The 256,403-nt window shown below is 39.2% G+C and overlaps 2 protein-coding genes and 1 long non-coding RNA gene across 9 annotated transcripts; 1 reads left to right on the top strand and 2 right to left on the bottom strand.

Annotated features, from left to right (window-relative positions):
- Positions 1–13,379: 13,379 nt before the first annotated feature.
- KCNJ8 (potassium inwardly rectifying channel subfamily J member 8) lies at positions 13,380–21,088 on the bottom strand. The gene is made up of 4 exons (XM_043880920.1): positions 20,941–21,088; positions 20,645–20,782; positions 19,403–19,843; positions 13,380–14,458 (listed from the first exon to the last, which is right to left on the bottom strand). The coding sequence occupies exons 3-4, from the start codon at positions 19,774–19,776 to the stop codon at positions 13,558–13,560; spliced, it is 1,275 nt and encodes a 424-aa protein (XP_043736855.1). The 5' UTR covers positions 19,777–19,843; positions 20,645–20,782; positions 20,941–21,088; the 3' UTR covers positions 13,380–13,557.
- LOC122680064 lies at positions 19,841–134,364 on the top strand. The gene is made up of 3 exons (XR_006336600.1): positions 19,841–19,955; positions 72,344–72,460; positions 134,237–134,364. It is a non-coding gene; the product is annotated as an uncharacterized LOC122680064 (long non-coding RNA).
- ABCC9 (ATP binding cassette subfamily C member 9) lies at positions 37,246–185,874 on the bottom strand. Of its 7 annotated transcripts, none has more exons than XM_043880913.1 (40): positions 185,206–185,872; positions 184,741–184,856; positions 180,129–180,290; positions 177,018–177,159; positions 171,061–171,182; positions 165,663–165,829; positions 164,378–164,620; positions 160,950–161,144; positions 158,636–158,788; positions 157,983–158,138; positions 157,256–157,390; positions 154,380–154,542; positions 148,784–148,824; positions 147,744–147,886; positions 135,457–135,565; positions 129,650–129,757; positions 119,063–119,135; positions 117,800–117,905; positions 111,061–111,099; positions 109,457–109,558; positions 106,406–106,490; positions 104,806–104,886; positions 100,490–100,627; positions 100,239–100,364; positions 93,032–93,128; positions 88,965–89,194; positions 87,879–88,027; positions 87,600–87,669; positions 85,382–85,539; positions 79,263–79,355; positions 72,789–72,891; positions 62,432–62,533; positions 61,400–61,520; positions 59,572–59,702; positions 58,747–58,825; positions 55,355–55,463; positions 50,956–51,059; positions 48,172–48,305; positions 45,520–45,582; positions 37,246–40,451 (listed from the first exon to the last, which is right to left on the bottom strand). In XM_043880913.1, exons 3-40 carry the CDS (start codon positions 180,268–180,270, stop codon positions 40,314–40,316), a joined length of 4,650 nt encoding a protein of 1,549 aa, XP_043736848.1. In that variant the 5' UTR covers positions 180,271–180,290; positions 184,741–184,856; positions 185,206–185,872; the 3' UTR covers positions 37,246–40,313. The 7 variants fall into 7 exon arrangements, with proteins under 7 accessions (XP_043736848.1, XP_043736851.1, XP_043736850.1 ...); XM_043880916.1 differs by lacking the exon at positions 185,206–185,872 and adding an exon at positions 184,962–185,124; XM_043880915.1 differs by lacking the exon at positions 185,206–185,872 and adding an exon at positions 184,953–185,124.
- Positions 185,875–256,403: the final 70,529 nt, after the last annotated feature.

Here is a 256,403-nt window from a genome sequence, read left to right on the forward strand (position 1 = left end):
GAACTGAAGATGGAATACAGTAAGGTACAAATGGGACCAGTACTTGGATCAGCTACAGGAGTCCTGGATCATGACATGGCAAGCAATTATAACTCAATTAAAAGTGAATATTTAAAAAATGAAAAAGAGTCCTGGATTATCAACCTAGGTTGATGGTGAGAAGGCTTTAGAAAAATGCCCACCTAATACTCTTCTTAGGTTTCCCAGGTTGTGCCAGTTGTAAAGAACCCTCTTGCCAATGCAGGAGAAAGAAGAGATGCAGGTTTGATCCCTGGATCTGGAGGATCACCTGGAGGAGGGCATGGCAACCCAGTCCAGTATTCTTGTCTGGAGAACCCCATGGACAGAGATGCCTGGCAGGCTACAATCCATAGGGGTCACAAAGAGTTGGACAAGACTGAACCGATGTAGCACATAGATACTGAACAACAAAAACATAGGACAGGATAATTAATCTGTTTCATGTACATCCTGTATATCTTCACCAAGGTTAGATTCTTTGTTAAATGAGTAATGCATGACCAAAGCCAAGGAGTCTGAGGCTCGGGAACTAGAGGATGCTTTGGGACAGGACTTTTAGGGTCTGAACTGTAACAAAATGCTTCAATAACTGAGAAGCACCAAGAACTATCCTTGTCCACTGATGTGCAACCAACTGATATAACGTGGAATTCCCACACGTTTGACAACAGTTTGTCAACACCTCTATGTAACCTCTGATGAAGCATGACTAGGGTATTTCTTGACTCATATACAGCTGAATCAAGTCAGGATATTAAATCATCTTAAAAAGAAGGGGACAACAGAGGATGAGATGGTTGGATGGCATCACCGACTCAATGGACATAGGTTTGGGTAGACTCCGACAGTTGGTGATGGACAGGGAGGCCTGGTGTGCGGCGGTTCATGGGGTCACAAAGAGTCGAACGCGACTGAGCGACTGAGCTAAACTGAAAATAGGGTTTGAAAAGCAGCCATAGTGATGCAAGAGATTTGTTTTCTTTCTCTGTCACTTTAATACTATTGATCTTACTTATCCTTTGGAGAGTTCTCTTATTTTGGAGTTTCTGTGATAAATTTTCCAGGTTTTCCCCTTCCCTTTCTTGTATATTTTTTTTTCCCACAGAATCTTCCCTCTTCTTGTCTCTCTGAAATTTAGCATATTTTCTTTCTCTCTTGACTTAGGCATTCTTTCTTCTCTCTTCTGGCATCCATTTCTGAGGTGTCATCTGAGTTGTCTATGCAGATGCCACACACACACATACACACACACATATGTCCCTTATTATCCATTTTTTGGTTGATGAAAAACCCAACGTAAAGCATAATTACTCTTCTTTGATCCCCTACTCATCAATAGGGGGTTGTTTTCTCATCAGTAAATTTCCAAATTTTAGAGATTTCCTCTCCTACAGTGTTCTGTGCACACATGTCTGTTTTTTACACTCTTCTTACTCTCGTCCTAGACAAAGCCCTCATTACCTATGTTGTTTTCACTTTTCACTTCAGACAATTACCTCCAATTTGATCTTCATGCCTCTCTGTTCTCTGGACTGTCCAACATACTGTTAATAAAATCATTTTCATAAAGTGAAACCACAATCACATCCTTTGTTTAAACTTTTTCTTTCCTTCTAAATTAAATCCATACTTCCCACCCAAACACTAAAAGTCTTCATGTTGTTATTGTTCAGTTATATGTCCGACTCTTCATGACCCCATGGACAGCAGCACGCCAGGCCTTCCTGTCCCTCACCATCTCCCAGAGTTTGCCCACGTTCATGTCCATTGCATCAGTGATGCCATTCAGCCATCTCATTCTCTGCTGCCCTCTTCTCCTTCTGCCCTCAATCTTTCCCAGCATCAGGGACTAGCTCTTCGCATCAGGTGACCAAAATACTGGAGTTTCTGCTTCAGCATCAGTCCTTCCAATGAGTATTTAGGGTTGATTTTCTTTAAGACTGGTTTGATCTCCTCAATGTCCAAGGGACTCTCAGGAGTCTTCTCCAGCACCGCAGTTCAAAGGCATCAATTCTTTGGTGCTCTGCCTTCTTTACAGTCCAGCTCTGTATGTGATCACTGGGAAGATCATAGCCTTGAGTATACAAACCTTTGTTGGCAGAGTGATGTCTCTGCTTTTCAGCACACTGTCATGACTTTCCTGCCAAAAAAGCAATTGTCTTCTGATTTCATGGCTGCAGTCACCATCTGCGGTGATTTTAGAGCACAAGAAAAAGAAATCTGTTCGCTTCCACCTTTTCCCCTTCTATTTGCATTGAAGTAATGGGGCCAGATGCAATCATCTTAGTTTTTGGTTTTTTTTTAATATTTAGCTTAAAGCTGGCTTTTTCACTCTTCCTTCACCCTCATCAAGATGTTCCTAAGTTCCTTTTTGCTTTCTGCCATTAAAGTGGTATCATTTGTATATCTGCCTTGTCATAGCGAAGGGGCTTGCATTACTCAGTGAGGCTATGAGCCATGCTGTGTAGGGCCACCCAAGGCAGACAGGTCATAGTGCAGAGTTCAAACAAAATGTGATCCACCAGAGGAGGGAATGGCAAACCACCCCAGTACACTTGCCGTGAGAACCTAATGAAGTGTATAAAATGTTTTCATAATATGACCCTAACCTCTGAATTCAATTTCTGTTCTTTTTCTCATTTATTTCCTCCATCAAGACTTCATCTTACTCCTTCTTGCTGTTCTCAAGGAGGTCCCTTTCTTTTCTATTTTACTTGCAGCTACCATAATAAACTCTAAATATATATATATATATAAATTACATGATGTTCCCTGCCAAGATCCTTTCAATATCTCCCCATTGCTTCTAGAGTAAAAGTGGAGGCCTTTAGTATTCTGACTCTTCAAATGCTCACCCCTCAGGCATATGGCCTTTGTCTTACTCCTCTGAACAAGCCCTGTCTCAGGCTTGCATCCTTCTCATTGCCTTTCCTCCAGCAACTTCTTATCTTGCAGGTCTCAGCTGAAATTGGAGTTTAGCATTAACAAACACATGCTAATATTAAATAAATATGCTGCTGCTAAGTCGCTTCAGTCATGTCTGACTCTGCCACCCCATAGACGGCAGCCCACCAGGCTCCCCCGTCCCTGGGATTCTCCAGGCAAGAACACTGGAGTGGGTTGCCATTTCCTTCTCCAAAGCACACTGGGAAGACCCAAAGGGATGGGATGGGGAGAGTGGTGGGAGGGGGGATCAGGATGGGGAACTCATGTAAATCCATGGCTGATTCGTCAATGTATGGCAAAAACCACCACAATATTGTAAAGTAATTAGCCTCCAATTAATAAAAATAAATGAAAAAAAAAAAAGTGAAGTCGCTCAGTCGTGTCTGACTCGTAGCGACCCCATGAACTGCAGCTACCAGGCTCCTACGTCCATGGGATTTTCCAGGCAAAAGTACTGGAGTGGGTTGCCATTGCTTTATCCAATATTAAATAAATATATGTGTGTATATATATATACATATAGATAGATATATAATAGATAACCAACAAAGGACTACTGTATAACATAGGCTGGAACAACAGACTGGTTCAAAATTGGGAAAGGAATGTGTCAGGACTATATATTGTCACACTGTTTATTTAACTTATGTGCAGACTTCCAGTTCCAGTTCAGTCACTCAATTGTGTCCGACTCTTTGCGACCCCATGAACCGCACATCCCAGGCCTCCCTGTCCATCACCAACTCCCAGGGTCTACCCAAACCCATGTCCATTGAGTCCATGATGCCAGTATGCAAAGTACATCATGCAAAATGCCGGGCTGGATAAAGCTCAAGCTGAAATCAAGATTGCCGGGAGAAATATCAATAACCTCAGATATGCAGATGACACCACCCTTATGACAGAAAGTGAAGAGGTACTGAAGAGGTACTAAATAGTCTCTTGATGAAGGTGAAAGAGGAGAGTGAAAAAGCTGGCTTAAAACTCAACATTCAAAAACTAAGATCATGGCATCTGGTCCCATCACTTCACGGCAAGTAGATGGGGAAACAATGGAAACAGTTTTTATTTTTTTGGGCTCCAAAATCACTGGAGATGGCGACTGCAGCCATGAAATTAAAACACTCGCTCCTTGGAAGAAAAGCTATGACAAACCTAGACAGTGTATTAAAAAGCAGAGACATTACTTTGCTGGCAAAGGTCCATCTAGTCAAAGCTACGGTTTTTCCAGTGGTCATGTATGGATGTGAGAGTTGGACCATAAAGAAAGCTGAGCGCCAAAGAATTGATACTTTTGAGCTGTGGTGCTAGAGAAGACTTGAGAGTCCCTTGGACAGCACAGAGATCAAACCAGTCAATCCTATTGGAAATCAGTCCTGATTACTCATTGGAAGGACTGATGCTGAAGCTGAAGTTCCAATACTTTGGCCACTTGATGCAAAGAACCAACTCATTGGAAAAGACCCTGATGCTGGGAAAGATTGAAGGCAGGAGGTGAAGGGGATGACGGAGGATGAGATGGTTGGATGGCATCACCGACTCAATGGACATGAGTTTTAGCAAGCTCCAGGAGATGGTGAAGGACAGGGAAGCCTGGCGTGCTGCCGTTCATGGGGTTGCAAAGAGTCACATATGACTGAGTATACACACACACACACACCCTCTATATGGAGCATATGTTATGTAAAATAAACCATTGTTATATTATAATTATATATAATTGTGTATATATAATACATGATATAAAATATTAATATATAACATATAATAATATGTATAGACTAAACACTATATATAACATATATAAATGAATATGTTATACATTATATTGTTACAATATATGCACTAAATATATATTATTTATAATTATATACATTTTCTATTATGTATATATGTGTGTTATATATGTAATATAGCTATCACAATATATGTTGCATGTACAATAATGTAATTCAGCCTAATTTGTTAGTCTCTAGGCATCTTGTGATGACTTGGTTTATAATTTGTATTCCCAGAATTTAACACAGTGCCTGGCACAGAATGGTTGCTAAAAAATAATCATTAAATGAATGATCACAGTTATGCTCCTACATGAGATATAAATCTAAAAATTGTCAGATCATTGCATTTTAAATGGAATTAATTTTATGGGGTCACTTAATAATCAATATGAGAAAATTTAGTACATTTACCACAGTTAGAAAAGTAGTTTAATTAGTTGATTAGTTTTAGTGATTCATTTTTTTACCACGCCTTTTCCTCTCTTTAACATATATTATTTGCTTAAGTTCTTTTAAATTTTCTTAAAAAAGCTGTGCGTATAAAATAATTCATAAGATATAATATACAGTTCAGTGGGTTTTTCCAAGGTGACCACACCCGAGTAATTAGCACAGAGTTCAAGAAACAGAACCCTCAAAGCCTCCTCATGCTGTCTTCCAGGTATTACCCTTGGCCCTCCAAGGAAAAATGATGTCCTGACTAGTAAACACCACACAGTTATGCTGCCTGTTTTTAACTATTGATTTCTCAATAGTGTGTTTGAAGTATATACCAACGTAAGTAGTTGTGAATGCTTCATTCTCATTGTTCTACAGTATTCCTTTGTATAACTATAATGTAATTCACATATCCACCTTATTAGAGATGAATATCTGGGTTGTTTCCAGTTTGGAGCTATTGCAACAATAATACTATGAACATTCTTATACAAGCCTTTTAAGTATATACCCAAAGTAGAATTGCTGCATCATAGAATCTGCCATATTTAGTTTTAAAGACCCTGTCAAACAGTTTTTCCAGATGATTGAGGCAATATACCCTTTCACTAGAAGTAAGTACATTTGAGATTCTCACCCTCCCCAAAACTTGCTTTTATCCTTTTTGGATTAACCATTCTGGTGTTATTAAATGGTATTGCATCATGGTTTTAATTTACATTTGCATTAGTGACATTGAGCACCTTTTGATATGTGTATTGGCATTTTGGACTCTTATGATGTGATTTTTAATGCTATTTGTCAATTATTTCTATTTGATTATCTGTATTTTTCTTATGGATTTGCAAGAGTTCCTTTTGAATTATAAATATGCATCTTTTGTAGAATACAAGAAAGACAAATGTCTTCTGCCGTTCTGTACATTGCCTTCCCATTTGATCTAATGCTAAGCTGTAGTCTAGCAACAAGAAGTACAGACAGCTTAAAAAACTGGCATGACACTAACGTAAAATATGTACTTCTTTCTTATGAAACTGCCTAAAAACTAGACAGTCCAGGCTGATATATCTCTATCCCACTATATATCAAGGCCATTTAGTGTCCTAGGTTATTTCCATATTTTCTTCTTCATTTTAAAATTGAAGTATAGTTGATTTGGGGCTTCCCTGGTGGCTCAGTGGTAAAGAATCTTCTGCAATGCAGGAGCCACAGGAGATGTGGTTTCGATCTCTGGGCCAGGAAGATCCCCTGGAGGAGGAAATGACAACACACTCTAGTATTCTTGCCTGAAGAATGCCATGGGCAGAGGAGCCTGGCAGGCTACAGTCCATAGGGTTGCAAAGAGTCGAACGTGACTGAAGTGGCTTAGCATGCATTCATAGCTGATTTACAGCGCTGTATTATTTTCATGTGTATGGCATAATGATTCAGTATTTTTATAGATTATACCCGTTAAAAGTTATCACAAAATAATGGCTATAATTCCCTGTGCTATACAATATATCTTTGTTGCTTATCTATGTTATCTATGTTGTTGTTGTTTTTTAGTCTCTCAGTTATGTGCAACATTTTGAGACCCCATGGACTGTAGCCCGCCAGGTTCCTCTGTCCATGGGATTTCCCAGGCAAGAATACTGGAGTAGGTTGCCATTTCCTTCTTCAGGGGACCTTCCCAACCCAGGGATTAAACCCATACCTCCTCCATTGGCAAGCAGGTTCTTTACCATTGAGCCACCAAGGAAGCCCTAAGTTACACACAATAGTTTGTATTTCTTTTTTCTCTTTGGCCTTACTACACAGCTTGTGGGATCTTAGTTCCCCAACCAGAGAAGCAAACCCAGGCCCTCGCAATGAAAACATTTAGTCCTATCCACTGGACTGTCAAGCAATTCCTGTGTAATTTGTATTTCTTAATCCCCTATCCCTAATTTGCACCCTCCTCCCTCCCCTCACCAGTAACCCCTAATGTATTTTCTGTCATTTCTGAGCATAATTCTGTTTTGCATATACATTCATTTGCATTTCTTTCAAACCCACATGTAAGTAATATCATACGGTATTTGTCTTTCTCTAATTTATTTCACTAAGGATAATACTCTCTAGGTCCATCCACTCTGCTTATTTTTTCATTATGGCAGAGTAATATTCCTACACACACACACACACACACACACACACAGACTTGCATATACCACATTTTCTTACATCATCAGTATGGTCCCATCTGGTCTCCACCACATATGTGTCTGGTCCATGAGAGGAGAAAGAAGGTACAGAAACAGGTTTTTTAAAATCAGAGTTTTTAAAATCAAGAATGGAAAGTGGTCCATTTGACTTCCATTCATGGGCCATTGGCCCCAAATCAGGCCCTTGGCCACAGCTAACAGCACTAGAAGCAGGAAAATGTAGCTCTAACCAAACAACTCTGTTGCTGTGAAAGAAAGGAAGAGAGGATTTAGAGGCGATAACAATCAGGCTGCTCACCATCTATTTTAGGCAAGCACTGTGGTAAATAGTCTGGGGGAAAGACAATCTGAGGAGAGATGCATATGATATCAAAGAGTTATATATGATATAGAGCCAGTTATTATGAAATAATCAACCAACAAATGTACAAATTATAGAGATGAAGTAATTTAGATGGAGGATTTGAGAGGGCTTTGTAAAAGCAATAATTTTGGTAGATAAAAGAAAGCAGAGCTTCAACCTCGGAGACTTTCAGACTTGTATGGGAGACAGAATATGAGTGAAACAGTGAACTTGAAGCACTATGTTATACCTTGTAGTATTTTACATATCTCACTATTTGAAGTGTTTAGGAAGCAAGATTGTAAAGTGTGTTGGAATCAAACTGCAAAGACCCTGGACTATCGTGCTTAAAGAACATAGACTTTTTTCAATAGTCAATGGCAAGTAATTGAAAACTTCTAAAAAATCTGCTAATATGTAGAGTTTCAGTAAAAAGTACATTTTAAGCTTTACAGGTAACTATTTTATCCTCCACTTTTTCAATATTTATTCAAAACAAACTGAAGTATTCCAATAGTATGTGGAAATCCAGCCTTAACATTTTTGTTTTCTCAAGTGATTAAAATAAACAGTGAAAAATAAGAGTTTTGGTTAAATAACCTGAGAGTATTAGAGTTAGGGGAGGGGTATCATACAGTACAACCAACAGAATCTCCATGAGAACTGGGAACACAGTTGAAAACGAATACTAATGAAGATGCAAACACTCTAAAATGAAATCAGGCTCTGAGGTGGTATCTTGATCTGAAGTTGAAGGCTGATTAATATTTTTCGTGAACTTGAATCTGTGCAGGAAATTATCAAGGGGGTGTAATTAGAGTCACTTCCTTCCTAGGTCCACGGGGAATTCCCATCACCATTGATGAGAACTGTGCATAAAGATCATGGGAAGAGCGTGGCCCTTGGGTTTCCTCTTAAACAGCCTGTAGGATTTGTTATGGTTATTTTAATGCATTGGTCCTTGGAGACACGAATTTCAGTTCTGCCTCTACTTGTGACATGATGAAGATGACAAAAATTGAGGATGGGAATCCCTAGAGATATCTTTTCATTCTTTCTTCTTTGTTTGTAATTATTTTATTATCAGTGAGGAAATTTCTCGTTCCATAAATGCCAAGTCTTTGAGCAACAATAAAGAAAATGATTCCAACCAATGGAGAGGGAAAAGCTGTGCCCCATGTTGACTAAGGGGGTAACATCTGGGCTTCCCAGGTGGCGCTAGTGGTAAAGAACCCACTTGCCAATGCAGGAGGAGACATAAGAGAGGTGGGCTCAATCCCTGGGTTGGGAAGATTCCCTGGAGGAGGGCATGGCCACCCACTCCAGTATTCAAATCTGGAGAATCCCATAGACAGAGGAGCCTGGCAGGCTACAGCTCACAGGGTCGCAAAGAGTCGGACACGCCTGAAGCAACTTAGCACACATGCACAACAACTTCTCTGGGGGTTAGACTTTGGGAACTGAGGTCATTTCTTTAAGTCACTTCTGGTTCTGAGACACTTGGGTGTCAGAACACTTGGCCAGAGAGTTAGACATTTTTTACTCAGAGAAAAGTCTTGAGTCAAGTGGAAAGTGATGAGGAATTGAATACGATTGTGGGATTGGGGTAAGTTAGAACAGGAAAATATGATAGTCCTAAGATTGAGCAGTGTTCTCTTTTCTTACCCAGCTCCCTGCAAAGCTATCTGTGGAAAGCTCTGTATCTTCCATTGTCTTTCCACGCCTGCTCAGTAACCAAGGGTAGGCCTCAGATTTGGTTTTTCCAATTCTGACACCTAAGCCAGTTTTTCTCTCCTGATGCTTTCCATCTCAGAGTACTTGAGTGCAGAATCAGCATCTACCCTGCTTATAAATCTCTACTCCTTCATAAAGAAAAAAAAGACAATTAGTCATTTTTGCCAGATGGTGAATGTCAGACATGGTAGAAGTTCAGTATATATTAGTGAATGAACAAATGAATGATAGATACAAGAAACCAGAAATATCTTCTGTATGTAAAATGTTTGTCTTTACACGTTGTAGTATTCTACACATAATACTATCTGATGACAGGTAGTTGGTAGGTGAGTAACTGAATTGAGCAGGTATAAAGTCTCTGCTGCAGAATTTTTAAGAGATCAGATTCATGTTGCAAAGATTTTTTCCTCTGTCCTGAGAAAATATAATGCCTTGAATTAGTAATTTACTAAGAGTCCAGATAATCTCAAGGCAGTCCTTCATTTCAAGCTTTTGTCTTTTGTGACTGAATTAAACTATTTTAAGTCCTTTATACACATTAGCTCCCTTAGTTCTTACAACAACTTATGCAGTAGGTATTATGATCATTCTGATTTTACATATTGGGAAAATGAGGTGCAAAAAATTAATTTTGTCAAGACCTCATAGATGATAAGTGTTGAAATTTAAACCAAGAGAGTTCTGGCTGCAAAGTCTATTTTTCTTAACCACTATACTGCACTGTCTCATTATATGGTACTAGAGCAGAGATCCTAAAATATCACAGAGAGAGATCCAGAATGCTTTCTAGAGAAATGTTCCAGAGAAGCAAACTCATGATATGAAAGTATGTATGGCTCTGTTTCACAGAACAGCAAGACCACTGCAGTGGAGTGGAAATGCTCCAGGGGAAGAGGCAGCAATAAGATGTAGTGGCTTATGGGCGCTGGGAAGGGTTTCTATTTTCATTTTTAGAAAAATGGAAAGCCATAGGCGGGTGTTAAGCAGAGGCATGATGTAATATGATCTAAAAGAATATTGTGGCTGCTGTAGAGTGACTAGGATGCAAGTAACAAATCGAAATATTTAATATCAAATAAAGTCTAAATTCAATACATAAGTCAAAATTATACACACACATACACATAAAGGGGGCTTCCCTGGTAGCTCAGCTGATAAAGAATCCACCTGCAATGCAAGAGACCCCAGTTCAATTCCTGGGTCAGGAAGATCCACTGGAGAGGGGATAGGCTACCCACTCCAGTATTCTTGGGCTTCCCTTGTGGCTCAGCCGGTAAAGAATCCATCTGCTATGTGGGAGACCTGGGTTCGATCCCTGAGTTGGGAAGATCCCCTGGAGAAGGGAAAGGCTACCCACTCCAGTTTTCTGGCCTGGAGAATTCCATGAACTATACAGTCCATGGGGTCACAAAGAGCTGGACACGACTGAGTGACTTTTACACACATAAAAAATCTTATTTTCTAAAACAAGGTAGTTTTGAAACTGCCTAGCCAGTTAAATATATTTCAACAAAAATAGCTTCTGCAATCATTACAATGTTTTAAAACATTTGCGGATTTTTAGAAATCGATGTGGCCGTTTGTTTGATGTGGCTATCACTAGCTAGATGGTGTCCCCATCTGAGCCATGACTTGCTACATGGGCCCCACCAAACTATTCCGTTGACTTCCCCAAGAAATCGGTGGCCGTGATGTCCTTGGCAGCGGTCTTTGGTTGCAGCTGGAAGGTGGCTGGGGAAACCATTCCTACTCCATTGCTTGATTTGCCCCTGGGTGCCAGGGCTCACCTGGCCTCAGGAATCCTGCATCTCGGCCTCACTGACCTATGTCAGGACATCACCTGCTCCGCTGCCCGTGTCACCTTTGCAAAGGTGGAGCTGCCACCACATGGAGCCACAGGCGAGTACTTGGCATGTTCTTGCTGGTGCAGCGGTTGCCTTCTGGGTCTGTTCAAACGCCCTGGGGTGGGAATGGGGGACCCGTATCTCACTCAGAACTGCCAGGAGGTCTGATATTCAACTCCATAATCATTGGTGGGCTAAGCCTTATTTAAGGTAGATTTTTCTTTAGCCAACTATATAGAAATGTTTCAATATACTAGCAACTGGTACACTGCATCCCTATATACTCAGTGATGAGTACCCAGACTGGACTGAAGGAGGCAGTAGAGATATAGAAAACTTGTCATACTCTGGATGAAATTTTGCTAATGGAGAATATGTGAGATTTAAAATAGAGGTATAAAGTAGGACTCCCAGTCTTGGCCTGAGTGACTGGAAGAAAGGCTGTGGGAAGAGGGCAGGTTTTGCTAGTAGGAATGAAAACTTTAGTTTTAGAAATGGTAACTTTTAAATGTGTATTAGGTATCAAGTGGAGCTTCAAGTACCTATTTGATATACAAGTCTGGAATTCAAAGGAGTAGTTAAAATTTTTTAGAGATGATTAATTTGGTAACCTGAGAAACAATTTCCATTCATTTGGTTAGATGCATGAGTCTTTTAAGATTTGTTGTTGTTTAGGTGCTAAGTTGTGTCTGACTCTTTTGCAACCCCATGGACAGAAGCCTGCCAAGCTCTTCTGTCCATGGGATTTTTCAAGCAAGAATAAAGTGGGTCGCCATTTCCTTCTCCAGGGTATCTTCACAATCCAGAGATCGAATCCAGGTTTCCTACATTGCAGGCAGATTCTTTGTCATCTAAGCCACCAGGGAAGCCCACAGAACATTCTAAAACTTGGAATGAAATGAAATCAACATGAAAATTTAAAAACATAGTTCCTTTGGAATAACAGATCTCAAAGAGAGGGGCCCTCAGAAGTGAGTATCAACATGTGTGATGTCTCTTTCGTATGACTCTAAAAATGAATGTTTTTTTCCTTGAGCGTTCATTAGGGATAATTTTTTGAAAAAGAAACTGCAAAACTACAGTGAATACAAAGAAAATATTTTAGTAAAATATTCACTATAATGGAGGCTCTTAAGAAGTGAGAAGCCAAAAGAAGTAGATGTCCTTTGGGGGAATTCAGTCCTAAGTGAGAAAGGAATGTTCTTAGCTATTCTCCAAAGTTCTTTGCCTGGTTCTGCCAACAGGTGGCCATGAAAGGGACAAAGAAACCTCTGGAGGTCACTGTGAAGAACAAAGTGAGTGAACAGAATCCACTTAGAAGTGATTAGAACTAAGCAGTTTTTCTGTGGGAAATCCAAAAATAAATTATGTTCATGTTTTCAAGACCCTGAATGAGTTTCTGTTTCTGTTCATGTTTTCAAGACCCTGAATGAGAAGTTAACAGGAACTTTCATTCATCAATCATTTTGTGGGGTGATTTCTAGCTTTGAAACATTGAGCCTTACACTGCAATAAGCTGATTTAACAGAATAGGAATTTTGGTTTCTAGTTAAACTTCATTATGTTCATGTAGGAACATGATTAGAATTGAACTTAGTTGTTGTTTTCCAATTTCACAGATGTTCCTGACTAACATTTTAGTGCAATTTTCCTAATACTATTTCTCCTCATAATATACAATTTGAGAAAAAAATAAAATTCAATATTTAAAAATTAATCAGCAAAATAAACAAAAAAATAAAAAAGGAACCAAGCAGCTTTTGCCTCAAGCTTTTTACCTGGTGCAGTTTAAAAAAGAGAGGGAAAGGGAGATAGGAAAAACATAGTTTTGGGTCTCCTTGCCCATTCTATCTCTTTTCCAAGGTGAACCATAGGAACAGATATCTGTGGTGTCACCCAGTAAGCATTTCAAGCAGTATCATTTCTTGACCCACTTTTGTATTTAAGGTCTATTACTATTTGTGTAATTCTTGTGTTTCAAATGGACAGAAATGAGAGCATTTCCTCTGCATAACCTAAGCCTATCACTGAGGGTGATAGGGTGATATTGCAAGGGTGAAACAAGTGTGAGACAGGAACCCTACACCGTGTGAGTTACCATTTATTGACACAGAAAGTGCTGCTGTTGGAATATGCATATTATTTAGTGTAATAAGATAAACAAGGACAAATTGTTGTGTTTCAGCTCCAGTGCAATCTGTCCATGCCCTGCAGAAACTCTTCAACAGCGGATCAAAGACTTTCTGGGGGTCGTCTTGCTGTCAGGATTCAGAAGTGTTCTGATTTCCCTCTGGAGTCATAAATTGCACCTTGGGCACCATGAGGGAAGAATTGTTCCGGCGGATGGAATTGTTCCTTCTCATGGAATTGTTTCTTCTCATGGAATTGCGCTTCCTCAGAGAATTCTGGTGGGACAATTCACTCTTCTGGAGGGTCTGGATAAGGATGGAAGGCTTCTCGTCCAGCTCTCGGGCACTGCACCTTGGAGCAGCTACTTTCACGGTGTTGCCGAATTTGGAGTAATCCACAGAATACACGCCTTCCTCTTCGGTCACAATGGACACGAAGCGATGGCCCCACTGGATCTCCTCAGCAATGTAGGAGGTTCTAGCTTGTGTAGTAATGCCAGTAGTTTCGACCACTCCTTCTAGAATCACGATGACCTCCAGGTCTTGGTTGGCCAGGTCAGTGGCCGAGATATCATACAAGGGGCTGCGCTTGTCAATCACATGGCAGATGATCAGAGGGGCCACCAGGAAAATGTTATTACTCTCAAGGGGGTTGTCAACAGGAATGTCCAGTTGGTGAATAGGTACCACCTCGCCTTCCGGGGTCGTGGTTTTCTTGACCACTTGGATACGCACAGAGGCGCTGATGATCATGCTTTTCCTTAGGTCCCCCACGCGGAACATGAAACACAGTTTGCCATTTCGGACGGCGATTACCGCGTGGCGGCTGAAAATCAAGGTTTCTGCCCTTCGATGAGCTTGGGCTGTTTTCATGAAAATGCAGCCCAACATGACCGCATTGATGATCAAACCCACAATGTTCTGTAGAATCAGGACTGTGATAGCCAGAGGGCATTCCTCAGTCATCATTCTCCCTCCAAATCCAATTGTCACTTGAACTTCAATGGAGAAGAGGAAGGCAGAGGTGAAAGACCTGTAAGGAATGAGGTCAGAAAAGAGTGCCATCAGTTCAGATTTTTGAATCATGAAATAACACGTGAAGTTGAATTTTTCATGCTCTTCTTTCAAAGGCTATTTAAATTTTTTTTTCATTACTGTTGATTAACAATTTTGTGTTATTTCTGGTATACAGCAAAGTGATTCAGTTATATATGTTCTTTTTTAGATTCTTTTCTATTATAGGTGGTTATATAATATCGAGTATAGCTCCCCATGTAATACAGTAGCTCCTTGTTGGTTATCCGTTTTATATATAGTAGTATATATATTTTGATCCCAAACTCCTAATTTATTCCTCTCCCCTCCTTTCCCCTTTGGTAACCATAAGCTGATTTTCTACATCTGTGAAACTAGTTCTGTTTTGTAAAGAAGTTTATTTGTATCATATTTTTAGATTCTACATATAAGTTATATCATGATATTTGTCTTTCTCTGTCTAGCTTACTTAATATGAGAATCTCCAGGTCCATCCACATTGCTGCAAATGGAATTATTTCATTCTTTTTTATGACTGAGTAATATTCCATTATATATGTGTGTGTGTGTGTGTACTACATCTTCTTTATCTGTTTACCTGTTCACGTCCAAAGGCTATTAAATACTTTTGGAAACACTAGCTAACTTAACATATCAAATGCCCTATTCTAAACACAAGCACTTGTTCATTTTCTCTCTTATCTGCATGTATCATTGTGAAATACTTCACTTTCACAAGTGAAAAGTGAAAGTGCAAATCGCTCAATCGTATCTGACTCTTTGCCACCACATGGACTATACAGAACATGGAATTCTCCAGGCCACAATACTAGAAAGGGTAGCCTTTCCCTTCTCCAGGGGATCTTCTCAACCCAGGAATTGAACCCAGGTTTCCCACATTGCAGGCGGATTCTTTACCAACTGAGCTATCAGGGAAGCCCTTCACATTCACAAAGGCATGGTTTATTTTGTTAAACTCATCCAAGTCGGTGCCTATTATTTATTGCCAAGCTGTATTTAAGTGACTCGAGTTATATGGAACAAACTGAGTCATGAGTGAACTTTTTATTGTTTACAACCTTCAAAATCATATTCATTAGTGAACACTATGTACCTTATATAGAGAAAGCACAGTGCTAAAGAGTGGTGTAAAACATGCCATTCAAAATACTAGTATTTTTAAATAAAAAAAGAATGTTGTGCTATTTGGAACCAAACATGTTTTCTCATTGATTGTTTCCTTTTGTTCTCTAAGTGAGCTAGAGAATACTGAAGCTTTTACAGGAAGGATTTGAGGTAAAGATTATTAAGTGACTGTGTCAAGATCATAATTAATAAGGGCACAAATCCTCTCACTTCTGGCCTTGTTTCTGAAAGAGACACAAGGAAGGGGCCAACATGTGTCAGGATTTTCCTGCGAAGATTTTTCACACTGTGCTTTTCTTCCTGATCTCAGTGTAAACACTGATTTGGTAATTTAGTGTGGACCTGCACAAGACTTTCGAAAAGCTTGCAGATAACTCAGATTTATCTCCCTAATTGAGAGGCACCACATTTGGTCATTTTTCTCTTTAATTTATTCACTTAAGTACATAACCCTTACTGCTGTGGCTTCTTAATAGAAACAGTCTTAGTCATGTCTGCCCTCCACTCCAATTTCAAACTTCTCTAATTTTATAGATGATAGGTCAACTGTCAAAGCATTAGCTGTTTCTTAATGCCACACAGTGAGTGAGCAAAATGTTTAAATATTTGGATATTGAGTATACATACTATATTTTGGTGGGACCCCATGAATGGTAAGCAAACACACATAAGGTGATTTTTTTTTCCAACTGGGCTCATAATCAGGGATTTTTGTTTTTTATTTAATTGAAGCATAGTTGATGTCGCAGATGATTCCTTTAACTTTTAAATGAAAAAGTGCCTTTCCTATCCGTTCTGTTGTTAAAAAGATTCATGGAAAACCACAATGATTGCTTTTTGCACTAGCTACACACAAGATACACTGTATAAACCAAAACCATGGCAAAGAATAAGAAGAGACCCCAGAGAAGGGGCATGGACACAACAGTGATTTCTGATAATGTATACATAGTTCAGGCTTTCCCAGTGGCTCAGTGCTAAAGAATCTGTCTGCCAATGTAGGAGATGCAGGTTCGATCCCTGGGTCAGGAAGTAGGAAATAACAACCTGAAGTAGGAAACAGCAACCCGCTCCAGTATTCTTGCCTGGGAAATCCCATGAAGAGGGGAGCCTGACAAGCTGTAGTCCATGCAGGTCACAAAAGAGTCAGACACGACTTAGCAACTAAACAACATACATGCTTCAGCGAGCAGTGTAATGATGAATATGCCCAGATGTTTCATTTTAATGACTTAAGAGACTATTCATATGCGATTTGTGTATGTTATTTATTTATGAAAGAACTTGTTTCCAAACTATATGGTGCAAGACTCAGTGTTTTAATGAACACCTGTTGTGCTAAACAACCTCAAGAGATCAAAGTGTTTAGCTTCTGGTTTGTTCTGAGACAGAGGGAGTTAGGCTGAATAAGAAGAGGAAATGCGTTGGTTACTTTCTGACTCATGTTAGAAAGTCATCGACCTGAAAGGGAAGGTCAACCAGCCTAGAAGAAGAACGTCAAATATTATTTGGACACAATAGAGAATGTTCATTATAATAAGTTATTTTCAGTGTTGATGACAAGGTGGGACATTGAACTTAAGAAAGGAAAGGAAATGCAAAAAAATTAGACATATTATTAGTCATGTTTTAAATCTCCTTTGGGAAAAAAATAGAAAGTTTTCTGTATCTACTTTTTCTTTGGTGAAAAAGTATTATGTACAGTTGGTTATGATTAAAATTTATATTGCACTGAAGTATACATAGTACCAAAATGTTAAAATAAGTAAATTTTTTACATTGAAAGATGTCCAATAATATTTTTTAGGTAAGAAGCAAAATTTAAAATGCTAAAGTTAAATCAACTATATTTCAATAAAAAGTTTAAAAATGTTTAGATAATCATATAATGAAAAATAAATAAATAAAATGCTAAAATTGTCACATTGCTAAAATCAAGTTTGTTTCATTGTATCTGCAACACTATTTCTAATAGTGAATTGAATGTTCACAGCAGCAGGAATCCATCAGAGGAATGAACATATCTCAAAACACATCTTGTTGAACAATAAAAGCTAGCAGTAAAACAGCTTTTAATAACCAGGTACTCTGTCAAGTTCTTTTACAAAATCACTGAAAATATCTCCCTTGTAATGACATATCTTTAATCAATTGCCTAATGACTTTTTCCACAAGGAAAGCCAATATATTCATCTTGGCTTTATAAATATAAAATGACAGAATAAAATCTGTCATTTATTTTTCAAGGTTTATTATTTCTGTTTCTTTTATTTCATTTTATGTGTGTCTACTTCATGTTTATTAAAAGTGTACCTCGATAGGAAAATGATTCACTAATAGCAGTGCCAATAAACTTCTTAAAGAGAAATATTATAATGATATCTGACCTATACATATCTGTTAAACATAGTATTTTGTTTCCTTTATATTTGGTGTACTGATGATCACGTACATTTTTTTACCTGTATTTTCTTTGAGACAATAGTTTGTGACAAGTTTAAGACAAGAAAATAATATCTAACTCGATGGTAAAGGCAATGGATCAATTCAATTTGGCTTTCTCTCCTCAAAATCTGAGCTGAAATCTGTGGTATGTGATCTCTGTGACAAATACTGCATGCCCATTTTGATAAGCTGGCATCTCAACTACTCAGGGAAGGGAAGAATGGGCAAATTTACAGTCTGTGTTTCTGCTTCTTGCAGTGGTATGCTAATTTGACATTTCAGGATCAGTAAAGGTTTTATTCTTTCCAGTTTCCTGACAGAACGGTGCCTGTTCAAGTTGCTTTGTTTTATGAATTCTGTGATTTTGGGATATTATTTGGAAAATGTCCTGGAAAAATTATTTGTATTATTACAAATATTTCTCTACAGGGTGAATATTTTTGCAATTGATGTTATCTTTTTCCATCTTTAAACAACAAAATTAAGAGACAAATCACCCCCAAGTAAATGTTCTTAGGCCATGTGAAAATATGAGCAGAGAATCACTGAAACCAAATTCACTTATCTTTGAAATATTTATGATATAAGAAAAAAAATTAGGGCAATTTAGGAACTGCCTCCCTATCCTACTAAACCTTTTAGAGAAAACCACAATGTTAAATCACTTCTACATAATCTCTTCCATCAAAAATTTGGACCAATTTCTATCAAAGATTAGTTTTTTTCTAGTTCTGAATGTTAACATAACTTTTAATTTTGGAATTAAAGCAAGCAATCAGCTATTCAAGATCATCTTGATAAAGAAAAGCTTAATATATATTTCATTTCTGGTGGATTTTTTGTTTTTTAATTTAGATCCCCTCTCCACCAGGGTTTTCTTATTTTTTCTTTTTTTCCATTATTTCTGAAAATGTCACGGGGAAGAGAAGTCATGGAACATGACTAGCATTTGCACAACATTTTTTGTTGATCAGAGATATTTCCTTGTGGATACTGGAACTATGGACAGCAGCTTTTTCAGACGGAAAACTAAATGTGTGCTTTTTTTTCTTTTTTTTTTGAGCAAGGAACTAAGTGAAATGCTTTTTAAATAACCAGTAAAATATTTTCAAGGCTAGCCCAAGGGATTGAAACTCTACATTTTCAAAGACTCCTCATCCAAGGCTGCACCCCAAAAAATTTTTAATACATCAGATTCGTTTTTTGTTTTTGCTATTTTATGTTTTTGCTTCTGAACGTACTAAAATAAAGTCTTTAGTTCACTGTCAACAAAACAACAAAGACAGAAAGGGCAGTTTCATCTATTTTTCTATTCTGTCTTCCACCCCACCTCAGCCCGACGCCTTCTTACCTGACGTTAGTCACACACACGGTGGCCTCCAAGCCACTTTTCTCCATCCCGCTTTTCTCCATGTAAGCATAGATGTCCCCGTGGGCAAAGGCCACCAGCCACCACATGATGGCGAAGAGCAGCCAGCTGCAGAGGAACGACATGGTAAAGATGACCAGGGTGTGGCGCCATTTCAGGTCCACCAAGGTGGTGAAGATGTCCTGGAGAAACCGTCCTTGCTCCCGGATGTTCTTGTGCGCCAGGTTGCAAGCCCCGCTCTTGGCGATGAAGCGGGCCTTGGGGAGGCGGTCCCGGATGCGCGGTTTGCGCAGGTTCTCCGCCGCGATGCGCGCCAGCACATACTCCTCGGGGATGATGCTCTTCCTGGCCAACATCGTCCCGTCACCATAGCCAGCCTAGGCACCTGTCTGCGACCTGCCTCTCCTTCCCTCGAGACCCGTCCTGCGGGAGGGAAACCAAGATTCAGAATTACCCACCTCCCCCTTCTTCGACTCTTCCGTCCTTGCATTGGAGGGGTGTGTCTATACCTTACAGGTGGCGTGCAAAGCTAAAGGTATGATCTTATAGTGCATGAGTTCTTAGATCTCGGGAAAATTACTTGGTCTAAACCAGAACTGTTTTAATAGCCCTTATCGTTTTGAACACTTAAGGGCACAGCCTTAGTTAAAACCCGGAGCCTTCCTGTAAACAGCAGCTTTAATGATATTTCTGAGATTACCCGCGTCTGGAGATTACTGCCAAAACCCAAGCGCACCGCGATCGCGAGGAAAACTGAGGCCAGCTTGGTATCACGATCTATTTAGTAAACTCCTCACATGATGTAGCAATATCAAAAGTAGAGAGGGGGATTCTTTTTCTGTTCTTTTTTAGAAGTAGGCAAAGAAAAGGCCGTGGACACTCCTGCACAGTATAAATAACAACTCGACAAAATAATAAGCACTGTTATGTAATTTTACGAAGAGGTATTTTACATTTCAAAGAAGTATGAGTTGCATTAAAAAAAATTCCCATTTGAACTCATAATGTAATAACTTGAACTTCTTTATGACAAAGGGATCAACCATACAAGCTGCAGGAAAACCCGGATAACAGCCTGCCGGCTGCGTAAAGAGTTCAGTAAAACAACGTGCCCCGAAAATCCCTCCGACGCTGTCAACCTCGCTGGTGTTTTGCATTTTAAATCTTTTGCGGGTACGCGCTCAGCCTCCCCCTCCCCTCCCCCGGAGGAGTGTGGAAACTTACAGACTCCCGGCCGCGGGCTGGGCGGCCGCAAGTCCCCGCACTCGCTGGCCCGCCGCGGACAGGTCCCTTGCTGTCCCATCTCCGCCCTCGGGAGCGGTAACTGCGACTGCCGGAGGGACCGATCGGGGGCCGCGTGTCCTAGGGAGAAGAGTTAAAGTAATAAAAGGTGCAATTGAATCTGCACCCGCTGGGGCGGGCTGGAGGAAGGGGGATGGTTGTAGCTTTCCCCCCTCCCCCTGCTCGGCTGTAGCCCTGGGCTGCGGCCGGGGGCGGAAGAGGGGTTGCGGGGAGAGGACCTGTGGGTGATGCGCCACAAATCAGACTCCCAGTTTGGGCTTTGACGCGCGCCAGCCCTCTGAGGCAGCCGAAATTCCGAGATGGGGGCGGGAGGGGGTGCCGGGGGGAGGCGAGTCCGGGGGAGTTAGGGAACCAGCCTGGGGGAGGGGCGGCGGGGGAGGGCGGGGCCTGCAGAACCGGCTCTTTCCCCAGTAGCCGAGACCCCCTGACGCCAGCAGGAATTTGAAAGGCTCCCAGCTTAGGGGAGAGAACTTGGAGTTCGAATGCATTGACGTAAAGAGATTTTTTTTTTCTTCTTAAACCTGAGTAGGTAACTGTGCTACTTCAGATCCAGTAAAACCAGAGATAGAGCTCAGCAAATATTCCTCAGAGGCATCCAGGCTATGTGCTCACGTGATTATTTACATTAAATTTCCGTCTGGTAGGGATGATACAAGTAGAAGATGTTCTGAAACCCACTTCATTTATTTCTTCACCAGCCAAAGCTGGTTCTCAGGGAATTAAATACACGCACACACATACAACTGCGACGAAAAAAAAAAAAAGTAGAAGAAAAAAAACCATTCAAAGTCTCTTCCAATAAAAAAAAACTTATCCCAAACAGGGACTGCTGTCAACACTTTAGAACTCAAACCGTCGTCTTCAGTAATTGGTGGCTTTCTGAAATGTTGCAGCTTCTCCCTCTTGTGTAGATGTCCTGGATGATAGAACAGAGCAGTTGTGCGCAAGAAAGGTTATATAGTAAATATCTTTCTATAGCTTTTTGAAAAAGAGCCAGCAAAGACAAATGTGCTTTCTCCCACAGGTCAGGCCTCCTGATTTGGCACTTGTGTTAATGGAAACTTTAATTCTTGGAAATTTCATGTATTTTCCAAGACTCAGAGCAGAAAGCAGTATGGAGCATAAACAATGTGTTCATTTAATTACCAAGAGACCTAAAATTAGTCTTTAATGAAGGCAAATGAAGAATCGTTTTTTCCTCCTCCTGGATAGACCTGCTTAACCCCTTCAAGCCTGGGGATCCTAGTCTATTGGTGGTAGCTCTGTTCTCCACTGTTGTGAATTTTTACAGTAATTTTGCGCAGTAGTTTTACTACAAATGTGTGGGGATCCAATTGTACAGTTAATCCCCTCATTATTCCATTTTGCAGTTGTTTGGTGTACAATTTATTCCCTGTTATTTTAGCTGGGATAACATTCATCAAATACCTATTTGGGCAAGGAATGTGTATATATATATATATAATCACAGTGCTGTTCTTAAGAGAGAGTTGTAGTAAAAGACATGGATTTGATAATAAACTCTAATACTAGCAAGGATGTGATTAGAATGCGAGTGGAAATAGAACTAATCTAGATATATTAAGACTAGAAGACTAAGGAAAGAAATCGGCATGGATTATTTGGCATCTGGTCTAGTCTGAGGGGCTTCCTCAGTGACTCAGCAGTAAAGAGTCTGCCGGCAGTGCAGGAGACACTGGTTCGATCCCTGGGTCAGGAAGATTCCCTGGAGGAGGGCATGGCAACCCACTCCAGTATTATTGCCTGGAGAATCCCCGTGGACAGGGAGCCTGGCGAGCTACAGTCCATGGGGTCAAAAAGAGTAGGACATGATCACTAGTCTTTGAAAGCCCAGATATATTTGGGTTTGGAGCAAAACTGAGAAAAGACATTCCACTTTTCTCAGGAAGGAAGAGTGTGAGGGAGGATTGACAAGAGTGAGCCATGTTTTAGTAACAAACTGATCAGCACTGATGCGGCAACACAGGCAAAAGAGCGGGGCTGGATGTGTGGGCCCAGTGCTCCCCGAACAACCTCTGCCACCACCACTCTGAACACAAGGAGTTATTCCTGTCCTTGTCCCATGCCCTCGCCACTCTTCCCCGCAGTCCATGAAACTGGGGGCTGCTAGAGAGCAGGGCTGTGACTCAATGTCACAGCCTATATGTCAGAGGGGCTCAAAGAATACTTTTGAGTCAATGAATGGGAAAGGTAAGGTTGAAAACCATGCTGATACCTCAAAAAAAAAAAAAAAAAAAACACCCACCACAAAAAACAAAACACCAGACAGCCTTAAATGCTCAAAAAAAGAAGTCTGGACAGTCTTTAGGAGGTAGTGGTAAGCCATGGAAGGAATCTGATTAGAGAACACCAGAAGTGCCTGCTTTAGGAGGGTTGATCAGGAACAAGAGGCCAAGATGGCTTTGAAGCTTGCATTGCTAAGGGTCCTTTCAGGCTCCAACATGCTGTGATCAGCAGAAGGGGACACTGGAAACTGTTGTGTTAATTAGAGAAGGAGTGAGGTCTGGGGCTAATAAACAATGTCAGTAGACAATATACAAATGTATACAAAAGGAAAGCTACAGAGTCAATATTTGGAGGGTAAAGTCACAGAGGACTGTGACATTGTGATGAGAGAGAAATATTAGGGAAATTGGATGGGAAATGGTGAACTGTTGAGGAGAATTATGAGAGGATGGGCCACAAATCCATATCAGAATATTATGGAAATTCTGGCCTTTTGTGATAATAATCATATTTAGAATTCAGTTTTTTTTTCCTCGTGAGATGTAATTCTTCCAAATATGCAGTTTCAAGTTTTGACTTGTTTTGGAATGATAAACTCTGTACCCTACTTTTTAGTAGTCAGTGCTTCAAATTAATTCAAAATAAGAGCACTAAGAATACACACAATAAAGGTTAATTTTAAGAAATTGATAAGCAAAGTTTTGGCAATAATATGCCTAAAAACAAATAGCAGCCATTCAGATGGAGAATGTGTACTATAAAAACATCACAGGCTTTTTCTTTTTTCTTCCTGACATTTTTTAAACCAAATCTTTATGTCTTTTTCCTTTAACTAATTTTTCTATGCTAAATGGAAGCTGCATGAGGACACATAGTTTGTTGTTAATACCACAGACCCAGTGTCTGGAATTATTCCTAGCTCCTGGAAATGGGTACTCAACAAATACTCGTCAAATGAAGAAAAGAAGGAATAGTGCTCGCAACACTGTGTTTCTGTCTGTCTTGCACTTACTCTAACTCTCATCTTTCTTTGTGTATTTACAACCATTTCTCATAGCTCACATAGGTAATCTGAAGCTTGGGGGTCTCCTTGAAGTCTTTATTGTTGTCACTGTTCAGTCACTAAGTTGAGTTTGACTCTTTCGACACCCCATGGACTGTAGCCCGCCAGGCTCCTCTGTCCATGGGATTCTCCAGGCGAGGATATTGGAGTGGGTTGCCACATCCTTCTGTAAGGAATTTATCTGACCCAGGAATTGAACCTGTGTCTCCTGCATTGACAGGCTTATTCTTTACAATTGAGCCACCTGGGAAGCCCTCCTTGAAGTTTGGGGCCATATCTGTCTGCAAAGATTTCATTACTTATCATCTCTCCCTTCTTTCTTTATTTTTCCCTTCTCTTCCCTTCAAACTCCTTCCTTCCTCAGCAACTGTCCTCACTGCTCCAGGTCCCCAGTACTTACATTTGTTTACATATGAAACTTGTTTAAACTTGGCGTTTGCCGGCTATGTTTCTCTTGACAACTTTTGAACCTAATGGAGATATATCTGTATCCCCAGAGATCTTTGTGGACACAAGTAGCTGCTAGATAAATATCTAGTATTAATTGATTCTAGTTCTTCCCCTATGATCCCCCTTTTCTCATATTATAGGCCAAATAATGAACATTTAAATTTACTTCTGAGAAATTTGTGAAGGAAATCAATTTTTCAAGAACATATTTACTACTTCAGGCTTATTTTATTGGTCTGCTTATTTAATCACTCTTGCTGTCACCCACTTAAAATTTTCTTAACTGTTCTATAATGTCCTAATTGCTCAAGAGTGAAGACTGATTTGTGCGTTACTCCCAGAGGAGACCTCTAATGAACAGAGCTAACTTTAAATTTTATGGTTTTCTTGACTTTAGGAATCCAGTAAGAATCTACTCATGTTACATCCCAGAGAAATTTATACAGTAATCGGGAAACAATTTAAGGATAGCTATTCACTTATAAGTAAACATCGGTTAGATTCCTTTTAGACTTTATGTGCATTTTATTTGCAGATAAAAAAATTTCTGCAGTTCTCATTCTCCGAAGAAACAGAGTTGGTCGGGTGACTTCAAACAAGAAAGGCTGATGCTTTCCCCATTTGTCTGCTGCTTTGATTATCAAATACAAATCAGTGAAGTCCTTGAAAGGACCCTTTTTTAAAAAATTTATTTATTTTTTAATTGAAGGATAATTGCCTTACAGAATTTTGTTTTCTGTCAAACCTCAGCATGAATCAGCCATAGATATACGTATGTCCCCTCCCTCTTGAACTTCCCTCTTATCTCAGGTAAAAGGTAAAGGCCTTGCATTTGATGACTTTGCCTTTGATTTGACTTGTGAATTTAGAACTCTTTGTTTGTCTGAACCTTATTAGATTTTAGAATTTGGAGAGTCTTCAAAATGACAATGGAAACGATTAATGTTAGCAGCCCAAATAACAGTTCGTCTATTTGCTTGGTCTGCTGCTTTATTAGTGTCCTCATATAAACCACTTTGGAACATATTGCTTTGGAATCAACTTAATAAAACTGTTACATAAACTAGTAATCAAAACAACATGTTATACACTCACTTTTTTGGAGTTATCATGAAGTGGGAATGACAATATAACCCTTGGTACTTATCTGTTCCAATGATTTCAGAGAACATTTCTTTTTGAGATATATATCTATTATGTGCAAAAGAACCTCACTCTCCAAATTAGGCTACCCGTTTCTTCAACGATATCCATTAGAGCCATCAGTGAAAAAAAATTTTCCATGCGGCGTGCATGTGCAACACCTCAAACTTCTGCCAGCTCACAGGTGTGAATCTGTGGGCCAGGAAGGGGGCATTCATGACAATGACTATCTTTTAATGTACAACCAGGTGAACAAAACAAAGCCCCTGCTCCAACTCATTCTTAGAGAGGAAGGTGTTAGCCAACAAATAGACAAGTAATACATTCTATAATTATCAGTGGTGTTGAAATTTATAAAGAGGGTAAAGCAGGAAAAAGAACGAGAGTAACTGGGGCCAGAGATGGGCAATTTTACATAGAGTTCAGAAAAGACCTCTTTGTGTGTGTGCCTACTAAGTCACGTCAGTCGTGTCCAACTCTTTGCCATCCTTTGTACTGTAGCCCTCTTGTCTCCTCTGTCTATGGGATTTCTCAGGCAAGAATGCTGGAGCGGGTAGCCATTCCCTTCTCCAGGCGATCTTCCTGACCCAGGAATTGAACCCATGTCTCTTATGTCACCTGCATTGGCAGGCGGGTTCTTTACCACTAGCGCCACCTAGGAAACCCCAAAACCCTCGTTAAGAAGCCTAAATTTGAAAAAAGAAATCAGTCAGAGACTCAGGCAGCCTAAGAACAAGTATAAAGACTTTGAATTGGGAAGAAGCTTGGTGTGTTTGAAGAATAGTAACAAGATCAATGTATCAGATGGAAATGAGGAAAAACAGGAGATGAGATGGGGAAAATGGGAAGTGCATTCACTGATCCATGCATCTTTCCATTTACCCAGTGAATAAAGATTCAGAATCTGCATATTCTAGGTGATGAATACATTGAGTTAATTATTTGGGCAGCTTTTTGAGAATTAGGTTATTTTCCTGATCTTACCCAAGAGTCTATTTGAGTCAAATACCTACCAGGTGGAAAGCTACAACATACTCAAAACATCTGATGTAAATGTGTTACTCACTCAGTTGTGTCCAACTCTTTGCAACCCCATGGACTGTAGCCCACCAGGCTCCTCTGTCCATGGGATTCTCCAGGCAAGAATACTGGAGTGGGTTGTCATTTCCTTCTCCAGGGATCTTCCTGACCCAGGGATCGAACCTGGGTCTCCCACACTGCAGGCAGATTCTTTACCATCTGAGCCACCACGGAAGCCCTAAAACATCTGATCCGTAATCCTCAACCCTTTTTATGAACAATATCTCAAAGTGAGGATTGTTAATCTGTGATCCAGCTACATGAGAGACACATGGTTACCTTATTTTATGCTCTTCCAAGCTTTTATGAAGGAAAGATAGAATAAGATAATATCTTTGGCCCCCAGACTGAAATATCTTTCGTGAGATGGTATAAACACTTCTAATGAGGTACATTTAAGAATGCCCCTGGAGAATCTATTGCCCACTTAGGTTTAAGAAACTCATAGAATTATTATGAGAACAAGATGACACAATCCATACAAAGCACTTAGTGACCGGTCTGTTGTAAGTACTTAGTAAAGGTCAGTTTGAGTATTATTTTTGAGACCCCCACCAACCTTCAGAATCCCAACTGCCCAGCATTTATACTGGCATCTCCTCAACTCTTGAATTTAATCAAGACACGTGACTGAAAGTGAGTCAGCCAAAATACGGGTAATAAAATAGAGACCCAAGAAATCAGCATGTCTGGTTTACTGTAATAGTGTCTCCAAGAGAAAAGTGCTTTTATCAGTCAAGTAGACCTTCCCTGTGATAATTATTTTTTACTGATAGGGTGAAAAATGCTAGTACTAAATGAAGCTGGTACTAGCATCTTCTAATAGAAGATGGAGAATAGAAATTTTGCAGGCTGTGAAAGTTTGCAGGCTGTGAAATTTTGCCATGATATTCTCATGCCAGAGAGAGGCAAGTTTGCAGAAGCCTCAGGTCTGTCTTGCTATAGGCTTTTCTGAAGCTCTTAGGGAGATAGCAATTCCCAACAATGTCTTGATCCATTGCTAAGCTTTCACGTCACTATGTTTTAAAAAATCAGTGACTCATGCAGTTCTTGGAAAGGGGAACCTGATATTTTCCAGAACTCTCTCAGGAGGGTACTCCTTACTGCCACCTTTCAAAAATGCCTGCTGCAGAAGGGCTGTTTAGAAGTTGAACATTTTAAAGTGACATGTAGATTCATTGGTCCCAGTGATCATTTACCAGGATTTTTTCTGCTGTTAAATATCCTGAATTTTCCTTTAGGTAAAAATGACCTATGCCAGAAAAGCTTTCACGAGGTTGTTTTTCTAAACAGGTTCAAGTTAGAATGAAATATTCGGTATTTGCTGCTAATTTAAAATGTCAAATCCCCTCTTTTATTGTTAGAATAAATGGGATAATAAAATACTCTCCTCTCTGTAAATCTACAGAAATTTATTATGCAGTTGATTCACACATGAAATATACCCTTTGTTTAAGTTCATATACTTTTAGAGTCAGAGAGATGTGGGATCAGTGACCAATTCTGCCATTTCCTTGGTTAATGGCTTTGAGGAACACAATCACTCTGAGCATCATTTTCTCTTCTGTACAATGAAGACGCTAATATCTGCCTCTCAAGAGTTTTATATTAAATGAGGTAAGTGTGTAAAAGGATTTAGCACAGGCTAATTACACTTAACACATAATATTTTCTAAAATAATTATAACTTTCATGCTACTTCTTTAATTAGTATTTAATTTTTAATTTGTGTATTTTTTCTTAGCCTGCATTTGTTGGTATTTTCAGATCAATAGTAAATAATGATGCTAACAGACATGCTTTTCTTTTTAGTGATTTTGAGAAAATGCTTCCAGAATATATAGTTCACATGGTTATCATTTTGAGGTAGTGTGCTTTTTCTACCTTTCTGGGTTTCTTTTAAAGCTTTTTTTTTTTTTGCCACACTGGGTTTTCATTACTGTGGGCTGGCTTTCTCGAGTTGTGGTGAGTGAGGGTTACTCTTCATTGCAGTGCATGGCCTTCTCATTGCAGTGGTTTCTCTAATCATAGAGCACAGGCTCTAGGCTTGTGGACTAGTAGTTGTAGTGAACAGGCTCAGTTGCTCTGTGGCATGTGTAGTCTTCCTGGACCAGGGATCGAACCTATGTCCCCTGCATTGGCAGGAGGATTCTTATCCACTGTAGCATCAGAGAAGTCTAACTTTTCTATATTTTTAAAATCAATAAGGAATGAAGAATTACATAAGAGACCTTTTTAGCATATACCAAAGTGACCTTTTTTTTTCTTCTGTGGCTAGTTAATAGGGTTAATTAAGTTACTAGGTTAAAAAAGTCATATTATTTTTACATGCCTGTGATAAACTTCACTTGGTCATGGTAAGTTATTATTTTAATGTAATACTGGGTTGTTTTTCCTATTATATACTTAGGGTATTTGCATTGGTAGCTTTAAGTGAGTTAGTATTATTGTTTCTGTGTTATCTCTGCCTGATTTTGGATAATTGTTATGAGTGTTTGTAGAAAGAATTGATACATATCCCTTCTCTATGGATGGTAATAGTTTAAATAGAATAGGGATTAGGTACTTCCTGAAATCATCCGAGTCCAAATTTTTTAGGAATAGTTCTTGGCTCTCTGAGTCCTCTTCATGCTCAGTTTTCCCCTCTGGGATCTTTCTTTCAGACGATCTAAATCTATCCTCCATATCTTTTCAGTGTCCTTTTTTTTTTTAATTGAAGTATATTTGCTGTACATTATCATATGTTACAGGTGTACAATATAGTGGGCTTTCCAGGTAGTGCTAGGGGTAAAGAACCCACCTGCAAAAGCAGGAGACATAAGAGACATGGGTTCCATCCCTGGGTGGGGATGATCCCCTGGAGGAGGGCATGGCCACCCACTCCACTATTGTTGCCTGGAGAATCCCATGGACCGAGGAGCCTGGTGGGCTACAGCCCATGGGGTTGCAGAGTTGAACACGATTGGAGTGACTTAGCATGCATGCACATATAATATACTGATTTACAATTTTTGAAGGTTATACCCTATTTATAGTTATTGTATTTGCTATGTTCTCTGTATTGTACAATATATCATTGCAGCTTATTTTATACGTAATAGTTATATCTCTTCCTCCCCTACCCCCTTCCCTCTTCCCACTGGTAAATAGTTTTCTACATTTCAGTGTTTTTATTTTCTATCAGTTTTTTCTGTGCTACATTCTAGATCTGTTTCCAGTGCAAAGAAGTCTCTCATAATTTAAGCTTAATTGCTGTTGAACCTCTCCATTGAATTGCTAATTTTAATGGCTTTTTTTCTTTTCTAGAAGGTCTCTATTTGATTATTTTAAATTAATTTGCTCTTTTTCTTACCTTTAGAAAACCTTTGTGGGGTTTCCTTGGTGGCTTGGTGGTAAGGAATCTGTCTGTCCATGCAGGAGGCCTGGGTTCAATCCCTGATCAGGGAAGATCCCACAGGCCACAGAGCAACAGAGTCCCTGCACCACAACTTCTGAGCCTGAGCTCAAGAGCCCAGGAGCTGCAATTACTGAGTCTATGTGCTGCAGCTACTGAGGCCCACACACCTAGAGCCTGTGCTCTGCAACAAGTCACTACAATGAGAAACCCATGCCGCAACTAGAGAGTAGACCCCACTTGCCACAGCTAGGGAAAAACCCTGAGCGCCACAAAGACCCAGCAGAGCCAAAAATAAATAAATAACATTATTTAAAAAATGAGAAAAGAGACTGAAAAAAATTAGCATGGCCTCAGGAATCTATAGAATATAACAAGAAATGTAATATTAAAAACAAAAAAACCTTTGTATACAACTATGTAACTGCCATACAGATCACAGATCGACCATGAAACATATTTATCGCTTTAGAAAATTTCCTTCTGCCCCTTTCCAGACTGTAATTGATCCCCACCAGAGCTCATTTTGTTATGACTAATTTTATTATTGGTTTGTTTTGCTTGTTGCTTACCTTGGTATACATGGAATCATGTATAAAGATACTCTTATGGAACCACATATAAAGATACTCTTCCGTATCTGTGTTTTTTCACTCAACATAATATTTGTGAGCTTTGGCCATGTTGTTCCATATACCAGGAATAGTTATTTCCTGGTGTGGATTAGCCACCATTTATTCATCCATCTTCCCGTTGTCAGGGATTTGGGCTGTTTTTGTTTTCTTTTCACTCTTAGGAATAAAGCTGCTCTTAACATTTCTGTACAAGTCTTTTTGTGGACATAAGCACTCATTTCTCTTGGATATGTGCCCAGGAGTGGAAATGTTGAGTCCTGGCAGAGGCGCATATTTTTAGCCTTGGTAGAAGCAGCCAGTTTTCCATATTGGTTGTGCCATTTCTGCTCTCAACAACAGCGTGGGACAGTTCACCATCACCAACACTTGGTATTGTTAGTCTTCGTGGTTTTAGTCATTTTAGTGGGTAGGTAGCTGTTCATTTATCTGCATTCCTGATGAAAAATGATATTGAGCACATTTTCACATCTTTTTTTGAAAAACATACATATTTTTAATATCTTATAGATCGTCTAATTTTTTCTAGTGTTTTGTGCTAATATTATAATTTGTTGTGTCTCTTGATTTCTATCCTGGTGATTTTAATTTTGAATGTGAGTTAATCTGATTTTATTCATCCTTCCCAGGAGATTGAGGTTGTACCTCAGCAGACTGATTTTGCATTTGCCCTTTCCAGAATTCCAAGGATTTCAATGTTCTGGAGCCATTTTTACATGATATTTCAGCTTGAATATATGATCTCAACATTGTAAAGTTGGAATCATATCAAAATTTTTAAAATCATATCAAATTTTAAACTTTCAGAAAAAGTTGATTTTCTGACTTAAATAATGCCTTATAATAATATTGTGCTTAATTGTTCAGTCATGTCCAACTCTTTGCAACCTCATGGACTGCAGCCCCGCCAGGCTCCTCTGTCCATGGGGATTCTCCAGGCAAGAATACTTGAGTGGGATGCTATGCCCTCCTCCAGAAGATTTTCCTAACCCAGGGATCAAACCCAGGTCTCCCATATTGCAGGTGGATTCTTTACTGTTTGAGCCACCAGAGAATCTCTATGATACTATTCAGATGTGATATATGTAGTGAGTTCTCAATGTTAATATTTCATATCAGAACGTGCTTTTCAAATTATATACTTTTTTCAAAATCATTTAATTTGAGCTTCACAAAAACTCAGTGACGCGAGCAGGCAGTTGTTATCATGCTTTCTTGTTTTTTTTCCCTTTTTGCAAATGAGGAAATGGAAACTCAGGCTTTCAATGATAAGTCCAAGGCCATACATTCAATATGTGATCAGACTAAGACTAGAACTCAACTCTTTTAATTCTTAGCCCAGTTCCTTTTTTCCAATATATTCTATGTAGACTGACATAACTCCTTGTTGTTATAGATCACATATCATAGAAATCATTTAATCCCAAGAGAAGTTAACTCATTCACTAATTACATTAGTAGCCTAGTATAGCACATGGCTACGAGCATGAGCATGAGCTTGGAAATCAGATTGCCTGAGTTTGCATCTCAATTCAACTAAACCTTTGGCACATTAGCCAATCTGGATCTCAGTTGTAAAATGGAGGTAATAATGCTTGCCTCATAGAATTTTTGTCAAGATTAAATGAGAGTACACTTATAAAGCTCATATCTTCTTAGTATGTGTTAGCTATTATTATCCTTTCATCAGATTTTTAATGAGACGGTTTATGCCATATGCACCCTACTGATATCTGCATTGATTTTGCATTGCTTCTCTCTTCTTTGCCCCCGGGAATTTTCTTCTCTCATGTTGTCTGATACAAGACAGTACTAGACACTACAGTGATTATATGATATTTAAATCATAAATCATTCTGTCATCTCTATGCCTTATTGGCACATGGAACTAAGCTTTATTAAAATATTATATAAGCCAAGAATTTTCCATGAAATATTAGGCTTGCTATTTTTTTCCCTACATTTTTGGCCAAAAGCCTAGATGCCTTGTGTTTCCAATATAATGTTATACTTTTGTGTTTCCAATATATAATGTTATACTGCATTTAATATAGGCTGGAAGTTGTCAAGTAGGAACAAAGAAAAGAAGCTCCTATTTTCAGGTGAAATTTTGTTACTCCTAAATCGGCTTCTGCCACTTTCTCTCTCCTGTTTGTCAAGGACACAGCAAACTCTGTGTCTGAGCCAAGTCCTTGGCACTTGGAAGTGATAGGTCACCGGGAGAAACAGGTGCCTCTATCTAAAGCGTGCTTGTGATTGTCATATGTGTTGGGGATCCTGAAATGAGCAGGATGGTGCAATTCTAGGTGAGTGTTACTGCTCATTTTGAATGGGCAGTGGGAGAAAATGTCTCACAAGCTGTGTGTTATGCAGTCATTCCACAGGGAAATAAAACTTGGGATTAAAAAGTCAATATTTGGAAGTGATTACTTATGGCAGGAGATTTTGTCTTGCTTTCTTGTTTTTTAAAGAAAATTATATCTTTCTTTGGACTTCCCTTCTCTCTGGAGCAAAGGTAGGGGATTTGAACATAGAAGGAATGCCCAAGAGTTTAGTCAGCTACCTCACTCAAGTAATTGAAGAATGACTCCCTCTCTTTTTCCAATTTTTCTTTTTTTCCCCCAAAGAATCAGTAGCCAGCCCAGTCCCATCACTCTTTTTTTTTCTGGAACTACTGGTTGTGGTTTGAATTTGTATTCTGATTTTCATGTCACTCTCCAGACTGTGAAACTCCCCTCAGCAGAAGATATTACTTTCAATTGGCTCAGACCTTCTGGCCACAGCTTTTTAGGCCAAAGGTTGATCCTTGACCCAAAGTGAAGTCGTGTAAATTTGTCCAGTCATATGTAAGATCAAAGGATGAGCTGGACATAAGAGATTCCTTGCTTGATACTTGGAAATAGACAATCTGAGAAGTGAAGAAAGTGACTGTGGGTGAAGGTGCTCCAAGATTTCATCTGAGATAAGGATGGTCAGAAAGTCTACATGCAAGATGAGGAAGGAGTGGACAGAGGGGTGGAGATGACAGCTCTGAAGGGAAGAATGAAGCCGAGAAACTTGACAGAAATAGTATTAGAGAGTGGAGAGTCTCTAGACCTGACCCCATCCTCACTCTTGCTGAGGCCCAATAATTCTGCATTTCCTAGATTCTAATGCATGAGTCTCTCTTCAGTGCACCCCAATCTTACTACTCCCTTCTCTGGTGTTTGCAAGTACCATCTCTGGAGCTCAATTTTTTTAAGCTCAATTTTAATTTTTTATGTAATTTGCCACTTTAGATATAAAATTTAGAGTATAATTATGCTTTATTATATAGGATATAATACACTATTTCTTAGTAAAAACTATTTTCTTAATAAAAATACGTACTTCCAAAAACAGAAGTGCCATCTCTGGAGTCAGACAGAGATCAATGATTAAATCAACTATTTGGGAGTAATTCATTTACCTTCTAGCCTCAGCTGTCTCATCTGTAACTTAAGTACAATGAAAAAAAAAATAGTTTTTTCAGAAAAATATTTTTCAGAAAAAAAACTTTGGAAAATAGTTATTTCATAAGATTTTATACTAGTTTTAATATACTAGAAAGCTTTGACCTACTCTGACAAATAATCTCTCTGAATCACACTTTATCACTCAAAAGTGACACTTAGCAGATACTAAACAAATGCCATCAATCAAGATGAAATAACTGAAGTTTATTTTCATGCAACCTCCTTTAGTAGGGGGACAACCATCTTTCAAAAATGCCCAGTTCACTAGCTTTCATAAAAATTATTTTATTTATTTATTTAGAAAAAGTTTTTGACCACATGATATGGCATGTGGAATCCTGGTTCCCCAACCAGAGATTGAACCCATGTCCTTCTGCAGTGGAAGCCTGGAGACTTAACCACTGGACTGCCAGAGAAGTCCCCATAACAATTATGATCATCCCTTTGTTGAACTAAAAAGAACCTGCCCAGTATAACTCAGCAATGTATTGCCACTGTTATCTTAAAAACTGGTAGAAAAGGTGGGTTGAACTTCTTATCACTGAAAATACATTTCATTATCACTTCTCAGCCTTTTGGCTAAGACCAAGTGTGGAAATACATCTCACAGTTTATCTAAAACTTATTCCTAAAGGTGACTCTTTTGTCTAGAAGAAACACTTAAAGACTATTATAAGCATCTTTCTGCCATCTATTCTAAACACTTGTATTTGACTTATATATGCATCGTGTTAATATGTGTTGTAAAAATTTATAGTAACTATACACTTCTTTAAGGCAGTTAAGATAGATGTGAATGTACATACTCAGATGTTTGTGTGTGGAAGGGAGCACCCAACCATATTGAGAGATCAGGAGATAGATTGTAACCTGTGAAAAAGGGTTAACAGTAAACTTCCTTGATGGATTCTATTTATGCCTGCTTTCAAAGGATTGATGAATATTTTGGGTATCTGAAAGAAAGAGATTAGGAATTTTTTTTTAAATTATGAAAGTCACTCAGTCATGTCCAACTTTTTGTGACCCCCATGGACTGTAGTCTGGGGAATTCTCCAGGCAAGAATACTAGAGTGGGTTGCCATTCCCTTCTCCAGGGGATCTTCCCAACCCAGGGATCGACCCAGGTCTCCCGCATTGCAGGCAGATTCTTTACCATCTGAGCCACCAGGGAAGCCCAAGAATACTGCAGTGGGTAGGCTATCCCTTCTCCAGGGGATCTTCCTGACCCAGGAATCAAACTGAGGTCTCCTGCATTGCAGGTGGATTTTTTTTTAACCAGCTGAACTATCAAGGAAGCATCTCTTTGTTTAAATAGCATTGGAACAAAGCTCCAACTACTATTAGGGCTTCACTGGGGGCTCAGAGGTTAAAGTGTTTGCCTGCAATGTGGGATCCCTGGGTCAGGAAGATCCCCTGGAGAAAGAAATGGCAACCCACTCCAGTATTCTTGCCTGGGAAATCCCATGGACAGAGGAGCCTGGTGGGCTACAGTCCATGGGGTTGCTAGGACAAAACTGAGCAACTGTTTTTTTACCAGCTGAGCTATCAAGGAAGCATGCTCTTTGCTTAAGTAGCATTGGAACGAAGCTCCAACTACTATTAGTCAAAGTACAAATACTTAGATATGAAACTGTTGGCCTAAATCCACATGGCCCTGATAATACTAAAGGTCAATAGTCTTTCACTTAATTAAAACTGATAACGTGTATAAATAGCACATACTGTAGCCCTGTCTAAGGGAAAAATGCAAACAAAGCAGCATTAGCCAGTGTTGTACTGTTGTTTTATGGACAAGCTACTTATTTTATGCCAAGGGCAGATTAAGCGATAGAAATCACCATCTGAAAGCAATGCTTTTTGCCATTAATGTGTAGCGTATATTTGAGATGGTCTGTGATGGTTGATAGCACTGAGATCACAGAAGGCTTTCTTCTTGGAGCCAATTAACTTAGTTAGCCAGGTATGGCTCCCTTGATCTTTGTCAATTTAGAAAGGGCATTGGTGACCACAATGTAAATGACTAAGGGAAATGAGCTCCAGCTCATAGAAAAAGAAAAAAAATTTAAATCCCCTGTAGTGAATATGTAGAATTAATATATCAACTTTCATATGTCAGTGATGATGATACCAACAGGAAAAATGTGAAGGTGGCAAGGGGAATAATCATCACAGGTAATTTGCCATCCTTCCACATTGTGAAACATCAATAGTGAAACCTACGCAAAACTACTCACATTTACACACTAGAAACATTTGAAAATATGAATTCAAACTCAATAGGGTAACATGCAAATAACTCAACAGGGGATTCAGATGTGGGTAAAAAAAAGCTTGCCTCTTTTCCAAAAAATTCCCCTTTAGATCACACATTGTTGATTAAACTACAACACAAAGTAAAACAGTGTTCAGAATCCCTGTTTATATCTTCTCAGCTGAGATTCGGTTCATTTCACTGTTTCCTTTATGACAAACTAAGGCAGTTGATTCAATGACACCAAGAGGTTTGTTCTGGCAGCCTAGGATAGGTCAATGTCAGCAAAGCTAGGAAGCAAGTGAGTATCACCTCCAGCATCTTATGGCTCCACATTATGCACAATAAAAAGAAATAAGAGTGGTGACCAAGGCAGACTGACGATTCCCAAACCTGGCTAATTATGAATCTCATCTGGAAGCATCTGCTAGAAATACAGGTATAAACCCTTTCACTGGGGAGTTTGAGCTAGAGGAATCTTACTAATGCCTGAGCAAATCTTGAAAATGATGTGTAGTTACTGAAGAAAAAAATTAAACTCAAGTTACAGAATATAGCCTCTTGGCTACAGTTTCTTATTATCAAAGGCTAAGATTAGAAGACTGCATTTAACTTTGGATAAGGAATTAATTAGGGAATTATTAAAATGTTATAAATCATAGACCTCCAAAGAATGGAGTACAAAATAGTCATTTAACATATATTGGAAGACAACCATAAAGACTAATCAATAAACCTTGGAGAAAAGTCCAGACATCCAACTATTTAATTAGAGATGTAACAAAATTTATAGATATAGTTGTGCCACTTGATGAAAACTTCCCAAAAGCCTATATATAAAACTGAGTCTATGACTGTGACAGGTGTGAAACAAAACTGTCAAAGCATAATCAAGTACTGTCTTGTCAACTTGTGTTAATTTACATCTATTGATCAGTCCTGGTTGATGCCCAATGGTATTGTAAGTAAAAGAATAATCATCCTTCTTAATTAAGCAAACGAAAAAAGTAATTTATTATATAATACCAAAGCAGCATATGTTCATAGTAGAAGAAATACAACACAGACAGTGAAAAGCTATAGGCACATGGCTAGTGGTAAAATTAATCAATGGACCAATCAACTATCCTTATTAGGGCCTGCTGTGGTTCAGGTACTTTTATTATATGCCAAGGGCACAGAGACAAACAAGACATGGTCCCAGACCTCAAGAACCAGTTACTTGGAAGGATCTTCTCTTATCTATCTAATCTGGAGCGAAGTTGACTTTTAAATTGATCACAAGGAGCGCTTAGAAGTAGAGGGTGCACAGTCCTTTAAGAGAAGAATTTTTTTCTCTTTTAACATTATCAGTATCCTATTTTCATATAAAGCTTTAGGTATTTACTGCTCTTCACAAATATTAAGGAATTAAAATTGGTAAAAATGATTTGGTTAATTAAATGTAAAATTTGTGATGTGAAATTTGATTAAGTAAAGGCTGGTCTTCTTTTATAGATATATACCTATTTAATAAAAAATTATCTCAAGATGAATCATTTCCATATTCAATAGATCATACATATAACACAATACATGATTAAACAACTTAAGAGATCATCCTTGACTTTATTCAGTCAATTTAGTTTTGTAAACAATTAAACACTCAAGTGACTACAAGTTATGAGGAAATCAGTGACCACTGACTTGTAAAAATGGTAAATGTGATTTTCTGTTTAGTGTAATTAGAGATGCTTCTGCTGACACTGCCTGGATAGCAGTAGAGCATTTACAGATATCATGAGGGATTATTTCAGTGGGTAAATCCTCATTTCTCTTCTTGTGTGTGGGTGCTAAGAAGCTTTAGTCATGTCCGACTCTTTGTGACCTGATAGATCATGGCCCACCAGGCTCCTCTGTCCATGGGATTCTCCAGGTAAGAACACTGGAGTGGGTTGCCATGCCCTCCTCCAGGGGATCTTCCCAACCCAGGGATTGAACCCGCATCTTTTAAGTCTCCTGCCTAGGCAGGTAGGTTCTTTACCACTATTACCACCTGGGAAGCCCTTTCTCTGTGATACCGGAATATATAATTTGGTAAAAAACATCGTATAAATTCAACCTTACAAAGCATTTGCATGCTAGAAACACTTTGAGTAGATTGGTGGAACATTTAGAAAATATTTTGACGATCAAATCAACAGTTATTGATTCTGTTCTGTTTAACTTTCAGGGAAGAATTAAGAGGATTTTTCTCCTAATGAAGTTTTATATATCCAACGAGTTGACAGTTTGTACTAAGTAACATAGAACACTTTTGTCCATCCTTGTGAAACTTATTTTAGGTAAACATCAAGACTCTAAATTCAGGTGAAGGCCCAGGCATAAGTTCTGCATGAGTAAGTATACAAATTTTCCAAGCATGAATACACAATACAATAAACTGAACACAGGAGCTATAGAAAGGGAGCTTACATTCTCTTTTTCCATCAGTTATAATTCTTCAAAACCTTACAATGCACATGGACCCTCACGTGAAAATCAATATTGATACAAATGTATCAAATGTACAAAACTGCAGTATAAATCTTTGGCTGCTAGCATGACAATGAATGTAACTTTTAGTGTTTTTTTCAATTTATTAATTTACATTTAAGAAAGCATGACATTAATATCCCATAAATCTTGATGCACCTTGAATATGCACATTAAAATCAGAATAAAATTTTGATACACTCTTTACATGTACATTAAAATTAGAGCAGGAGCAAATATATACCTGTGTTACACCACTGGGTATAACTGTTTAAAAGAACTAGGCATACTTCCACCTAGAAATAGACACATGTTTTACATATATGTGTATGTCTACCTATGTTTATATATGTATGTATGTTTGTATAGATATATCCTGTGAAAATAAGGCCACTTGCTTATGCTCTCCAGTCTTGAATAATGTGGAATTTTAGGGCTTGAGGATCATAAACACATCTAATGATTAATTAAACCATGGAAAGCTGTAGTGACCTGTCACTGAAGGGTTGAGCCTTATTACTTTTTGAACTTCAGTCTGGAAAAGCACATTATGCTCGATATCTTAAGAACTCTCCTCTTACTAGATAAGGAAAAATGGAACCTTGGGTATAATTTGTCAAAATTTCAAACTCTTAAGATCATTCTAATGAAGGTTTTAGATTTACAGAGTTATTATAAATGTGATAATAACTTCTAGTCTTGGTGACCAGAAACAATTTAGATGAAAAAAAAGAGACTTCTATAAGAAATGTCAGTATTATTAATGTTGATGAATACAGAACATGTTCTCAGACAGTAAATAATGAATTTGAGTGTTTCATTTTCTAACTGATTAGAAAACCTGTCCTCCTTTTAATTTCTTCCAATAATATCTGGAAACACCAACAAAAAGGAAATATATTCTTACAAATAAGAGTAAAATAATACTGAATGCTAATTGTAACTTCTATGCTTGAGAGATATTTTCCAGACTTAAGCAGAATAGTTGATTTACCACTTAGAGTAGCTTACTTGTTTGAATACAATCTGTTATTCTGTAGCTTAATCTTTAGAAAAACATCAGTAATGAACATAATAAGCAGTCACAGATTAGAAAACAAAGCAAAACAAAGAAAACAGGAAGAAGAAACATCAACATAGAAAATGCAATATTCACTGGTACAGTGATATTGTTACTAATTACAAATTCCACAACATAACAATTAAACTTCACAAAAGTGTGTAAAAGTTTAAGATGCCACTTTCCAAAGGCCAACCTGATGATCCATTAAGTAGGTTATGAGAGCATTGTTTTAAATACAAGCATGGTTTTAAGACATTCCGTCACATGTCTGCACGAACAAAAGAAGCGAATACTCCATCTTCCCGGGCTAAGAGGCTTTCTGGAGTGTCATATTCTAAAATATTTCCTCGCTTCATCACAATAACTAGGTCTGCCGTCAGAATAGTGTGAACCCGATGCTGTGAGTGAGAAAAGAATAAATGTATTCGTTATAAATTTCAGGGCACCAGCCAAAGCAATGGAAAATGCATATTTCACTGTTTATACAAGGGCATTTCTTTATCTTGGGCACAGCTCTTCTTTTTCTTTCTTATGTAAAGTATGATTTATTTACATACTTTTAAACACCAGCTAGTATGACTGGGTCTTATATAGGCTGTATTAGATTGAGTGTACCTAATATAGTAGTTTCATCATTTTCACAGAATTGTGAATAGGATAACAAATGTTTGTCAAATAATTAAATGATAAGAGTCACTGTGAACCAGTTTGGTTATAGTTTAGTCTAGACTAAAATTAGCTTTTTAGTAAAGTCAACTAATTCCCTGGGATAACACACAATTTGAAGAACCCCAGAAGGTGGTCTAATTCTGAGAAAACCATATGGGGAAGTCCATTCTGGCATGCAGTGTTAAAAGGTATTATCCAAGACTTTAGGTCGGCATGCTGTCTTTTTGTCTTTAGAGATCACTGCCATCCACTCAGTCATTTTCTCTTCCCACATGGTACCTTTTGGAAAGAAGCTCTAGTGTTAGTAATTAATCATAATAAAAATTACCACTTCCTGAACGTATATTATACATTAGCTACTCCGCACGCATACTTGTTAATCATCAGAACATTCCACAAATGTGGGTGTTAATCTCTCTCCACTTTATGGGGGAGATCACTGGGGTTCATAATAAATAAAGCAAAATCAGATCACACAGATAGTAAGTAGCAGAATCAACATCCAATCCAGGCTCATTAACTTTGGAGCTACTTCCACTCTGCCATAGGATGTTCTGTTGGGAGGATCTGGTCCTTCAGAGGGTTGTTCACCTGTCATTATTAGCGTCATGGTTAAGAAGGCAAGCTCCGAAGTCAGAATGGATTCATGTTTTGGTTTCCCCATCTGTTAGATGTGCAATCTTGAGGAACAAACTTAACTTTTGTATGCCTTAACTTTCACACCAGTAAAATGATGGCTGGGGAATGGTGGTGAGGATCAAATGAGATAATGCATGAAAAAATAATTCAGCGCTTTGTCTTTGCAGTGAGCCTTTTCGCTACTCTTGGTAAGTGCTGTCCAATAGAAATATAATGTGAGCCACAAATAGGCGGCACATGTAATTTCAAATCTCTTAGGAGCCATATTTTACAAGCACAAATAAACAGGTGGAATTTGTTTTAGTAATGTACGTTAGTAACAACCCAAAGTTCAACCTAGGGCGGTCCCCAAAGCAAAAGCTTATCCCTTGCCCTGGACCTGAAGACGGGGTAGACTCAGTGTTCATGCTTTCAGAAAAGCAAGCAGTCTTGGTTGGAACTCACAACTAAGGGGCAAAGCAGCACATATATGGAGTGTGATAAAGATGCCAGCTTAGAACATGCACCACTAGTTTCAACATCCAAAGACAAACCTGTATCATTCACTAAATACTGGTAATTAATGGGCTTCCCTGGTGGCTCAGATGGTAAAGAAACTTCCTACAATGCAGGAGACCTGGGTTTGATTCTTGGGTGGGGAAGATCCCCTAGAGAAGGCTACCCACTCCAGTATTCTCGCCTGGAGAACTCCATGGACAGAGGAACCTGGCGGGTTACAGACTACAATCCATTGGGTTGCAAAGGGTAGGACACGACTGAGTGACAAACAATGGTATGTATTTAAGATATCACACTTTAAAGGACAATTTTTATCTTTAAGAAAGGGCCAGAGCCCCTTGCATCTCCAGGCATTTAGAAAAAAATAAACTTAATGAGCTGTTTAATGTCTGCTGTTCATTTCCTTCAAAAAATTAGTTCTTCAATAACCATATTACAGATATTTTTAAAAACTTAGCTTTCAAACCCATAAATAGGATATTATAAATATTGCCTTGATATTCTAAAATGATGCTTATTTTTAAAAATGTTGAAAAACTTGGCCTATAGAAGTAAATATATCTGGTGTTTATTCCATTACTCCAAATTAATTTCTGCTTGACAAAGTGTCAACTGCCATAGCATTGATGAAATTTTCAAAACGCTCCAGAGAAATAAACCTCAACAAGACTGAAGTATAGATTACTTCCATTAAAAAACGATAGGGCTGGTGCACTGGGAAGACCCAGAGGGATCGGGTGGAGAGGGAGGTGGGAGGGGGGATTGGGATGGGGAATACATGTAAATCCATGGCTGATTCATGTCAATGTATGACAAAAACCACTACGATATTGTAAAGTAATTAGCCTCCAACTAATAAAAATAAATGAAAAAAAAAAAAAAACATAAGCCAAGATTCAATTAGCAAAAAAAAAAAAAAAAATGACACTATTTGGGGGCATGAGGACTTATTTTTAGAAACTTGAGAAAGTTATCTTCTATAGTTATTCCACAATTTTCAGTGGCAGTTAACAAAAGTAACAGAACAACTTTTATCAGGGAAGGAAAAATAGTTACTCTTAATAAATTCATTTATTTATTTATTGGCTGCACCACACAGTGTGTGGGATCACAGCTTCCTGACCAGGGATCGAACCTGTGCCCTCTTTGTTAGAAGTCAGTGTTTTAACTGATGGGCCACCAGCAAAGCCCCAATTACTCTTAACAGTTGTTGTTGTTTAGCTGCTAAGTCATGACTGACTCTTGCAACCCCATTGACCGTGCCCACCAGGCTCCTCTGTCCATAGGATTTCTCAGGTAAGAATACTGGAGTGGGTTCCCATTTCCTTCTCTAGGGGATCTTCCCAACCCAGGGATTGAACCCACATCTCTTGCATTGGCAGGTGGATTCTTTCCCACTGAGCCACCTGGAAAGCCCAACAGAGCTGATGAAGCTTTTAACAGAGTTGAGGAGTATTATACAAGGGATGTACCACAAGTTGGCTCTCCCTCTTATGAGCCTGGTAAAAGGAGCTGGGCCCACAGCATTTGGTCCTTTCCCACAATTTTCTGTGTCTGGGGAAAGAGCTCTTGGTATCCTGGTGGCCACCTCCACACTGGGTGGTCTTGAAATGAAGAATGGGTGAAAGACATACAAGTAAACAGAAAAGTATTCAATGAATGTAGAAAAGCAGAAATCAGGTGAGATAACATAATTTTTGGGTGAAAATATACAAATTATGCTCAAGAAATCTTCCAGCTGTCAACTAAATGGGACCACCCATCAGTACCATGCTTCATGCAGAGCAGAGAAAAATAGTCTTCGGAGTAGGCAAGGGTCTGCTTTTCCCCCTTTTAACCTGCCTTTTTAAGGGGAGCAGGAAGCTCTTTCTCCTCATCTCTCCAGTGAGAAAATTCTTGAAAATGTTATAAAATTGTTTTTCAAGTTAGCCAATTTTCTCAAGTCTCCCTGTAGGCAACTCCAGGGCAGAAGGAATCACAGAGTTCACTGGGAAAGTGAAAGAAAGTGCTATCTCTTTACTTAGGCCCAGTTTACAGAAGGAGAGCCCTGATGGGGAATCGTTTCCAGCTACCTTGAGAAAGCTGCACTTCAAGGGTGCTCTTTCTTCTTTAATATTTTTATTTATTTGTTTGGCTGCACTGGGTCTATGATGCAGCAGGCAAGATCTTTGACCTTCACTGCAGAACACTAAATCTTTAGTTGTGGCATGCAAACTCTTAGTTGCAGAATATGGGATCTAGTTCCCAGACTGGGGATTGAACCTGGGTCCCCTGCATTTGGGGCATGGAGTCTTAGCCACTGGACCACCAGGGAAGTCCTAAGGGTATACTTTCTCCCATGCATCATTCACAAAACCAGAAGCACAAGCGAGCACTTCACACATAACTCCTATGACTCAACTGTTAAAAACTTAATTATTGAGCAAGGCATTCTTTAGGGCAGGTAAGGAATGTGTTTGGTACTTTAAGGACAGTTACAGAACATCTCCAAGGAATAGTGAAATTGGTCCTTAGGACAGAGGTAAATCTGGGTACAGGTTTTCTCTCATACTTACAGCTATTGTAACAATGATGTGGTCTGTAAAAGCTGTCAAGGTCACTTTCTGCCAGACCACTCTCTCTGGTGCATTGATACATTTGAAAATATATGCAAATGCCTCATTGGTATTGAGCACAAAAGAAGCACCCAGTTGAGCTGATTTGTATAATAACACCTTGTAGTTAGTTCCCTCCCCCATCCCTCCCCTTTAATCTGCATTCCTCTTGCCTTACTGTGGGGGAGGTGGCTAAGATAACTACCAGAGAATGGGACTTTTGGCAGGGTGGCTCGTGATGTTTACTTGTTGGTCATCACCAAAGTGGAAAAGAGGCCATTCTTGATAGCAAGCAAGTTTGGAACAGTATCACACTCTACTAATATACCCTCAGATAAGACTAACACAAGGCCTGCATCCAAAATAGAAGAGACACGGTGCTGGAGAGAAAAGAAAAATGGAAAGGAGAGAAGAGAATCAGCAAGAGGGAAATGTCCAAGCAATTCATTTTAAAAAGACTTTTGTTAAAGTTTAAGCCTGTCAGTAAGAACCCATCCATCTGCAAAGAGGCAGAGGCAAAACCATGGCCTCTCTGCAGTAACTTGTAATGGGCATTGCAAACACTTAAGCAAGTCTTCAATTTGATTGGGGCTATCTAAAAATCAGAGAAAGTATCTGCTGGTAACTCACGGACTTCTTTTTGCAAACAGCTGAGTAAACAGGAACACAGAAATTAAGTGTAAATAGTATCAACAATCAAACTGATGAATTTTGCTTCTGAAACTGATCATCAGACAATTCGATTATTCAAACAAGAATCATCCCATATGAACTACCGTCTGTATCTGGTGAAATAGTACAGGCCATGACCTGCTGGAATTCTGAAATTTAGAATGCTCTTTCATTGTAAACTAGGAGAAGAAGGTAGAGCCGACAGCTTGGGAAAAAAACAGTGTAACGGCTTTCAAAGCATAGCAATTTTTTTTTTTTTGCACAGATACAGAAATATTAGCAGAGAAATACATGATTTAACATAAGTATACTTTTAATTGCCCCCAAATAAAGAATACTGAATCTTCAAAAATCAACCAAAGAGGAGTAAAGCAACGTTGTCTCCTATACTTACAGCTATTGTAACAACGGTGCGATCTGCAAAAGCTGTCATGACCACTTTCTGCAAAATGTTTTCCTGCCAAAAAATAAAAATAGAGTCTGAATTTTCTCTGGACTCCTTTCCGTTGCCAAAGTATTTTGTCCCCAAGAACAATGCTTCAACATGCCCAATCTCTTCTGAGAATTCTCACTCCTATCTTTTGCAGAAGGTCTAACAGGGAGCAGTGCCCAGCAGGGAGCTCAGGCTGGGTTCTGTAGTATCTTAAAAATGTAAAGAAAACTCGACTGATCAACTAGGAATGACTGATAGATTTAGTGCCAGGAAAATGAATGAGGAAAATGAAACCAAATGGGTGGGGAAATGCTCACTTAAGGTTATGCCACAAAAAGGATGTATTCAAAACTAATAAAACCCTAAAACAGTGTTAAGTTTGGGGTCAGAAAAGGAGAAAATAAAATACATGCCAAAAATTTGGATTTTGACCCATAAAAGTACATTCCTGGCAGGAGCTATTTTTATTCCCACCACAAACCATTGTTGTTGTTCAGTCGCCAAGTCACGTCTGACTATGCGACCCCATGAACTGCAGCATGCCAGGCTTCCTGTCCTTCACTATCTCCCTGAGTTTGCTCAAACTCATGTCTATTGAGTCAGTGATGCCATTCAACTATCTCATATTCTGTCGTCCCCTTCTCCTCTTGCCCTCCATCTTTCCCAGCATTGGGGTCTTTTCCAATGACTTGGCTCTTCACATCAGGTGGCCAAAATATTGGAGCTTCAGCGTCAGTCCTTCCAATGAATACTCAGCGATGATTTCCTTTAGGATTGACTGGTTTGATGTCCTTGCAGTCCAAGGGACTCTCAAGAGTTTCCTCTAGCACCACAGTTTGAAAACATTAATTCTTCAGTACTCAGCCTTCTTTATGGTCCAAATTGTTATTATATTTTAAAAGATATCAGGGGTAAAGATTCTTCCTCTCTCCTCAATAAAAAGGCTCAGTTACCAAAGTCTTTATGTGAAGTTGTTATTTCTTCCAATCACATGACTTATTGCCAATTAATTCATTCTTATTCTCCCCTTTTCTCTCTCTCTCGTTTCTGTTGAGGCAGTACTATCCTTATAATAACCCACAATGTTATAAGAACTTAGTAATTAAAACTAATTTTAATGTAGTTAGATTTAGCAAAATGGCTTCATTAGAAACAGCTTCATTGCTTTAAATTATCTTAACTTGGAGAAGATATATAACTTCGTATAGATACTTTAACTGATTGCGCTCTATGCTCGGTTGCTCGGTCTGATTCTTTGCGACGCTATGGGCTGTAGCCCACCAGCCTCCTTCTGTCCATGCGATTTTCCAGGCAAGAATACTGGAGTGGGTTGCCCTTTCCTCCTCCAGGGGATCTTCTCTACCCAGGGATCAAACCCATGTGTCTTTTGTCTCTTCATTGCAGGCGGATTCTTTACCACTGAGCCACCAGGGAAGCCCAGTTTAACTAATTAGTCTTACTTAATACAAAGAAAGGAAGCCTGGCGTGCTGCAGTTCATGGGATCACAAAGAGTTGGACACAACTTAGTGACTGAACCACGACAACAACAATACAAAGAAATGATGTCAAATTAACATCTCCATATATAATTGGCTCTTAATAATCTTGAAGCTGTTTCATTTTTCTGGATAGTTTTATTCACTCTAAAGTATACAGCAGGAAAAGAAATAAGGTTTTTTGTCCTTTCTGATGCCAAACTTTTAATATCAAGTTCACTTTTATAAGAACAACATTAATAGATAGCTCGTAACATTTGCAGTTCAATGTGACATTTTCCCCACTCAGTCACAACCTTCAAACAGATCCTTCTTGGACATATTCGATGTTTTTTTAAGATTTTAATTTTCATTTTATATTGGAGTACAGTTGATTTGTAACGTTGTGTTAGTTTCAAGTATACAGCTAAGTGATTCAGTTATATATATATACATATATCCATTCTTTTTCAGATTTTTTCCCTTTTTAGGTTGTTACAGAATACTGAATACAGTTCCCTGTGCTATACAGTAGGTCCTTTTTGATTATCTATTTTATATATAGTAGTGTGTATGTGTTAATCCTAAACTCCTAATTTACCCCTCCCCTCATTTGACACTTTTAAATGATCTCTTTCAAAAGGCAAAGTTTCTGCCTTATTACCATCAGTACATTGAGAGGGCCATTATTAATTCTAGCCAGTATTAATTTAGTGAATCCCTCTTCAAATTCCATTAGAAAATGATTGGTTTTGATTATCAATAGATTCTATTAAACAGTGATTTGCATACTTCATTTTAGAACTTCCATGGCAACACACCTGAATACTTGAATACAGGACAGCAGTCTCATCAACTGAGCCCTGGAATTCTACTCTCTTGAGGATTAATCAAAAAGTGATGGCAAGTTTATTTGATGCTTATTGGACAACAGGAGCTTCTTTAAAACAAGAGTCAAGCCTCCTTTATTGAAATTCTCAACGTGCTATACCACTAGTTGATCAAGGAGGTAGTTGAGAAGACACTGAAAACAATAGTCCTGAGGATATTCAGAACCCAGTCAGGAAAAATAAATTGTAATTTTTGCACGCATTTCTTCGACTCATCAGTTGAAAGCAGCTTAGATGATGCACTCACCGTGGCCATGTCGATGGAAGCCGTTGCTTCATCCATGATGAGAATACTGCTTTTGCGGACAAAGGCCCTGGCAAGGCAGAACAGCTGTCTCTGTCCAACGCTAAAATTCTCCCCACCTTCAGTGACAACTGCATCTAAATGAAAAAAAAAAAAAAAGCAAGGACTTCACTAAAGAAATGATATTAACACTTTCTTTGGGCAACATAGTGGAAAACACATGATGTCCTATAAAAACCTATTGATATCACTTTGTACTGGTGCAAGGATTTCATTTTGGAAAAAGCAAAGAGGAACTTTACTTGGGGAAAATGAAGATGATCCTGGGCCATCTTATGTTTGACAGTAGGTGGTAAATTGTCTCCTTACAGTAGGACATAAAATGCTGTTAAACATTTTAAAGACTGGAAGACCTTCAAGATGATTCAATTATCTGATGTAATTATCCAAGGCCCAGAGAAATGAAGTGACTTGCTCAAGATCATACAGATAACTGGTAGCAGAGCTTAGTGAGAAACAGAATATTCTCAACTCCAATACCTATTCTCTTTCCATTATATCGTCCCCTTGGACTCTAAGCTCCAAGTCAGTAAGGACTTATTAATGAATCCCCAGTACTTATCAATGAACATCTGACATAGCACCTGAATAGAAAACCTTGTTGCGTGGATAAGTGAATTATGTCCTCATTATAGTTTCCTTTTTTTGGTTTTCAACCACATTTTATAAACTACTGCTGTGAGTTTAGCTTAAATTCTATTTCCAAGATGACCTATTTAATTAGGATTCACAGACATTGTAGTAGGGCTCCAAGGGGCAATTTCTATTGATTATTGTCTCACTGCTTCAAATTCTTATAATTCCTCATGCTTGGAGACTATGCATCTATTCTCCAAATTTTAATGTATATAATAAATAAAAAGGAAGCAGGGAATGATGAATGTTCTTCACTAGAACTGGTCTGAACCAGATCATTATCAAACCATTGAAGCAATCTTTATTAAGACAATGAGCATAAACAGCATTCAATTACAGAGCATAAATATAATTCCTTGTTGCTTACACTGTCCCATAATTCCCAAATACTATGCCCACAATTCAAAACAGGTACATTCAGGTCTCATATTAGTGAGGAGAACTATATAGATATAATTATCTTTCCAAGTACTAATGGGGGAAGGGCAGAGTCTGAAAATCACTAGTGGAAAAAGATCTACAAGCATTATCTCAAGTAGACTTTTCAATTTTTTAAGTGCTTGCTGGACTTTCCAGAGGAGACATCAAAAATTATTATGGGAAAGTTCATCCAGACCTCTGGAATTATTCCCATTGTCTGACACTGGCAAGGTCAGTAAAACTATCCTTAAAGACATGCTGTCTCCACTTTGTTGTGGATGTCTTTTTCTTTGGACTGAATTATAATCATAAAAGGTATTGTTTTTGAGTAGGCCCCACTTCCCAAATAAGCTAACAAATAAATATAATTTTATTCTGTAGGTTGATTAAAAAAAATTAGATGGCAACAATACAATTTGGCAACTACACATTAAGCATTAAAATTAGAATATCAACCATTATCTTTCAGATGCTTTCTTAAATGAGTTTAGATATTAAGGAAACAGAAGTCCAAAACTACAAATGTTCACTTTCATGAATGAAAGACTATATAATGAATTCTCCCTTGTTTCATTAATCATGTTTTTCTTTCGTTATTCATGTTGTTCTTTTGTTTTTGTCATCAATTATTTGCCAGAAATTATACTACATGGCAAATAGATGGGGAAAAAATGGAAACAGTGGCTGACTTTATTTTTGAGGGCTCCAAAATCACTGCAGATGGTGACTGTAGCCATGAAATTAAAAGACGCTTACTCCTTGGAAGGAAAGTTATGACCAACCTAGACAGCATATTAAAAAGCAGAGACATTACTTTGCCAACAAAGGTCCGTCTAGTCAAGGCTGTGGTTTTTCCAGTGGTCATGTATGGATGTGAGAGTTGGGCTATAAAGAAAGCTGAGAGCTGAAGAATTGATGCTTTTCAACTGTGGTGTTGGAGAAGACTCTTGAGAGTCTCTTGGGCTTTAAGGAGATCCAACCAGTCCATCCTAAAGGAGATCAGTCCTGGGTGTTCACTGGAAGGACTGATGTTGAAGCTGAAACTCCAATACTTTGGCCACCTGATGGGAAGAGCTGACTCATTTGAAAGGACCCTGATGCTGGGAAAGATTGAGGGCAGGAGGAGAAGGGGACGACAGAGGATGAGATGGTTGGATGGCATCACCGACTCAATGGACATGGGTTTGGGTGGACTCCGGGAGTTGGTGATGGACAGGGAGGCCTGGCATGCTGCGGTTCATGGGGTCATAAAGAATAAGACATGACTGAGTGACTGAACTGAACTGATGCTACCTCTGGGGCTGAATTCATATCAGGGATCTAGAAAGATTCCATATGCCATGGAGCAACTAAGCCCATGTGCCACAACTACTGAGTCTGTGCTCTAGAGCCTAGGAGCTGTGGCTACCGAAGTCCTCGTACCCTAAAGTCCATACTCCACAAGAAAAGCCACTGCAGTGAGAAGCTGGAGCACCACAACCGGAGAATAGCTCCCACTTGCCACAACTAGAGAAAAGACTATGCAGAAACAAAGACTCAGCACAGCCAAAAATAAACAAAAATAAATATAAGGAGCTTTAGTGCTAGAATTATGTGATTCTAGGATAAAATGTAGATATGTAGAATTCATTGCATATATAAAAAAATAAATGCATCATTTAGAAAATATACCTAGACCTCCTGGTAGGGATTTGACCATGTTCTTCAACTGAGCAATTTCAAGAGCTTCCCAGAGTCTGTCATCTGTGCATTTGCATTCTGGATCTAAATTAAATCTGTAGGAAAAAAAATCAGTTAGTGAATAAATTTTAAAAATGACTGTTTAATGTATGCTTGCTTATTGCTGTTCTTCCCGAAAGATGGAAATCCTATTTGTTTTGGCTCTTACTGTATGCCCAGAATCTACAACAGTGCTTAGGACAGAACAAGCATTCACTTCATGCTTTGTAGGTGAATGATCTGAATTTTATGAGTAATGGTTTTCTGATGACATAATTAGTAAGTTTAAATTAATGATATGATTTAATAAAATTCATTAAATTAGATTCATCCACTTTCATATTACATTTTTTGGAAAATCTCTAAGAAATATTTTAAAATTTATTTTATTTAAAAAAATGTTTTATTGCAGTATAGTTGCTTTACAGTGTTGTTAGATTCTGCAAAGTGAATCAATGATATGTATATGTATATATCCCTTCTTTTTCAGATTAACTTCCCATTTAGGTCACCACATAGAATTGAGTAGAGAAAATCATAATTCCAAAAGATACATGCACCCCAATGTTCACTGTAGGACTATTTACAATATCCAGAACATGGAAGCAATCTAAATGTCCATCAACAAAGAAATAGATAAAGAACATGTGGCACATATACACAATGGAATATTACTCAGCCATAAAAAGGAATGAAATTGTGTCATTTCCAGAGACAGTGATGGACCTAGAGACTTACACAGAGTAAGTCATATTTTGTTCAGTGTAACTTGAATAGTATCTAGCTAATCATTCCTACAGAACTAATGTTAAATACATAAATCTATATGGAAATATACAATGCTATTTCAGATGAGTTATGCTGTACAAACCACAGTAATAGTATTCATAATAAATATATTCAGAGATAGAGATTTCTATCAGATTGCTAAATAGTCTGGTACACCTAGAAGTTTTAACTGAAGTAATTTTACAACGTGGCTCAGATCATGAACTCCTTATTGCAAAATTCAGGCTTAAATTGAAGAAAGTCTTCTTGATAGCTCAGTTGGTTAAGAATCCGCCTGCAATGCAGGAGACTCCGGTTCGATTCCTGGGTCGGGAAGATCCACTAGAGAAGGGATAGGCTACCCACTTCAGTATGCTTGGGCTTCGGTTGTGGTTCAGCTGGTAAAGAATCCACCTGCAGTGCAAGAGACCTGGGTTCGATCCCTGGGTTGGGAAGATCCCCTGGAGGAGGCAAAGGCTACCCACTCCAGTATTCTGGCCTGGAGAATTCCATGGACTGTGTAGTCCATGGGGTCACAAAGAGTTGGACACAACTGAGCGACTTTCACTCACTTCACTCACTTCTTCAGGGAAAAATACTAGACCATTTAGGTATGACCTAAATCAAATCCCTTATGATTTTATAGTGCAGGTGACAAAGAGAATCAAGAGATTAGATCTGGTGGACAGAGTGCCTGAAGAACTATGGACAGAAGTTTGTAACACTGTGACCACATCACCCCCAAGAAACAAATGCAAGGCAAAATGGTTGTCTGAGGAGGCCTTACAGATAGCTGAGAAATGAAAATAAGTGAAAGGAAAAGAATAAAGGGGAAGATATACTTAACTGAATGCTGAGTTCCAAAGAACAGCAAGCAGAGATAAGGAAGCATTTTTAAGTGAATAATGCAAATAGAGGAAAACAATAGAATGGGAAAGACTGGAGATCTCTTCAAGAAAATTAGAGATACCAAGGGAACATTTCATGCAAAGATGGGCACAATAAAGGACAGAAACGGTATAGACCCAACAGAAGCAGAAGAGATTGAGAAAAGGTGGCAAGAATACACATAAGAACTTTATAAAAAAATTCTTAATGACTCAGATAACCACTAAGGTATGGTCACTCACCTAGAGCCAGACATCTTGGAGTGTGAAATTAAGTGGGCCTTAGGAAGTATTACTATGAACAAAGCTAGTGGAAGTGATGGAATTCCAGCTGAGCTATTTCAAGCCCTAAAAGATGATGCTATGCAAGTGCTGCACTTAATATGCCAGCAAATTTGGAAAACTCAGCAATGACCACAGGACTGGAAAAGGTCAGTTTTCATTTCAGTCCCAAAGAAAGGCAATGCCAAAGAATGTTCACACTTCTGTACAATTATGCTCATTTCACACGCCAGTAAGGTAACGCTCAAAATCCTTCAAGCTAGGCTTTGACAGTACATGAACTGAGAACTTCCAGACGTTCAAGCTGGATTTATAAAAGGTAGAGGAACCATAGATCAAATTGACAACATCCACTGGATTATAGAGAAAGCAAGGGAATTTGCGAAAAAAAATCTTTTTCTGCTTCATTGACTATGCTAAAACCTTTGACTGTGTGGATCACAACAAACTGTGGAAAAATTCTTAAAAAGATAGGAATACCAGACTACTTTACCTGCCTCCTGAGAAACCTGTATGCAGGTCAAGAAACAACAGGTAGAACCAGACATGGAACAATGGACTTGTTCAAAACTGAGAAAGGTGTACGTCAAGGCTGTATATTGTCATTCTACTTATTTAACTGACATGCAGAGTACATCATGCAAAATGCTGGGCTGGATGAATCACAAGCTGGAATCAAGACTATTGGGAAAAATGTCAACAATGTCAGATGTGCAGATGATACCACCCTTATGGCAGAAAGTGAAAAGGAACTAAAGAGCATCTTAATCACGGTAAAAGAGGAAAATGAAAAAGCTTGCTTAAATCTCAACATTCAAAAAACTAAGATTAAAGCATCTGATCCCATCACTTTATGTCAAATAGATGGGGAGACAGTGGCAGATTTTATTTTCTTGGGCTCCAAAAATCACTGCAGATGGTGACTGCAGCCATGAAATTAAAAGACATCTGCTTTTTGGAAGGAAAGCTATGACAAACCTAGACAGCATATTAAAAAGCAGAGATATCACTTTGCAAACAAAGTCAAAGCTATAGTTTTTTCCAGTAGTCATGTATAGATGTGAAAGTTGGGCCATAAAGAAAGCTGAGTGCTGAAGAACTGATGCTTTTGAATTGTGGTGCTAGAGAAGACACTTGAGAGTCCTTTGGACTGCAAGGAACTCAAACCAGGCAATCTTAAAAGAAATCAACCCTGAATATTCATTGGAAGGACTGATGCTGAAGCGCCAATACTTTGGTCACCTGATGTGAAGAGCTGACTCAGTGGAAAAGACCCTGATGCTGGAAAGATTGCAGGCAAAAGGAGAAGAGGGTGGCAGAGGATGAAATAGTTGGATGGCGTCACTGACTCAATGCACTAGAATTTGAGAAAACTCTGGGAGACAGTGGAGGACAAAGGAGCTTGGAGTGTTACAGTCCATGGGGTCACAAAGAGTCGGACAGAATTTAGCAACTAAATAACAACAACTTTACAATTAAATATTGAACAATCTTACATACATTTTCTCTTTGAGACAAGGCATATTCAGTAAAAGGTGACAAACATTTTGCAATGAAATAGATGAAGCAGGGGAACAAGAGAGAAAAGAGACTGGATGGAATAACAGACATGATCTAATGGACAGTAACAGTGAACTCTAGAGTCAGACAAAGTTTATTCGGAATGGCAGTTCTACCACCAAGTAAGTGTGTGAACTTGGCTGAGCCACAGCTTCTCTGAGATTGAAAATCCTCATCTGTAAAATGGGGACAATAATATAAACCCTTGAGCAGCACTGTGAGGACTCAGCCAAGAGCAGATGCCTCCATTCTCTTTCTCTCTTTTCTTTCTTGAGAAACAGCAAGCCAGGCATGGGGAAGAATGTGACAGCTTCTTCAGAGCAATTTTGGTGGAAAGAAAAATTGTGAGGGGTGGAAGAGAAGCAAGGTATTTACCAAACTTAGTATCTGTTGAGCCCAAGCCAGACACACAAGAGACAGGCACCACATCTGTAGGGTGGACACCTCAGCAATGTCTGCCAAGAATCACCGTCCCCAGGTACAGAGGGAAGGGTGGTGTTTGTGGAGTTGAACAGAAGAGATGAACTTTGGGGGGGACACAAAAGATGGGCATGAGTTTGCGCAAACTCCAGGAGATGGTGATCGACAGGGAAGCCTAGCATGCAGCAGTCCATGGGGTCACAAAGAGTCAGACATGACTGAACGACTGAGCAACATCAACAAAGGGTGGGGTTCTTTAGATTAATTCAGCCATTCTAAGTGCCTCAATCCAAACGGTGGGACAGAACATCTGACCTCATCATCCTGGTGACGACCTTTCACACCTACCTGAAAAGCAACTCTGAGTAAAACCCTCCTATGAGCCAAAGGGTAAATACTGAGGCACATGAGTTTCTGTTGAATACATGACCTACCGAATAGAACCGCTGAAGAGTATGGGATCCTGCAGAATGATTGAAAGCCTAGAACGTAGTGTGTGCAGTGGCAGTTTGGAAATGTCTATCCCATCAATGACAATCTTTCCTGTTAAAGAAAAACAAAAATGGCAGGCCTGTAATAAAACCACAAGTAAAATAATATTTGTTTACCAATTGGAAGTGCTTTCCTAGTTCAGGATTGAAATTCAGAAGATGATGCTTTCCATGTAAGTCTTAAAAACATCATGATATGTCTCTAAGAAAAACAGGCATTTTGGTGATGTTTTCTTTTTTTTCTCTCTTTTACTTTCTTTCTTTATTCTCTTTCTTTCTTTTATTTTCTCCTAAAGGGATTTCTACTTTTTACTGTTTACATGGTTCATACGAACCAAAGGTACTCTTTTCCCTAAGTGGTCTTCTTTACAGTATTCCTTTATACTGTTCCCAGCTTTATTTTGTTTCATAGGACGTTCTATTATACACATTTATTGATCTTTTTGGGGCTTCCCTGGTAGCTCAGTTGGTAAAGAATCTGCCTGCAATGCAGGAGACCCAAGTTCAATCCCTGGATCAGGAAGATCCCCTGGAGAAGGAAATGGCAACCCACTCCAGCATTCTTGTCTGGAAAATCCCCTGGACAGAGGAGCCTGGCAGGCTACAGTCCATGGGGTTGCAAAGAGTTGGACATGACTTAGCAACTAAACCACCACCACAGATCTTTTTAATCGTGTGGCTCAGACAGTAAAGAATCCACCTGTAATGCAGGAGACCTGGGTTCGATCCCTGGGTTAGGAAGATCCACTGGAGGAGGGCATGGCAACCCACTCCAGTATTCTTGCCTGGAAAATCCCCATGGACAGAGGAGCCTGGCAGGCTACAGTCCATGAGGTCACAAAGAGTCGGACACAACTGAGTGACTAAGCATAGCACTCTCCCCAAACTAGAATATCAGGTTATTGAAGATGGGTATTTTTGTCTGTCTTATTCACTCATTTATTTACTTATATATTTCAAAAATATTTTTACTTTGTAGTGGGGGATAGCTAATTAACAGTATTGTGTTATATTTATTTATTTTTAATATTTGTTTTCATTTATTTTTTGGCCACACCAAGTGACATTCAGGATCTCAGTTTCCTGACTAGGGACGGAATCTGTGCCCTCTGTAATGGAAGCTCAGATGCTTAACCACTGGACTGTCCATGTTAGTCACTCAGTCATGTCCAACTCTTTGCAACTCTTTGCAGGAGGCCTGCCAGCCTCCTCTGTCCATGGAATTCTCCAGGCAAGAATACAAGAGTGGGTTGCTATTCCCTTCTCCAGGGGATCTTCCTGATCCAGGGATTGAACCTGGGTCTCCTGCATTGCAGGCAGATTCTTTACCATCTGAGCCACCAGGGAAGCCCCAAGAAGAAAGGCTTCCCTGACCAGGAAACAAACCTGAGCCACAACGGTGAGGACGTTTATTTCTAACCACTAGACCACCATCAGAGAAGTCTCTTTGCTCATTTATTGATTGAGGAGTAGTACAGTATAGTACAAGTAAGAAAGTAAATTCTATCGTAAATTCTATAGGCATCAACTCTTAGTAAATTTCACTGTACATGAACTTGTGCAATCTTGATGACTTTTCCTTACCTTGATTGATTGATTTTATGATCTTGTTTTGTGCAAAGATAATATTGCTCTATGAGATAAGCATGCTAAGAGAAGGATGGCAATTAGAGTTCCTTTTCTGCTGGATTTAGATTCAAGAGCAGGTAAGGTGATTAGCTTAAACTTTCTTCTGGGTATAATATATTATCTATTAAAATCTCAATTGCCTAATGGTATTAAAAAGATAATCAGTCATCATAGTCCTCTTGGGGGCTGAAATGATGTTTCTGAACTCATGAGACTATGGCTAATCTAATATGTTCCATCATAATGACAGTTTTTTAATGAAAAGTTTCAATCAATTGTCTTGGATCCTGTAATTGGCTTATAATGCAAATCCCACAGAAAATCCTTAAAGGATCTGTGTATCATTACCAGCCATGGAAAGAGCGAGCTGCTCATCTAGAGGTGGATAGCTATCTCTTTGCTAAATCTAAGTCCCAAACCCTGCAATGACCACAGTTCAACTTCATTGTTCATAAACTGACCTCTTTATTTCACTGAGTTGTTGTGTAGATTAAATAATGTAACCTGTCAAGTACAATAAAAGTGTGAAGTACTATCACTATTATCACAATGATTAGAGATAATAATATTTAAGCAATTATTGACTTGATGGCTCCCCTTTCAGTCAAGATGGCATATATGCTGGCCTATTTATAGGTCACTTAATAGACTAAATAATGTGACATATTTTTTCTAAAACAAATATTAGATTACTTCCATGTATGATACTATTAATAATTTTGCAGATGAATAAATATTTTTGTATATTGTCAACATGTCCTTGGCACTTTATTAGCAATGGTCACCTCCTCCCAAAACATCCAACATCATTAAACCATGTTATTAAGAAGATGATAATAAGAGTCATGCACTAAAATTAAAATTCAGATTATTTATCTCCTTTTTTTCCTTTAATGGAAAGAAATGTGCTTTTAGTTTGCAGGAAACTAGACAGCCTTTTTCTCTCTTCCTTCTTGAAATGCCACTTCCATCTGCTGTTCTTCATAATGAGTGGCCTTGTTTTCATTTTACTAATTTAACAAAATTCTTTAACAATAATTTCTAGAGCTGAGTTTAGGGCTAATTATTTTATTTCTCCAGTTCCTTTTTTTTTTTCTTTACTCCTAAACTGTTTATCTGGGATGTGTGCATGCTCACTTGTGTCCAACTCTTTGTAATCCTGCAGACTACAGCCTGCCAAGCTCCTCTGTCCATGGGATTCTCCAGGCAAAAATACTGGAGTGGGTTGCCATTTCCTCCTCCAGGGGATCAGGGATCAAACCCATGTCTCCTGCATCTCCTTGCATTGGCAGGAAGATTCTTGGCCACTGAGCCACCCAGGAAGCCTATTTATCTGGAATACCTGCCTCAAATCATGGACTGTAGGACACAATAGTAGTTATAGCAGTAGTAATGTGTGCTCAGTCATGACAGACTCTTTGTAACCCCACAGACTGTAGCCCACCAGGTTCCTCTGTCCATGGGTTTCTCCAGGCAAGAATACTGAAGTCATTCTAAATATATTTTTATAATATATATAATTATATATAATAATAAATATGTAAATATATTTAGAAATATATAACTTTATATATAAATAATATAATAAATAAATAAAATAATAAATATATTATTGCAGGACTAGGTAAGTAGATGCAGGAGATGTGCCTTTTTTTTTAAAGGGAGAGTATCACATGGCTAATGAAAAAGTTTAGTTAGTAACTCACCATCAAATATATCCACCATTCTGAAGAAAGCCAGAGATAATGATGACTTCCCACTGCCAGTGCGACCACATATGCCCACCTAAGAAAGCAACTGTCACTTAGACAGAAGAGGACTCAGACAAAATAAAAAAGTAGGCAAAGCATTCTTAACTTAGATAAGACACCATGATAAAACTGCAACTCTATTTAAACAGTTACATTAAAATTGTCATTCTCTTCTCAGGTCTCCCTTCCGAGTTATCATTATTAAGATAACACAGGGTCTTCAAATCTTCAATGATTCCACTAGGACTCTTTTTTAATTCTATATGGTTGTATTTTTTTACCTCTGTGGCTTCATTTTTCCATTTAGTATATCATTGACCTAATAAACAAGTACTCCACTTTGTCTCAGAAGTGATGATTTTATTATGTAACAAAAAGTAAAATGAGCCCATTTTTCTGCACACTTGCTCTTTTTACAATAACTAAAATAAATCATTGTGGGGCCAGAGCTAGTAAAAACACAAAGGTTCTCAAGGGGACATCTGGAATGGGCATGAGCCAAAAGCTAGAAATTTTGAAAAACATGCCTATTGTTCACTTTTCTAATCTTCATGGGAGATGAATGAATGGCAATACAGTTTAGAGAATGTATACTTTATCTGGATCCACTCTCTCCCTTTTCTCTTTTATGCACATAATTTGACCTATAAAGTGTAAGGAATATAATGGGAGCCCAGTGAGAAGATCCTTGGCTGGCACGTCTAAGGAGCTCAAGTGGTAATGGGATGGTTCCATCTGAGGTTCTGTATGAATTAAATCAAATGACAGTAAACTCCATACCTTCTGCCCAGGTTTGATGTAAGCCTTTACATGCTTAAGAACAGGCTTTAGGTTATTTTCATATCTGACACACAGATCATGAATCTTGATCTCCCCCTCCTGAGGCCAATGTTCTGGAACTTGAGAAGGATCTGAAGGATGGAGATGGAGTAGAAGAAGAGACAGAGACAGAGAGACACAGAAAGAGGTAGAAAGAAAAGCACACATACTTATATACATTTATACATACACACGTAATAATTGTTTTCTAAATTTAAGGTCATGCTAAGCCTACTTCTGGGTTTAAAATTTCTTTAATTAAAAGATTCTATTTATTTATTTGGATTTTGGCTGCATTGCCTGGCTTGCAAGATCTTAGTTCCCCAAACAGGGATTGAACCCTGGCCCTTGGCAGTGAGAGCATTGAGCCCTAACCACTGGCCCACTAGGGAATTCCCATACGGGTTTTTTTTTTTTTTTTTCTTTTAATTAACATTACATTCAGAGTAAAGGTCTCTTGATTAAGAACTTTAAAAATAGTTTTTGTGTGTTTGTTTTGGAGCATTAACGGGCATCACGCCTCTCAGCACGCTATTGCTCAATTCTATTCCCACTGGTTCATCTGTCAATGAATCCATTTGTTCAGTCAGCTAGCCCTCAAACATTTGAGTGATTCAGATGTGAGAGGGGTTATGCAGGGAGCTGAGAGGGAAGACATGCCTCAAGGTGATCAGTGTGTTCCAGGCGACCGCATGCAAGTGAGTTAGCGCCTATAGGACTGCATGCAGAATCCCATGACGGAGGCTGAGCCAAGATGCTCTGGGAGCAGAGATGGTGGCAGCCCAGGAGTTCCAGCAGGGTTTCAAGAGGAGATGGTGCCTGAGATGAATCTTAAAGGATAAGAGGTGGGGAAATTTGTTTCATATATGTATATATGTATGTATATCTATGTATACATACATATATATATATGTAGAGAGAGAGAGAGAGAGAGAGAGAGAGGAACAAAGATAAAAAGAAAGCATAGCATGTTGATATGGCCAGAGTGAAAGGTATGTAGGTGGATGATGAAAGATGGGACTAGATAGGTGAGGAAGGATTGACTAATGAATGGTTGCATGTCCTTGAAGAGCTGAAGAGGTATTGAAGGGTTTAGGCAACAGAATGCATATTAAGCATGAGATTTGCAGTTAAGGAAGATTATTCTGCCCTCAGGATTGAATTTCCTGCCGGTTTTATTCTAGTAAGGCTAAGAGTCTTGGTTATTTTAAGACCTAAACTCCTTGGCTTCTAAATTAATAAGCTCTTGAGAAAAAGAATACAACAGTTCATAGTTGAGGTTGGTAATTAATATAATAAAGTTCAAATATCTTTATGCCATTGCATGTGTGCTTAGTCGTGACTGACTCTTTGTGACCCCATGGACTGCAGCTCGTTAGGCTCCTCTGTCCATGGGATTTTCCAGGCAAGAATACTGGAGTGGGTTGCCAGTTCCTTCTGAAGGGAATCTTCCCGACCCAAGGATTGAACCCAAGCCTCCAAGAGGCTTCTGCATTGGCAGGCGGATTCTTTACCACTATGCCACCTGGGAAGCAAGTGTCTTTATAATTTCTCTCTAAATATTACTAAGTAAATCTATTTGGACTCTGGTTGTATCTAAGATTTTTTCAGGCCTAAATAATTACATCTTTTCAGATGCAGTTGGATCTTATCAGGCAAAGTCAAGATGAGAGAGGATTCTCTGGCTATTGAAATGGAAAACAAAAGCAAAAATGACAATGTGCCTGACACACAACTAATATTCTTAAGTAACTATTTAGGTGAAACACCATAATATTCAGAACAATACCCATGGTGCCTTCATAGTTCTCAGACTCCATAGTCAGGAAGCTGTTCACTTTCTTCACTGCGCCCATCTGGACCTCCACATCGGCCAAGTTCCTCACAACCCAATTCAAATAATTGGTTATCTGTGTCAGGTGACAAAAACAATGAGCATATAGCAAATAAAGTAACAGTTTTTGTGAACACTGGATATCAGGGCATAGGATGACTGGGACTGTTCACGTGGGTACAGTTCATAAACGCTACAGGGTATCAGAGATCAGAGAGGATGTCATGGGCCAACGTTGGCAAAGTAGGTATCTGCTCTTCTTCAATGGTCCTCTAACGTCATTGATTTGTGCACTGTCCTGACTTCCTTGCCCAGTGGATAGTTGTATGCTTCCACTTACCTCATGTATATTCACATGGGAGTTGAAGTGAAAGTGAAGTGAAAGTCAGTCGTATCCAGCTCTTTGTGACCCCATGGACTGTACAATCCATAGAGTTCTCTAGGCCAGAATACTGGAGTGGGTAGCCTTTCCCTTCTCCAGGGGCTCTTCCCAACCCAGGGATTGAACCCAGGTCTCCTGCATTGCAGGCGGATTCTTTACCAGCTGAGCCACAAGGGAAGCCCAAGAATGCTGGAGTGGGTAGCCTATCCCTTCTTCAGCGGATCTCCCTGACCCAGGAATCGAACCGGAGTCTCCTGCATTGCAGGCTGATTCTCTACCAGCTGAGCTATAAGGGAGGCCCACGCGGGAGTTAGTGTTCCTACATGGGTGGTGAGCAACTCAGGACAAGAATCCCAAACAACCTTGGGAGAACTCTGACCGCAGTGTTTCAGGAGTTTCTAAAAATTGGTTCAAAATGTCGGAAATGAATCCATGCCATCCTAAAATGCCGGGTTTAGGCCCAAATCTACTATTATTTGCAGGCCATCATCTTGTTATGAATTTCTAACTAGTCCTCTAACATCCATGAATAAGAGTTGATGATGACTACAGAAAGTACCTCAAGTGCGGTACAAAGAGAGAGAGAGGTTTTCATCCATACTTACCGTAAGTGCATACAGAAGACCTAAGCCCACCAATCCAGAATTGGAAGACCCACTAATGGATGCAATAGATGCAGTGAGGACAATGCAAGCTCCCAGATAATCCTAAAAAAGAGTGAGAAAAAATGTTAAAAGATTTTCCCTAAGTTCTTAAAATCAAGGATCTCATTCAACCCAGATGATCACTAACAGAATAGACGTTATTCACTGTGTGTCCTGTGAGGTTTCAGAACAAGGTTACAGAAGGTAGGGAAGAATAATAACTCACAGTCTTAGGACCGGAAAGGAAGTGATGCAAGGCTCTGATTATATCTGAAAGCATTTCAGAGATGGTAAATACCTGGTCAGAAATTAAGCTGCAATTTTTGGCACGACCAGGATCAGATGCAAGATTCTTTTTTCTTTCTTTCTTTTTTTCTTATCTACTGCATTTTACCAGACAAGCAATTATTTTTAACTTAACTTTCTACCTTGAATTTCATGTGCGCTTATACCAGGGTTGGGATTAGCTCTCTTGTATGCTAATTCAAAATCACTCCAAAATCACTGCAGATGGTGATTGCAGACATGAAATTAAAAGACGCTTACTCCTTGCAAGGAAAGTTTGACCAACCTAAATATCATATTAAAAAGCAGAGACATTACTTTGCCAACAAAGGTCTGCCTACTGAAGGCTATGGTTTTTCCAGTCGTCATGTATGGATGTGAGAGTTGGACTGTGAAGAAAGCTGAGCGCTGAAGAACTGATGCTTTTGAACTGTGGTGTTGGAGAAGACTCTTGAGAGTCCCTTGGACTTCAAGGAGATCCAACCAGTCCATCCTAAAGACCACTCCTGGGTGTTCATTGGAAGAACTGATGCTGAAGTTGAAACTCCAATACTTTGGCCACCTCATGCAAAGAGTTGACTCATTGGAAAAGACCCTGATGCTGGGAGGGACTGGAGGCAGGAGGAGAAGGGGACAACAGAGGATGAGATGGTTGGATGGCATCACTGACCCGATGGGCATGGGTTTGGGTGGACTCTGGGAGTTGGTGATGGACAGGGAGGCCTGGCGTGCTGCGGTTCATGGGGTCGCAAAGAGTCAGACACGACTGAGTGACTGAACTGAACTGAACTGAATGCTAATTCAAGGCCTGTGCAGAAATTTGTATCTAGTTAGCTTGTTGGGATTTGAATCAATATCTGAACTTTTTGTCGATAATATGGACTCAGAGTCTGGGACATTAAATCTACAGATTGCATAGAAATAGGAATAAGTGTAATTTTTCTCCCTACATTAGAAATATGAACATGTCTTAGAATATCTGAATTGATTATGACTCAATGATAAACTCTTTTCAGATAATTTAAAAATTAATTAAGGTCAACCTTAAACTCAAAGGAGAGATGGGGGGCACCTGTCTATTTTCTACACCCTCTTCTGCCTCCATTTCCCAACATTCTTAGGCATTGTTATGTCTTATCCTTTGAAAAAGAAATTTCATTTTTTTTAAGATTTGTATATCAGGAGATTTATTTCAGTGCTGTTATTATTGGAAAAAATTGAAAAAAAAAAGGAAATTTTTCTACTATGTGAAAGTTGCTCAGTTGTGTCCAACTCTTTTTGATCCCATGTACAATACAGCCCGTGGAATTCCTTAGGCCAGAATACTGGAGTGGGTAGACTTTCCCTTCTCCAGGGGATCTTCCCAACCCAGGGATCAAACCCAGGTCTCCTGCATTGCAGGCAGATTCTTTACCAGCTGAGCTCCCAGGGAAGCCCTAGAATACCTATACCAGGGAAGCACAGAATCAATAAATAAATCATCATACAGATATGTGATGGTATTGTATATTTTGCTGTGATTAAAAATAATGTTTTAAACATTTTAATAATGAGAAATGGTCATCATTTTACATTGAATAAAAAATGCCAGGCATAAAATATGCAGCAGGATTTTTAAATTATAAAACATTATATAAATTTTATGTGTTTACTTCTTATTTATTTCTTAAAGATAATATAAATGCTAACAAAATGTTAATGGAATTGCCCATAGTCAATAGAATCATTAAAATTTGTCAAGCTGAGGTGTCACACATGCCAGAAGCGGGTCAAATTTCAGGCATGAACACTTTCTAGAATTATCTCAAGTCTCATCTTACTGGTGATGATCTTCTCTAGCAAGATACACCTCTGATACCTTAAAAAAATTAGTAATTAGGTGAGAAGACTTTAATGACAGTAAGAGAGTGTTTAACATGCTGAAATCAAGAATGGTTTCTCAAATCAGCTCACACATGTGCATCCCAGCATCTATTTTCTTTTAATTATTTATTTCTATTTTCTTTAAAGATTTCTTTTTTTTATGTGGACCATTTTAAAACTCTTTATCAAACTTTTTACAATACCGCTTGCCTTTTATGTTTTGGTTTTTTAACTACGAGTCACATGGGATCTTAGTTCCCTGAACAGGGATCGAACCCACACCTCCTGCACTGGAAGGTGATGTCTTAACCACTGGAGAGCCAGGGAAGTCCCTCTGCAACTTTTAAATTAGCACCAAAGATCAACTTGTTGGGGAGCAATCAATGATCCCAGCCTTGGAACCACAGGTCTGGGTTCAAATGATGCCTTTGTCAATTACCAGCTAATACACTTAAATGAGTCAGTTTCTTCTTTGAAACTCAGTTTCTTCTTTGGGAAATAGAAATAGTACCTAATTTACAGTGATTTTGAAAGGAAAAAAAAAATCAGTTAGATTTTCCCACCTCCATGTAACAGGATGTCCTTTTCCCCCCTGGATGATTTTCAAATGTTTGAAGCAAGCTTAAAAGCTTATGTGCATCATAAAACACCAAAGGTTAAAACAGGCACTAAAATTTAATTCTGTCATGATTCCCATGGTCTTTACAAAGAATAAAGAAAGAAATCATGAGATTTAATCCCTCGAGGCAGCAAATTCCATAGAGTTAGTAAATACTCCTTTGATAGCTCCTTCCGGTGTATCCAGTGTATTCATTTATTAACAGCTTGTCACTTCCCAATCAGACCCTCCTTTATTTGAAGCAACAACTATATGAATGTAGAATCTAACCAGCCTGGGCTGCTTTTTTATATTTTATAAACACCAATGTGTTCCCCAAATACTTCTAAAACATTTATGACAATATGAATTTTTCCTTCCCACGCTCTCATTAAAGTTAATACTTTTAACGCTATGTTATAAATTTGTTATTCCCAATATTAGCTTTTCTAAAGAGACTCATAAAGAGTTTATGTGATAAATCTCAGAAAGTAAGTTAGCACTAGGAGATACTTCCAGCAAGATAATCCCAGCATGATACAAAGAAATATTCCAGTCAGTGTCTAAGAAATTTCTGTGGGCAACATACAATTTAAGGCAGGGGCCCCCAATCTCCAGTATTTTAGGCCTGATAATCTGAGGTGGAGCTGATGTAATAATAATAGAAATAGAGTGCACAGTAAATGTAATGCACTTGAATTACCCCTAAACCACTCCCCATTCCCTGGTTCATGGAAAAATTGCTTTCCATGAAACTGGCCCCTGGTGTCAGAAAGGTTGGGGACCCCTGCTTTAAGGGTTTGAAACAATGTATGTTTTATTAGTTTCTATTCTCCACTTCCTCCTAGATGACCTCAGAAGGGCCTCATTCATTCATCCCATCTTTCCATTCATTCAGTGGTCTTTTAAAGGTATATATAACTTCCCTGTTTATAATTACCAATGTCTTCCTATTGAACTTATAATGAATTCAGACTCTGATGAATTACAAAGCCGCAGATGATGCGAAGTCTGGGTTCTAGACCTTGCCTCCTCTGACCTTATCTGAGATTCCTTTCCTACTCCTTCACTGTGCTCCAATTATGCTGGTCTGCCTGTCTTCGGTCAGATAAACTGGGACCTGGGACCCTTTACTGCAGTGCCTGAACCTGAACAAACGAATCCTCCAGCAAGAGAGTACAAAGAAACTCAAAGGGACTAAAAATAATGGCACGCATGCGCCGTTGGGGTCATTACCTAAAATAAGATACAAAAAGGCTGTAAATCAACTGCCATTTCTAAGGTGCCAGGAACAGAAGCATGGTATTGCACACGATCCCTGCACACAGTACCATCAAAGGGGTGGGCAGACCACTTAAGCTACTCTTCCTCCTCAACCCACCAATTCACCCCTACATTCAACCCATTTAAGGAATCAGCACTCCCTGAAATGTTAGGGTGAAGTGTTAAACCATTGGACCGCCAGGGAAGTGCCCAAGGCATAGCTTTTTGAAGTCAGAGCAGATTTTTCAGGGGATGAATCCATTGCCAAATTCCATAATCTAGTAAATTCAAATAGATGCAAGAGTTTAAAAACCAGTATGTCTGCGGTTTGTGGCACTAGTGGTAAAGAACCTGCCTGCCAATGCAGGAGACATTAGAGACTCAGGTTCAATTCGTAGGTCAGGAAGATGCCCTGGGACGAGGCACGGCAACCCACTCCAGTATTCTTGCCTGGAGAATCCCTTGAACAAAGGTGGGCTACGGCCCACAGGGTCATGAAGACTCAGACACTACTGAAGCAACTTAGAGCACAGGCATAGGTCTGCAGTTTAGTATCTAAAACAAGGTTATTTTATTTTTTATAAAAAATACTTTTTATCATTTTCTTTCTTTTTTTTAAAAAGTGCTACTTGTGTTGTCTTTTAGTTATATCGGTGAGATACTTTCCAGCTCATTCCTGGATTACCACCCCTGCTCAATAATTTTTTTTTCTGAGAAATTGGAGATTTTTTGGAGGCATTTGATCAGAATTTTACCTGATCTGAATAAGAGAGGAAGCCCCTTTGTGCATGTTTATCAAGAAATCTCATAGCAAAATAACTCAATTCCAATCACTTCCCTTCCAATAGTACTGTAAGAGAAACAGGCATGTGAAATTGACAGATAATATAAGAGTTTATGTTAGTTCCCCATTTCCACTTCCTTTACCATTAAACTTAACTAGTTTAATGAATTATACAGTGATTCTACCTTTCCACACCTCCTTTCCTTTCCACTGCAAAAATACATGTGAACAACAAAATGGCTTAAAAGCAGTAAGAAGGGACAAGCAGATAATCTGAATTAGCTCATGTGCAAGCAGCACATGTCCTCCCATTAAGGCTTTCTATGATCCTACCCAATCAATTCATTGAATAAAACACTTTCAGTCAAAATGATACAATGGAAACAGAGATTCTGCTTAGGAAACAGAAACTACGACACATGTGAATTTCCATTCTTAAAGAGGACCCAACCACAGGACATTTGTATATTAGTGATAAATTATAACTTCCATTGAGTTTGGGAACTCAACACTTCCCTCCAGAAGGGAAGCCTTTGATCCCCAGGTCAAAAGAGAGGCCTCTGGTCAGATTTCTAGTGATTCAATGACCTCTATCTCTATGTGCGATTATAGTGAAAATAATAATTTTCCATAAAACAACCTCATAAGTAGTTATAGGATTACCATCTCTCTCTTTTTTCATAGTCTTCAGAAATCCATGTCTAAAAACAAAAAGTCAATGTTTATGGTTCCACCGAGTGTCTGGGTCTTCACACGAAAAGATCAACGCACACCTGTCTATAATGGAGTTGTAAACACTCAGAACAGCTCTGTACTGTTTCACAAAATAGACTCTCATACAAGTTCACCCTGAAGATTATTTTCACTTTAGCCTGTTGATTCTAAAGACTGTTTTTTTTTTTGGCTTCTCGATGTGATTTTTCTTTTATCCTTTCACCACACAGCAAGACAAAGCCTTGGAAAGACACCCTTTAGATAGAGTTACACAATTTTTGCAAATGGAAACACCAATGCCAAAGAACTGGAACTGTTTAGTGCAGAGGGATGAACAGCAAATGCTGTGCTGAATGAAAGAACGTAAGCAGCCTTCAAAGGTTAGGCTGCGGTGACACATGCACGACTGTGGTCCACTTCACTCGGTGCCCAGAGGAGAAACACTCCCCTCCCCTGCCAAAGGAACCTGGGTGGTCACAGTCTGGCTACTTTTCTACCAGCCAAATTATTCTTTGAGGTTCTTGTCCTTTTCTGAGTGCTATGTGCTGTGACCTTTATTTCTCCCCCCGGTTCAGAATAAGCATGAAATGAACATGGTGGGCAGGCTACATCTTGTATGGCTAACACTCTTCAGCCAGAAAAAGGGAATACTTTGTCTTATGTGTGTTAGTCACTCCGTCGTGTCTGATTCCTAGAGACCCTATGGGCTGTAGCCCACCAGGCTCCTCTGTCTATGGGGATTCTCAAGAATACTGGAGTGGGTTGCCATGCCCTCCTTCAGGGGATCTTCCTGACCTAGGGATCGAACCTAGGTCTCCTGCATTGCAGGCAGATTCTTTACCCACTGAGCCACCAGGGAAGCCTCTGTAATTGCCTTAACACTTATCTAGCATGACCAGAAAAAGAAATGAAAGCCATATATTTGAAAAAAAAAAAAAAGATAATAAAAATTGGATGGGGCTCGGGGATCTTCCCGAATTCAAAAAAGGTATTTTTATGCTTTTACCCCTTACTTCTCTTGGAGATCGTCTGTTCACAGAATCCAGTGGCATTGCTCCAGAAAACTAAAATTGAGAATGAAGAAAAAAGGAAAAACAGTCACGGGAAACTATGATAAGCTTTCTCCTCTTTCTCTCCATGGAGGTCATTTTGTTGTTCAGTCATCAGTTTCACTCTTTGCGATCCCGTGGACTGTAGCACAGCAGGCTTCCCTGTTCCTCACTATCTCTAAGAGGTTGCTCAAACTCATGGCCATTGAGTCAGTAATGCCATCCAACCATCTCAGCTTCTGTGGCTCCCTTCTCCTCCTGTCCTCAATCTTTCCCAGCATCAGGGTCTTTTCCAAAGAGCTAACTCTTTGCATCAGGTGGCCAAAGTATTGGAGCTTCAGCTTCCGCATCAGTTCTTCCAGTGAATATTCAGGAGTTATTTCCTTTAGGATTGACTGACTTGATCTCCTTGCTGTCCAAGGGACTCTCAAGAATCTCAAGAATCAGCAGCACAGTTCAAAAGCACCACAATTCTTTAGCGCTCAGCCTTCCTTATGGTCAGGAACTCCCACATCCATACATGACTACTGGAAAAACCATAGCTTTGACTAGATGGTCTTTTGTCAGCAAACTGATGTCTCTGCTTTTGAATATGCTGAGTTGGTGAGCTCCTCAGATCCGCATCAGGAGACCTGCTGGCCTTTTCTGAGCTCTTCCCAAGGTTGCTCCCGTCCTGGTACCAACTGGCTGTGCTTCTGTTATGGGAGCTCCCAGATTATTTGTGATAAGGAGATATTTTTGTTAATTTGCTGGTTAACATATCAAAGAATAGGGAATGGAGGCAGCTGTGTTGATACTGTAGATAAGATCAATGCAGCATCAGTGGGCCAGATAGAGGTTTTCATTATTTATCTTGTAAATGACTTACAACGCAGAAAGTATTCAGCTGTGGGGTTCAAAGAGCAGTTCACACCCCGGTCTCCAAGGTCCTATATCTGAACGTTTATATTTCTCATATTTCTGAAATAAGATCCATTTATTTCAAACTGAAATAGTGTCTCCAGTAAAGCACAGTAGTAATGAGGTCATTTACATGTGTACAATTGGGAGAAAGGTTATTTCCTAATTAGACTTATCTGTTCTATTTATTCAACACTCCTATTGTGGAACATATGTTCTTGGATTATAGCATTTATATTCAAATAAACTTTCTAATATTCTAAATATTCTGGTTCTAATGAAAACTCTGTACTTTCAGTGTACAGAATAGGAGAATAAATCTGACTGGTTTCAAGTTGGATTTCTGCAATTGTCCAGAAGGGTATCTGTGTATGTGAGTGTTTGTGTATGTGTATGGGTGTGTGTGTTTGTGTATATGTGTATATGCTAAGTTGCCTCAGTCATGTCCAACTCTTTGCAACCCATGGACAGTATCCCACCAGGCTCCTCTGTCCATGGGATTCTCCAGGCAAGAACACTGGAGTGGGATGCCATGCCCTCCTCCAGGGGATCTTCCCAACCCACGGATCATACCAGGGTCTCTTATGTCTCCTGCATTGGCAGGCAGGTTCTTTATACCCACATAAACTTATTGATAAACAAATATGAGAGATGAAAGAGACAAAATCATCCACAAAAGACTCTCGACCTTGAGTTCTATCAGCAGATATGCCCGAATGTTGCAATAAATCAACAAGTTTCTTACCAATTTTTATATTTATTCATCAGAAATAGAGCAAAGGACTCTATAACTTTTTTGTGTTGGTTTTTAAGGGACAGACCTGGTAATGAGACCAAATAGCAAGTTGTGGAAAGATTATAATGAACAGAAAAGAAAAAAAGACATAAAAACAGATGTGTTATATGGTAATAGAATGAATGGCAGATTCTGCCCTTCCTTTTTCAAATATCATATTTCTTTTTTTTTTTCTTAGATTTCTACAAGTGGAACTAGAATTCATTTATATTCAAGTAGGTCCAGCTGCCTTTAATGGGGGAGTTAAGTAGCGGGGTATGAGTCAAGCTAAACTAACCCACCCTGAATCTGGCTGCTACTTCTCTCTAATTTTTCCTGAACTTCCCTTTCTTGGCAGTCTGAACGCTCTAATATTTTGTCTTCTGGCTACAAGAGCAGAACATATGGTTTGCTTGAAGATTCTTGTTAAACGTTTGTCCATTAACCTGACAGTAGGAAGTGCTAAAGAGGAGAAGCAGGAGTCAAGTCAGACACTCACCTCAAGTCCAAAGCAAACACACTCGCCCCTAAAAAACACACTTGATCTTCAACATCAGGAAAATCAAACCAAAGGAAACTACTGACATTTCACCCCCTGTGATTTTAGGACATTCTCTGATTAAGCTGTTTCATCACTAGTTTTGTTATTCAGATATGATTTCTTTTCCTCAGAGAAAACAGATTTGAGCAAACACACAGAAGCTTAAAGCAAGGATTTAGGGTCTGGGTAAGATCTAGGAATAGTATTTTGTTTCTGTTATAAATCCCAAAGACTTCGCCTGCCTTTCTGTTACTTATAGGTAATTGGAAAATCTCTGCCCTGCCCCCTTCCAACCCCCACAGTGATCTGGAAGAAATTTCTTATCTATTTAAAATTTGTGAAATATAATTGTGTTATGTTGCTGGATAATTTCTACACAACAACACAACACAACACAATATAGTGGTAGAGAATCTGTTATTAGTGACAAATTATGACAACTACAGCTTACAGGGGGACCCGAGATTCTCTATCAATATGTTATCCATCCATCAACAACTCAGATTTTAATTTGGGCTCCTTCCTTTCCACTTTATCAAATTCCCATTCCCAGATGCCCTCTCTGATCCACTGAGTTTTGAAAAAGAGCCTTCATATGGCAGGGATGCTTAATCAGTGGAAGTGAGGTTCTTAACAATAATGCAGATAAACCTCCTTTTCCTTTTCACATACTGATAGATAATTATTTTTAAAGAAAAGATGACAGTCAACTCATCATTTCTACCAAAATTGCTTATCCATACTGCAGATTACACAGCCCAGTCTGCAAACAACATCTCCTTCCCTCTGGAACTTGGGTCTAACCTATCTCCTCTTTCATTTATTAGGAGTGGTTGACTTATTAACCACTTACCAAGGCAGGTACCATTTCCATTCATTTATTCACTCATCCATGCATCCATCCATTCAAAAGACATTTGTTGAGTGTACCTGCCAATAAGTGAGCTACAGGACTTATATTACTATTTTTAAACTTAACACACCCATGAGGTCATACTTCTAGTTTACAAATGGCAAACTGGGACCCAAATAAATTTGTTAACTTGCTAGACCAAGTCTGTACAATGCCGAAGCTTATACCCATTCTCCTCCTTTATACAGGACAGAAGAAGGCAACAGATGAATAACTGCAAGTTTTTACATTTGGGTTAACATGACCCTCCACTGGCTTAAAATAGAAAGCTGCCATCTCTTCCAGGCTGGTCCAGTTCAGTAGAAGTGAGTACATCTGTTCACTTGTCAAATTTTGGGGGGAAAAAAAAAAACACCTGAAGTTATACAAATATTTGCTATTCCATTAACTTATGTCATCTGGCCACTAATGAACACGAAATGAATTTTTGCTTTTGGGGCTATCTGTCTTGCCATTAGCTAAAAACATCATGACAAATTTCATCCGTACCATAAACAAACCTGAGCTAAAGTCCAGAAAATGTGGAGTGAGTGCTGAATCTCAGTGGAAGCCTAGTTTTAACAACTGTCTCCCTCTTTGCATCAGGCCTCTTCTCTGTGTGGTTTCCATTTCGAAATCACGAAATGAACGTACCGTTCTGACCTCCAGCCATCTGTTGGCAGCTGAGAGGAATAAGTAGGCAATGTTGTTAGTGTCTGTCAGTTCCAGCATTCGTTGCTTAAATCTGGTCTCATGCCTGCAGAAAACAAAAATATTATGATGCTAGCCACACAACAGGAGAAATAATAAAAAACAGTCACACTTCCTACTACATTATTTACTCCACACGGTGACGAACTGGTGGGATGGAATGACTGGTAAACGGAAGACTTACAAATAAAGGCCAGCTGCTACTGCCCTCCTGCACCCTTCCTGAGAGATGGCACGGAGCAGTAGTTCCTTCCTTTCTCAACCTCTGCTACAGAAAGGAATGTTTCCGACGACAAAGTCCTACTAAAGATCATTTCATAAATTTCTACATAAGGATAGTAGCCATGAAAACAAGGCATGGCCGATGTCTCAAGGGCCCTACATAACCCAGAAGAAGTTGTACAGAAATGCAATACACTTGACCTAGATTTTACTGCATGTATCTTACTTTTCCACAAGGCATGGTCGGAGTTGGGTAGAAGGAACTAGAAGAGACTCACGAAAGACAGGAAATATGGGTTTGTAACAGGCAAATATATACCTTAAAAATGTTCTTTTCACTCAGTTTCTGGAAATCAAAGAAGGACAATGAGGTGGCAAGAGGTAGAGGATGAGGGTCCTTGGGAACGGCAGATGTCCTTGTTAAGCAAGGTATCTTACACCTCAAAGTTACGAATTATTTGTAAGAATGGTCATTGCATGAAAGAAGCTCTTGGTGTGTAGTATTTATGGGGATCTGAGTCGGACACGACTGAGTGACTTCACTTTCACTTGTCACTTTCATGCATTGGAGAAGGAAATGGCAACCCACTCCAGTGTTCTTGCCTGGAGAATCCCAAGGACGGGGGAGCCTGGTGGGCTGCCGTCTATGGGGTCGCACAGAGTCGGACACGACTGAAGTGACTTAGCAGCAGCAGCAGCAGGACACATACACATGTTCCCTGGAGACTCAATGGTAAAGAATCTGCCTGTAATGCAGAAGACTCCTAGTTCGATCCCTGGAACTACGAGAAGATCCCCTAGAAAAGGAAATGGCAACCCACTCCAGTATTCATGCCTGGGAAATCCCATGGACAAAGGAGCCTGGTGGGCTACAGTCCATGGGGTTGCAAAGAGTCGGACATGACTTAGCAATTAAACAACAACATGACACATATAGTTTAGATACTGATGCTAGGTCAAATTAAGTTCATTCTTGGTGATCAACATAATCAGACCAAATTCTGTGTAACCTTTGTTACAAAGGAAACTTCTAATAAAAATCTCATCCAGGAATTTCCTTGGTGGTCCGGTGATTAAGAATCTGCCCGGGAGTGCAGGGGATGCTGGTTCAATCCCTAGGCAGTGAACTAAGATTCTGCATGCCACAGAGTAACTAAGCCCAAATGTTGCAACTAAAACCTGATGCAGAAAAATAAATAAATATTTTTTAAAAAGAAACTTCATCCATTTGAACATGGGAGCTACTTCTCACAGAAACTCATGTTCCATGTTGATAAATCTTTTCTACATCACAAAAATAGTCTCTTTTTATTTTTCAATTATTTTCCCTGGGTAACAGAAACAATGGAAAGCTGGATCATATAAACAAAATAACTGATTGGAAGGTTGGAGGAAGTGCCAAATTCAACTTTCTGTGGCTTCGGCTTATCTTACAGAGACCTCCTGTCTATGTGTTATGTTTGCAGAGAATAACCAAATTTCATCTGACAGCCTGATGGTGATTCCTCGTTGATAAAAGACTGCTCCAAGTACCCCGCCCCCCACCATCGCCCCAAATCTTCCAATCAATTTGCAAAAGTTTACAATAAACTATCACTATGTCAAAAATGAAGAAGTCTGGGGTAGGGTGTTCACTTGGCCCGTGAAGCCATCCATACAGGCCAATATAAAGCAGATAGTTGGGATTTATCCAGTCAATCTGATCACTCCAACATGCCAAACCAGAAAAATCAGATAATTGAGTCAGACAGCAACATCTGATCTACGATAATCAAAGGATTTGACAACCAGAGCCAAATAATTACCTCACTTTGAGTTATGTAGCCTTGACCCAAATGCCATGCACAGGAGGACCTGTGCTGAATAGCAATACACTGGGCGGGACCAAGCAGACAGTGAAACAAGACTAGCCTCATCATGACCCTCATACAGATGTGAGCTTAGTCACCCAGTCACGTCCGACTCTGCGACCCCATGGACTGTAGCCCACCAGGCTCCTCTGTCTATGGGGATTCTCCAGGCAAGAGTACTGAAGTGGTTGCCATGCCCTTCTCCAGGGACCTTCTCAACCCAGGGATCGAACCCAGGTCTCCCGCACTGCAGGCCAATTCTTTCCTAGCTGAGCCACCAGGGACAGAGTAAATAATTAACACAGGATGACTCACAGAGCGATAGGGTTTACTGAGATAGTGGATCTCAACTGTGAACAGATATATCCAATTCTGCATTTGCATTATTGGGTGGATTTTCACCCACTCATTCAGGAACATTTAGCAAGCATGAACTCAAAGCGAGACATTACAACATATATGTATGAACAGGACACAACCTCTGCCCTAGAGAAGCAAGCACATTGTCCAGCAAAAGAGGTAAGCATGGTATTGTTGTAGTATGAGCAAGTAAAGATGGCTCAACACAGAAGCCAATCATAATGGTCCTATGTGAAAAATGCTACGTGAATATAAAGGAAGGTGAAGGTTTGCACTGGCTAAAAGACCAGAGTGGCAGGGATTAGGGTGGAGGGTGGGGAGAGATGGATAAACCATCTCTGGGATGGGCTGGGAAGACGGACTGAATGAGGTTTTAAGAAATGGGCTGAATTTTTTAGGGCTTCCCTGGTGGCTCAGATGGTAAAGCGTCTGCCTGTAATGCGGGAGACCTGGGTTCGATCCCTGGGTTGGGAAGATACCCTGAAGAAGGAAACGGCAACCCACTCCAGCACTCTTGCCTGAAAAACTCCATGGATGGATGAGCCTGGTAGGCTACAGTCCATGGGATCACAAAGAGTCCGGCACGACTGAGCAACTTCACTGGTTCACAGAATATTTCAGGTGGACAAGGAGGGACAAAAGCATTGGAAGTATCGGCAACAACATGAACTAAGGAACAGAAATGAGAAAACAAGGTCAGGAACTGGAGTCAGGGTCCCCCTTCCCAGAGGGCTGTGATGATGGAGAGATGTGGGGAGGGGGAAACTTGGACCAAAGCCTGTGGACTCCAGTTGAGACGAACATTCAACACTTCATTGTGACAAAGTGTTTTGTCTGGGACTCTTCTTCCTCTCCCTCTAGTTTGGGGATATTGTTGCAGATACACTCTTAAAGAGTTTGTAAATGGAGCTGGCAACAGTCTGAAGCAGCAGTGAAAGGGGAGGGGTGGAAATGCAGCGAACATTCTTTCTGTGTGTTTCTATTTGGCAAGAACCCTTCTGTTTTCCTAATGGAAACTTTGACACACTCAGTCTGTATCTTTTCATCCACATCCAGCTCATCTTCTGAACATTCTTAGACCTTTATTCTGTCAGACCAAAAAAAAAGTAGGAAAGGTCACTGAAATCTCAGTCTAATTTAACTGTGATCCTCTAGTGGTAAACTACTTGAGGTTAGTTCATGCTGCCTCTGAGTACACCGTGAACCCTGAACGCAGGGGAGGAAAGCAGCCTAATCAGTAAATACAAACTTTCCAGAGAGCTGACGACTCTGGGGACTCTTACTAGCCTGAAAGAGAGGAAGAAGCAGATGGAAAAGAATGTGTTTGATTCTAAACTGTTGTTCACTCGCTAAGTCGTGTCTGCCCCTTTGCGACCCACGGACTGTAGTCCACTGGCCTCCTCTATCCATGCGATTTTCTAGGCAAGAATACTGGAGTGGGTTGCCATTTCCTTCTCCAGGGGATCTTCCTGATCCAGGGATCAAACCTGCATTTCCTGCATTGGCAGGTGGATTCCTTACCACTGAGCCATCTGGGAAGCCTCATTCAAGTCTTAGGTGATATGTAATAGTTTGTCCTTCTTAGAGCTCCCTAGAATTTTCCTGATGTAAAATTAGGAACAGTCAAGCCAAATTCTGCTCATGTGTCTAGTGAAGAATAGATGATTAAATGAAAAATCTAAACCTTGACTTTCGGTCAAGCTTCTCTTTCATTTGAGACCGTGCTCATTTTCTTCAAGATGTTTTACATGGTCCAGTCCTCATCATTCTCAGTGAATGACCTCACTTGTTATTCAGGGAGAAGACAGAGGCTGTTTTCTGTTTCACCTGCCAGCTTGCCTGAATCAGGCCACTGCTTGTTCCCTACCTGCCATGTTATCCCAACCATTTCCCCTGTGGTATTTATCTGGGGTAGAAATAAAAGGCCATATCTTTGGAGTCTTTCTATATTCATTGCAAGACTAGCACTTGGCATGTGTTCAAAACTCAGATAAATTAACTCAAAAGAACTTTGCTGAGAAAACGAAATTCTTAACATGGTGTACTTATGAGTACCACTGGGCGTTGCTGGCTACTATTAGAACACAAATTATGTCTTAATCAGTTCAGTTCAGTCACTCAGTCATGTGTGACTCTTTGCGACCCCATGAACCGCAGTACGCCAGGCCTCCCTGTCCATCACCAACTCCCGGAGTCCACCCAAACCCATGTCCATTGAGTTGGTGATGCCATCCAACCATCTCATCGTCTGTCGTCCCCTTCTCCTCCTGCCCCCAATCTTTCCCAGCGTTAGGGTCTTTTATGTCTTAATACTTACATTCAAAGTCAAATGATTCTTCCATCTCCAATAAAAGGTATTGCAAACTTTGATGGGAAAACACATCTCTGTGAAAAGTATAAATGCTCCACTATGAAATCTAGGTAGATTTATGCAGAAATTCTGTGGTACATGTAGTAGATAGTGGCTGTATCTTTATATTCTACTTTTGACTCCATTATATACACACTTTTATGTGATTTAAATATTTCTCAGGTTAGAAAACTCTCTTATTGAAATTGCTACAGGTTTGCATTTAGCACTGCAGAAAGATATAACATTTTAACAAGTTGATTTTCTGGATTAAATATAACATTCAAGGATGCCACCTCCTTTTCTGATTTTACCTGAATAGGGAAAATAGAGCCAGGTAATTTTTTGAGTATTAGGTAAACTCTCTTAATGAAAATCTTGGGATATTACTTCAATGTTTACCAACATTGAAGAAAAACTATTTAAAGTCTGAAGTAACTTTGGTGTAATAATATTTCTTTTATTATTATTATTAATGCATGTATTTTAGCTTCTATATTACTTCTTTGCTAATCACTGTGGTTAATGCTTTAGGTGTGTGTGCTCAGTTGCATCCAACTCTGTGACCTCACAGACTGTAGCCTGCCAGGCTCCTCTGTCCATTGGATTGTCCAAAAAGGACACTGGAGTGGGTAGCCATTGCCTCCTCCAGGGAATCTTCCCAATCCAGGGATCGAACCACCGTCTCCTGCACTGCAGGCAGATTTTTTACCACTGAGCCACTGGGGAAGCCAATGCTTTAAATGAAAAGTGAAAGTCACTCAGTCCTGTCCGACCTGTTTGCAACCCAATGGACTATATATAGCCCACTAGGCTCCTCTGTCCATGGGATTCTCCAGGCAAGAATACTGGAGTGAGCTGCCATTTCCCTCTCCAGAGGATCTTCCCAATCCAGGGAAGGCAGGCCTCCTGCATTGCAGATGGATTCTTTACCATCTGAGCCACGAAGCCCAAGAATACCGGAGTGGGTAGCCTATCCCCCCTCCAGGGGATCTTCTGGACCCACGAATTGAACCACGTTCCCCTGCAATGCAGGTGGATTCTTTCCAGCTGAGCTACCAGGAAATCCCTAATGCTTTACATGCATTATATCAATTAGTCCAACAACCCTAAAAAGCAAAATGGTTTTCCCTATTTCACAGATGAGGTTAGGGAATTCAAAAGCCTAGTCTAAATCACACAGGTAGTATCTATCCAACATGATGCTGAATTCTTTCTCTATTCTCATTAAAATTTCAAATAACTATGATCATTTGTTGTTGTTGTTGTTTAGTCACTAAATCATGTCCAACTCTTCTTGCAACTCCATAGACTGTAGTCCACCAGATTCTTCTGTCCGTGGGACTTTCCAGGCAACAATACTGAAGCAGGTTGTCATTTCCTTCTCCAGGGGATCTTCCTGACTCAGGGATTGAACCCGAATCTCCTGCACTGGCAGGAGGATTCTTTACCAGTGAGCCACGTGGGAAGCCCTCTGTGATCATTTATTGTCATGTTTTTCTTACCACTAGTTTAGGACACAGGCACACACACAGTGGGGCATCGGAAAATGGGAGCAATGATCAGATATTTGTAGGCAAATATTTGTTGATGATGTAACTGCCTAATCAACAAAATGAAAATATGTTTACTTACCTAAATGCCCGAATGGTAGTGAGTCCTTCAGCAGTTTCTGAGAAGTGGCAAAGCAGAGGGAGCTGGGTACTGTCATCAAGTTCCTGGAGGTCCCTAGGACAGAGAAAAGTACAGAAATAAACTTTGCACTCATTCAGACTCAAAGAATACTGTGTGTGTGTTAGTCACTCAGTCGTTTCCAACTCTGAGACACCAAGGACTATACGTTGCCACATTCCTCTGTCCATGGAATTCTCCAAGCAAGAATATGGGAGTGGGTTGCTATTCCCTTCTCCAGAGGATCTTTCCAACCCAGGGATCGAACCCAGATATCGTACACTGCAGGCAGATTCTTTACTGTCTGATCTGGGGGCTTTGTTCATTCTAAATTAAGGTTATTAGTTGTCAGAGTAACTACTGGGTTGGCCAGAAGGTTCATTTGGATTTTCCCATCTTTTGGAAAAATTTGAACAAACTTTTTGGCCAACCCACATATTTTCCTCCAACATTCAATAACAAAAATCCAACACCTTATAATCTAAAGAGGAAGAGAAAAATAAATACTACATAATAAACATGGGTCTAGGCTGAATGTTATGTGTTGTACAAAAGTATCAGTTTTGTACCACAGTTAAAGTAAACGTCTATGGGAACACATAGGAAGGAGCAATTAATGTAGGAGATGGGAAATGTTTTCTTTGAGCAGGTGTTACTTAGGCCAAACCTTAAGCATGAGCAGTGTGCTTCAACCAAACAGACAAGAAGTGCATTCCAGCTAAGGGAACAAACCAAAGCAAGTACAGAAGACTAAAGAACTGGCGAATTCAATCTGGCTGGTGACCAGAGTCCTTTGGGGATGTTGTCATGGGAAAAGGCTGGACAAGCAATGGGGGGAGGGGCTAGACTGTAGAAGATCCTGAATGCTCTGGGAAAAAAATCACTGGGGACGAGAAATAAAATGACCAGAGCTTACTTAAAGCAACGTAATTTGGAGACCGTGTAAAGGATGGAAGAGAATGAGTAAGAATAGTTTATCAGAACTTGTTAAAAATTCTGAATTAGGTGTGATGCTGGTACAGTTTAATATAGGGGGAGACTGTGAGATAGCTTATTAGAAGTAGCCTTCCAAACTGCTACAATCAACTCATTGTAGCAGAGTGAATAAGAGAGAAGAGTCACACAGACACAGAAAACAAGCTTATGGCTACCAAAGGTGATTGGGAAGAGAGAGGTTAGGAATGTGCGATTAGCATATATACATTACTAAATAGATTGGTAAACAACAAGGACCTACTTACTATACAGCACAGGGAACTATACTCCATGTGTCACAATAATCCACAGTGGAAAAGAATCTGAAAAAGTATATGTATATACATATACATGCATGGGCTTCCCAGGTGGTGCTAGCAGTCAAGAATCTGCCTGCCGATGCAGGGTACGTAAGAGACATGGGTTCTACCCCTGGGTGAGGCAGATCCCTTGGAGGAGGGCATGGCAACCCACCCCAGAGTTCTTGCCTGGAGCATCCCATGGACAGAGGAGCCTGGTAGGCTTCAGTCCATAGGGTCACAAAGAGTCTGACACGACTTTGCTCTACACTTGAAGCTAACACAATATTGTAAATTATACCTCAATTAAAAATAAAATAAATTTAAAAAGAGAGGGGAGTCAAATATGGCTTGTTTGTTACTTAGCAGACTTGGAAGATGACAGTGCTATATACCAGGATGGGAGACAGAGAAGAAAGATATCGGGAGAGACAGATAATGAGTTTGGCTTCAGCCACAATGAGATTGAGTTCCTCCCTAAATAGAACTGGCATTCACTGGTCCTCCAAGTGTCAATATATATTTTTAGGTAAATAAAGTACTCAGTGAATGGCTGGTGGACAAATGCCTGAATCACACCCTTTCTATAAAGATGCACACACTAGACAACTTTGTAAATCACACAAGCTAGCCTTTCTAGAAGGCTAGCAGTTCTATCACATGTTTCAAAATATGCTTTTATTTTTCTTTTCAGCCTTTTTCTGTCTTTCTTAGGTTTTGGGGGTGGAGGGAATCAAGAGTAGCAGTGCTGATATTCACCTGTCAGTCAATGGAACTGATTACATTGTTACATAATCTTCAACTGTTAAATAATCTTAGATCTTTTGGGACTGCCTGGGTTCTCCCATGACCAAAGGCAAAGTCCTTCTGTGAGTTTCTAAAATGAATTTCTCACTTCAGAAACTCAATGAGGGGAAGGAAGGAGAGGGGTGAAGAGGAGGATGAATATGAAGGAATGTAAAGAGTCTGCGATTGTTAAACAGAAAACTCAGTGGCTATTTGTAAATCTGACACAAGCAACAAGTGGTCACTACATTGAGGTCTGACATGAAGGGGTAAAGATGAGGAAGGAAGAACCTCTTTTTACAGGACTGTGTTTTATGAAACCCGGAAGGTGAGGTTACAGCTTGACCTTATTCTCTTGTAAATAGGAAAGCTTACTTACAGAGCTAGCCACACAGGGGTCTTTGATGTTAGATGTTCGAAATTCAATGGCATTTCCTGTCTGATGCTAGGAACGATTGAGGGCAGGAGGAGAGTGGGGTGGCAGAGTATGAGATGGTTAGATGGCATCATCTACTCAACGGACATGAGTTTGAGCAAACTCCGGGAGACAGTGAAGGACAGGGAAGACTGGCGTGCTGCAGTCGATGGGGTCGCAAGAGTCGGACACGACTGAGCAACTGAACAACAGTAAGTCCCCCACTTTAATTCCCTTCGGTGTTTACAAAATAGTGTGTTAAATTGCTCAAGATTTTCAATATGAGTGTTTTATTTAGAACCTCAGCATGGAGAGGTGTCTTTTTATGGATGAGATTTAATATCATGTGGTCCTATTTGCAAAGGGCCAGAGAATTTCAAATAAAAATGGTTTATAATCCATTATCAAAGTTCATTCGTTAAAAATGACCATCCCTTCCATATTTTAATAATCTACTATGATGAAAAGACTTAGCAATTCAAATCTGTAAAGAACTAGGATTATTTGCTTGGCCTCTGTGCTCAACTTCTATTGCCCAGGGATGAAAACAGGTCCACATAAGCATGAGTCTGAAGTAAAACATAACTGTTGAATATCAGTGGTAAGAAGGCAAGAGGAGATTTGGAAATAGCCAGCAGAAAGGAAGTGACCGAACTTTTCTGCCCCTCCAACATGCAACATCAACAGTGATACCAGAAGAAACGAAAGAGCAAATGTAATGGCTAGCCTCTTCCTTCTGGTCTGAATTTTCTATGAGCAAAGAGAAGAGGCTAGAGATCAAAAAGCACTCTAGGTTTGACATATGTCCATAACATTTGAAGGATCCTAATTTACAGCCCCAAGGGAGAAACAACTTTTTTTTTTTCCAGAAATGTTGCAAATGAACAACTATTTTGGAAGACATTTTTTCAGTTTTTCATAAAACTGAACAGTTTTACCATACTATCAAGTAATCATGCTCCTATGTATTTACCCAACCAATTTTATTTTATTTACTTATTTTTTTTACCCAACCAATTTTAAAACCTATGTCCACACAAAAAATCTCCATACAAATATTTACAGTAGTTTTATTTGTAATAGTAATGGCTTCCCTGGTGGCTCAGTGGTAAAGAATCCACCTGTCAATGCAGGAGACTCTGGAGATGTGGGTTTGGTCCCTGAGTGGGGAAGATAACCTCAAGGTGGAAATGGCAACCCACTCCAGCATTCCTGCCTGGAAAATTCCATGGGCAGAAAAGCCTGGAGGGCTACAATCCAAGGGGTCGCAAAGAGTCAGACACAACTGAGCATGTATGCACACACACATTCATAATATTTATAACCCCAAGCTAGAAGCAACTAAGATGTCCTTCAATAGGTAAATGGATAAACAAAATATGGCAATTCACAAAATAAATATTATTCAATGATAAATTAGTTTTATAATATTCTAATTTATGAATGTGCTTTGAAGCCATGAAAAGACACAGATGAATCTTAAGTGCTTATTTCTAAGAGAAAGTAGCTAATCTGACAAGACCACATACTATATGATTCCAATCATGTCACATTCTGGAAAAGACAAGACTACAGAGATTAAAGGTAAATCAGCCTGCCTCTAAATTGAATGAATAATGAAATGTAGCAAGAAAAAAAAATTTGCAGATATAGTCCAGAGATTCCCAATCTTAATCCTGCTTTTTCCTGTTACCTGATGAATCTATATACATACATATATATACGTATGTGTACATATACACATACACATACATAACACACACATAATTTATGTATGTATACATATATACATACACATACATAACACACACATAATTTATGTATGTATACATATATACATACACATACATAACACACACATAATTTATGTATGTATACATATATACATACACATACATAACACACACATAATTTATATATGTATACATATATACATACACATACATAACACACACATAATTTATGTATGTATACATATATACATACACATACATAACACACACATAATTTATGTATGTATACATATATACATACACATACATAACACACACATAATTTATGTATGTATACATATATACATACACATACATAACACACATATAATTTTTTCACTATCCCTGCAATCAAGTCTATTGAATCTTTTCATTTTACTGAGTAAACTCTATATCTGGCTTCCTATTCCAGCACTTAATCCACATATAAAGGTTACCTTATTTATGTTTTATCTTCCCAAGAAACTAGATTTCTTGAGAACTGCTTCTTGCCATGTTGATCTCTTCCTCTGTCACATGGCTTGTGCAGTTATTTACAACACACTAAATGCCTAATAAGTGTTTGTTGAAATAAAGAGATTACCGCAATGATATAAAATTTACAGTACTATTAAGGCAGAACTTCAAAGTTAAACTGGAAATTTCAAAACAACTAGTACTATATTTCACTTAATTATTCAACATCTCAGCAAATGATAAATCTTATATTAGCAGAAGAATTTAAAATTCACGGCTATCTTTTATTTGGCTGGATATTCAAGGGCATGTTAAATAACCCAATCTGGAAATTTCCAATCTCTTAAAGTTACAGTACTCTTACCAGACATTCAAGATTCTCTACTTTTATAGTTATCACTCTGATTTATCCCTTTAACTTTTTTTACTTCTACTAATCTTTTACAGAGTGCATTTTACTCATTTGAAAATATTTTTATTTCCCCACTTGCAGAACATAATATTAAACTACTTATTCTTTGGGGCTATATTTGGTTTCATAAATTTTCTGTCAATGCCATGTTCAGAGAAAGGACCATGGAATGAAAAATTGGGCATATTCTGTAGACTTAAAACTCAACCAGATCAATCAACTTGTTCACATAAGTCTAAGACTATGTAAAGGCTCAGACAACCAATTACAGAAGCAAAGTGAAAGTGACAGTCACTCAGTCATGTCCGACTCTTTGTGACCCCATGGACTATATAGTCCATGGAATTCTCCAGGCCAGAATACTGGAGTGGGTAGCCTTTTCCCTTCTCCAGGGGATCTTCCCAACCTAGGGATTGAACCCAGGTTTCCCACATTGCAGGTGGATTCTTTACCAGCTGAGCCACAAGGGAAGCCCAAGAATACTGGAGTGGGTAGCATATCCTTTCTCCAGGGGATCTTCCTGACCCAGGAAGTAAACTGGAATCTTCTGCATTGCAGGCAGATTCTTTACCAACTGAGCTATCAGGGAAGCCATGGAAGCAAAATATCTCTCTAAATGAAACTTAATATCAGGATAGGTTTCATCAAGTTAAATTAAGTTTCTTTTCCAAATTCCACATCTTAATTGGAGAAAAGTAAAAGTCACTCAGCCATGCCCGACTCTTTGAGACCCCATGGACTGTAGCCTGCCAGGCTCCTCTGCCCATGGGAGTCTCCAGGCAAGAATACTGGAGTGGCTAGCCTTGCCCTTCTCCAGGGGATCTTCCTGACCTAGGGATCAAACCCAGGTCTCCTGCATTGCAGCAGATTCTTTACCACCTGAGCCACCAAAATATTATAGCAAATCTGAATCACAGTCAATCAAATATACAGGCTTTTGAAGATGAACAGAGAAGTGTTTTACTTACTTAGAGGCCACTCGGAAGTATTTCTGGATAAAATAAAAGGCAACCCCAAGAGGCACTAGTGCAACCAGGAACACAGGGGTGGCATAAGAAATCATGCCAATTGCAGACACGCAGAGCAGTGTTGACCGAGTTAGAGATTCCAAAGTTGGCGGGATATGCTATTAAGAAAACAGTTTGAAAGGAAAATGTTTTAGCTCAAATAAAACACGGGTAATAAGGCAACAACACATTAATTTCATATTAAGTTACATAATCAGTTCCAAAATTAATATATAAACATTTTCGTTGTAAGCAATTCATCACTCCTTCGATTTCACTCACTTCCCATTGTTTAGTATATTGATCCATCTTTCTACCTATCTGCTTAACCAGTGGTCAGTTATTTACCTATCTACCTATTTATTAATATCTTATGGGATTTTTAAACAAATAGCATAAACTATTTTATATAAATAGCATAAACATAAACTCTAAACCTCATTTGTCCATTTGCTTGCTTTGTTTGACTGAATAAGATGGATTGTAAATCTTCCCATGCCACTATATACCAATCTATTTCTTTTTAAGGGCTACATAGTATTAAAGAACTCTTTAGCTTTCCCTCTAATAATTTTAATTGCTACTTCATATTCTTTGCATGCTTTTCAACTGGATTGTTTATCTTCCTTATTGATTTTTAGATGATTTTTATATATCATGGATGTTTATCCTCTTTCTTTACATGAGTTGCCCGTTTTTCTCCCAAAGGATGTATTATATTTTAAATATGATGCTTTTACCTCAATAGAAATTTAAAATTTTAGAGCCATTTCTGTTGGCTTTTTTTTCTTATTGTTTTTGAGTTTTGTGTCTTATAAAGACACTTCCCATGATTTCTAAAAGTATTCTTCTACATTTTATTTTATGGTTTTATGTTATTAGATGGCCTCCTTTATTACATGTGAATTTGCTGTGTATTTATAAATAATTAATTGTCCCAACACCCTCTACTGAAAAAACATTCCCGTTATTACTGATTCAAGATAGACTGGTGTTTCTGAGTTCTCAGTTTTGTTCTTTTGATCAACTTGTTTTCTGTAATCATCAGAGTGTTTTAATTTCACAGTATTTTTTAGGTATCTGATAAGGAAAGTAAACACACACACACACAGACACAGGAGTTTTATGATTTCCAGGATAGTTGAATCACTTTCCTTCATACTAGGCTTATTTCTATTTTTCTAGTTTTTGCTGTTATTATAGGTTAAATGTATTTTTCACATAATTTTTTAATTGGTGGAGAGAAAGTTACTGGCTTTTGTATCACATATCTAATGTAAATACTCTGCTGAATTTCCTAGTTGATTCTTCCATACCAACTCTCTAGGGAGCAATAGTGTCATCTTCCAAATAAAGAGTGTTCTGTCTCTTCTCTTCCAATACGTACTCCTTAGGAAGTGTTTTAGGTGCAGCATAATCTGACACCAATATTGTGAAAACACCAAAATTTTTAAACATACATTTTAGTCAGTTGCATGCATCATTCTTTACCTTAATTGATGGTAATTTAGGTGTTCTTAAGGCCACTTTGGAAAATCAGAAAAGGAAAGAACTGAATTTGCTAAGTCTTCACTCAATCACCCTAAAGAGTCTGTTCATAGATCCAATTTCAGACTCTGAGGTCTTTAATTTCAGGATAAACTTCTGGAGGCCTAAAGACCTAAGACTAAACCAGGCATCCTTGAAATTATTCCCTAAAATATCCCATCATGTAATATCACATCAACCTAACAAAAGTAAAGGACATCTAAGACGACTTGGTATTCCATGCTTTCCTTCTGGGAGACACTCTGCATTAATTCTAAACTTTAAGAACGTTACTGTGAATGGAGATACAACACTGATTAAAATCCCTTCTTTTACAATAAAAACATTTAATGTTCATTCTTTTCCATTTCTATTTCATGCTGATTCTCTAAGTATCCTCTTCCATGTGGATAAATTACTTTAAATTGATCTATTTCCTTTAAGATTTCATTCTAGAAATCTATGCATATTTCATAGACTTCATAGTCTAGAAATTTATGCATATATGTAATATTGATATGAATGCAAATAGGCTTTTATTTAGGTTCTAGAAATCCTCTACTGTTAACAGGAATCATGATTTACCTTAAAATGTTGTTTGGCTTACAATGATAAATTTATTTTTGAACTTGGAAGTAATTCAGGCACTCACCTGATCAATGATATTTGTATCAGCTGAAAAGCGATTGAGAATCAGTCCCAGTGGTGTGGTATCAAAGAATCTAGGCAATAAACAGATTGAATGTAAATGATAGAACAGATAAATGATCTGGAGCCTAAACACTGCTAATAGACATCTTGGTGTCATAAAAATGAGACTATCCCTATTCATCTGCTGAAAGACTGAATAAATTCTTTAAAATTTCACACTTCACTTTAATGTAAAATGCATATTTTTATGATTTTGTAAAATAAATAACTACTTTTTTACCTTATTGGTCCAAGAATTATTTTATTAAGGAGATTGTGGTGAAGATTTTTAGCAGCTGTGAGACCCATCCATTCCACAGTGAGAGATGTAACAAGGCAGAGGAAAATACCTGCTCCACAAAGTATGCTAAATCCAGCCACATAGTAGGTCTAAAAAGCAACCAATACAAAAAAGCACAGATGACATTATCAACTGAGTATTTTCTTGCTAGGACACCAAATGTCAAAGTCTGGCAATATTGTCAATTTCTATTATCTCACATTAATTTACACAGTGGAAGGAGGGTAGTTCTCCTGGGGATACTCCTGGGGATACTCAGGGCAGTATCCCCACCATAATCCCATGACCGAGTCCCCGCTTGCTCCCTTCACTCTCTTTCAGGGTTTGCCAAAGGGTAGATGAAGCATTAGAGTTAGTTTTCTGGTTTGAAATATTCTTGACTTTTTAATATCATAAAGTTCATTCTTTCTATCCGTAATCTCAGAATGACCAGCTGATTCATTGGTATAGCAGTTAAAATCAGATACTATCAGAACAAGAACAAAAGTCCTGTGTGCATATTACACACACACACACACACACACATAATGTATATAACTCTCTTGAATCCAAACCCAAGCATTATCATTAAATATTTCTTATTATATTTCAGGTCTTGCCCTAATTAACCTATTGAATCATTACAAAAGTACCGTGACAGTCACAGAGGGCAGACCTGTGGTTGCCAAGGGGGAGCCAGGTAGGGTAGGGATGGATTGGGAGTTCGGGATTAGCAGCTGTAAAGTATTAGACATAGAATGGATAAACACCAAGGTCTACTCTACAGCACAGGAAACTATATTCAGTACCCTATAATAAGCCACAATGGAAAAGAATATGAAGAAGAATGTATAATATGTATACCTGAATCACTTTGCTGTATTGCAGAAATTAACACAATATTGTAAATCAACTCTACTCCAATAAAATAAAAACAAACAAAAAAACCTCACAGAATTCCTGTGACATCTGAGCTATTTGTATCTAACTAGATAAGAGTATCATCTCAACATTTCGTAGATAATGTAAAAGCAAAACCTACAGTACCTGATCAGTTTTTCCAGTACTGGTTATACTATACTCTGAGGTCCACGTGGCCAGCCAGTAGTCTATCGCTACAATGACGGAATGTTTCAGAAGCTTAGAGAAAATCATCAGGAAGAGCAAGAAGAATCCTCCAGAAGTGAGATACCGCCAACAGGTCTTCCATGGCATTTTAGTCCTCAGCCTCATTACCGTGGACATGTTATCATCCTCATCTTCCTCCTCTTCTTCCTCTGCGTAAGAAGCACTTGTTTAATCTTCTGACAGGCAACAGGTAGATATAGAATTTGTATTATTCCCACCTACCAACAAACCTTCATCAAATTTTAGAAATACAAGTCTTAGAAATTTAAATGTTTTTAGCAGAGAAAAGCATCATTTAAAAAAAAAAAACAGGTGAGGGACCTCCCTGGTGGTCCAGTGGTTAAGAATCCGCCTTTCAATGCAGGGGATGCAGGTTCAGTCTCTGGTCAGGGAACTAAGATCACACATGCCATGGGGCAATGAAGCCCATGCACCAGCCCTACTCAGCCCACATGCTCCAGAGCACATGTGCCATGACTATAGAGGAGCCCGTGTGTGCCATATCTAAATACCCCTCATGCTTCAGTGAAGATCCCATGTGACACAACTAAGATGACACAGTCAAATAAATACATAAACATTTAAAAAAAAATAGGTGCGTGCCCATTAACAGATGAATGGATAAAGAGGCTGTGGTATATATATACAATGAAATAATTCCCAGTCATTAAAAAGACCAAAATCTTGCCATATGCGACAACAGGGATGGATCTTGATAAGGGCATTATGCTAAGTGAAACAAGTCAGACAAACACAAAATACTGTCCTGTTTCACTCATATGTGTATTTTAAAAAACAACCAAAAAAAAAAAGAAAAAGAAACAAAGCAAGTGAACAGTCCAAACCACATAAAAACACACGTGGATATACAGAGAACAGGGTAGTGGTTACCAAAAGGAAAGAGGTGGAGGGGAGGATGAAATGGATTAAGGTGATCTACTGTATAGTGGCAGACCAGAAATACATTTTTGGTGTTGAGCATACTGTTGGTTCTACAGAAGTAGAAATGCAATGTTGTACACATGAAACTTACACAATGTTATAAACCAATGTCACCTCAATACAAAAGAAATTTAAAAACATGTGAAAATGAATAAATGAAAAAATAAAGTATATGTTTTGGATGCGAAAACTTGTTAATTTATTACAATAAACTAGCTAGAATTACAGACTAGAAGTTTATTACATTATTGAAGGAACTGTGTGCCAATAAAACCACATGCCAGACTTGCAAACATTTATAATTTTTTGAACTTTATATTTCTGAATCTGTAAAACTGCACTAGGAGGAAGTAGGTTTTGAAATTTGTGCATAGCTCAAGAGGGCATAATCCATAATCTCTGTGGTTCTTTTTAAATGTGGTCATGGAGGTGCATGAGCAAAATGGAACCTTCCTGAAGGCAAAGCCAGGGAACAGAGGACAAAAGGAAGGGAGCTCCTCTCAGCTGTTTAAACCACCGGGAAATTTCTAGACAGCTATTTTAAGAACATATTCCATTACAAAGACAGGTAACTATGGTATTTCCTGAGCAGTAAAATTTGGTCATTTGTATGGTTTAGTGAGGGCGTCCCTGGTGGCTCAGTGGTAAAGAATCTGCCTGCAATGCAGGACACATGGGTTCAATCCCTGGATCAGAAGATCCCCTGGAGAAGGAAACGGCAACCCACTCCAGTATTCTTCCTGGAGAATCCCATGGACAGAGGAGTCTGGTGGGCTACAGTCCATGGGGTTGCAAAGAACTGGACACAACTTAGCAACTAAACAACAAATGGTTTAGTGACTGTGGTGTATTTCCCATCCTTTCTTTTCCCAAAGACAGTTTTCACTGTAGTCATCTTGTATGTACTCCACCACTGTAGAATGAGCAGGCTGTGAGTAGGAAAGATAGATAATTTGGTTTGTAAATTATCAGACAACAGAGATCTAAGTATGGATATGATGGGAAGACTGATCTATCATCAAGGATCTTCATATTTGAGCTAGATACAAAAGAGAAACAGATCTCAGCATTAGAACTGAGAAATGCTGTGCTTAGATGCTCAGTCATGTCCGACTCTTTGGGATCCCACGGACGGTAGCCTGCCAGGCTCCTCTGTCCGTGGGGAGTCTCCAGGCAAGAATACTGGAGCGGGTTGCCATGCCCTTCTCCAGGAGATCTTCCCAATTCAGGGATCAAACCCAGGTCTTCCACATTGCTGGCAGATTCTTTACCATCTGAGCTACCAGGGAAGACCAGAACTGAAAAGGAGAAATGAAAAATATACACAGCTGCACATCCTTTTGCAATTTCATGGCATAAAGGACAAAGAGAAGATTGTAAACACTTTCAGAGAGAAAAGGCATGTCATCAACAAAGAGTCATGAGATCACTATTATCAGACAGGAGGTATCAATCAATGCTGGAAGGCAGTAGAGCCTTCAAATATCTGGGGGAAAACAGTTTTTACCTAGAATTTTGTGCCAAATAAAGACATTTTCAGATATTCAAGGACAAAAGAAAAAAAAAGAACAGGTGTCAGATAATCTACCCTTTGGTGAGGGTGGGTCTGTGAGTGAAACAGAGTTAGAAATTTGCATGATCAAAGAGGTAGACACTTGCAGACTGCTACCTGTCTGCTCAATATCCATTTTCTGTTTCTATATTAATTGAAATTTTACCTTGCCTATGGCTACCCAACTAAAGCCAGCATTTCTTCACTTCCTCAGAACTTAATCTGTCCACACGATGATCTAGCCAATGGTTAGTAGTAGAAACAACATGGGCAACTACTTTTCTTTCCCTTCCTGGCGGATTCAACAGACATAGGATAATAGCATCAGCAACCTAGCAGGTAATATGTACTTACTGGGATCTTTCTTATATATTTCCTCTTTTACTCTGACACCAAAGTATCATTATCTTATTTTACACATGAATAACTGAATTAACACAGCAAGCCCAGGACAGAGTCAGCCCCTCACATGCTGCATTTCCCACTGACATACTGGAGAGAGTAACTGCAGTTCTAAAGGCTATTCAGTACCAAACAGTCTCTTTTTTTCGGCTGCCCCATGGGGCTTTACAGGATCTTAGTTCCCTGACCAGAGATTGAACCTGGGGCCACAGCAGTGAAAACACTAACTACTGGACCACCAGGGAAGTCCCCAAATATTCTTTTAAAACATTTTAAAATCTAAGAAATGGGAGTGAAAAATTCATTCATTTACTCAATGAGTATTTACTGAAACACAGAATAATTATCATCTGAAATGTAAAGATGGCCCATTTTGGTGTCCTTCTGCTGGAAATGATAATCTTTTCTTAACTGGCCCGTGGAAATGTAGTCCTAGGCAAAATCCATGTAGGAAGACTGAAGTACAGTACACTTACTCTATGGACTCTTATGGTTTATCTTACAAACGTCTTGGCAACAAATGTCAAAGCAATGTAACTATTTCATTTTATTCCTCAAATTTCCAGTAAACTTTTTTCACCCACTATATTTTATTAGATCCAGAAAATTGAAACACAACAAACAGCTTTCTAATTCTCTTATTCTTCATTGCTATATTACCAGGAGAACCCCGTAAAAACTTACAGACTCAAGTATAGATCTTTCAAAGCAGTATTTTCACTGTATTCCCCATGTATTGTTTATTTCCCAAGGACTGACATTTTATTATACTAGACCTTACCCGCTTATCCGAACAAGAGTCTAGACCCATTGTCCTGTCAGTTCTCACACACACAACACAAGAGCACTCAAACACGTTGGGGAACCCCTCAAGATGCCTCGTTTGACAGCATACACCTGTTTACATACATCTATATACACCTATTGATTTCACTCCCCTTCCGTCCATTTTCAGTTTCATGTGTTTGACCTTGCCTTCACTGCTCTGCAAGGTGGCTAGTCATTCTGCACTGAGATAGACACACATCAATTGCCAAAGAGGACTTCCATATCCTATTACCCATTGGAATGTTTTTTTTAAAAGATCTACCTTCATCTTCATCCTCCAGTTGGGCTTTGGCCTCTCTTGAATACATGGCTCTTCGGAGTGTTTTCCTCTCTAAAGTTGTTTGGTCAGCTTCCATATCCTACAGGAAACATGGAGCTGTCATGCAAGGAGCTCACAGCCACAGGCAAATTCTACTTACAGTCAATGACCCACATGTACCAAATACCAACCGTTAGTTACCTTTCTGGGTCTGGAGCTCTCTGCTCAAGATGGATGGACAACTGCAGACATATGGAAAACTCCTATCATAGGAGAAGGTGTGAAGTAACACTTGAGGCCTTTGGGGAACGTATCAGAGCTCAGAGGCACAGGGCAGTAAGAAGCCAGGAAAAGCAGTAACAATGTGATGGAGCTGACTCCAGGGGCAGGGGGACACCTCTTCTAGCATTAAACCCGGTCCCACCATTGCTCCTTGTTTTGTTTTTATATCATCTTCATATACTCTTATAATTTTTCTGTGGACAAAACATGGTCCACTGGAGAAGGGAATGGCAAACCGCTTCAGTATTCTTGCCTTGAGAACCCCATGAATAGTATGAAAAGGCAAAAAGATAGGACACTGAAAGATGAACTCCCCAGATCTGTAGGTGCCCAATATGCTACTGGAGATCAGTGGAAAAATAACTCCAGAAAGAATGAAGAGACGGAGCCAAAGCAAAAGCAATACCCAGTTGTGGATGTGACTGGTGATAGAAGCAAGGTCCGATGCTGTAAAGAGCAATATTGCATAGGAATCTGGAAATGTTAGTTCCATGAATCAAGGCAAATTGGAAGTGGTCGAAGAGTTGGAAGTGGCAAGAGTGAACGTCAACATTTTAGGAATCAGTGAACTAAAATGGATTAGAATGGGTGAATTTAACTCAGATGACCATTATATCTATTACTGTGGGCAAGAATCCCTTAGAAGAAACAGAATAGCCATCATAGTCAACAAAAGAGTCCAAAATGCAGTACTTGGATGCAATCTCAAAAACAACAGAATGATCTCTGTTTGTTTCCAAGGCAAACCATTCAATATCACAGTAATCCAAGTCTATGCCCTGACCCGTAATGCTGAAGAAGCTGAAGTTAAATGCTTCTATGAAGACCTACAAGACCTTCTAGAACTGACACCCAAAAAAGATGTCTTTTTCATTATAGAGGACTGGAATGTAAAAGTAGGAAGTCAAGAAACACAGGCAAATGTGGCCTTGGAGTACAGAATGAAGCAGGGCAAAGGCTAATAACAGTTTTGCCAAGAGAATGCACTGGTCATAGCAAACACCCTCTTCCAACACACAAGAGCAGACTCTACATATGGTTATCACTAGATGGTCAGCAATGAAATAAGTTTGATTATATTATTTGCAGCCAAAGATGGAGAAGCTCTATATAGTCAGCAAAAACAAGACTGGGAGCTGACTGTGGCTCAGATCATGAACTCCTTATTTTCAAATTCAGACTTAAATTGAAGAATGTAGGGAAAACCACTAGACCATTCAGGTATGACCTAAATCAAATCCCTTACAATTATACAGTGGAAGTGAGAAACAGATTCAAGGGATTAGATCTGATAGACAGAGTGCCTGATGAATTATGGGTGGAGGTTCGTGACGTTGCATAGGAGGCAGGGATCAAGACCATCCCCAAGAAAAAGAAATGCAAAAAGGCAAAATGGGTGTCTGAGGAGGCCTTATAAATAGCTTAGAAAAGAAGAGAAGCGAAAGGCAAAGGAGAAAAGGAAAAATATATCCATATAAATGCAAAGTTCTAAAGAATAGCAGGGCTTCCCTGGTGGCTCAGAGGTTAAAGTGTCTGCCCGCAATGCAGGAGACCCGGGTTCAATCCCTGGGTCAGGAAGATCCCCTGGAGAAGCAAATGGCAACCCACTCCAGTATTCTTGCCTGGAGAATCCCATGGACAGAGGAGCCTGGGGGGCTACCATCCACGGGGTTGCAAAGAGTTGGACATGACTGAGCTACTTAACTAACTAAAGAATAGCAAGGAGAGATAAGAAAGCTTTTCTCAGTGAACAATGCAAAGAAATAGAGGAAAACAATAGAATGGGAAAGACTAGAGATCTCTTCAAGAAAAATAGAGGTACCAAGAAAACATTTCATGCTAAGATGGGCACAATAAAGGACAGAAATGGTATGGACCTAACAGAAGCAGAAGATATTAAGAAAAGCTGGCAAGAATATACAGAAGAACTATACAAAAAAGATCTTCATGACCCAGATAATGACAGTTGTGTAATCACTCACCTAGAGGCAGACATCTGGAATGTGAAGTCAAGTGGGCCTTAGGAAGCATCACTATAAACAAAGCTAGTGAAGGTGATGGAATTCCAGTTGAGCTATTTCAAAGCCTAAAAGCTGACGTTGTGAAAGTGCTGCACTCAATATGTCAGCAAATTTGGAAAACTCAGCAGTGGCCACAGGACTGGAAAAGGTCAGTTTTCATTCCAATCTCAAAGAAAAGCAACGCCAAAGAATGCTCAAAGTACCGCACAATTGCACTCATCTCACACGCTAGCAAAGTAATGCTCAAAATTCTCCAAGTCAGACTTCAACAGTACGTGAACCATGAACTTCCAGACGTTCAAGCTGGATTTAGAAAAGGCAGAGGAACCAGAGATCAAATTGCCAACATCCGTTGGATCATCGAAAAAGCAAGAAAGTTCCTGAAAAACATCTACTTTAGCTTTATTGACTAAGCCAAAGACTTTGACTGTGTAGATCACAACAAACTGTGAAATTCTGAAAGAGATGGGAATACCAGACCACCTGACCTGCCTCCTGAGAAATCTGTATGCAGGTCAGGAAGCAACAGTTAGAACTGGACATGGAACAACAGACTGGTTCCAAATAGGGAAAGCAGTACATCAAGGCTGTATATTGTCTCCCTGCTTATTTAACTTATATGCAGAGTACATCATGAGAAATGCTGGGCTGGATGAAGCACCAGCTGGAATCAAGATTGCTGGGAGAAATATCAATAACCTCAGAAATGCAGATGACACCATCCATATGGCAGAAATTGAAAAGTAGCTAAAGAGCCTCTTGATGAAAGTGAAAGAGGAGAGTGAAAAAGTTGGCTTAAAACTCAACATTCAGAAAACTAAGATCATGGCATCTGGTCCCAGCACTTCATGGCAAATAGATGGGGAAACAATGGAAACAGTGACAGACTTTAATTTTTTGGGCTCCAAAATCACTGCTGATGGTGACTGCAGCCATGAAATTAAAAGACACTTGCTCCTTGGAAGAAAAGTTATGACCAACTAGGTAGCATGTTAAAAAGCAGAGACATTACTTTGCCAACAAAGGTCCATTTAGTCAAAGCTATGGTTTTTCCAGTAGTCATGTATGGATGTGAGGGTTGGACTGTAAAGAAAGCTGAGCGCCGAAGAATTGATGCTTTTGAACTGTGGTGTTGGAGATGACTCTTGAGAGCCCCTTGGACTGCAAGGAGATCCAGTCAGTCCATCCTAAAGGAAATCAGTCTTGAACATTCATTGGAGGAACTGATGCTGAAGCTGAAACTCCAATTCTTTGGCCACCTGATGTGAAGAACCAACTCATTTGAAAAGACCCTGATGCTGGGAAAGATTGAAGGCAGGAGGAGAAGGGGACGACAGAGGATGAGATGATTGGATGGCATCACCGACTCAATGGACATGAGTTTGGGTAAACTCCGGGAGTTGGTGATGGACAGGGAGGCCTGGCGTGCCGCAGTCCATGGGGTCTTAAAGAGTCGGACACAACTGAGTGACTGAACTGAACTGAACTGAACTGATTGAATTTTTCTAATGATTCATCAATGTTAACAAACATCTTCTTTTAAAACTGCATGTAGTTCTGGATTGGTTAAAGCACTATCAGTCATACACTATTATGAATTATCAAATCAAGATGAGGTTCTGACTGAGGATCTAACTCAGGGGATGAACGAAAGAGACTTCAATAGAAACAAGAGGAAGGCGGGTTTTTGAAGTAAATGGGAAAGGAGAGAAGGGAAAACATCAAAAACAAACTGCAAAATTTTAAGGGTTGCTCCAGACTCATCCTGTGCTAAGAAAGAGAAAAGCATTTTGTTTTCTCCAGTTCTCTGCTTCCAATACTCCTCATTCTTGGCTTTGGAACTGGACTAGTAGTATCAGTTCAGTTACACTGTGGGTTAAATCAGCTTCCGCAGGACAGTCTGGGAAACTACCCGTATCTCTGTTTCTGTGGGGAAATGCATTCTGAGTTCCAAATAACTGACCCACTGACTTCTGGAATTGACAGTAATTTAAGGGCTTCCTGTACATGCTAACATATAAAAAAAAATCTGTTTGTTACAGGGATAAACCAATAATTCTTTGATAATCAGTCTCTAGATAGTGGTCCTGTTTTGTTTTTGTTTGTTTGGCCTCATACAATGTGTGATTTAGGAGACTTGCTATTCTAGAAAGCTCTGTTGCTTCCAAGTTCTTGTTTTTTAAAAAAAAAAGTAGAAGCAAAAGTGTCTTTTGAATAGTATTTTTCAGAGATAATTTCACATTAGCTTTTAATTGTGCCTAATGATATGAAAAGCCATATTTGTACACTGTAAACTATTTTTTGAGAGTAAACAAAATTAAAAAAAGAACTGATATTTTTGGATAGTGTAATGAAATGAAATAAACAGAAGTTGCCAATCTATGTGAGCAAAAGAGTTATCATCTCGGGGACTTTAATCTTTAGTCATTTTCCTTATGAGTAAAATGCTCACACTAAGCTCATCTGAGATTAAATATTTTAAATTGTTTTGACATATGGATTAAGTAAATACAAATTTAGTTTCACTTATCTAATACATAAGGATTCCCAGGTGGCTGAGTGGTAAGCAAGCTGCCTGCCAAGCAGGAAACGTGGGTTTCATCCCTGGGTGGAGAAGATCCTCTGGAGAAGGAAATGGCAACTCACTCTAGTACTCTTGCCTGGAGAATCCCATGGACAGAGGAGCCTGGCAAGCTACAGTCCATGGGGTCGCAAAAGAATCAGACACAACTTAGCGACTAAATAACAACAACAACTAAATGCATATTTATTGAATGCCTGGGAAAAGTTGAATCAAAGTGAGGGTTGAAGGCTGAGGGAAGAAACATCCAAAGATGCTACTTTATTTTGCTTAATAATATTATGAAGATAATGGGTGATGCCATCCAAGGCAGAATTTTTAACAACATTTAAATCAGCTAAAAGTGTTATCAACTTCTTCTCAAAGCTGTCATTACTATCCTCTTTAGCATACTTTCCCATTGTTCCTGAACCTTTAAACTGACTGATCTGTCTAAAGACCAAAGATGGGATGTTTTGTGAGTCCTTTAGTTTCACTTCCTTCTCCACTTGCTTGATCTGCTCTGGTGCCAAGCCAGCTTTTCTCAACCTTGGCACCATTGACATTTTGGGTCAGAAAATCCTTTGTTGTGGGGGCTGTTCTGTACCTTGTAGTATGTTTAACAGCATCCCTGTCCTCTACCTGCTAGATGCCAGTAGCCCTTGCTTCCCTGTTGTGGGTAGCCATTCCCTTCTCCAAGGGATCTTCCAGACCCAGGGATCAAACCCTGGTCTCCCACATTGCAGGCAGATCCTTCACTGTCTGAGCCACCACGGAAGCCCTCTAACCCTGTGATGTGTCTTTAATTATAGCGCTATGGTTTCTTGAGTGATCACTTCATTTCTAAACACAATGTAACAGACTTTCTTCCTGGCATGCTCAGTAGTCAGTATTACTTCAAAATCAAGCCAAAAGCAGCCCCCTTTCTCTCTTGCGATTTTTCCAGATTTTCTTTTCAAAGTAAACCATAAATGGTCCACTCCTTAAGCTTACATCATATTCTTTTGTCCCTGGCACCTAGACCACTGAAAAAAATGTCTTTTGGAGTCATCCCAGTAAGTTTATTATCAAGCATATCACTGCATAATTTCTACGTGAGCTCTTGCCAATTGTACACTGCAATGTTTTGATGAATATCCTCCTTTCAAAGGTTCTATGATTTGTCCTACTCTACTAAGACACTGACATACGGCTTTTCTTCCTTCTTTTGAGATGTTTGTAATTGGCCTTTGATATCTTTGGCAAGCTCACAGAATACAGAGCAATCCGATGGTTTGTCTGACTTTTTATCTTTCTTCTGCTATTGAAACAAGATTTTTTTTTCCTTTAAGAAATAATACATTCTAACTTCTTGACATTTTCAGAAATTTGCTGATATAAACATTTTCATTTTATAATGCTCATTCCTGACCAGGACTATTGAATTCTGGACCTTTTCTAGCCCCACAACTCAAGAGAAAACATTTTGAAAATTTACTAATTAAATTTACAATTTACCTCTCAACCATGAGTGGTTTTTCTTTCATCATACTCAATTGGTTTTCAACTCTGTTATCATTTCATTCAATATTATATTTACATTATATAAATACATTACATTGGTATGAACCTGGGTTTAAATCCAATTGGTACAAAATATTATATATACTGTACAAGTTTAGGCAAGTTACTTAGCCTCTCTGAGCCTCAATTTTCCCATCTGTAAAAGTGAGATCATATTTTCTTTGCTTATTTCTCCTATTTTTTGCTTATTTTGTGAGAATTAAAAGAGATCATGTAAAAAAGGTTTTATGGACTTTAAAAACTATCTAAATACAAAATTTCATTGTAATTTCTTTCTGATTACCTTCCTTCACCTCCCCCAACTGTATCTCAGGCATACTTTGCACTATACCCACAGCTAGCAGATCTTCTTTCTTTCAAAATCATCTCAGATTTTGTTTTGCCCACAACCCTCCATTTGTAAGTGATGAATGAAAAACTCATATTGAAGGTGAGTAAAATAGGACATACATAAGGGAAAATAAGATAAAATGAGGAAAGAGCATGCTTGAGCAAGTTTTAAATGCATATATGATTGCTTTAAACACACATATAATATGCCTCCAATTCAAATAAAAGTCCTCTAAAGGCCTGATAGTAAAAGATATCATTAGAATTTTCTAGGTTTCAAAGTAGTTTATCAATTAATGGTATATAAATATACAATTATTTCATTTTCAGATGAGATTATTATATAGTCAAAAATTAAATGTAATACTTCTTTAAAAGTATTTTTAGTAATTTTGCACTGTATTTCTGACTCTTCTTAACTGAACTTTGAACTCTTCTAAATCTGAGCAATTACCTTTTCTAGTTCTTGATCCTGCCGATTCATTAGTGTTTTCCAATGCTCATACAGCTCTACATCTTTGGTCTGAATATCCTTCAAAGTCCCTTCTCTTAGAACACTTCCATCTTTCATGGCTATGATCTAAGGAAAGCATATATTAGAATTACAACAAAATCCATAATTGGCCAAGTGAATTATATTTATCTCAGGAAGCATTTATATAGCTGTTAAGATAAAAATTCTTTTAATTTCTTTTAAACTCTTACCCAGTCAGCATGTGTTAGATATTGTAATTTGTGAGTCACAAGAACAAGTGTCCTCTTGTCATCTTGGAGAAACTTCAAAATTCCTTCCTGCATTAGGTGATCACTCAAGTGAATGTCCAAGGCAGAAAATGGATCATCCTACAACAAGTAAAATGGAGAGATAATGAAAATTTTTCATATTTTCTTTGTAATGAAATTCCTCCAGAAAACAGAAATACAAATAACTAAAGGCAAATTATCCCACAAAATTCACTTTATAATAAACAGACTCTGAATAGCTTTAAATGACAAAAAGTTACTAAATTAAAAATGAAGATTTTATTTTCTCTTTCACCTTAAAAATAGTGTTAAAAGTAAATAACAATATTTGGAGTGGTTTGAATTCTTATATATAGTATCTCCAAGTTCAAAAGCCAACATTACTTGACAACCTATAACAATAAACCAAAACAAAGAATATGACAGTAGTTAAAGTTGATATCGATTCACTTTAGACACGAATAAAAACAGGCACAGACTCTGGACCAAGATGGCAACATAGGAGGCTCCTGAATTTCCCTCTTGCCATGAATACATTGATATACAGCTGCACACGGAGCAATTTCCTTTGGAAGAGATCCAGAAACGGAGTGATTTCTACATTTTAGGTGACAGAAAAATACATCAAAACAGGTAGGAAAGGTTGAGACACATTCTCATCATAAACCCCACCTCTGGAAAATTCACAAATACATGGAGATAAAACAAGATGCTCCTGAACAACCAATGGAGAAACTGAAAGAGGAAATCAAATAATATCTTGAAACAAATGAAAATGAGACACAACGCATCAAAACTTATGGGATGCAGCAAAACCAGTTCTAAGAGAATTTTATAGCAATAAATTCCTACATTAAGAAAAAAGAAAGACCTCAAATAAACAACCTAACTTTACATCTCAAGAAACTAGAAAAACAAAGAACAAATTAAGCCCATAGTTCATGGAAGGAAGGAAATAACAAGGACCAGAATAGAAATATATAAAATATAAACTAAAGAGACAAAAGGAAAGATTGATGAAACTAAATAAGTAAAATATACAAACCCTTAGCAAGACTCATTAGATACAGGGTGGTTTAGATGGTAAAGAATCTGCCTGCAAAGCAGGAGACCCAGGCTCAATCCCTGGGTTGGGAAGATCCCCTGGAGAAGGGAATGGCAACCCACTCCAGTATTCTTGCCTGGAGAATTCCATGGACAGAGGAGCCTAGAAGGCTACAGTCCATGGGGTCACAAAGAGTCAGACACAACTGAGCAATTCCACTTTCACTAATAAGACTCACCAAAGAAAGTGGGAGGATTCAAATAAAACTATAAATGAAAGGGGCAACATTACAATTGTGACCACACAAATACAAAGTCTCATGAGACTACTATGAACACCAACAAACTGGACATCTAAAAGACATGGATAAATTCCTAGAAAAAAATAATCTACAAAAACTGAATCATGAAAAAATAGAAAAGCTGAATAGACAAACTACTGGTAAGGGGATTGAATTAGTAATCAAAAACACCCCAACAAATAAAAGCCCAGAACCAGATGGCTTCACTGGTGAACTCAATCAAACATTTAAACTGGGATTTAAACCAATCCTTCTCAAACTTTTTCAAAAAATAGAAGAGGAAAGTATACTTCCAAACATTTTACAAAGCTAGCATTACCCTGATATTAAAACCGATGATTCCCTGATACCAAAGACACAGACACACACACAAAGAAAATTACAGACCAGTGTTTCTGATGAACACAGATGCAAACATCCTTGACGAAATCTTAACAAGCCATATTCAACAGTCATTAAAAGGTTCATACACCATGAATAAGTTGGATTTATTCTAGGGATGCAAGGATGGTTCAATGTCTGCAAATCAATCAATATGATAACCACAGTAATAAAGGATAAAAATCATTTGATCAACTCAATAGAAGCACAAAAAACATTGGCCAAATTCAACATTCAATCATCATAAAAACTTTGAATAGAATGGGTATAAAGAAAACATACCTCAACATAATAAAGATCATATATGACAAGCCCACAGCTAACACCACACTCAATCGTGAAAAGTTGAAAGTTTTCCCCGTAGGATCAGGAATAAGACAAGGATACCCAGCCTCACCACTTTTATTCAACACAGTACTGAAAGTTTAATACTATGGGGCTTACCAGGTGGCTCAGTGATAAAGAATCTACCTGCCGTGCAGTGCAGGAGACGTGGGTTTGATTTCTGGGTCAGGAAGATCCCCTGGAGGAAGAAATGGCAACCCACAGTATTCCTGGGCAGTATTCTTGCCCAGGAAATCCCGTGGACAAAGGAGCCTGGTGGGCTATAGTCCACAGGGTCCAAAGAATTGGACACCATTGAGTGACTGGATCACAACAAACTGTGGAAAATTCTTCAAGAGATGGGAATACCAGACCACCTTACCTGCCTCCTGAGAAATTTGTATGCAGGTCAAGAAACAACAGTTAGAACTGAACATGGAACAACAGATTGGTTTCATATAGGGAAAGGAGTATGTCAAGTTTGTATACTGTCACCATGCTTATTTAACTTATGTGCAGAGTACATCATGCGAAATGCCAGGCTGGATGAAGCACAAACTGGAATCAAGATTGCCGGGAGAAATATCAATAACCTCAGATATGCAGATGACACCACCCTTACAGCAGAAAGTGAAGAAGAACTAAGGAGTTTCTTGATGAATGTGAAAGAGGAGAGTGAAAAAGTTGACTTAAAACTCAACATTCAGAAAAGTAAGATCCTGGCATCTGGTCCCATCACTTCATGGCAAATAGATGGGGAAACAATGGAAACAGTGACAAACTTTATTTTTGGGCTCCAAAATCACTACAGATGGCGACTGCAGCCATGAAATTAAAAGACACTTGCTCTTTGGAAGAAAAACTATGACCAACCTAGACAGCATATTAAAAAGCAGAGACATTACTTTGCCAACAAAGGTCTATTTAGTCAAAGCTTAATATTTTTAATTCTTCAACAGTAATGTTATCTTTATAACTTTTCTTAATTCTGGGTATAATAGTGTTTGTTAGGGTCCCTTTGAAAACGCGTGTTCTAGATGCATTCTGATCAACTCAGATAGTCTTAAAACTAATGGAGCTTATGATCTAAATATTATACTTTCTTCATAGCAGCCTAAAATTGAATAATGTTTTAGCAGCAACAGTGATTTTTAGAGCCCAAGAAAATAAAATCTGCCACTGTTTCCATTGTTTCCCCATCTATTTGCCATGAAGTGATAGGACTGGATGCCACAATCTCAGTCTTTTTAACGTTGAGTTTTAACAGGTTACTGCTAGATCCTGCTATGTCTTTTATAGTGTTGTTTTCTGGAAAATTTGGGGGCAGGAATTCTTAGAGACATTAACCTGAAGTGCATTTCCAGTAATACTTTCATTTTCTACTTTCATACCCAGTAATGGATCCAAAATTTTGGAGTGGAAAACTCTAAAATCAAGCCACTTTCTGAAGATGTTCATTAGATGGAGTGAAAAGTTTAAAGGTCTGAGAACCAGATTTATACATGGTTAACACATGCACTGAGGGAGAAGACAGCGGGAGGATGGATTTATATAACCTGCTGATCTCTAGGCACTGTCTAGTTGTATGCTAAGTGATTTTTGCTACAATCTGCTGGAGGAATAAAACTAGAGCAAATTCATCGTCAATATAATCATCCATTTTTATTTCTATATCCATAGGTAATCAACCCAGAATATACTAGAAAATCTACAGAGCTTTTTTTTTTTTTTTCATTTATTTTTATTAGTTGGCAGAGCTTTTTTAAGATACAGATTCTAGACTCTGCCATTACAGATTATGATTTAGTAGATCTAGGCTGGTATCAAGATTTCTAAGAATAATTTCAGGAAACTTTACACATAAATCTTAACCACACTCTGAGTTGCATCCTTACTAACCCTTATGCCCACCAAGCTTTCTACTAGCAAATATAAATAAGAAGATCTATAATCCTGTCCAGTTCATCCAGCAGCATCCACACCCTTTCATCAATGATCCTCATGGTTTAAGAATGCATATAAGCAATTATTTGGGAACCTCAGTCCCTTGGGGTCCTTCACGCTCATCTTACATGCTGATCTGATTTGTACTCTGAGGATTTGTTTTGCCTTAATTCTCTGTGATTTCACAAGTTAAACCATCTTTCCTTGAGTTACTTATCTCCTTAAAGATTCATTTGTCCAGAGGGAAAGATGAAGTAGAAAGGGAAGACCATATATTCTTACCAAGAAGACAATGTTGGTATTTTGATAGAGAGCTCGGGCCACACAGATTCTTTGCCTCTGACCTCCACTCAGGTTGATGCCCTAGAGAAGAAATACCCATTAACATTCACCATTTACAATAGTAAATAATCTGCTGGTTAAAAAAAAAATCCCTAAAAATACAAACTTCTCTTTAAAAATCTTAAATTAATGGTAGTTTATTAATTAAACAGTGATAACACTGGGAAGATAAAACGCGAGCTTTCTAGTGGTCAACACTTGAATTATATTAAGATCATCTTTGACTGATAATATTAATCTTCTTTTCACTCTAGTAGAGGGCTCCGATAACAAAAAACCAAAATGAGTGCTGAAGACTGGAAATAATCTTGAAATTGTTTCTAGTTTCATGAATTGTGTCTGTAGTATGCTTAACAGTTAACATGTCTCTTAAATTCAATATTACAAGTTGTGTTCAAGTGAACTATACAGCAGTATGCTTTTATAATGAAGTGCTAAATATACAAATGTAAAAAACTACTATTTGCTGAGCACTTAGTATGTGACGAGCTTCCCTGGTGGCTCAGATGGTGAAGAATCTGCCTGCAATGTGGGAGACCTGGGTTCAATCCTGGGTCGGGAAGATCCCCTGGAGAAGGCAATGGCTACCCACTCCAGTATTCTTGTCTGGAGAATTCCTTGCACAGATGAGCTATAGTCCATGGAGTTGCAAAGAGTCGGACATGACTGAGCAACTAACACTTTAGTAAAATGTGTCAGGCTGCTGTGTATGGCTTTCCATTCCTTATTTCTCTTATCATAGCAATTTCAGTGTATTGCTCTCCACATGGAAACTAAGGCTTAGAGAAGTTCAGGTCATGTTCTTAAACACTATACCATGCTGCAATAAAAAACAGCAATGAATAACACAGACGACAGAGTCAGACCAATCTCAACTGTCCCAGTGACTCTGACCAGGCAAGTTCTTTAACCTTACTCTGCCCTGGTTTTCTCAGCTACAATATGCAGATAACAAAACGCCTATGTAACAGATTTGTTGTAAAAGCAAATAATGCATATATATATATATATAGTCTTTTGCTTAGTACTTGACCCCATAAGAGTCAAACACTTTAGCCAACATTGTTATAAAGATTATATACAAAAAAAAAAGATTATATACAGATATAAATATTTTTCGGCTAGTTGGAACAGTATGACGCCAATGTAAAACCTGTTTATACAAAGCAAAAAGAACACTTTAACAAGAATAAATGGATGTTGACAAGAGTGGAAAAAGTTGTCGGAAGCAATCTCGGTTTCCAAACCAATTTAAAGTAAACTCTAAGTTAAGTAAAAATACATTTGATCAAAGGCAGGGACTGGTTCCTTTCCCTTGAGAACTGAGTGGCTAGCAAAATGTGAAGTTCATGCTAGTTACTCAACACATCCTTAAGACAGTAGCATCAAGAATTCCTGTGCTTCTGTTTCTAGAACTTGTCACTAGGAAAACATAATTCCGGTGCTCTCTGATTTTTAAATTTTCCATTAAAGGTTAAAGATAACTGGAAGACTTTTCTGGATTTGTGTTCATTGTGTAATTATACCACACATAGCTCACCCTCTCTCCAATTTCAGTTTGGTCTCCAAATGGTAGTAAGTCGATATCTGGTTGAAGAGAACATGCGTCTGTGACTGCTTTGTACCTGTAGGAGAGGTGGTTTTGAGTTTTTAAATCATGATTAATATACTGCCCATAAACCAAGTTCCAGGTTCAATGTCTCAGAAGCTGAAATAAAACACCTATTGAAGAATTTAGTATATTCTAGCCTCTACATTAGGCTTGTAGATACAAAGACAAATAGATATTGGTGTCCACTCTTGTAAAATTATTGTATAGCACAGGGAACTATATCCAATTTCTTGTAATAACCTACAATGGAAAATAATCTGAAAAAGAATAGATATATGTACAATCAAATCACTTTGCTGTATACTCGAAGTGAGATTGTTAATTAATTATACTTCAATGAAAAATGGTTAAAAATTTTAACACAACTATTAAATGCAGCAGAAAATTGACACAGAAACATATGATACAAATGTACCTTGTTAGGTACCATAGAAGGGTAGTTACAAAGTGCTCCTAGAATATGCAGGAAGGAATGACTGAGAAATTAGTGACATTTTTGCAGAGGAGGCGATTTGTGAGGTGTCTGCAGAAAGATGAACTGTAATTTGCCAGGAATGACAATGAGGGGAGAGAGAAAGGAACTGTATGACAGTGGACAAGTTCATGGCATGTGTGAAGGATAAGAGGAGCCTTACAGGGGCTAGAGCATGGGTTATGGGGCAGGGGGAAGTGGGGACAGGGGAGAGGAATCTGTGTCCACAGTCATGATGCTGAAGAGCGAAGAAAACAGAAATCGATAAGGACTGACATAAAGTTGACCTAAGGCTGGATTTGGAAACTGGGTGGACTAGACATTCAAGGAAGCATGGAGACTGGGAGTTCTGGGGAAAATATCAACGGTTTCATTTTCTCAATCACCTGTTCTTAAAATATTTGAGTTATTGTTTTTTTAATAATTTGAGTAATTATTTTATTTTAATTTAATTGTACAATGTTGTGCTAATTTCTGCTGTACTACAAAGTGAACCAGCTATGTGTACACATGTATCTTCTCCCTCTTGGCCCTACATCCCACCGCACCTCCATCCCACCCATCTAGGTCATCACAGAGCACCAAGCTGAGCTTCCTGAGCTATATAGCAGCTTCCCACTTCAGTTCAGTTCAGTTGCTCAGTCTTGTCTGACTCTTTGCGACCCCATGAACCGTAGCACGCCAGGCCTCCCTGTCCATCACCAACTCCCGGAGTCCACCCAAACCCATGTCCATTGAGTCAGTGATGCCATCCAACCATCTCATCCTCTGTTGTCCCCTTTTCCTCCTGCCCTCAATCTTTCCCAGCATCAGTGTCTTTTCCAATGAGTCAGCTCTTCGCATCAGGTGGCCAAAGTACTGGAGTTTCAGCTTCAGCATCAGGCCTTCCAGTGAGCACCCAGGACTGCTCTCCTTGAGGATGGACGGCTGGGTCTCCTCGCTCCCCACTCGCTATCTGTTTTATACATGGTAGTGTATATATGTCAGTGCTACTCTTTCAATTCATTCCTCAGCTGCCCGCCACTGTGTCCACACATCTGTTTTCTAAATCTGAGTCTCTATTCCTGTACTGCAAATAGGTTCATCTGTACCATTTTTCTAGATTCCAAGTGATTCTTCCATTTTCTTCTCCCATTCTTATTTCAGAATGCTCTCTGTCAACCATCTCTTTTTTTTCCCATTTCTACAGTCACTGCTAAGTACAGGCAACAAACACAGCATGTCCAGATCATTAGCCCAACAACCTTCTAAATGTCTTCTTGCTCCCTAATTCAGATTCACCTTATATAAATCCATCATGACATGGGCAGATTACATTTACTTTGTGAGTCCTCTTTCTAACACTTTGCTGGGCCTCCGGAAAATTCAGATTCATACCGGTTGGCTTTGAAGGCACTTTACTGCCCATCTCAGCCTTCCTTTACAATGGAGTTTGCCACCATCAATGTACACAGATCCCTTTCTGTCTGGTTTACTCCCAGGCCCCAAACAATCCCATGTAATTTGAATTTTTCCTCCCACACTTTCCTCTCCCCTCCCCCTTCCTCATGCCTCTCCCCAGATCTACTTCTCCTTAACTCTCAGGACCCTGCTTTGAGTCTTAGGACACCCCCTACCCCTCGTGAAGGTGGCTTCAGGAAAGGGTCTTGCCTTTGTACACTCCAGTGGATGTTTGGAAGTGAAAGTGAAAGTGTCAGTTGCTCAGTTGTGCCCAACTCTTTGAGACCCAAGGACTGTAGCCCACCAGGCTCCTCTGTCCATGGAATTCTCCAGGCAAGCATAATCGAGTGGGTAGCCATTCCCTTCTCCAATGGGTGTTTAGAAGATGATTGAAAGAAGACATACTCTGGCTGCTCTGAGTAATCAGACCTCTCAGATCCCATATTCCTTCTCTTCTTTTTCCTTGGTTAACCCTCCTTCTGCAACTTACTGGGATTTTTCTTCTGTTTACCAACAACCTCAGCACCACCCTCACCCTGTACCCCCTGCCCGCCATACACACACAACTTCTGTTTCGGCTGTTTATTTTTGCTGTACAAATTGTCCTCAGTAAGTGCATATAATGGGCTGAATCCCAGTGAGGCTTCTCTTACAAAAGTTGACTTAGTAGATCTGGTGATGAGGACAGAAGCAGGGCAAACAGAGAAGAAAGGCAGTCTTGATATAAAGATTTCAGAACCAGGGGATGGGTGGGAGGAAGGAGAAGCTGGGATATTGGGATTGACATGTATGTACTACTATAACAGATATCAACTATCTGCTGCATAGCACAGTGAACTCTATTCAATACTCTGTAATGGCCTATACGGGATAGGAATCTTTAAAAAAGTGGATATATGTATACTAAAACTGGTTGACTTTGCTGTACCCCTGAAACTAACAACACTGTAAATGAACTATACTTCAATAAAATTTTTTTTAGAAAAGACTCCAGAAACTGTGAACAAAACAGAAGGGTCAGAAATAGTTGCTCTTTTTAGTTCTAAATTTTATACATTCAAAATTACCTTTGCTTGTTGAAAGGACTTCCAAAGGTAATATTTTCTTCTACTGTAGCATTTAATAGCCAAGGCTTTTGAGCTGCATAAGCCACAGAATACCTGTTCCTACTGGAAAATGGAGAAGAAAAACAAAATACCAAAATTACTCAAGAGAGCTGTGCTGTACCTGTACTTTTGTATAACTAAGAAAAATGAAAGGTGAAAAAATATCTCAAAGACAGAAATGGAGAGTTTTTAAAAGAATATTTTAAAGACCATCAACCTTATTAATTAGTGGTTAAATATTCCACTAAATTAAAGGGATTAGAACTTAATTAAAACAACACACAACGTGCAAATTTGATTTTGCTATGCTAAAGAAATATTTTGAGGTATGAACTATTAATTAAAATTTTATTTTCTAAAATGACTACAATTTTTACAATAATTTAAATATAAATAACAATTAACTTTAATAACCACAGATATTTTACTTCATATTAAAAGCACTATACATTAACTATGAATTTTACAGGAATACCTTTAAAGAGGATGTGAACTGATACTGTAATTATGGGTTTGTGCTTTATTCACATGAACATATTTTAAGGGAATAGATAATGCAAATATTTCAAAGCAAAGAATAATTTTGAGGAGTCCATTTCAACAATGAAATAACTACACATTTAAAAACCACATATTTCAATACATATTGAAACAGTTTATTTTTAAAGAATGATAGCTTCCTCCCTGTTGCCCCACTTTTTGGCTTGCAAATTCTACCAGATGTCTATACATCATATTTTAACTTGCAGTAATTAGGAAAATGCATGTGAGTTGAAGATAAAGAGGATGATGAGCTTGGGGTAGGGAAGGGGTCAGCTTAAAATTCACACTTTCAGAGTTAGTTATGTTCTGTAACTACTAATTTAGGAATTAAGGTTAAAAGAGAATAAAGTGTAGGAAAAAGTAGTTAGAAATGCTCAGTGATCATCCTGAAACATTACATCTTAGGAGTTTAGAGGGCATGATAATATATAGTATCATGTGCCATGTATCATGGCATAATATATAGAATGCCAGTGGTCTCTTAGATAACCATCTGTGCATTAAAACAGTGGTTCCCAGTCTCTGGCATGGCTGCTTCCCTCCTTTCCCCACCACCATTCTTTAAGGTTTTCTTTTCTTTTTTTTTAAATAGATGAAGCACTTGGTTCTCCAGTTCTAGTTTACAGGCAGATTTCATCACTGTTTAACTCATAAATAATATATATTTAATTACATAAACATTTTATGTAATACATAATAATAATAATTTCATCTTTATTTTATGAAATACCAAATCCAATTTGCTAAGAACTGTTTGAGTTTTAGTCAAAGTTGAGATCTGTGTGGCTCATGGAGAAGGCAACAATTGATACAATGGGCCATTTAGTTCAGCAAATTAATTCTTTCAGCAGCTTCCAGATGTTGCGAACTACTGCGATCAGAAATTTACTAGTCCATTTTAATAAACAACTTTGTACATCATCAGAATGAATAAAATGACTAAGAGTAAGAGGTGGAATATCAGGAAAAGTCTGAGGAAGATAGTTATTCTTATTAAACGCAGATTAAAATAGAAATAATACCTTCTGGTCGCTTCAAAAGAAGGTTCAGATTCATTTACACTGCAAGTATGGCAAACAATGTTCATTAATTATGAAATACAAATATAGGATGAATGCGTGTACAAATCAGATAAGAGATAAACATTGTATATACTAAATAATTACACTTTCAAATGGCTGTTGATACTAATCCCAAAGACAAACCAGATAAATGACAGTCTTCTTTTACATCCTCATCAACTAGGAAATAATTAAGCTTCCAAAAGACAGCACTGTTCTCCTTCATATAAAATTTGGGTTCACACAATAGCCATATTGGAAGGAAAGTTATGACCAACCTAGACAGCATATTAAAAAGCAGAGACATTACTTTGTCAACAAAAGGCCTGTCTAGTCAAGGCTATGGTTTTTCCAGTAGTCATGTATGGATGTGAGAGTTGGACTATAAAGAAAGCTGAGCGCCGAAGAATTGATGCTTTTGAACTGTGGTGTTGGAGATGACTCTTGAGAGTCCCTTGGACTGCAAGGAGATCCAACCAGTCCATCCTAAAGGAGAGCAGTCCTGGGTGTTCATTGGAAGGACTGATGCTGAAGCTGAAACTCCAATACTTTGACCACCTGATGTGAAGAGCTGACTCATTGGAACAGACCCTGATACTGGGAAAGATTGAGGGCAGGAGGAGAAGGGGATGACAGAGGATAAGATGGTTGGATGGCATCATCGGCTCGATGGACATGGGTTTGGGTGGACTCTGGGAGTTGGTGATGAACAGGGAGGCCTGGCGTGCTGCTGTTCATGGGGTTGCACAGAGTTGGACACGACTGAGTGACTTAGCAGCAGCAGCAGCAGCCCCAACTTTGCTCCAACTAGCTGTGTAAGTCTGGATAATCTTTATGGAATACTTTCCTAGTCTGTATTAGAATTTGATATCTCCAGGCACTCCCTACCGTTAAAATTCAAATTTAATCTATTTAAATTCCTTATTAGTTACCCTAAGGCAAGAGAGGAAGAAATACTTTTTTACACTCTAAACTTGAAGGGTTGAGACACAGCCTGGCCCTTAAGGAACTGGAAAGAAAGACAGACCTGTATATAGGTCACATTGTAACATTTGGGTATAATTAATTACTGATCTATATGAGTAATGTAAAATGAGGCATTTGGATAATTAAATTTAGTTATACCTATACCAAGGGGAAAAATATGCCTAAGGACTTATTGATTTTATTATTCTAAATTTTAATATTTTAGGTGAACTCCATCATTTCTGAAACACCTGAATTCAAAACATGTCAGATGGAAAATCCCCTTCTGGAAAATAGCATCCAATTTCACTTTTGCATGCAGGATTTGTGTGTATTTTCCTTCAACAGTAAAAGTTAAAACTTGGTAATCTACCAGCTTCCAAGTTCATGGTTGGTATCTTATGGAATGGGAAAGAGTGACTTCTGCAAGCTGAAATCAGGAACAGTATTTGGAAAAGGGGAAGCTAGATGTGAACACAAACATGCTATGTCATGTCTGATCCAGGAAAGCTGACTCATTGTGTTATTATCCCTTCATGCCAGGCAAAGTCTTAGAGTGATTGAGCCACTGCTATAAAGGCAGTTACACTAAGACATCAGAAAATAGACCATCACAACAGATGGGGTCTGACAGGATGGCTGATGGCATGAGCAAGATGGAAGAAAAAGTAAGGGAAGCCAGAGATAAATGATGGTTATGTCTTATATAGTTACCGGGATTATTACATATTCTGGACTCCCTCCCTGGACCATCCAACAGGTGAAGCGTTTTATTTCGTTCTAGTTCCTGGGATGTCAGTAGGAATTATTATTTATCATGACGACTAGGAAAGGACAACTTCAGTTGGGCAGAACATTTGCTTTTCAACAAATACAGAGCACAGTAGACGCAGGAGCAAGACCCTTGGCCTTACGACAAGCTTGGAAAATTTTTCAGTCCCTCCCTCACCGCTCTCTCCTTTCTCTACTGGGGCTACTGCATGTCAGAATACATTAAAGGTAGCAATTGCTGAGGAGGCATCTATATTTAGATGGATTTTGTGTACCAAGTTCTACCCATGTGGGTCTGTCCTGCGTGAGGACCAGGGCCTTCTCTCCCGTCCAAAGTAAATATTTCTTCCTGCAATAGGACAGGGTACTTTACAGGGCTTTGTTCCTGCCAACCATGAGGGCACATTTAAAAATAAAATTCATGCAACCAGAGATACAGGCAATGATGAAAGAATGACAGCAAGGTGCTTGGTACTTCACCATACCCTTTACTGTTTCACTTTATTTTGTCTTGAGCTTTAAAAAACAGCAAAAAAAAAAAAAAAAAAAACAGCAAACAATTCACTCCAAGGTAAAGTACTTCTCAGCATTTACACAAAATCAACCTGTCAATATGGATAATTTCTAAGCTAGCTTTATTCTAATAACATTTGTATAACTTTCCTTATTGGAATAGATGCAACAGTTATTTTTCTCAGAATAAAGTTATTGCAAATAACTCTTTTAAAAAAGGTCAGCATCCTCTAAGCATTCTTTTTTTTTTCTAGCTGTAACTTTATTATAATGAAAATTATTAGCTTATGTTTCCTTTTTTTTTTAATTAATTTATTTTTTTTTAATTTTTTATTAGTTGGAGGCTAATTACTTCACAACATTTCAGTGGGTTTTGTCACACATTGATATGAATCAGCCATAGATTTACACGTATTCCCCATCCCGATTCCCCCTCCCACCTCCCTCTCCACCCTATTCCTCTGGTTCTTCCCAGTGCACCAGGCCCGAGCACTTGTCTCATGCACCCCACCTGGGCTGGGGATCTGTTTCACCATAGATAGTATACATGCTGTTCTTTTGAAATATCCCACCCTCACATTCTCCCACAGAGTTCAATAGTCTGTTCTGTATTTCTGTGTCTCTTTTTCTGTTTTGCATATAGGGTTATCGTTACCGTCTTTCTAAATTCCATATATATGCGTTAGTATGCTGTAATATTCTTTATCTTTCTGGCTTACTTCACTCTGTATAAGGGGCTCCAGTTTCATCCATCTCATTAGGACTGGTTCAAATGAATTCTTTTTAATGGCTGAGTAATATTCCATGGTGTATATGTACCACAGCTTCTTTATCCATTCATCTGCTGATGGGCATCTAGGTTGCTTCCATGTCCTGGCTATTATAAACAGTGCTGCAATGAACATTGGGGTGCATGTGTCTCTTTCAGATCTGGTTTCCTCAGTGTGTATGCCCAGAAGTGGGATTGCTGGGTCATATGGCAGTTCTATTTCCAGTTTTTTAAGAAATCTCCACACTGTTTTCCATAGCGGCTGTACTAGCTTGCATTCCCACCAACAGTGTAAGAGGGTTCCCTTTTCTCCACACCCTCTCCAGCATTTATTGCTTGTAGACTTTTGGATAGCAGCCAAAACTCTAAGCATTCTTGATTTGAAAATATATTTTATCAGATAATCATGGATATCATGGAAAAAAATTAAGTAGTTCTTGTAAATAAGAAAAATAGAATTTTTTATTAGCTTATCCAATCTTTAAGGGGTTAGTTTTTATTGGGTGTGTGTCAGAGCCAACCCAAATATTTTTGAAGAAAAATTTAGCCCTTTCTGCTATGAAGAGATGGGATATTCTTAAGGCAAGTATTCATAAAGAGATGATTTTTAAATTATAGTGATTTTATAAATACTTAGAATTTTCTTAAATCCTTTCTCATATTTTCATTTTATTGACTCTGACTTTAAGATATAACCTTTTCTTACCTTTTTTAAAATTAGGATTTATGGGAGATATTTCTTTTCTATTTCTTAAAAAGAAACTTAACCTTTATTAAGTATATGTCTGATTTTATCTCATACGTCCCTCTTTGACTGGCTTCCATGGAACTCAGAGTAGAATTTGTGGCCTATGTTTTATAAATATGCAGGACTCCAATACATGCATTCTACCTATTAATTGCTCAGATTATTATTTAAGCCTTATTTTCTTTCTTGATATCTTTGTTTTTCAAGGTTTATTATAGTATGTTATATTAAATAAAATACCTTACAACCTTTAAGAAATGAGATAGGCTATAAATGGTATAAATTTGCCTAAAATATAACATATATATATATATGTATACATACATACATGTATGTATCTTTTTTAGAAAACTCAATAAATAAACAGACTGTGTAAAATGCTTTTCTAATTCCCAAATCATCTATTTATCCATTAACAAAATGATAATAATTCTTAATGATAATACTGAGAGTGAATTTGGCCCAGGTAGAGTAATACTAGAGAAGACTAGATAATAAAAATATTAAAAAAAAAACATTAAAAAAAAAAGAGGTATGAAAATAAAATCTCAAGCTTTTTCTGTCATGGTCTCTAATTCTTTCTGTTTTAACACTAATGAAACAAGGTAAAAACAAAACCCAAATAACTTCATTATGGCCGTACATGTCACATGATATAATTTAATTCAGTAAAACCTGCTCCTCAAAACCTGCATCCATCCAAGATGGAAGGTGGTGGTGGCAGGGCACACGTCCATAGCATCTGGCTTTAGTGATCAACAGGACCCCCTCGTGAATGAAACTTCAAGGGGCAGTTATTCACCGAGCTCACTGCTGGATACACACTACACAGTTTCATGTATACAATTGCAACAGGAATAAACTGTACCCACCACATTTCTCAGCTTTCTTCTTTCACCAATGATACCAAAAATAGGATTTACAGTTCTGCTGTTTCCAGCTCAAATTTCACATCCAAGCATTTCCGTCTCTTAATTGGAGTTTAAAATAGAATCTATTCTCAAAATGCCTGTAAATAGTTTTGACTCATTCTGAAGAGATGTCTGTGTATGTTAGCAGTAGATTAAGCCACAAGGGAACCTACAATGATAAGAACTAAATGGACGTGTGCAAGTCTGGGGCAAGGTCTCCCCAGCACAATGAACATTTGGAGCCAGATAATTCCCTGCTGCGGAGGGCTGTCCTGTGTGTTGGAGGATGTGTCTGCTAGTTGCTCAGTTGTGCCTAACTCTTTGCGACCCCATGGAGTATAGCTTGCCAGGTTCCTCTGTCCATGGAATTCTCCAGACAAGAATACTGGAGTGGGTTGCCATTTCCTTCTCCAGGGAATCTTTCCAACCAGGGATAGAAGCCAGGTCTCCTGCAAGGGGGATTCTTGTGGAGGGCTGTCCTGTGTTGGAGGATATTTAGTAGCATTTCTGGCCACTATAAAGAAAGCTGAGTGATGAAGAATTGATGCTTTTGAACTGTGGTGTTGGAGAAGACTCTTGAGAGTCCCTTGGACTGCAAGAAAATCCAACCAGTCCATCTTAAAGGATATCAGTCCTGAGTGTTCATTGGAAGGACTGATGTTGAAGCTGAAACTCCAATACTTTGACCACCTGATGTGAAGAGCTGACTCATTGGAAAAGACCCTGCTGCTGGGAAAGACTGAGGGCAGGAGAAGAAGGGGATGACTCAGGATAAGATCGTTGGATGGCATCACCGACTCAATGGACATGGGTTTGGGTGGACTCTGGGAGTTGGTGATGGACAGGGAGGCCTGGCATGCCGCGGTTCATGAGGTCGCAAAGAGTCATACATGACTGAGTGACTGAACTGAACTGAACTGGCCACCATCAACTAGATCAGTAAGCAAACCAATTCCCTTAGTATGAAAACCAAAAAATGTTTCTAGACATTGTCCAGTGTTCCCTGGGGATAACCTGGATGAAAATCACTGCAGTGATTTTCTGTAGACTGTCTACAGTCCAATATCATAGATAAGCTGTTAGCAATTTCTCCATAATGACTGTGGGGGTTGGGGTGGTCTACCAGGTGTGTGTGTGCATGTTAAGTTGCTCAGTCATGTCCTACCTTTTGTGACCCCGTGGACCGTAGCTCACCAGGCTCCTCTGTCCATGGGATTCTCTAGGCAAGAATACTGGAGTGGGTTGCCATGCCCTCCTCCAGGGAACTTCCCGACCCAGGGATCAAACCCAAGTCTCTTTTGTCTCTTGCATTGGCAGGCCAGTCCCTTATCACTAGCACCACCTGGGAAGCCTGTCTACCAGATAGATCAAACTAAATAAATAAATATGACTTATTCATTATTACACAATTATATAATAGTATGGTCTGGAGTAGCCTTATTACTATGATGTTTTTTGAAGAATCCAAAACAAAGATTCAAACATTCAGAAGAAGCACAATGTCTTTGTGGATGCACAACACACTAATCTGACATAGCCACATCCCTAACTAGATACTTTAACTGTCTAGTTTAAGTTGGATGTGAAGAGAAATGGATGATTTCTCAGTCTCTTAGGAAGAGTTTCAAAAAGATTATTTGATATTTCTTCTCTGAACACTGGACCACTAAGGCTCTGTGTGCATTTAAACTTTATAAATAATGCAAATTTTCTTTAATTATAGGATAAATTTTTAAACTTTATCTGTGTTATCCATTTAACTTTCAAAATTTACCTTTACAATCCCAATCTTGCTAAAAGCAATATATTAGTTTATACATACTATAAACCTCTATCGTGAATTCTTTTATCTTTTTTAACTTATAACATTTAAAGTTTCCACTGATTTGTTTTTTTAAAGCTGTGCTTATTTCCAAGGGGCCCTCAGACCTCGAACATGGGAATCTACTGTTCTCATTCCTTCCCTTGGGAGATCATCGGATGTGTGACAGACCAACAGAGACTGATTAAAAATACACATACTTGCTCCAGTGAACTTTTCCTTCCAAGGTCTGCATCTCTCCGAGGATGGCGAGGAGAAGAGAAGACTTCCCACATCCCACTTGGCCCACAATCATGGTTAACTGACCTAAAGAAAAGAAACAAAGGATAATAACAGGATGAAAAGGAATTCACTTATAAAATAAAAATCAAAACACATTTAGAAAAGGCTGATGTTTCACAATCTATGGCCCAGTTTTGGTCCCCAGCAATAGTATTCTAAACAGCTCCTTTTACTGATACATAAGGTTTCTGGAAAAGGGAAGGAAAATTAAAATCTATAGGTCTTGATATGCTATTTTTAAAAAATATTTATTTATTTGGCTGTTCCAGGTCTTAGCTGTGGTATGGGGGATTTAGTTCCCTGACCAGGGATCAAACTCAGCCCTTGAAGTCTTAGCCACTGGACCACCAGGGTAGTCCCTTGATGTATTATTTTTAAATTATGAGAATAACGGACTCTAGTAGAAGCAGCAGTGAAATACTTGCCTAAGTCACCTAGATTAGTATTACCTTTATTATTCAATTCATTCTGGAGAAAAAGGTAATTTTGACTAAAACAGATAATTAAGATTAAAGTGATTAATCACTTTAATCAGTTCTTACTTTGATTTGCATGTTTAATAGAAAAATTCCAAGTTATTGACCATGAGGCCAAGTCAAAAAATATTTATATTCAATTATCCAAACATTTTAGTAAAAACTACAGGGTATTTGAGTCTTAAATATCTGAAAACGTCATCAGTTTTCTTTGGGGATAGAAAACTATTTTCTCAAACACTATTTCTTTAAAATCTTTCTTCAACAAAATGAGAAATCAACTACTCCATTATTGAAATGCCACAAATCAGCAAATAAACTAAAAACAGTTCATTTGGATGGTAAATAGTTTGTTCAAGGTCCCCACTCTGTAGTGACAGGCAGGTCTTATAATTCCCAGTCATTCTCTCAGGGATACAGGGATTCATGAGCTTCACAGTGCTAACAGATAACGATCAGTAATGTTTGTCTTTAAAAAGTCTTTCCTTTTGTTAGGCTCAGTTATCTTGGAAAATCACGGTCATGATAATGAACAGATACAAACTTGATGCTAGTTCACAATGTGGCTTTATATTATTTCATGATGAATTATTCAAATGAAAGAACTAACGCTTTGGAGGTGACAAACGTTTTCGCCCTGAATTCACAAAAATAAATTTGTTCCTTAAAAAAAACAATTACAAACTAGTAATAAATGATTCTTACCTGTTGGAATTCGAATATCGATATTGGATAAGGTTGCTAAACCACTGCCCCATGAAAAGTACCCATTTGTGACCTAGAAAATAAGAGTACAGAAATTTAATTATAACATTACATAAATATGTGGTATCACAGGATAAGTCCAATTAAAATAAATTTTCTTTATAAAGCACTGGAAGACTTTCAACACAGTAGAACACACAGTGGTAAAATTCTAATTTAGAGTTATGACTATTTAGAGGCATAGATGAAAAACAAAAAAGAATGGAAGGGAGACGGTCTTTAAATCAGTGGTATTATGAAGAATGCTAAAAATTACAATAATTTTCCCTGAAAGTATGTGATTACTGGATCGTTTATATGTGAACATTCTTAAAAAGCAATCACTCAAATATTGTCCAATGTAACCCTGACATGGATTATTCTCTCACTGCTGCAATTGCCAGAAACCTGGTGATGTAAAGTCAAGAAGAGAAATAACTACAAATTATTGCAACAAATGACTTGTTAGCTAAGGATGAAGGCTTAGTAACGAATGAATTTCCTGAACTATGTGGACTTATTGCTATTCACTGATCTTGAAAGAATAGAGGGGAGGAAGGAAAAAAGTACAGAAATGAAGCAACATTGCTCGGTGGTTCAGTTCAGTTCAGTCCCTCAGTCATGTCCAACTCTTTGCGACCCCATGCACTGCCGCACGCCAGGCCTCCCTGTCCATCACCAACTCCCGGAACTAGCTCAAACTCATGTCCATTGGGTCACTGATGCCATCCAACCATCTCAACCTCTGTCATCCCCTTCTCCTCCTGCCCTCAATCTCTCCCAGCATCAGGGTCTTTTCAAATGAGTCAGTTCTTCCCATCAGGTGGCCAAAGAATTGGAGTTTCAGCTTCAGCATCAGTCCTTCCAATGCATATTCAGGACTGATTTCCTTTCGGATGGACTGGTTGGATCTCCTTGCAGTCCAAGGGACTCTCAAGAGTCTTTTCCAACTGCACAGTTCAAAAGAATCAATTCTTTGGTGCTCAACTTTCTTTATAGTACAACTCTCACATCCATACATGACTACTGGAAAAACCATAGCTTTGACTAAATGAACCTTTGTTGGCAAACTAATGTCTCTGATTTTTAATACGCTGTCTAAGTTGGTCATAGCGTTTTTCCCAAGGAGCAAGCATCTTTTAATTTCATGGCTGCAGTCACTATCTACAGTGATTTTGGAGCCCAAGAAAATAAAGTCTGTCACTGTTTCCATTGTTTTCCCATCTATTTGCCATGAAGTGATGGAACTGGATGCCATGATCTTAGTTTTTTGAATGCTGAGTTTTAAGCCAGCTTTTTCACTCTCCTCTTTTACCCTCATCAGAGGCTCTTTAGTTCCTCTTAACTTTCTGCCATAAAGGTGGTATCATCTGCGTATCCGAGGTTATTGATATTTCTCCCAGCAATCTTGCTTCCAGCTTGTGTTTCATCCAGCCTGGCATTTTGCATGATGTACTCTGCATATAAGTTAAATAAGCAGGGTGACAATATACAGCCTTGATGTATTCCTTTCCCAGTTTGGAACCAGTCTGTTGTTCCATGTCCAGATCTAACTGTTGCCTCCTGACCTGCATACAGATTTCTCAAGAGTCAGGTAAGGTGGTTTGGTATTCCCATCTCTTGAAGAATTTTCCACAGTTTGTTGTGATCTACACAAAGTCTTTGGTATACTCAATAAAGCAGAAGTAGATGTTTTTTCCTGAAATTTACTTGCTTTTTCTATGATCCAACAGGTGTTGGCAATTTGATCTCTGGTTCCTCTGCCTTTTATAAATTCAGTTTGAACGTCTAGAAGTTCATGGTTCACGTATTTTTGAAGCCTGACTTGGGGAATTTTGAGCATTACTTTGCTAGCCTGTGAAAGTGAAAGTGAAGCGCTCAGTCATGTCTGACTCTTTGTGACCCCATGGACTGTACCCTACCAGGCTTCTCTGTCCGTGGGATTCTCCAGGCAAGAATACTGGAGTGGGTTGCCATTTCCTTCTCCAGGAGATCTTCCCAACCCAGGGATTGAACCCAGGTCTCCCACCTTGCAGGCAGATGCTCTACCCTCTGGGCTACCAGGGAAGCATGTGAGATGAGTGCAATTGTGCAGTACTTTGAGCATTCTTTGACATTGCCCTTCTTTGGCACTGGAATGAAAACTGACCTTTTCCAGTCCTGTGGCCACTGCTGAGTTTTCCAAATTTGCTGGCATATTGAGTGCAGCGCTGTCACAGCATCATCTTTTAGGATTTGAAATAGCTCAACTGGAATTCTATCGCCTCCACTCACTTTGTTCTTAGTGATGCTTCCTAAGGCCCACTTGACTTCGCATTCTAGGATGTCTGGCTCTAGGTTAGTGATCACACCATTGTGGTTATTTGGGTCATGAAGATCTTTTTTGTATAGTTCTTCTGTATATTCTTGCCACCTCTTCTTAATATCTTCTGCTTCTGTTAGGGCCATACCATTTCTGTCTTTTATTGAGCCCATCTTTGCATGAAATATTCCCTTGGTATCTCTCATTTTCTTGAAGAGATCTCTAGTCTTTCCCATCCTATTGTCTTCCTCTATTTCTTTGCATTGATCAGTGAGGAAGACGTTCTTATCTCTCCTTGCTATTCTTTAGAACCCGGCATTCACATGGGGTTATCTTTCCTTTCCTCCTTTGCCTTTAGCTTCTCTTCTTTTCTCAGCTATTTGTAAGGCCTCCTCAGACAACCCTTTTGTATTTCTTTTTCTTGGAGACAGTCTTGATCCCTGCCTCCTGTACAATGTCACAATCCTCCGTCCACAGTTCTTCAGGCACTCTGTCTATCAGATCTAATCCTTTGAATCTTTTTGTCACCTCCACTGTATAATTGCAAGGGATTTGATTTAGGTCGTAACTGAATGGTCTAGTGGTTTTCCCTACTTTCTTCAATTTAAGTCTGAATTTGGCAATAAGGAGTTCACCTCAACAATCAGGAAGACAGCAAAAAAAAAAAAAGATCTTAGAGTCATCCTCAGCATTCAGTTGTTTTAATAAGCATTTAGAAAATTTGACGGTCTTATTAATTACAAAAATGGGAAACAAAAGAAGTATAACAGAACCCAACAACTGGAAAGGTTAATAGTGGCAGATGAGAGGAGAGAGAGTTCCTGAAACATTAGAGGAAACTACAGTAAGGCTATACTTTGCTCATAAATTAATATTTTGTCTCCAAGCCCCAAGTAATGAAATTTCTAAGCATATTTTTGTTTAGGAATTTTGCAGAATAAATTGGTAATGTCTAAATTATAACTAAAAAATCCTTTAAAAGTTCTGAAAATGAACAACTTAAGAGTGCAAAAGTTACCTGAAAAGGTTAGGCCATGATTTTCCATGTATGTTTTCTTTAGCTTGGAAAATGTATGGCATTTAGTAATATCTAATCTATATCTTAATAATAACATTAGTAATATTAAATTAATTAATATCTACATAAATACTCATGAAATTGGTCCTGAAAGGAGCATAGCCTGGAAGGACTGAATTATTGATCACTTTATAAATATCTGCTGAGCACTCAGTCTATGTGAAGCTCTGTGTTAGGACTGATGTGGGCTACAAAGAAGGTATAATGTATTCTCCCTGCTTTCCTGGAGCTTATAGTCAATTGCGTAGTTAAACCAAGACATGAGAAAATGGGCTAAGTAATGAATAGAGAGGCATGTTGTGGAGCATGCTGGGGCCATAACTCAGGGGTTGATGGATCATAATCATCCTCTGCTAAGAACAGGTTCTTTGGGGATTCTCTCATGGCTCAGACAGTAATGAATCTGCCTGCAATGCGGGAGACACAGGTTTGATCTCTGGATCATTAAGATCCCCTGGAGAAAGGTATGGTTACCCACTCCAGTATTCTTGCCTGGAAGACTTCCATGGACAAAGGAATCTGGCAGGCTACAGTCCATGGGGTTGCAAAGAGTTGGACACGACTGAGCAATTAACATGAATGAACAGACAAAAGTGTAATAGCAGTTCATAAGGAAAATCACTGACATCAGAGATTAAAAAAAAAGGAAACATTTTGGAAAAGAAGGTCACTTAGCTAGTTTTAGAAAATATGCTGAAATTCAACATAAAGAGCTCAATGAGAACAGGCCCATGATCAGAAAACCATAAAATATGTTGTGGGAAATAATGAATAGATCTGGCTGGGGCAGAGGTTTAAGATACAGTGTGCAGGTATACTAGGTTCTTCAGTCATGTCTGACTCTTTGCAAACCTATGGACTGTAGCCCACCAGGTGTGACTAAGTGACAAAGGATGCTTAAAGAAAATCTATGGTCTCCAAAGCTGAGAAACCCTCTTTATCGGGGGAGGGGGGGAGTAGAAAGTGGCCTAAACAATGTGCAAATACAGACTAGCTGGTGAGAGGGTCAGCGTGGAACTGAGAGGCCCTCCATGACAGCTTTTATGTCTTCAGTGGATTGGGAGGGAAGTTATCTTCAGACAGAGGAGGCAGAAGGAGAGAGAAGGAGATGAGGAGACTGGTAACAGACGAAGAGCTACTGCAGCAGACGGAGAATCACTGAGGGAAGGCATGGGAAAGGATTGCCAAGGACCACAGAGGGTCAGCCGAGGATGGAGGTAATGAGGCTGTTGCCATGCCAACTTGTACCATTGAGTCGTTTCCTCTAGAGAGCACAGTGGCCTGGGTATAGGAGCCCAGAAGTCACAAAGTTGGACTGTTCCAGGAGGATGTGAAAGTGCTGGGAGAAAAGGTGGGGCTTGAAACTGTAGGTTTCAAGGAGCTTAAAAGCCACTGCCAGTGAAGGAGAAGGTCTGGGAGAGCTGGAGGATAGGGTTGTGCTGCCGGTGACTGCTGGGATAACAAAGGTTAAAAGATGCCACAGAGGCTGCACATCCAAGTGGTGGGCAAGTGTGAACACAGGTGAGGTTGTGGAAAAGAAGTGATGGTTGATTGAGGGATTTAGAGGTTGGGATACTAAGTGTGGGGAGCTTCCCAGGCAGCTCAGGGGTAAAGCTCCTGCCTGCCAATGCAGGAGACGTAGGTTTGACCCCTGGGTCAGGAAGATCTTCTGGAGAAAGAAACGGCAACCCACTCTAGTATTCTTGCCTGGAAAATTCCATGGACAGAGGAGCCTGGTGGGCTACTATCCATGCGAGCGCAGAGTCGGACACCACCGAACAACTAAAACAACAATTTGAGCAAACTCTGGGAGACAGTGAAGGACAGGGCAGCCTGGCAGGCTCCAGCCCATGGGGTGGCAAAGAGCTGGACATGACTGAGCACACACACACATACTGTTAAGAGATGGGTTGTGAATCTGGAAGTTGAAATCATATCCAGGTGTGGCACTTATTAAGGCAGAAAGCTGGACTCGGAAACAGGCACCCAAACCTTCAGTGAAGGTGGGGGAGTGACTAAGTCCTCTACTCATAGACACGAGAAAGGTAGAACACACTATACCTTCACAGGAGTGTGAGAGAGGAAAGACGTGGTTAGAAAACTGCAGGGAAGAATCAGAAGAATATAGGGCCATCTCCTGCTTTGGTCCCCAAAAGAAGTATAAGGCAGAACAGTATCCATGTGAGGAGAAGGAAGAGGGTTAAAGGGAATTTGTCCAGCTGTGATTGGCTGTTCCATAACCTCTTGCCTTTTACAAAATCATCTCACTTCTCTACCAGCAGAGTTAAAATTCTGGTTTCCCCAACTAGCTGTTCGACCTTGGAAAATCAGCTAATATATAAATTACTGCAAACTTTCCTAAAAGGATAGGTACAAAGATGGTCATCACAGCATGGTCTGTGATGGAGTGGGGATGGAGGCCAACCCAGCAGCCATCATTAGGAGACTAATGAATGGCAGGAATGTGTACAGCAGAATGCAGTGGTGGAGCTAGAAGGAGCAAACAATTTCAGGAAACTGAAAGTATAAATGCTCATGACAATAATACATATTTTACAAAGATGTAAGTATATTTAAGTGCATATATGGAGCACATTATGCTAGCACCATAGTGTTAGGAGGGATGAAGGGATACAGGCATGAGGAACAGGATAAAGGGAAAGAATGAATTAAAATGTAAAGGCAGGAACTCCCCTGGTGGTCCAGTGGTTAAGAATCCACTTTCCAAGGCAGGGGACATGGGTTTGGTCCCAAGTAGGGCAAGTAAGATCCCACACGCCTCAGGGCAACTAAGCCTGTGCGCTGCAAGAGAAGCCCGCACATTGTAACTAGAGAAAGTCCAGGAACCACAACAAAGAGCTCACATACAGCCAAAATTTTAAAAAAAGAAAAAAAAAATGTAAAGACAGAAATAAAGACAACACAAAAAGTCACGAAGTCACCAACTCTATGATTCCATTTATATGAAATATCCAGAATAGGTAAATCTGCAGAGACAGAAAGCAGATTGGAGGTGGTGGGGGCACAAGAGAGGGGGATGTGGGGAATGACTGATTAATAGGTATGGGGTTTCCTCTTGAGGTGATAAAATATTTTGTAACCAGATAGAGGGGATGGTTGCACAACACTATAAATCTAAATGCAACTGAATTATTGACTTGAAAGTGGTTAATTTAATGCTATGTGAATTTCACCTCAGTTGAAATAATTGTTTTCTTTTTGAAGTATAATTGATTTACAATGTTGTGCTAGTTTCTGGTATATTAGCAAAATCCTTCAGTTATATATATTCATATGTGTATTCTTTCTGATATTCCTTTCAATATTCTTATGGTTTTATTTACAGGATATTGAATATGAAATAATTGTTTAAAAATTTAAAGGTGAGACCTTACACACACCATTTCCATTTCCTCCCACTGAAAAGAAGCAAAAATGCTGAATTAAATATAGCTTGTAAAAAAATCTCATTAAATCAAGGAGTAAGGAAATGTCTAGTGAAAGTATTAAGAGAAGTACAAAAAGAAATGTATGCGCTGGAGGATATAAGCTTCTTTCCCCTCAAAAGGGCCAAGAACAGCTAAGACACTTTAGAAGAAAAAAGATAAGGTGTAAGAACTTGTCCTAAAAAACGGCAATATTTATTAGAAAGCCATAATAATCACAGCAGTGGAATACTGAACAGACAAATAAATCAGAGAAAAATAAACAAGGAAATGTGTGTGATAAGATCGTACTAAAAGTCAGTGGGGACAGCGATTGAGACATGGTATCATTGATACATGATACATTGATAGAGGACAACCCACCATCACATAAAAAATTAAGTCTGACCTTACTGACTTGCTACTGAGTATAGTAAAATTACTACCAGGAAGTTTATTACTGCTAAACTTATGGCTAAAATTATTTATTACTGATTTCCCCTGCTAAATCTCAACCTGACTTCTTACCAACACAAAACTCAATTCTAAATCAATTAAATACAAGCAAAAGGTAGAGCTTCAAAGATTTTTAAGAACCAATATAGAACATCTTTATAACTTTTGGTAGAGAAAGTTTTCTTAAAAGAGGCAAAAAGCAAAGCACTAGCCATAAAGGAAAACCTCTATAAACTAGACTACATTGAAATTAAGAATTTCTAATACCATAGAGTGAAAAGCCAAGTTGCAAAGTGGGAAAAGAATTTTGCAACATATGCAACTGCCAAAGAAGTATTAGTAGTACTCAGAATTTTTTTAAAAAAAGAGGAACCAATAACCTGGCAATTCACAAGAGGAGCTCCATGCACAAATGGCCAATATATACATTGGAAAAGGTGCTCAAGCTCATTAGAAATCAGAAAAATGCACATAAAAACCACAGCAAGATACAACAGCACTGCCTCCCAACACAAAACATGCATTTTCACAAAATATTGGAAGCACTGGGGAAGATGGAGACCAGCTGGAATTCTCAGTCACTGTTAATGGAAGTGTAAACTGGCACAATCACTTTGGAGAAAAGTTGGCCATTATGAAGGAAAGTTGAGGGTAAAAAAATAAATAAATAAATAAAGTTGAGGGTGTACAGATCCTATGACTCAGCAATTCTCCCCAATGGCTTCAAAATAAAAGTTAACCAAAAGCCCATCAAAAGTAGAATGGATCAATAAATTCTGGGATATTCATAAAATGAAACACTGCACAACGATGAGAATAAATGAAGTACAGCTTCACACAGTAAAATGGGTTAATTATACCCACATAATGCTGAGCAGCAGAAGAAAAATACACACATATACATGCATATATTCAAACTTGAAAAAAGCTAAGTACGTCTTTAGGGAGGCATGCGCTATGCTTGTGCTATGATTAGTCGCTCAGTCTTGTCTGACACTTTGTGATCACGTGGACTGTAGCCCGCCAGGCTCCTCTGTCCACGGGGATTCTCCGGGCACGAATATTTGAGTGGGTTGCCATGCCCTCCTCCAGGGGATCTTCCCAATCCAGGGACAGAACCCAGGTCTCCAGCATTGCAGGCGGATTCTTTACTGTCAAGAGCCACCAGGGAAGCCCAAGAATATTGGAGGCATAACATAGCAAAAATGTTCAAGGAAATGATGACCATAAAAGTCAAAGCGGTAATTATATTTTGAAGAATAAAGAGAGTGAAGTTCAGGGTGTGTTGGAGGGTCTTTGGACGAAGTTGGTGATGTTCTTTACTTAGTGATAGCTGCACAAATGTTTACTTTTTCATTTAACAGTACATATATGTTATATTTACTTCTGTATTTCGCAACAAAAAAGATTCAAAAAGACAAATGAGTTCATTACCAATTGGCTATTTCCACCATGAATAAACAATGAATTCAAGGTTGCAGGGGTACTTGAAATTATTGTGCCCATTCAGGGCACTCTAGGTCATTGATATGCAGGGTTTTTTTCTGGTTTTTTGGAGGGGGGAGTTGGTGCATGTAAGGTCAATTCTGCGGGAAAAAAATCATGATAGCCTCCCTTTTCCCCATTCAAAACAAAAATAAATTTAATAAGGCACATGGAAAAATATGTATATTCTAGGTTCCCACAATACTGCATAGAAAATGCCAATTAAAAAACTGATTTTTTAGTTACTATTAGTTGTTTTCTTGGCATATTTGTGAATTGGCAGCATAGAGAACCCTTTCTAGTCTCTCATTACTTACTTTTGCATAGTTTAGCTCAAATCTTCTTGGTAAATTATCATTGTCTAGGGAACTACTAGAGCTGTTTTCAAATATGATGCTCAGGTTTTACATATATAAAGACTTTTAGGTGATTCTAACATACAGCCAAGGTTAAGAATCACTACAGCTCTTTGAAATTCACAGGTGATATATTTTATCCTCAAAGTATTCATACCTGAGGTAGGTATGGCATCCCCACCTCAACGGGGCAAACCATGGCTTAGACAAGCACTTTGCCCAAAAGTCACATCAAATTAATGACAAAGTGAAAGCCAGCATTAGCTTATTCCATCCAATAACACATTTACTCCAGTTGTTAAGTGCCTATTGTGGGACAGGTATGGGATCAGGCAATGAGGAGAGAGAGGAGAACCCTATGTGGCTCTTGGCTTAACTGTACACCTCCCTGAGCGTCTCTTGCTCTACCTGCGCTGGGCAATATAGAGCTATATAGTGCAGGGAACTATAGTCAATATTCCGTAACAAACTATAATGGAAAAGAATGTAAAAAAGAATGTGTATATATGTGTGTGTGTGTGTAAAACTGAATCACTTTGCTGGACAGCAAAAATCAATACAACTTTATAAATCTACCGTGGGTGTGTGTGCATGCTAAATTGCTTCAGCCGTGTCCGACTCTGTGTGACCCTATGGACTGCAGCCCGCCAGCCTCCTCTGTCCATGGGGATTCTCCAGGCCAGAATACTGCAGTGGGTTGCCGTGCCCTCTTCCAGGGGATCTTCCCGACCCAGGGATCAAACCCACATCTCTTTGAGTCTCCTGCATTGGCAGGCGAGCTCTTTCCCACTAGAGCCACCTGGGAAGCCTAAATTAACTATATCTTGATAAAACAAAATTTTTTTAAAAGTCTGAGTTTGAGATGAGTCAAAGGCCATATTGGGAAGCTGGGTGGACACACACAGCCCTGGTCTAAGCCTTTCCTGGTTGAAGATAATTGCTATGTAATCTACTTCCTTAAAAACTGGACCTCCATGGCTGATTAATGTCAATGTATGGCAAAAACCACTACAATATTGTAAAGTGATTAGCCTCCAACTAATAAAAATAAATGAAAAAATAAATAAATAAAAGCAATTAAAAAAACTGGACCTATAATATCAGCATTCTTTATAAATTAATTTATAGAGATGAATGTAGAGTAGATGAAATAAGAGTATGAGAGGAAGTACACTGGATACTAGGTGTATCCAGTGTACCACAGATTCAGAAGAAAGATTCATCATCCAGTTATTTAAACATACTCCTGGAGCAAAGCTGTGGTTGGGAGGCTAGGCAGCATTGAGAATTATAAACTCAGCAGAATATTTTCTGAAAATGTTATGAGGATGAGTGACCACTCTAGAGAGACTTTAAAGACACGACATGGGACACTTGGCAGAACGTCACCATAAAATGGTAACATCAGTGCTTCTATTCATGTAAAAATTCAGGACATAAAATAACCTTTATTGCAATATCCTCTGTCTCCATGGGACGCAGACGTCGTGTTGATTGTTCGTAGTTTTCCAGGTGATATCTTCCAGGCTGCTTCCTGTTTATAGTTTTTGGCTGCTGCATTCCAAATGGAAAAGAACACAAGTTGAAGTGCTATGAAAAAACTGAGGTTTTACTGAACATTAACTCACAAAGTTGCTGCTCCATTTAGAGTCTAAGAAAAAGAAGTAAAGTGAATGGCATATTTTAATTATTTCTATGGCATCCCCCCACTCCACCCCAAAGCAAACAATAATAAAAAAGTGTTATGCACTCATTTTAAACCTAATTCAGAAACTTTTTAAGAAAAATGAAAATATGAAGATATGATATTTGCAAATGATGGAAGTTAAAATGCTGAGCACCAAACTAGGCTCTGGCTATTCTTTCTCTACTTTTCTGGATGAATAGACCCAGGAGATAAAAAAAAGTGTGTGTCATGGCAAAAGGCAAGCAGGCTAACTTAGGTTAAACTAGAGTCTACTTGTTAGGCCATCAGGCTTGTAAATGTTCCAACAGTACATTTTTGGTCACCCTCTGAATTACGAGGATTTTGAGTCTGATACACTCACATAAATCAGATGAGTCTACATGTCACCTGAAGATCCATGGTGGAATGAGAAAAAGCATAAAGATCTAGGCTTTATGTATATTATTTCATGTGTGCTCAGTCACTCAGTCATGTCTGACTCTTTGCAACCCCATGGACTGTTACCAGCCAGGCTCCTCTGTCCATGGGATTCTCCAGGCAAGAATACTGGAGTGGGTTGCCATTTCCTCCTCCAGGGGACCTTCCCGACCCAGGGATCAAACCCACGTCACTTGCATCTCTTGCACTGTTGTGCTATGCTTAGTTGCTCAGTCATGACCGACTCTTTGGGACCTCATGGACTGTAGCCCATCAGGCTCCTCTGTCCATGGGGATTCTCCAGGCAAGAATACTGGAGTGGGTTGCCATGCCCTCCTCCAGGGGATCTTTCCAACCCAGGGACTGAACCCAGGTCTCCCACATTCCAGAATGTTTACCATATGAGCCATCAGGGAAGCCCAAAAGACACAGATGGAGGAGCTGAGGGGTGAATCCAGGGCCTTGTACATGTGAAGTATGTGCTCCACCTCTGGGCTACACCCCCTTGCACTGGCAGGCAGATTCTTTACCACTGTACCACCTGGGAAGCCCATATTATTTCATAAGGAGATCTATAAGCACTATAGAATGATCTAGTCTTTCTCAAATATTATAGCATTATTGTTCTGAGCCAAAGTACTAAAGCATCCAAAATATGGAGGATGTCAGCTAAGGCTAGACAATCTTCCTATACTTAAACTCGAATTAGGTCATGACTAGAAGCTTTTGTTATTCTCTAATTTTGAATTTAATTTCACACAGATAGAGGCAAATGGTTGAAGAGAAGGTAGAAAATCCAGCTCTGTTAACCTCTAAATCATAAAATATATAAGCTCAAAATTTGTCCCAGAAATCTTGTAAGCAACTATTTTAACATAAATAACTATCTGTAGTACCTATAGAGACTATCAAAGCTAAATAGTTATACACTTCAAAACTATCAAATAAGCTATAAAACAAAAGATTCTATAATTGCAAAACACGTTTTTGGCTTTGGAACATTAGGTTTAGCTTTTTTGATCAATCTGTTGAGTTCTATTATGAGAATCAGGCATGACCTCAAATAACCAGCAATTTAATCCCAACAAGATAACACCATCCAGTTTACATCCATTAGTGTATCAACCACATTACCCTGGTAGCTCAGATGGTAAAGAATCTGACTGCATTGCAGGAGACCTGGGTTCAATCTCCGAGTTGGGAAGATCCCCTGGAGAAGGGGATGGCTACTCACTCCAGTATTCTTGCCTGGAGAATCCTATGGACAGAGGAGCCTGGAGGGCTACAGTCCACAGGGTTGCAAAGAGTTGGACATGACTGAGTGATTAACACTTTCACTTTAGGGCTTCACTGGTGGCTCAGATCATAATCAAACTAATTAAATAACACATGCTAGGCTACATGCCAATCAATACACAGATTAAAAAGCCACTGAGAAGAACTAGCATCGGTTCCATTACACAGAAACTGTTGAATGCATTTTAAACTTAAAAAAGAAAGAGGGAAAAAAGAGAATGTTCACAACATTTTTAGTTTTGTTTTTCTTCTGAGTCCTCGCAGATAACCTCACAGGGGATGGGATAGAGCCACTAACTATCCTTTCAGCTGAGTATTTTCCCCACACAAGACCTGTCTACATCTGTACACATATTCGCTGTCTTCTAGAGTCTTAACTTCTATAGTAGAATCGGCCCCAGAGGTCCAAAAGGGATGACTTCATGTTCTTCACAAACCTAAGGAGAGGGGTGGGAGGAGGAGACGTGTTGACAGAGATTTGAGTCCGAATCTCACAGATGTAATTTGAAGAGACTCTGGCACTAGAAAGTCACTAATTCTCCATGGAGATTTGGCAGCCAAAACCACTTAGCTCTAAGCTTTTACAGAATACATAGCTTCTTAAGCACTCTCAAGAAGGAGTTTCCATTCGCGTTCTTTTCAAACACACAGTTTTTTTTCTCTCCATTTCTAAAAGTTTGTCATTTGTGGTTTGGCGCGTCAGCAGTTGATGAATGGCCCCAAAAGACATCAGAAGTCCAGTCTGGTTTCAATAACCCCAAAGATATTGGAGGCATCTAAAGGGGATCCTTTTTCCCTTCCAACCTTCACTCAGTTCAACTTTTCATGTGCCCCTCCTCTCATGCAAAAGAGTCTTCAGAATCCCCTCACTCTGCACACTTGACCTCCTCTGTCCCCTCTCCTGAGGTCATCTCCCTCCACTCATCCCCATGTCTCTGAAAGATGATCTAATAATTTCTTTGGGAAACTATCGCCCAAAAGGTGACAAGGCTGGTTCTCACCAAATGCCTGAGTTTCCTATTGCCTCAAACTGTAGATGCTCTGTGACGTGTTCCCATCTTGGTGTCCATGTCCACACAAGACCACACAGGCATCTCAGACTTTGTCACTCCGGTATCTACAAGTATGAGTGGTAGTTCCTTCTCAGACAAAAAAAAAAAAAAAAAAACAACAACAAACCACACCTGCTTACCAAAATAACTCAACAGAGAGTAAGAAAATAACTCCAGGAAAGCAGAAGAAATCAAGTCTAAGACAGCCCAGTGCTTGTCTTAAGTATTTTTAGCAGTCTTAAACACACTGTAAAGAAAAACTTAATGCAGAATGACTTCCTGTGAAGGCTCTCCAAGCCTCAACTCCTTCCTGTCAGGAGACTGCATGTCCATTTTTGTTTGGTTACACAAATGGTAGATATAGTCACATATTCTCTAATAGTAAATGAATAATTATTAACTTGTAACTAATTTTAGACAAACTCCTTTATACATTACTCTTATGAAATAGGCATATTAATTTTAAAGACTTTCTTCAGAATTTTTCTGACACAGCTTTCACAAAAGTGGTGTAATCTAGTCCCATTATTTTAAGTATTATCTAATGACCAATGGCTTTTAAATTTACATCTCCAAGGGTGACTTCTCTTCTTGGATGTCAATAAATATCTCAAAATTATCATGTGCGAAATATACCTCTTGATTCCACCTCAATAGCAACCTACTCGTTTCTCAGCTTCCTTATTTCAGTTATTGACTCTGCCATCTACTCAGTACTCAAGCCAATAACCTAGGATTCAGCCTTGAGTCTTCTTTCTCCCTCCTCATTTCCATTCAATCCATCAGCAAGCCTTCATCAGCTCCACCCAAAAAAGTGTACACTGAATTTCATAACTTCTCACAAGGTCCACTGCAACCAAAACAAATTCTAACCATCTCCATTTCTTGCGCTGCCCTTATAATGACCTCTTTACTGATCCATCTGTTCTACTCTTGTCACCAGTGACAACTCTCCCCTCAGTAGTTAGAGTGATCCTTTAAACATATAAACAAAATTATATGCGTCCCTACTTTAAACCCTCCAATGGTTTCCTATTGCTTGTTAGTAGAATCCAAACTCTCTCCCTGGCTTACAGGACCTGCAGTCCTTGTTCTTTACCCACCTGCCAATGCAGGAGACATAAGAGATGCAGGTTCTGTCCTTGGATTGGGAAGATTCCTTGGAGGAGGAAATGGCAACCCCCTCCAGTATTCTTGCCTGGAAAATCCCATGGATAGAGGAGCCTAGCAGGTTACAATCCATTGGGTTGCAGGGAGTTGGACACAACCAAAGCAACTTTTAGCACTTAATCCTTGCTCCTAGTTCATTTTATCTCTCCCTACCTTACCAGGCATCAGCCATAGTGTCCCTCTGTTCTTTGAACACACCAAATTAATTCCCACTTCAGGGCCACAGCATCTGTTAGTTCTCCCCCCGAAATGATCTGGCCCCTTTCCAAGGCCTCTGCAGAAGAGGTACTGACTCTTCATTCAGGTCTCAGCTCCAACACCAGCTCTTCAGAGGGACCTTCTGGAGAACGACTACCCTGCTCTGAGGACACCAGTCACTCTCTAACACCTTCTTTAATTTTCTTCCCACAGGGAAATGATCTCATCTTTTTACTTTTTATCATCTGACTCCTGCCTCAAGACAGCAAACCCTGTGACGATAAAGATCCTGCCTGCCTTGCTCAGAGCTACATCGACGGGTCTTGACACAATGCAAAGGGCAGTTTCTAAGTCTGGAAACACAAGCTAATATATAATACTTGTAACATTCCATGTAAAACATGAAAAATAATATCAACAGTGTTTCCAGGCTTTACAGAGATATGAGTAAATATTTGTGTAATGGATGAACAAACTGGTTCAGGAGTCACAGGACTTGGGTTTTAATTCTGACTATTGTTGTTTAGTCACTCAGTCGTGTCCCACTCTTTTGCAACCCCATGGACTGTAGCACACCAGGCTCCTCTGTCCATGGAGTTTCCAAGAAGAATATCAGGAGGGGGTTGCCATTTCCTTTTCCAGGGGATCAGGCTGACCCCGAGATCGAACCCGCGTCTGCTGCATTGCAGGCGGATTCTTTACCACTGAGCCACCAGGGAAGACCCAATTCTGGCTCTGTCACTCACCAATCTTATGACTCTAAAACAACATGCAAATAAAACTATTCATCTAGAAAATAATATAGGTAATGTAATATATTAAATGAATCAAAAGATATAATGCATCAAAAAGCAAGTTTTTAGCTGAAAAGTATAATATAGTTAAAGGTATTATAAGAATATGATACATGAGTTTTATTTTGTATTATTTTTATATAAAGCTTGGGGTAGACAACCTCTCTGTTTCCTTTTGAATTGAACATGAGCTGTCCCTCTTGGGATAATCTTTTGATGATTTATAAAGATAAGCCTTATATATTTCTTTGTTGATTCTAAACCTATAAGGTTTGTTGTAGAAGCAGGTAGTAATTTTTCTTCACATGTGTGCTCACTCAGTCATGTCTGACTCTTTGCGACCCCCCCCGGACTGTAGCCCACCAGGCTCTTCTGTCCATGTGATTACCCAGGCAAAAACACTGGAGTAGGTTGCCAGGCCCTCCTCCAGGGAATCTTCCTAATCCTGGGATCGCACCCACGTCTCAAGTCTCCTGCATTGGCAGGTGGGTTCTTTACCACAGCGCCACCTGGGAAGCCCCTTTTCCTCACATAGGTTACAAGTAAAGCTGACAATTTCTTCTAATTGCACCCATTTTAAATCATCCATCCTCAGGATGGTCCCTTATTCACAGCTCCCGTAACAAGCAAAACACTTACGACTCCAGTGTGCTTCTTACAGGATTCAAACGGAAGAGTACCTTCTCCAGTTCGCCAGCTGTCCTCACCAATCTCATCACTCAAGAGAAATTCATTCAGCTTTTGAACACTACAAGAGGCAAACAAGCACACGATATGGGTTAAAAATAAAACCACCACCAAAGAAGTTCTACCTAAGTAAACAAACTTTTCCCCCAACCATTTCCATGGTAAGTAAGTCAGCTCTAAGTATCATTTTTCAAGACCCACTGGGAATTCAGCTAGGGAATGCCAGGGACTGATGGCCTCATGGGACTTGGGCCTTTCAGTGCTTAAAATGGAAGAATCTTAGAAAAACCAGAACCTAAATGCAACCAAATCACTCTTGCACTTTTTTTTTGCAACTGTATTTCTTGTCAAAGACAACAGAAGGACTGCAGAGGAACTTGAAACAAGGTGGCTAAAAAATAATAATACTAACAAAGGAAGTATCATTATTCTAATTTTAAAAGTAAGGGGGGAAAAGGTACAGAGAAGTAAGTAAAAGCATGTATATAACACAGAGATCAAGGGTCCACACCCACTATACAACCTTGCATAAGCACTGCTTATATATTGCCCATATTCCAGCAACCTGCATAGACAGGGCCCTCTCCTCAAAATGTCAGCCAAGATCAGTGGTATCAACATCATCTGAGAGCTTCCTCAAAACAGAAAATCTCAGCCCCCCACCCCTCAAGACCTCCTGAAGCAAAATTTGTATTTTAATTGGATCCAGAGATGCTTCATAAGCATGATACAGTTTAAGAAGCCCTGCTCTAGAAGAGGAGTTCACAAACATCCTTTACTGTGTTCTCCAGAGGCTGGACACAAGACCCCTTGCCCCATCGACCCCACCCACTCTAAATTTCTCAAACCAGCAACACAGCATCAGAGTAAAAAGAAAGAATCAAAGAAAACAATAACATAATTTGAAAACACCCCTCCATCAATAAAATGATATACTAAAGAAAAGTCGGTGAACTTGAAGGATGAGAAATGCTCCTTTTAACATGCTAGGATGCTAACAGTAGACAAACCAGCTTGGTACAGGCAGCATCACCTATAGAGGAAAAACTGCCATTGGTAGGAAACCAGAAAACATATACTTGAAACAAGAGATTTCTTTTTTATTTTTCACTGGAGCTGGTAGTCAAGTACCCCCAGGTAGGTCTCAGTAGTTTGTTTTTGTGACAGACTAATACAATGAAGAAAAGTATCTGTATGTATAATTGAATTACTTTGGTGTACAGTGGTTATTAATAAAGGGTGACGCCCTGGTGGCTCAGATGATAAAGAATCTGCTTGCAATGCAGGAGACACAAGAGACAATACAAAATTTAAAAAGACAATATAATACAAAATTTAAAAGGACAGATAATAAAAAAGAAAAGTAAATTTAATTCAGTTTGTTGCCCATGAACTTTAAGCCCTGTAGCCTTGCATGCCATAGAAACTGCATGCTTTCTTTGGAAACATGAAGGTAAATAAAAGCCACTGGGGCAGTCTATCTATTAACTTCTAAATTTCATTTACAGAAAACAATTAAAAAAAATTTTTTTTTTAACTGACGCAGGGGCTTCCCTGTAGCTCAGCTGGTAAAGAATCTGCTTGTAATGCAGGAGATCCTGGTTCAATTCCTGGGTCGGGAAGATCCTCTGGAGAAGGGATAGGCTACCCACTCCAGTATTCTTGGGCTTCCCTGGTGTCTCAGACACTAAAGAATCCATCTGCAATGTGGGAGACTGGATTTGATCCCTGGGTTGGGAAGATCCCTTGGGGGAGGGCATGGCAATTAATCCTAGGATTCTTGCCTGGAGAATCCCCATGAACAGAGGAGCCTGGCGGGCTGCAGCCCATGGGGTCGCAAAGAGTCGGACTTGACTGAGCGACTAAGCACAGCACAGCATAGTTGATCTGGGGCTTCCCTGGTGGCTCAGCGGTAAAAAGACTCAGGTTCGATCCCTGGGTCAGGAAGATCCCCTGGAGGAAGAAATGGCAACCCACTCCTGTACCCTTGCCTGGGAAATCCCAGGACAGAGGGGCCTGGCAGGCTATAGTCCATGGGGTTGCAAAGAGTCAGACACAACTTAGCAACGAAACAACAACAATAGTTGATTTACAATATCGTGTTAGTTGCAGGTGTATAGCACAGGAATCAAGATATATATATCTGCATCTATCTAAATACATTTATATATATATACACACATATTTTTAGATTCTTTTCCCTTGTAGTTTATTACAAAGTATTATGTATAGTTCCCTGTGCTATACCATAGACCCTTATTGGTTATCTATTTTATATATATCAGTAGTGGTGTGTACATGGTAATTTCATATGAGAAATAATTTTTAACTGAAGTTTAGTTGATACAATATTATATAAGCTACAGGTGTACAGTAAAGTGGCTCACAGTTTTTAAAGGTTATACTCCATTTATAGTTACAAAACACTGGCTATATTACCTGTGTTATACAATATATCTTTTGTAGCTTATTTTATACATAAGAGTTTGGACCTCTTAATGCCCTATGCCTTTGTATCCCCTCCCTCCTTCCCTTTCCCCAATGGCAGTTACGATACTATAGAGAATCACTAGCTCTCTATATATCTGTGAACCTCTTTTTTGTTATATTCATAAGTTTGTTGTATTGGGTTGTCCAAAACATTTGTTCAGGCTTTTCCGGAACATCTTGAGGAAAAACTTGAACTAATGTTCTGGCCAACCCAATATTTTTTAGATTTCACTAAAAAGAAATGTTTAAGGAAAGCTTTGACTGAATAATATTCCATTGCATTTATATGCTGTATTTAGTTTATTCATCTGTTGATGGACATTTGGGTTGTTTCACTTTTTGGCTATTGTGATTAATGCTGCTATGAAGATGAGTGTACAGACATCTATTCAAGTCCCTGCTTTCAATTCTTTTGGGTATACACCCAAAACTGGAATTGCTAGATCATATGGTAATTCTATGTTTAATTTTTTGAGCATCTGCCATACTTTTTTTCCACGGTTCTGGAATTCTTGACTCAAATATATTTGAATTATGACAACATGGATAATAAACCTTGAAAACATTATGCTAAATAAGATAAGCCAGGCACACACACAAAAAAACAAAAATTGCTTAATTCCACTTATATGAGGTAGCTAGAATACACAGATTTCATAGAGACAGAACGTCAGTGGTGGTCACCAGGGCCTGGGAAGAGAGGTACAAGGGGAGTTATTGTTTAGTGATTACAGAGTTTCAATCTGAGAAAATGAAAAAGTTCTAGAGATGGACTATGGTAGTGTTTACATGACTGTGTGAATGACATGACAGTCTGAAGGCCACTGAACTGTCACGTAAAGTGGTTTAAACGATAAACTGTATGTTGTATATATATTACTGATATTTTAAAAATAATTTCAGAACCAAAAAAAAAGAAAAAAAAGAGTTTTGGGTTTTGCACTCTCTTTAAGTCTTTGACAGCAAAGCCTGATCACACAGACTTGAAAGACGGTGTAGAAATGCCTTATCAAACAGCACTCCTTTCTTTACTTTTGTAGACTTTGTCATTCTGTTCTAATGTCTTGAAGAGATTGGATTTTAAGGAGCATGGCTTTATCAATCAAAGGAATACCTTTGAAACAACCTCACACTATGTCTCTGTATACAAAGTACACAACTGAGTTCGTGTATCTTTGTAACTTTAAGTCCAGTAGCCCCTGGCACACATTACTCAATGAATGCTTGTTGAATCAATCAAAGAAGGTATAAACCAATGATTCAGACATTCATGTAAGATCAGTTGACTCAATTTTCCATTTCTAGCACACATACAAATCTTACTGAAGCTTTTATGAAATTAACGAGCCCCATTCTGGCTGAAGGTCTTCACAGGTGGCTCAGAGGTAGAGTCTGCCTCCATTGCAGGAGACAGAGGTTGGATCTCTGGATTGGGAAGATCCCCTGGAGAAGGAAATGACAATCCACTCCAGTATTCTTGACTGGGAAATCCCACGGACAGAAGAACCTGGCAGGCTACAGTCCATGGGGTCGTGAAAGAGTCGGACATGACTTAGAGACCAAACAACAATAATTCTTGCTGAACGTAAGGAAGCAATGTTCCAGTGTGACTGGAGCATGGGTAGAACCATCTTTCCTTTTCATAAGATCCCACTTTGGATCTCCAATTAGTGAACCTCAGAGGACCCAATACTAGCACTTTTCTGAACCTCCCCCTCCATTTCCCCTCCCTTGTCCCCATTATTCCAGGCTCTCTGGCTAAGGGTCCCCTGAACGGCTATTTTGTTTGTTTTGTTACTGTCTATGTCTCCCACTAGACTGTGAAGTCTTTAAAACAAGAAGATTTTCATCTTCAGAATCTAGCCCAGTGCCAAAAATATAACATAGCAATTCCTCAAGAAATGCCTGGTGAATGAATAAATAGATAATACAACAAGCATTTCCTGTTCATATGAGGGCTTTTTAGAACTCAGAGAGGCAACACAATTATGGAAAATGCATGAATCCTGACCAAGGGTGAAGTAACTGCCACCACGCGGCCAGAGTCATATTTTTACAATGCAAATCTGTTCAAACAGTCCTCGCCTTAAAATAACAAATGGCCACCCTGCACTTTTCAGCATCATTGGCATCCTCTCTCTGCACACTGGGATTTTACTCTCCAGCTTTATCCCCTATTGCTTGCCACATCAGGACCTTTCTCCCACTACATGCAATTAAGTTTAGTCCCTGGAAGGTACTGACTAGACTATCTCCCTTCTCTCTTGATAAGCTTCAGTGAACCTTATATATGGCCCATGGCATTCTGTGTAGTGTTCTATCACAGAATTATGCACCATGGTATAACCAGCTTCCCTGCCAGTTTCTCCAGCTAGACTGTGGACTGCTGTGGATCTCACTTCATCTTTCATCGCTGCCATCCCCAGTGTTTAGCAAGATACCTAAACCACTTAATAATTGAATGTGGACCCACAGAAAGATACTTCTCTGAAGCGTGGAATGGAATTTAGTAAAATAGTAGCACATCAGTAAAATGGAGATTTGTTCAATATTTAATATATTTAGGCAATATGCTGGACATTTTTCCATGTATCATCTCATTTAATTCTCCTAACTTCCATAAGCAGGAGGCCTTATGATGCTCATCTGATAAGTGAGGAACCTGAGCCACAGAGGTACCAAATAACACGCCTGTAGTTGAACAGTGCTTGCGGTTGAACAGTTGCTATGCAGGTGTTGCTATGCAGGTTTTGCAAGCAGGTACATTTGATCCCAACCAATTTCCTATTCTGCCTCCCTCACCTTCATTGTTCAACGTTTCACTAATTTCTTTTTTTTTTTTTTCACTAATTTCTTATTTGACTAGGTAATTCATAAAAGTATTTAAGGTTTCTAAAAAGATTTTTTTTGATATGACTCATTTCTAAAGTCTTTATTGAATTTGCTACAACATTGCTTCTGTTGTTTATGCTCTGGTTTTTTGGCCACCTGGCATGTGGGATCTTAGCTCTCCAACCACAGATCTAATCTCCAACCCTTACATTGGAAGGTGAAGTCTTAACCACTGGACTACCAGGGAAGTCCGCGTATTTAAATTTATGTTACCCATGGTATTTTTTCACTTTTTAAATCTGGGTGCTTAGATACAGTTTGAGTACCTTGGGGCTTCCCAGGTGGCACTCCTGGTAAGGAATCCACCTGTCAGTGCAAGAGACTCAAGAGATGTGGGTTCAACCCCTTGGAGGGGAAAATGGCAACCCACTCCAGTATTCTTGTCTGGGAAATCCCATGGACAGAGGATGGGGGACTATAGTCTGTGAGGTCACAGAGTCAGACATGACTGAGCATACATACACACAGGAGAATCTCGGACAGGTACTATGTTTTGGGGGAATAACTGTTATTTTTACTGGCAGTTACGTGTTTTTCTTATGTGAACCATGAGAGTTTTGTAAATGCAGACCAAGTCAACCTGTGAGCATGCTCTATGACAAATATCAGTAACAATTTATTTGATTGAAGGTAATCACAGTGGACTAGCCAAATATACTTTCCTCTGGGAGGTACACGAGAGAAAGGACACAAAGTTATCTTCCAACAAAGCAAGGGATTCGTTTTACACATTTTTTCCTTGGCAAATGACATCTTTGGACATAGATACTGCATTATACTTCAAATACCAGAAACCTAAACTCAAATTATTTATAAAGGATACAACATAGCAACTGACATTTTCCTCCAGAAAAGCAATTTACATTAACTATTTTCTTACCAAGAAACCAAAGAGGATAAGAAAGGCAAGCATCCAGAAAAAAAATCACTCTTATTCAAGTATTTTAATATTTAAGAAATTAGTGACTTTCCTACTTTTTTTCACTTCTTTCCCTCCATTTTGCAAATGCAGACTGGAACATATCATCATAAAAGGTCGAAAGAACTCAAATGATATGGAATGTTGCAGTTAAGAAGTAATAATCTGAATCTTTAATTGCCTCTTTCTTCCATTTTATTATGTATGTATAAGGTCCCACCCACTGAGCACCACAAACAATTGTATCTAACAAGCTAAATATTTTTAAATAAAGCATAGAATTTTCTTGAGGCAACACATCTCCCATGGCACAGAATTTTCCTATAGCAGAGAAGTTTACACGTCTCTTACATGCACATGTTGCACCCCATTCTAACCCTCCAAATTTCAGAATGCATCTGAATGTAGCAAATAACTTGGACTTCTACAGTCCTGAGAAGCAGTTTCAAAATCAGCTAACCAAAGTCTCCAATTATAAACAGGCTGCTTCAACTCGCTGTGGGCCAACTGGCATTCAAGACTGGTCATGGGATCCCAGGCGCAGAGGAAAATGCCGAGCCCAGTCCACGCTGGGGAAGAATACTCATCTGGGTTCCGAGAACCAGCACACAGTGGGAAAAAGCACTGGCCTCTTCTGTTGACTGGTCATTTCCCTAGGACCCACAAATCAACCACTGAAATTCACTTTAGAGAAGCAAGGTTTTATAAGCTGATTCCATTTGGCCTATGGCTTGGGAAATCTGGAGCTGAGCCCTGAAAACAGACTGGTCTTTATCAAACTGGCAAATGCCTATTCCCTGGAACATACAGAAGAGAGAGTGCAATGCAGAAATACACAGGGATTATGATCCACTCTCAGTTTCACTAGGATTCACTACAGCAGGAATGTATCCTGTGGACTTGGGGAAACCCACACCCTGAGATTAATTAGTTTTTTTTTTTTTTTCATAGTAACATAGTTAAAGTCCTTTCACTGCTTGCAACCTGGCAACCTCCTGATTTCAGAGGAGTGATCTATTATTAGTTATCAACTGTTTTCTATCTCTACTTGTAGCACAAAGTCAAATTCAATTAAGAAGGCAGCAATGAGAGGGGCAACTATTAAATGGAGAAAATGAAAATAAGAACCAAAATAGCAGACTCTGGCCATTTATCAGTTTTACTGTTTGAAGTGGCTTCTCTTCCAGGGCACTGCCTAATTTGGAAGTGGTGCTACAGAAATCAGTCAGTGATCCGTACAAGTGTTTCAGAAGGCAGAACAATGAGCAAAGAAAATGAGGGCAGATGAGTCCAGAGGGCCTGAGCTTTAAATGCTGAACCGCTCCAGAGTCTGTTACAAATGACATATCTTACAGAATAGGATTGTAATGATCATGATATGAATTAGTGTAACCAATCAGAATTTGCTTTATAATAAGATAAGGTGTGGCAGTATAGTCATGAGCATAGCTGCTTCCAAGCAGATGTTTAGTTCAGTTCAGTCGCTCAGTCATGTCCAACTCTTTGCGACCCCATGGACTGCAGCACACCAGGCCTCCCTGTCCATCACCAACTCCTGGAGTTAACTCAACTCCTGTCCATCAAATTGGTGATGCCATCCAACCATCTCATCCTCTGTCATCCCCTTCTCCTCCCTTCAATCTTTCCCAGCATCCAGATCTTTTCCAATGAGTCAGTTCTTCTATGAGGTGATTAAAGTATCGGAGTTTCAGCTTCAACATCAGTCCTTCCAATGAACACCCAGGACTGATTTCCTTTACAATGGACTGGTTGGATCTCCTTGCAGTCCAAGGGACTTCTCCAACACCACAGTTCAAAAGCATCAATTCTTCGGCGCTCAGCTTTCTTTATAGTTCAACTCTCACATCCATACATGACCACTGGAAAAACCATAGCCTTGACTAGACGGACCTTTGTTGGCAAAGTGATGTCTCTGTTTTTTAATACGCTGTCTAGGTTGGTCATAACTTTTCTTCCAAGGAGCAAGCGTCTTTTAATTTCAAGGCTGCAGTCACCATCTGCAGTGATTTTGGAGCCCCCCAAAATAAAGTCTGTCACTGTTTCCACTGTTTCCCCATCTATTTGCCATGAAGTGATGGGACAAGATGCCATGATCTTAGTTTTCTGAATGTTGAGTTTTAAGCCAACTTCTTCACTCTCCTCTTTCACTTTCATCAAGAGGCTCTTTAGTTCTTTGCATTCTGCCATAAGGGTGGTGTCATCTGTGTATCTGAGGTTATTGATATTTCTCCCAGCAATCTTGATTCCAGCTGGTGCTTCACCCAGCTCAGCATTTCTCATGACGTATTCTGCATATAAGTTAAATAAACAGAGTGACAATATACAGCCTTGACGTAATCCTTTCCCTATTTGGAACAAGTCTATTGTTCCATGACCAGTTCTAACTGTTGCTTCCCAACCTGCATACAGATTTCTCAAGGGCAGGGCAGGTGGACTGGTATTCCTATCTCTTTCAGAATTTTCCACAGTTTATTGTGATCCATACAGTCAAAGGCTTTGGCATAGTCAATAAAGCAGAAATAGATGTTTTTCTGGAACTGTCTTGCTTTTCCGATGATCCAACAAATGTTGGCAATTTGATCTCTGGTTCCTCTGCCTTTTCTAAATCCAGCTTGAACATTTGGAAGTTCACAGTTCACGTACTTTTGAAACCTGGCTTGCAGAATTTTAAGCGTTACTTTGCTAGCGTGTGAGATGAATGGAATTGTGTGGTAGTTTGAGCAATCTTTGGCATTGCCTTTCTTAGGGATTGGAATGAAAACTGACCTTTTCCAGTCCTGTGGCCACTGCTGAGTCTTCCAAATTTGCTGGCATATTGAGTGCAGCACCTCCACAGCATCATCTTTCCAGATTTGAAAGAGCTCAACTGGAATTCCATCACCTCAACTAGCTTTGTTTGTAGTGATGCTTCCTAAGATCCACTTGATTTCACATTCCAGGATGTCTGGCTCTAGGTGAGTGATCACACCATCGTGATTATCTGAGTTGTGAAGATATTTTTTGTATAGTTCTGTGTATTCTTGCCGCCTCTCCTTAATATCTTCTGCTTCTGTTAGGTCCCTACCATTTCTCTCCTTTATTGTGCCCATCTTTGCATGAAATGTTCCCTTGGTAGCTCTAATTTTCTTGAAGAGATGTCTAGTCTTTCCCATTCTGTTGTTTTCCTTTATTTCTTTGCACTGATCACTGAGGAAGGCTTTCTTATCTCTCTATGCTATTCTTTGGAACTCGGCATTCAAATGGGTATATCTTTGATTTTTCCTTTGATTTTTGCTTCTCTTCTTTTCTAAGCTATTTGTAAAGCCTCCTTCTGACCTTTTCTTTGGGGATGGTCTTGATCCCTGTCTCCTGTACAATGTCATGAACCTCCATCCATAGTTCTTCAGGCACTCTGTCTATCAGATCTAATCCCTTCAATCTATTTCTCACTTCCATTGTATAATCATAAGGGATTTGATTTAGGTCATACCTGAATGGTCTAGTGGTTTTCCCTACTTTCTTAAATTTAAGTCTGAATTTGGCAATAAGGCGTTCATGATCTGAGCCACAGTCAGCTCCTGGTCTTGTTTTTGCTGACTATATAGAGCTTCTCCATCTTTGGCTGCAAATAATATGATCAGTCTGATTTCAGTGTTGACCATCTGGTGATAACCATATGTAGAGTCTTCTCTTGTGTTGTTGGAAGAGGATGTTTGCTACGACCAGTGCATTCTCTTGGCAAAACTGTTATTAGCCTTTGCCCTGCTTCATTCTGTACTCCATGGCCAAATTTGCCTGTTACTCCAGGTGTTTCTTGACTCCCTACTTTTACATTCCAGACCCCTATAATGAAAAGGACATCTTTTTTGGGTGTTAGTTCTAGAAGGTCTTGTAGGTCTTCACAGAACCATTCAACTTCAGCTTCTTCAGCATTACTGGTTGGGAAATAGACAATTGCTGTGATATTGAATGGCTTGTCTTGGGAAAAAACAGAGATCATTCTGTTGTTTTTGAGATTGCCTCCAAGAACTTCATTTTGGACTCTTTTGTTGACTATGATGGTTACTCCATTTCTTCTAAGGGATTCTTGCCCACAGTAGTAGATATAATGGTCATCTGAGTTAAGTTCACCCATCTACCCAAGCATTTACCTTGGTTCATTTCCCGCACAATGCAGTGAGCTAACCATTGGGGCTTCCTGGTGGCTCAGATGCTAAAAGAATCTGTCTGCAATACAGGAGACCTGGGTTCAATCCCTGGGTCAGGAAGATTCACTGGAGAAGGGAATGGTTATCTACTCCAGTATTCTTACATGGAGAATTCCATGAACAGTACGGACAGAGGAGTCTGACAGGTTACAGTCCATGGGGTCACAAAGAGTCAGACACGGCTAAGCAACTAACACAAATTATACACATCATAATGATATTTTGTATTAAGTCATTAAGTCACTATATACTATTGCCTAAAACTGGAGCTTCTGTTATTTTGAATATTAAATACCAGTTTTCCCAATAATACATAAACATTGGGAAATTTACTCATTTTTAAAGGTCTTATGATAGATGCTCCACATTACTAGCAGTGGCAACACTATGCTTAGTATAGTTAAGGCTTCAATTTTCCAGTTTCATTTCTGTATTGCAACATCTTGGTTTTTTTTTCAAAGGCCAGATATAAATATGATAAATACTGTTTATGAAACATGCTGAGGTTTTATAAGGTTTATAAAACTTCATAGCAAAAAGCAAAATACTATCTTAAGAATACCTATCAAATATAGGAGACTAAAGCACATACGGTGTAGTATAACATGGTTTTCTAACATATGTATTATACAATACAAGTAAAAATGGTGGGGAAATGGTTACTATCAGATCACATCTTTTTATAGCTGTGCATTATGGGACATTGTGAGTTGAAGGTGAGGTCCACACTGATCAGAAACACTATAAAAGTATAGTTAAAGTGAACAAAACACTGCACTCATTTCTGCAAAGTCTTCCCATTTGCAGAGACTGTGAGTCTGGAATTTTATTTATTTTTTCTTTGCCAAACTAAACAAAAATAAAACAGAAAATATGAGTTGATGTGAATATTATCACTGTTGGTAAAAATATAAACTGGCCCAGCTTTGCTGGAAAACATTATGGCCATACTCATTAAAAAAAAATCTTAAAAACTTGTTACATCTTTTGACCTATATCTCCTTTAATGGAAAACCACATGGCCATACTCATTAAGCGCCTTAAGAAGATGCACACTATCAGAATGAGTGTTGGCACTTCTAGAAGTCTGACTTTAGAAAATAACCAGAGAAAAGTTTAAAGATAAAGAGATGCTTCTCTCAAATGTTATTTATGTTAGGGTGAAAACAGAAACATTCTAAATGTCCAGTGAAGTGGTAACCGTTAAGTAAATTCAAATACCTCCAAATAGTGGAATATCACATAGCCAGTAAATATCATGCATATGATCTTAATGAGGGAAAAAATAACCAAAAAATTCAAAATTTTTATTTTAGAATAATTATTTTTACATGAAATAAGGGACTGAAAGGTCTCACAGCAAAGTTTTAACAAGTTATCTCTGATACCAAGTAATCTCTGGGCAGTGATTAAGATGTTCTTTTTATACATTTTCTAACTTACTACCATGGGCCTTCAAGGTGGTGCTAGTGGTAAAGAACCTGCCTTTTAATGCAGGAGATGTAAGGGATGCAGGTTCAATCCCTGGGTCAGGAAGATTCCCTGGAATAAGGCATGGCAACCCACTTCAGTATTCTTGCCCAGATAATCCTGTGGTCAAAGGAGCCTGCCAGGATACAGTCTATGGGTCGCAAAGAGTCGGACACAACAGAAGTGCCTAAACCACTGCCAACATGAGCTAGTAGTATTTCTGTAATCAAGCAAAACACACCAGACATCCCAGCACATACCTGATGATGGCTTTGACTGCAAACCTGACCACGGTGGACAGCAGGAAGAGAGGGGTGACCAGGATGTGGAAGAGAGACAGCGAAGCAAAGGCCTCTGCGGGCTTGAGGTTGTTCCCGCTGGCATACGCGTGGGTCACAAACGTCTGTGCAAAGAAAGCGTTTTAGAGAAAGCTGGAGAAAGTGTCACAAATACTTATGTTACATTTTACAAACCAAACAGCTTCTTCTATGCCAGCAGGTCCACTGCAACTCTGAAAAATACTATTACTTCATCCAAATTACTCCCTAAGAAAAACAACACTTGAGTACTTAAGTACTAAAATACTAGAGTACTTAATGGTCTACATTAGTTCTAACAGTAAACTTGTGAAAAGGGCAAAACAGATTCTAAAGATCAGAAAACTGACTTCTGTCAAATTACTGAAAAGGGGGAATAACTACGAGAGAATCCAGAGTTCTTAACACCTGGTCAGGCTCTTTCCAACCAGTACTAAATTTTTTGAGAAAGAAAAAAGAAAATTCCATTGTTTGGGGGTCCCTATTGTGACTCTTTCCTAAAATCGCCAACACTGGCATCCAAGGCAAACTTACATTTCTAAATGTAATACTGGTTCCTGGGTTTGTCCTTTTCTTTTGAAATGTAATCATTTAACATATTTGGGTTGTTGATCTAGTACAATCCTGTTGTAAGAATGTCCAGGAATCAGGTCATGGATGTTAGAACAGTAAGTTCTCAGCCTCTGTTCATTTTGTTCCCCAGGCACATTTGGCAGTGTCGGGATATTTTTGATGGTACTAATGGCATTTAATAAGTGGAAGCCAGAGATGCTGCTAGACATCCTAATGCAGAGCCACAAAGAATTAATTCTTTGTGGCCCAACGTTCCATAGTGCCATGGTTGAGAAACCCCAGATTAGAACCGTCACAGTGGAGACAGCAAAAAGGTGGTAATACATGTTACCACCCACACATGCTTATTCCTAAGTCATTTCTAAACACTGACTTGGTTCCATTTCTAAAGGTAAGAAAATATGTCTTACAGCAAGAACAGCTGCTATGGGAATTGCCGCGTTCATGAAGACTGTGGAAAGAAAGCAAAGGCATTAGTGTCATTGAACTGTGAAACATCTTCAGGAGCTTTAATTAATCATTATTATTTTAACTTTCCTTGAAGACATTCAAGGACTGAGTGCATTAAATAACATTTTGTCTTTGAGTCCACAAACATTTCCCAGTTGGTATTTCTTGGTTCACAGTTGTGAACTCCCACACATGAGTCTTAACCAGAAAATGTTCTAGTTTATTGAAAAATTATTTTTGAGCATCGATTTCTTTTTTTGGCTGAGCCACACAGCAAGCTGGATCTTAGTTCCCCAGCATGGAACCCCCACCCCCTGCATTGGAAGTGTGGAATCTTAAGCACTGGACCACCAGGGAAGTCCCCCCCAATTATATTTTTATGAAATGTTACAAAGAGCAAAATTTAAATAAAATAATCCTTTAATAACTTAAGTTATTAGAATTTAACAAATACACATTCTTCAGAGTATTTACAGTCCACATTTTATTTCCACTAAACTAATTTAAAAATATGAAAGCTGGGATATTACACAGATAAAGGGGGCTTCCCTGGTGGCTCAGATGGTGAAGAATCCGCCTGCAATGCAGGAGACCCGGGTTTGATCCCTGGGTCAGGAAGATCCCTTGAAGAAGGGAATGGCAATCCACTCCAGTATTCTTGTCTGGAGAATCCCATGGACAGAGGAGCCTGGTGGGCTGCAGTCCATGAGTTTGCAAAGAGACACGCTGAGCGGTTAACACTTTTATTTTCACACACAGACAAAAAGCAAGAATTTGACATTATGTGAAAAATCTCTCTCCCGAAGTGATATTAGTTTTCACTTAGAGACCTTTTGTTTGATAAAATAACTCCATATCCTGGACACTCTGCTTGTTTAAATCTCTCTCCAGGACTATAGTGCACTATCATTTGATAAGCATGATACGCAGAACTGAAATAAGAAAAACTCAGATTTAGGCTAAAATACTTGCATTTGGAAGTAATAGGGGAAAAAAAATCAAAAGCCAAGTTGATGATTTGTAGTTATTTTGTCATAAAACATAGAGTTTTAGGGACAGAGAACCACAAAGCAACTGCATTGTTGGTAACAGAGCCAGGCAACGGCAGAGTAAGAACTAGAATCTAATTTTCTCAACACTCAGAAGAGTCCATCTATACAGAGTAAAGTCAGAAAGAGAAAAACAAATATAGTATATTAATGCATATATGTGGAATCTAGAAAGATGGTATAGAAGACCTTATGTGCAAACCAGAAAAACAGACCCAGACATAGAGAACAAATGTATGGATACCAAGGGGGAAAGGAGTGGGGTGGGAGGAACTGGGAAATTGGGATTGATACATATACACTATTGATACTATGTGTAAAATAGGTAACTAACAAGAACCTATGGTATAGCACAGGGAACTCAAAAATGTACCTTGTTATCCTAAACAGGAAGGAAATCCAAAAAGGAGGGGATACATGTATGTATATATGGCTGACTCATTTTTTGCTGTAGGTCAGAAATTAACACAACACTGCAAAGCACCTACACGCCAATAAAAATTAATTAATAAAAAAGAGATTCCATCCAAAAATCACCACCAGCTCTCATGATCTGTTTTCATGAACTGTCCTTACCACCACATACAGACTCAGCCTATGCTTTTAAAGGTCCAGAAGAGGCTTAGCTACCAAATCTGAATTCTTGTACGGTACCAGCAACCCAAACACAGCTCTGAGATCATAATAGTACAGATGAAGAGCTGTGTTTCCATCATCTTTCTCTGCCTAGTGTTACCTTATTTTTTTCTAAGTGTATTTCTTTCTTTTCCTTCATATCATTATTTATGACTCATTCTAAATATCTTTAAATAAGTTATCTCTGGATGAGGGAGAGCGAGAACAGCTGCTATTTTATTAAAAACTACTTATCTGGTACTCTGCACCCAATGCAGGAAGCAGGACCATTTCTATCTCAGCATAAAGATGAGAATGAGATGCAGGAGGTCACCCAGCTGGGCTTCTCAGACCGTGCTGACCACCACTTCGCTCTGCCACTACCCAGCAACTCACAATTACTCACCTATGATAGGAGCACCTTCACGTGCATTCTCCTATTTAACGGTTACAACTACCCCCGCGCAATAAAGAAAACAGCAAGGATGAGTAAAAGGCAAGATTCTAAACTAGGAGATGACACAGCTTGGATTAAAACCCACACTTTTCTGGTCAAAAGCTTCATGTTCTTCCCACTTCTCCATGTAAAACTCTATCAAAGTGAAGGGAGAAAAAATAAAAGTGTCGTTCATTCTTTTTTTTTTTGCCAATAAATTAAATCCATAAACAGCACATATCCATTTGGCAGTGGAGATTAGGAAATGATTCAACAGAATTTCTTTTGCCCCCAGATATCATCTCTAGTGGAAAGAACACTGATTCATACAGATGGATTTTCAGTTCTATTAGCATTTGTCCCGTTTAACTTTATTTTTCAATATTTTCCGATACCATGGATTGAGCATTTTTGTGTACATTATCTTACTTAATTCCCCCAGGTATGCTTAATACAGCCCAACTTCCTAATGAAGAAACTGAGATGCCACCAAACGCTGACCAATGGGGCAGAGTGGACAGGCACCGAGGCAGGATTTCATTTCAGGTCAGCCTGCACTCCAAGACCCAGCAATACCCACTACATTGTATGGCTGACTTTTTTCTTTCATTTTTTTTTTCTTATGTTTTCTGCAAATACCATTTATAAAATATTTTTAACAGTTACAGAACAGTGCCACATTCACTGTTTCATTTGATTCTCACAATATGCCTGTGAGAAGGTATTCTCTCTCTTCTTTTTTTTTTTTAAAGATTTTTTGATGTGAACCATCTTTGAAGTATGTTACTGAATTTTTTAGAACACTGCTTCTGTTTTACGTTTTGGTTTTTTGGCTGCGAGGCATGTAGGATCTTAGAGCCCTGACCAGGGGTTGAACCTGCACTGTCTGCATGGGAAGGTGACATCTTAAAACACTGGAGCACCAGGGAAGTCCTGAGAAAGGCATTATTTTTATTATACCAATTCTTAGAGGAGGAAACTGAGGGAGTGAGGTTACTGAACACTAGCCCACTTGCCAGGGGCTTTATCCACAATGAGTACAAAGCACTTGACATACTGCCTAGAATAGAGTCAATCAACAAGTCAACCAACATCTGCAGCACTCTTTAATCTATTGTCATCTTTATCACAATCCTACATGATAGGGATTTTTATCATCCAATGTTACGGATGAAAAATTGAGGCTTGGAGAAGAGAAGTAGTGATTTGGTCAAAGCCATCCTGCTATGTAGTGGCAGAGGTGAGATTTACAACCAGCTGTATTCAACTCATATAGTGGAAGCTCTTCACTACCACCAACACTCTAAGTAATCAAATTATAAAACTTGGACATGGTGTAAGTGGAACTTCACATCATTGCACCAAGAATTCCTGCTGCGTACAATCATAAAAAAGTGACTATGCTCTTTGACCTTCATGATTTCTTTGCTTTTTGTTTCTAGTATGGTCTCCTCTGTTCTCTCCTCTTTTGTCTCTGACTTTCAAAGACTAACCCAAATCTTATATAACCGGGTTGAGTTAAACAACCCACCTCTATTGTTTAGCCGCTGGATGATTTGGGGGAAATTCAAGTTATTTAAGCTCTAACCTCAGTCTTCTAATTTGCAAAATGAAGTTAATAATGGAATCAAAATCACTGGGCTGCTGTGAGGACTAAATAGGACGATATATATAAAGTCACTTATAGCAAAACTGACGGAATATCTCAAAATGTTTTTGTTATTATTATCATAATTACTATTACTATCATCATCACCATTTCTGGCCACATCCATCTACCCCATGAGAACTTTAGTATACTGCAGACAGAAATAGATTTTAGGAGCCAGCAGCTTACAGTTCTATCATATAAGCAAGTAGATATCAATCATTTCATCTTCTAGCATTTTGACACTCTATGAGTCGTGGTGCAGAGCTGGAATATAAATCTCCTTCCCGTTTCCTTTCTAATGTATCCAGCATTAGGGCTAAAATAAATGAGCTATATAAACCAAACACTTTCCTTACATCCATTTCACAAAAGAAGTGTTTATAATCTCTAAGGACTCAAGGAGTTCAGAATTCAAGAGGAAACCATCTATAAACCTCCAAATAAAGCCTTGAGAACAATAGAAAGGAGCAAAACTGACATACAAATTAAATCAAACATTAGTGGGAGTAGTTTGGCCAAGTTCATAAGAATTCTACTAACATGAACTCATTCTTCTTACAAGTACTCCGTGTCACCGTTTGAGGAAAACAACAACAATATTTTTGAAATAATCATGTTTTAAAAATTAGAGTTGTGGAGGAAAAGCTTTATATTTAAAAAGTCTTAAGCATGTACTGGAAAAAGAGGGTTTTATGTAAATGCAGTTTGGCTTTTTTCACCTGGAAATGTTGACTTTTTTTTCCTCCTCAGTTTCCAAAACTGGCATTTCAAGTGCAATCTTCAAGGAAATATAATATCATAAGCTCCCCCAAGAGACAGGGAAGACAACCGCAGATAATTTTTAAGGATTTTAGGGGATAAAATCAATAGTAATATAGCCAAATCAATTTATTTATTTATATTTTTCCAATTGATATTTTTTTAATTTACATTTTTTGAAAATTGGAGGATAATTGCTTTATAATACTGTGTTGGTTTCTGCCATATATCAACATGAATCGTCCATACGTACACATATGTCCCCTCCCTCTTGAACCACCCTCCCACCTTCCACTTTCCTCTAGAGGAGTGACAATCTCATTCCTCCAGATTGTCACAGAGTACTGGATTTGAACTCCTTGTGTCATACGGCAAATTTCCACTGCTACCTAATTTTACATATGGCAATGTATATGTTTCAATGCTGTCCTCTCAATTCGTTCCAACCTCTCCTTCCTCCTCCTGGGTCCACAAGTCTATTCTCTATAAGCAAATTTTTACTGAAAACCCACTATGCATCCCAACTGTAACTGAAATGAGGGTTTCAATGATCAGACTCCTAATCATTACCATCCCCAGCTTAGAGATGAAGAAACCAAGGATTTCAGATGTCAAGTAACATGGCAAAGATACAAACTTGCAAGGAGTCAAATTCAGTTCTACTTGACTTTAAGCTTATCTTGACTTTGCTCTTTAAATTTAAATAGGAACTTCCCTGGCTGTCCAGTCACTAAGACTTCACCTTTCAATGCAAAAGATGTGGGTTTGATCCCTGGTCTGGGAGCTAAAATTCCACATGTCTCACAGCCAAAAAATCAAAATGTAAAACAGAAGCCAAAACGTAAAACAAATTCAAAAAGACTTTAAAAATGGTCCAGATCCAAAAAAAATTAAATTTAAATAAACTTGTTTGGCTAGTGGCTACAGAACCTCACAAATGGAGAAAATAAATGTACTTCCTCTGATGTCTAGAATGTCTCAATGATCCTAAGTCACACCAAACAGACCACATGTTTTTGGTGGTCCTCAGAGCGACAGCAACTTACTGGAGAGTGATGTATAAAGAGCAAAGGTTTTGAGACTGGAGAGTTCCTTCATTCTTGTCTCTTCCACACTCTTGCAAAAGATGTGCTCCCAGGCGTACAGTTTCAGAAGTTTGATGCCTTTCAGTATTTCATTTGTTTTCTTCAGTCTCTCCGTGGAATAATCCTATAAAAGGAAGGAATAAAAAACAATGCAAGCTGCATCCAAGTGAATCAGAGAGGCAAGGCCATTACTGGATATGGATTGAGAAGAACTTGATTTCTGCCTGGCTTGGGCTCTAATGATGGCTGTGAGACTCCTGGGAGAAATAGTGAAACTCTGTGCTTCTGCCTCCAACATGAAAATGAAGAGTTGAATGAGACAGCCTCCAATTTCTTTCCACCTAGAAACTGTTTATGCCTCTGTTGCTTTGGTTTAAATAAAAGCAGTGTCTTAAGTTTCATATGATTTCCTTGAATGATGTCTGCAGATAACACACACAGATATGTAAGGAGTTGATAAAGAGACTTCCAAGGGTGCCTTCTCATACCTAAATCATTTAATTCTCCCCTCAGGTCTATAAGTCATGCTTAGGAGATGAGAAACAATGAATGTAAAAAAAAGTTAGGTCACTATTGATTTGGGAATGTGAGTGTACACTGTTTGTTGCGTGTATTCGCAGTGAGTCTTCATAAGACACTTAGTGAAACCAAGCCTATTATCTTTAACTTCAAGAGATTCCTACCTCCTTCTTCATAAGCTCTGTCACAGAGCCTAAATTAGATTTTGTTGTTATTGTGTTGTGTTAGTTGCTCAGTTGTGTCCAATTCTTTGCAACCCCATGGACTGTAGCCCACCAGGCTCCTCTGTCCATGGGATTCTCCAAGCAAGACTACTAGAGTGGGTTGCTATTCCCTTTTCCAGGGGATCTTCCTGACCCAGGGATCAAACCTGGTCTCACATATTGCTAAATTAGATTAACTGATTGCTAACAACTTGGATTAACTGTAGAGACATGGCTGATACAAAAGCCTCTCTTTAGTCAACTCTTCCAGCTTCCTCCAAATTCTATTAGATTTACTAGGAAAGTACAGTATCACCTGTGAACTCTTAAAAGGAGCTGCAGAGTGGCAGAAGGTAGATAGGAAGAAGCAAAAGCAGCACGTAATCTGATTTTTTGAAGTATAGTTGAGTTTTAGTATTGTGTTAATTACTTCCGTACAACAAAGTGACTCAATTTTATATATATATATATATACATATACATACACACATATACATACATACACATTATTTTTAAATGTTCTTTTCCATTATGTTTTATCATAGGATATTGAATACAGTTCCCTGTGCTATACAGGAGGATCTTGTTGCTTATCCATTTTGTATATAAAACCTTATATCTGCTAACCCCAACCTCCCACTCGATCCCGCTCCCAAGCCCTTCTCTTTGCGAACCACCTGTCTGTTCTCTATGTCCCTGATTCTGTTTCTGTTTCAAAGATAGGTTCACTTGTGTCATATTTCAGATTCCACACCTAAGTGTTGTCGTGTAATATTTGTCTTTCTCTTTCTGACTTACTTCATTTAGTATGATGATAATCTCGTCACATCCCTTTTGCTGCAAATGGCATTAGCAAACGATCTGATTTTATTCATCTTTTTGTCTCCTGAGGCTCTTAATTGCCTATCCATGATTGCTGGTGAGTGAATGACAACAGTATGAATGGCAAAAAGAGTCAGATGTTAGATTGTCATGTCCCCTCTTTGTGTCTCTCTTCCACACCTTTCTGTATTCACGTCCTAGAGTAATGAGTAACCTCACCAGAAGCAGCAGAAAAACAAGTGATAAAAACCATTTGCGTGACAAGGGACTTGCTTGTCACAGTGGAAACACCAGGTTGGAAAATGGTCCACCAGTGGCAGCATCTCTACATTTCATGCCTGACTTGTAGGTAGACTTGCTCATATTTAATCAAATTTTATTTCTAAACATGATGTCAATACTTATTTGCAAATATTTCTTTAAAAGAAGCCAATTCTTGCTCAAATAAAATGATTTCATGGAAAACTGAAGCCAGTGTGTGTGTGTGTGTGTGTGTGTGTGTGCACGCGCTCAGTTGTGTCCAACTCTTTTCGGCCTCATGGACTGCAGCCCACCAGGCTCCTCTGTCCATGGAATTTTCCAGGTAAGAACACTGGAGTGGGTTGCCATTTCCTACTCCAGGGGATCTTCCTGACCCAGGGATCATCTTTTGCATCTTTTGCATCTCCTGCATTGGCAGGTAGATTCTTTACCACTGCGCCACCTGGGAAACCCAACTGAAGCCAGAAAGGGGCAATAACTGAGCTTTTTCTTGCTTGCCAAGTTGACCATGAACATACTCAGGCAGAGCAGCTGCTACTGAAACATTTCAGTGTAACTCCATAGCTCATCACGTGGTCTGACTCAACCCTGAGAGCATTTAATTTCAGAAGCACTAAATCTGACCCTTTATTTATTCCTTGATCCATTCGTCCCACATCAGTAATTGACATCCAATATACACGTAATCAAATGCACAAGTAAGTGTATTCTTTGGTACATGCTAAGCGTAAGTAAGTGACCTACAAGATCTAAAGCCTCATCATCACGTCATGACTTGTAAAAACATCAGGCTTTGTGGTGGTATTTAGCGTTTAAGGTCATTAAATCTTAGATGTCAAATCCCCTTTTAAAAACTGTTGTGCAACCCAGAACATGCACATTCACTGCCCAAGAAGGGAAAAGAAATATTGGTATTTCATCTCAATCTAATGATTTCCCAAGAACCCTGAGTGGTATTAATTTCCTATATATTTAAAAACGAAACCGCATTACTAGATTTTCCTAATAAGGTTTCCAAGAGATTTTACTTACAAGAGTGCTCTTCTGAGCTTCTGCCAACTTTGTAGCGATGAAGTATTGCATTGGCGCGAGGAGCACAATGACAGCGGCACCAACCAACGCGCTGGACCCGAGCAAGTTGTACAGAAGAATCACTCCCATGATGATCTGAAGGAAAGCACAAGGAAAGGGGCGAAAGAACAGGGATGTGGGGACCACTGCATAAAAGGAAGTATTTTTTAGTGAAATTGTAGTATTTCTTAATTATTAAGTTTAAAAATTTGAGCAAGCTCTGGGAGACAGAGAAGGACAGGGGAGTCTGGTATGCTGCAGCCCATGGGGTCGCCAACAGCTGGACACGACTTAGCAACTGAAGGACTATTAAGTTTATTTGGAAGTCAACTCAGCTGTGACAGCAGGATTTCATGATGATTTATCTGGGGAAGGCTAGGCAGTAGGAATTTATTTTTAGCAACATGATGTGTACAATTGGTGTCGAACCAATTTACTACGTGAAGTTGCAGAGGGGTCCCAAGACGCTTTTGACCAGAAACAGTCAGCAAACTTTTAAAAGGACACAAACTTTTTCTGGAAAACGTTGTCATCCACCATAAATCAGCATTCCATATTTTCTTGGAATTATATTAGCTTTTCAAATGAAAAAGCAAACACATTTAAAAACTGATAATTTCTTTTTTTTTTTTTTGATAATTTCTTATTATATCCTCAACAAATAAGAATCTTACTTATATTGATCTACCTGAACAGGCATGGCCCATAGATTGGGACACAGAAACAAGAACCACATGAGCTGATTGGTTTCAATGGCGACCAAGTTATTGATCTGACCCAGGGTCATCTCACCCATGGATAAATTAGATGTAGAAAGCCGAAGGATTTTATTATATATCATGGCCTGCAAAAAAGGGAAAAAAACATATTTGAAGCTCAAAATTCTAAAATCAACACTATGCTTATTTATTTGCATAGAAAAAACTAACATTTTTAAATTTCCCGAAAAAAAGGAAAAAATCTTATAATGCCATCTTAAGTCAGCTATTATTTTCATTTCAGCATTGGTACTTTTAGTCCTCAACTAAATACAAACTTATTTTTCCTGATGATATAATCTCAACATACATTCAAATTTAAACATAATCTCTGGAACAAACAGTAACAGAAGTAAATAAATGCAAGATTTCAAAATCTGTTAATATATTACTAGAAGTATTTTTAATTCAGTGGGTTTATTAATCAGCTTTATAGGTTGTTTTTTTTTTTATTAAGTAGATCCTGAAAGTACTGATGTCATAATATCAAACTGAAAAGGGAAGGAGAAAAACAAAACTGAATTCTCAACTATTCCTATCACTGAATGGTTTGTGGTCAGGATCCTTCAGAGCTTGTACATACCAGCAAGGCTCCACGGAGGTTAATGCCAGTCTCAATGGTCACATAGTAGGAAGCCTGCAAAAATGTCCTTTGCAGAATAAGAGCCAAGAACAGAAGAACAGCTAGAACATAAGCATTTTCAAGAAATTCCTTTGATGAGAGGATTTCTGAAGCCTTATCCCAAAAGGAAAAAAAAAGATATAAATTAAAATTATTCATATACCAGTATATAGTTGCATTTATCAAATAATACATGGTTGCTTAATATAAAAATTCAATGTCTTTATAATACAGCAGTAGAATGAATCAGAGCAAGGCAATTTTGGCTTTTCCTCATAATGTCAACAGATACAAACACAAACCAGTTGAACATAAAAAATTTCAAATTGATCATTAAGATTGTTGGAAATGCCTGACTGTAGGGAAAAAGGTACATTTAAATTTTTTTAAGTTAATACATTTTCTACAAAGATATAGTCTACCTTGGTTAACAGGAAAATATTAGTAGTAAACCAAGACAGAAGTTAGTTTAGATTGTATGTAATTTAGAAGTAGAACCTACAATGTCAGCAAGACCAATGGGACAAATATACAATTTCCATAGCCTTATTAATTTAAAATAATAAAGTCTACACAGTTGACTTTTTCTGATCTTCATCTTAATTCATATAATGAAAACATAAATTATAAATGGTAAAAAAACATAAATTGGCTATTTCGCCCACAAGACAATTTCAGTGACAAAACATAACTTTAAAAACCTATTTCAGTCAGATAATAACTGAAGTCATCATAAGGATATACAAATTGATAGCTTTTTGTTTGCAACAGTAGCATATGGTCACTTATTTGTTAGAAATGAGGGAAAAGTAACAGTCAGATAAACACAACATGTCAATTGAGCCACTTTTTCTTTATGGTTTCGATCAGTTAAATTCTAAATACTTTTGGTCCCTTCCTCGTCTTTCTGGGGGATATACACAAATGTGTAAATTTTCTTCCTTCTCAGAAAAATACAGGGTTAACACACGTAAGTACAAGGGATGATTGGATACTATGTGGAATTTCAATATCTGTATATAATCAGGCTAGTAGGGATAAAACATCACAAACATGTATTCAATGGCAAAATAGCTGGTTCACATTAGTAACAATTGAGCACTAATATATTCAAGGAACTGGGTTTTGAGGGCAAAAATGGGAACTTCATAGTCATTCTCTTCAGAGAGCTCACAACCTAGAAAGATAAGCATATCCATAGATAACATGCTTCATTATAAAAATGGCATTTATGGCAAGTGCCAATGTGAAGCAAACAATGTGTTAGGAGATGACCAAGGAGAATCAAATTTCACCAACAAGGACAATCAGAAAAAGCTTCAATGAGAAGGCAGCATTTACTGAAGGCTTTAGGAATGCATACAATTCCAATAGGTAAAAAAAAGAGGACTGGAAATCATATTAAGACAATAAAAAAGGAAAACTGATTCATCTGGACTAGAGTTTCTACACGTGAAACTAGGGAAATCAATTCTTATTTTAGAAGGAAATTGGGAAGCTCATGATGCAGACTTTCTCAAGAACAGAAAATATAAGGTTGTAAATTAATAACAGCAAATATTTTACACTATATAGTCCCCAATAGTAACATAATGTCTAATAAAAATATAATGTGACTTGACCTGATCATTATGAAACAAGGTGATGACTTTCACTATATAGGAAACCAAATCAAATCACATTGCCCACATCACTGGCCATTGAAAGTGAAATCACTCAGTCATGTCCAACTCTTTGCGACCCCATAGACTATAGCCTACCAGGCTCCTCTGTCCATGGGATTTTTCCAGGCAAGGGTACTAGAATGGGTTGCTATTTCCTCCTCCAGGGGATCTTCCCAACCCAGGGATCGAACCCAGGTCTCCCACATTGCAGACAGACTCTTTACCATCTGAGCCATCACGGAAAAAAAAAAAGTGACTCAGCCACCCCCAAGGACTCATGCATGAAAATTCTTTACAAGATTGCTAAAAAGACCTAATAAAATAACCAATGTGAAATTTCTGAGCATCATTTGCAGAACACAGTAAATGCTATTAAATGTTTATAGCCTCTGAATCTGAGAAATAATTTTGTTGGCCAAATCCATTCAATGAATACACACAGTAATGTTTTTCTCTACAAGAAAAATTACAGTTTTCTTTCTTTTAAAAAGCATTCAATTCTCTGTTAATAAGATTGTTTGCACTGCTCATAAAACTGCATTTTTTAAAAAGTAACTGTTAAAAGAAATTTGCCCATAATATATTTCCATTCAAAGGCACCACAAACTTACTCCTGTTGGGTTATTTGTTTCATTCTGGGTTTCATTTACACGCTGAACTATTCCAGAAATACAGAGAGGTCCGGCAAAACCCAGTAAGTCAGCAAGATAACGAAATGTGCTACTAAGTAGAATTGGTCGCCCGAAAGCTCTGTACATTGCCAGCCATATAGATGGAGTCCGATTTGGGTCATCTGCCACTTTTTTCTGAAAGAAAAAAAAAATTTGATGAACCAAAATAAAATGATAGAGTGGCAATTAATCTTAGCCACTATGCAAATCTCTTCTAGTATTTCTTATATTTTAAAAGATAAAAATAAATGTTACTGAGTTACTTCCAATATACTACATATAGTTTGGTATTCCTGCATTCTTGCAAACAATAGATACTTAATTAATTTTTAAGTATATATTTCCATTTATTTAGCTAGTTATTTTAATTGTGAACACATTCCAAAACTTTGTATGTATGTAATACATATATTTAATTCTTAATGGCTTAACAATGCTGTGTTGATTTCTGCTGTACAAGGTCGTGAGTCAGCCATAAGGCCTCTTCAGCCTGCCTCTCACCCACCCCCATCCCACCCCACTAAGTTATCACAGACCACCAGACTGAGCTCCCTGTGTTATATAGCAACTTCCCACTACCCTTCTATTTCCCACACGGTAAGGTATACATTTTAATGTTATTTTCTCCATTCATCCCACCCTCTCCTTTCTCCACTCTGTCCACAAGTCCATTCTCTATGTCTGCATCTCTATTCTTGCTCTTGCAAATAGGTTCATCACCATTTTTCGAGATTCCATAAATATGCATTACTGAAAGCATTTTAAGGAAAGAAAGAGAATGAAGAGTATCTAGGCAAATTTTCCCAACATTTTGTATTATTTTGAGTTGTCAAAGGATGACCCTAAATTTCTGAAGTCCAAATTAAGCTTAATTCCCTTTAAGAAATGAATATATCAGTTATGAATATTACCAAATGACGCTGTATGGAAAATAGTGAAATACAAAGTACAGGTTATTGACAGTCTAGTTAAGATTTCTGAAGTTTAGTTAAGATCTAAGATATTAGGTCACAAGAGATTCACTTATCAAATTATTACAAGCTAAGCAAAAGAGATCATCCTGAGGTAGGAGACCACGTGCCTCTGGGCCAGACACCTGGTGTTTGTCAAGGGGAGCTTTTGTTCTCACCCCGACGCTGCGAAGACAAAGCTAGTGGCAAAAGCTGAGCTCCGCTAAAGCAAAGAGATGAAGTGCCCACTCTTGAGGTCAAGGAAGACTTCCCTGTCTGCACATGTGCTGGAAGGCTTCTTGGGGGTTGAAAAGGGAGGGGAACCCTCCCCTAAGTGTGGACATGCACACATAGGCCTCTGCGGTGCGATCCACCTTAGAGAAAAGTTGCTCACACATCTTGGGGAGGGTGCATGGACCAGTCAGAGGTGAAGAAAGAAATAAAGTAATTGGCCAAAGGTAAACAAAGACCCAGAGAGACTGTTCTATATAAGTGATTTACATCACCTCTGTACTGAGCTCCTCCTCACTCAGGATGCTCCACCTCCTCTCCGGGTGTGTCTCTCTGCCTAGCTTCTGACTTACTGCCCTCCTCCTCACTAGAGAGGATGCCCATACCCTTTTTCTCTGGGTGTGTATCTCTGCCCTGGTTCTGAGTTAGATAAGCAAACTGTTTTCCTGTATGCTCTCCCATGCATTGTGTTATGTCTCTAATAATAAACTTTGTACCTGTTACTACAGTTTTTCTCTGCTTGAAACATTCTCGCTTTCAAATAGGGGCAAGAGCCAGGGCCACTATGCTTCTATCTTTAACTCCTGGTGGTCTAGTGGATAGGACTCTTGGTTTTCATCCAGGTTACCCAGGTTTAATTACCGGGCAGGGAACCCACCCTTCAGGATCGCTCGTGTCTCTTCAGGTTCTCCCTCTGAGATCAATCCCAGCTTCAAATTGCTTTTTCCTATCTCCATTAAATGCGGTCAATACTTTTTAAAGTTATGTTAGACTTATGCTTCCTAGTTATTACTTAAAGAGACGCAAAATGAAGAATGGTATATCTGCTTAGGCCAACTCGTGGCTTCATACCTCTATAATCATTTGTTGAAAAGATTTCAAGACTTGAACAATCATAATTATGTCTTGGCAAAGAAGCTAACTCAATGCAGTAGAGTTCAATTGTGTTTCATATTCAACTCCTTGTGAGATGAATAATTCAATTATATTTTAAAGTTTACTGATATTTAAGCAAATCTGTGTTATCAAGAGCATTCAGAAAACTAGAGCTAGGCTTAGACTATATTATTAATCTTTATTTAGAAGTTTTCAAAAAACTATGCAATACTTTTCCCAGAGGTGAAACCAGAGAGATGACTCAGGTTCATCTGTAGTAACCATTTCCTGAATTATTAATTTCATAACACACATTTTTGACACAGAACAGAGGTCATTTTCATCATTTACCATAAATGCTTTGTTGACCTAGATTTAGAACAGCCAAAAACTCTTTAACTGATCCACCATACAGTATTCCCTTCCAATGTTGGTATAAATATTCATATTTTAATTACAATAATATTTGTAGGTGACAGCAATATAAAATACATCTTCCACTGTGAATAGCACACAAGACTACTCAGAATGATAAAAAGACAAATTGAAAATATCCAGAGTCTCATATTTAAATTTTTAAAGGCAGTTATAAACACCCGCAGAAAATACCAGAAGAAATCAATTTTGCCAGACATATAGAGTGATATATGGAATAGGCAGATGATGCCCCTTTATTTAATTCCCCAATTTTGAAATGCAGAGTCCAAATTTGAATTAATAATTAAGAATTTCATTTCTCAAAAGTTATTCATGGATATGATCTATTTTCCCTTTAAATAATAAAATTATTAAGATACTTGAAACAAAACAATAAAAACTCCGTGGATTATTAATATTATATGGTGACAAGGATTTGACATACATGACTATTGATTTTAATTCTTACTTTCCATTAGGCGCCAGAGAAAAGACAACACTCTCTGTCCCTCCTCTTGGTTCTTCCAGTATATTTCCAGCAGTCCAGTTAACATGACTCAAAACTACTGGGAAAGACAGATGGAGAAAATCTGCTCTCCCTAAATATTATTTACTATTACTTAAGAGAATCCACCAGCAATGCAGGAGAGGGCTTTGATCCCTGGGTCAGGAAGATCCCCTGGAGAAAAGAAATGTCAACCCACTCCAGTACTCTCTGCCTGGGAAATCCCATGGAGAGGGGAGCCTCGCAGGCCACAGCCCATGTGGTCACAAAGAGTCGGACAAGACTGAGCGACTAAACAACAAAAGCTTAACATTATTTAAGCTCAGTGCCTTTGTATTAACAGGCCCATTCTCTACAGTCATGGGCATGAAAAACAGTTACTGACTTACCTTTTGTTCTTCATATGCATCTTTCAAACAGACGTAGTTTGTTACTGCTCTCATTGCTATTGGTAATTTTCCAATTGCTTTCAGATCAATAGGCTTTTTATGAGCGGATATGATGAGTGTATTCATCCACCAGTAGGTTGCTTTTGACAGTAAATTCACGAACGGTTGGAGAAACCTCACACCCAGATCCTGGAGGTCTTCAGGGGGCTTTACTTTCTGCGGATTCACGAAGAACACATATCTCTGTGGTAAGAAAAATTCCAGAGTAACAATTAACCTAATTCTTTTCCCACATAGTAAAAATAAATTTTTAACCTTTTTTACATTTTCATTTCATGAGGCCAATCTTTATATTTTCATACTTCTTTCCATCCCTTTCTGAAATATTCTTTTGAGAAAAAAGTTCCCTTTTATTATGACTAGATTCTAGTTAAATTCCAGAATTTCATATTTAATACACTCAGGCGAATGTTAAAAAAAATCAATTATCTCTTTAAAAAAAAGTTATCATTAAAAATCAGTCTTTCATGATATCCTTTCCTGATATTTCATGATATTTAGTCAACTAAATGAAGATTTTTACACTGTGCAGATTGCTTAAATGTTTTATCAACAGCATTGTTGAGTCACTCTCTATTAATTTGTGGTCTGGCTGATGTTTACTGTTTCCACTATCCATTGCAACATGTATCTTGCTATTCAGAGCAAATTCAGAGTGCTCTGACAGAAAATAAACATTGAAAAACAGATCACTGGTATGTCACACAATGTAACAGGCAATGTTATGTGGCTGGAAGTACAATAGGTTTGTAATCACAGACCGGGTATGAGATTTGATCATATTACTTTGTTTATAAAGCTAGAGTTCTGTCTACAGAAGTTTCTTCATCAGTGAAATGAGGAAAGTGGATTAAGCTATCTTCTTATCAGCTTGACATTTCTGAGAATACACTAATTTGATTGAGCCAGGTTTGCTTTGGACCAGTTACAGGTGATGGAACTTCCTGATGAAAACAGTTTAATCTATAATATGGACTAAGCATAATGTCTGGCACATCCTAGGCACTCAATCAATATTTGCGAATGAATCAATAGATTTCAGGGTCATATTGAGATTTCTGGAAAACTAATGGTCTGAACTTAGTAATTGCTCAACTTTATATTTGTACATATAAATGATATATCATTGTATAGGCTCTTGAATACTAATGATGCCAAGCTGACCATGATCTTTAATATTTGCTTCTGAACTCCAGTAACTAAACAAAAATTATTAGATACCTACTCTGACCCGAATGACATTGATCTCCACAGCCATCAAGAGTCCATTCAAAATGACCATTATGCCTGTGATGCAGAAACGCAGGTCTGATATTCCCCAACCAGACTGCCAATATTTGACCAGCTTTATGGTTTTTGTGATAAAGGCCATTACCCAATACAGGAATAAGGCTGGAAAATTAAACAGAAAAAGAAAAGGTACAACCTGTCACTGCTATTTTTTAAAATTTTACTGAAATCTCAAAATAAATACAGTACTTTTTAATAACAAAGACAATTTAAGATATTCAATTTTCAGATAATTTTGTTTGAATTAATTTGAATTAATGAACAAAGGCTGCAATCTCAACAGATGTGGTATCTTCATCACTGCCAAACCTTCTTGGCTAGAAGGAAGTCACAGGTCCACTCACACTCAAGGGTGGAGGATCATATAGTGTGAACACCAGTCAGAGGTAATGGAAGGGGTATTTTCACACACTAAGATATCTAGAAATCTCCAAACATTTGGAACCTAAGCAATACATTTCTAATTAACCACACGTTAAAAAATAAATTACCAAGGAAGTTAGAAAATATTTTAAATAAATTATAATGGAAATACTGCAGATTGAAAATTTAGGAATTGTAACTAAAAACAATACTGAGAGGAAAATTTATGGCTTTAGATATTTATTTTAGAAAAAAAAAGACGTATCCAAAATCAGTGACCTAAGTTTCCACCTTAAAAAGGTAGGGAAAAAACAATGAACAAAATTTAAAAATGAGAGATAATAGTAAAAAGCAATAAAACAGAAAAAGAATAATTGAGAAAATAAACCAATAAGGTTGATTTTTTTAAAAGATCAAGAAAATTGATAAGTCCCCAGCTAGACTGATCGAGAAAACAACACAAATGACCAATATTAGGAATAAAGGAAAAGTTATCCCTATATCTCCTATGTACTTAAAAAGGATAATCAGGGAGTATCTTGAACAACTTTATGACAATAAATCAAAAAATGTAGATGAAATGGAAATCTTCTCAAAAACTGTAACTACCAAAACTGACAGAAACAGATACTCTGAAGAGTCTATAATAAAGAAATAAATTTATAATTTAAAATCCCTCCTGAGTTAAAACTCCAGGCCCAGATAACTTCACTGATGAATCTTCCTGAATTTTTAAGAAAGAAATAAAATTAATCTCACACAATGTCCTTCATTAAATAGAAATAGCGAGTATTTTCCAATTCATTTATGTATCCCAACATATAAAAACCTGGCAAAACTATTTTGAGGAAAAAAAAAAAAAACAAACCCAACCAATATCCCTCATGATAGATGTAAAAACCCTAACAAATAAACTCTAGCAACATACAGCATGGAAAACAAACCATGACCATATGTGGCTTAGTCCAGTATGCGTGGTTACTTTATCATTTGAAAAATCAATCAGTGAACATCAGCAGAAGCACCTTAACAGAAATATAAGTTACAACTGATGCAGAAAAAAAGTCTGTCAATAAATTACAACAGCTACTCATGATTTTTAAAAAAGAAACCTCTGAGAAAGCAAAGCTTTCCACAGCAGCAAACTCACTCACTTGATAAAGTCTTATATAAAAAGTCTATATCAATTCTGTAATTAAGTACAAAAGATTATTTTTCCTCTAAAATCAGGAGCTAGATAAGGACTTCCTCTCACCACGTTTATTCTGCATTTTACTAGAGATTCTCCCTAGTGCAAAACAGCAAGAAAAATAAAAAAGAAAGCATAAAGTTTGAAAAGAACAAATATAACTGCCTCTATTTTCAGATGGTAGGTTTGTTTATATAGAAAATCCCAAAAAACTTACAGCGAAATAAGTTAAAGTAATTTTAATTGTTTTTTAATTGAATTTCCAAGGTAGCAAGATGCAAGGTCAATATACAAAACCAATTGCATTTATACAATGGTAGAACAATTGGAAAATAAAAATTTTAATACAATTCCATTTATAATAGCAATGGTAAACAAAAAAGGTAGTAATAATTTTTAGTAAAACATAAAAAACCTTTACGTTAAAATCTAAAAAATATTGCTACAAGAAATGAAAGATCTATAAAAGTAGACAATAGACTGCAAGACTCAACATTTTTAAGATGTCATTTCTTCCCCCAAATTGTTCTGTTCATTCAGGGCAATCCCTATCAAAACCCCATCAGGAATTTTTTTTTTTTCAGTAGAAACTGATAACCTAATTCTAACCTGCACATGGTAATGAACTAAACTCTCCAAAGTAGTTTTGGAAGAAAAACAGAGAAAACAAGCTATATAATCAAACACATGACTTCAAGACCTCCAAAGTTATAGTAATCAAGACAGAATAGTGATGACATAAAAGTCCATGAACAGATTAAAGGAATGGAAAATACAGAGGCAAGAAATAGATTATATTTAAACAGTCACTTGCTTTAATCTTTTACAAAGGTCCCAAAGCAACCCAATGAGAAATGGAAAGTCTATTCTGCAAATGGTACTCAAACACATAGACGTACAATTGGGAAAAAAAGTAACTTGACACCAACCGTATATACCAGCCACACAAATAACTTCAAATGGATCACAGTCCTAAAATAAAAACTGAAACTATAAAGGTTCTAAAAATAAATAAAACAAGAGTATATGTGGAAAATATATTTTGAGGGACAGCAAAGATTTCTTAAGAGACAGGGCAGTAATTTTACATGAAAATATAATAAATTATACCACATTAAAATTAAATCTTCTGCTCATCAAAAGACCCTATTAAGTAAATGAGCTTGCAAGCCACAGACTGGGAAGGAAATATTCTTAAAACATGTGTCTAATGACATACTAGTGTCTAGTATATACAAAATACTGCTACAATTCAATAATAAAAATGCAATCCCATAAAAAGTGGGCAGGAAATATGAACCGGCACCTCACAAAGATAACAAATGGCCAATAAACTCATCAAAAGTGCTCAAGATCATTAGTCACCAGGGAAATGCAAATTAAAACCACAATGCGTTAGTAAACACCAGCATGGCTAAATTAGAAAATCAAGATCTTCAAATGGATGTGAAACCACTGGAATTCCCAAATGCTGTTAGTGTGTGTAAAATAAACCACTGAGAAATGATCTGATAGTTTCTCACAAATATAAACATTTATGTACTTACCCTCTGACCCGGCAATTCCACTCCTAGGTATGTACCCAAGAGAAATAAAACACAGATTCACACACAAATACACACACACACAAAAACCCTTGCACATGAATGTTTATAGCAGCTTGTTTTTTTTCATGATAGTCAAAATCTGGAGACAGTCCAGGAGTCTATTAACAAGAGAATGGAAAAACTGTAGCATATTTATGGAATATTTGTGGTATATAATGGAATATGACCCAAGAATCACAAGAACAAAATACAACTAAAACTACGTTATGGATGAGCCTCCAAAAATGCTGCTGACAGAAGGTAATCTTAGAGAGAAGAGTTTACACTTGTATGTAATTGTATGTAATTGTATGATTCAATCTACATGAAGTTCTACAACAGGCAAATCTAATCTACAGTGAGAAAAAATCAGATTAGATGCTCCTCTACAGAGATGAAAAAAGGACTGATTAGTAAGGGACACAAGAAAATTTTCAAGGATGATGGCAACACTTTAAATCATTACAGAGTTATACAGGTGTGTGCATTTAGTAAATTAAGATTTCTGTACTTTGGTATGTAAATTTTATCTCACAAAAAGAACTGCAAATATTTAACTTTAGCAAATAATGTGCATGCTGAAATAATCAGGAAGTGATGAATATCAATTCCTGGAACATACTTTAAAATGCATCAAAAAATTAGGATGAATTGGTGGATGAACAGAGGAAAGCAGATATTTGATAAAATAAATAGAAGAAAATAATAGAAGAATTTACGTGGTAGGAAAATGAGTATTCATATAATTCTTTCCATTTTCTGTATGTTTGGTGGTGTTTATAATGTAATGTTGGGACAAAATTATTAGTTCTGTGTTCTAAAAATGTGTGACTCTTCTAGATCCAAATATTCCTCTTCTAAAGTAAATAAAAAGTTAGATAAGCTATAAGGCCTTATAATTCTTATAATTCTATAAGTCCTTCCAGAAACATGATCAGATTGTGCCCTCTGCCTTGTATCTACATAAAAATTTAGAGCAGGATTTTGACTCTAAATTCTCAAAATATTATTAAATGCACATTTCCTTTCCAATCACATCTTATAACTCTTATATACTCATCAGTTTTTCAGAAACATTGTCTAGAGTATCAAATTCCCAATGTTACATTTATTTTTGCTGGTGCCTTTTCTGGGCATCTATATCAAAAGATTTCTCTGACAATATCTGCCTACCATGTTGAACCAAACAGCTTTCTATTAAGATAATTCTGAACTTGGACAAGGCTTTTAAATTAATTTTTAATTCTGACAACTTGTCTTTGTTTGATTACCTTTACCAAATCATATAACGTGATGCAACACAGAATTAAATAAACAGCACTTATCACTTATTCACTTCAAATTTTAATGCCTGCTGTATATGCAAATAATATAATAATTGCATGGTTTAATTATTCCTTTTCCTAATTGCAATATCAGTAGTTGATGTCATTTTCATCAAATAGCAATCAAACCAAATCCATAAACCTTAGAAAACTAAACATTCACGCAAACACATACAATCCTGCCTACCATTTTAGAGGACATGGAGGCCCCCGCAGCCCATGCATAATCCATGCTCTGTAATCTTCATCTCAGCTTTCTGTGTGAAAGTGTCCACCAAGGAATGCAAGGATGGATCAGAGTATTATAACTATTGGGGATGAGTTCAATCATTTCAGCATAAAGCAGAATATGGAAAACTTTAGACAGTCTCTGATTTCCACAGGACAAGGAGGCAAGTGAGGCTTAGAAAAAATAACGCCGAGGTGAGGGGCTGTGCCCTGGGTGTTTCTCAGGACAGTGTATTTGTCAGCATACAATGGAGCACGCTCTGCTGCAAAGAGCCTCCCCTGTGCCCCTCTATCTGTCTGGACAGAAATCCCAAGAAGAGTGTGACATGCCCACAGTATCCATCATGAAAGACCTGGGTCTTTGGAAATGCCTCAAGACTCCCAAGCCAGAGGCAGAAATACACAGAAATAGCTGAGATGACTTGCTCATTAGATGTCCTCAGGGGACGGAGTTTTCACAGCCTAGAGCAATAAACAGCTGACTTCATCTCCACATTGAATGGGAGACTAAAGAGAATTAATTATTTTGGTTTTCCCATGCCTTCCAGTCCAACCAGTGCTGAGAGCATTTACTCTGAGGAAAAAGAAAATCAAATAGTTCTTTGGGGTGGGGGGGGGGAAACAGCACTTGATCATACTCACCTAAAAGTAACTTAGGAAAATTTGATGTTTCAATATTATGATAATATACTATGGATGTGGTGGTAGCAACAAATCCCATCACCGCAGGCATGAAGAGGTGGAGATGCCTCGACTCCCGCCGTCTACAGAGAGTGGTACAGTGTCAGTGACTACGGTTGAAGGTTCCAGACAGTTTCTCATTTTTGCTTCCAATTTTTTTCATTAAAATGCTCCCTCACCAATATTTAAAATGCAGAATGAGGTATTTTATATACAGAATGCTAAGAGAACAGATAAGGAAGACTACATTGAGTGCTCAATCACCAAGTCATGTCCAACTCTTTGTGGCCCCATGGACTATAGCCCGCCAGGCTCCGCTGTCCATGGGATTTCCCAGGCAAAAATACTGGAGTGGTTTGCCATTTCCTTCTCCAAGGGATCTACCTGACTTAGGGATCGAACCCATGCCTCCTGCATTGGCGGGTAGATTTTTTACCAATGAGCCACCAGGAAAGCCCAAGGAAATATAATTCTGCTGAAAGGGTTTATCCTAACATGGAAGGTTGGATAAATACAGCTAAACAAGACATTACAATGCTTACAACAAAAGCAAATAGATAACTATTCCTATACTGAAAGGCAGAACTGCTGAAATAATTTAACCTAAAGCAAGTAAAAACAATAAACTGAATATGAACGCTATTGTATGTGAAAATACATTTATTCTTTTGATAGTTTTCCCAAACATTATGGTCTTCAATGGGCTTCCTTTGTGGCTCAGCTGGTAAAGAACCCTTCTGCAATGTGGGAGACCTGGGTTGGAGACCTGGGTTCGATCCCTGGGTTGGGAAGATCCCCTGGAGAAGGGAAAGGCTACCCACTCCAGTACTGTGGCCTAGAGAATTCCATGGACTGTATTAGTCCATGGGGTCACAAAGCGTCAGACACGACTGACCGACTTTCACTCACTCACTCACTCATTCATGGTCTTCAATGATTTCTCACATTCATTAATTCATTCAACACACGTATATGTTTGTTGGTCCAGACACTGCATTAGCTTGTGGGATACGACAATGAACAAGATAAGACATAGTGTCTGTGATCACAAAGTCTAGAGTCCGCTGAGAAGAACAACTGGAAACAGGAAATTATAACATAGGGGAAGGGACTGGGAATTCATGTAGAACTAGTGCCTGAAACAGAGAAAGCCCTGAAAGAAGTGACTTCTAAACTGAGACCTTAAGAATGAGGAACTGCTACTCAGAGGAAGGAGAGGAAGACTGCTCCAAGCAGAGAGTCTAGATATGTTCAAGAGTTGTGGTTGATGTTGTTTAGTCGCCCAGTTGTGTCAGACTCTTTTGCAACCACAGGGACTGTAGCCCACCAGACTCCTCTGTCCATGGGGTCCTCCAGACAAGAATACTGGAGTGGGGTTGCCATTTCCTCCTCCACCGGATCTTCCCGACCCAGGGATCGAACCCACATCTCCTACATTGGTAGGCAGGTTCTTCACCACTGAGCCACCTGGGAAGCCCATACATTCAAGGGTACTTCAAGCAATTCAGTGTGACTGCAAGGACACGACACTTCATTCTGAGGGCAACAAAGAGCTTCAGTTAGATCAGAAATATGCCAGGACAATGTGCAGATAGCCCTCAATTCCATTTGTATTAAAAATGCCATACAGCTAAACATTTACATTTTCTCAAATGATTTAAATGTATTAGTACACAAATGATATTAAGAAGAAAGTAAGTAGTTTGAGAATGCGGGAAAGAGAAACAATTTGGGAAGGTCATTTCAGGAGAGGTATAGCTGACAATGGGAACTGAAATATAAAAGGGAATCCACTCATCAGGAAACTGGTGGAAGAACACTTAATAAGCAGGGAATAGAATGGGCAAAATTCCAAGCAGTTTAATGTCCCTTAAATAGAAAGTTTGAGTTTGGATATATTATGAAAGTCTTCATGTGCTGTGGTAAGGAGCTGAAACCTAATCTTGCAGAAAACACAAATACTTTAACAAGGAAGTGGGACCATCAGATTAGGGTTTTAGAAACAGATCAATCTGGTACTAGTAGTATCGATAATGGAGTTGACAGGTAATACGTGTTTGAGGTGAGAGGAGAGACACAAAGGAAGGAAAGTAGTTAGGAAGCTATGGGGAGAGGCCAGATGAGAGATGATGAAAGCCCAAGTGAAGCTTTGGCAGCAGTAACATGGAGGAAATAATACCTTTGGAAAAAACTGTCAACATGGATAGGACTTTTAACAGTGTTTGAGTATGACTGTGATGGTGATGGCAATGGGGCGAATAATCCCCAGGGTGCTTGAGTAGATGATGGTACGACCAAGTAAGATTTTGAGAGGAAAAGCCCATTGGAGAGAGGAAGCTAACACGTTTCAACAGGAATGTGTGGATTGTGAAGTTTCTAATAAATCTGCAAAAGACGCTGTCTAACAGGCAAGTGTATGCAGAGATTTGGAGTTATGAATACAGACAGGATAATGAAAATGTGATAATATTATGAGCATGTAAGAGTTGGCTTACAAACCCCCCACCACCTCTCAGAAATAGTTCAAATAATCAAAAAGAAAAATAGAAAATAAATATTTCATCAGTAAAAAATTTAAAATGCTTCTAATACTCTTTAATTATTAAACAAAAGAAAGAATTTAAAAAATAATTAATATTTAGAAAATTTTTAAATAAGCATATAATCTGTGATGGCCTATATAATGCAGTTTAAAACCATACCCAGAAGAAAGTTTGTAATCTTAAACAAATTCAATGTGAAATTATTATAATAAATAAATTAAGTAGTCAATTCAAGATGTTAGAAAAAGAAAAACAGCAGTAAGGAAGGCAGTAATGAAGGCTTAATAAAGACAGCAGAAGCTACAGTGAGGTTTATATTTATAGCATTTCTTTTTTAGTGATTTTTAACCATACTAGTGCTTTTATTGATTCCTTTCGTAGTGTTACTGCTCTCCTTACAAAGTGGTATAGGGTTTGAGTGGTGCCCCAAACCCTATTCTTTCCTTTAACCTCTACTATTTTTTGGAAAAGGGAATGGCAATCCAGACCAGTGTTCTTGCCTGGAGAATCCCATGGACAGAGGAGTCTGGCGGGCCACAATCCACGGGGTCACAAAGAGTCGGACACGACTAAACAACTAATAATACACTACACTACTATTTTTAGAGAATAATTTGCAGACTTTAGTATTCTGGTATATATAATCAAATGGTAGATATATAGTATTGAAGCATATACATCCCATTATGGTAGAAAATCTTTAGTCAGGAAAGTTCAAGAGAAAACCAAAAACTATATATCCCAGAAAACAAACAATTTCAAAAAAGAGAAAATGATGGAAAATAAAAACCTAAATGAAAACACAATAATAGTGATTTTAATGCACACTTTTATAATTTGAAGAATTAAATAGTAAAAAATAATCAAGACAAGGACTTCAGTAATCCAATCAGTAAATTCAATAAAAGTTTGTCTTCTAAAAAAAATATATATTAGTTCTTAATGCTTATTAATTATATTAATTAAACAAATATTTGACTATCTTGAAAATGCTAATAAATTCCCAAAGGCATTCATTTAACGAATGACATGCTTTAGTAATAAACTAATCAAATTACACTGAAGAGCAAACTAAAAATGATTCCTAGGCCTAGGAGAGTTTCTCCATCAGAATGACAAATTATTCAGACAGAAGTAAAAGAAAGAACACTTCTTATGAAAACCTGTGTAAAACAGGATGTTTCAAAAGAAAAATCAATAGCTTTAATATTTGTATTACTATTAATAAAGAAAATCCAATCTTCAATTAGGAAAGTCTTTTGCATTATTTCACTTACAGTGAAACTACAGTGAACATCTGTGCTATTTTAAGTAAAAAATAGTTCATAGAGTTTTGTTTTAAAAAAAAGAAAGAAGGAAAGAAGGAAGGCATAATCAGTAGGGTCTTAATATAATAAGTGTGTTAAAGAGGAAAAAATACCCATGAAAGTGTCATTAATATTCTTTGGCATTCTTGTAGAAGCAGCTTCCAGACTAGGACAAGATAAGAGAGAAACCAAACTAAATCTTCCAGTTATTCAGAAATACTGGAGGATGTCTTTTTTCCCCCCTGGTCTTGCCTTATAGCTTGCAGGGATCTTAGTTCCCTGACCAGGGATCAAACCCATGCCCCCAGCATTGGAATGCAAAGCCTTAACCACTGGACCATCAGAGAAGTCCCTGAAAGACATCTTTTTAGGAGTTCTGGATGAAAAGGGCAAGGATAAGAGTCTGTAGTAAAGAATAGGAGAGGGTACACAAGATCAAGAGGGTAATTCTGCTTATTTTAAGCATGGGTCTCTTGCATCACAACTGCTGTGAAACAGATTTCCCCCATAAGTACATGTCCTCAGCCTCTGTCCTAAAGTCTCCGAACCTACACATCAAACATGAGGCTGGAAAGGAAGAGCCATAGGACTCATGAGACTTCTACTATCTTCCACTTTATACAAACACATAACAACATGGAGAGTCAGCCCATATGGTAAGGGAATTAAAAAATGAAGACTAAAATTGGCTATGCTAATACAACATAATATAAATATGCCAAAGAGTTGTAAGCAATTCTCAATAAAATAATGGCTGATAAGCTTCTAAATGCTTGGAGAGGAGACTTAGGGTCTTTAATCTTCCTTTTAATCAGAAACTAAGATATGCACATATATGCAAAGAACTGTCATAAAACATTACAAAATAGATGACTCCATGACAAAAGTCTCCAAGTTTCACTCCTTGTTAATTGCAAGAGTAAAACATAAACAGATGTCAGGGGAGGTTCTTATTAGATAAGAAGAAAATGAGTTTTGAAGCTTTCATTTCGTAGACTTTAAAGATCTTTTCCTATCAATTCTTCAATGAAAGATACACCATTTAGTGTAATAATCAAAGTTTTCCTATTACTTTAGTTTATTTTCTATTACTATATAATAAAAGTATTATCATGCATTATGTTCAGCTTTATAAATAGAATTCATTACATTCTAACTGCTTAATATAAACTTCTTTTATAAGAAAGACAAAATTCCTTTAAAAATAGGGGTTTTATAACAAATCATGATTTTGAAATAATTATGTACTCTGCCTCAATTTGTAGTCATATCCTCATTGACTCTCAAACTCTTTTAATGCCTGCCTCATCTATCTCTGCAGTTTTACAAAATAAATCAAAATATCTGAGAACTGGTTATATATTTATACATAAATATATTAGACTTGGATGGCAAGATCAAAACAGTCAATCCTAAAGAAAATCAACCTTGAACATTCATTGGAAGGACTGATGCTGCAGCTGAAGCTCCAATACTTTGGCCACCTGATGTGAAGAGCCAACTCATTGGAAAGGACCCTGATGCTCTTAAAGATTGAGGTCAGGAGGAGAAAGGGGCGACAGGATGAGAAGGTTAGATAACATCACCAACTCACTGGATGTGAATCTGAGCAAATTCTGAGAGATAATGAAGGACAGGGGAGCCTGGCATGCTGCAGACCATGGGGTCGCAAGGAGTAGGACATGACTTAGTGACTGAACAACAAATATGCCAGTTAGAGCTCTATGTTAATACAACAATCATTCTTACCATTTATATTTGTTCTGAAAAATAAGATAATCATTGAGGTGTTTAAATGGAGAAAACTTTCTGCCAGCGCTATGTAAAGAAACAGAAAGCATAGCAGTGATCACAGACCCCAGGGATCTGACCTTGTGTTAGCAGAGAAAGGATACAGTACTGAACACAGGACAATATGCATGTTTACTGCATAAAATGGGTGACTGCTGTGGCGCCTAATACGTTATAACCAAAAAGTTAAGGCTGACTTGGTACGCTCTTAGCTACTATCCATATCAACATGTCCACTAGGATAGCGTTATCCCATGAACTAAATGGAGTCACTTACGAATCTGAAACAATGCCTTCCGCTATTTCACAAACATGCACAAACAGGAGGGCAAATGTAAGGATCCATCTCAGGTTGTGTCCAGGAAAATGAAGCCATGTGTTGTGATGAATTTGTACCTTCGAGCTTTGACTCCCCCACCCTGAAAAAAAGAGGAAAAGGTAAGGAAATAAGGAATCAACTATAATCACGGAAATAATTTACATTGTGATATGCTTTGCGGGTAGGGGAGAGGGGGTCCTGAAACCTTATTTCTTTCTAGGGTAGCAACAGAAATCCTTCTCTATTTTTGTCATGCTAGAAAAAAAAAAAAAGAATAATTTCAAAGGATTTTTCCAAGCTTGCCTAAGTTAATACATCAACTTTGTTGTCTAGCTCAGGAATAACAAACTCTGGGTGACAACCTGGTTATTTCATGCTCATCACAATTCTTATTGACAGATCTCATTCATTCGAAAGAAAAATAAATTAGTGATGATGTTAATAAAAGCAATTCAAAGTCTCAAATCTTTTAAAAGATGGGATCTGTGGGAGGCCTAGCCAAAAAAATACAATGGCCACACTTGGTGACAAGATACAGGGCCCACTGGCTGTGTCAACTCTTACCCACATGCATGTCATGGAACAAAAATGATAACCTATGACTCAGCCGGCACCATTCAGCAATACTACTGATATTTTCTGAAAGAAAGCTAAAGCTTTGTTCATTGATGGGACTTTAAGGAGGCTCAAGAACATTACAGGTTCACCTTTAGCTCTTCATTGAAGAAAAAAATTAAGTTACCAGATTATATGTTAGAAAATTTTGTTGGTTCCCCTCAAAAACAGCATAATGCCAACTCATATATGACGTGCTAAGACAAGACCCTACTTGTGTCTCTTCTCACCATTGTTTTTTGTTTTTTTTCCCTCAACTTTTCAAATAGAGAGAAGTCCCATAAACTTCAAGAATGAACAGGGTTGGGAGGGGTATGAGTGCTAAAAGTACTGAAAGAAGAAATTTCTGTCTCTGGACAAAATGGACTCCTGAAGCATTCTTTGAAAAGAATACTGATTCACCTCTAAATTATTCCGAAAAGAACTTCATTATTTGAAAATTAGTTACATTTAACATATTCTACTATAATTTATGCTATTAAACTCTTGCAGGCAGGCTCTGGCCTTCTTTGCATCTCTGTAATTTTCCTTATACCTGATACTTCTTTGAGATTTATTTGTGGTTTCTCACTAACCCAAATAGCCAACATTATAAATAGTCTGCATTTTTAGCCATTTCTCTTTGACAACGGTAGTTTCAATTCCATTGATTCAAATACCCTTTTGCAAGCTTCTGTGTTCCATGCTAGAAATGCGAACAACACTGCCATAACAACTGCTCTTAGTAAGTTAACTGGATGTCAAAAAGGAATTATTAACCATAGAAATACAATAAAAAATAATGCTCTACTTTGGGCTTAAGGGCATTCTTTTTTTCTAATGGAGAAGAAAAGAGTGGCTTTATTTCTTTGCCAGGCAAAGAGGGAACACAGTAGGCTAGAGCCTCAAAAATTGTGTCCAGAGGACATTCTTAATGTGTTACAAATTTGTCACCACACATTCAACAATAAGTGTATGGCCACTCTGGTCCCAATATATTTTATGTCTATGCATTTGTTTGCAGTGAATAATTACATACCAAGAGTTATGTTAGCCTCTACATAATGTATGTCATATAACTGAAACCCTTTGGTCACTGTTAGAATGCCAGGCTCATAGCAATCTCTATATTAAGATTTGTTCAATGAAGAAAAAGAAGCTTACAAATTATTTTTAAACCTTTGTTTAAAGCAGATCCTTAAATTATGCTGGATTTCTTAATCAGTCTGATCATTTCTCCATTATGAAAAAGGATAGGAAGAGAGGATGTGGGAAAAGTAAGTAGGTCAGGAAATGGTATTTATTGGATGAGATCCCTTAAAGTGACTTTGGTAATAGATGTTTGTTACATTAGTCTATGCATTTTTATATATGAAAAAATATTTTATAATTTTAAAATGCTCTAAGGTCTATTTTGGTTGTTTTGGAAAAGTTACACAAATTATACATAAGTGCTCTAAATAACTGGATTTTGTGTGTATAAACATTCAAACTTTAAAATAGGCAAACCATATTGTTAACTTCTTGCTAAATAGTTTGCTCATGTACTCCTTTTACCTGAAACACACCCTACTTTTACATGCACTCTCTGTATCTTTCAAGTCCCCAAACATGTCTCTCTATGCATAGCCCCCACCAGCCTTGAGAATTAGTTGCTCCAGTGGGTTAAAGCTCAGGATAATCTGTTCCTGTATCTGTAAACGTGTTTACAAGGTGGTACAGGCATTTCTTTTGATTTTTTTACCTACTGTCTCACTGGAAAACTCCTGCGACTATTCCAAGCAGGTACTGTGTTTTACCCATTTTCCATTCTCTTCACCCAGCACAAAGAAAGCACGCAACAAATACTTTTGATCTATCTCAGATAATTTTTTCCCCTCTTTTTAGAAGCTGCTGCTACTTAAAGTCCATTTCTAAGAAGGCTTGTGGGAACTTTCCTGGCTGTCCAGTGGCTAAAACTCTGGGCTTCCAGTGCAGGGGCCTTGGGTTCGATCCACGGTCAGTGAACTAAGATCCCATATGCCTCATGGTTAAAAAAATAAATAGAATAAAAAAATAATAATTTTGTTATTTATCTATAGAATTTTGTTTTTCTTTAGTTGCTAAGCCATGTCCGACTCTTTGCAACCCCATGTACTGTATAGCCCACAAGGCTCCTCCGTCCATGGCATTTCCCAGGCAAGAATACTGGAGTGGGTTGCCATTTCCTTCTCCAGGGGATCTTCCCCACCCAGGGAATGAACCCAAGTCTCCTACATTGGCAGGCAGGAGCAAACAGGGAAGCTTACCTACAGAATATCAAGTGCCAAAAACATAAGTAATTGGAAAACAGAAAATATAACACTTGCTCATTCTTTTCCCATAAACTTACATGCTAGTTCTCACACTGGAGAAGCTACATCAATGTTACACCTAATCTCAAGCCATTAAAAAGTAACCATTAGGTGGTGAACTGTAGGACAGTATGTTACTTACCAATAAACAATATTGGGAAAGTGATAAACAGCAGGAAGACATGAGGAACCAGGTTGAGGGCATCCACAAAGCAGGGATTTTGTAACACACCATCATAGATATTATAGGAAGAAATGTTGTTACCGCAGAATGAAAGGCTCATTTCTTCTTATATAGTTCACTCTAAAAGGGAGAGAAAGGAAGAAAAGCCTCTTACTACAAAATTCTCCTTCATTAAATTATAGCCTTGGTGGTGGTGGTTTAGTCGCTAAGTCATGTCCAACTCTTGTGACCCCATGGACTGTGGCCCACCAGGCTCCTCTGTCTACGGGATTTTCCAGGCAAGAATACTGGAATGGGTTGCCATTTCCTTCTCCAGGGGATCTTCTGGACTCAGGAATCGAACCCAGGTCTACTGCATTGCAGGCAGACTCCTGCATTGCAGGCAGATTCTTTACCAACTGAGCTACGAGGGATATAGCCTTAAAGAGGTATTATTTTATAAAATCAATCCCTTTTATCTTTGTAGCTGAAGAAATAGGAAACTTTTATGGTCAAAGTTATCTGAGAGTTACTTAGAAAGGCCTTATACATCCCATAAGGTCCACTTGTCAATAGTTTTTTTCCTGATTAAAATATTCCATTTTAATTTGGAAAATACATTATAACTGATATCTACCAACAGTGCTACCTCCAAGGAGTGTTTGTCTAAATAAATTATCAAGAACCAAAAATGGTTGTTTATCCAGAAAAAGGAGGGGGAAGATGAAACTGACAGAAAAGTCAAAACGCTATAATATCAAATCCTTTCCCACAGTCATTCATTGAAAATGCTTTCACAAACAACTTCAGCTGAACACAATTTACTGTAGCATTTCATTCACTGCAGGAAATAGTAATACCAAGGGAGCAATGTGGAGGCCACCAGCATACAGCCTTTCTCTGAACAACAGTAAAATCAAGTGTTTAAGACCAATTAAATATAATTCAAATGACAAGATAATGAAACTACACAGCTCCCAGAATCAGACAATATTTTTACATGAAACACACTCGACTCAAGTTTGGAAACAAAGGATGCCTTTTTATTGGAAGGCTGTATTCCATCAGAGGAGAGGTGGACAAGCTGGGGGAAGAAGCGGAGGTCTTCTTAGCCGTCGTGGGGGATGGAGCTTCTACTCCGGCTTGGTGGAGATGAGAGGCGTGACAAACTCTGACTTACATTTTAAATGAATTCTTACTGTTGTGCTGAAACAGATAGTCTAAAAAGCAAGGGTCTATTTCATCCAAAAAAAACTACTGTAAAATGCCACCAAGAGTTTTAGCATTCAGAAAACTTCTTTATAATGCCTACCATTTATTTGTTGCTATTGTTGTTTAGTCGCTCAGTCATCTCTGACTCGTGGTGACCCCATGGACCGCAGCACACCATGGACAGAGCAGTCCCCCGCATGGACTGCAGCACTATTTATTTAGCACCTACTAAATTCTGCGAACTCTGCATACACCATTTAAGCCCCCAGAACAATGAAGCAGTATCTGTGGAGCTCTTCGAATTTTACAGATGATGATCTGGGTGTTCAGACGGGTTCAGTAACTTCCCAACCAGTAGAGTAGCCGGAAGCCATACCCACATGTGTCTGACTATAAGCCATGTTCATTCCACTCCATCATATAGCTCCCGACATATTTTTTAAAGAAACTTCTTATCTATTCATATTAAAATAAGTAGCATTTTATGATTTCAACCTCCCTGGACTTTGTTTCTTTTCCATATTTATGTCACCCTGGATTCTGAATTAGATTATTCAAGGTTGGCAACAATTTGGATAACTAAAGTAAGCACCTCTTCTCTCTTCCCTTTCATTCATAATTGATTTAGCAATGGCCAGGAATCATATAGCTTCCTAGAAAAAAACAAAGGGTATTACACAGAAAAGATAGGCAACAGCAGGCAAACTATTGGAGAAACCAAATTTTAAACTAAATTTTTATAAAACATATGAATAGAACTAGTTAGAAAGTCTGTGTGTTGACAGTCTGTCAACTGTCATATGGAATTCTTCTCATACATTATTTCTGGAAATACTTTTTTATACGCTCTCTAGTTGAGACCTTTTTTCATCTTTTTTAAAAAATGTTATATTAAAAAAAAAAAACCTCAAGATCAGCTTATACACTTGCCAAATCCTTACCAACTGTTAAGATTCGAAGCTTAATAAGAGAATCAAAAGGACTTGAGGTTTTTAAACTATCAATAAAATGGAAGTTCTGAGTTTTATAATTATATGTTAGATATTTCTGATAAAAATAGAGGAAACAGAAACTGGAAAAAATAGCTTGTAATGGAATTTTTAAGACTATTTCCTTTACTTAATAGAAATGATAAAAGGAAACTTTAAGCTCACTTAATTGAAAGGCATGCATAAACTGTTTCCTAGAACTAACTGGGAAATTCTTTTTGCTTTATTTTTTTCTTTGCTTACTTTTTTTTTTCTCGTTGCATGTGCATGCTCAGTCGTGTCTGACTCTTGTGACCCCATGAACTGTAGCCCGCCAGGCTCCTCTGTTCATGGGATTTCCCAGGCAAGAATACTAGAATAGGTTGCCATTTCCTTCTCCAGGGGATCTTCCTGACCCAAGAATCAAATCTCCTGCATCTCCTGCACTGCAAGTGGATTCTTTACCTCTTGAGCCATTGGGGTTTCCCATTTTTCTTAAACTAGTTTTATAATGTTATTGAAAGCTATAGTATTTCAGTGCTATATTTCAGTGCTATATTCAATGCTAAGACTTGATATTTCATCATGATCATTAAGGCAGCTGCTAAAACATAATCTGAATTTGCAAAACATATATATATACTTAATTAGCTTAGCACTGCCTGCCTGTTGTCTAATCAATCCTGAAACCTACCAATTAACCTCTGGATAAATCTGTATAACTGTGGAAAGAAAATATCAGAGAAACACAATAACCTGAAAAAATCCAAGAACATTTTTAGCGATGCACTTGATGTCTGGGACTTCAGGCATGAATTAAGTGTAAAAATATTTATTGATGCTGACCATGCCCTGAGCACCAGGAATTCAACGGTGCCCATGGCAGAAACAGTCCTTATGGTCTTAGGCTGTATAAATCAGACTAGACAAAACCCAAATGGTCTTGGTATAATGTAAAGATTATGATTCCAAAGACTGGGAAATACATAATAATAATACATCATCTCATTAAAGTGCATATGGGTAGAGGAAAAACTTTAGAATGATGTTTTCCTTCTGCCATAATCTTAAACCTCACATTTCCCCTTGGCTCCCAACCTGCTCACTGTCTCTCACGGCATCTCTCCTTTTGCTTTTTCCTCTGCCTCTTCTTTCATCCTCTTCCCCTTGCCCCTTAGTCCCCCCTCCTCCAGACACCTAGCCTGCACGTGGCACACTCTTAACAGCCAACTCTTCTTACAACTCAGCATGAATAAAGACAGGGAAAAAGTAAACTTATTCTAGACCTGTTGACATTATTTGTGTTCACCTGAGGCATTTTATTCAATCAGGATTTTAAAACTAATTCTTAAATCTCCAACTGTTATTCAGGGTTTCCCTCCAGGAACCCAGGTTAAGTTGGGGATACTTTGGGAAGGTATAAATTGCTGCTCTCCCCAGATAAATCACGTGACACCCTACAGCCCCGCCCCTTCCAGCTTTCTAGTTCAGCCAACACTGACAGGCCCCAGCATCAAAGAGGAGAGAGAGGGAAGCAGGCCAGAGAAGAAGACAGGACATTCTTCTCCCCACAAACATAAATCCACAGAAGGACGTTCAAGTGTTTATGACAGTTGATAGGGTTGGAGAATTTGACCGAGTGAACTTGAAACACAAACACCAAAAGTGAAACTCTGATTACAATAATGGTCTGTAGAACAGAACTTTCTACAGGTCTTGGTGACCAAATTTATGATTTCATGGATACTACCCTCAGTGTTCTGATGCCTTGAAATGCATCTTATAAAGTTCCACACCCTCAGGACTGAAAACATTTGGATGCAGTTGATGAATATAAAGTAAAGTGAAAACTAGCACTCTTCACTGTTCACCCAGCAAACAGTATCAGTTCTGACAGAAGAGTAATCACAGAGAATTTAACAAGCTGGGGACCCCTGAAGAAAGCACACTAAATGCAATATAAAAGCTTTCATTCTCACACACAAAATAATTCATCCTTTACCTATTCAGAGATTAACCAAATTACACTGTGAGACAGAAACACGACATTTCAAAGAACTCATTCAGGGCTTTATCATCATCTCAGGTATGCTCAGGATCGGATCACTTAGGAAAACCAATGTTAATATTTAATAATAAGTTATTTGAAGTTATTCAGTCCATGGTTTATAAAACATGAATTAAAAGATATCGGTCTATTTATATATGAACTACAGAACCAAGCAGGAAATCATTAGCAACAAGGACAGACATCTGATTAAGTGTCTGATCTCAACGCACCCATCAAAGTTCTGTTGCACACCAAAGGAAATGTTGGAGCTACTAAGTAGATAAGATTCCTTACACAGACACTCTAGTGACTTTTTTTTTTTTAAATCGCAATCTGTAGAAATAAAGCAACAAATAGATACCTTGGGCAATGGCTTGACGTTGCTTCAAACCCCCACTGGTGCACTTGCTTTACCTTCAAAACACCAGCTTCCTACTCTGTCTTTAAGTATAAATTTCAAAGCCGGACGCAGAACTCCTACAAAGCAAAGAAGGACAGAAATTAAGCAGAAAGTTACTTCGTGAACAAGACGGGAAATATCTAAAAGGAAAAACAAAACACAATTGTATTAACTCCTCGCACTCTATCCACTTGGTTTAAGCAGGAGCCGGCCAGAGTTTTGTTAAGTCCAGCTGGAAACCTGATCCCCACGCCCTCTCTTCCCCAGGGCTGGGGCCCGGTCGCTTCGATCCTAGAAATAGAGACGGCGAAGCGCTGCGAGAGCACGCGGGAGCCTTCCGCTTGCTGTTAGATCAAAATCGACATCTGAGGGTTATCCTTGAGACTCTTGAAATGAGATTTATGAAAAAGACACGGACTCACTCACCCCGAAGCCAGCGCTTTCCTTCCCCCGGCCGAAGCGCGCCGGGCGCCGAGCGGATTATTTTTAGGGCGGTGGGTGATCAGCTGCTGCCTCCTATCGAGTTTCTGGATTGCACACACTCCTCTGGGCTGGGGCGGACGCGGCCACTCCGAGGCAGGAAACTGAGCAGAAGCCCCGAGCGCAAAGCCTGGGACTGGAGACCCTCCCCACCCCCGCTCGGCCCAGCCGTCCGCGCCCGAGCCACAAACTTGGGGCGCGCCTGACAAGGACTTTACGAGTGATGTGCGCCCCCCGCAACTCATTAGACACTGAAACTTACAACCTACGATTCCGTTATCCCCAGATAACGGGGGTGGGGGAATCACTAACCTTAGTATACCCAAAGTCACTTGCACTTGTAATTTCCCCACCCCCTAGGCTCTGCGTGTGCCCTTTTAGCAACACGTAAGGAAGCGGATTTGGGGGTTTCACTATTTCCCCTCCTGAGCTGATCGGGAAAATGAAGGGCTCATTTCACCCGGAGCAGCCGGCTGCCGGGCTGGATTCGTGCTGTGAGAATGTCTCGCCTTGCGAGGCGGGCTCCAGCTGAATAATTAGGGAAACTTGGTGTTCTGTGCTCGGCACCGCGCTCCCAAAAGGGGACCCTTAACACCTGCCCCCCCCCCCCCGAAACTGGGGCTTTTTCTTCCACTGTTTTACAGACAGTTACCCTCACTGTTGCCCTCCCTCCCCCAGAGAGATCGCAAAGTCTCAAGGCGATCACGTGTTTAAAATACACTCACCCCACAAGATCTAACCCCCCTCTTCTTGATGCAAGCGGTAAACTTTGTTCCAGGCAACTATTGTAATTAACACTCGCTTTTATCAGGGGTCATCGCGCTGTCAACTTGAAATAACCATTGTTTTCGTCCACTGTTTTGATATGATAAAGGATGCTCAGCCCTGGGTGGGAGGTGGTGGGTGTGGGAGGGAGCTGGGGCCTCCAGGGCTCGGTGCGCAACCCCCGAGGGGCAGAGCTCCAGGGCTGCGGGGAGCTGGAGCTGGTCCCCACACCCGAACCCCGAACCCTGGCGACCGCTCCGACTCTGGAGCAGAGCGTCCTCTTTCCTGCCAGCCCCGGGCTTTCCCTCCGGGCGCCTCGGCTCGGAAGGTCGTTGCACCCCCTAGTGAGGCCTGGCCTCCGCCGGCGATTGAAATCTGGAAGCCGCGGCCGCTAGGAGTCTGCGAGAACTCGAGGGGCGGCGCCCTGGAGGGCTCCAGAGACTCCGGTCCCGCGGACTTTGAAAGTTCGGCTAGCTCAGCCTGAAGCTGTTAGCCCAGACGCAGGCGCAGGGAGAGAGCGCGCTTCCAGGATGGGATCCGGGGAGTGTGGCTGGAACCCAGGGACCCCGTCAACAAGCCACTAGAGGGACCAGAGGCTCCCAGCGCATCTAGGGAGAGCGAATTGAAATTGAGGGGTGCAGATAGTCCCAAGAGACAGACTCTTGAGTGTGACCACACAAAATCAAGCTGACTATCTATATATAGAGAGAGAGCAAGATCAAACCAGTCAATCCTAAAGGAAATCAACGCTGAATACTCATTGAAGGGACTGATGCTGAAGCTCCAGTACCTTGGCCACTTGATGCAAACAGCCAACTCATTAGAAAAGATTCTGATGCTGGGAAAGATTGAAGGCAAAAGGAGAAGAGGGAGACAGAGAATGAGTTGTTGGATAATATTACTGATTCAATGTACATGAATATGGACAAATTTCAGAAGTTAGTGAGGGACAGGGAGGTCTGGCGTGCTGTAGTCCGTGGGATTGCAAAGTGTTGGACACGACTTAGCGACTAAACAACAAATATATACATATATATATATATATATATATATGCATGCTCACGCTAAGTTACTTCAGTCATATCCAAGTCTTTGCCACCCTATGGACTGTAGCCCATTGTGGTTCCTCTGTCCGTGTGATTCTCCAGGCAAGAATACTGGAGTGGGTGGTCATGCCCTCCTTCAGGGGATTTTCCCCACCCAGGGATCGAACCCACATCTCTTATGTCTTCTGCATTAGCAGGTAGGTTCTTTACCACTAGTGCCACCTGGGAAGCCCTTCCCCATCTCACTGCTGCTGCCTTAATTCATGATCTTCATGTCTCTCGCTAAGACTATTTTGATACCTGCAAACTGGTGATTCTGTGGCTGAACTGTCTTCCTCATTTTCTACCACATTTTCCAGAATTATCTTTGTAAAGATCTAATCATGGCCTTCCTTCCCAATCTCTCAAAGTGTGGTCCACTAATGACCTGAACCAGAATTCGAAAGCATCAATTTTTTGGCGCTCAGACTTCTTTATGGTCCAACTCCCACATCCACACATGACTACTAGAAAAACCATAGCTTTGACTATACAGGCCTTTGTCACCAAAGTCATGTCTCTACTTTTTAATACTTTGTCTAGGTTTCTAAATCAAAAGCCATAAGAACAGTGAATTCTTTGGGTCAGAAACCAATCACTAGTTTCAGTGAAAATATTATTTCCTGAAGGCTGCTGGCCTCTCACAGTTTTGAAAGCTCACAGCTCAATAGGGAACTTATACTGCTGTGTCTGCTTCAGTAAACCTTATCAGGGCTTGTTTCTCTTATGCTTCTCCAGCTTTCCATACTTATTCGCCAAGCTTTTCCTTAGAGTCATCCTCAAAATTTAAGGGAAGTGAATGTATACCTTCATAGACCTGGCAGTTTAATCCAAAGAGGTCCCCCACAAAGTCAAAATTTCTTGTCATCTTATATTGTGACTTAAAAATGTATAAAATTTTGCATTTTATCCTGCAATCCCCACCACCACCAAGAGCCATATCCATTTTCTAAATCAGTTGTTATTGTTTTTGTTGTTCAGTCGCTAAGTGTCGTCCAATTCCTTGCAATTCCATGGAATGCAGCACAGCAGGCTCCTCTGTCTTACACTATCTCCCAGAGTTTGCTCAAACTTATGTCCATTGAGTCAATGATGCTATCCAACTGTCTAATCCTCTGTCGTCCCCTTCTCCTCCTGCCTTCAGTCTTTCCCAGCATCAGGGTCTTTTCCAGAAAGTCAGCTCTTCTCATCAGGTGGCCGAAGTACTGGAGCTTTAGCTTCAGGATTAGTCCTTCAGAATATTCAGGACTGATTTCCTTTAGGATTGACTGGTTTGACTTCCTTGCAGTCCAAGGGACTTTCTAGAGTCTTCTCCAGTACCACAATTCAAAAGCATCAATTCTTTGGCACTCAGCCTTCTTTATGATCCAACTCTCATATCTGTACATGACTACTGGAAAAACCATACCTTTGACTATGCAGAACTTTGTTTACAAACTGATGTCTCTGCTTTCTAAATCAGTATTGCCCAGCAAACAGCATTCTGCCTGAATGCAAATACTTGTTGAATGACTAAGTAATATATCCAATTTGACGTTAATGGGGTGGTGGGTAGGGGTAGTAAGTGTATCTTCAAGCAAAATCCATGCCTTAAGTATATGTTCCATGATTGCTCTGTGGTGTCAACTGTTGAATGTACATATCCCCATTTTAGAAACATGTGGTAAAGTGGCCTCACAACTAATTGTTTACGAGGATAACTTCCAGAAAATAGCTCTAGTAATTTTTTTTTGGCCATGCTGCATGGTGCATATAGGATCTTAGCTCCCCCAACCAGGGATGAAACCCATGCCCCCTGTAGGGGAAGTTTGGAGTTTTAACCAGTAGACCACCCGGGAAGTCCCCAGAAAATATTTCTAAAAGCAGATAATAATGCTGAGTCATCATACCAAAATACCCTTTTAGGCTACAGTAATTACAATTCCAGTTGAGCTATTTCAAATCCTGGAAGATGATGCTGTGAAAGTCTGCACTCAATATGCCAGCAAATTTGGAAAACTCAGCAGTGGCCACAGAACTGGAAAAGGTTGGTTTTCACTCCAATCCCAAAGAAAAGCAATGCCAAAGAATGCTCAAACTACCGCACAATTGCACTCATCTCACAGGCTGGTAAAGTAATGCTCAAAATTCTCCTAGCCAGGCTTCAGCAATACGTGAACCGTGAACTTCCAGATCTTCAAGCTGGTTTTAGAAAAGGCAGAGGAACCAGAGACCAAATTGCCAACATCCACTGGATCATCGAAAAAGCAAGAGAGTTCCAAAAAAACATCTATTTCTGCTTTATTGACTATGCCAAAGCCTTTGACTGTGTGGATCACAATAAACTGTGGAAAATTCTGAAAGAGATGGGAATAGCAGACCACCTGACCTGCCTCTTAAGAAACCTATATGCAGCTCAGGAAGCAACAGACTGGTTCCAGATAGGAAAAGGAGTACGTCAAGGCTGTATATTATCACCCTGCTTATTTAACTTATATGCAGAGTACATCATGAGAAACGCTGGGCTGGAGGAAGCACAAGCTGGAATCAAGATTGCCAGGAGAAATATCGATAACCTCAGATATGCAGATGACACCATCCTTCTGGCAGAAAGTGAAGAAGAACTAAAGAGCCTCTTGATGAAAGTGAAAGAGGAGAGTGAAAAAGTTGGCTTAAAGCTCAACATTCAGAAAACGAAGATCATGGCATCCGGTCCCATCACTTCATGGCAAATAGATGGGGAAACAGTGGAAACAGTGGCTGATTTTATTTTTCTGGGCTCCAAAATCACTGCAGATGGTGATTGCAGCCATGAAATTAAAAGATGCTTACTCCTTGGAAGGAAAGTTATGACCAACCTAGATAGCATATTAAAAAGCAGAGACATCACTTTGCCAACAAAGGTCCGTCTAGTCAAGGCTATGGTTTTTCCAGTGGTCATGTATGGATGTGAGAGTTGGACCATAAAGAAAGTTGAGCACTGAAGAATTGATGCTTTTGAACTGTGGTGTTTGAGAAGACTCTTGAGAGTCCCTTGGGCTTCGAGGAGATCCAACCAGTCCATCCTAAAAGAGATGAGTCCTGGGTGTTCATTGGAAGGACTGATGTTGAAGCTGAAACTCCAATACTTTGGCCACCTGATGCAAAGAGCTGACTCATTAGAAAAGACCCGACTCATTAGAAAAGACCCTGATGCTGGGAAGATTGAGGGCAGGAGAAGGGGACGACAGAGGATGAGATGGTTGGATGGCATCACTGACTCAATGGAATTGGATTTGGGTGGACTCCGGGAGGTGGTGATGGACAGGGAGGCCTTGTATGCTGCAGTCCATGGGGTCGCAAAGAGTCAGACACAACTGAGCGACTGAACTGGACTGAACTGAACTGAATACAATTTAACTTTCATTTTCATTTCCTTATTCAATTCACCATGGAAAAGTGAAATTACTATTTAAACTGTCAAATCCACACTTTCCATTGCCCAGGTGGTTTGTTAGTGCCTCTCTTCTTTCTGCCAATTGTCAGCGCTTTCTCTGTCCAGTCTTTTCGAAGTAGAAAGCTGAAAAAAAAAAATCGTCTTTATAACTTAGATAAGAGTAGAAAGTATTGGGAAATAATACAATAATACAGATAATTTGAATAGAGAAGGAGTCTGAGGGGGGCAGTAGAAAATCTCTCTGCGCTGCCTTGGAAGGCACAAAAATTCACTCCTTTATTCATGAGAAGTAACAACAGTGACAGGTAATTTGAGCAATTGCTATGTGCCAGGCACTACACTAAGCATCTTATTCAACCTCACTACTATTGTATCAGCTGAGTATATCACAATCCCTTATCTATTGAAGAAATGAATGAAAAGATAATAAATGTATTTCTTGCCACTCCCACCAACAACCTATTGGTACTGGGAATATAAGTGGGATTTGACTAGCATGGAGAACACTGCAGAGTAGAAATAAGTAAATAAGCAAATGCACCATGCTCACTTCACAATTCCATAAGGGTTAGACTTAATTTTGGAGGGCTATAGGGGAAACCAAGATACTAGGCAGAAAACTTGTTTCCATATCTTTAGGACCTGATAAAATCTAAGCTTTTTTTCTATTAGAGTGAACTACAGGCATAATCAAAAGGTAAACTCTGGTGGCTCAGGCGGTAAAGAAGCCACCTGCAATGTGGGAGACCTGGGTTTGATCCCTGGGTTGGGAAGATCCCTTGGAGGAGGGCATGGCAACCCTCTCCAGGATTCTTGGCTGGAAAATCCCATGGACAGAGAAGGCTGGCGGGCTACAGTCCATGAGGTCGCAAAGAGTCAGACACAACTGAGTGACTAAGCACAGTAGGCATAATCAAAATGTAAACTTTCTGTAGAATATTCCTTCTCTTTCGCCAAACTCGCCCCATCTCCCAATTCTCTCTTAAATTGCTCCAATAACTCAGATTTAAAGCATTGGTGGGATCTTGCATCCTCATAAAGTTATTAAATCACGTAAGTTATGCTTAGCAATGACTTTCCTGACTCTTTTCCTTTCTTTCGGCCTCCTTTGTATCTTAGAGTCTCATTAGTTAGTACGTCAACCACTCAAGGCTTAAGACTTAATTATGGCCTCTCACACCCTAAAGTATTTTACACATGCATAGTATATGAATCTTCCTACAGGGCACCTTCAATTATAAAATAACCACACTCCCAAATCTCTCATGACTCACTCTGTCATTTAAGGTCCTTGCAAAGCTTGCCTCATCCTCCCTAATCCCTTGTTTTCCAACCAAACTCTAACTGCACATAGCTGCAGTACACCCCCTGCTCTGACCACCTCAAAACCCTTACTTTTGCTTATCCAACTGCCAAATGATCTCTTTGATCCTTTTCCCTCTTTGAATTCTAACCTGTGTTCCGAACGCCTTCATATTTTGCATCACTCCCCTGTGGATCGAGTACAGTGACTGCCGCATAGGAGATGTGAAATGGATTGCTACGGCCCTTTCTCTCTAAAACTGCAGTCATGGCGCCACTTCAGTGTGGCTTTGCAGTGTCCCCCCCACCCCCGCACACACACACAGCATGGGCTCTGCTTTCAGTCCCAGCGCTCCTCCCCAGATCAAGCTGGCCTCGAGGCAGCAGTCTTTGTGTCTCCTGCTACTTCCCTTCTCCCTTCAGTTACAAAGTGTAAATGATCCGGAAGACACAGGAGAAAAGGCCAATGGACTCTAATCAAACATTTGTTTTTTTACAGGCCCACCTGGTTTTATTGTGCTTTGCCTTATTGCACTTCACAGATGTTATGTTTTTTATGAATTGACGGTTTGTGGCAACCCTGAGCTGTAGGATGATGGTTAGCATTTTTTCCCCCATTTTTATCCATATTTTATTTTCCCCTATTCCCATCACATCTATAGTTACCAAAAGCAGTCAACTGTACAAGATCAATTTAATGGGAAACAAACTTTTGTTTACAAAAGCATATGCGGATTCACAGAAGAAAACATTGCTCTTACTTGGGTCTCAATCTAGAATGCACAAATTCTAGTAAGTCAGCCTTTAAATGTGTTAATTTGGATGGTTAGCATTTTTTAACAATAAAGTATCTTTTAAATTTTTTTGAAGTATATTTTGTGTATATATGTGTGTGTGCACATGTGTATACATACATGTGTATGCACACATATGTGTATACACACATGATATACACCTGAAACTAGCACAACATTGTAAATCAACTATACTTCAAAAAAATTTAAAAGATACTTTATTGTTAAAAAATGCTAACCATCCAAATTAACACATTTAAAGGCTGACTTACTAGAATTTGTGCATTCTAGATTGAGACCCAAGTAAGAGCAATGTTTTCTTCTGTGAATCCGCATATGCTTTTGTAAACAAAAGTTTGTTTCCCATTAAATTGATCTTGTACAGTTGACTGCTTTTGGTAACTATAGATGTGATGGGAATAGGGGAAAATAAAATATGGATAAAAATGGGGGAAAAAATGCTAACCATCATCCTACAGCTCAGGGTTGCCACAAACCGTCAATTCATAAAAAACATAACATCTGTGAAGTGCAATAAGGCAAAGCACAATAAAACCAGGTGGGCCTGTAAAAAAACAAATGTTTGATTAGAGTCCATTGGCCTTTTCTCCTGTGTCTTCCGGATCATTTACACTTTGTAACTGAAGGGAGAAGGGAAGTAGCAGGAGACACAAAGACTGCTGCCTCGAGGCCAGCTTGATCTGGGGAGGAGCGCTGGGACTGAAAGCAGAGCCCATGCTGTGTGTGTGTGCGGGGGTGGGGGGGGACACTGCAAAGCCACACTGAAGTGGCGCCATGACTGCAGTTTTAGAGAGAAAGGGCCGTAGCAATCCATTTCACATCTCCTATGCGGCAGTCACTGTACTCGATCCACAGGGGAGTGATGCAAAATATGAAGGCGTTCGGAACACAGGTTAGAATTCAAAGAGGGAAAAGGATCAAAGAGATCATTTGGCAGTTGGATAAGCAAAAGTAAGGGTTTTGAGGTGGTCAGAGCAGGGGGTGTACTGCAGCTATGTGCAGTTAGAGTTTGGTTGGAAAACAAGGGATTAGGGAGGATGAGGCAAGCTTTGCAAGGACCTTAAATGACAGAGTGAGTCATGAGAGATTTGGGAGTGTGGTTATTTTATAATTGAAGGTGCCCTGTAGGAAGATTCATATACTATGCATGTGTAAAATACTTTAGGGTGTGAGAGGCCATAATTAAGTCTTAAGCCTTGAGTGGTTGACGTACTAACTAATGAGACTCTAAGATACAAAGGAGGCCGAAAGAAAGGAAAAGAGTCAGGAAAGTCATTGCTAAGCATAACTTACGTGATTTAATAACTTTATGAGGATGCAAGATCCCACCAATGCTTTAAATCTGAGTTATTGGAGCAATTTAAGAGAGAATTGGGAGATGGGGCGAGTTTGGCGAAAGAGAAGGAATATTCTACAGAAAGTTTACATTTTGATTATGCCTACTGTGCTTAGTCACTCAGTTGTGTCTGACTCTTTGCGACCTCATGGACTGTAGCCCGCCAGCCTTCTCTGTCCATGGGATTTTCCAGCCAAGAATCCTGGAGAGGGTTGCCATGCCCTCCTCCAAGGGATCTTCCCAACCCAGGGATCAAACCCAGGTCTCCCACATTGCAGGTGGCTTCTTTACCGCCTGAGCCACCAGAGTTTACCTTTTGATTATGCCTGTAGTTCACTCTAATAGAAAAAAAGCTTAGATTTTATCAGGTCCTAAAGATATGGAAACAAGTTTTCTGCCTAGTATCTTGGTTTCCCCTATAGCCCTCCAAAATTAAGTCTAACCCTTATGGAATTGTGAAGTGAGCATGGTGCATTTGCTTATTTACTTATTTCTACTCTGCAGTGTTCTCCATGCTAGTCAAATCCCACTTATATTCCCAGTACCAATAGGTTGTTGGTGGGAGTGGCAAGAAATACATTTATTATCTTTTCATTCATTTCTTCAATAGATAAGGGATTGTGATATACTCAGCTGATACAATAGTAGTGAGGTTGAATAAGATGCTTAGTGTAGTGCCTGGCACATAGCAATTGCTCAAATTACCTGTCACTGTTGTTACTTCTCATGAATAAAGGAGTGAATTTTTGTGCCTTCCAAGGCAGCGCAGAGAGATTTTCTACTGCCCCCCTCAGACTCCTTCTCTATTCAAATTATCTGTATTATTGTATTATTTCCCAATACTTTCTACTCTTATCTAAGTTATAAAGACGATTTTTTTTTTTCAGCTTTCTACTTCGAAAAGACTGGACAGAGAAAGCGCTGACAATTGGCAGAAAGAAGAGAGGCACTAACAAACCACCTGGGCAATGGAAAGTGTGGATTTGACAGTTTAAATAGTAATTTCACTTTTCCATGGTGAATTGAATAAGGAAATGAAAATGAAAGTTAAATTGTATTCAGTTCAGTTCAGTCCAGTTCAGTCGCTCAGTTGTGTCTGACTCTTTGCGACCCCATGGACTGCAGCATACAAGGCCTCCCTGTCCATCACCACCTCCCGGAGTCCACCCAAATCCAATTCCATATATAAATGTATATACGTGTGTGTGTACATATGTACATGCATGTATGTACATATGTATATATACACACATGTGTGTATATATATATATATACTTTCTCAGATTCTTTTCCCTTATGTGCATTTATGCTCAGTCACTCAGTTGTGTCCAATTCTTTGTTACCCCATTAGTATAGTTCCCTATGCTATATAGCAGGTCCTTGTTGGTTATCTATCTTACAGATAGTTTGTACATGTCAATTGCAACCTCCTAATTTATCCTTTCCCTTCCTTTTCCCCTTTGGTAACCATGAGCTTATTCTCTATGTCTGTGACTCCATTTATGTTTTGTAAATAAGTTAATTTGTATCTTTTTTTTTGTTCCCACTACCTCATAGCAAGCTTCATGGGCATCTTGATACTCTCCTGTCCTAAAGTCTTTTTAAAATGAGAGCAGAGATTCATGAGGGAAGAATTACAGAGGTTAAGAGCGGTGAGCTGTGTTCTCGGAGAGTTATCAGTGAGGATTCTTGCAGGTAAGAGCCCAACAGGATTTTGAACCCAGTGTGTTGTTTGTAAAACAATGAGCTTTGTTCTGAATTGTGCTATAGTTACATGAGTTGAGCAGTAGAAACCAGAGAACCATCTTCCCAGAGATGGTTTGTAGGAATAAAGGCTATTCATAATGTTTATACAAAAGTAAAAGCATGGGTAAGATCTTTATCTCCATAACTATGTCTTGCAAATCTGGAAATACAGACTCAGACACGTGCATGTAATATTGAATATTCACACACTCCTACTGAGGATGCGAATACAGACAAACTTCCTTAGGAAATACTATAAAAGGATATAAGGTTAGAGTAAAAAAAAAAAAAAAATCCAATGTTGTTCCTGGAATAGCAGATCACAGAGGCTAATCTGGGAAACAGGTCCTGAGGGCATTTAATAAAGTCAGATAAGCACTAAGATTACATTGGCCCAGTCACGTAATAAAGATTTTTTATTCTTTTGCAAATGTGAACCATTTAGAGAGTGCATTTCCCTTTTTTATGATTCATTTAGGGGGAGGAAAAAGATATCTGTCTTAAGCAAAAGAACAGTCCAGTTCATTAGAGCTTGATGAAAATGAAGTTCTGAAAATCCACAGTTGATATGCCTGGTTCCACCAGCCCTCAGAGCATTCGCTTCTTGAAATGAAGAGAATGAAGACTTGGGTTAATTTATTCTGTCAATAAATATTTACTGGTGGTCTACTATGTGTCTTACATGTGGCAGGAGAAAATATCACTAAATAAGATAGACATGCCTTTTGTCTTTCTAGAAGTTTAAGTCTAGCAAGGAAGAAAGCCATTAAATAAGAAGAAACATTGTTAAAGATAAAACTGTCCTAAGTGCTACAAACAGAATATACAAAGTATGATGACAGCTTGTTATTGCCAGACCAGACCTAGCCAGGGGAATTTCCCCATGGAAAGGACATTTCAGTTGTAGCATGGAGAAGGAGAAGGAGTAAGTCAGGCGCAGTGTAAGAGAGGAAGAGAGGTCAGGGAGGATAATCATGTTGTAAGTCAGGAGAATATGTGCAACTGCTATATTTTAAATGGATAACCAACAAGGACCTACTGTACACAGTGGGAACTCTGCTCAATATTCTGTAAAAACTTAAACAGGGAAAGAATTTAAAAAAGAATAGATGTATACGTATAGTTGAATCACTTTGTTGTATAACTGAAGCTAACACAACGTTGTCAGTCAAATATACTCCAATACAAAATAATTTAAAAAACAAAAACAAACCTGGAGAAAATGTGCAAAAGCCCTGTGGTGGAAGGGACTGCATGCCTTTGAGGCACTAACAAGGCCAGTGGCTAAAGTGTGGTAAAGGCAAAGAGGGGTCAGAGATGACAGATGGGCAAGGCCTGGGAAGGTCATAATAAAGATCTTGAATTTTATTCTAATTTCAGTAGGAAATCAACCAGCAGATGAACATTTAAGTGATTTGTTCTTTTTTTTTCTATTTTATATAAACCCATATAGAGATCTTTTGTACTCATCTACTTTCTTGTGTTGGATTATTTTTTCTATGCATTACTAAGAATAAGCTTACTGATTTAAGTGGTAGAAATATCTTCATTTCTTATACTATATTTTAATATATTTAATATATCATATATATATAATATTTAATATATTATAGTTATTGTTGTTTAGTCATGTCCAGCTCTTTGTGACTCCATGAATTGTAGTCCACGAGAGTCCCTTGGACTGCAAGGAGATCCAACCAGTCCATCCTAAAGGAGATAAGTCCTGGGTGTTCACTGGAAGGACTGATGTGGAAGCTGAAACTCCAATACTTTGGCAACCTGATGTGAAGAGCTGACTCATTTGAAAAGACGCTGATGCTGGGAAAGATTGAGGACAGGAGGAGAAGGGAACGACAGAAGATGAGATGGTTGGATGGCATCAATGGACATGGGTTTGGGTGGACTCTGGGAGTTGGTGATGGACAGGGGGCCTGGCGTGCTGCGGTTCATGGAGTCGCAAAGAGTCGGACACGACTGAGCGACTGAACTGAACTGAGGCTCCTCTGTCCATGGGCTTTTCTAGGCAAGAATACTGGAGTGAATTGCCATTTCCTTCTCCAGGGTATCTTCCCGACCCAGAGATCAAACCTGTGTCTCCTGCATTGGGAGGTGGATTCTTTACCACTGAGCCATCACGGAAGTCACATATATATATATATTTCTTTGGGGGAGGACTGTCCCAAGTGTGTCTGGAGTCTCTAGGCTCTGTGGTCTTAAAATCTTAAGCAAGACTTTCATTTTAATGTTCTATTACACATTTTCAATCTTCTTAGTGTTGTATAAAGAAGACTGGAAAGTCTAGAAGGAACAGTTCAGCCTTTTGGGGTATTTTTACACAAGATTAAAATAAGATAAAGTGAAAGTCCTTGGCAAAGTGTAAAACACCATAAAATCATAAGATGTTAGTATTATTTAGTGTTTATTTATTATAAATACTCATTACATTGAAAAGATCCCTTCTCAAAACATAATATAGGAATACGTAAACATACTTAAACCAGGTTCAGTTTGTTTGGGACTTTGCTGTATTTAGTATCTAGTCAAGATTTCATGGTTTTAAACTTGGCAAGGAAAGTGAAAAGCACAAAAGAAAAACTAACTTCAGTTGAAACATTTTCCATATTTCTCCTCTCTCTATGTCTCTCCCAAATTTTTGTTTCTACGGAAAAACATCAGGGAAAATATTTCAATTAATTATTTTAAAAGACAAAGAAGAAGCTAAATGGAGTGAGATCTCTCTTTTGAAATGCACTAAATAACCCAATGGGCAAAATTCACATCTGAAATCCAGCCTATTAATTATAAAGACCAAGAGCTAATTCCTCTCCACATTAGAAAACAAAACAATAACTTAGTCAAAGGATAGGAGGACAGTGAGAGCTACCCTTCCTGTTGGACTCTCTATAAAGCTGATACTGAGATGAGTTGTGTGTGTGAATGATTTATTAACAAGTATAATACCTTAAAAGGAAACAGAAGGAGGTAGGATTTTGCAGGGGTTGCTGTTGGGTCATGTCACAGACACGGCAAAACTCTGCCAGTCCACTAGGGCTCTCTGGAGCAGTGACTGTCCAAAGCTAAGCCCTTGTACCACCTTGTAGCATCACTTTGCTCCATCACTGGCTGGAGGGGCACTCTGAGAAGTTGACCTCTGTTCAAACACTGAGGCACATCCCAAGGGAGCCAATTGCTGGAGACCATCAGCTCCTACATTCCTCATGGCTGGGCAGCAGACCATTTGGAAGGGAGACTTGAGCAGCTCACTTCAGCGTCTACACAGATACATGGAAGAGCAGCAGAGCTTGAAAGACTAGTGAAGAGAAAGCAGAGATCATTCTTAAGATCATCACCTGTATTTCCTGAATCACAGCAGTCTGGATCCAAGAACAAGATTACAAAAACAACCTCTTTTTAAAGAAAAAGCTGTCTGTAATCCTACTCGACATTGATGATGCTCAGACACTCATATCCGACTCTTTGTGACTCCATGGACCGTAGCCCGTTAGGCTCCTCTGTCCATGGGATTCTCCAGGCAAGAATACTGGAGTGGGTGGCCAGTTCCTCCTCCAGGAGGCCTTTGCCAGCCGGGGATCGAACCCTCATCTCTTATGTCTCCTGCATTGGCAGGTGGATTCTTTACCAATAGCACCACCTGAGAAGCCCATCTGCAATCCTACTTACCCCTCAAGAAATCTATCCTCCAGAAGATCTTCCCAAATAAATGTAAGAATATCCAGTGGGTGTCTTACATGAGCCCTAATGACATTCTGTTGACTGCCATGTGGGAACCTACTGTTTTTCTTAACTCCCAGTACAGATCCAAGAGAATGTGTCTAATTACACCTAAGTTAAGAAGAGCAGCTGTGCCATTTTTACCCACGGACAGCATGACTATCCAGATACTGCCCCACAGGAAGTACCCCTGATGATGCCAATTTGCCCAAGATCAAGAATTCTGATCTCGAGTCAGGGATGCTGATGTCTTATATGCAGGAGTGTGTGCATGCTAAGTTCCTTCAGTCCTGTCCGACTCTTTTGCGACTCCATGGACTGCAGCCCACCAGGTTCCTCTGTCCATGGGATTCTCCCAGCAAGAATACTGGAGTGGGTTGCCATGCCCTCCTCCAGGGGATTTTCCTGACCCAGGGATCAAACCCGTGTCTCCTGCGGCTCCTGCACTACAGGCAGGTCCTTTACTGCTGAGTCACCAGAAGCCATAGGCAGGAGCAGAAGGCGCTAAAGCCAGCCCTTCACCATCAGCCATATCACCAGTGCAGCCGCTTCAACACCGCTAACATTCTATCACCGTGTCACCAGTGTCGTCACTTCCAGAGGACTCAAGTTCTTATGGAATCTGTAGACATACAGCTTTTTGAGATCTTGCTTCCTATTTCATTGCAGCTCCCTTACTCTGAGGCTGAGGAAGACTGGGCTGATTGATCATCTAAGTGCCAAATGCAAACACACTCCCCCTTCTGATAGTGACGTTAGATTTTGACCAGACTCTGTGTTCATTTTCACTCTTATCTTAGGAGTTTTGTTGTTGTTGTTGTTGTTTTTGTTGTTTTCCTTAGTAGGAAAAACAACTCCTGGTTGTGCAGTGCACTCCTAACCTTCCAGCCTTTTGTAGCTCTTCTTACACGTTAGGATGCAAGCTGAAATTCTCAGGGCATTTGCTTAAGAGTTTTCTCCAGTTATTAGAGAATGAAAAATTGCTAGAGCATAATCTCTGTAAGGGGATTTCCCTGGTGGTTCAGACAGTAAAGAATCTGCCTGCAATCCAGGAGATGCAGATTCAATCCCCAGGTCAGGAAGATCCCCTGGAGGAGGGCATGGCAACCCACTCCAGGAGTCTTGCCTGGAGAATCCCGTGGAGAGAGGAGCTTGGCGGGCTATAGTCCATGGGGTCACAAAAGAGTTGGACACGACAGAACATGCGTGCAATCTCTGTAAGAAACTGAAGACAACAATCATCTATGGCGTAAACAGAATTATTCTCAACGAATCCTTTTTCGGTCTTCATAAAAAGTCAAAAAACCCCTTCCAGCCAGAATGGTAGGTCCATACAGGACATCCATAGCCAGGACAGAGACAAGTCTGTTTGCCAAGCTGGGCAGAATCATGAGTAACCCTCCTCATAAATACTCTTAAGCTTTTATTTGACTTTTCTATGTGTTACACTAACACAAGCTGGAATGTTTTCAGCCCAACTACTTGCATTTGAGGAAATCAAAATAATGCTTAATACTTTGAAACCACAGCTGAAGAGGTCAGGTGCACTTGAATCATTTGTTAAAATATTTTCTTTCTGGAAACCTAAATGCTTCTCACACAGCTTTCCTTGGGCTGTTTATTACCTTATAAGACAATGTTAGGAGGGGCAAAACTAGAAGAGATAATATGATGTCAGTACTTTTAAGAAAGTGCTAAAGAAAAAGAAATCAGAATTCAAGACTTCAGTCTCATTCCTGTCAAACTGTCAACAAATGGGGATTTTTCAGTTTCTTTGAGATAAAATGAAAACTAAGAAAAGTTGTATTTCAGTTGTTTCTCCAACCAGCTGGGCAACATACTATGTTCTAGGAAAAAAAGGGTATAAACGAGAGACTTTTTAAAGACTTTATAAAAATTAAGACTTTTTAATTAAAACAATTTAAACCAATTGTTTTCATGCTAAGAAATACAATACAGCTGTAGGCCATGGAGCACACAAATGCATCCACCCCCACTTCTGGTTATAGTGGTGACGTGTCCTTCCTGTTTATCCTTCTCAGGAATATCAACTTTTCCACATTTCAGTTCCTGGAACTCTTTGATCTCTATTTCCTCTCTCCAGTTTTTCTCCATCACTGAGCTTAACAGGACCTATTTAGGGTTCATTCAGGACTCCTAGTGTCCAAACTGAGACTAGTGGGGCAAGAATCTTACTGCCAGTTTGAATTTGAAGTTCTTTCCAAATAAAACTCATCTGAAAGAAAAGAGACAGAAGATCCAAAATTGAAGGATTAAATAAGCTGAAAAACCAAAAGAGACATAAAAAGAGCCCTTTTGTGGACACAGCCCCAAGTCTCTATCCAGACTAGAGTGTGACATCGACACTCAATTTGCTTTACTCCATAGAGTGAAAAACAGGAGCTCATTACTATGGTGCTAATGGCATTTAACGTGACAGTCAATTTGCTTTACTCCATAGAGTGAAAACAGGAGCTCATTAAATGGTGCTAATGGCATTTAACATTCTTTGGTTACAGTATCTCCTGGCCAAATGAATATTAAAAAACCTTTGGAGACAAAGGTGACATCCAGTGACATCCACTATCATTTAAATGCAGGGCAAACAACCTATTTTTGCTTCACAAGCACTATTACTTGCCAGTTCCAATCTTAATTCTTGACAAACAATTTATGTAACTTAGTGGATTTCGCCTATATACAAGCTGCTCCCATATTTTAGTCCAGAGGAACACAATTCAAGTACTTCTTGAATCTGTGTCCCCTGAGCTGTAGTCCTCAGTTTGGCTTGAATAAAATTCTTTTCAGTTCCTAAAAAAAAATAAAATAAAATAAATGCAGGGCAAATTAGCCAAAGGATCATATAGAGTTCAGGACTTGACACTTAATTCAAAGAACAGTTAATGCCACAAGTATGTGCTCATTAAAAAGGTGAGCATAACTGAAACTTTATGAAACTTCTGAACTGAAACTTCTGTTTCATGAAACTTCTGAACTGAAACTTCTGAAACTTCTGGTTAAGCCAAGAACATTCAAGTAAAAGGACTAAACTCAGTAAAGGGAAAAGATCTGTAATCGAAACAGTAACAAGATTCAGTTTGATCAGAGTGTGGGTTGAGGATGGTGTGGGGAATAAAAAGGAGAAGAAGAAAAGATGAAAAATAAATGAGTTAGATCCAAATCCAGGAGAACTTTCAATGGCAGATTAGAAAATACATTGTTTCATCATGAAATGATTAGAGATTTTTTATTTTTAGTTTATCATGTTCTTTATTTAGGGATCAGTGTGTCATAAAAACAATCATGATACTGACTTACATTCTAGGGATTGTGATGTTTCTGTACTCTTTAGATAAAAGAGATTCTTAAACAATTAAAAGACATGATTAAAATGGTGTTTTAGGTAGATTAAACTGATATTACCTGCATGTTAGATGATGGAAAAGAGACCTGTTAGAGGCAGAGACATCTACCAGCTGTGAGACTGGCTTGGTTTTCACTGACCAGAAATAAGAATAAGATGTCGGGCTGAGAGGGAAGGACTCAGAAGGGTAGACTTGACACACTTGGGAGCCAAGTGAGAAAAAAGTAAAAGCTGTCTCAGGTTTGAGACCTAAATTTCTGAGATAGAGCTATTAACAGAACAGTGTGTATCTTAAAGAATCCAGTTACTCTGAGTTAATGAGAAAGTGAAGCTCTTTAGTAATAGATGTAGAGAGGAAAGTACCAAGACACTTTTATCTTCAACTCATTTTTAACCTAGTGAGTGAAAAATCATAACACTGAGTTCTTTTTCTGTGCAAGAATCTATGCCTTTACTGCTAGTTCACACCGGTGTTATCCTTCCACATGTGCACGCCTGCGCAGTCGTTCAGTTGTGTCCGACTCTTTGTGACCCCATGGACTACAACCTGCCAGGCTCCTGTGTCCACGGGATTTTTCAGGCAAGAATACTGGAGTGGGTTGCCATTTCCTGCTCTGGGGATCTTCCCCACCCAGGGATTAAATTTGTTTCTCCTGCATTGGCAGGCAGATTCTTTACCAATGAGCCACCTGAAAAGCCCTATCCTTTCACAGATATATATTTAAATGTTTTTGTGGTCTCGAATGTGGACTATCAACAAAATAGTGTTTGTTTCCTTAAAGTAGATGTTTTCTGGGAGGGAGGTGGGAGGGGGGTTCAGGATGGGGAACACATGTAAATCCATGGCTGATTCATGTCAATGTATGTCAAAAACCACTACAATATTGTAAAGTAATTAGCCTCCAACTAATAAAAATAATTGGGAAAAAAAAAAGTAGATGTTTTATGAGCCACTTAGTCATTTTTGGAAAAATATTTATCAAAGACTGTTTATTTGGCCCAGGTTATAGAGATAAAAAAAAATACAGTGTAGACCCTCAAGGAGGGTATAATATATTCTTTTATTTATTTAAATTGAAATGTAATTGATTTACAGTGTTATGTTAGTTCCAAGTGTGCAGCAAAGTGATTCAGCTTCATATATATGTGTGTATTATTTCCCTTATAGATTATTATAAAATATTGAGCACAGTTCCCTACATTTTATTCTTATAATGATAACAGGTAAAAGTTACAGTGAGACTTCTCAGTTCTATAAGATGGTAGACAAATCTTACATGAAAAATCTTCCACACCACAGTCTGCTAGAAAATCTAGACTTAAAAGATAGATGCATAGCTAAGCTCTTCCAAAAGAAAAGGAAGTATCTGAATGTCAGAATCAAAGAGTTGTAAGTGCACAGACTTCCCTGGTGGTCCAGCAGCTAAGACTCCATGCTGCCAATACTGGGCTCCTGGGGGTTCAATCCCTGGTTAGGGGACTGATCCCACTGCAACAACTAATAGTTTGCATGCTGCAATTAAAGATTCCGTGTGCCACAGCTAAGACCTGGTGCAGTCAAGTAGATAAATAAAAATAAACATGTAAACCAGTAATTCAGGTGTCCTGATGTAATTTTTTAAAAAAAAGAGGTGTAGAGGTTGACAGTTTATATTGAGTTTATACCTAAGAGTGACATGGGAGGAATGTTGGAAGGACTGTGGTTAGACCAGCTAACACTTGGATTGAATTGTAATCCTTGCAGAGAGTAGAAGATTAGGGTTTGGAACTGAAACCTAGCTTAAAAGCCTTTCCTGCAGATGTGCCCTTAATGTAAAGAAGGAAGAAAAAAATGGCTCAGCTGCCCAGGGAACTGACTTTGCAAACTCAGCTTGGCTTGTACTCAGGGCAAAAACAAGTCTTAAACGATAATTCAGTTCCCTGAGCCTTCACTTTTCAGAATAGAAACCAACATGATATCACCAAGCTGAGAAGCAAACATAAATATTGGTCCTCAGCCAGTCATGCTCTCAAGTGCCTGGCAGAATCAAATGCAAAATTACCCCATGGAGACACTGCAGTGGACTATGTCAATGTCTGTGCTTCACCCAGATCCCCAAGACCCAGTTTGACTGTTCCTTGGGGTGGGGGACTCCCTCTTTGCTGTGCTTTCCCATCCAGCCCCTTCTGGATCTCCTTTTTCAGAGACCTGCCCTCCAATACACATCTCCACCCCATGGTTTTCATAGTATCTCGCCTCAGTTGGTACAATTCTGTGGTGTAAACTTTAAACTCCAGAGTCTCTTGCAGGATCATCCTGAGATCACACCCTTTTTCCCATTCCTCCTCTTCTCTGTCCTGTTTTTCCCCGCACGCCCTTGCTAGTTTCCCTGGAACACTTCCTTAATAAGCATGGTCACTGAATTTTCATCTCAAGTGTCTGGTTTGAGAGAACGCGACTCCCAAGGAATTCTGTCAAAAAAACAAACAAGCACCTCTAAAGACAAGCACTCTAGAGAAAGAATGATAAAATATGCAAGGCAAAAACTCTGAGATAGTCTGCAAAAACATAACAGAAGTATTAGTGCTACTCAGGACTTTGTGTAATAGAAAAACAAGTTGACAGAATATATAAATTATCCAGGATACAGATGGAGAGAACTAAAAATGGAAAGGATGACAGAGTTTAAGAAAGACAGGGGAACAATGAGAATGTTTGCCACAGGGATAGTAGCAACTCCTCAGATGAGAAGAGAGGGCTGTGGAGGGGCAAGATCTATTGGAAGAAATATTGTCAGAGTGGCTTACAGAAGTCATGGAAGGTCGGAAACAACCCGATTCCTCCGTAGGATGAATAAAAAGTCAATGGGCCGCAAAGAGACATTACACAACACAAAAGCAGAGGGAACATCTTAAAAGTAACCAGATGGGAAAGACAGATTATCCAAAGATAAACAATAATTAGACCACCAGAGCATATAATCCTCAGCTGTGAGAGAGGCCAGAAGACAGCAGTAGAACGCCTTCAAAGTGGAAAATAAACTAAACTAAGTTGAATTATCACTAAAGAAGGAGAAAAGAAAGACATTTCAGACAGCAACTGTGAGATTTTCTAAGTGTACTCCAGACCAGGATCTGCAAAGCCTTGTCTCCCTATCTGACCCCACTTCCTACTGCTCTTCCTCCGGCTCCCTGGTCTTCTTTGTCTCCCTTAAACATGCTAAGCTCCTTCTTCCTGAAGGACCTTTGCACTCCCTCTTTCCTCTGTCTGGATCACTTTGCCCTTGCTTTCCCAAAGTATCCGTTACATACATGTTTGCATCAAACAAATGTTTACTGAGACTCAATTATGCTCCTGGAACGGTTCTAGGCACTGGGGATATAGCAGTGGGCAGAGGAGGCAAAAGTTTGCTCCTACTGAGTGTTTGTCCTAGCAGCTGGCATCTTTGATTATTCAGGAAGTCTCTTCTGATCACCAATCTGAAGTTCAATGTTATTCAGTTTTTTGTCTTCCTATTTATTGTCTATTCCCACATGTGTGCCACTTTTTGAGATGAGGGACCTTGTCTGTCTTGTTCATCACTTTACTTCAAGGGCAGAATGCTGCCTGAACCAATTATGTGTTGTGGAAATAGTTGTTAAAAGAATGAATGTAAAGAGTGAAAATGAATGTTGAATGAAAATGGATGTGTGGACACAGCAGTTGGATGGGATGAATTGGGAGAGTGGGGTTGACATCTGTGCTCTGCCACGCGTAAAACAGGTAGCTAGTGAGAACCTACTGTGTACCACAGGGAGCTCAGCTTGGCGGTGACCTAGATGGGTGGGATGGGGGTGGGCTGGGAGGGAAGTCCAAGAGGGAGGCGACGCATGTATCCGCACAGCTGATTCACTTGGCTGAAGAGTAGACTCTAACACAACATTGTAAAGTGACTATGAAAGTGAAAGTGAAGTCGCTCAGTCATGTCCGACTCTTTGCGACCCCATGGACTGTAGCCCACCAGGCTCCTCCGTCCATGGGATTCTCCAGCCAAGAATACTGGAGTGGGTTGCCATTTCCTTCTCCAGGGGATCTTCCCGACCCAGGGATCAAACCCAGGTTTCCCACATTGTGGTCAGATGCTTTAATCTCTGAGCCACCACTATATCCCATAGTAAAAAATAAATGACGAAGAAATGAATTCATGGATGGTTACAATTATATTTGAAGGAAACAAAAGAAGTTGTCTACAGCAAAGATGTGTGTGTGTGTGTGTCTGTGTGTCTCTGTGTGTATCTGTCTGTGTGTCTGTAATCAGGAAAAAAAAAACATATAAAGACAAGAGAATGGATTTTATGATAGAAGAATAAGTGGTTAGACAGGCAGGCAGGGATTGGAGTTGGTCTGTGTGCCACACAAAGGAATTAACATTTCATCTTGTAAGTCTTGTGTGCGATTGGCCATTTGTTTCAACACAAGATGGTAATTTTAAATCCATGTTTTGAGATTTGATTATAGAAAGTAAAGAATGTTTCTCTTTTGTTTAAACAAAACAAGCTCTTTGGTTACAATTTATTTTTATGAACGTGACTTTAATTAGCATAATATTTTATGACTGCATAACTATATAATTGCTGAAAGAACACTTTATTAGCAACAACTTTAAAGCATGCTTTATTTAAACATAAACATCAAAAGAGGTGTACATCAAGCATTGATAACTCAATTATGTACAAACTTAGAATTTATTTTCTCCTAACCAGGGTCAACTTCATGAGCCCACTTGTGTCTGGGTGGTGAACTTGTCAACATCATCATTACATCTAACATGCACTGAGTGTTTCTTACGTTCAAGACACTGTTCTAACTCATTAAATTTTCTCAGGAAACCTTGGTGCAGGGACAATTAATTGTTTTAGGTCTCATAGTTTGTCAATGGAGTAGCTAGGCTTTGAACATGGCCGTTTGGTTTGAAGTCCATGAACCACTGCTCCCTGCTGACTCAGTCCTTCCTGATAAATTCAGCTCTGAGCTTTGTCCTCTGATGTTATGAAACGTGTCCCGTAGGACTATACATCCTCTTCTCATGACTTCCTTCTCTACCTCCCTGATATTCTCTCCCCATCTCCCATCCTGTTTCTCTCCTTGGACTTCGGCCACTGATGTCATACTCTGGTTTGGCCCCAGGAATTGGAGCTCCTGAGCAAAGACAAAGTCACAGTGAGGTCCTTTCAGAGGAAGGAGATTCGGTCAGATGTCAGTTGTCTCCACTGATGTGGGGGCCTCCATGTAAGTGGCATATGGGATTTTCTTAGCCAGTGTGCATCTCTCCAAGGCCCTCACCAGTGGTGCACAAGCTCTTCTGCTGAACCACAGTCTAAGCGGCTCCTGTCACTCTGCTCAGGTTTGGGCTCCTGCAGGTGGAGCCCTGAGCACTGGCTTCCATGCTGTCTGGGAACAGGGACAAGGTGGCCCTCACACCTCCCTTTTATGTCACCTTATGACACTCGACACCCTCCTGCCCTGCCGGCCTCCTACTCCAGTGAACCCCCTCCTCAGTGTGTTTCCTGTCTTCAGAAATCTCCAGATGAAAAGCCAACAACATCCCCCCGTTTTAGAAGCCTCCAAATACAGCTTTAACTGCTAGGTGCTTCACCTTTAGCTGAGAGGTGCTGTGGCCAGTTGGTAAAGCGTTGGTCCGGTAAACCAAAGACCGTGGGTTTGAACCCCATCTGTGCCTGTTCTTGAGGTTGGGTTTGATAATGAGGCCTTGGTATCTCCATTTGTACTACCTGTTTCCTCTGCAATGAGGCATTTGGGCTTCCCTGGTGGTTCAGATGGTAAAGAATCCACCTGCACTGCAGGAGACCCGGGTTTGATCCCTGGGTCAGGAAGATCCTCTGAAGAAGGACGTGGCAACCCAGTCCAGTATTATGGGCTGGAGAATTCCAAGGACAGAGGAACCTGGTGGGCTACAGTCCATGAGGGTGCAAAGAGTTGGACATGAATAACTAACACTCACTTTTTTCAAATTTCAGAATATGCAAGTCTAATGCCTCTTCCAATTTGGGGATTGGGGATTAGCTAAATGCTTCAGGAACTATATCCTCTAGGAGGGTGATCACTTTCCTCTCCCCTCACCCAAGGTTCTGTGGGAACCCACTACTTTGCAAACCCAATGGTAGAATGATATGGGATTATTGAGTAGGGGACATTTTTTTGTGCTTAAAATGTGAGCTCATAATATCTTTTGATCTCCATTATGAGTTTAGGAAGTCCCACATACCAGTCAGTAATGCCACAGGATTACTAGAAAGGATCTGAGTCAGTACATCATATCCTCATGTCTGTGTTAGCACATTCATAATACAAAAGCACCAAAAGAAAGTGACATCAACACCACTGGAATGGTCATAAGGAATTACAGAGACTTTACAGGGTATTAGTGACTTCTGATTATAAACACATCCTATTACATGCTCAGATCAAATAAGTTAGGATTAAAACCACCACATTTAAAAGTCAAGAACAATATGAGCTGAGCTTTTTCTTCTTGTAATAAATTGTACAGTTTACTTTTAAAGGATTAATTTTTCTACCAAATGTCAAACACCAACAATTAGCTTTTCTTAGACAATAAAGTTTTAGTGTTTTTACAGAATTTCAAAATAAAGTTAACCATGTTTTATATTGATTATGATCATATTTTTTATGTAAATATAGGGTGAGGATCACATAATTAAGTATAAACATAATGCTTGGTTTGTATGGAGCATTATACAAAGCATTTAAAATTAACATTTTTCTAATTTGAAAAATGTGGTTGGCACTGCCTGCCTCATTAGGGTCATGCGTGTGCATGCATACTCTGTTGCATCCAACTCTTTATGACCCATGGACTGTAGCCCTCAAAGCTTCTCTGTCAATGGGATTCTCCAGGCAAGAATACTGGAGTGGGTTGCCATTTCCTCCCCAAATCTTCCTGACCCAGGGATCAAACCAGTGTCTCCTGCTTCGCAGTCAGATTCTTTACCACTGAGCCACCTGGGAAGCCCCCATTAGGATGATAGAGAAACCTAAAGGATAACATATAAAACACAAGGACAGACACTTAGGACATGCTAGTTATTTTTTTGTCTTCAATATTGCAATATTTTCTCCATAATTCTTTGTCCTTGATTTGAACACTTTCAGTTTTTTAAAAAAATGTTTTAAATCAAGAGCAACATAGTATGTTCTCTGTGTAATATAAATAGAATTATCATTCATTTAAAAAGTCTTTAGTGTTCAGATGCTACTTATTATGACCAAATCATGTTTGTATTAATGAACCAGATTACTACAATGGAGCATCCCAGGTGGCATTAGTGGTAAAGAAGCCTCCTGCCAATGCAGGAGACATAAGAGGCACAGGTTCAATTCCTAGGTCAGGAAGAGCCCCTGGAGAAGGAAATGGCATCCCAGTCCAGAATTCTTGCCTGGAGAATCCCGTGGACAGAGGAGCCTGGTGAGCTACAGTCTATGGGGTCACAAAGAGTCAGACATGACTGAATCGACTTAGCATGCACGCACTCGCACTAGGTTGGTATGGTCAGTAACACAGAGCCAGACATTCTGGAGTGTGAAGTCAAGTGGGCCTTACTGCTGCTAATAAAGCTAGTGGATGTGATGGGAATTCCAGTAGAGCTACTCAAAACCCTCAAGGAGGATGCCATCAAGGTGGTGCATTCAATATGGCAGCAAATCTAGAAGACCCAGCAGTGGCCACAGGACTGGAAAAGGTCAATCCTCATCCCAAGACTGTGCTAACCACCAGACAATTACATTCATCTCCCATGATAGTAACATCATACTTAAAATCTTGCACGCTAGACTTAAGCGTTATGTGAACCAAGAACATTTAGATGTCCAAGCTCGGTTTAGAAAAGAAAGAGGAACCAGCGATCAAATTAACAACATTCTCTGAATCATAGAGAAAGCAAGGGAATTCCAAAAAAACATCTACCTCTGTTTCATCAACTACACTAAAGCCTTTGACTGTGTGGATCATAACAAACTGTTGAAAGTTCTTAAAGAGATGGGAATACCAGACCATCTTACCTGTCTCCTGAAAGCCTCTTGGCAGGTCAAAAGGCAACAGTTAGAACCCTGTATGGGACAACTGATTGGTTCAAGATTGAGAAAGGAGTATGACAGGGCTGTCTGCTGTCACCGTTTGTTTAACCTATGCGCTGAGCACATCATGAGAAATGCCGGGCTGGGTGAGTTACAAGCTGGGATCAGGACAGGCAGGAGAAACATCAACAACCTCAGATATGCAGATGATACCACTCTAATGGCAGAAAGTGAAGAGGAACGAAAGAGCCTCTTGATGAGGGTGAAGGGGGAGAGTGAAAGAGCCAGCTTAAAACTAAACATTAAAAAAATAATAATAAGATCATGGCATCCTGTCCCATTACTTCATGTCAAATAGAAGGGGAACAGGTAGAAGTATGACAGATTTCCTCTTTTTGGGCTCTAAAATCACTGTAGATGGTAACGGCAGCCATGAAATCAGGAGATGATTGCTTCTTGGCAGGAAAGCTTTGACAAGCCTAGACAGTCTGTTGAAAAGCAGAGACATTACCCTGTGGACAAAGACCCGTATAGTCAAGGCTATGGTCTTCCCAGTGTCATATATAGTTGTGAGAGTTGGACCATAAATAAGGCAGATGCCAAAGAATCAATGCCTTCGAACTGTAGTGCTGGAGAAGACTCCTGTAATTCCCTTGGACAGCAAGGAGATCAAACCAGTCAGTCTTAAGGAAAATCAACCCTGCATACTCGTTGGAAGGACTGATGCTAAAGCTGAAGCTCCAGTATTTTATCTGATGTGAACAGCTGACTCATTAAAAAAAGTCGCTAATGCTGGGAAAGATTGAGGGCAGAAGAAGAGGGCATCAAAGGATGAGATGGTTGGATGGCATCACCAATGCAATGGATATGAACTTGGGCAAACTTCGGGAGATGGTGAGGGACAGGGAGGCCTGGTATGCTGCTGTCCATGGGGTTGCAAAGAGCCAGACACGACTGGGCAATTGAACAACAACAGCAACATATTTGTATTGCTCTCAGCCAAACACTTTTCTACCTAATTATTCTTGCCTTATCCCTGTGAACTAGCAAAACTGGGCAGTAAAATCTTAAAGAGTGTTGTCCTCGTTTCCTGGATACTATTCGATGTATGGACTTGAACAGTCTCAGTCTTTGGAAAAAAATTTCCTGAAAAAGGTTTTAAAAATCCAAAGCAGGATCCCCAACTTTCACTAACTTCACTTAGAAAGTGCCTTCCTGTCTAGTTACAGAATTTGCTCATCACATAGATTGTTAGATTTTCTACCACTTCTCAGCCATTTGTTTCTGAAACTTGGTAATTTTCTATAGTCCTACAGTGACTGGGAAGCTCAAAGATTCGCAGTTTTTCTTCTGCAATGTTGCTCCCTCTAGTGCTGAGTAAAAGGACTGAGTATTCCTGAGACAACATAAGCATTTTGCTTATTTAAAGAATAGATATGAGAGTTGGACCATAAAGAAGGCTGAGTGTTGAAAAATTGATGCTTTTGAACTGTGGTGTTGGAGAAGACTCTTGAGAGTCCCTTGGACTGCAAGGAGATCAAACCAGTCAATCCTAAAGGAAATCACTCCTGAATATTCATTAGAGGGACTGATGTTGAACTTGAAGCTCCAATCTTTGACCACCTGATGCGAAACACCAACTCATTGGCAAAGACCCTGATGCTAGGAACAATTGAAGGCAAAAGGAGAAGGAAATGACAGAAGATGAGCTGGTTAGATAGCATTGCTGACTCAGTAGACATGAATTTGAGCAAACTCAAGGAGACAGTGAAGGACAGGGAAGTCTGGCGTGCTGCAGACCCTAACCCTAACCCTAAACCTAACCCTAATTTATTCTCCACACTGGGTGGTGGACTGATGGGGTTCATGGGGTTGATAAGAATCAGACCCCACTTAGCAGCTGAACAACAGTAATGAATAAAAAAGGTAATTGGAGAAAGAATTACAGAATTATAGAAAGTATTTCTGCAAGGCAGGGGTATGGTCCTATTCATCAATGTGTCTCCCGCAATGAATGCAGCATAAGACTCCCAACAAGTAGCCTTTGAACCAAACTGCAGAGAGAACATATTCACGGAACAGAAAAATATGGAGACTGCCTCTATCTTAAATTTTTATTTTTTTCATCTTAAATATAAGATATGTCTTTTATTTTTGGCACATTTTTGAAACATCTTATCATAAAATGGCATTATCCAACTAGCTATGAAAAAAGGAATAATTAATTCTTTAAAAATTGCTTTATATTTTCAAAGGATTCAGATACATTTGGAAAGAAGCAGTGTAGCAGTTTTCAACCTAGAAGTGACTCTGACCATTGGATATTGTGCCCATAGATTTTTTTTTTTTTGGCCAAGAGATATCTGGGATTCTAGTTCCCCAACCAGAGATGGAACCCCTGTCCCTTGTGCTGGAAGTGAAGTCTTAACCACTGTACTGCCAAGGAAGTCCCCAGACTTTTGAGGAATCTGTTTGCCTGTCATAGGCTAAGAGCTGCGGAATAGCCAGGAATCACATGATCCTTTAAAGCTGGAGGTAGCTTCTAACAAAGCCCTGTAAGAGTTATCCTGCAGTCTGTACTCAACAGTCCACCATTTGTTTCCAGTCTTTACTTTTCACTTTCCTCCCTAACTTAGGGAGCAGCTCCATCTATGCAGCTCCATCCCCCAGTCTATCATACTTCACTCTTTGACTTTTGGGTTGTTGGCTGGGATCCATGCATCTCTCACTTTAGACTGTGAGCAAGTCCTTTCCATTGAAGTAACAGTGACGGTAAGTTCAGTTCAGTCACTCAGTTGTGTCTGACTCTTTGAGACCCCAAGGACCGCAGCACGTCAGTCCTCCCTGTCCAAAACCAACTCCCGGAGCCTGCTCAAACTCATGTCCATTAAGTCAGTGATGCCATCCAACCATCTCATCCTCTGTCATCCCCTTCTCCTCCTGCCCTCAATCTTCACCAGCATCAATCAGGGTCTTTTCCAGTGAGTCAATTCTTCACATCACGTGGCCAAAGTATCGGAGTTTCAGCTTCAGTATCAGTCCTTCCAATGAATATTCAGGACTGATTTCCTGTAGAATGGACTGGTTGGATCTCAATGCAGTCCAAAGGACTCTCAAGAGTCATCTCCAACACCACAGTTCAAAAGAATCAATTCTTTGGCACTCAGCTTTCTTTATAATCCAACTCTCATATCCATACATGACTACTGGAAAAACCATAGCTTTGACTAGACGGACCTTGGTTGGCAAAGTAATGTCTCTGCTTTTTAATATGTTGTCTAGTTTGGTCATAGCTTTCCTTCCAAGGAGCAAGCGCCTTTTAATTTCATGGTTGCAGTCACATTCTGCACTGATTTTGAAGCCGAAGAAAATAAAGTCTGTCGCTATTTCCATTCTTTCTCCATCTATTTGTCATGAAAGGATGGGGTTGGATACCACGATCTTAGTTTTCTGAATGTTGAGTTTTAAGCCAGCTTTTTCACTCTCCTCTCTCACTTTCATCAATAGGCTCTTTAGTTCCTCTCAGTTTCTGCCATAAGGTTGGTGTCATCTGTGTGTCTGAGGTTATTGATATTTCCCCAGGCAATGTTGATTCCAGCTTGTGCTTCATCCAGCCTGGCATTTCACATAATGTACTCTGCATATAAGTTAAATAAACAGAGTGACAATATACAGCCTTGACATACTCCTTTCCCTATTTGGAACCAGTCTGTTGTTCAATGTCCAGTTCTAACTGTTGCTTCTTGACCTGCATACAGATTTCTCAGGAGACAGGTAAAGTGGTCTGGTATTCCCACCTCGTGATGAATTTTCCACATTTTCTTGTGATCCACACAATCAAAGGCTTTGGTATACTCAGTAAAGCAGATGTTTTTCTGAAACTGTCTTTGCTTTCTTGATGACCCAATGGATATTGGTAATTTGATCTCTGGTTCCTCTGCCTTTTCTAAACCCAGTTTGAACATCTGGAAGTTCACGGTTCACATACTGTTGAAGCCTGGCTTGGAGAATTTTGAGCATTACTTTACTAGCATGTAAGATTAGCGCAATGGTGCAGTAGTTTGAACATTCTTTGGCATTGCCCTTCTTTGGGAGTGAAATGAAAACTGACCTTTTCTAGTCCTGTGGCCACTGTTAAATTTTCCATATTTGTTGACACGTGAGTGTAGCACTTTCACAGCATCATCTTTTAGGATTTGAAATACCTCAACTGGAATTCCATCACCTCCACTAGCTTTTTTCGTAATGATGCTTCTTAAGGCCCACTTGACTTTGCTTTCCAAGGTGTCTGGTTCTAGGTGAGTGATCACACCATTGTGGTTATCTGGGTCAAAATCTTTTTGTATAGTTCTTCTGTGTATTCTTGTCACCTCTTCTTAATAGCTTCTGCTTCTCTTAGATCCATACCATTTCGGTCCTTTAATGTACCCATCTTTGCATGAAATGTTCCCTTGGTATCTCTAATTTTCTTGAAGAGATCTCTAGTTTTTCCCATTCTATTGTTTTCCACTATTTATTTGCATTGATCACTGAGGAAGGCTTTCTTATTTCTCCTTGTTATTCTTTGGAACTCTGCATTCAGATGGGTATATCTTCCCTTTTCTCCTTTGCCTTTAGCTTCTCTTCTTTTCTCAGCTATTTTTAAGGCCTCCTCAGACAACCATTTTGCCTTTTTACATTTCTTTTTCTTGGGGATGGTCTTGATCATAAGGAACATAGCCAATTTTGGCATGAGAGCTCATATATCACTTGACATATAACAGGATACTTATATTCTTTAAAAAGCATCTATTGTTTTCATAATTCAATCTACAGAAAATAAATCTTGACAAGTTTGCCTTGGTAGATACCCGGTGACTTTCAACTATGCCTTAGGGGGGCCATGTCAGCATCCCTGCAATAGGGTAGCAGTGTAAGTTTTATATGCATCTAAAAAAGCATGGGTTTTCAACAGTTGACAAATACGGGTCTAGATTAGGGCATAAAGTCCATTACCTTATTAAAATCTCAGAGCAATGGTTCAAAATTACACAATCCATATACAAAAATAGTAATCTCAAAATAACTCCATGTTTTTGCTTTTTTCCCCACAAACACTGTAAGGTAAACACTGTATACCTGGCCCCTCTATTTTTTCCATCTTTGCTTAATTCTATAATCTTTCATAGTATTTGTCCTGTGCCTATCATTTTCTTCCTTATTTCTGAGGGTAACCCAGCTGGGAAAGGCAAAACTTTCCTCAGAGATAGAGGAGAAGAGGCAATGTGGCAGAAAGAGTTGGTACCACTTAAGTGGGTGGAAGTAAAACAGAGGTTAAGAACATACATGTATTTAAATTGTTTTAATTCATGTCATAAATGTGTTTGTTAGGTTTGGAGAACAGAAATTGTATAAAAATATTTTAGCCTCTTACAACCCTGAGGGAACAAAATATCTCTGGTAATTTCTACTCTGCCCATTTTCTGAATGTTTACATAAGGTTTAAAGTCACTCTGAATGCCTCTTTCAATTATGGAAGTAATAGCTAATTCTTAGCTTTCCCTTCAATATTTACAAACCCTCATTTGAGAGCAAGCCTTGGCATTGGCAACAACTGGCTTCTATGGCCAGTTTAAAGTTTAAAGTCAGGTAATATTATATCAGGTTAGTCACAAGGGTATATACCAAGAAACAAGGTGGCACTATACTGAGGGTTTCTACCTTTCAGACTAGTAGTCAACCTAAAAGAATTGGATAAGCCTATTTCTCTTGTTTTTGTTGTTGGACAAGATTATTTCTTGTGTTAATCAACAAAAATTTAAAAATATTGCTGAGGTGCAAACATTTAGGAATGGCATGTTTCCCTGGGCCTGAGTATTATATAGATAATTTACACTTCATCAAACATGCTTTCTGGCCTGCAGACTTAATTTTGAGTAATGAATATTAGTTAATCCCAGATAATTTTTGTTTACTAACATTCCATTTTATATTTGTAAATACAAATCTTGTCTCCACATTGAAAGTATAAGAGCTCTTAAGATGGAAGAGACTGCTTTGGAAGAGGTAATTTTCCTATTTGTAAGACTATAACAGTAAATATTCCAATCTCAAAGAAAGGCAATGCCAAAGAATGCTCAAACTACTGCACAGTTACAGTCATCTCACACGCTAGTAAAGTAATGCTCAAAGTTCTCCAAGCCAGGCTTCAATAGTATGTGAACCGTGAACTTCCAGATGTTCAAACTGGGTTTAGAAAAGGCAGAGAAACCAGAGATCAAATCGCTAATATCTATTGGATCACCGAAAAAGCAAGAGAGTTCCAGAAAAACATCTACTTCCACTTTATTGACTATGCCAAAGCCTTTGATTGTGTGGATCACAACAAACTGTGGAAAGTTCTTCAAGAGATGGGAGTACCAGACCACCTTACCTGCCACTTGAGAAATCTGTATGCAGGTCAAGAAGCAACAGTTAGAACTGGACATGAAACAACAGACTGGTTCCAAATAGGGAAAGGAGTATGTCAAGGCTGTATATTGTCATCCTGCTTATTTAACTTATATGCAGAGTACATCATGCAAAATGCCAGGCTGGATGAAGCACAAGCTGGAGTCAAGATTGCTGGGAGAAATATCAATAACCTCAGATATGCAAAATGGCACCACCCTTATGGCAGAAAGAAGAGGAACTAAGAGCCTCTTGATGAAAGTGAAAGAGAAAAGTGAAAAACCTGGCTTAAAACTCAACACTCAGAAAACTAAGATCACGGCATCTGGTCCCACCACTTCATGGCAAATAGATGGGGAAACAATGGAAACAGTGACAGATTTTATTTTTGGGGGTTCCAAAATCACTGCAGATGGTGACTACAGCCATGAAATTAAAGGATGATTGCTCCTTGGAAGGAAAGCTATGACCAAACTAGGCAACATATTAAAAAGCAGAGACATTACTTTGCCAATCTAGTCAAAGCTATGGTTTTTCCAGTAGTCATGTCTGGATGTGAAAGTTGGACTATAAAGAAAGCTGAACGCTGAAGAATTGATTCTTTTCAACTGTGATGTTGGAGAAGATTCTTGAGAGTCCCTTGGACTGCAATGAGATCCAACCAGTCCATTCTACAGGAAATCAGTCCTGAATATTCATTGGAAGGACTGATGCTGAAGCTGAAACTCCAATACTTTGGCCACCTGATGCAAAGAAATGACTCATTGGAAAAGACCCTGATGCTGGGAAAAATTGAAGGCTGAGAAAGATTGAAGGCAGGAGGATAAAGGGACAACAGAGGATGAGATGGTTGGACAGTATCGCCCACTCAATGTACATAAGTTTGAGTAAATTCCAAGAGCTGGTGATGGACAGGGAAGCCTGGTGTGCTGCAGTGCATGGAGTCACAAAGAGTTGGACATGGCTGAGTGACCGAACTGAACTGAACAGTAAAATGTAATGCGTGTGTGTCTTAGAGGATGTCTTCTCCAATGCACAGGATAAAGAATCTTTCCCATCACTGTCTTTAAGATCCTGCTTCACAATATAGATTCTGCTTAGCATTCTCCTGCTGGCTTCCCGTGATTCTTAAAATTGCTTCACACACACACACACACACACACACACACACACACACACAAAATTGCTTGATATCTAATCAAGAAAAGGGTTTCCCAGGTGGCTCAGTGGGTAAAGAATCGCCTGCAATGCAGGAGCCGCAGGAAACTTAGGTTTGATCCCAGGGTTGGAAGATCCCCTGGAGGAAGGCATGGCAACCCACTCCAGTATTCTTGCCTGGAGAATCCCATAGACAGAGGAGCCTGGTGGGCTACAGTCCATGGGGTCACAAAGAGTCGGACAAGACTGAGCAACTGAGCACGCATGCAAATAACCTAGAGAAGGTAACTGTGTCAGTTAGGATTGGGTTCAGTCGCGTGTAACAGAGACCCTACTAAGGAAATGGAAAAGCATGAGTTTATGCTCTGGTGTTGGAGGAAGTTCGGCGAGTGCAGCCCGAGCCTGATACAGGGGCTCTGTGGAGTCACAGACTTCAGGCTTCAGTCACACAGGGGGCTCACAAATGCATCATTTCTGCATTTTAGGCAGGAGGAGGGAAGACACAGTAGAAAAGCCAAAAGGAGCATGCTTTTCAGAGAATTTCCTAGAAGTTACATGCTTTCACTTCCATGCCACTGGTGGTTCTGAACAAGATCAAGGCAGAAAGAGAGGATGGATATTGGGCTAAGTAACTAAGAGTCTTTGCAGAAGGTGATAATGACACAGCATTAAAAAAAAAAAAAAAAAAAGACCTTGAAATCCTTAGATGAGTCATGGCAGAATGTAGTAGAATGAATACAGCAAGGAGCACCTTTCTTTGGTGCAGAAAGATGAACAATAAATTCCTTTCCATTACTCCCAATAAAATACACACAAGATGTCACCCGTGAATTTACAACAGTGTGGATTTATGACTAGGATCTGGTTCCTTCTTCCAAGAAGCAAAGTGCTTAGCTAAAATAATGTGTTTGGAGTATTAAAATTTTGACACTGCACATTTTTTTCTTTCTTCTCTTTTCTCATTGTTTTCTTGGCTTTCTCATCCATGTATAGCTCTAACTCTAAAGTTGTTTTTGAATTAAAAAAATTCAAATTTGAAAATTGCACCTTTTTTTGAAATGTATGAGTAACAAAACGTTGACTCATGACACACTCTTATTGTTCGCTCATGTGGGGTCTGCTTCTATTTACTGTTAGCTAATAATTTTTTCCTAGGATTTCTTTTTTGTAATAAAGTTGGTTTTATTTTTCTATTTTTAATTTATTATATTCCTTTTGGCTGCTCTGGGCCTTTATTGCTGTGTATGGGCTTTCTTTAGTTGCAGCAAGCGGAGGCTGCCCTCTAGTTGCCGAGCACATGTTTCTCATTACAGTGGCTTCTCTTGTGGTGGAGCATAGGCTCTAGGGCACTCAGGGCTTCAGTAGTTGCAGCATGTAAGCTCGGTAGTTGTGCATGGGCTTAGTTGTCCCAGGGCATGTGGAATCTTCCTCGACCAGGGATTGAAACTGTGTCCTTTGCATTGACAGGTAGACTCTTAACCACTGGACGGCCAGGGAAGCCCAGTAATTTTTAATAATGAGATAAGCACTTGTAAACGCCACCCTGAACAAAAGCTAGAACTTTGACAGCAATGCATTCCATCCTCAGGTCTCTCCCACCTAAGGTCACCCTTGCACTTCTAATTTCATTCAAATATTTTTCAACTTTGCTGAAATTTGGTTTATTCAAATCTTATTTTACATGGCCAAGAACAGATTTTCCATAATTCTAAACATTATACATTTTCAAATGGTTCTTATGGCAGAGATGGCTACTTGCCCAAACTAATATCCATTTTCCTTTTCTCCTTTAATAAAATTATCTTGGTTTGATTCGAAGTGGTTAAGTGCTCAGTTAAAAGGTTGTTACTGCTCAGTAGCTCTGTGTTGTCCGACTCTTTGCGACCCCATGGACTGCAGCACTCCAAGCTTCCCTGTCCTTCACTATCTCCTGGAACTTGCTCAAATTCGTGTCCATTGAGTCAGTGATGCCATCCAACCATCTCATCCTCTGTTGTTCCCATTCTCCTCCTGTCTTTGACCTTTCCCAGAATCAAGATCTTCTCTAATGAATCGGCTCTTAGAAACAGGTGGCCAAAGTATTGGAGCTTCAGCTTTAGCATCAATCCCTCCAATGAATATTCAGGATTGATTTCCTTTAGGATTGACTGGTTTTATCTCCTTGCAATCCAAGGGACTCTCAAGAGTCTTCTCCAACACCACAGTTCAAAAGTATCATATCTTCAGCACTCCTCCTTCTTTATGGTCCAACCTTCACATCCATTCATGACTACTGGAAAAACCATAGCTTTGGTTGGCAAAGTAATGTCTCTGCTTTTTAACATGCTGTCTAGGTTTGTCATAGATTTTCTTTCAAGGAGCAAGTGTCTTTTAATTTTATGGCTGCAGTCACCATCTGCAGTGATCTTGAAGCCCCCCAAAATAAAGTCTGTCACTGTTTCCATTGTTTCCCCTTCTATTTGTCATGAAGTGATGGGACCAGATGCCATGATCTTCATTTTTTGAATATTGAGTTTAAAGCCATCTTTTTTCACTCTCCTCTTTCACCTTCATCAAGAGGCTCTTTAGTTCTTCGCTTTCTGCCATAAGGTGTCATCTACATATCTGAGGTTATTGATATTTCTCCAGGCAATCTTGATTCCAGCTTGTACTTCATCCAGTCTAGCATTTCGCATGATGTACTCCGCATAGAAGTGAAATCAGCAGGGTGACAATATACAGCCTTGACGTATTCCTTTCCCGATTTGGAATCAGTCTATTGTTTCATGTCCAATTCTAACTGTTGTTTCTTGATTTGCACACAGGGTTCTTATGAGGCAGGTAAGGTAGTCTGGTATTCTCATCTCTTGAAGAAATTTCCACAAAGATTACATTCCCCTATCTCCCTTATGGGCTTTCCTTGTGGCTCAGCTGGTAAAGAATCTGCCTGCAATGGTGTAGACCTGGGTTCTATCTCTGGGTTAGGAAGATCCCCTGGAGAAGGGAAAGGCCACCCACTCCAGTATTCTGGCCTGGAGAATTCAATAGACTGTATAGTCCATGGAGTCACAAAGAGTTGAAGATGACTGAGTGACTTTCACTTTCTCCCTTATAGCTAGCCTGTGGCTAATTTCTGGCCAATGGGTGAATGTTTTCAGATGACACTCCTGGAAAGGTTTATTACAATGAGGACAGACAATAGGGTAAGGGTACCATTTAACCTTCTCGTTCCTGCCATTGGGACTATAGACATGATGGCTGGAGTTCCAGCAGTCATAATAAACATGGGGCAAACTTAATGATAGAAAGCCATTTTCCAAGGATGACAAAACAGAAAGAGATAAGAAGCCTGAAAATTTAGAGCCGTACTAGCCCTGGACTATCTATCTCTAGACATTTTTTAGTGAAAAGCAAAGGGGCTTCCATTTTGTTCACACAGCTTTTATGTTTCAGTCCCCGTCCCAAGTAGCAAAGTGCATTTCATAAACTGATACACTATTGTAAACAGAATTTCTTAAAGTTGTGTATTGTAGCTTGTGATTTTTTATATAGAAAAATTATTTTACTTATCATTTAAATGCTAGACATCTTACCAAACTCTGTAATTAGCAACAAAATGCAACACAAATACATAATTGATATACAGGTATGAATAGAACATCTTAACATTGTATTTTATAACTTCTGCTTCTTAAATTTGGGAAATTGGTGGCTTCATTTGTATTGAATCAATGCTTATTTGTATTGAAATTAGATAAGTTACTGAGATTATTGTTGTTCTAATAGTTTTGCTGCTGACTCATCAGACTTTTTAAAGTTAGTCAGCTTATTCCTTAGAAAACTAGAAATAAAACTGCCATCTGACTCAGGAATCCCACCTCTGGGCATATACCCCGAGAAAGCCATAATTCAAAAGAAAACTGCTGCTGCTGCTGCTAAGTCGCTTCAGCCATGTCCGACTCTTAGCAACCCCATGGACTGCAGCCTACCAGGCTCCTCTGTCCACATGTACCTCGATGTGCACTGTGGCACTATCTGCAATTGCCAGGACATGGAAGAAAGCTAGATATCCATCGACCTAAATGGACAGAGAAGCTGTGGTACATATATAAAATGAAATATTACTCAGCCATATAAAGAAATGAATGAGTCAGTTCTAGTGAGGTGGATGAACCTGGAGCCCGTTATACAGAGTGAAGTCAGTCAGAAAGAGAAAAACAAATATCGTGTATTGATGCATATACATGGAATCTAGAAAAAAGGTTCTGAGGAACATATTTGCAGGGCAGGAATAGAGACGCAGACATAAAGAACACATGTATGGACCCAGCAAGGGAAGGAGAGGGTGGGATGAGTAACACTGAGACACATACATTACCATTCGTAAAATAGATGGCTAGCAGGAAATTGTATCAACTAGGAACTCAATTCAGGGCTCTGTGACAATCTAGAAGAGTGTGATGGGTTGGAGGGTGGAAGGGAGGTTCAATAAGGAGGGTTCAATAGGAGGTTCAATAGGAGGTTCAATTTTAGTTATAATAGGGACACTCCCTATTTATACTTATGGCTGATACACGTTGTTGTGTGACAGAAACCAATAGAACATTGTAAAGCAATTATCCTCCAATTAAAAATAAATATTAAGAAAGTCATTTCATCATCTGGAAATAAAATTAATGTTGTCTCTTCTTTTTAATTATTGTGCCTCATTCATGCTCAGGTTTCTAAAGTATTCTTCACGGGCCAATTTTCTACAAAGCCAACTCTGCCTTTTATTGATTTTTGGTACTATCTCTGACTCTGCTTGGTCTACTCAACTTACATTATGAGTTCTCACTTTTTGTGGACGACAGGAAAAAAATTAATTCTGCATTTAAAGTAATGCCATTATATATGATTTTTAAAGTGGACCATTCAGTATTTAAAATCAGTTGCTCAAAAATTTCCCTCTTACCTTTATTCTTCTTCCTTTCCTTTAGTGCAAATGTATATTTTCAGAGAACACTTTAAATATTACATACATATTACTTATATAATTATTACTTACATGATACTTACATATTATTCTGCAACAAGAATTAGGGTCTTTGGCCTTTGCTATATCACATATCCCAGGTGGTGCTAGGAGTAAAAGAACCTGCCTGCCAATGCAGGAAACGTAAGGAGACGTGGGTTTGATCCGTGGGTCAAGAGGATCCCCTGGAGGAGGGCATATCAACCCACTCCAGTATTCTTGCCTGGAGAATCCCATGGGCAGAGGAGACCAGTGGGATACAGTCCATAGGGTCACACAGAGTCGGACATGACTGAAGTAACTTAGCACTTATGCATATCACATGTAGATTTTTTGGTGCCATCATGAAGACAGGAACTACTGCCCACATATGTGCTAATCCTCTACATTCTAACCTTGAGTTTGTTAAGGCCCTCTGAATTCTCTTCATTTGGGACTTTGAGAATTTTCATCTATTTACCTACTGATAGGATACAGAAGAAAGAAGGAGAGGAAGAAAGAAAACTAATCCCAAATATCAGTGACTGAGCACGCAAAAGTTTGTTTCTAACTAATGCTGCGTGCCTGCTGAGGTTTTCTGGAGGACTCTGCTCCATAGAGCTTGTCAGGGACCATGCTGAAAATTTCACTAACCATGTTGTAGCCATAGTGTCTAGACAACATGATTCCCTGTCACTGTGATAGGTAAGAGAGGAACTAGAGAATCAACTTGGGATTTTTCACTAACTCGGCTTCTGACTTGACACACTGCTTCCAATTACATTTTATTGGCCAAATTAGAAACATGGTCCCACCTAACTGCAAGAGGACTGGGAAATGTTTCTTTCACATGCAAACAGGGAGACAGAGAAGGAGAAAGGGTATTGGATAAAAGTGTAATGTCTACTGCTTGAGCTACAAGTGGCTTTCTAAGGCCACCCCAAGCCCATCAGCCTAGTCATCCCCCTAAGTCACTGCTGATCTATCCCTAAGGTACAGTAAAGTTACACATGAAACTTCTCTGTGAAGTTTATGGTCTCATACGTCATTTTCAGGAGTCCAGAGGATGGTGACTATATGTTCCCCAATACTTCTAAACCCATCCAGAATTTCAGTTCTCCTATGTAAAAAACAGGTAGGAAAGAACTTTTTCTTAAAAATCAACTTTTCTAAGCTCTCATCAATGATACATCATCTCTATTTCCTTCTTTCATCTTATTAAGTTCCTGTATCTTCCCTGGGGGTAGTTTAATTTATACTTTGGTATCAAGATAATCCAACATCTGTTGCCAACATCTGTCGGTTCATTGAAAAAGCAAGAGAGTTCCAGAAAAACATCTATTTCTGCTTTATTGACTATGCCAAAGCCTTTGACTGTGGATCACAACAAACTGTGGAAAATTCTTCAAGAGATGTGAATACCAGACCACCTGACCTGCCTCTTGAGAAATGTCTATGCAGGTCAGGAAGCAACAGTTGGAACTGGACATGGAACAACAGACTGGTTCCAAATAGGAAAAGGAGTACGTCAAGGCTGTATATTGTCACCCTGCTTATTTAACTTATATGCAGAGTACATCATGAGAAAAGCTGGGCTGGAAGAAGCACAAGCTGGAATCAAAATTGCCAAGAGAAATATCAATAACCTCAGATATGCAGATAACATCACCCTTATGGTAGAAAGTGAAGAGGAACTAAAAAGCCTCTTGATGAAAGAGGAAAGTGAAAAACTGGCTTAAAACTCAACATTCAGAAAACTAGATCATGGCATCTGGTCCCATCACTTCATGGCAAATAGATGGGGAAACAGTGGCAGACTATTTTTTTTGCGTTCCAAAATCACTGCAGATGGTGACTGCAGCCATGAAATTGAAAGACACTTGCTCCTTGAAAGAAAATCTATGACAAACCTAGACAGCATATTAAAAAGCAGAGACATTACTTTGTCAACAAAGGTCCTTCTAGTCAAAGCTATGGTTTTTCCAGTAGTCATGTATGGATGTGAAATTTGAACCATAAAGAAGGATGAGCACTGAAGAATTGATGCTTTTGAACCGTGGTGTTGGCGAAGACTCTTCAGAGTCCCTTGGACTGCAAGGAGATTCAACCAGTTCATCCTAAAGGAAATCAGTCCTGAATATTCATTGGAAGGACTGATGCTAAAGCTGAAACTCCAATACTTTGGCCACCTGATGTTAAGAACTGCCTCATTTGAAAAGACTCTGATTGAAGATTGAAGATTGGAGGTGGGAGGAGAAGGGGATGACAGAAGATGAGGTGGTTGGATGGGATCAGTGACTCAATGGACATGAGTTTGAGTAAGCTCCAGGAGTTGGTGATGGACAGGGAGACTTGGCATGCTGCAGTCCATGGGTTCACAAAGAGTGGGACATGACTGAGCGACTGAACTGAATCAAGATAACCCACTTCAGTGTTCTTGCCTGGAAAATCCCATGGCTAGAGGAGTGTGGCAGGCTACAGTCCATGGGGTTCAAAGAGTTGGACATAATTGAATGACTGAGCATGCAGGTCACATCTTGTATCTTTTGAATCTGCTTCAAGTTATACTAGTTCAGAGAAGTCAGAATTCACTTATCCTTGTTGTTTTTTTTTCCCAAAAGAGCCTGCTGTTGCACATTTTAGCTTTGTTTTCAAGATTATTTGTTCCTGCTGTAGATTTACAAATCCTATTAAGCATTTAATTGGCTTATTTGTTGTATCAGCCCAATCTTCAGGAAAGTACATATAAAAAATTCTTTCTACCACTTGAATGGAGTTTAGCAATGGATACAAAAACTGGGATGAGATGCAAATATTTTTTACATTTTAAATATATTATGCCAATATATATGTAAAGTATGGAACACTACTGTATAATAACTAGAGTTTGGGAAAACTTTAAACACAGCTATATTCATTTCAATTAGTAATTCTTTAAAACTCTCCATCCTTTGAAACATTGACTTTTAGGAGAACCATAAATTCCCTAGTCAACTATTATTGCCAAATAAATTATTATTATTTATTTATTTTTAAATTTATTTCTCTCTTATACAGGAGAGGACTGAAGATCTGCATTCAGAGCTGCTATAAAGTTTCTTTGGTCATCAGGGAATTTTTTTTTGTTTACTTGTTTTGCTTGTTTTTTTTTTTTTGGCCACATGGCATATAGGGCCGTAGTTCCCTGGCCAGGAATTGAACCCATGCCCCCACTCTAACCTCTGCATTAAAAGTACAGAGTCTTAGTCAGTGGACAGCCAGGGAAGTCCCCCAAATTAATTTTTAAATTTCTACTCTGCAGAGAGTTTAATTTGAGAGCCAGAATTGATAAAGAGAAAAGGAATTCCTGAATTCCAAAACTGCATTTATAAATCACAAGGCAAGTCTGGCTGACAGACAATGGAATGATTTTTACTGTATATCTATTACTCACAGTAAAGATTACTTAGAGACTGCAGCATAAGGAATACTATCAACTAGAAAAGACAGAGTGGGGAAACAGAAAGCATTTGAATTCAAAGCTTCCTACACCCTTTCTCAGTACTAAAAAAAAATCTGTTTTCTTAAGATGGTATAAAGCTCAGATAGGTTAATAAGAGAAATAAAACAGGTTCTCTTTGATATTTTGAAAAGACTATTTTGTGGATACAGATGCACTTTTGTATCATGAGGCAATTAGTGCAGAGGAGAATGGGGCTGCTGCTGTGTTTGGTCGCTAAATCGTGTCCGACTCTTTGTGATCCCATGAACTGTAGCCCGCCAGGCTTCTCTGTCTGTGGGGATTCTCCAGGCAGGGATACAGGAGTGGTTTGCCATGCCCCCCTCCAGGAGATCATCCCAACCCAAAGATAGAACCCAGGTCTCCCACATTGCAGGCGGATTCTTTACCAACTGAGCCACCAGGGAAGCCCAGAATGGGGGTGAAGCATATTTAAACAGAAAATACTAGAGATAGACCCAGCCACTTTACTGACTTTGAAATTCAGAAGTTCTCCCATTTTCTCTCTAATAGATATGATGCATGCGTGCTCAGTGGCTCAGTTGTGTCTGACTCTTTGTGATCCCGTGGACTGTAACCGGCCAGGCTCCTCTGTCCATGGGATTCTCCAGGCAAGAATACCGGAATGGGTTGCCATTTGTTCCTCCAAGGGATCTTCCTGACCCAGGAATTGAACCCACATCTCCTGCATTGGCAGGTGGATTCTTTACCACTAGTGCCACCTGGGAAGCCTGATAGATATGATGCACCACCTTCATAAATGAAAGATTTCTTTCCCAAGCTGCTGGAGGAATGCCCAGCAGACAGCTTCAGCTCTCTCTTTAGTGAGTGGTTCCACTGAAGAGTCCCATCTCACCCAAGGTCATGGTGCCTTCCTAGGGTGATCTGTACTCACTGATGGGTTGACTCAGGAGTATAAAAGTCTAGCCCCCTTGTCCCAAGTTTGGACAGCCCTAAAGAGTATCCCAGTTTCAGAACTTCCCTCAGGATGAGTTGAGGCCTTTGTTGAGACTATGGCAAGGCCAATATATCCTTTGTACAGTCCTGTCTCCCTTCTTCCTCTTCTATTTCATAGATGTACATCCTAAATTCAGTTCAGTTCAGTCACTCAGTCGTGTCCAACTCTTTGCGACCCCATGGACTGCAGCACATGAGGCTTCCCTGTCCATCATCAACTCCTGGAGTTTACTCAAACTCATGTCCATTGAGTCAGTGATGCCATCCAACCATCTCATCCTCTGTCATCCCCTTCTCCTCCTGCCTTCAATTTTTCCCAGCCTCAGGATCTTGTCTAGTGAGTCAGTTCTTCGCATCAGGTGGTCAAAGTACTGGAGTTTCAGCTTCAGTATCAGTCCTTCCAATGAATATTCAAGACTGATTTCCTTTAAGATGGACTGGTTGGATCTCCTTGCAGTCCAAGGGACTCTCAAGAGTCTTCTCCAACACCACAGTTCAAAAGCATCAATTCTTCGGTGCTCAGCTTTCTTTATAGTCCAACTCTCATATCCATACATGACTACTGGAAAAACCATAGCTTTGACTAGACGGACCTTGGTTGGCAAAGTAATGTCTCTGATTTTTAGTATGCTGTCTAGGTTGATCATAGCTTTCCTTCCAGGGAGCAAGAATCTTTTAATTTCATGGCTGCAGTCACCATCCTAACAGCACACTTTAATAAACTCCTCTCTCTCTAATTTCTGTCTAGAAGTCTGCTTCCTCGGGGACTAATGTTGCAATGTGTGTGTTAAGTTGCTTCAGTCATGTCCAACTCTTTGCTACCCCACAGGCTGTAGCCTACAGGCTCCTCTGTCCGTGGGATTCTCCAGGCGAGAATACTGAAGTGGACATGCCCTCCTCCAGGAAATCTTCCTGACCCAGGCATTGAACCCATGTCTCTTATGCCTCCTGCATAGGTAGGCAGATTCTTTACCACCAGCACCACCTGGGAAACCCAGTGGTGCAACTCTCCGTATCAGAGTCTAAGAAAGCAGACACTAAGATGGGATTTGGAGATTAGATTATGTGCCACCCAACTGGTAATGAGGACTCTAGCACTGTCAGAAGTTGAAACACAGTCCCTGCAGAAGTTTACTGGGCTACGGCTAAAACTTTCACTGATGGTGACCTGAAATGGGATCCTGGTGAAAGAAATTTCACATGCATGTGTGATGTTCCTGGCATTTGAGAAATAGAGGTAAACGTAACTATAAGGATGGAAAAATTGAGTGCTAAGCTTGATTGACAAATTGGAAAAGATCAAAGGCAGAAAGTTATTAATTGGCAATGAAAAGTTGAGTTTGTAAGCCCAAGGGCGTCTTTTGTATCCATAACATATGAAAGATTATAATGTTCTATAGCTAGTGGGCAATGAAAGCAGAGGACCAGGCCCAGCATTGATTAAGAGGAGAAGAACTCAAGATTCTTCTCAGCCTGCTGGGCCAAGATCAGGCTTTTTGTGACAAAGAATGAGATGCTGACATATGGGTGAGGTCATCTGAAATTCTTGAATCTCTAGATTCCCCTGTTTGTGAGCCCAGAATGGCCTACTCCTTCCCATTAAGGGACTGAACTTCCCCCTTTACTTCTGCAGATGTCTTCCTGTGAAATAGTCTAAAACATAGTCAGGATCGGCCCCCACTTCCCCCACTGTCCACAAAGACAACTATAACCCAGCTGGAATGTGTTGGACCTGATAAGGAAGAAAAGAGACTCCACTCTGACAGAGCTGTAACATCCAGCCAACACGTACTAGCAGAAGTTGGGAGAATTCCCAGGGAGCTGGATTCTTTAACTTTGTGTTTTGTGTTGGGGTATAGCCGATTATGTACAGCCAGATGAGATGCTTAGATAGCATCATTGACTCAATGGACATGACCATGAGTAAACTCCAGGAGAGAACGGAGGACAGAGAAGTCTGGCTTGCCACAGTCCATGGGGTTGCAGAGTCGGATATGACCTAGCGGTTGAACAACAGTAGCCGATTAACAGTGTGGTGATAGTTTCAGGTGCAGAGCAGAGCGACTCAGCCATACATATTCATGTATCCATTCTGCCTGAAACTCCCCTCCCCTCCAGGCTGCCGCATAATAGTGAGCAGAGTTCCCTGGGCTCTACAGTAGGACCTTGTTGATTATCCATTCTTTTAAAAAAAAATTTTTTTTTATCTGTTTATTTTTGGCTGTGCTGGGTCTTTGTTACCGCACAGACTTTTCTCTAGTTGTGGCGAGCAGGAGCTACTCTCTAGTTGCGCTTCATGGGTTTCTCATTGAGGTGGTTTCTCTTATTTCAGAGCACAGTCTTAGGGCGTGTAAGCTTCAGTAGCTGGGGTGCAGGGGCTCAGTAGTGGTGGCTCCTGGGCTCTAGAGTCCAGGCTCAGTTGTGGTGCATAGGCTGTTTCTTAGCTGCATGTGGGATCTTCTTGAACCCAAGTCTCCCACATTGGCCAGCAGATTCTTTACCACCAAGCCACCAAGGAAGCCCGTATCTGTTCTTAATATAGCAGCATGTACACGTCAGTCCCAAACTTCCTAACTATCCTTCTCCCCATCCTTCCCCCAGGCAACCTTAAGTTTGTTCTCTAAGTCTGTGAGTCTGTTTTTGTTTTGTAAATAATTTCATTTGTATCATTTCTTTTTAGATTCCCAATTTAAGGGATGTCTTATGACATTTTTCCTTCTCTGTCTGATGTATCTTTACTCAGTAGGACAATCTCTAGGCCCATCCATGTTGATGCAAATGGAATTATTTCATTCTTTTTAATGGCTGGATAATATTCCATTGTCTATATGTACCACATCTTGATCTATTCCTCTGTCAGTGGACATTTAGATTGCTTCCATGCCTTGCCTATTGTAAACAGTGCTGCAGTGAACACTGGAGAGCATGTACTCTTTTGGACCATATTTTCTATTTGGAGCTGGATTCTGAGTGTGCTCGATCAATAAGGGTGGAAATGAACTCAACTAAGAAATACCCTCCTGACATACAGGATTTAAAACCCTGGCAAAGGCTGAAGAAGATGGTGCAAACATGGTGTTACGAAGCTTCCTCAAAGCGTGTAAAAATGATGGCCTGAGTTACAAGAGATAGAAATAGATTTAGAAGAACTTTCTCATAGTCAGTACTATATAAATAGAATAGCTACCTATAAAAATAATAAATCCTGTACAACTGGAGCAACCAAAACTTGTCAAATTGGGATTATAGAGTTATTTGCATGATGATCTGGTTTTGTCTTTCTCAGGAGAATTGAAAGTCCATAAGACCAGAGACTATGTGTTTTGCTCAGCCCTCTATACCCAGTACCTAGCAGAGATTAACAGAGATTAATCAATACCTGCAGCTTCCCTGGTGGCTCAGGGGTAAAGAATCCACTTGCAATGCAGGAGACACAGGTCCAGTCCCTGGGTCAGGAAGATTCCCTGGAGAAGGAAATGGCAACCCACTCCAGTGTTCTTGCTTGGAAAATCCCATGGACAGAAGAGCCTGGTGGGCTATCTCACTATGAGTCAGACACCACTTAGTAACTAAACCACCACCACCAATAAATACCTGTAGAACAGATGAATGAAGAAAGGTTATTAAGAAAAATTGCATATCAAACAACAGTATACTAGAGAGCGAGAGAGAAACTAGATATCTTGGATATTTTTTCCAGCTCTAAGATTCTGATCTGTTTAATTTTTAATCTATAAAGAATTTTCTAGAATGTTAGCCAACCTCTCAGGGCAATTATGTAGAATGCTTTTGCTAAACAATCCTTCCTTTGCCTTTTTTGAAGCAAACTTGTTTTGGGTACAATACTCAAGTATGGTGTTTAAAAGAAGCCAGGAGCCTTGTGGTAAATTTTGATGAGCTTGAGAAGTCTGTTGTTCATGGAAAGTAATCAAGAACCTGTTCTAAAAAGAACATATGAACAAAGTTAGTTCAGTGGTACCTGCCATTTTTCAGTACTTCTCTTGGTGATGGGAATGGGTAAATGGGTAAAAGTTTATGCCAGTGGGGATGAGAGTTAGAGACAGTTTTAGCCATCAAATGGCTATAATAACAAAGACAAGTGCCTCACTAGTTATCATTCAATGGTTTTGTTTTGGTTTTTGGCTGTGCTACAAGTCCTACAAGATCTTAGTTTCCAGCCCAGGGATCGAACCCCAGCTTAAAAGCATGGAATCCTAACCACTGGACCACCAGGGAATTTCCTTATCCAACAGTTTTTGACACCTTGGTTTATCTCGTATTTTTTTTTTTTACCTTGTATTATTAAGGAAAAAGTGTTTGACTTGCCTCATTGCTCATGACAATAAAGACCCACTAATGACAAGAGAGACTGTTTCAAAGGCTTCTTTCATGTTGGGAAAGTCCCCAGGAAGGGCAGTAAGACAGAAGAGTTAGTTGAGGCTTGCCCCAGGAAAACCAAAATGCTGCAACTATTGGTTGGTCCTCTGCAAGCTTTTAGACAAGAAAAACCTGCTGTGAGTAATGTATCTTTCTCATAATCTTCCCCACAGAATAAAGTTTATGTTCAATTTATATTTCAATCAAATTTTTCCTTCATCCCATGATTTTTCAAGTTGTTGGTTTGTTTTCCTCAATTCACGCATTTCCATTACATTCTCCATATGAAAAAATCATCATAGTTTTGCTATCGTGGGAAAGTCTTTCTGCCTGAAACAGATGTTAATGACAATTTGATTAAAAGGAAACGTCAGAAAAGTCAAAATGACTGTGGGAAAGCGTGTTAATACACTTTGGGGTTAGAAAAAAATAACTATGGGTTACTTGAAGAATTAACATCCAAACTTAAAAAGCTAATATCAAAATTCTCCCTATGGTTGTTTGTCCATGTGAAACTAACTTGTAAGCCAATCCCAGAACTTTCTGCACTAGAAAGACATTTTCATAAATTTGAAATTTTTCTAGAAAGGGATAGAAAAATATTCTTCCCAGTTATTTCAGGCTATTCCCTCCACCCCCTTATATTTTACACTTAAAGTACTCAATAGTCTATATACTGGCTATAGTCTTGGTGTATGGAGAAAGGAAGTGGGAAAACTCAGTTGAGAATGAATGAAAGAACTGAATGAAAGGATTCTGTTTAATATTCTAAGATCCCCCTTAATTATTCTATACGAGACTCTTCTATCCACACAGGAGGTGATCCCTTTGGGCTGTGACTCATTTCCTCTGTCTCAACTCAGTGACATGGAGCTTATACTGAGGTCTTCCGATGGCATTCAAGGTCACTACTCTTGAGAGACTTCGCTTGACCTGTGCATGGGTTCTTGCTTTGCACTGTCTTCTCAGCCCCTTTAGCCAACCTCTTTCCAAGTTGAAGAATCTAAGAGGTTTTTCTCAGGATCTTGTTGGTTCCCCTTTTACTTCTTGGATGAGGCTGCTCAGAAAGAAGCCTGGCCACCATAGCTTCTTTGGCTTCTGTTATTAGAAAATAAAATGTTTGAAAGGTGGAAATGTTTGCCCCAATCTTGTCCTGTAGTTGGTTTCTTCTGGTGAATCCTTAGCTTTGCTTATCATTATTATTTTTGCCTACTTGCATGTGGGTATTAGGGGAGTGAGGTTTTAGGCTTCCACATCACAATGCTATCTTAACTTGAAAGTGTTCCCTCTTTATCCTTCACATGCAGGAACCGTCAATGGAAAGTTTAGGTTTTGTGAAGAGGGTTTGAGTAGAGGATACAGGAGAGAACTACGAGCCAGTGATATCCTGCCTGGGCCATAGCTCTTCTTGAATAAGGTGATAAATTGAAATACCTAATTATGCCTCTGTCTTGATTATCATTGCTTCTTACATTGAAGGGGAACAGTAAAAGCAAGTTTGGGTGCTAAAATGGGTAGGATTCTCCCCACCAGCAACATATTTTGGTACACTTGGGTTAAATATGCAATATTTAAACAAAGAAAAATAAAGTTATGAGCAATTATCAGTTGAGTTAGGCAATGATTTTAGGATAGGCAATGAGTTTAGGATAATTATTAGCTAATTATCAGCCTGAGTTATTTCCTTTCACTGAATTCATTGAAAATTGCCCAACACACTCCTCAACTTAGCTTGCCATGGATTTCTAAAGAATTAGGGAGTGACTTATACATTAAATGTCTGAAGTTGTACACAGAGAGAGAGAGAGAGAGAGAGAGGCTGGAACTAGGAAGAAAAGTAAACCTTTATGTAATTTTTTTACTTCTTTAGAAGATAAACTTCATCCTGAGTCCTTACTTAATGACATGCAAGATATAATATAGAAATAACTTAACCCATAAAACTATTAAATTAGGAAATTATTAGCATGATAAAAGGACTTCCTGAATTTCTAAAAGGATTCTAAAGATCTTTTCAGCATGTAATTTTTTATTTGCAGGTCACTAAAAGGAGAGAATTGACAGAAGAAAGTTCAAAAAATTAGCATTGTATTTTGAAGACTTATTAAAAGGTTAGGTTTTTATTGAACTCTTTGAGGCAAATCTAATAAATTGAAATACAGCCCTACTTATGGACAAAATACCACCCAAGAAGATCCTGAAATGGTAGCCCCATACAGAAAAGGATTCCTAAATTTAACCTGGAGTTAGGCCAGTTGCTGTGGATTGTTCTTTAAACTTGCCAGTAACCATTGCAAAATAATCTGTATCAGCAAAAGAAACTACTGCAGTTATATTTAGGATCTAGGTAGTGAAATCTCTAAGCTAGCAGGTATTAATGACTTCAACATTGTCATTGCACAAGTTGATGAACACACCAGCAAGCTTTGAAATTGCTAGAGTGTAGTGGCCCTTGAAAGATATTAAACACCTATCTAACTGACCTGTAGAAGACCTGCCTTATTCGGTACACAAGTATTTATTAAAAATCTATAACATAACAGATGGGCTTCCCTGGAGGCTCAGTGGTAAAGACTCTGCCTGCCAATGCAAGAGACACAGGTCCAATCCCTGGGTGAGGAAGTTCCTCTGGAAAAGGAAATGGCAATCAACTTCAGTATTTTTGCCTGGGAAATCCCATGGACAGAGGAATCTTGTGGGCTACCATCCACGGAGTTGCAAGGAGTTGAACACAATTGAGCATGCACATGCACACACACACACACAACCTACAATTTCCTCCAGTTCACTCTAACCCTGGTACCTGTGGCCTGGCAGCTTCCTGCCTCTTGAACAATGGCATGGCCCAGGACATAACTGGCAAGTCCTTTAAGTGGTTGGTGAGGGCAGTAAGTTTGCTTATTTCTCAACTACCCCTAAAGACTGGCAATAGTTTGCTATTTTAGTTTGCTTTGTTAATAAATGTATCTTTAATCACATTGCATTCTGCCATTTCAAGAGACATGTGAGTCACCCTGCATGTGGATAGATAAGGAGAAGTGAGACAGGCCGTTGCTGGAAGCCTTTCATCCTCATCACATGTTAAAAAGCATCTTCATCACACACATCTCACATCCTACCTGATAAGGCAGGTGCTGCAGAAGCTAGAAATTAAAAATGGCAGCACTCTAACAAACCAATGTTGGACAATTTTAATGGAACTATCGATAATAATGCTTAATTTGGAAAATCAAATCTCTGAGACTAATGCTAAACCAGACAGGAGACCAAGACAATTCATATAAACTTGGACTTCCCAGGAAAACCACAATATATAGCTTTACCTCCTATTTAGCCCTATTATCATGAATCTTATTCAGCATGATTTTACCATGGACTCTTCTAGACCTTTTGATTTTCAGCCCCTGAAGACAATTTCATCGGCCGGGGCAACAGCCTGTGTGATACTTTGTTTCTTGGTCACAGAACCTCTGGAGTTCAGACCATACCTCAGCTCATGAGATGAAAATGTTTCTCTGTTATCCGGACTGCCAGTTGCAGGTGACTGACACACAACTTGAGCTAGCTTACTCAAGATTCACAATAAAAACAGCAGTAGCAATAACAAAGCAAATGATATTTACTGGAAAGCTATTGGTGCCACTTGCAGAATTAAAGCTGAAAAGCCAGGTATCAGGAAACCGGAAGTCAAAGTAGCTTCGGCTGTCGGGGACTGGAAACAAGAATCCAGGGCCAGGCAAGAGTGTGTATATGTCTCTCTCTGCCTCTCATTCTTGCATCTTTCTGTGTCATGTTCCTTTTCCCCAATGGGAACCAGCTCCTTACACATGGCAGGGCGTCTGGCCTGCAGCAGCTGCAGGTTCACACCCTCCCAGCTTTACTAACAAAGGAAAGAATCTTCTTCTCAGCTTAAATATCACAAATCAATCTCTCTTAAAGATAAAACACCTAATTATATTAAAAGTCAATGTTACCATTATCACACAGATGCTCATCGCTATAGGACTTCAAAGGAAGTTGTTTTCTTCAGATGTTATGGAAGCAGTGAAATGAGATAATAAACTAAAAAGAAAGTGGTAGTCCCTCAGTCGTGTCTGACTTTCTGCGACCCCATGGACTGTAGCCTACCAGGCTCCTCTGTCCATGGATTTTCCAAGGCAAGAATACTGGAGTGGGTAGCCATTTCCTTCTCCTGGGGATCTTCCCTACCCAGGGATTGAACCTGGGTCTCCTGCATTACAGGCAGATTCTTTACCATCTGAGCCATTGGTACAACTAAATTGATCTCCAGAACCAGTGTTCAGAGACTGAAGTGGTTTCCAGCCACCCTCATTCCAGCCTGAGTGGGTACTGAAAGCAGATAAAATAGTGATGTAGTACAGACATGAAGCTGATTTGTTTTTATTTTCTCTGTCTTTCTAAGAATTGTGCATTTTTTATGGATTTTGTGCTCTGTAGGATTTCACTGCTGTATTAAAATTTAATCCTCACCTATACTTTTACCAAACAAGTACTTTCTTCACAGGGCAAAAAGCAATTTATGCACTGGAAAAAGAATGAGGAAAGCTATTAAGACCGCAAAAGAGAAAGCATGTTTTAGGCTTTGAGGCCAACTGAATCACATACTCTACTCTATTTTAAGCCTAGTTTCCTGTTTCCCATTCAAACGTGCTTAGCCACTTAGTTGTGATTAAATTACTCCCTTTCCTTATCTGTTCTATAAAGCATATGTATTCTAGATATATGGTACTTTTAACAATCAAGGCAGAAATTATGTCAACAGGAAAGCATTGGTTGATTTCCTAGTAAAGATTAGAAAACATACACACAGCTCTTTCTTAAATTTGCAATCTTCTTCCCTAAATCATTTGTTTGAGAAAAATATTTGACCTTTATTTGTTACAAGGATAAACTGCTCTTTCCAGCTGAATTAAAGCTCTGTGAAGTTCAAAGCTACTCTGGAAAATGCACAGACATTCTCAAAGAACAATCACATATAAAGCAAAAGGGCTATTTAATGAAAAATTGTATTTGTAATGACTTTTTTGAAAATCTGAGCATAATTTCTTTATTATGTCATATTCACAATTAAGTTCCACTATTTATGACACTGTGGCTCTGCACCCTGATGCCACCACTTAGCTGATTAGTAATTTTGGGCAAATAGTTAATCTCGAACAATTTCTTTCTTTGAATAAGACAAGCAATGTTAGCTTCTTTGGAGAGTTTTTACAAAGAGGAAATAAGATGATGTATGGACAAACAAATAACTTAGAGCCTGGTGTAAAGTAACGTTCAAGAAATTGCTGTGTTTTTAGGCTTTGCTGTAGGTTGACGTCTGTAGCTCAAACGGGAGCTATCAAGATTTTATGTAAAGTAAGTCTTCATAGCATAAAAGAAATCAGATCTTCCTCATCCTTAGAGATGAGAGGATTGTAGCCCTACAAAGCTCTGATAGTGTAATGATTAAAACAATAACAACAAAGGTTATTAAAAAAAATAAAACTGGAATATCTCCCTAAACCTTTTCAATTGTATCCCTACTCCAAACCTTTTTCTGTTTAGAAGGGAGCATAATTTGAATTTTATAAGAATATAATAGAGTTACACAACAATATAAATTATCTCCTGAAACTACAGTTAGTTTGCTTCTCATTTATATACATATATATTTATATATATACATACATATGATTTTATTTATTTATTTATTTTTTACTGTGCTGGGTCTTCATCGCTGTGCAGGCTTTTTTCTAGTTGCTACAAGTGAGGGCTATTCTCTAGTTGCAGTGTGAGAGCTTCTCATTGCGGTGGCTTCTCTTGTTGCAGAGCACAAGATCTAGGTATGCAGCTTCGGGAGTTGCTGTATGTGGGCTCCATAGTTACAGCTCCTGGGTTCTAGAGCACTGGCTCAGTAGTGTGGCCCACGTGTTTATTTTCTCTGGCATGTGGGGACCTTCCCAGATCAGGGATCAAACCTGTGTCTCCCACACTGCAGGTGGATTCTTGACCACTGAGCCACCAGGGAAGCCCAGCTTCTCATTTTCAATGTACTTTGGATGGTTCATTCATCTAGTCAGTGCATTAGCTGAAACTGTTAATTATTTTCATCCCTGTGATGGACAGCAGCCACAAGGGTAGTATCAACTGAGTCGAAAGGAATTGTAAGGTAATGAATCATATCCACCTGCTCTAGGTATGATCCTTTCTTGTGGTTTGTGGGATACCATGTTTAAATTCTAGCCCATTCTTTCCATGTATGTGCTGGAGGAGGAAATGGCAACCCACTCCAGTATTCTTGCCTGAGAAATTCCATGGACAGAGGAGCTTGGCGGGCTATAGTCCATGGGGTCGCAGAGTCAGACATGACTGAGCTTCCTTTCATTCTTTCCCCTTGGATGGTAAAGCTCATGACAGGGACTGAATGTAATTCATCTTGGACTCTTCAGCAACTAGATTAATTCCTAGAATATGGATCTAAATGTGTGGTTTTTTAAATCTGAACTGAATTACAGCATGTCTGAGACCTCTTTATCTTTTATCTTATGTCACCAGGCTTTTGTGTTGGTGCAGTCAGGCATAACACGAAGACAACTAAATTCAGTATCACAGAGGACGATTTTTAATCAACTTACAGAGATTTGGCATTTATCATTCTTCCCTTCCCTTCCCCCACCTAATGGCACATCAGGACTTCTATGGTTAAAACAAAGCCCTAAATTGGCCCCTCATCCACCAGAGAATTGAACTGAATCTCACAAGCAAGGAAGCTGTCCTTGTGGAAAGTGTCACTCCCATGGGATATTTGTACGACTGTTCACATTTTAAACAATATATCTGGGGAAAAGAAAGAATGTGGGAAAAATATAATACGATTTTCTTACATGTTTGTATAATTTCTATTTTTTTTGGCCAAAGGAATAATATGTAACAATGGTTTCACGTTTTTCAGCACTTGGTCCCAAGCCAAGTTGAAAAATAGCTCCTCTCCCACTGAGGACCATCCGAGGCTTTTGTGTCTCCTTTGTGTTGTGAGAACCACATCGCAGGATGTTTCCCTTGTTCTGAAATGAGGAGAGTGGACGTGCAGACCTGAGCACAGCGGCCCGGTCATTAACACTCACCAGCTGTCTCCAGACATGGGATCCCAAAATAAAAGTGACGTGAAACATCTCCAGGCCTAAAAGTCACTCTACTAACACCGGGGCATGAGAGAGGAGAGAACTCTCTGTGACTCCCAATCTTAGCTTACATGTCAGGGGACGAACACTTTTCCTGGTGGTATTGCTGTGAAATGGGGAGAACGTGGTCTCTGTCTGACCGTCAGCAGTCTCCAGAGACCCAGGTGTGGGGAGCAGCTGGGAGTGCTGGGCGACCTCGCTGCACTTCTAAACAGCTTGTGATCTTTGCACGCACTTTGTCTGTGCTTTGCCCTTTGACTCATTATCATCCAGAGTCTGGGACCGGAAGGAGAATCGACTTCAGACAAAAGTATTTTGTTCTATTATTATTTTCCCACCCAAATTTAGGTCAAGAGCTAGGTTGATGTTTTATGGGAATCAAAATAAATCTAGATTGCTCGTTAGAATGGTCAGAGTAACCAAGGGAACTGTATCCTTGTCAGGATAATTTTACTGTGTGGAATGAACCGCTTCATTTTTTAGGAAAAGACCAAAGTATTCAATGAGCAACATGATTTGAAATATTCTACCTCCATTTGTCCAAATCTAGGATATATATCTACATATATGTGTGTGTGTGTGTGTGTGTGTGTATACACATATATGTACCTAACACTACTGTTTCCTTTTAATCTATATCTAAATTAAAATAAAATCAAGTTGGGCTTCCCCAGTGACTCAGACAGTAAAGAGTCCACCTGCAACGCAAGACACCTGGTTTCAATCCCTATGTCAGGAAGATCTCCTGGAGAAGAGAGTGACAACCCACTCCAGTTTTCTTGCCTGGAGAATCCCATGGACAGAGGAACCAGGCAGGCTACAGTCCTCGAGTTCACAGAAAGTCATATACAAAAAAGATCTTAATGACCCAGATAACCACAATGATGTGATTAGTCACCTGGAGCCAGATATTCTGGAGTGCAAAGTCAAGTGGACGTTAGGAAGCATCACTAAGAACAAAGTTAGTGGAGGTGATAGAATTCTAGTTGAGCTATTTCAAATCCTAAAAGATGATGCTGTGAAAGTGCTGCACTCAATATGCCAGCAAATTTGGAAAACTCAGCAGTGGCCACAGGACTGGAGAATGTCAATTTTCATATCAATTCCAAAGAAAGGCAATGCCAAAGAATGCTCAAACTACCGCACAATTCCACTCATCTCACATGCTAGTAAAGTGATGCTTAAAATTCTCCAAGCCAGGCTTCAGCAATATGTGAACCGTGAACTTCCAGATGTTCAAGCTGGATTTAGAAAAGGCAGAGGAGCCAGAGATCAAACTGTCAACATCCACTGGATCATAGAAAAAGCAAGAAAGTTCCAGAAAAACATCTACTTATGCTTTATTGACTATGCCAAAGGCTTTGACTGTGTGGATCACAGCAAAAACAAACTGGAAAATTCTTAAAGATATGGGAATACCAGACCACCATACCTGCCTCCTGTGAAATCTGTAGGCAGATCAAGAAGCAACAGTTAGAACAGGACATGAACTAATGGACTGGTTCAAAATTGGGAAAGGAGTGCATCAAGGCTGTATACTGTCACTGTGCTTATTTAACTTATATGCAGGTTACATGAAGCAAAATGCCAGGCTGGATGAAGCACAAGCTGGAGTCAAGATTGCCAGGAGAAATATCAATAACCTCAGATACGCAGATGACCCCACCCTTATGATAGAAATTGAAGAGGAACTAAAGAGCCTCCTGATGAAGGTGAAAGAGGAGAGTGAAAAACCTGGCTTTAAACTCAGCATTCAAAAAACTAGGATCTCGGCATCCAGTACCATCACTTCACGGCAAATTGAAGGGGAAACAATGGAAACAGTGACAGATTTTATTTTCTTGGGCTCCAAAATCACTGCAGATGGTGACTGCAGCCATAAAATTAAAAGACATTTGCTCCTTGGAAGAAAAGCTGTGCCAAACCTAGACAACATATTGAAAAGCAGAGTTATTACTTTGCCGACAAAGGACCATATAGTCGAAGCTATGGTTTTTCCAGTAGTCATGTATGGATGTGAAAGTTGGACCATAAAGAAGGCTGAGCACTGAAGATATGATGCTTTTGAACTGTGGTGTTGAAGAAGACTCTTGGGAGTTCTTTGGACTGCAAGGAGATCCAACCAGTCAATCCTAAAGGAAATCAATCCCAAATATTCATTGGAAGGACTGATGCTGAAGCTGAAACTCCAATACTTTGGCCACCTCATGTGAAGAGCCAACTCATTAGAAAAGATCCTGATGCTGGGAAAGATTGAAGGCAGAAGGAGAAGGGGATGACAGAGGATGAGATGCTTGGATGGCATCAATGACTCAATGGATAGGAGTGTGAGCAAACTCTGGGAGATTGTGAAGGACAGGGAAGCCTGGCATGCTTGTCCATGGAGTCACAAACAGTCAGATATATGATTGAGTGAACAACAACAAAAAATCAAGCTCCTCTGAACCAGGTTGGAATTAGAGGTGAGTCCAGAAGCTGGGAAAGATTGAGAGCAGGAGGAGAAGGGGACGGCCGAGGATGAGATGGTTGGATGGCATCACCGACACAATGGACATGGGTTTGTGTGGACTCCGGGAGTTGGTGATGGACAGGGAGGCCTCACATGGGGTCGCAAAGAGTCGGACACGACTGAGCGACTGAACTGAACTGAACCAGAAGCTGAGGCGTCTCTGAGATATAAATTGTCAAGAATCATTATACTATTTGATTTTTAGCATGCCTGATTTTTATACTGTTTGATTTACACCATGTCTTGTTATAATACACTCGTGCGCGCTCAGTAGCTGCATTTGTGTCCAGCTCTTTGCAACTCCATGGATAATAGCCCACCAGGCTCCTTTGTCCGTGGGATTCTTCAGGCAAGAATACTGGAATGGGTTACCATTTCTTCCTACAGGCAATCTTCCTGACCCAGGGACTGAAGTTGCATCTCTTGGATCTCCTGCATTGGCAGGCGGATTCTTTACCACTAGTGCCACCTGGGAAACCCTGGTATAATACAATGTGAATATATTTCCCCTTAAAAAATTAAGGGAGGTATTGTAGTGAATGTTATGAAAAGATCGTGAGCTTAGGAATCAAAACTGGGTTTGAATCCCAGCTCTGCTACTAGCTACCATATGTGATGTTTGTCAAGTAATTTTATTCTTTCCCACCCAGTCTAGATCTCAGCCAAAACCTCCAAGTCAGAATTATGCCCATACCTCCCTCGCCAAGCTGCAAAGAATAAATGATAATGTATATGTGAAAAACCTATTATGTCATATGTATTGTTATATATTGTATATATATATATGTTAGCAGTCCAATTAATGTCAATTTCCTTCCTTACTAGAACATCTAGATTTTTAAGATAGTAAAGATTCCTCAGATATTAGCACCTACCTAATATACCTTAAATTGTGTGAATTACATTTTTCACTAGGCCAGCTGTCTAATATTTCGGAATTTCATTTTAGTGAGTCCACTATTGCTTCACTCAGATTCAAAAGTGAAGAGAAAGTTGCTCAGTCGTGTCCGACTCTTTTCAACCCCATGGACTACACAATCCATGGAATTCTCCAGGCCAGAATACTGGAGTGGGTAACCTTTCCCTTCTCCAGGAAATCTTCCCAACCCAGGGATCAAATCCATGTCTCCTACATTGCAGGCAGGTTCTTTACCAGCTGAGCCACCAGAGAAACCCAGAAAAAAATCTATTCTAGCGGAAGTTTACCTTCAAAATAAGTGATGCTTTCTAAGTGAAAAACAAGTGATATTTGTTGTTTGTTGTTTACTTGCTTAATCGTGTCCAACTCTTTTGTCAATCCCCTGGACTCTAGCCTGGCAGGCTCCTCTGTCTATGGGATTTTCCAGGCAAGAATACTGGTGTGGGTTGCCATATCCTCCTCCATAGGATCTTCCCCATCCATGATAAAACTCGTGTAACCAGCATCTCCTGCATTGGCAGGCAGATTCTTTGCCACTGAGCCACCTGGGAAGCCAAGACCCTAAATATTGCAAAGATTATGGTGTCTTATCCTCCTCATCATGCATTCATTTGGTCATTTGCCATTTAACACATACTTATCGATTACCTACAATAAGTTGAGCACTGTTCTAGGCCCTGACAGAAAAGTAATCCCCAAAGACAATAACCTCTGCCCATATAAAGTTTATATATTAGCCTAGGAAATAATATAATAAATGCTGTATCAAAGATGCGATGTTCTTTGGAGAAAAATAGAGGCTAGGGTAAAAGAGATGGGATGCTGGGGCGAGGGATAAGGTTCAGCATTGTAAAGAGGACCCTCCATATGCTTATCAATGTGAAAAGCAAAAAAATCAAGCCATGTAAACACAGAGGGGAGAGACTTTCAGGCAAAGGGAGTAAGTAGTGCAAAGGCTCTGAGGTAGAGGGGTGGACCAGCTGTGCTTGAGAAAAAAAGGGGGTCAGTTTGGCTGGAGTGGAGCAAGGGAGAGAAAGAGTGGTAAGAGACGAACACAAAGATGTGAATGATGGCCAGATTGCACTTGACCTTGTAGCTCAATGTAAGGATTTGCATTTTACTGTGAGTGAAAGGTAGAAACTTTGCAGGGTTTTGAGCAGAAAAGTCACATACACAGGACCACCCTGGCTACTGTGCTGAAAATAGATTGTGAAGGAGTCAAAGGGACTTCCCTCGTGGTCCAGTGGCTAAGACTCCATGCTCCCAATGTAGGAGTCCTGAGTTCGATCCCTGGTCAGGAAAATAGATCCCACATGCCACAACTAAAGATCCCACATGCTGCAACTAAGACCCAGAACAGCCAAATAAAAAACTGTAAAGCAATTTGGCAATTGTGTGTTCAAATGCTTTTGCACAGAACATGCAAGAGTTTAAAAAAAAAAATAATGCAGTGAGAGTGGAGGCTGAGAGATGAATTGGAAGGCTATTGTAGTAATTCTTGTGAGAGATGATAATGGATCAAACCAATTCAGTAACAGCAGAAATGGGTGAGAGAAGGTCAGTTTCTGGGCATATGTTTAAGTTAGTGGAGTCAACAGGACTTCCTGACAGGTTGGAATTGACAAGAATACTTTCAATGTTTTAGCCTGATCAGCTGAAAGGGTATGGAGCTGCCATCAACAGATAAATCAGATTATGATGGAGATTTGAAAATGGGAAAAAATATTAGGCATATTGAGATTTTTATTTGACATCAAAGTAGAATTTCCAGATAAACAGTTGAATATAGAATTCAGAGAGGAGGTCCAGGCCTGAAATGCTAATTTGAACATTGTCACGAAAGAGATGGTCACCAAATTTGGATGACCCACAACAACACATCCCATGATTTTTTGGAATTTAATTATAACTTGATTAGCAACCACTACTTGGTTACCTACTTTCACCCGGGCAGGTTCAGTCACATCCAACTCTTTGTGACCCCACAAACTGCAACCTGCCAGGCTCCTTTGTTCATGGAATTTTTCAGGCAAGAATACTGGAGTGGGTTGCCATGCCTTCCTCCAGGGGATCTTCCCAATGTAGGGACCACACCCACGTCTCTTGCCTCTTGCATTGCAGGGGGATTCATTACCACTAGTGCCACCCATTCGGTTGCATCAGTTAGCCTTAAACCGATAAAGTGGTTTTTTTTTTACACAATGGTATCTTTTGAACTCCATTTAAAATGTGGACATTTTTCTTGTATTTAAAACTGTAAACCTAGATGGTATCAGTGAGGAAGTGAGTGCAGATAAGGAAGTGAGTATAATCTTATCTATATCAACTTTGTTGTTGTAGTTCAGTTGCCTAGTCCTGTCCAACTCTTTGTGACCTCATGGACTGCCTTGCACAGGGCTCCCTGTCCTTCACCGTCTCCCGGAGTTCGCCCAAGTTTATGTCCATTGCATCACTGATGCTGTCCAGCCATCTCATCCTCTGACACCCTCTTCTCCTCCTGCCCTCGATCTTTCCCAGCATCAGGGACTTTTCCAATGAGTTGGCTGTTCTCATCAGATGCCCAAAATACTGGAGCTTCAGTTTCAGCATCAGTCCTTCCAGTGAATATTCAGGGTTGATCTCCCTTAAGACTGACTGGTTTGATCTCCTTGCTGTCCAAGGGACTTTCAGGACTTTCAGCATCAATTCTTTGACACTCTGCTTTCTTTACGGTCCAGCTCTCACAACCATATGTGACCACTGGGAAGACCATAGCCTTGACTATACAGATGACACCACTCTAATGGCAGAAAGCAAAGAGGCACTAGAGAGCCACTTGATGAGGGTTAAAGAGGAGAGTTAAAGAGCTAGATTAAGACTAAATATTAAAAAAAACCAACTAAGACCATGGCGTCCAGCCCCATTACTGCATGGTAAATAGAAGGGGAAAAGGTAGAGGTAGTGACAAATTTCCTCTTCTTGGGCTTCAAAATCACTGTGGATGGTGACTGCAGTTGTGAAATCAGAAGACAATTGCTTCTTGGCAGGAAAGGGGTGACAAAGCTAGACAGTGTATTGAAAAGCAGAGACATCATTGTGCCAACAGAGGTCCCTATGTCAACTTTATCTACACAAAATAAGGAGTAGTTTTACCTATACAAAATAAGGAATAGCTTTATCTACACAAAATAAGGAATAACCTTATCTACACAAAATAAGGAATAGCCTTAACTACACAAAATAAGGAATAGCTTTATCTACACAAAATAAGGACGTGAGTGTAGTCTTATCTACATCAACTTTATCTACACAAAAGCCCTTAGTAGTTACAACTGATAGTACTTCAAATAAAGTTTTAGTAAAAATTCTGAATATATGAGAAATATATTTCTAGACCTCAGGCAACAATCCATTTTGAACATTAGGTAAACAACCGCGAATATTACAATATAAATTACATGCTGCAGTTTAGCAGAAATTGATTTGGTCTCTAAGGAGTCCATACTTACGGGGTGCCCAGGTTGGTGCCAGTGCTAAAGAACCTACCAGGCAATGCAGCAGACCAGGTTTGATCCCTAGGTGGGGAAGAGCCCCTGGAGAAGGGAATGGCAACCCATTACAATATTCTTGCCTGGGGAATCCCATGGACAGAGGAGCCTGGCAGGCTGTGGTCCATAGGGTGGCAGAGTTGGACTTGACTTAAAGTGACTTAGCACACACACACAAGTCCTTTCCTAGAGTGCCATCTACTGTTTGGTAGTAAGATCATAACATACTAGTGAATTAAGATAAATAAATTACATGTATCAGTAATCCCTTTCTGGAAATCAGACTTTCTGTATAATAACAGTAATCCAAAAAATATGTCTGAGGAAAAATTACAACTAACGCATTACACATCAAGACAAAATTCTTACCAATTTTATAAAATGTAACAAAAACCAAAACAAATGTGTGTATGTATGAATGCATACACACGTATGAAACAGACTATGTTAGGATATTAATGCTTAAAATGTCACTTTCTGATTACCAAACAAATGACTTGGTTATTTAATAAACAACTGCTTTGCATCCAGTAATATTAGTTGCCATATTTTTCAAAAGTCTACAAGTAATTCCAGTTTTCTTTGAAATGTAACTTGGCTTTTCCTCTAATCATTTGTTTAATGTTTTATATTTACTACAGAATTATCACTAGAGCGTAACATTAAATGAAAATTAGAGAAAATTGTGCATAAGCTATAACTTCTCTAAGAATAGGGATAAGACGTTATGTATTGTTATATTTATAATATGTATTGTAAACATATTATATACATTTATAATGTGTATTATAAACACATATGTATGTGCTATTTTAAAAACAAGCAGATAAACTATTTTTAAAGATTTAAATGCAGTATTCTGTAGAAGGAAGAAGAGATTAGAGCAGAGGAAACAGGAGTAGAAGCAAAGCTTCATTACATATACTTTGTTTAGTAGATTCACCAACATAGCCATACAGCACTATTGTATATGAAAAGCAATTCCAATAAATAAGGTGAAAGGAGTGAAAAATTATGTTGAGTTTGAGTTGTATAAATTAAAAATATTCTTATAAAAACATTCTAAGGAGAGATAAAGACGTTCTATGAAACTGAAGTATAAAAAGCCAAGGTCATTTATAACTGGAAAATGTTTAAAAGGGGAGGATTTGAAGGGGGTCTGTCTGTAAACGTGGACACCCTGAGAAGACCAAGGAACACATTTCTGTTGTTAATGTGTGTTACACACACTCTTCCCATCTTTAATAGACAATGACCTGAGTTCAAGTATTATCAGTTAATTTCAAATATCCACAGAACTTAGCAAAAGCTAATTTTTTAATTTGTGTTTTAATTGGAGGAAAATGACCTTAAAATTTTGTGCTGGTTTCTGCTATACAACAACGCAAACCAGTCATAGCAATACACATACACCCTCCCTCTTGAGCCTCTCTGCCTTCCCGCATCCAGCCCTGCCAGGTCATCACAGAGCACCGGGCTGGACTGCCTGTTATATAGAGCAGCTTCTCAGCAGCTATCTGTTTTACATGTCGATGCTCCTTTCTCCATTTGTCCCACTCTCTTTTCCCCACTGTGTCCACAAGTCTGTTCTCTATATCTGTGTCTCCATTCCTTCCCTGAAAATAGTTTTATCAGTACTATTTTTCCAGATTCCATATATATACATTAATATACAATATTTGTTTTTCTCTTTCTGACTGACTTCACTCTATGTAACAGGCTCTAAGTTCATCCACCTCACTACAACTGACTCAAATTTGTTCTTTTTTATGTTGAGTAATATTCCATTGCATATATGTACCACATCTTCTTCGTCTATTCATCTGTAAATGAACACCTAGGTTGCATTCATGTCCTGGCTACTGTAAAGAGTGTTGCAATAAACACTGGGGTACATGTGTCTTTTAGAATTGTCTTCTCAGGGTATTTGTGCAGTAATGGGATTGCTGGGTCATTCAGTCAGTCAATCAGTTCAGTTGCTCAGTCGTGTCCAACTCTTTGCGATCCCATGAACCATAGCATGCCAGGCCTCCCTGTCCATCACCAACTCCCAGAATCCACCCAAACCTATGTCCATTGGGTTGGTGATGCCATCCAACCTTCTCATCCTCTGTTGTCCCCTTCTCCTCCTGCCCTCAATCTTTCCCAGCATCAGGGTCTTTCCAAATAAGTTAGTTCTTCGCATCAGGTGGTCAAAGTATTGGAGTTTCAGCTTCAACATCAGTCCTTCCAATGAACACCCAGGACTGATCTCCTTCAGGATGGACTGGTTGGATCTCCTTGCAGTCCAAGGGACTCTCAAGAGTCTTCTCCAACACCACAGTTCAAAAGCATCAATTCTCCAGCGCTCAGCTTTCTTTATAGTTCAACTCTCACATCCATACATGACCACTGGAAAAACCATAGCCTTAACTAGACAGACTTTGGTTGGCAAAGCAATGTCTCTACTTTTTAATACGCTGTCTAGGTTGGTCATAACTTTCCTTCCAAGGAGTAAATGTCTTTTAATTTCATGGCTGCAGTCACCATCTGCAGTGATTTTGGAGCCCCAAAAATAAAGTCAGCCACTGTTTCCACTGTTTCCCCATCTATTTGCCATTAAGTGATGGGGCCAGATGCCATAATCTTAGTTTTCTGAATGTTGAGCTTTAAGCCAACTTTTACACTCTCCTTTTTCACTTTCATCCAGAGGCTCTTTAGTTCTTCTTCACTTTCTGCCATAAGGGTGGTGTTATCTGCATATCTGAGGTTATTGATATTTCTCTTGGCAATCTTGATTCCAACTTGTGCTTCTTCCAGCCCAGCGTTTCTCATGATGTACTCTGCATATAAGTTAAATAAGCAGGGTGACAATATACAGTCTTGACATACTCATTTTCCTATTTGGAACCAGTCTGTTGTTCCATGTCCAGTTCTAACTGTTGCTTCCTGACCTGCATACAGATTTCTCAAGAGGTAGGTCAGGTGGTCTTGTATTCCCATCTCTCAGAATTTTCCACAGTTTATTGTGATCCACACAGTCAAAGGCTTTGGCATAGTCAACAAAGCAGAATAGATGTTTTTCTGGAACTCTCTTGCTTTTTTGATGATCCAGCAGCGGATGTTGGCAATTTGATCTCTGGTTCCTCTGCCTTTTCTAAAACCAGGTTGAATATCTGGAAGTTCATGGTTCATGTATTGAGAAGCTTGGCTTGGAGAATTTTAAGCATCACTTTACTAGCATGCTGGGTCATATGGTACATTTATTTCTAGTTTTTAAAAGAATCTCCATACTGTTCTCCATTATGGCTGCATCAGTTTACATTCCCACCAACAGTGTAGAAGGGTTCCTTTTTCTTCACATCCTCTCTAGCATTTATTGTTTGTAGACTTTCTGATCATGGCCATTCTGACTGGTGTGAGGTGATACCTCATTGTAGTTCTGATTTTCATTTCTCTAATAATTAGTAATACTGAGCATCTTTTCATGTGTTTATTGGCCATCTCTGTGTCTTCATTGCAGAAATATCCATTTACATCTTCTTCCCACTTTGCATTGGAGAAGGAAATGGCAACCCACTCCAGTGTTCTTGCCTGGAGAATCCCAGGGACGGGGGAGCCTGGTGGGCTGCCGTCTATGGGGTCGCACAGAGTCAGACACGACTGAAGTGACTTAGCAGCAGCAGCAGCAGCCCAGTTTGTGGGGAGGCTGTTTTTCTGATATTGAGCTGTATGAACTGCTTATAAGTTTTGTGAGACTAATCCTTTGTCAGTTGTTTTGTTTGCAATTATTTTTTCTCATTCTGAAGATAGTCTTTTAATCGTGTTTATTGTTTCTTTTGCTGTGCAAAAACTTGTTTATTTTTGTTTTTATTTCCGTTATTCTAGGAGGTGGATCAAAGAGGATCTTGCTGTGATTTATGTCAAAGAGTGTACTGCCTCTGGTTTTCTCTAAGAGTTTTGTAGTTTCTGGCCTTACATTTAAGTTTTTAATCTGTTTTGAGTGTATTTTATACTCAACATCTTCTCTCCTTATCCTTTCCTTATTTTTTCTCCCTTTGGAATCAACAGAGAAATATTTTATTCATTTGATAAGATCAATTTGTAGACTCCACTAGGATATAGGTCTTTGTGTTTTTATGATAGTAGAAGATCATTGTTTACTCTTTTCTCTGTGCTTTAAGCACCCCTCATCTATAAGGAAATCATGTTATCATCTTCACTTGCCAACACTTTAATTATTTTACAAATCATTTACAGAATGGTAAATAGTAAACTTTAAAGGTAAGTCAAACTTTACCAAAGTCAAATGGAGAAATTACAGTGCTTCCTCCCTTCCTTTCCTCCATCTTTCTATTTGTTCAGTCACTCAGCAAATATTTACTGAATTCCTGCTACGTGCAAGCTCTGGGTTTACAATGGTGAGCAAACTATGGCTCATGGAACTAAGAATGAATCATAGGAACAGGAACAGCAAGGAGAAGACAGAGACAGAATTACAGTTGAAGATCCTGGTCACTTTTATTTCTACTCCAACCAGCTCATCTTCAGCCCACATTAATACTCCACTGTGTTAAAGAAGCAAGGGCTCTGAAACTCACCTGTGTCCTCTTAGTAGGTAAAGAGAAAGAAGCCTGGAAGGAGGGCCAGGGGAGAAGAAATGTAGTCATGACAGTGAACTGAGAGCACATGCTGGGTTGCCTCTGTCCCCTCCTGCCCTTTGTAGGGCTCATTCCAAAAGGCTGTGTCCTCCTCTAAGTCTCCTGATGCTCTCACTGGGGGTAGTTTTCCATTTGGGCTTCTCTGGTGATTCAGATGGTAAAGCGTCTGCCTGCCATGAGGGAGACCCGAGTTCAAACCCTGGGTCAAGAAGATCCCCTGGAGAAGGAAGTGGCAACCCACTCCAGTACTCTTGCCTGGAAAATTCTGTGGATGGAGGAGCCTGGTAGGCTACAGCCCATGGGGTCGCAAAGACTCAGACAGGACTGAGCGACTTCCCTTTTCCTTCCCCTTTAAATACTAAGCTCTATTATTTATCCTTTGGTACTCAAGTTTCTCCACCCACCTTCTGTTAACTCTATTTACATAATGCCCTTCAATCATTCCTTGAAGATAAAAGCTGTCTGTTACTCATTCTAGTATCTTCTACATAATAAAACCAATAAATGTTGATTACATTGAGTTTTTTTAACTCTAGTCTTAAAAGTTTATTATTTATTTTATTTTTTATTGAAGTATAGCTGATTTACAAGGTTGTGTTAATTCCTGCTATACAGCAAAGTGATTCAGTTATATTAATACATGTATATACATTCTTTTTTTATAGATTGAATCTTTAAAATCATAATTAATCTGCCTACAACCAAATGTTATACAAATCAGACTGACTTGTTTAGCATCTATTGCCCTTTAAAAGCTTACAATATAAATGCACTCAATTCAAAATTCTGTGTGCGTGTATATACATACACAAAATGCAATCATTTATATTTTATACAAGTATATATGTTTCATATGATGAAATGTTCTAGTCTATAAACCCCTCTATCATAGTACCCAAGGGATCATTTCAAATATAAAAAGTCACTTCATGAGTGCTCTCAAACAGATCCCATTGAATGAAATAAAATCTTTTTCCAGGTTACTAAGCTGGCTTTCATCTTCAATTCATAAACTTTTATGAGAAAAATAAAAGTTGTGATTAAAAATTCTTTGGCTATCTGAAATCTAGTAGGAGATAACTACCCCCCACCTTCCCAAAGAGTATGAGGCATACAAAAGAGTACCTATATTTGAAAGATCAAATCAAAAGCAGACAAAAAGATATAAGATTTGCACAGTTTTGTTCACTGAGAAAACTGAACAATATTAGAAAATCTGTTGTACCATCCAGAAGCTAAATATACACAGTAATTACATTTTGTAATCATCTCTGAGGAAGGCTTCTTAGTAACTTTTCTGCCAACAAGGTCTGTGAATTAAGGTTAACAAAACTCAAAAGACAGTGGCGGGTTGCAATGTAGACTGTCAAAGAAACAGTCCAAACTATGAGAAACACCATAAAAGTGTTTAGTGCTAGAACCCAAAGGGTTCAAAATGGATTCAGATTTCAATTACGGTGACTCAGATCCTGGCCATGTGAAACAGGTCCCAAATAAATGCCTCAAGAAACCTTTCCCTGTCAGCCGCCCAGAAGCCACAGTTCACCCCTGTGGAAATGGAGAGTTTTTACTACTAAGACCAGTTCAGAGGAGACTTCGGATGGGCTGAAGCTGAAATATTTTCTCCCTAGATTTTTACCAGTTTCACATAATTCCAGCCATCACCTCGGACCACCAAACCTGGATTGGTGTTGTTAATTGTCCTTTCAGGAAGGGACTTTGCAGCTCTTTGGCTCAATGCAAGCCTGATGGAAGCCGTGTGTGTGTGTGTGTGTGTGTGTGTGTGTGTGTGTGTGTATGAGAGAGAGAGAGAGAGAGAGATCTCCATCCATTAGACACATATCTATTAGCATATCTTGTGTGCATGTGTGCGTGTGATCAGTAACTTCATTAGTGTCTAACTCTTTGCGACCTAATAGACTGTAGCCCGCCAGGCTCCTCTGTCCTTGAGATTCTCTAGGCAAGAATACTGGAGTGGGTTGTCATGCCCTTCTCCGGGGGATCTTCCCAACCCAGGGATTGAACCTGCATCTGTTATGTCTCTTGCATTGGCAGGTGGGTTCTTTACCACTAGCACCACCTGGGAAGCCCATTAACACACATTATTTAAATTCATATCAAGGAACAGTGTCCGCCATGCATCACCTATGTTATATGATGTGAATAATATAAGCTGAGAAGGCTTGGCTCCTGTACTTCGGGAGCTCAGAGTAATGAGAAAGGCAAATACAGGCACAGCATAATGTGATGTGTGTAACAAATAGGTTAAAAAATTTATAAGAGTGTGGGAAAGGAGAGATTATTTGCAAATGGATATTTTGAAAGGGTTTATTAAGCATAATGTCTTGGAAAACAGCCAAAACATTAGCAAATTAAGATGAAGAAGTATACTTACCAGGAAAAGGAACAAAGATAAACAGAGTTATGATAATAATGAAGAATGGTCTTAAGAAGCAACAGCTAATTTTATGTTGGTAGAGAGTTCAGATGTCAATTTACAGAAGGTTAAAGAGGTTATTCCATTTATATTGGTGAACCATGGAGAGTTTTGAGGAAAGGAATAACATGATAGGATGTATTTAAGGATGTTAACTCTGGCACAGGTGGTGCTAGTGGTAAAGAACCCACCTGCCAATGCAGGTAGATGTGAGAGACATGGGTTTGATCCCTGGGTCAGAAATATTTTCCTTAGAGGAGGGCATGGCAACCCACTCCAGTATTCTTCTGGACAATTCCATGGACAGAGGTGCCTGGCGGGCTACAGTTCATGATTTGCAAAGAGTTGGACATGACAGAAGCAACTAAGCATGCACCCGAGACAGCCAAGAATAACAGCCTGCAGAATCCAGGTGTAGGGTCCAAAGCAAATAATATCAGCAGAAGTAAAAAGAAGGTTAGGTTGGAGGTACTTTGAACACAGGATGGACAAAATAAAGTACAAATACAATTGTAAAATTTTCAGCTAAATTACTTGAGAGAAAGAACTCTGATGCCATTGACCAAGATCAAGAATATCAAAATGTGAAAGTGAAAGTCACTCAGTCCTGTCTGACTCTTTGGGACCCCATGGACTATACAGTCCATGGAATTCTTCAGGCCAGAGTACTGGAGTGGGTAGCCTTTCCCTTCTCCAGGGGATCTTCCCAACCCAGGGATCGAACTCAGGTCTCCTGCATTGCAGGAAGATTCTTTACCAGCTGAGGCACCAGGGAAGCCCCTTCAAAGTATAGAGAAGGACAATGATAATAGGAGTTCCTGAGGAAGACCCATGTGAAGTTAACAATAGGCAAGGGAGAAGACAGTCAGAAGGACAGAAACCAAGGTAGAGATGAAAATTTAATTGTAATTCATTCAGATGAAACAGCACAGAAAAACTACAAAAGAAGAATGTAACATATATACAAGGGAATATCACTTAGCCATTAAAAAGAATGAAATAATGCCGTTTATAGCAACATGAATGAACCTAGAGATTGTCATACAGGGTGAAGTAGGCCAGACAGAGAAAGAGAAATATCATATGACATTCCTTATATGCGAAACCTATAAAGAAATGAAATAAATGAGCTTGTTTCCAAAACAGACCCACAGACTTAGAGAACAAATCTACAGTTACCACGGGGGAAAGATGGGAGGAAAGGATATTTAGGGAGTTTGAGATCGACATACGCACTGGTTATTTTAAATGGATATCCAACAAGGACTCTGTACAGCACAGGAAACCCTGTTTAATGTTATGTGATAGCCTGGATGAGAGGAGAATTTGGGGGAGAATGGATATGTGTATATGTATGGCTGAGTCCCTTTACTATCCACCTGAAACTATCACAACATTGTTAATTGGCTACACTCCAATATAAAATAAGAAGTTAAAAAAAGAAAAATGTAAAGAGAAGACAAGAGTAAAAAAAGAAAGGATAAAAAAGTATTCAAAATTAAGCTAGACCTATCTTGTTTCCAAAGCTGGCATTTCTGCCTTCTCTTTATGGAAATCATCCAAAAGCAGTAAGGAAAAAGAGAAATATAAACACCAAAGTTGCTTTTGGCAAAACTAGAAGAGAGTTGTAACTCCAAACCAGAAAATAGGTGAAAGGGCTTTCAAAAGCAATAAGGGTCAAGAAGAAAAAGGCCCACAAAAAAGTGCGGGTTGGAGGGGCTGCTGCAACTGTGTAACTTGAAAGATCCAGAGTAAAAAGTACATATGACGAAGCAGAAGTGTACACACCAAGTACAAAATCTTATATCCCGGTCAACAACAGTAGGAGGGAGGTTGCATGTGTGTGTGCTCGGTCATGTCCAACTCTTTGCGAACCCATGGACTGTAGATTGCCAGGCTCTTCTGTCCACAGGATTTCCCAGGCAAGAATACTAGAGTGGGTTGCCATTTCCTCCTCCAGGAGATCTTCCCAACACAGGGATCAAACCAGTGTCTCTTACATCTCCTGCACTTGGCAGGCAGGCTCTTTACCACAAGTGTCGGCTGGCGGAGCAATGCATCAACTGTAGGAACTTTGGTTCCAAATATTGGTGCAGGCAAAGCCAAATACGGAATCATACACTGCTCCATTTTTAATGAAGCAGTTTGTCTCCATAATAGTGGAAGAGAGATTTTCCCTTGCTAAACTGTTGAACTTTGTGGCTGTCTTTCCAGCTATTCTGTCACAAACTCTAGGTCCTTCTGCAAAGCCTAGGTTCTTCCACAAAGTCTAGGTCTTTCCACAAAGTGTAGCTTCTTCTGCACTCTCCCAAATTCCTGCAAATAGCTAGAGGAAATGACCTGCTTCACAAATGACATGTTTGATAAATTTTAAAAAGGAAATCTTTTCAGGATCCACATAAAGATATTAGAAGAAGGAGGGGAAGGAGAAGAAGAAAAAAACAGGGGAAAAAAAATCAACTGACAAGTTAGGGACACTCACTAAAATGATATCACCAAGGAAGAAATTTAAATTATCACCAGTTAATATAAATAAGAAAATTCTAAGTAAGTGATTGCCTCTATGAAATAAGAATAAGGAGCAGAGATCAAGCAGTTCAACAAAGATTTTGTGAGGAACTAGAAATGAAATATAAGCAGAGAGAAATAAGAAGAGAAAATATTAAATCATTCACAAAACAAAAGTGAGTTGGAAGTGGACCTTCCCCGGAGGTGCAGTGGTTAAGACTCCACACTTCCACTGCGGGGGATGCAGGTTCAATCTCTGGTTGGGGAACTAAGATCCCATATGCCTCACAGTGTGGACAAAAAATAAAAAATGTAAGTTGGAAGAAGCACAAGGGAAAATAGGTACTGCTGAAAATATAGTAAGGAGCCTACATGTATGCTCAGTTGCTCAGTTGTG

This window comes from Cervus elaphus, chromosome 22, assembly GCF_910594005.1.
Source record: "Cervus elaphus chromosome 22, mCerEla1.1, whole genome shotgun sequence".
Taxonomy (NCBI): domain Eukaryota; kingdom Metazoa; phylum Chordata; class Mammalia; order Artiodactyla; family Cervidae; genus Cervus; species Cervus elaphus.

Excerpts from the sequence above, each read along its gene's own strand:
- KCNJ8 (XM_043880920.1), bottom strand. The coding sequence starts at position 19,776 with ATGTTGGCCAGGAAGAGCATCATCCCCGAGGAGTATGTGCTGGCGCGC. Across the intron at positions 14,459-19,402 it reads GTGTGTGTGACTAACGTCAG|GTCTTTCACCTCTGCCTTCC; the intron begins GTAAGAAGGCGT and ends CATTCCTTACAG.
- ABCC9 (XM_043880913.1), bottom strand. The coding sequence starts at position 180,270 with ATGAGCCTTTCATTCTGCGGTAACAACATTTCTTCCTATAATATCTAT. Across the intron at positions 109,559-111,060 it reads TCTTTTGAAGCGACCAGAAG|TAGGAACAGGTATTCTGTGG; the intron begins GTATTATTTCTA and ends TCCATTTTCCAG. Across the intron at positions 100,365-100,489 it reads ATCTAACACATGCTGACTGG|ATCATAGCCATGAAAGATGG; the intron begins GTAAGAGTTTAA and ends TGCTTTCCTTAG.